A 288,358-nucleotide genomic window follows, 5' to 3' on the forward strand; every position below is an offset into this window, starting at 1 on the left:
GAACATGGGCCTCTACCACTTGGTAAAGTTGCTTCAAAATGAACCTTGGCTCATATAAGCTCTTTAGAATAATCATGTGGCCTTCATCTCAAGGATAAACTTGCTCTTTTATACAAAGGATTCTCTTAATGCCAATTCTGACTGCCATGGTGCAATGCAATATGGAATGATAAATGACCTAAAAAAAATGAATTGAATGCATGAATGGGTGAGGGAAAATTTGAGGTGCTACAGCTACCCTTATTCAATCAACTGAGAACCTGAACGGATAAAAGAAACGGCTATCATACTTTCAAGGTAAACAGAGATTGAATACCAAAAGCACCGGAGAATTTGCACTCTACAGGGGACGAAATGAAGAAAGCGAGGCCATTCACCGATGGTGGCTTCAACGTAGGATTTGATATTTTCCGATGTCAAGGAAAGCGAGGTCATTTACCGATGGTGGCTTCAACAGAAGGAAAGCGAGGCCATTTACCGATGGCGGCTTCAAAACAAGACTTGATATTCATTGATATCAAGGAAAGCGAGGCCATTTACCGATGGCGGCTTCACTGGGGAGGAAAAAGATGTTTACGACTGGAACAAGACCAGACGTTTACTGATGACTCTACTGAGGAATTGATATTTATCAAAGAAAGGATACATGAACAGACATTTACCGATGACTGGGAAGAAAGGATACATGACCAGACATTTACCGATGACTGGGAAGAAAAGATACACGACCAGACATTTACCGATGACTGGGAAGAAAGGACACACGACCAGACATCTACCGATGACTGGGAAGAAAGGAACCACGACCAGACATCTACCGATGACTGGGAAGAAAGGAACCACGACCAGACATCTACCGATGACTGGGAAGGAAGGAACCACGACCAGACATCTACCGATGACTGGGAAGAAAGGAACCACGACCAGACATCTACCAATGATTGGGAAGAAAGGAACCACGACCAGACATTTACCAATGACTGGGAAGAAAGGAACCACGACCAGACATTTACCAATGACTGGGAAGAAAGGAACCACGACCAGACATTTACCGATGACTGGGAAGAAAAGAACCACGACCAGACATTTACCAATGACTGGGAAGAAAGGAACCACGACCAGACATTTACCAATGACTGGGAAGAAAGGATACACGACCAGACATCTACCGATGACTGGGAAGAAAGGAACCACGACCAAACATTTACCAATGACTGGGAAGAAAGAAACCACGACCAGACATCTATCGATGACTGGGAAGAAAGGAACCACGACCAGACATCTACCGATGACTGGGAAGAAAGAAACCATGACCAGACATTTACCGATGACTGGGAATGAAAAGATACATGACCAGACATTTACCGATGACTGGGAAGAAACTCGATGTTTACCGACATCGGAAGATGATGTTTACCGACACCAAAGAAACAGACCTTACAGGGATCAATACGACACTTACCGGGATCGCAAGGATGACACTACATATGTCAAAACGAGGCAGACACTTGCCAGGGACTGGGGAGTCAAGCTTTCCTTTCACGGACGGGTGAGGAAATAAATCTCTCTGGGGATTATCGATCCTGAATGCTGCCAAGAGCAACCGCTACAAATGTGCTACACCGATTTTGAAAAATGATCCACCTCTGCTGGGGAAATGATCCAAGCCTGCAAGATGCAAGGGGAGGAAAACTCTTGCTGGGAAAGCAAATGATCACTTTGCTGAGCACACAATTCCTGAATCGATCTCCCAACTCTGTGGGGAGTAGCACCCAACGATTCTGCTGCGGATACTTACTGATCTGACATTCTCGGAACGACAGAGAAACCAACTAAACTAGGGAGTCACTTGTTGGGGAAACACCAACCTCTCGACCATGCTGGAGAAACAAATTCTGAAATCGACCCAGATGACCCAACGTCGCGATGCTAAACTCCTCAGAGTAACGTCTTCACCAACCAGCTAAACCAATTCTCGAACGGTAACCACGGCTTGGGACTAGCTTATGCTTGCAATGCTGATGCATGAATTTTACAGCGTAATGCTCCATAACCATGGAAATGCTACGCAATTAATGATGTGATATGCTATGCTTTTCTAAATGATGAATGCATAAAAAGTATCCCCCTCAGGGGACGACACGAGTAACCCTGCTGAGGAACTCGATATCGCTCCAATCTTCACTCTGCTGGGGAATAGCACCGCTGCTGGGGAAAGGATAAACTTTACTAGGGACGACCTCCACTGAACCCGATCTGCTTGGGGATTTCACTGGGGAAAAACTACCAACGCCCACCCTCGTTGGGGAAACAGCAACCTTCAGACTTGTTGGGGAACTAAAACCTCCATCATGCTAGGGGAAACAGCACACTTCAGGCCGGGCTGCCTAGGAAACACCGATCTCGAATCCGCTGGGGTGGTACGAAATCTTGACTTGGAACACCTGTCGACTCGTCGAACACTGGCATTCACCATCTAATCACAGTGTCAATTTTTCACTTTTGAGAGCTCCCAGACTCATCTGGTCTCTTCTGATTCATCACCTTGTATCCTCGGCTTTTCTCTACTTCGAGACAATCGATCTCCTCAGATCTGGGCCAACTCTCTAATCCTCAGACTTTGAAGAGTCTTCTTGATTACCCTCTATGATCGTCGCCATTCTTTCGCTGTCTCTTCACCGTTCTTCTATCCCTCATCCCTGATTGGACTTCAAAGGATTCTTTTGCCAAAAGGCTTCATATCACAACCTGTAAGTGAGTGAAAATAACCAACAACACCTGCAAAGGAGATCGTTAGATAAAACATGCCCCAGGCGTGCCAAAATTTCAACACTTAGGTCACTCAGACTTCCGAATAAGATTTCACGTTTTCAATCTTATAAACATGCATCGGAAGGGACCCCTATGTCTCAAAATGCAAAGATTCTTATCAAAATAAACAGATGTTTTTGCAATCAAAGCGGTAATGGAAACAAAAACAAAATTATTTGACTGAATATGCATTTATTGATTGAAAAAGGTAGCTCGTAACTGAGCAGCACAGGAAGCAATCCCTGAAAAGAGGTAATTGCGCACAAAAGGAAAATCTATCCTAATGGCAATGTGAACCCGTGATCTCATCGAGTTCCAACTCGGTTACACCCCATATGCCCTCAAGACTCTCCGTGCTTTCTGCCTTCTGAACAAGACGCTTCCGATCGATCCCTTCTAGGGATTATCCAGGGGTCTTAACCAAAGTACAAACGATCATGCTGGACGCAGTTGTTCGTTTTATTCCCTCTTTTGCCTGGACCGCCCTTTCGGGTTTTCAGTCCACCGGGATACCCTTTTTTGCCCAAGCCGCCCTTGTGAGGTTTTCGGCTTGCCGGGTGTACAATTTTTTTTCTTTTTTATCCCTAATTTTTGCCCGAACCTTTTCATTTTTTTTCGGCTCGCCGGGATGCCCCTTTTTTCCTGAACTCTTTTATTCTTTTCGTCCAGCGGGTCTCTTATACGAAGCATTTTTTAACTGCGTCCGCATTCACAGGGGATGGAAAATCCTCACCATCTATGGTCGTCAACAACAAGGTTCCGCCAGAGAAAACCTTCTTGACCACGAATTGGCATTCATATTTGGGTGTCCACTTGCCCCGACGATCGTTCTGAGGAGGAAGGATCCTTTTCAACACCATATCTCCCACATGATACCCACGAGGTCGCACCTTTCGGTCAAAAGCCCGCTTCGTTCGCTGCTGGTACAACTGCCCATGACAAATGGCTGCCAGCCTTTTTTCCTCAATCAGGCTCAACTCTTCGTACCGAGTCCTTACTCATTCAGCCTCTTTCAATTTCACATCCATCAGGACTCTCAATGATGGAATCTGGACCTCGACTGGTAGCACGGCTTCCGTCCCATACACAGCGAGAAAGGCGTTGCCCCAGTTGACGCACCGAGGTTCGATACCCAGGATACAAGCTTCATACTTGCCACCTTGTTGGTGCGTTCAAATGTTAGCCGGACAGCACAAGGAATATGGGATCCCTTCAGCGTAACCAAAACAGCACCAACTCATTCACATTAATGGCCCCATCAAACATCAGAATCCATTCGGACTCAGGGTCAGGCCCCTCCTCCGGGATCGGTTCCTCACAATCTTTCGATTTGAGAACCATGATGTCCTCATCAAGGAACTCAAATTTCATCGGTTGATAATCCTCTATGGGTTGTTGGGCGAGATAATCAGACAATACACTCCCCTTTATTGATTTTTGAGAGGTGTACTGAATATCGTATTCAGTCAAAATCATTTGCCATCTCGCAACCCGTCCGGTCAATGTTGGCTTCTCAAATATATACTTGATCGGATCCATCTTGGAAATCAATAAAGTGGTATGAACCAGCATATACTGTCTCAGTCAGCGAGCAGCCCATGCCAAAGCACAACAAGTTTTCTCGAGCAGTGAATATTTTGTTTCACAGTCGGTAAACTTTTTGCTAAGGTGGTAAATTGCATGCTCTTTTCGACCAGACTCGTCATGCTGCCCCAGTACACACCCCATAGACCCCTCGAGGACTGTCAAGTATAGGATTCACGGTCGTCCCTCCACGGGAGGCATCAGAATCGGAGGCTCCTGCAAATATTCTTTTAATTTTTTCAAATGCCGCTTGGCAATCATCATTCCACCTGACCGTTTGATTTTTCTTACAAATTTGAATATGGGTTCACACGTGGCTGTTAGATGAGATATGAACCATGAAATGTAGTTCAATCTACCTAAGAAACCACAAACCTCTTTTTCTGTTCTCGGTTCAGGCCTTTCTTTTATTACTTTTATCTTTAGCAGGATCAACCTCGATTCCTCTTTCACTCACAATAAGCCCCAGCAACTTACCGGACCGCACTCCGAAAGTGCACTTATTCGGATTCAACCCCAGTTTGAACTGTCTCAACCGCTCAAACAACTTGGTCAGATCTACCAAATGCCCCTCTTCTGTTTGGGACTTTGCTATCATGTCATCAACATAGCATTCGATTTCATGATGAATCATATCATGAAACAAAGTCACCATATCTCTCTGATACGTGACACCGGTGTTCTTGAGACTGAATGGCATCACCTTATAACAAAAGGTGCCCCATGGTGTGATGGACGTCGTTTTCTCCATATCATCTGGCGACATTTTAATTTGATTATAGCCAGAAAAGCCATCCATGAAGGAACACATCGAGAATTGAGTTGTATTATCCACCAACACATCGACGTGATGTAATGGGAAATCATCCTTCGGGCCAGCTCTGTTCAAATCCCGGTAGTCCACACACATCCTCACCTTTCCATCCTTCTTCGGCTCTTGACACTTACCTCCAAAGCGGCCCCAATTTTCACTTCCTTTCTGACCTCCTCGGTACCCAGGTTAACAAATCTCAACTCGCTCCTCGTGCGGCTAAATCACCTTCTCCTTTGGATTCAACAACCTGGCTAATTCTTCCGGCAGTTCACAATCTTTTTCGCCTTCTTCTTCGGCGTGACAGATCGGATTGTCGAAGTCATATAGGGGTGTAACAGAATGGTTATCAATGAGATCCGGAGAATGATCGCATCTGCATGAATGTTGATTCATGCATTGCTTTGGAGTCGAGACGAGACCAATCAAAAGGGAGGAAAATGAAAACAAGCATTGCCATTTTTTTTTATTTTTTAAACTGCGAAAATAAATGAAAAACAGGGAACACCGCTTTTAATGTGAAAAGCATCCATTTATTAATGATGCAAAATGTTGCAAAATGAAACACATGAGGTGGCCCTTACAATGAACCATTACGTTTCGGGAAAAACGCATGGCTTTCATGCAAACAGAATTGAAAAATAGAAATATTACTCTTCACGTAGAGTGACAGTGATGATCTTTTAGGCCTTCCAGTTCTGGATCTCCATCCCTGGTACGCACGGTTTTGTCCACGATTCGAGCTCGCAGTCACTGTCAATCTCTTCACCCACCGCACAGACGCGATCTGGATCCAGCATTCCAGCACTGGTGAACGTGAACGGTTGACGACGTCCTTTATTCTGTCCAGACGAGCCTTGGCCCGACTGATAGCCAACCCCGAACCTATCTGCTTTCACCGTAATGTCTATCATCCTTCCCCAACCTGGGGCCTCTCCATTTCTCACCACCTCCATGGCCTGTTTATAAGAAGTAATGGACGACTTCTTCTCTTTCTCAGCAGAAATGGCATTCTCCACCTTGACGGTTTCAAACGCCTGACATGGTGTTTCACATAGTTCACCATCCATTTCCACCTCCATCATTCTATGAATTATCTCCCTCATCATTACACACCCATTCATAGCGATAGCCGCACAACAATTATCACAACCAGGGAAAAATCCACTCTTCATCAGATGTCTCTTGACCACAGCCATTGGAGTCCTCAACTGATCCACATCTGTCACCTCTATTTTTCTCTTATCCTTTGACATCACGTTCACCCCCATAGGACCATGCATCGGCACGGGGTTAGCATTAACATTCGGCGTCTGTGCAAAACTGATGGCTTTAGAATCCACAAAATCTTGAACGACATGCTTAAAAGCTCTACAACCCTCAATGTTATGCCCGGGTGCACCAGAGTGGAACTCGCACTTGGCGTTCTTATCGTGACTTGCAGACCCTTGATCTAGTCTTAACGGAGCCAACGCCCTCGGCTGAACCAACCCTAGATCCTTCAACTTCTTGAACAGAAAGGCATACGTCACGGGTGGCCTATCAAACTGACGATTTGTCGTCCCTCTTCTCACTTGGCACCTAGCTCTCTGTGCTCTCTGTTGAGGTGGCTGTTGTTGTCGTTGCACAGACTGATTACCAGCAGGAATCGTTACTGTAGCAGCATACGGGTGGTAACGATCCCTACCGTGTCCCCTTTGAGCACACACAGCACTCGATTCTCCCTCATTCTTGCGCTGACCATCACCAAAGGGCTTCTTTACTCCAGACGATGGAGCGTTTCCCTGTATCTTCCCCATTCTCAGCCAACTTTTAATCCTCTCCAACTTCTCGGCGATTGCTCTTTGCCCCAAGGCGAACCCTTGCATGACGTTGATCAATTCACTCATCTTCTCTTTCAGCTCGAGAATGTCAGCGTTGGATGGATTCATCATTCTGGGTTTGTTGCGTCTGGTAGGGCATCTATGCGGACGAGCTATGTGTAGAGGAGTGACTCGGCGTGCGCGAGCAGTGATTCCTAAGTCAATCAAACAGGTTAGATACTGACACCTGCAAAACAAAAGACAGGTTATTATGACTCACGCATGAATGCAATGTCTATCCATATGAGGAACATTCTGTCCTTTGATTCTGGCTTCATCGAGACGGATAATAATTTGACAATAACATTCTGATATCAGGATGTCTCTTAACCAGAATCTCAATCGAGAATGTACCCTGAGTATGGATATACATGAGTTAGATGCAGATGAATGCAAGATGGGAATGATGCAGATGCATGAATGCAAGTCACTGTGCCATCCTCCAAGTCATCTGAACACCAACTATACGGAAGTTCCGGTCTCAGAACTGACCACAACCATAGGAGGGACTAGGTAACCACAAATCCCACTCAGGGTTCCGAAATAAACGGAACGGAGGATATATCACCATCATCACTGGAAAACCACTGAACGGATAACAACAAGATCCTCTGGACAAGCACCCTCGAATCCAACTCGGGGATCCGAAATAAACGGAACCTGCTGATAAATACCACGGACAGCACTCCGGCAAGCCGGGAATAAATCCATAAATCCAACTGTACCAAAGTCACCATCACAGAATCACTGACAGAACCTGTACTGTAGGAATCAACCCTCCCCTAACAGGTGAATTCTATAAGGTCATCCTAAGGCGGATAATGGTCTCGACAATCGGGCAAGATACTCAACGGGTTTGCCCTTTCGGGTGTGCCGTTGTAGCTCTCATAAGATCATCTAAACCAAAGATCCGGGAAAGAGCGATCACCGAAGTCAACAACTCAAAAGAGATAACCCAACCTGAGTGGAATACTCCAAACGGAAGGACTCTCTCAAATGAACCTCGTCCGGCTGTGGTATGTCATGTCGCAACATCATGTCATACAACATGTGAGTAAACATGAGACCACGCTAATCCTAGGTGTATACTCGGGCATGGGTTTTAGCCCCACTCAGAACACCCACCCCAAATCAGAGGAACCAACCTGTCCAGAATCCAGCACAATGACAATATGATGCATGCAAACATATATGCAAATATATACAATCACAGTATAATAATCACAAATGCAATGGATAAAGCAGTAGAAGCAACCAAAATTATCCTAGAGAGCGCTAGGATTGACTCGCTTAGGGAAGATGGACCAGCAAGAGGTCAACTTCTTTAGGATCCCCAATGGAGTCGCCAGCTGTCGCATCACGAAAAACAACCGGCGGGAAAAAAATAGAGCCGCCACCGTGCGTTATTTATCCCAAAGGAGGGAAAGGAAACGCTCGAAGTAAACTTGAAAAAGGGAAAGGAATAGTCTTACGACCAGAGATTGCAAGGTACGGGAGTCGGTTACGCAAGAGGAAGGTATTAGCACCCCTCACGTCCGTCGTACTCGACGGGATCCACGCTCAAAAGGATAAGAAAAGGTTGCCGATAAACTGCTCAAAGACTGCACACACTGGAATAATGAACAAGGTGAAAGAAGACGAAGAAAGTGGACTCGGCAGGATGTCGCATCCTAGGCCTACGTAGTTTGTCAGAAACAAACATCAGAGTCGACGTAGTTCGGGGAAATGGGGGAACGTGCTCGCTAGGATATCCCATCCTATGCATACGTATCTTCTCTAACCAAAGAAAGAATCAGAGCACTCGTAGCTCGGCTAATGCACGCCGAAACAAAACACTAAAAGGAGACACTGAGACGTCAAAAGAAACACACAACAGGAAACAGAATGCCAATAAATGGACTTACATCCAACTCCTAACAAACCAAGGAAATAGGAAACAGAATGCCAATAAATGGACTTACATCCAACTCCGAACAAACAAACACAAACAGGAAACAGAATGCCAATAGATGGACTTACATCCGACTCCAAACAAACAAACGCAACAAGGAAACAGAATGCCAATAGATGGACTTATATCCGACTCCAAACAAACACAAACAACAAGAGGGTTGACAAACACACACAAAAAGAAAAAGAAAAGGGTTTGCCCGGAGAGATCTCGCTCAATCTCCTTCCTACGTATCTCATCTGGTATGAGAATCAGGGCGACGAAGTTCCCCTTAACAGGGGAGAAACTCTCTCCTAACCAGAGACTAGGGAGATAACAAACTAATAGGGAGACTACGACTCGAGCCTAAAAGTTGTCATGCAAACGATCCCTAAGTTGAGGTCTCTAATCAGAACCTAACTCACACAGGAAGCAAGCTAGCTCAAACAGCAAATAAACATCATCACAAGTAAACAGGCATCACACTCTATATGCAAACAAATGGCTCAGACAAATGGTTGGGCTTTAGTCAAGAGGGGTCATATCAACCTCGACAAACAAGCCAAACTGTATCAGGTAATCTGTGAGCTCTTAACCACTAACATTGAGAGTTAGGGTGAAGATGATGAAAGGTAATGATGATAAGACCTCATGCTCTTAACCCTGGCCTGGGTGAGCTCAGATCAAAGAAAACATGGGGATCCAGAATGTGGGACCCTATTCCACTTGACAGACTCTAACAAGATCTTGGGTGTTAGTTCAAGAGCATCAACACGTAGTGCGAGCATAATAAACAACTCACTGAATAACAGGGGATTGATTGCTGATCCCTTCTATCTGTCAATTGCCTCTTCACTTAGGAGGACTTATCAAGTAACATGCCTCACTTGGAGGTCTTTAGCACAAATGTAAACAATCACAATCATTGCCTCATAAGGAGGACTTCAGCCAAATGCCTGCCAAAAAGGCGACAGGGCTTTCAGACTACATGGAGTGAGAGAGTGGTTACCTAGGTGGTGTACCAACCACAAACCAAAGCAAAGCTCAAGCAAGAGCTAAAAGCGACTAATGTACCTGTACAAAAGCCAAACAGTTAATAGTGTATTCAAAAAACCAAACAGACGACACAGTGGAACTTTCCAATATCTACACAATGCAAGTCATAAGTGCAAGCACTCAAGTGAGTTCATCACATCAAGGGACCTACAACACAACAAGAGTTAGTAATCAAAGCAACTTGCATCTCAAATTATGAGACCACACCAATCATTAGTGTTAAATACCTAAAACACAAACGCAATTGGTGAGTACACACCACTAGTACAAAGACTAGGGTCAAAGGCAAGTCAAATGACCAAAACAGAAGTCAATATTTCATATGAACCACATTCAATCAAATAAGAACATGTCCTAAAAAGGACCAAAACCAAATCATAAGGCAAAGCCATCAAGTAATCAAGATAAGGCAAAGGCAAGCAATGTGATCAAAATTGGACATCAAGAATAGAAAATTCACATTAAAACAGAAAGTATCCAATGATCATAAATTTTTTTATGTGATTTTAACATGTTATGAACAAGCATCATACCAAAAATAAAATCCAGAAGAGCTCAATTGGTATATGAATGAAAATGCACAAGTACAAGGCACAAAATGTTACACCAAATGTCACAACATATGTCCATGTGTCCAAAACAGTGATGCAAAATGATAAAAATGCCAAACCAAAGCCAGAAAATCACATCACATGTTAGGATTAGGCATGTCAAATTTCAAGTCAATTGGATCAACAATGAGCATTTTACAATCAAATGAATGCAACATATCAAAAATGATACAAGGCTCAATCAAAAAATATCAAATAAAAATCCAGAAATCCAGAAATCATGAAATTAATGCTAAAAAATAATAGACATCAAAACAAGAATATGGAAAAAAGTTTAGATCAAATTGGATAATCCTACTATTTTTAATGAATTTTTGAAGTTAAGGAAATAAAATGAAACAATAATGAAATAATGTGGAAATGAAATATGAAAGAAATAGAAATGTGCATCCACCAAGTATTGAACACAGGTACTCATCGTTCAAGCGCGCTTCAAGTGGAATTAAAAATGTGCATAGCGAGGAATCGAACTGAGGACATGAAGGTTCATGCAGCGCTTGAGTAAAATTAACTGGAATTTTGAAAAAACAACACGCGCTGGGTTCGAACAGAGGTTTGTGAGGTCACAGGCGCGCTTAATTGGAATTTTAAAAAAAGGTGCAAAGCGTGGAATCGAACGCAGGACTGGCTGGTTACATGAGCGCATGAAGCAAGCCCTAGGATGATGAACCAGACAGCCGGAATAGTGATTCCGGTCGTCTTTTCCGGTTGCATCGCCGGTGAAGGTTCAATAATTTTTTCCAGATTTCAACATGCTATACATCAATGGAAAGGTCTTTCTTCGTACATCATGAATATCATGCTAACTAAGCCTAAAACTCCATGGATTGAGCAGATCGAAGGAAAACAATATGAACATCAAAATTTCAAGTCAACATATCTTGCTCGATTCTTAACCAAATCCAAAACAATTTATATCAGAATCACCAGCACAACAAGACCTACAAGTTTATGGCAATGAATTGGAGAAAAGTGAAGGTCGAAATTCACCTTGTTTGAGATGCAATTCTTCAAATCCACGTGTCCAAGCCTCCAAAACGTCCAGATCTTCTTCCTCAACCTCAACTTGAAGCTTGATGCAAGAACTAGCACTTGAAACGCCTTGAATCCAGTTCAATTTGAAGCTTCCATGTTCATGTTCATGTGCTTTCTCTACTCAAGATCTTGATCAATTCTTCAATCTAATGGTTCAATTCTGCTCAAAATTCCACAAGGAGTAAGAATATGCAAAGAAAATCAAGGTTTGTGTGAAGATTTTTGGAATTCGAGGAGAGAGAAAATTGAGAGGGAAAATGAGATTTTTGATCCAAATTCTGTTATTATCCTGAATTGTGATTAGCATTTGGCTTAAATACTTCCCACTAATCATGTTGAAATGGAGATTAAACATTGGTTAATTGAAAATTAAGGAGAAATAAGGTGCATGGCAAAATACACAAGTGTGCTTAGCATGAGCAATGTGCACGTGAACAGTGCCATGCTACGCTTCAAATCCACTTAAAATCCTTCAATAAACAACATGGAATTGGAATTTTGCTCATGTGATTCACCAAATTCAAATTATCCAATTTCCCTCCAAAATGCACTTGTATGGCCACTTGATCATGTGAGCTTCTTTCATGCAATGCAATGGTTGATTTGGAAACTATTGGTCAAGACAAGCCTTTTGCAAAAAGAGTGGTCCATTTTAGAGTTTTGGGTCAAAAGTTATGCCATGTTGAACTTCCATGTACACTTTGTGATCCTTTGCCCATAACTTCTTAACTATTCATCAGATGATCATGAAATAGGACTTTTTGGAAAGAGGAGAGAAAGATATTCAACTTTCATGTTGACCAAAAATCCATTTGAAGCTTCTTTGATGTTGGAAAGTCAAGTTGAATGAGAACCAAAAACTTGCCATTTCTGGAAACTTTGAATTACATGTCACTTTCCATTTTTAGAAACTTTTGATTTGACTTCAAAATCTTCAAGATAGGCGTTTGACATGACGAATAGACCTTGTATGAACATGAATGAGATGCTTCCACTCATTTCCCCAACTCAAAGCCCTCAGTTGACTGCACAGTTGACTTGCATGGTCCTCAGATGACTTGAAAATGCCTTGATGAACATGGGCCTCTACCACTTGGTAAAGTTGCTTCAAAATGAACCTTGGCTCATATAAGCTCTTTAGAATAATCATGTGGCCTTCATCTCAAGGAAAAACTTGCTCTTTTGTACAAAGGATTCTCTTGATGCCAATTCTGACTGCCATGTTGCAATGCAATATGGAATGATAAATGACCTAAAAAAAATGAAATGAATGCGTGAATGGGTGAGGGCAAATTTGAGGTGCTACAATTACCCTGCTGATTTTCTTTCTAAGAGCTACGAGGTCTTATCCTCATTACCCATCTGATCTGCTCACCCTGACGTTCAGTGTCAGTGGTTAAGAGTCCGTTTGATTACCCTTCCATGGCTTGTTTGTCGAGGTTCATATGACCCCTCTTGACTAAAGCCCTACCCATGTATGTTTGAGCCCCCTTGTTGGCGTGTTTACTTTATGCATGTTCGTTTTGTATGGTGTGATCGTCTCCCCATAGGATTGCTAGGCTTCGTATAGTCTCTCGTTGCATGTCAATTATGGTAGCACGGTTCCTTCGTCTAGGACTTCCTTTTTTGCATGAGCATTCCTAAAACACAAACAAACTCATTGATTTTTCTTCTCCTAAGAACACGTTTACTCCTTCTACTACAGGCGAGTAAGTCTCCAAAGGTCGAGCATCCGGTAGATTGCGTAGTAACGTCGTTCGTCCAAAACAAACCCGTAGTTAGCCGAACTACGGCTTGCTCTGATTCTCATTCCAGATGAGATACGTAGGCATAAGACGCGATGTCTTAGCGATCACACTCCTCTTTAACCCATAGGTAGCCGAGCTACGAAGACTCTGATTCTCATATTCAAATGAGATACGTATGTAGTGGATGCGACATCCGTGCGAGTCATTTTCTTTTGACCCCTCTTTTAGTAAATAATACATTAGATAAACCCACACCCTTTAGACGAGAACAAAAAGAGTGGATCCCGTAGAGTACTACGGATGCGTAGGGGTGCTAATACCTTCCCTTCGCATAATCGACTCCCGAACCCAAGATTTGGTTGCGAGACCTTGTCTTTTCCTTTCCTTTTTCCAGGTTTACTTCGAGCGTTTCCTTTCCCTCCTTTGGGATAAATAACGCACGGTGGCGACTCTTCTGTCATTTCTTTTTTTGCCGGTTGTTTTTCGCATTCCTTTTTGCAGGTTGCGACAGCTGGCGACTCTGCTGGGGAACCGGTTTCCCTAAGCGAGTCCCTCCTAGCTTTTGTAGTTTTCTTGTTTGTTGAGTGTTTTTTCTTTTGTACAGTTATTTATTTACCTGCTTTATCTTATTGCATTGTGTACATATCATTGCTTGTATCTGTTGGTGTAATACCCCAATTTTTGACCCTAAGATCCCTCATGGCATCATATCATTGCATTTCATAGCCTCAAGGATCTTTGAGCATTTTGGCTTCCTTCCCCTGTGGTTGGGATCTCTTTGAGAGTGATTCTTGATCACCAAGCATGTTTGCATTGTATATCATTGCTTTTCTCATTTGTTTGCTAACTAAAATGCACAAAAATATGTCGTTAACCTGTGTTACTTGCAGCTTAAGCAGTCAACAAGTCAAGCATATCAAGTGGATCCTATGTGCACAAGATGAGGCATTTCCTTGAGATGAAGACCATTTGATCATTCTAAAGAGCTTATATGAGCTAGGGTTTCATTTTGAAGCAAATTTACCAGGTGGTAGAGGCCCAAGTTCATCAAGGCATATTCAGGTCATCTGAGGACCCTACAAGTCAACTGTGCAGTCAATTGAGGGCTATGAGTCGAGGAATGGAATTTCTTCATCCTAATCATGTTCATACAAGGCCTTTTCATCATGTCAAACATCTATCTTGAAGATTTTGAAGTCAAAGCAAAAGTTTCCAAAAATGGAAAGTGACCTGTAATTTCAAGTTTCCAAAAATGGCAAGTTTTTGATTCACATTCAACTTGACTTTACAACATCAAAGAAGCTTCCAATGGATTTTTGGTGAACATGAAAGTTGAAGATCTTTCTCTCTTCTTTTCAAAAAGTCCTATATCATGATCATCTGATGAATGGTTGAGAAGTTATGAACAAATGATCACAAAGTATGCATGGAAGTTCAAAATGCCATAACTTTTGATTCAAAACTCCAATTTGGTCCACTCTTTTGGCAAAATGCTCCTTGTGACCAAGAGATTTCAAATAAATCATTGCCTTGCATGAAAAAAGCTCACATGATCAAGTGTCCATACAAGTGCATTTTGGAGGGAAATTTGATAATTTGAATTTGGTGGATCACATGAGCAAAATTCCAATCCAATGTTGTTTATTGACTGATTTCAAATGATTTTGAACCTTGCATGGGCACTGTTCACGTGCACATTAGCCATGCATGGTCACATTTGCATTTTTGGCATCATTCCTTATTTTTCCTTAATCACAATTAACCAATGCCTAATCTCAATTTCAGCATGATTAAGGGACCATATATAAGCCAAATCTTAATCACAATTGGGAGGAGAATAACAGAATTTGGATCAAAATTTCCTTTCCCTCTCAATTTTCTCTCTCTTCAATTTTCAAATTTCTTCATACAATTCCATAAAATTCTTGCATAATCTTGTTTATCATGCATCATTGAGTAGGAATCCACGTTTGGTTTGAAGAATTTGATCAAGAATCAAGCAGATCGAGCACAAACTCATGGCTATGGTTTTCTGAAATTGAGCTTCATTCAGGTGGATTCAAGTGTCAATTCTTGCATAAAGCTTCACTAGAGGATTGAGGAAGAAGATCTGGAGCTGGAGGAAGCTTGAACACACGAAATCAACACACTGCATCTCAAGTAAGCTGAAATTCGATCTTCACTATTTGCTGTTTCTTGTACATAAACCTGTAGATCTTTTGATGCTGATGATTCTGATAGCTTTAGATTTGGATTTGGTTAAGTATTGCTCAAGATATGTTGATTTAAAGTTTGGTTGTTCAAAATGTTTTCGCTCGATCCGGTTGATTCATGAAGTTTTAGGCTAAATGATTATGATATTCATGCTCCTGGTTGAAAGAGCTTTCGATCCATGTATAGTTTGCAAGTTTCTGGAAAATTTTGTGATCTCCACCGGAATTCCAATCGGAGAAGACGACCGGAAACACTGTTCCGGCCGTCTGGTTCAGCTCCTTAGGGTTTGGCTTGAGCGCGCCTTGAACCTTCATTACCTGTGTTCGATTCCTTCGCCATGTGTTTTTAAATTTCTATTTGATTCCTCATTTGGATTGAAACGCTGCGTTTCATGTTAAGCGCTTCTAGGACCTTCAGTACGCGAGTTCGATACCTGGCTCCTGTTGTTTCTGAATTTTAATTGAATTTTCTCTTCATCCTGGAGCGCAGGGGTTCGAACCTGGCCTTATGCACATTCCAATTTAATTCAAACTTTGTTTTTCCATATTATTTTCATATTATTTCATTTTGTTCATTCAACTTCAAAAAATCACTAAAAATAGTAGATTAATCCAAATTGATCCTAATTTTTTTTCACATTCTTGTTTGGATGTCTAGTTTTTTGTATCATTTATTTCATGATTTGTTTGTTGCTGGATTTTAAATTGTGATTATTTGATTGAACATGATGCCATATTGATATGTTGCATTCATTGGATTGTAAAATGCTCATGGTTTATCCAATGGATTTGAAATTTGACATGCTTGATCCTAACATGAGATGTGATTTTTTGGCTTTGGTTTGAGTATTTTATCATATGCCATTACTGTTTTGGACACATGAACATATGTTGTGACAATTTGTGTCACATTTTGAGCATAGCATTTGTGCATTTTCATTCACCTACCATATGAGCTCTTCTGGACCTAATTTTTTGCATGATGCTTGTTCATAACATGTTGAATTCACATAAAAAATTTCATGATCATTGGATGCTTTTCTGTTTTGATTTGGATTTTCTAATTTGGATGTCCAACTTTGTGCACATTGTTTGCCTTTGCATGACATGAATCATTTGATGCATCTACCTTATGAATTGATCTTGGTTCTTTTGAGGACATGCTCTTGATTGTTTGAACTTGCTTTGTGCAAAATATTGACTTCTGTTTTGGTCATTTGACTTGCTTTTGAACCTAGTCTTTGTACTGGTGGTTTGTACACATACTAATAGTGCTTTGTGTTTCAGGTATGAGCATTTAGCCTTGATGGTTGGTGTGGTCTCATTACTTGAGATGCCAATTGCTTTGATTACTAACTATTATTGTGTTGTAGGTCCATTGGTGTGATGAACTCACTTGAGTGCTTGCACTTGTGACTTGCATTGTGTAAAACTGATGAATAGTTCCACTGTTGTCTGTTGATTTTCTGAATACCATATTAACTGTTTGGCTTTTGTACAGGTACATCAGTTGCTAGCTAGATTTTGCTTAGCCTTTGCTTTGGAGTGTGGTTGATACACCACTGAGGTAGTTTAGCCCTCTTACTCCATGTAGTCTGGAAGTCCTGTCACCTTTTTGGCAAGCATTTGGCTGAAGTCCTCCTTATGAGGCCATGTTTGTGATTGTTTACATTTGTGCTAAAGACCTCTAAATGAGGCATGTTATTTGTTAAGTCCTCCTAAGTGAAGAGGCAATTGAAAGATAGAAGGGATTAGCAATCAATCCCCTGTTATTCAGTGAGTCGTTCATTATGCTCGCACTACGTGCTGATGCTCTTGAACAAACACCCAAGATATTTGTATAGAGCCTGTCAAGTGGAATAGGATCCCACATTCTGGATCCCCACACTTTCATTATCATTGAGCTCACCCAGGCCAGGGTTAAGAGCATGAGGTCTTATCCTCATTTCCATATTTGATCAGCTTCACCCTAACTCTCAATGTTAGTGGTTAAGAGCTCACAGATTACCTGATACAGTTTGGCTTGTTTGTCGAGGTTGATATGACCCCTCTTGACTAAAGCCCGCCTTTGATTGAGCCTCTTGTTTGTATATAGAGTGTGATGCATTGTTTGCTTTATTGCTTTTGCATGTGTTTGCTTTTGCTCACTTGTTTGTTTTGAGGAGTTAGATGTAAGTCCATATATTGGCATTCCATTTCCTGTTTGTTTTGAGGAGTTAGATGTAAGTCCATATATTGGCATTCTGTTTCCTGTTTGTTTTTAGGAGTTAGATATAAGTCCATATATTGGCATTCTGTTTCCTGTTTTTTTGTGGAGTTGGATGTAAGCCCATCTATTGGCATTCTGTTTCCAGTTTTGTTGTTAGGAGTTGAGTGTAAGTCCATTTATTGGCAGCTTGTTTCCTCTATTTGTGGTTCTCTCTTGAGACTTGCTTATTGCCTATACCTTGTGTTGCCTTATTCCAAAGGAACTTACTTGGATCATCTCTATGATCTTGAGAAAGGAACTCCTATTGTGGCTTTATCCCTTTATCCCCCACCTCTTGCATGCTTAACCTTGATCTTTTTCATCCTTAACCCAAAAACCAAAAACGTTTGTGCAAACATTTGACTTGTTTTCAACATTAGAAACCTAGGCCTTATGCCTCTGATTTTCAAACTTTCTTTTCATAATACTCATTTTGAATTGAAACTTTAAGTCAACTTTGACCATTTTGTACATACTTCTAATTGGTTAATATAACTCACTCAAATGTGTTTCTTTGTGGCTCCATGTCCACTTCTTAATCAAAATTTTCATAACCTTTAGCTATTAGGTTTGAGTTATCCTTATGGTAGATATAATACTCACCTATGTCCTTAGTGATTGAATTGTAAGACTTCCATGCTTATTATAGGGTTAACCCCTCACTAGCATGTCGAAGCTATTCTCACATGGTGGACTTGTGGTTTTTTCAGGTCGAGTTTTCTCCCTTTGATAACAAAAGACCTTAAGGCTTTTGGACCAATCAATCCACTCACTGTTTTGAAATTTTTTACCCGAACTACGGGGTTTTGATCCTTATCTTTCATGAGAAGGTACGTAGGCAATGGGTTCATCCATCCAAACACAAAATGTAAATAAACTTGTATATTCTTCTCTCACCTCCTCAATCATGTTTGCACAAAAAATAATTTCATAACAATAACCTGTACAACAAGCGTGAAAAAGGCTCCCTAGGAGTACCTAGGATGTTGTGGGTGCCTAACACCTTCCCATGACATAACCAACCCCCTTACCCAGATCTCTGTCTTTTACTAGTTTTGTTTGTAAAACTTTTTAGGTTTTTGTTCGCTTTCTAACCATTCCTTTGGATAAATAGAAGTGCGGTGGCGACTCGACTTTGTATGATTTACCTTGGATCTAGTTAATATTTCCAATGGTAACGAATACACCGCTACAGTTGGCTCTGTGGGTTGTTTGTTTGTTGGGATGGGATGTTCTATGAGAGATAAGCCCACTACCCAGGCTTGAGTGTACACACAGGTTTTAGAGTGGATAGTCATGAGGCTTGCCTAGCATGTTGCTACGTTAAGTCGTTCATGAAGACCCACAGCTAGATGAGGTTTATTTTGGATATATGTTGTCCTACGGGTGTTCCGTAACGACATGATGTTCCTTTAGAAATCGTCGACTCTAGTGACCATTTCCCGAGAACTCAGTCGAGGCCTCTCCTCTGAGACGCGTTTATGTTAGCTCTGATGGGTGCATTCTCGCTGCTCAATCCGAGGACCCCGAGACTGGGAACTTGCTTTAGGATATCCTGTTGAGGGGAGTCAGTGGAGGTCTTTTATCCCGTAATAATGCCAAACCTTCAGTGGTAAACGTATTATTCTCGACTGAAGGGCTGAAGCTGACGAACTTCTGTTGATAGAACCTACCAGTGAGGGGTGGGCTATATTCAGGAAACCTTAACCTTCAACCAACCCGGTTTTCTGAAGCAGAGTGTTGATCTTGTATTATATTACTCAGTGGGTTTCTCATCAGACAGTGCGACCTAACAGATGTTCAAGCAGATACAGCAGTCCTGATTTCCATGTCACTGCATTGCATCACATCATTTGCATTTACATCATTTAATACATGTTTATCAATTATCAGGGGTGTCGCAACCTGAAAAAAGGAATGCGAAAAAAACAACCGGCGAGAAAATAAATGATAGAAGAGTCGCCACCGTGCGTTATTTATCCCAAAGGGGGGAAAGGAAACGCTCGAAGTAAACCTGGAAAAAGGAAAGGAAATCTTGGGTTCTGGAGCCGGTTATGCGAAGGGAAGGTATTAACACCCCTACGCATCCGTAGTACTCTATGGGATCCACTTTTGTTGTTCTTCTCTAAAGGGTGCGTGTATATCTAATGTACTACTTACTAAAAGGGGGGTCAAAAGAAAATGACTCGCACGGATGTCGCATCCACTGCATACGTATCTCATGTGAATATGAGAATCAGAGTCTTCGTAGCTCGGCTACCTAGGGGTTAAAGAGGAGTGTGCTCGCTAAGACATCGCGTCTTATGCCTACGTATCTCATCTGGAATGAGAATTAGAGCAAGCCGTAGTTTGGCTAACTACGGGTTAAGGGTTGTGTTTTTTAGATGAACGACGTTACTACACAATCTACCGGATGCTCGACCTTTGGAGACTTACTCGCCTGTAGTAGAAGGAGTTAACGTGTTCTTAGGAGAAGAAAAATCAATGAGTTTGTTTGTGTTTTAGGAATGCTCATGCAAAAAGGAAGTCCTAGACGAAGGAACAGTGCTACCTTAATGGACATGCAACGAGAGACTGTACGAAGCCTAGCAATCTTATGGGGAAACGATCACACCATACAAAACATGTATCTTAAAGTAAACGCGCCAACAAGGGGCTTAAACATACATGGGTAGGGCTATAGTCAAGAGGGGTCATATCAACCTCGACAAACAAGCCATGGAAAGGTAATCAAATGGGCTCTTAACCACTGATATTGAACGTCAGGGTGAGCAGATCAAAAGGGTAATAAGGATAAGACCTCATAGCTCTTAACCCTGGACAGGGTGAGCTCACGACAAAAAGTGGGGATTCGAAAAGGTGGAACCCTCTCCGCTGACTGACCGGACAAAAGATCTTGGGGGTTTTTGCTCTGAAGCATCAACACGTAGTGCGAGCATAAAGAACGACACACTGAATAACGGGGGATTGACTACTAATCCCTTTTATCCGTCAATTGCCTCTGCAGGGAGGTCTTTGGGCACAAAAGTAAACAAACAAAAGAAAACATTGCCTCCTATTGAGGTCTTCCAGCTAAGAAAGCGGTAAAATGCGGGAAAGATGTAAAAGTACCACACGGATAAAGATCCGAAGTAATAGCAACTAACGACACAAGAAACCCGGAGATCTCTCAAGCTGGCACCACCAAAGAAAGCAAGTCAGCACAGGTAATCAGAATAAACCTCCAGGTGGTATCCCACAAATAAAGTGGAATGCCAAGCAAGCTATCCTTTCAGGAGTCATGTGAGCCCTCACAAAAAAACTCAACAAACAGGTTAGAGTGACAAGATGGGGCGCAATCAAGAGTTGCCCCAAATCAAAATGTAACCACCTGAATCATGCCATTAAAATTCACAAAAAGAGCTCACAAAAAGCAACCAAGTGTAGGAGGCCTAAACCTCTTGTTAAACACATGCATCAAAAGGGTATCAAAATTCAAAGTCAGGGGCAAGGATCCACACATCAAGACATGACATACATACTAAAACATGTGCCCACATGCAAAACCTAACGATAATACCTCATACATTCAGAGCATTCAAATTGAAAGCATAGAGTAATGGAAATAGGGCAAACCTGATTGGAGAGATCGAATGAAATTGAATTGTCCGGTTGGGTTTGCAAAGCAATATGAGGGTTTATATGAGATGGAATTGGCTCTTTGCAGATGAGTTCCTTTCAGTCTCTAGAGGTTGCTCTGAACTCTGTTAGCTCTTCTCTCACTATCTTTTTCCCAGGGGTTTTTTGGGAGATGGAAGTCTAGAATTTATAACCTGATTTTTGTGACTTTGTGGGCTCAAAAGAGATAGGTCCAAGTGCAAGATTTTTCTGTTATATTTTATTTATTTATTTATTTATTTATTTATTTATTTTATTCTTTTTTCGCCGGTTATTTTTTCGCATTCTTTTTTCAGGTTGCGACAGCTGACGACTCTGCTGGGACTTATTTTCCCTAGTGGGCCCTTCCTAGCGTTTGTTTGTTTATTATCTATTGTGTGTTATTTATATATTGCTTTGCATAGTTATTTGCTTGCATTGCATCCTATGTGCGCTTTACTATCTCATGCATACTGTGCTGGTTGTGCATCTGTTTCACTGTTGGGTGGGAGTCACAAGAGGTAAAAGGCCCAATACACAGGCTATGAGTGAACTTTAGGACACCTAGGAATAGAGTGATTCATGGGAAGCGGGTGGTATGGCGCCACTTAGCAGAACATGGTATCGCGAGCAGCTCAGATTCTGATGGGGTATTATCGTTGCATACACCTGGTATGCATATGATGATATTCTTGAAAGGATTGTTTATCCTGCGTTTCTCTTGACCTTACCCTGGCCTAGATTACACCCGTGAGTGGGGCGGGAATGAATCATTTACAGGTACTGATGGTGACTTGTTCTGTTGGTGACTGTGTCCTGATAGTGACTTTTGTTTGGTCCTTGTTGGTGACTGTTGGTTCTGAAGTATGGGTTCTAAATTGATGACTGTGTTCTATGGTTCCCAGTTCCGAATTCATGCTGAAGTTATGATCCTGTGCCTTGTGATACCCAGCCAACCCGTCATTATCACATCATTTTGCATTCACATCATTTTGCATTCGCATCATTTTGCGTTCGCATCATTTTGCATTCATATCATTTAACACATGTTTATCCATTACTAGGGGTTTATATCTTCTTCTTGATTCTAGTCGGGGTTTTCCTGGTACTTTTTAAAAGGGATATTTTATCTGATGAGAGACTGGAATCAAGGGGGTAGAATACCTTTGGAACTGATAAACATGTCATTGCATTTGCATATTCATTATCATGTCTTGCATAACAGGTACTACCGCAATGTTCTCAGTTGTTTGGTGTTCCACTAGCAGGATAGCTGACTCAGGCATTCACCGGTACGGTACCCGCAGAAACCACCAGAGAGCAATGGAAAGCCTACAAGCAGAGTTCGCCGAGATGAAGATCCGCATGAACCAGTTTATGGATGTGGTTCAGGGGGTGGCTCAGGGACAGCAAGAGCTCAGGCAGATGATGCAGAGGAATCCCGCCACTACTCAACCAGAGACATTGACTGATCCTCCAGCTGGAGAGGTTAACGGACCCAGTGGACCGGGGCCTACCCCGATCCTACATGTCACCTCCGGTCAACAACCCGTCCATGATGACCAGGAGGATCAGTTCCCCTTGCTTCAGGAAGACTTTGGAATGAGTCATGGTATGGACCCTATGTTTCGGAGACTGGAAGAGAGGATGAAGGCAGTGGAAGGACAGAATCCTCTGGGAGTAGACGTTGCTGACTTGGGATTAGTCCTAGGCGTGAGGGTGCCACCGAAATTCAAGGTCCCGATATTTGACAAATACAATGGCAACTCTTGCCCGAAGACCCATGTGCAAGCCTACGTTCGAAAGATGGTTGCATACTTCGACGATGAAAAGTTGCTTATGTACTTTTTCCAGGATAGCCTAGCAGGGGCATTCCTGGAATGGTATATGAGGCTGGACATAGCCCACATCCGCTGCTGGAGGGATTTGGCTGAGGCTTTCGTGAAGCAGTATCAGTATAATGCAGACATGGCTCTGGACAGAACTCAACTTCAGAATCTGTCTCTTAAAAGCAATGAGTGCTTTAGGGAATATGCTCAACGCTGGAGGAAGACAGCTTCCCGTGTTCAACCTCCTATGTTGGAAAAGGAAATGGCTAACATGTTCGTGAACACTCTGCTCGGACCTTACTTGGAGCGCCTGGTGGGTTGCAATGCCTCCAACTTTGCTGATGTAGTCTCTACCGGAGAGAGAGTGGAGAACTATTTAAAGACATGCAAGATCCAAAGTGAAGGTGGATCTTCATCAGGGGTGAAGAAGCCGTTCATTCAGGGACAGAAGAGGAGATAAGGAGATGCAAATGCCATATCTTCTTATCAGAACAGGGGTAACCGGAGGAATGACTTTCAGAGCTATCATCAACAACCGTATGTTGCGGCTGTGACCATTCCAACTGCAGCACCACTACAACAACAACAACCCCATCGTCAACCAGCTCAGTACCAACCACAACAACCAGGTAACAGACCCGCTTATCAACAGAGGCCAAGGACGATGGACCGGCGTTTCGACACTCTTCCAATGTCGTACGCTCAACTACTTTCTAGTCTTCAACAACTACAACTTGTGCAGTTACGCACTCTGGCTCCTCCCGTTGGTAGACTTCCGATGGGTTACGATGCCAACGCTAGGTGTAGCTTCCACTCTGGGGCACCTGGCCACAATATTGAGAACTGCAAAGCTTTTAAGCACGTAGTTCAGGACCTCATAGATTCAAAGGCCATCGACCTTGCAGCGACTCCGAATGTCGTCAACAATCCCATGCCCCAACATGGTGGGGAAAATGTTAACATGGTTGAAGATGGGGATAGTGATTGCGACATCGATAACTGGGTGCATCCGAGGATCTCGGGTGAAGTTCTCCGCAACTGGTCTTCTGAAGAGATTATCCAAGTCACTCTTCTTGAAGAGTAATTTTCTTTGTTTATTCATGCATATCCAAGTCTTACGTTCCGCCCAGGGCGTAATGACTCATTGTAGGGCTCATCTATGTGGATACCTGCATTTTTTATCATGAATAAAGGACGTCTTTTTGCATTCAAATGTTTTGCTCACTGTCTTTCTATTTTTTATAGTTTTCAAAATAAAAAAAAAATGTATTTGGCAATGTTTTGTTTAGTTTCCATTTTTTCACACTCATAAGCACATACCATCACTCATGCAGATGCACATCACCGGATCCTATTGATAACGATTCTGCTATGGCTCGCTTCGACTTTGAAAATCCAATCTTTCAAGCTGAAGAAGAGGGTGATGAAGACTGTGAACTTCTTGAAGAACTTACCAGGTTATTAAAACAGGAGGAAAGGGTCATTCAACCGCATCAAGAGTCTGTTGAAGTGATTAATCTCGGCACCGAGGACGCCAAGAGAGAAATCAAGATAGGGGCTGCTTTGGAAGATAATGTGAAGAAGGGGTTGATTGAAATGGTGCAAGAGTATGTCGACATCTTCGCTTGGTCTTATCAGGACATGCCAGGGCTTGACACAAACATCGTGGTACACCGTTTGCCTCTCAAAGAAGGTTGTCCTCCGGTCAAGAAGAAGCTCAGAAGAACAAGACCGGAGATGGCTATCAAGATAAAGGAAGAAGTGCAAAAACAGTTGGATGCAGGGTTTCTAGCGGTTACAAATTATCCGCCATGGGTAGCAAACATCGTTCCAGTACCTAAGAAGGATGGAAAGGTACGGATGTGTGTTGACTACCGGGATCTGAACAGAGCTAGTCCTAAAGATGATTTCCCATTACCTCACATCGACGTTTTGGTGGATAACACAGCTCAGTTCTCGGTATTCTCCTTCATGGATGGATTTTCTGGCTATAACCAAATTAAGATGGCGCCAGAAGACATGGAGAAGACAACTTTCATAACCCCATGGGGCACCTTCTGCTACAAGGTGATGTCATTTGGTCTAAAAAATGCAGGGCCAATATATCAACGAGCGATGGTGACTCTTTTCCATGATATGATTCATCATGTAATCGAGGTTTATGTTGATGATATGATTGCCAAATCTCAGACAGAAGAAGAACATTTGGTGAATCTGCAGAAACTGTTTGAGCGTTTGAGGAAATTCAAGCTGAGGCTTAATCCGAACAAGTGCATTTTCGGGGTGAGATCTGGAAAACTATTGGGTTTTATTGTTAGTGAAAAAGGGATTGAGGTGGATCCGGCCAAAGTGAAAGCGATACAGGAAATGCCTGAGCCAAGAACAGAGAAACAAGTCCGTGGTTTCTTAGGAAGGTTGAACTACATTGCAAGGTTCATCTCTCACCTAACAGCCATGTGTGAGCCAATTTTCAAATTGTTGAGAAAAGATCAGGCCATCAGGTGGAATGATGATTGCCAAAGGGCTTTCGAGAAGATAAAAGAGTATTTGCAGAATCCTCCTATCCTTATGCCTCCGGTCCCAGGGAGACCGCTGATTATGTATTTGGCAGTACTAGACAATTCCATGGGTTGTGTTCTCGGTCAACACGACGAGACAGGTAGGAAAGACATGTTGTGCACTTGCATGGGCTGCTAAGCGATTGAGACAATACATGCTGACTCACACAACCTTATTGATCTCCAAGATGGATCCAGTCAAATACATATTCGAGAAGCCAGCTCTCACCGGAAGGGTTGCTCGTTGGCAAATGGTACTGACAGAGTACGATATCGAGTATACATCCCAGAAAGCCATCAAAGGGAGTATTATGTCAGACTATCTTGCTCAGCAACCGATTGATGATTATGAGCCGATGAAGTTTGATTTTCCAGATGAAGACATCATGTTGCTCAAGATGAAAGACTGTGAAGAGCCAGTTGTTGAGGAGGGACCTGATCCAGATGAAAAGTGGACTTTGTTGTTTGATGGGGCCGTCAATGCCAGAGGAATAGGAATTGGTGATGTCATTACTACTCCGAAAGGTGCCCACATGTCTTTCACCGCTCGTCTGACTTTTGAGTGCACAAATAATAATGTTGAGTATGAAGCTTGTATCTTGGGTATTGAGCAAGCCATTGATTTGAGAATCAAGACTTTGGACATCTTCGGAGATTCAGCTCTAGTGATCAATCAAGTGAATGGTGATTGGAACACCCTCCAGCCCAATCTGGTCCCTTACAGAGATTACACGAGAAGACTATTGACTTTCTTCACAACAGTAAAGCTGTATCACATACCTCGTGATGAGAACCAGATGACAGATGCTCTTGCCACTCTATCCTCCATGATCAACGTGATTCGGTGGAACCACGCTCCCAGGATCGATGTGATGCGCCTCGACAGGGCCGCGCATGTGTTTGCTGCTGAACTGGTAGTTGACGACAAGCCCTGGTATCACGACATCAAGTGCTTTCTGAAGAATCAAGAGTACCCTACAGGGGCATCCAACAATGATAGAAAGACTTTGAGAAGATTGGCAGGAAGTTTCTTCTTGAACAAAGACGATGTGTTGTATAAGAGGAACTTCGACATGGTTTTGCTCAGATGCGTAGATAGACATGAAGCAGACATGTTAATGCAGGAAGTTCATGAAGGCTCCTTCGGTACTCATGCCGGCGGACATGCAATGGCTAAGAAATTGTTGAGAGCGGGATATTACTGGATGACCATGGAATCTGATTGTTTCAAATATGCTCGGAAGTGTCATAAATGCCAGATTTATGCTGATAAGGTACATGTGCCGCCAAATCCTTTGAATGTAATGTCTTCGCCGTGGCCTTTTGCTATGTGGGGCATCGATATGATTGGAAAGATTGAGCCGACCGCCTCCAATGGGCATCACTTCATCCTTGTTGCCATCGACTATTTCACCAAGTGGGTCGAAGCAGCGTTGTTCGCGAATGTCACCAGACATGTGGTTGCCCGTTTCATCAAGAAAGAAATCATTTGTCGCTATGGGATTCCTGAAAGAATCATTACTAATAATGGTTCTAATCTCAATAACAAAATGATGAAGGAGTTGTGCCAGAACTTCAACATTCAGCATCACAATTCTTCCCCTTACCGCCCTAAGATGAACGGTGTTGTTGAGGCGGCAAATAAGAACATAAAGAAGATTGTGCAGAAGATGGTCGTTACGTACAGAGATTGGCATGAGATGCTACCCTTCGCCTTGCATGGGTACCGTACTTCAGTACGTACATCGATCGGGGCAACCCCTTACTCCCTTGTGTATGGTATGGAAGCAGTCCTACCTGTTGAAGTGGAGATTCCTTCTCTAAGAGTCCTGTTGGATGTCAAGTTAGACGAAGCTGAATGGGTTCAGACAAGGTTCAATGAGTTAAGTCTTATCGAAGAGAAGCGAATGGCAGCCATTTGTCATGGGCAGTTGTATCAGAGTCGGATGAAGAGAGCCTTTGATCAGAAAGTGCGTCCTCGATGTTTCCAAGTCGGAGATTTAGTGTTGAAAAGGATCCTTCCTCCTCAAACAGATCACAGGGGCAAGTGGACTCCTAACTATGATGGACCGTATATTGTCACCAAGGTTTTTGATGGTGGGGCCTTAATGCTTGCAACGATGGATGGTGAAAACTTCACTTCCCCTGTGAACTCAGACGTAGTTAAAAAATACTTCGCATAAAATAGACCCGCTGGACAGTAAAAAGAATAGTCTAGGCAAAAAATGGGCATCCCGACGAATCAAGAAAATGAAAAGGTTCGGGCAAAAATTAGGGATTAAAAATGAAAAGATCGTACACCCGGTAAGTTGAAAACCTGAAAAGGCAACTTAGGCAAAGATGGGTATCCCGGTGGATTGAAAACCCGAAAAGGGCGATCTAGGCAAAAGTTAGGGATTAAACGAATGACTGCGTTCTGAGTAGTTCTGAATCTCATCTCGTGTCAATGTCTGGAAACTTTTGAAGGATAGGAAACAGTCCAATCACTCTTTTCAGAAAGCTGATCATCTGGAGGATCTTGAAGACGAGCGAGTCATAGTAGAATTGGAACCCAATAGGAATCCATTTCACATTGCCATTAGATTAATTTCTGTTTTTTATCTTTTGTGCGATTACCTCTTTCCAGGGATTGCTTCCTAATATAAATGCCTATTCAGAGGCCACTCAGTCAATAAAAACATGTTATTCAGTATATCACTGTGTCCATTTTTCATTTTACTGTTTTGTTTGCAAAAATGACGTCCGAATTTTTGATAAACATTGCATCATGAAACATAAGAGCTTTACAGGTACATGCTTAATAAACATTTAAAATTGCTGTAAATGTTAAGTGCTTTAGATCGTCTATTCAGAACAGGTGCCCTCGGGGCATTTCCATAAGGTTCCCAGCCGATGATCGCGAATGTTTTCCCCCAACAGTCAAAGCTGGTATCTTATCCCTGCAGAGCTGATTAGAGCATTGGATTCTTCGATCCCCAGCAGGCTCTCACTGCTATACCTCCCCCAAGCGGTTGTTTCAGAATATACACTCCCCAGTAGAGTTGACAGTGCCAGACTATATATCCCCAGTGGAGTTGCCAGTGCCAGACTGTATTTTCCCAGCAGAAGCGGCTGCTCCTCAGGGTTCGATGCTAGATCGATGATCTCGACGCCAGATCCATGGTCTCTTTCCTTGAAGCAGAATCTCGGTACCGTATCGGTGTTTGCTTCCCCTGCTAAGTCGTCTCTCTCGTAGATTATCGACTGCATGTAACCATTCTCCCCAGCATTTCACATCCCTGCATGTAGAATCATATTGCATTACATCCTCCTAAATCGTGTAGCATTTCCATTTTCATGGAGCATTACGCCATTGAAAAATTCAAACATACGCATGTAAGCATAAAACATTCTCGGTATCCCAAGTGATAAGCCAGAAGTTGTTTCCAGTACTCAGACTGAAGATTGTTCATGACTTACCTTTATTATCCCCAGCAAGTGTCATTGGCCCATGCGCCGCCTCTATTATCTTTCCCTATTTCTGCCGATGCTGACATGCATGAAGTTTTTCCGGTATTCAGACCGAAGTGGCATTCAGGCAAATTTTCCGATGTTCAGATCGAAGAAGTTTCCGACATTCAGGTTGATGCAACTTGTGGCATTCAGGCCAGTTTCCGGTATTCAGACCGAAGTGGCATTCAGGCCAGTTTCCGATATTCAGACCGAAGTGGCATTCAGGCCAGTTTCCGGTATTCAGACCGAAGTGGCATTCAGGCCAGTTTTTCGATGTTCAGATCGAAGAAGTTTCCGACGTTCAGGTCGATGCAACTTATGGCATTCAGGCCAATTTTCCGATATTCAGATCGAAGTGGCATTCAGGCCAATTTTCCTATATTCAGATCGAAGTGGCATTCAGGCCAGTTTTCCGATGTTCAGATCGAAGAAGTTTCCGACATTCAGGTCGACGCAACTTGTGGCATTCAGGCCAGCCTCTCGGTGTTCAAACCGATATTAATAATCTCATATCTTTCGATGTTCAGGTCGAAGTCATTTCCAGTATTCAGACTGATGAGCGGCATTCAGGCCATGGTTATTTCTGTGTTACCATTTATTTTGGTATCCAGGTTAACATTCTTTTTCGGTATTCAGACTGACTCTCACCGTACCAGATGGATTCTTCTTTCAAGACCACCTCTTTGCCGATTCTGACAGGCATTGTTACTTCACTTCACTTCAGTGCAAACTTTCGGGCTTTTATTGTATTTAATCCCTTGATACCTCGAAAGTGCGAAAGCCGCTGCTATCTTCTTTTCGGGTCTCCAGGTGATTGAATAGGGGCAGCTGTAATACCCCAAAATTTGCCCCCCATTCATGCATTCATTTTTTAGGTCATTCAACATTTCATATTGCATTTCATCGTTTCAATCGGAATTTGATCCAAGAAGCTTGAATATCATCCAAGGCACTTTGTGGGTTCTATATGGGTGATCAGTCAACACAAGGGAACGACTTGAGTTACTTCCAACATGTTCAAATGGGGTCTATTCATCATTCAAAACGTTAATCTTGAAGGAGCAAAAGTTTGTTCATGAGTTGTCATGCTTGTTAGGCAAGCAGAATGGGTCGCCTAGCGAGTCCCAAGAAAAGCCACCAAAATCACCTACGCTCAGAGGAATTTCTTGAACTGCCATGCTCGCTAGGCGAAGCCCACGCGTTTTGAAAAAAAAATACGAAAAAAAAATACGAAATTAAAATAAAATAAAATAAAAAAAATAAATAAAATATAACAGAAAAATCTTGGACTTGGACCTCTCTCTTTTGAGCCCACAAAGTCACAAAAATCAGGTTATAAATTCTAGACTTCCATCTCCCAAAAAAACCCTGGGAAAAAGATAGTGAGAGAAGAGCTAACAGAGTTCAGAGCAACCTCCAGAGACTGAAAGGAACTCATCTGCAAAGAGCCAATTCCATCTCATATAAACCCTCAGATTGCTTTGCAAACCCAACCGGGCAATTCAATTTCATTCGATCTCTCCAATCAGGTTTGCCCTATTTCCATTACTCTATGCTTTCAATTTGAATGCTCTGAATGTATGAGGTATTATCGTTAGGTTTTGCATGTGGGCACATGTTTTAGTATGTATGTCATGTCTTGATGTGTGGATCCTTGCCCCTGACTTTGAATTTTGATACCCTTTTGATGCATGTGTTTAACAAGAGGTTTAGGCCTCCTACACTTGGTTGCTTTTTGTGAGCTCTTTTTGTGAATTTTAATGGCATGATTCATGTGGTTACATTTTGATTTGGGGCAAATCTTGATTGCGCCCCATCTTGTCACTCTAACCTGTTTGTTGAGTTTTTTTGTGAGGGCTCACATGACTCCTGAAAGGATAGCTTGCTTGGCATTCCACTTTATTTGTGGGATACTACCTGGAGGTTTATTCCGATTACCTGTGCTGACTTGCTTTCTTTGGTGGTGCCAGCTTGAGAGATCTCTGGGTTTCTTGTGTTGTTAGTTGCTATTACTTCGGATCTTTATCCGTGTGGTACTTTTACATCTTTCCCGCATTTTCCCGCATTTTGGTTAGTAAAATGATAATATACAAGTATGATACAATCACATAGTGCGTGGTGATCTCTCCCAAAACCAATCCAATGAAAGAGGGGTAAGGAGGATGCCAAGATATGATCCCAATGCTAATGCTTATGATGAAATTGCATGAGGAATATTAGGGTCAAAATTGGGGTCTTATAAATTGTATATTTGATGTTTGTATATTTGTTTGTGTGATATAAATTGCTTGTTCTACTTGGTGATCTCTGAGTGGTGAGATAAGTTCTAACCCGAACTTGAGTGTAATTGAGATAGGAGGATGGTATAGTCTTGTTCGACTTGTGTGGAGTAGTCCTTTACAAGTTTGCTTGAGACCCATCTACTCAGTGGAGACCCTTTTGGAGCTATTGATGTCACACAAGTTATTTGTGGTTAGGCATTACTTTCTTTGGTTTGGGGTCCGAGAAGCTGAGGAACGTAAAACATTTAACCTAACTTGGCCTATTTAGGACGTAGTGCAGAGACTGCTCATGTGTAGACTTGATAACAGTTGTTATGCAATACTACACTCAAACGAGTTTGTCTTGAGAATATTATGGGTTGATGAGTCAGTCATCGTAACCTATAATATCTGATAAATGGAATTAAGACTCTGGAAACTTTTTAGAACATGACCTATAGGTTTTTATCCTTAATACACTCCTTTAGGATGGTTCTTAACCTGACGTCATGCTCGTGACTCACAACAAACCCTTTGATTTTTGGTTGATCCAATCAAGTCTTGTCAATATCAATGGAACTTGGGTGTTGATAAGGTGAAAACCTTAATCCACCAAAATTGATGATTGATCTTGACAATGACTTGATTCATCCCTTGACCTTTATTGTTTGCCTTGTGTGTGATCCCTTATTTGTGATTGTTGCATTAATGCATTCATGCGCATCATAACATTTATCACACGAAAAATAACTTCAAGGAACTAAGGCTTTATTTGCAAATATTTTCATACCATGGATTATGGATAAAGGAACACTAAGAAGTACAGTTTCAGATGCCCTAATTTGAAAGAGCTAAGGAATTTGTTATCCTTTGTATTAGATCCCTGAAACTTCAAGCAACACCATGGGAAGCTTTTATCTCTGTTATCTACTGATATGGTTGAAGGACTCTTTAGCGTGTTGGTCTATCCTTAATATGTTCATCGTAATCAGTGACGAATAATAAGTGACGAACATCTCCAAAGAATGACTTAATCAATAAAAAAGAAAAACATAACTAACATCTAATCAACTAACATTTGACTAACTTGTATTAATATTGCTTTTATTTTTCAAGTCATTTACTTTATGCAATTTAAATTCAAGTCATTTACCATTTCATTTGTCATTTACATTATGTTATTGATGTCACACATGTTATTTGTGGTTAGGCATTGATCTACAGGGTCTCCACGAAGTAGATGGGTCTCAAGCCAACTTGTTAAGGACTGCTCCACACAAGTCGAACAAGACTATATCATCCTCTTATCTTAATTGCACTCAAGTTCGGGTTAGAACTTAAGTCACCACTCAGAGATCACCAAGCACAAAAAGCAGATTATATCACACAAACAAATATACATACATCAAATATACAATTATATACACATAAAAAAGTAGGGTAAACCCACTGAGGACTACTCCCCAGCAAAGTCACCACTTAATTTCTGTAGCGGTAAATTCATAGCTATGGATAAACTTAACGTCAATAAAACCAGAGTCGCCACCGCGCTTTTAGTTTTTCCAAAGGAAAAGGGAAAAGTACGAACAAAACCCAAAGATAAGAAGTTTTCAAATCAAAACTAATAAAATTCCAGAGATTACAGGTAAGGGGGTTGGTTACATAGAGGGAAGGTGTTAGCACCCAAAGTGTCCTAGGTACTCCTAGGCAGCCCTTTTTTTATGTGTGTATGTGTTTTTGATATAAAATATGTTTGCAATAAATAGAGTGTGGGGATGAGAAAATAATTAATTAATTATATTTTTGTGTTTGACAAGACCCTTCGGACTTGTGCCTACGTACCAACATAAAATGAGGGATCAAAACCTCGTAGTTCGTGGTATGAATTTCAAAATGAGCGGATTGCTTTTAATCAAAATTTTAAGTTTAAAAGGGGCACAAAAGGGCCCAAAAGTTTGAATGAGTGTTAGTTCTTTTTGTCTTTTGAATTTTTAATTCAATAGGGTTAAGTTCATTTACAAGTTTGATTAAGAAATGAGTTTAAAAAATGCAATGGCATAAGGCCAAAGCTTCTAATTTTCAATAAGTTCTAAGTTTTAAAATCACAAGCAAAGAAGATTTTTGAAAAGGGGGAGATATTTTGAAATTTAAGAAGTGGGAAGAGATGAAGAGACTAGTCTTAAGCATTAAATTAAAAGTTAAGAGTTGAAAAGATCTGACCAATGGGATGCAATCCATCAGACAATAATGTCATATAAAATACCCGTTTTCCCTTTGGACTTTGAATCAAGAAATAATCAGAAAGAAATTAGCAATATCAATCTAGGCATCAATAAAGATGGCCACATCCAAACAAGCAACTTCAAAGCTAACAGTCTTCTTTGTCTTTTCAGGTATCAGATGAAATACTCCTTGATTAACTCAAAAAAGGCATTAGACACAGGTTCAAAGTAACAGTTGTATCAAGACCATGTAGCAGATGAATTCATGTGGATCCCAATACTTGTATTAGATGAAAGTTCAAATCATAATGACTTGGTTTCAGAAGTGTTTGCATTGGCCAAGTCCTTTTTGCATATGGAATGTTGCCTAATTCTAAGTCCAAAAGCTTATATCAAATCCAACAATCGACACAAACACTTTTTTGGTTTTTGTTGTTTATTAAGTATTTTAAGGTCCTAAGAACAAACACAAACAAATACACAAACAAATATATGCAATCACAATATATGGCTCAAATGAGCAAAGTGAAAATGGCATAAACATAAACAAGTTAAATGATATGTAAATGTCAAATGAAATGGTAAATGACTTGAATTTAAATTGCATAAAGTAAATAAATTGAAAAATAAAAGAAATATTAATACAAGTTAGTCAAATGTTAGTTGATTAGATGTTAGTGATGTTTTGCTTTTCAATTGATTAAGTGATTCTTTGGAGATGTTCGTCACTGATTATTCGTCACTAATTACGATGAACATATCAAGGATAGACTTAGAAGGAAGAATATTTGTCACTGATTAAGATGAACATATTAAGGATAGACTACCAAAAAGGAGGAAAAACCACCAACTTCAAGAAAAAGAATATTTGTTACTGGTAAGGTAAACATAACAAGGATAAAATTGATGGGAAAGAAAAGCATTTACAACTACCGATTACTGGGTAGAAGACCGAAAAAGAGAATATTTGTCACCGATTAAAGTGAACATATCAAGGATAAACTCAAAAGGAAGAATATCTGTCACCAGTTAAGATGAACATATCAAGGATAGACTACCAAAAAGAAATGGGATTTACAACTATCGTTTACTGGGCAGAAGACCAAAAAAGAGAATATTCATCACCGGTTAAAGGGAACATATCAAGGATAAACCCAGAAGGAAGAATATTTGTCACCAGTTAAGATGAACATATCAAGGATAGAATACCAAAAAGAAATAGGATTTACAACTACCGATTACCGGGAAGAAGACCAGAAAAGAGAATATTCGTCACCGGTTAAAGTGAACATGTCAAGGATAAACTCAGACGGAAGAATATCTGTCACCGGTTAAGATGAACATATCAAGGATAGACTACCAAAAAGAAATAGGATTTACAACTACTGGTTACTGGGAAGAAGACCAGAAAAGATAATATCAGCCATCGGTTAAGGTGAACATATCAAGGATAAACTCATAAGGAAGAATATTCGTCACCGGTTAAGATGAACATATCAAGGATAAACTACCAAAAAGAAATAGGATTTACAACTACCGGTTACTGGGCAGAAAAGCAAAAAAGATAATATATGTCACCGGTTAAGGTGAACATATCAAGGATAAACACACTGGAAAGAATATCCGTTACCGATTAGGGTAAACATATCAAGGATAAACTTGCTAGGGACACGAAAAATGAATCCGCTGGAGAAATCAAAGAAGTAAATTACCTTTTACCAATTAGGGTAAATTAACACAGGTAAAGTACTCAACATCCAGAAGAATATTACCAATTATTGGGTAATAAACTCTTGGGGACCAAAAGATCTATCTAGGTAAGAACTAGAAAGAAATTGTCAAACAAGACTCAACCCAATGAGGATATAACTCAAGGGGAGTGGTTCCATATATATAATGAACTAGGGAGAAAACAAAAATAAAAATCATCCATGAGGAAATATCTCAGTGGGGAAGAAGAAAGGATAAGCTCTTTTTGCTAAAGGGGTTGACACTCTATATTGAAGGAGGACAGACACACCGAATCTGCATGGGAAAAGATATCACCAGAGCAGGGGATCAAAAATATTAGGTCAATGTGTAAAAGATGCATAATGAAATATCTGATGTTATGTTTATGCATGTATATGCATGAGTATGTATATGATTATGTTGACAAACGAGCATAAAGGATACGAACAACTGAAGAACCAATCATCACAACTAGATACTTGGCTAATCTCAACAAGATGGGAACACCGATTGGAGAACCTGCTAGGGATGAAAATAAATCATCGAGGATATAAAAATCCTATCTTTAAATATTAAATTCCTTGGGAATAGCACACAACCACGCACTTAAGTAAGACTATGGATATAACAATCTAAATTAAATGCTCAACTCTGATTGGGGAAAGACATAGAGAACATGCATCTGACCAAAAAAAATGTTGAAGACTCAGCACTCATATATATAAATCATGGGGATCAAAACAGATCCAACTTCAAAACTCAACTTTCAAAAGAGGAGGAATAACTGCTAGGGGATAAGAAAAAATCTTGCTTAAAACTCAAACTCTCTGGGAGAGGAGAAAATACAACTTGGCAACTCCGTTGGGGAACGAAAGCACTGCTGAGAACATCAACAAACATGCTGAGGATAAGAGAGATCTACTGAGAATCCACGTCTTCAAGTTGAGGGATATATAAGCCACAAGTCAACGCTGCAGGGAATTTTAGGTCAACACCATATTAAATGGGAGACAACCCTAAAGGGGACGACTACATCAATACTGCTCAGAATTAAAATACTGCCTGAATGGGAGATCTTTCATCTAAAGAGGAACTTCGCTGGGGATCCATGTCACAACAAGAGGCAAAATCTATGAGTGGGGAACCAGACAACTTAATGGGGATTCCAACAATCAACTCTGTGGGGCTTCACTGGGGAATAAAATCTGCTACGACAAACCATGAGTCACACGAGGATGCAATTAGCAACTTATTCCTCAAAAGGAAAACACCAGTCATATGACTCTTCTTGGAGATTGAGAAATAAACCAATTCTAAGGTACCAAAAATATCAACCAGACAATTGGGGACTCTCAAAGGGGAGATATTATCATGGCTATGCAATCACCAAATAAATGTGATGGGGATCTGAAAACCAAATAAAGGTTTTACCGGAGATCCAAGATTCAATCATAATAATGAAAACCGAGGATGAATATCAACGAAGGCCTCAGCTAGGGAGGGATGGTGAACTACAAAGAGAATAACACATCAACCAATATTGGGGATGAATGACAGCTGCTTGGGGAAGACAATTCTTCACACGCTAAGACCTATCGTTCTTTAAATTGTTGTTGACATCCCTTTTTGACTTCAAAGTACTTAAAGTAAATATCTTATTATTTCAGAAAAATGTTTATTCATTAATTTATTTATTTCAAAATTATCATTATAAAAATACAATTTTATTAAACAGAAAAAAATAAGAATTGCAAGTAATTGGATAAAGGCTCAGCTTTATTTAATATAATGGTAGTCCGCAAAAGGCAGGACTCCATGGATCTTTACAAAATTTGAAAAATGATAATTTACATGGAAAAGGGATACATTGAATACAATTACCAATACTCTCCTCTACCATCTTTGAAATCCATTATGCTCTTGTCTTCGGTTAAGAATGATGAATCAAAACCAAATGATTGACAACGATGTTTCAAAAATCATACCAAGTCGGATGCAATTACTTACCATAATCCCTAATTTTGCCTAGATTTCCCCAAGGTGGGGTACTCAATCTACTGGGATAATTTTTTTCTGTTTTATGTCTCTAAATTTTGCCTGGATCGCCCTTTCAGGTTTTCAATCCACTGAGACGCTCATTTTTGCCTAAGCCTCCCTTTTGGGTTTTCAAATAAGCGAGTTGTTCTTTTCTTTTTAGGAGAAGTATTTCTTGATTGATGCGGCATTCACAGAACAAGTGAAATTTTCACCATCCATAGTTGTAAGAATCAATGCACCACTTGAGAAGGCTCTCTTAACAACATATATGCCTTCATAATTAGGAGTCCATTTGCCCCTAGAATCAGGTTTGAATGATAAAATCTTCTTGAGCACGAGGTCACCTTCTCAGAACACACGAGGCTTGACCTTCTTATCAAAAGCTTTCTTCATTCTCTGCTTATATAACTGACCATGACACATGGTAGTCAATATCTTCTCTTCAATCAAATTGAGCTGATCAAACCTGGTCTGACACCATTCAGCTTTGGTCAATTTAGCTTCCATCAATACACACAATGATGGGATCTCAACTTCTACGGGGAGCAAAGCTTCCATGCCATAAACAAGAGAGAAAGGGGTTGCCACTTATAAAGTGCGTACGGATGTATGATACCCATGAAAAGAAAATGGGAGCATCTCATGCCAATCTTTGTACGTCACAACCATCTTCCGAATAATCTTCTTGATATTCTTATTCGCAACTTCAACAGCCACATTCATCTTGGGTTTGTAGGGAGAATAATTATGACGTGCAATCTTGATGTCTTTGAAAATTACTTCCATCATATTGTTATTCAAGTTTAATCCATTATCAGTAATGATCTTACTTGGCACACCATATCGGTATATAATCTGATACTTGATAAACCTTATAACAACTTGCTTGGTCACATTTGCATACGATGTCGCCTCAATCCACTTTGTGAAGTAGTCAATAGCCACCAGAATGAAACGATGTTTGTTCGAAGGTTTGGACTCAATCATGCGAATCATATCCATTCCCCACATGGAGAAGGGACATGGAGAGGAAATGACATTCAACAGTGTTGGAGGAACATGAATCTTATCAGCATAGATTGATTTGTCACTTATGGAATTTCTTCACAAACTTGCAACAATTAGATTCCATTGTCATCCAATAGTAACTTGCTCTCAACATCTTCTTTACCATAGCATGTCCATTGGAATGAGTACCAAAGGAACCTTCATGGACTTTTGTCATCAATAAGTATGCTTCATGTCTATCCACGCATCTGAGCAGAACCATATCAGAATTTCTCTTATAAAGCACATCACCATTCAGGTAGAAGTTTCCAGCTAATCTTCTCAAAGTCTTCTTATCTTTCAAAGATGCCTCAGGCGGGTAAATCTGACTTTGGAGGAAACATTTGATATCATAATACAATGGCTTATATTGACTTCTAAACAACAAATACATGAGCTGACCTATCAAGACACATCACAGTCAAAATTGGAACCTCATTCCAATACTTCACCATAATCAGGAAGCCAACGTTGCAAGAGCATCCGCCATCCGGTTTTCATCTCAAGGGATATGATGAAACTCAACCTTTGTAAAGAAATTTGATATCCTCCTCGCATAATGTCTATATGGTATCAAACTGGGTTGATTTGTCTCCCATTCACCTTTTATTTGATTAACTACAAAAGCTTAATCTCCATAGACGTTGAGATATTTGATTTTGAGATCAATGGCTTCTTCGAGCCCCATAATGCAAGTTTCATACTCATCCATATTGTTTGTACATTTGAAGGTCAATCTAGATGTAAACGGAAAATGAGTACCTTAAGGAGTAATAATCATTACCCCAATTCCATTACCATAAGAATTAATAGCTCCATCAAATACCATGCCCCACTGGGAACCCGGTTTTGGCCCTTCCTCAAGTAATGGTTCATCACAATCTTTCATCTTCAAAAATAAAATCTCTTCGTCAGAAAAATCAAATTGCACTACCTGGTAGTTATCAATAGGTTGGTGAGCCGAATGTTCATCCAAGATACTACCTTTAATTACTTTCTGAGCTCGGTATTCAATATCGTACTCAGATAATAACATCTGCCAACGGGTAATTCTCCCAGTTAAAGCAGGTTTTTCAAAATTGTACTTGATTGGATCCATCTTGGATATCAACCAAGTAGTATGATATAATATATACTGGTGCAGACGCTTAGCAGTTGTAAGACCCCAATTTTGACCCTAAGATCCCTCATGTAATTTCATCATATGCACTAGCATTGGGATCATACATTGGCATCCTCTTTACCCCTCTTTCATTGGGTTTTTTTTGGGAGAGGTCACCAAGCGCCATGTGATTGTATCATACTTGTATATTATCATTTCACTAACCAAAATACCAAAAAATATGTATTTGTTATTTGCCTAACTCTTTTGTAGGAAGGGCATGATCACCATTGATATATCAAGTTCATATCTAGGGTTTAAGACCCTCGTGGCTAAAAGTATAACCAAGGAGTGGTCCATAATGTTTCAAAGCAACATATATGAGTCCCAATGATCTTTACAGGTTATTTTGATAAAATTTTCTTGAAGAGTTTGGAGTTGGTTTGCCTAGGAAACCCTAGTTTGTATGGGTATCTTGAGTAACTTCTTCAACAAGCTTCCTTATCAATTGATCAAATTTCTCAAGGGACACTTCATACTTCATCATCTTATCCATATATGATCTACCATGAGCCAAAAAAGTCAAGATAATTGCAAGTTAGCAAGTTGGTTGATGGTGGTTGGCCATATGAATTCATCTAATCAAAACTGGGTCTCCCTAGACCTTATCTCCTACAATTTTCACCATATGAAAATTATTCTAAGAGAAAAGTTACTCTAAATGACATTAGAAACAACTTTCATGTTGAGGTCTAGAGCTAAATTTGCTTTGAAAGTCATTTTCCATGTTGAAACATTACAGGTCATTTTGTCTAAACCCTAATTTGAAAGTCAACTTCCCAAGGCCATAAATTGCTCAAGTTTTATGAGATGAAATATTTCCAAGTTGAAAAACCAAATTCAAGATGTATACTTCAACTTTTATGTTTGGAGTGAGAGATAATTCAACTTTTATGAGCATGTGATATGAGGATACATTATAGGTCATTTTGGACCATTACCATTGAACAAGTGATTTTCCTCAACTTCAAAAATGCATAACTCTCTCATTCTAAACCAAAATGATGTCAAATTGGTGACCATGTTGAAGTTCTTTTTAGGATATACAACTTTGATGAAGAAACATTTCTCATTTGGAGCTCAGATAAAAAGTTTAACAAGGTGGAATATTGAAGTAAGATATACAACATGTTGAAATTTCCAAACTTCCACCTCAAATTTCATCATTATCCAAGTTCCAAATGGAAAAGCTTTCAACATAAGAATTCTTCCTATGGATCTGAGCTTTCCAAAGATCCCTATTTCATTCATTTTGGACAAAGATTGCTAGGGTTGCGCATGGTGTTAACAGGCATGCATCATTGGTAAGAATCAAACTTCAAATGACCATTTCACATTGCCTTGCCATTCAATCTTCATTCCTACTTCAGAACAGATGCATTTGGACTTTAGTGAGTTGCTTCATGGGCCTGTACACGCCCATACAAGCTTGTACATGACATTGCCAATTTTGGAAGAAAATTCAAGTGTGCAAATAACATTTCCAATTGCTATAAATAGAGACCCCTTGAGCTCATTTCAAAGGACCCCTGCGCGCCAGCTTTGCTCCCTCTCTTCAAACCCTCACAATCCAAAGGAAAACTTGATAATTTTCATTTGAAAATTGAGTTTGAATCTCACTGTTTGGAGATTCAAAAACTCCAGGATCCAAAGCTTCTTACCATTCCCAATCCACTTTTGCAAGTCATTGGAGCAAGATCAAACAAGAATTAAAGCAAGGAAGAGCATGTTTTCCACAACATTGAAGGTATTTTCCAGAATTTTTCTTTTCTTCGATTCTCACTCAATTCCTATCAATTCTCTTGGATCTTTGGTTGTCTGAAGTCCTACCAATATAGGCAAGAAGAATGAGTTGCTTAGAGGTCAAATCGAAGCAACTCAGTTGACATACCTCAAAATTCAATTCCTCATATCTTTCTATATATTTGGAGTTAGCTAAAATTGAGGTCAGATTCGTGCTCTAAGTCATTTTCTCTTTCAGACCATGTCCTCTTTTTTTATTTTAATCATGGTGATGACTGAACTTGTCTGGCGATGTTCGCCTGAGAAGGTGACCGGTCATTTGCTCCGGCAGCGAGGTGGCAAGGTTCTGAGCCATTTATCCAGTTTAAATTATTTTAATCTCACGCGTTGGTTTGGATGACCACATGTGCATCGCACTGACTAAGTTCCATCATGGAACGCGCGCTTGTGGCCACTTGATATGCCACCTCAATTAATGAAGGAGATCAAGTGGTCCACATTTTTTTGTAATTTCTGATTTTCATTTTATTCCTTTGATTTTCATTAATTCATATTAATTTTAATATTGATCCAAAACATATGAGAGTTTCACCAAAAAAATTTAAATAAAATCTTCTTTCATATTCTGAATTAAAATTATTTTTTGGATCATTATTAATATTTTTCATGATTTAATTGATTTTATATTTATTTTTAATTGTTTAAAAATACTTTTAAGTTTCCAAAAATTCTGAAATTTTTTCCCAAGGTCCTTTGACCTTGTTTGACCAATGATAAATCGCATGGCCATTTCTTTGGTGTTTTGATAAGGTTTTAGGAAATTGACCAACCATATTTAATTTAATGCATTATTTTTTAGTAATTTAAATTGAATAAATGCCAAATAATTGTGTTGAGAGATTTTGATTGATTTGTGTAAGTTTGACTTGTGTTGTTAGGCCTCGGTCAAGGTTGATTTGACTTTGTTAGATTAAGATCATTTGATTTAGGAGATTGATGGAATGTACATTCCATCTCCCAAAATGAATGAATGATCTTAATTTGGTAAAAATCCTCCTTTGTCCAATTTGAGTTTTATCTATCTCCCTTCCCTCTTCATTTCATTTCCCTTCTTTATGCATTCATGTCATGGACCTATGATATCTCTACATCCTAAGGCTAGTTGATTGCAAAATCAACATAAGTATGGATGAGATTAGGGCACCACTTTTGCATATTCTTTTTGTGTGTGGTATGTTTCATGAGCATAGTCCATTATACTATGTCTCTAACATGCATTAACACCAAAGTTCTATTGCCCGACCTCAAATAGTTGTGACTTCTACATAAGTCCAATTACGATTGCTTAACATAGCGCTAAATTTTGTCAAAAAAGGCATAGCATTCTAGTTAGTGAGATTGTAAGTCTCCCCTCTTTCAGGGTATTGTGTGGAAACTTGACCTTTTTCCTTCCTTTGGAAGATGTCTTGGTTCAAGTATTCATTCTTGTGATAATTGGGTTGAGTGTTCTCTAACGAATGACTTAAACAAAAAAAAACAAAAGCAATACTAACTTCTAACTCATTAACAACTAACATTTATTTTCAAGTCATGTATTTTAAATGCACTTTATTTTTAAGCTATATTCATTTGCCATTATTCATACCATTCTAATTGTTCATGTTAATGTCATTTTGACTTTGTCCATTTGGGCCATATTTTGTGATATATTTTGCTTGTGTATATTGTGTTTTTTTGTGTTGTCTTTGACCATTAATGTACATAATAAGAACAAAAACCATAAAAAAACATCTTGTGTGGATTATTGGTTTAATTTGAGACTATGTGGACTTAGAATTTAGGCAACACTCCCTATGAAAAGGACTTGGCCAATGCCAACTTTCATGTAACCAAGTGCTTGTAATTTGAAACTTCATTTGATACATCATTGAAGATCCATTTGAGTTTATCTGCAACATGATCATGGTGAAGCTATTATTTTGAACCTGTGACTTATGGCATTGTGGAATTCATCTACTACATGGGCAAATTTGAAGAAGATCATGGAGTTGCTAAGCCTGAATGTGGCTATCTTTATTTGATGTCTTGCTCTTCAAGCTGATATAGTATGCATTGTTTGTTGCTTGATTCTAATGTCCAAAGGAATTTGGGTTTCTATATGACACTCTTGTCTATTGGATTGCAGCCCATTAGTCAGATCTTTTCAACTCTCAACTTTTAAATTTATGCTTAGGATTAGTCTCTTCATCTCTTCCCCATTTCTTTAATTTCAAAATATCTCCCTCCTTTTGAAAAAAAACTTCTTTGCTTGTGCTTGTTTTCCTAAACCTTGACCATATTGCAAACTAGAAACTTTGGCCTTATACCATTGCCTTTTAAAACTTCTTTTTCTCAATCAACTTGTAAATATAATTAACTATACTTGACTTAAAATTTCAAAAGCCAAAAAGAACTATCTCATTCAAACCATTTTTAGGCCTTTGTGCCTTTCAAACTTAAATCTTTGTTAAAAGCAATGCATCCACTTTGAAATTTATACCACGAACTACGAGGTTTTGATCCCTCATTTTTATGTTGGTACGTAGGCACAAGTCCGAAGGACTTGTCAAACACAAAAATATAATTAATGAGTTCTTTTCTCATCCCCCCATTCTATTTGTTTGCAAAATATCATTTATACAAAAATACATAAGCACACAAAAAAGGGCTCCCTAGGAGTACCTAGGACACTTTGGGTACTAACACCTTCCCTCTGTGTAACCAACCCCCTTACCTGTAATCTCTGGCATTTTATTAGTTTTGATTTGGAAACTTCTTATTTGTGGGTTTTGTTCGTACTTTTTCCCTTTTCTCTTGGAAATAATAAAAGCGCGGTGGCGACTCTTGTTATTTGATGTCTTGCTTATCCATAGCTTGATGATCATGAATTTACCGCTACAGAAATTAAGGGGCGACTTTGCTGGGGAGTAGTCTCCAGTGGGTTTAGCCTACTTTTGTGTGTGTATATAATTGTATATTTGATGTATGTATATTTGTTTGTGTGATATAATCTGCTTGTTGTGCTTGGTGATCTCTGAGTGGTGACTTAAGTTCTAACCCGAACTTGAGTGCAATTAAGATAGGAGGATGGTATAGTCATGTTCGACTTGTGCGGAGTAGTCCTTAACAAGTTGGCTTGAGATCCATCTGCTCAGTGGAGGCCCTTTTGGATTTGGAAATGTCACACAAGTATTTATGGTTAGGCATTACTATCTCTGATTTAGGGTCCGAGAAGCTGAGGACCGTAGAACATTTACCCCTTTTGGCCTATTTAGGACGTAGTGTGGAGACTGTTCAAGTGTAGACTTGATAACAGTTGTTACGTGATACTACACTCAAACGAGTTTCTCTTGAGAATATTATGGGTCGATGAGTCAGTCATCTTAACGTATAATATCCGATAGATGGAATTAAGTCTCTGAGAACTTTTTAGAACATGATCTACAGGTTTTCATCCTTAGTTCACTCCTTTGGGATGGTTCTTACCCAGACTCCATGCTTGTGACTTACAACAAGCCCTTGGTTCTTGGTTGATCAAATCAAGTCTTGTCAATATCAATGAAACTTGGGTGTTGATGAGGTGAAAACCATAATCCACCTAAATGGATGATTGATCTTTACAATGACTTGATTCATCCCTTGACCTTTGTTTATTTGCCTTGTGTGTGATCCCTTATCTGTGATTGTTGCATTCATGCGTTTCATAACATTCATCACACAAAAATTTCAAGGAACTGAGGTATTATTCGCAAATATTTTCAGACCATGGATTGTGGGCGAAGGAACACTAAGAAGTACAGTTTCAGATGTCCTAACTTGAAAGAGTTAAGGAAGCTAGCATCTTTTGTATTAGATCCCTTGGACTTCAAACAATGTCATGGGAAGCTTTTGTCTATCTTGTCTGCCGATGTGGTTGAGGGACTTTTGAGTGTGTTAGTGCAGTTCTATGATCCCCTCTACTGTTGCTTCACTTTTCCTGATTATCAGCTTGTGCCTATGTTGGAGGAATATGCCCATCTCTTGGGAATACCTGTTTCTGACAAAGTACATTTTAGTGGATTGGAAGAGATTCCCAGATCTCATCTTATTGCTGAAGCTCTTCACTTGAAGAAGTCTGAGATAGAGGATCATTGGGTGAAGAAAGGAGGATTGTTTGGGTTGCCATCTGATTTCCTCATCAAAGAAGCTACAACTTTTGCTCAAGCCGGTAGTATGGACGCTTTCGAAGTTATCTTTGTGTTGCTCATTTATGGATTAGCTTTGTTCCCTAACATTGACGGTTTTGTTGATGTTAATGCCATTAGAATCCTCTTGATTGGGAATCATGTGCCTACTTTGTTGGGTGATATATACTTCTCTTTGCATCTAAGGAACTCTAAGGGTGGTGGAACTATTGTCTGTTGCGTTCCTCTTCTGTACAAGTGGTTTATTTCGCACTTTCCTTAGACACCTGCTTTTGTGGAGAACAAACGATGTCTACGGTGGTCTCAGAGACTTATGTCTCTCACTAATGATGATATAGCTTGGTATGATCCTTCTTTGAGCAGTTTGGAGATTATTGATAGTTGTGGTGAATTGTCTAATGTGCCTCTCATTGGTACACAATGAGGAATTAACTACAACCCTGCTTTGGCTCGTCGTCAACTTGGGTTCCCCTTGAGAGACAAACCTAATAATAATTTGTTAGAAGGTCTTTTCTATCAAGAGGGTAAAGATCCCCAACATTTGAAGCAGAAGATTGTGCATGATTGGCATAATGTGCATAGGAAAGGAAGATCCGATCTCGGACCACGCAACTGTGTAGCTTTGGAAGCTTACACTCTTTGGGTGAAGAAGAGAGCTTTAGAATAGAAGATGCCTTATCCTTGTGAGAGACCTATGGATATGATTGTGGTTGAGCCATTAAGTCTCCCTAAACAATATGTATAGGAGTTGGAAGACGCACTCGCCAAGATGAAACAAGAGAAGGATATGTAGGAAGAGTGTTTCCATGCTTTGAGCAAAAAGCATGAGGAATTGCAGCTTGAGTCTAAGGACAAAGATGCACTTATTGAGCTACTTTAAGACGGAGTGACGAAAAGATAGAGAGAGTAAGAGGTTTCATCTTCTAGCTTGCCTCAGCCTTTCGTTGCTTGGAAGAAGATTGTTGATCAGCTTGTCCTTGAGAAGACTCAGATGAAGGCTTTTTTTGAGACTGAGATTCGACGCATTCGAAGGAAGTACGCGCCTACAGCCAAACCTTCTGATGTTGTTGTGAGGGATCCTTAGGATGACTAGTCTCCTTTTCTCTTGTATTTTACATTTGGTTTCTGAAATTGTACTCAGTGTAACCCTTCCAATTATATAAATAAAAGAGATTTTTTATGGTCATACAAATTGTTACAATTGTTGTTTTATATATATATATATATATATATATATATATATATATATATATATATATATATATATATATATATATATATATATATATATATATATATATATATATATATATATATATATGCAAATAATATAGTAAGTTCCTTGAAAATAAAAATAATCAAACATTAAATTTCATGCATCATTTGCATAAGCAGGTTCCTCTTTTGCCAGATGTCTCATTGGTGTTTCTTTTGTGCTTCAGCCAAGCTGACTCATCGGTATAATACTCACACCAATCACATCTTGAGCAAGAGAATAGAGATTTGAAAGCAGAGATCGCCCGCTTGACTGCCATGATGGAGTCAGTCCTAGCTGCACAAAGCCAGTCTTCTCCAACACCTACAACTCCTCATCCTCAGAGGAATGTTGTTTCAGAGGTGGCTACCTCTACTTTTCTTGCAACCACCGCTCATTTCCCGCCGGCCATGCCTGCTGGATTCTCGTGGGGAATGCCGCCAAACTTCGTGCCTGAAGGCTTCGCGCCTACATTTGCTTCTATGCCGGCATCTAGCCCGGTCATGTCTATGCCACCTCCTGTAGTGCATACCTTACCTCGTGTGGAAGACACCATTTATCATTCTGAGCCATTTGAGGGCTCAGACGTTTATGAGAAAATGGATGAGATGAAAGATCAATTTCTTGAGCTACGCAATGAGTTGAAGACGTTGAGAGGTAAGGATCTATTTGGGAAGAGTGTTGTTGAATTATGTCTGGTGTCGAATATGAAGATTCCAATGAAGTTCAAAGTACCTGAATTTGAAAAATACAAAGGGAACACATGTCCGCTCATTCATTTGGTGATATATGCCCGTAAGATGTCTACCCAAACAAACAACGCTCAGTTGTTGATCCACTACTTCCAAGACAGTCTAACTGGTGTCGCGCTAAGATGGTATATGGGGTTGGATAGTGCAAGTATCTGCACTTTCAACGAATTGGGAGAAGCATTTGTAAAGCAGTACAAGTACAACGTTGATATGGCTTCCGACCGAGATCAGTTGATATCACTATCTCAAAAGGACAAGGAAACATTCAAAGAGTATGCTCAGAGGTGGAGAGAGCTCATTGCTCAGATCAACCCTCCTTTAGAGGAAAATGAGGTGACCAATATTTTTCTAAAAACCCTTAGCTCATTTTATTATGAGAGGATGATCGCCAGTGCCCCTAGTGATTTTACCGAAATGGTAAATATGGGGATGAGGCTAGAAGAAGGTGTTCGAGAAGGACGGTTGTCTAAGGGGGAGGTATCGTCTAGCAAGAGATATGGCAGCAGTTTTGGTGAGAAGAAGGATAATGAAACCAACGCAATTTCTAGTGGGAGGCAGAGAATACCTCAGATCAGAAGAAGTCAACCACCGCGTCAACATCATCATCAAGTATCTTCCGTAATTCCTGTATTCTCAGCAAGTCAATCAGCACCAATTCAACAACAACAACGTCAACAACAACAACCACAACAACGAGCAAACACCTACAACAACAACAACAATACCAACAATCATCAACAACAAAATTTAGAGAGGAAGAAGGTCTCTTTCGACCCGATTCCGATGACATATGCTGAGCTTTACCCATCATTGGTTCTCAAGAACCTGCTACAACCAAGAAACCCTCCGCAAGTACCTGAACCACTTCCCTGGTGGTACAAGCCTGAACTCCGATGTGCTTTTCATCAAGGAGCACCCGGACATGACATTGAGAATTGCTATCCACTCAAATATAAAGTTCAAAAGCTAGTGAAAAGTGGAATGGTGTCTTATGAGGACCGTGCACCCAACGTGAAAGCTAACCCACTACCCGCTCATGGAAATTCATCTGTCAACATGGTAGATGGTTGCCCTGGGGAGTTCAAAGTGTTTGATGTCCGTTTTATTCTAAGGTCCTTGGTGACGATGCATAAGGACATTTTCTTGGTGAGCGATTGTGAGCATGACCATGATGGTTGTGTTATCTGCAGTGTTAATTCAAGAGGTTTTGAGATTGTGAAAAGGGACATCCAGCGGTTGATGGATTAGGGTATTATTTAGATTATTCAATCCTGTCACTTAGATGATGATGTGAATGTGATTGTTCTTGTGTTTAAGAATCCCGAGAGAGTGGTGATTCAATATGAAAGTAGCAACAATAATAGTATCAGCCAAAGATCGGTATCACCGTTGGTCATACGGTTGGCGGGCCTAGTCCTGTACGCATCCGATAAAGTTGTTCCTTATTAGTATAATGCAACTGTGGTGAAGGATAGTCAAGAGGTTCCATTACCTATGACCAATTCTGTCGTAAGCATTGTTAATGTTACTAAGGTGACCCGCAGTGGCCGAGTGTTTGGGACGGTGTTCCCAAAAGATGTAGAAGATGGTTCAGTCAGTAAGAAGGTGGAAGTACCTATAGTAGATCCGGTTAGTGCTCCAAAGCGTCAGTCTGGTGAATCTAGCAATTTGAAGACTAATGATGATGATGAGGTACTTCGATTAATAAAGAAAAGTGAGTTTAATATGGTGGAGCAGCTGCTCCAAACCCCCTCAAAGATTTCAGTATTGTCTCTGTTGATGAATTCAGAAGCGCACAGAGAAGCACTACAAAAGTTCCTTGAGCAAGCGTACGTAGAACATGATGTTACGGTGGATCAGTTTAATCATATTATGGCTGACATCACTTCCTGTAATAATCTCAGTTTCTGTGATGAAGAACTCCCTGAGGAGGGTAGGAATCATAACTTGGCTTTGCATATCTCCATGAACTGCAAAGACGATGCTTTATCCAATGTGCTAGTTGACACCGGATCATCATTGAATGTGCTACCGAAGTCAACATTATCGAAGCTTTCATATCAAGGAGCGCCTATGAGGTATAGTGGCATAATCGTCAAAGCTTTTGAAGGTTCACACAAAACAGTGATAGGTGAAGTGGACCTTCTAGTAAAGATAGGTCCGAATGACTTCTAGATTACTTTCCAAGTAATAGATATCCATCCGGCCTACAGTTGTCTGTTGAGAAAGCCATCGATCCACGAGGCGGGAGCTGTTACCTCCATGTTGCATCAGAAGCTCAAATTTGTGAAGAATGGCAAGCTTGTCATTGTTGGCGGGGAGAAGGCGTTGTTGGTTAGCCACCTGTCATCTTTCTCTTATGTTGAAGCTGATGATGAGGTTGGAACTCCGTTCCAAGCCTTATCTATTGCGGTTTAAAAGAGAGTTGGGGAACCTATGTCCTAATTGAAAGATGCAAAGAAGATTGTTGAAGAAGGAAATGTTGATCAGTGGGGGAGAATGGTAGAGGACTCCGATAATAAGAATAGAACCAGTCTGGGTTTTCAACAATGATCGTCAGCTACTAGATCAGAGGCTATACAACTTAGCTTCCGTAGCGGAGGGTTCATTCATGGCAATGAACAACACTTAGTTGTTGTTCTAGAGGATGACGAAGAGGAAGACTGCACCAATTTTGTGACGCATGGAAAAGCTTGCAACAATTGGACTGTTGTTGATATTCCTGTTATTATGCATCGATCTAAGTAATTGATTTTATCTGTCTTTTGAAAATCCTTCTCCTGTGCCTAAGATGGAAGTGAACATTGTTGGGCATTTTCAAATTTGATCATCAATAAAATATAATTCTATTCATCCACATCTATGATGTTTTTGTTTTTACTTTTTGCTTTATTCTGAAAATGGTAATCACAAAAAAACATAAATAAATAAATAAACTTGTCCATCTGCATAATATTTGGTCACAAATCACTTCTCTAAAATCAAAATATCAAATCACTGTGCAGGTTGGTTTCTAACCCCATTGAATACAATGACCCTTCTCCTTCTCCAAATTTTGAATTCCCTGTGTTTGAAGCTGAGGAGGAAAGTGATAAAGAAGTGAGTGATGAATTATCCCGTCTTCTTGAGCATAAGGAAAAAACCATTCAGCCGTTCGAAGAGCAGATTGAGCTAGTCAACTTGGGTTCCGAGGATGATGTGTAGGAAGTCAAGATTGGGTCTCGACTGTGTCCAGATGTTAAGAAGTGGTTGATTGATCTTCTTCGAGAATATTCAGATGTGTTTGCTTGGTCCTATCAAGACATGCCTAGTTTGGATTCTGAGATTGTGGAGCATAGATTACCGTTGAAGCCAGAATGCCCGTCGGTCAACCAAAAGTTGAGAAGAACGCATCCTGATATGGCAGTGAAGATTAAATAAGAAGTGCAGAAGCAGATTGATGTCAGTTTCCTTGTTACTGCTGAGTATCCGCAGTGGGTGGCCAATATTGTGCATGTTTTGAAGAAAGATGGAAAAGTCCGTATGTTGTTTGATTATATAGATTTGAATAAAGCCAGTCCGAAAGATGATTTCCCTCTGCCACACATTGATATGTTGGTAGACAATAAATCTAAATGCAAAGTCTTTTCGTTTATGGACGGATATTCCGGATATAATCATATCAAGATGGCACCTAAAGATATGGAGAAGACCATATTTATTACACCTTGGGGAACATTATATTATAGAGTGATGCCTTTCAGTTTAAAGAATGCTGGTGCAACCTACCAAAGGGCAATGACTACTCTTTTTCATGATATGATGCATAAAGAGATTGAAGTTTATGTTGATGATATGATTGCTAAATCAATTGATGAAGAGGAACATGTTAAGCATTTGTTGAAGTTATTCCAGCATATGAGGAAGTATAAACTCCGCTTGAATCCCAATAAGTGTACTTTTGGTGTTCGTTCTGGTAAGTTGTTGGGCTTTATTGTCAGCGAGAAAGGTATTGAAGTTGATCCGGCCATGGTCAAAGCAATACAAGAGATGCCTGCGCCCAAAACTGAGAAGCAAGTCAGAGGTTTTCTCGGCCGCTTGAATTATATCTCAAGATTCATTTCACACATGACTGCCACATATGCGCCTATATTCAAGCTTCTTCGGAAAGATCAGTCTTGTGATTGGACCGAAGATTTCCAGAAAGCTTTTGATAGTATCAAGGAATATCTGCTTGAGCCTCCAATTTTGTGTCCACCTATTGAAGGAAGACCATTGATCATGTATCTGATTGTGCTTGAAGATAGTATGGGTTGTGTTCTAGGTTAGCAAGATGAGACTAGAAAGAAAGAATTTGCAATTTACTACCTCAGTAAGAAATTCACCGACTGTGAGACTCGGTATTCTATGCTTGAGAAAACTTGTTGCGCATTGGCTTGGGCTGTTAAGCGTCCGTGTCAATATATGTTGAATCATACCACTTGGTTGATATCCAAAATGGATCCAATCAAGTATATATTTGAGAAACCTGCTTTAACTGGAAGGATTTCCCATTGGTAGATATTGTTATCAGAGTATGATATCGAATACCGATCTCAGAAAGCGATCAAAGGTAGTATCTTGGTTGACCATTTGGCTCACCAACCAATTGAAGATTACCAGTCGGTACAGTACGATTTTCCTGATGAAGAGATCTTGTATTTGAAAATGAAATATTGTGATGAACCATTGCTTTAAGAAGGGCCATAACCTGGTTCCCGTTGGGGCATGGTATTTGATGGAGTTGTTAATCAGTATGGTAATGGCATTGGGGCAGTGACCATTACTCCTCAAGGCACGCACTTTCCATTGATAGCTAGATTGACTTTCAAGTGTACAAACAATATGGCAAAATATGAAGCTTGCATTGTGGGGCTTGAAGAGGCCATTAATCTCAGAATCAAGCATTGAGATGTCTTTGGACATTCAACTTTGGTTGTGAATCAAATGAAAGGTAAATGGGAGACGAATCAACCCGGTTTGATACCATATAGAGATTATGCAAGGATGATTTCAACTTTCTTTACAAAGGTTGAGTTTCACCATATACCTCGAGATGAAAACCGGATGGCAGATGCTCTTACAACATTGGCTTCAATGATTGCAGTGAAATATTGGAATGAAGTTCCCAATTTGACCGTGGTGCGTCTTGATAGGCCAGCTCATGTGTTTGTTGTTGAAGAAATCAAAGACGAGAAGCCGTGGTATTATAACATTAAGTGTTTCCTCCAAAGTTAGATTTATCAACATGGGGCATCTTTGAAAGATAAGAAGACTTTGAGAAAATTAGCCGGTAACTTCTACCTAAATGGTGATGTTTTGTACAAGAGAAACTTCGACATGGTTTTGCTCAGATGCGTGGATAGACACGAAGCAGACCTGTTGATGACTGAAGTCCATGAAGGTTCCTTTGGTACTCATTTCAATGGACATGCAATGGCAAAGAAGATGTTGCGAGCAGGTTACTATTGGCTGATAATGGAATCTGACTGTTGCAAGTTTGTGAAGAAATGTCACAAGTGTCAAATATATGCAGATAAGATTCATGTTCCTCCGACACTATTGAACGTCGTTTCCTCCCCATGGCCCTTATCCATGTGGGGAATCGATATGATTGGCATGATTGAGCCCAAAGCTTCGAACGGACATCGTTTCATTTTGGCGACAATTGATTACTTCACCAAATGGGTTGAAGCGACATCGTATGCGAATGTAACCAAGCAAGTTGTTGTACGGTTTATCAATAATCAGATCATATGTCGTTATGGTGTGCCAACAAGATCATTACTGATAATGGATAAAACTTGAATAATATTATGGTGGAAGCTCTTTGCAAAGACTTCAAGATAGCACATCCTAATTCTTCTCCATAAAAACCTAAGTTGAATGGGGTGGTTGAAGATGCAAACAAGAACATTAAGAAGACTATTCAGAAGATGGTTGTAACATACAAGCATTGGCATGAGATTCTCCTATTTGCTGTGCACGGGTATCGTACATCCATCCGCACTTCAATAGGGGCTACCTCTTTCTCACTTGTTTATGGTATGGAAGCAGTGCTCCCCGTGGAGATTGAGATTCCATCATTGTGTGTGCTCATGGAGGCCAAGTTGACTGATGCCGAATGGTGTTAGACCAGGTATGATCAGTTGAATTTGATTAAAGAGAAGAGATTGACTGCCATGTGTCATGGTCAGTTGTATCAGCAGAGGATGAACAAAGCTTTTGATAAGAAGGTCAGACCTCGTGTGTTCAGAGAAGGTGACCTTGTGCTCAAGAAGATTTTATTTTTCAAACCAGATTCTAGGGGGAAATGGACTCCTAATTACGAAAGCACATATGTTGTCAAGAGAGCCTTTTCAGGCGGTGCTTTGATTCTTGCAACTATGGATGGTAAAGAGTTCACTCATTCTGTGAACGCAGATGCAGTCAAGAAATACTTCGCCTAAAAAAGAAAAGAATAGCTCGCTAAGTTGAAAACCCGAAAGGGCGGCTTAGGCAAAAATGAGTGTCTGAGTGGATTGAAAATCCAAAAGGGCGATCTAGGAAAAAGTTAGAGACATAAAATAGAAAGATTATCCCGATAAGTTGAGTACCCCAGCTTGGGGCAATTTATGCAAAAATTAGGGATTATGGCAAGTAACTGCATCCTGCTGTTCTTCAATATTGAAGACACTTTTGAGCACAATGGTCGATGGTGATTCATCATCCCCAGTAGCGGCCAAAAGCACAGTGGATATCAAGAGTTGATAGAAGGATTAGTGATCATTGTATTTAATGTAACCCTTTTCCATGTAAATTACCATTTTCAACTTTGTAAAAATCTATGGAGTCTTGTCATTTACATACTACCATTCCATTGAATAAAGTTGAGCTTTTATCCAATTGTTTCTACTCTTGTTTATTTCAGCAAATAGTTTTAAAATTTTATTATGATCATTTTAGAATTAAAGTTTTAATCAAAATCATTTTTTCTTAAACATATAAAAGCATGAATTTTAAGCAGTTGATTTCATTTAAAAGCAGTAAGCCCTAAGTGTGGAGCAGTATTGGTTCTCCCCAAGCAGTAGGCGCAATTTTTCTTTCATCCCTGGCAGCATTGTTCAACACTCATTGTTTGTTGATTTCTCCAGACGGTTGATTGTTCACTATTACCCAGTAGGTTAGCCAGCTGAGTTGGTTGATTTAGTCCCCTATGGAGTTTTTATTCCTCAGCGGAGTTAGTGTGTATTCCCCAGCTAAGAACGGTTTCCTCAGTAGTTCGCGTGATTGTGGTAGAACTTTGGTTTCTCCACCAATCGCCATCTGATTCGCTCCCAGTCAGAGTTTCCTCCTGGTTTCTGAGCAGCTATTTGTTGTTTATCCTCTGCATGGTTGTCTCCTATTTGATATGGTGTTGACCTAAAATTCCCCGCAGATCTCTTCTTTCCCCGACTAGGTTTGAGCCTTCGAGATGTTAATCTCTTTTCTCCAATAATTGTCTCCCTCTTTTGTGGATTGATCGAGAATTGTACTGATGATTCAAATTTGCGACACCTTTGTATCCTTTGCAATCGTTTTGTCAGCATAATCATCACATATACATATACATGTACATATACACTCATTGCATCATCATTATTATTGATATACTCATGTTATTCTTATTATTTTTTATGGCAGTACCTTATTTGGTATTTGTCCTCCCTCCATTGTAGAGTGTCAGCCTCTTAAGCAGAAAGACTTTAACCTTTCTCCTTTCCCCACTGAGTTATTTCCTCGTGGATGATTATTATTTCAGTTTCCTCCCCAGTGGATTATCTGGATGGAATCATTCCCCTTGAGTTATATCCTCGTTGGGTTGAGTCTTGATTGACTGTTTCTTTCTAGATCTTACTTAGATAGATACTTTGAGTCCCCTAAGAGTTTATTACCCAGTAACTGATAATATTCTTCTTATTCTGCGGTTTGTCACTTCTTGCCCAATACCCGACAAAACTACCCCTATTTTCTCCTTAGTGGAGTCCCCAGCTGATTCATTTTTTATGTCTCCTCAGGAAGTATATCCTTGATATGTTCATCCTAACCGATGACGGATATTTTCTTCCCCTATTTTGTGTTTATCCTTGATATGTTCATCCTAACTGATGACGGATATTCTCATCCTTGGTATTCTACCTAGTAAAAAGGTAGTTATAATCCCTATTTTGGTTCCCTGGAGAGTTAATCCTTGATATGTTCATCCTAACCGATGACGGGTTTTCTTCTCTTTGCGGTCTTCTGCCCAGTAATCGATAGTTGTAAATCCTGCTTTTCTTTCTCCTTGCAGAGTTTATCCTTGATATGTTCACTTTAACCGGTGACAGATACTCTCTTGGTTGGTATTCTATCCAGTAACGTATAGATATAATTCCTACTTCTTCCTTGCATAGTCTATCATTGATATGTTCATCCTAACCGGTGACGGATTTTTCTCTTCAATGATATTCTATCCAACATCTGATAGATGTAATTCCTACTTTTTGTTCAATTGGTTTATCCTTGATATGTTCATCTTAACCAATGACGGATATCCTCCTTGACATCCCCAGGTAAGTCTATCCTTGATATGTTCATCTTAACCGATGACGGATTTTCTTTCCTTTGAGTCTATCCTTGATATGTTCACTTTAACCGGTGACGGATATTCTCATCTTTGGTCTTCTTCCCAGTAACTGGTAGTTGTAAATCCTACCTCTGCAGTTTCCCCGACAAGACTATTCCTACCCAGTATCTGGTAATGAATATTCCCTCCTAGCGGTTCCCAGTGAGTCATCCTTGATATGTTCATCCTAACCGATGACGGGAGTCCTCTCTGTCAAATTTTTTATCTCCTTACCCAGTAGCAGGTAATGGATAATAAATTTTTTCTCCTCCTGCGTTGAAGTTTATTTCTTCCCCTGTTGAGTTGAGTGCGCATTTCCTTAGTGAAATCGCTTTTCCTGCATGATTCAAGTACTTCAGTTTTATCCTAATCCACTCGTCTCCCCTGCAGATGTTTTTGTTTCCCCGGCTGAGTCTTTCCATTTTATGGAATTCCTGTAGTCACCCAACAGTTCTTAAAGTCGTAGTCTGGCCTACGCATAACCCTTTTATCCCCTCAGAGTCTTTGTCTCCCCGATGAGATTTCCTTACATAATGCATTGTGCTCCTGCGGACTTTCAGTCGCGCTGATTTCTTTTCCTTTGTGGCAACATTTCCCCACAGAGAATTTGCTTTTACATTCATATCATATGCATCATGAGGTCTCTTAGGGACCAAAATTTGTTCTTATATATAGTTATTTAAGCCCATTCTACTGAGTCGATATGAAGATTTTAACCTTCACCTCCTCAGTTAGAATGTTCTTAAATAGGCGCAGTTGTAAGACCCTAATTTTGACCCTAAGATCCCTCATGCAATTTCATCATATGTGTAACAGCCCAATTTTTAGGAATTAATTATTATATTATTTTTAATATTATATTTAATTATTTGGAGTGTTAAGTAATTAAGCGGTTGTGAGGTAGTATAATAATGGATTAATTAATTTAATTAGTGTGATAATTAATTATTTAGTGATATGAGATATAATTAAATAATTATTAATTAACCTAGTGTGCATAGTGAGTGGTTAATTATTTGAATTTAAATAGAGGTATTTAAATATTAGGTATTATTGAGCCTAGTGATTAAATTAGACGATTTAAGCCCAACTAGAATACTATTATAAATAGTAAGAGTGAAGGAATTGAGAATTAGAATTCACTTGAGCACTGAAGGCAATAGAGAAAGAGGAGAGGAAAAGCGAGAGGAGTCAAGGTTTCCATCAAATTGACAAGGTAAGGGGGGAAATCCTTATCATTGTGGGTTAGTATGATTGGGTCAATGGGTAGGAACATGTTTTAGGTTGAAATCCTTAATTGGCATGGTTTGGAATTATTAGGTCTTGATAAATACTCTTGAATTGTGATGATTAATTATGCTAAAACTGTGAATGAATATATAATTGGATGAGTCATAATTTTCTGAACGTGTAGCTTTTTACGGAATCGAAATCGGAGGTCCGGAAGTCCTCCAACGATGAAAAATGCGGGGAAATCTACATTCTGTTTCGTGTTAGCGCAGGAATAGCATTTTGTTTTGCGTTAACCGGTTAACCCAGGGCGTTAACCAGTTAACACTGTTACGATATTGAAAAATAATTGAATTCTGTCTTGCGTTAACCGGTTAACCCAGGGCGTTAACCGGTTAACACTGTTAAAAATTGCCAAGAAGCGCATTCTGTTTTACGTTAACCGATTAACCCAGGGCGTTAACCGGTTAACACTGTTTGAAAAGTGAAAAATTGATATTTAAATGTTGTGTGTGTTTCAGAATGAAATCTATGTGTACATATTTGATGATTGACCTATATTGGTGAATAATACATTGTATGAATGTGTATGTATACCATTATTGAATTGTGAATGATTTATGGTTATGGATGTGTATATGTAATCGTAATTGATGTGTTGTGATGAATGTGTATATGTACCAATTGTGGGTCATGGTGATATGTGGGATGTTAAGACGGTATATAAATGGTCTTAATTGCATATGTGTTGGTATGTATGCATTCATTCATAGCATGGTTGACTTCATTGTGGAAGTGGTTAAGCGGTGATCCTTCATTGGAAACAGACGTAGAAGACGTTAATCCTTAATTGGGATTAGGCGTAGTATTTAAGCGGTGATCCTTCATTGGAAACAGACGTAGCAAACGTTAATCCTTAATTGGGATTAGGCATAGTATTAAGCGGTGATCCTTCATTGGAAACAGACGTAGGGCTTTGGTCTTGTCCGGATCGGAAGCGTGGCTTGGATTCTAGATATTGAATCGGAAAGCGGTGAAACTTTGAGTTCACATTGAGGTACCACATGCATAGAGTCACATTGTCTTGCATTGAGTCGTCTATAATTATGTGATCATTGAATGCATGAATTGATGTGGGTGTGATGCATGTTTGAAATATGTGAGATGATTGTTGGTTAATATTATTGACGTGATTATACCAAGTGCGATGAATTCTTAAATTGTGTTTTAATTCATTGTGCCTTATTATGCTATTTCGTAATGATTGGAATTCTCACCCTTTCTGTTTGAATGTTACCTTTACATGGGTATCGTGCAGATACTACAGAGTAGTATTGCTGGAGTAGGTGGACGGTAGCTCGCTCAAGAATAGCTGGAGAGTTTCCGTATTTAGTTTGAAATTAGGTAATGAGTCAATGCTCTGGTCACGTAACACTGGGTAGATTAGTGGTATTGAACTCATATCTTATTTTGACATGCTTTATGTCATTAATTGTTTTATTTCATTTGAAGTGATTATTGAGAGGTGATCATGGTATGGGACATGGATCATATTATGAATTACATGAGTATTCTTTATTTTCCGCTGCGAACGCATATTGCTTGAATATTCATGATGAAATGTGTTACTTTGAATGACCAGGTGTATTGTTGGTTTTTTGAAAGTTTTAAGTTTCGAAAACATCGATGTGACGCCCTTTTCTTTATATGCGTGCTTAATTACTCTAATTATATGCTAAATAATTTGGGGTAGAAAAAGGGTTGTTACAATATGCACTAGCATTGGGATCACACATTAGCATCCTCCTTACCCCTCTTTCGTTGGGTTTGTTTTGGGAGAGGTCACCAAGCGCCATGTGATTGTATCATACTTGTATATTATCATTTCACTAACCAAAATACCAAAAAATATGTCTTTGTTATTTGCCTAACTCTTTTGTAGGAAGGGCATGATCACCATTGATCTATCAAGTTCATATATAGGGTTTAAGACCCTCATGGCTAAGAGTATAACCAAGGAATGGTCCACGATGTTTCAAAGTGACATATATGAGTCCCAATTATCTTTACAGGTTATTTTGATCAAATTTTCTTCATGAGTTTGGAGTTGGTTTGCCTTGGAAACCCTAGTTTGTCTGGTATCTTGAGTAACTTCTTCAACAAGCTTCCTCATAAATTGATCAAATTTCTCAAGGGATACTTCAAATTTCATCATCTTATGCATATATTATCTACCATGAGCCTAAAAAGTCAAGAGAATTGCAAGTTAGCAAGTTGGTTGATGGTGGTTGGCCAGATGAATTCATCTGATAAAAACTGGGTCTCCCTAGATCTTATCTCCTACAATTTTCACCATATTAAAATTATTCCAAGATGAAAGTTACTCTAAATTACATTATAAACAACTTCCATGTTGAGGTCTAGAGCTAATTTTTCTTGGAAAGTCATTTTCCATATTGAAGCATTATAGGTCATTTTGTCTAAACCCTAAGTTGAAAGTCAACTTCCCAAGGCCATAACCTGCTCAATTTTTATGAGATGAAATATTTTCAAGTTGCATAATCAAATTCAAGATGTCTAATTCAACTTTTATGTTTGGAGTGAGAGCTAATTCAACTTTTATGAGCATGTGATATGAGGATACATTATAGGTCATTTTGGACCATTACCATTGAACAAGTGATTTTCCTCAACTTCAAAAATGCATAAAACTCTCATTATAAATCCAAATGATGTCAAATTGGTGACCATATTGAAGGTCTTTGAAACATCTACAACTTTAATGAAGACACTTTTCTCATTTGGAGCTCACATGAAAAGTTTAGCAACGTGAAATATTGAAGTATATGACTTGACACTTAGAAAAAATTTCAACATGTTGAAATTTCCAAACTTCCACCTCAAAATTAATCATAATCCAAGTTCCAAATGGAAAATATTTCAACATAATAATTGTTCCTCTTGATCTGAGCTCCAAAGACCCTATTTCATTCATTTTGTTCAATGATTGTTAGGGGTGTACATGGTGTTAACAGGCCTGCATCATTGGTAAGAATCAAACTTCAAATGACCATTTCACATTACCTTGCCATTCAAGCTTCATTCCAACTTCAGAACAGATGCATTTGAACTTTAGTGAGTTGCTTCATGGGCCTGTACACGCCCATGCAAGCTTGTACATGACATTGCCAATTTTGAAAAAAATTCAAGTGTGCAAATAATACTTCCCATTGCTATAAATAGAGACTCCCTGAGCTCATTTCAAAGGATCCCTACGCGCCCGCTTTGCTACCTCTCTTCAAACCCTCACAATCTAAAGGAAAACCTGATAATTTTCATTTGAAAATTGAGTTTGAATCTCACTGTTTGGAGATTCAAAAACTTTAGGATCCAAAGCTTCTTACCATTCCCAGTCCACTTCTGCAAGTCATTGGAGCAAGATCAAACACGAATTAAAGCAAGGAAGAGAAATTTTTGCACAACATTGAAGGTATTTTCCAGAATTTTTCTTTTCTTCGATTCTCACTCAATTCTCTTGGATCTTTGGTTGTCTGAAGTCCTACCAATGTAGGCAAGAAGATTGAGTTGCTTAGAGGTCAAATCGAAGCAACTCAGTTGACATACCTCAAAATTCAAATCCTCGTATCTTTCTATATATTTAGAGTTAGTTAAAATTGAGGTCAGATTCGTGCTCTACGCCATTTTCTCTTTCAGATCATGTCCTCCTTTTTTATTTTAATCATGGTGATGACTGAACCAGTCCGGCGAGGTTCTCCTGAGAAGGTGACCGTCATTTGCTCCGGCAACGAGGTGGCAAGGTTCTGAGCCATTGATCCAGTTTAAATTGTTTTAATCTTACGCGTTGGTTTGGATGACCACATGTGCAACGTGCTGACTAAGTTTCATCATTGAACAAGCGCTTGTTGGGCATCGGTCAAGGTTGATTTGACTTTGTTAGATTAAGATCATTGGATTTGGGGGATTGATGGAATGTATATTCCATCTCCCAAAATGAATGAATGATATTAATTTGGTAAAAGTCATCCTTTGTCCAATTTGTGTTTGATTTATCTCCCCTCCTTCTTCATCTCATTTCCCTTCTTTATGCATTTATGTCATGGACCTATGATATCTCTACATCCTAAGGCTAGTTGATTGCAAAATCAACATAAGTATGGATGAGATTAGGCCACCACTTTTGCATATTATTTTTGTGTGTGGTATGTTTCATGAGCATAGTCCATTATACTATGTCTCTAACATGCATTAACACCAAAATTCTATTGCCCGACATTAAATAGTTGTGACTTCTACATAAGTCCAATTATGATTGCTTAACATAGCGCTAAATTTTGACACAAAAGGCATTGCATTCTAGTTATTTAGATTGTAAGTCTCCCCTCTTTCATGGTATTATGTGGAAACTTGACCTTTTTTTCCTTCCTTTGGAAGATGTCTTGGTTCAAGGATCCATGCTTGTGATAATTGGATTGAGTGTTCTCCAAAGAATGACTTAAACAGAAAAAAAAGCAAAAGCAATACTAACTTCTAACTCATCAACAACTAACATTTATTTTCAAGTCCTTTATTTTAACCGCACTTTATTTTTTAAGCTCTATTCATTTGCCGTTATTCATATCATTCTAATTGTTCATATTAATGTCATTTTCACTTTGTCCATTTGGACCATATTTTATGATATATTTTTCTTGTGTATATTGTGTTTTTTTGTGTGGTGTTTGACCATTAATGTACATAATAAGAACAAAAACCATAAAAAACATCTTGTGTGGATTGTTGGTTTGATCTGAGACTTTGTGGACTTAGAATTTAGGCAACACTCCCTATGCAAAGGACTTGGCCAATGCCAACTTTAATGTAACCAAGTGCTTGTAATTTGAAACTTCATCTGATACATCATTGAAGATCCATTTGAGTTCATCTGCAACATGATCATGGTGAAGCTGTTATTTTGAACCCGTGACTTGTGGCATTGTGGAATTCATCTGCTACATGGGCATATTTGAAGAAGATCATGGATTTGCTAAGCTTGGATGTGGGTATATTTATTTGATGCCTTGCTCTTCAAGTTGATATATTGTGCATTGTTTGTTGCTTGATTCTAATGTCCAAGGGAATTTGGGTTTCTATATGATACTCTTGTCTATTGGATTGCAGCCCATTGGTCAAATCTTTTCAACTCTCAACTTTTAAATTTATGCTTAGGATTAGTCTCTTCATCTCTTCCCCTATTTCTTTAATTTCAAAATCTCTCCCTCTTTTTGAAAAATAACTTCTTTGCTTGTGCTTGGTTTCCTAAACTTTGACCATATTGCAAATTAGAAACTTTGGCCTTATGCCATTGCCTTTTCAAACTTCTTTTTCTCAATCAACTTGTAAATAGAATTAACTATACTTGACTTAAAATTTCAAAAGCCAAAAATAACTAACTAATTCAACCCATTTTTAGGCCTTTGTGCCTTTCAAACTTAAATCTTTGTTAAAAGCAATGCATCCACTTTGAAATTTATACCACAAACTGCGAGGTTTTGATCCCTCATTTTTATGTTGGTACGTAGGCACAATTCCGAAGGTCTTGTCAAACATAAAAATATAATTAATGAGTTCTTTTCTCATCCCCCCATTCTATTTGTTTGCAAACACCATTTGTACAAAAATACATATGCACACTAAAAAGGGCTCCCTATGAGTACCTAGGACACTTTGGGTGCTAGCACCTTTCCTCTGTGTAACCAACCCCCTTACCTGTAATCTCTGGCATTTTATTAGTTTTGATTTGGAAACTTCTTATTTGTGGGTTTTGTTCATACTTTTTCGCTTTTCCCTTGGGAACAATAAAAGTGTGGTGGCGACTCTTGTTATTTGATGTCTTGCTTATCCATAGCTTGATGATCATGAATTTTCCGCTACAGCAGCCCAAGCTAAAGCACAACATGTCTTTTCAAGCATAAAATACTGAGACTCACAATCGGTGAACTTCTTACTAAGGTAGTAAATTGCACATTCTTTTTTCCCAAATTCATCTTGCTGACCAAGAACACAACCAATACTCTCTTCAAGCACAGTCAAATACATAATCAAAGGTCTTCCTTCGATAGGCGGAGATAGAATCAGAGGCTCAAGCATATATTCTTTGATGCTTTCAAAAGCTTTCTGGCAATCCTCGATCCAATCACAAGACTGGTCTTTCCAAAAGAGCTTGAATATAGGCACACATGTGGCCGTCATATGCGATATAAATCTTGAAATATAGTTCAAGCGACCGAGAAAACCTCTGACTTGCGTCTCAGTTTTGGGCGCAGGCATCTCTTGCATTCCTTTGACCTTGACAGGATCAACTTCAGTACCTTTCTTGCTGACAATAAAGCCCAACAACTTACCAGAGCAAACACCAAAAGTACACTTAATGGGATTCAAGCAGAGTTTATACTTCCTCAAACACTAGAATAACTTCAATAAATGCTTAACATGCTCATCTTAAATCCTTGATTTGGAAATCATATCATCAACGAAGACCTCAATCTCTTTATGCATCATATCATGGAAAAGAGTGGTCATAGCTCTCTGGTACGTTGCACCAACATTCTTTAAACTGAAAGGCATCACTCGATAACAAAATGTTCCCTAAGGTGTAATGCATGTGGTCTTCTCCATATCTTCGGGTGCCATCTTAAATTGATTATAATCGGAAAATCTGTCCATAAACGAGAAGACTTTGAGTTTAGTTTTATTGTCTACCAACATATCAATGCGTGGCAGAGGAAAATCATCTTTTGGACTAGCTTTATTCAAATTTCTATAATCAACACACGTGTGGACTGTTCCATCTTTCTTAGGAACAGGCACAATATTGGCCACCCACTATGGATACTCGGAGGTAACAAGGAAACCAACATCAATATGCTTCTCCACTTCCTCCTTAATCTTCACTACCATATCAGGATGACTTCTTCTTAACTTATGCTTGACCGGCGGGCATTCTGGCTTCAAAGGCAATCTATGATCCACAATATCAGTATCAAGACCTGACATATCTTGATAAGACCAAGCAAACACATTAGAATATTCTCGAAGAAGCTCAACCAACCCCTTCTTAACATCTGGACGAAGTTGCAACCCAATCTTGACTTCCTTGATATCATCATCGGAACCCAAGTTAACCAACTCAATCTGCTCTTTGAACGGCTAAATGGTTCTTCCCTCATGATCAAGCAAACGGGACAACTTATCAGACATGTCTTTATCATTATTCTCTTCCTCATATTCAAACACAGGGAAATCAAAGTTTGGAGAGGGAGTAGGATCATTATATTCAATGGGTTTAAGAAGAAGCTTGCATAATGATTTGATATTGGATTTTAGAAATATGGAGTGCAAACAAATATTATGAAGATGCGGGAAAAATTATTGCTTATTTATGTTTTTTTATTACCATTTTCGGAAAAAGAAAAAAAGTGAAAACAACATAAATGTTAGATGAAATAAAATTGCATTTTATTGATGATAATTTGAAAATGCCCAACAATGTTTCACTTATCCCTTAGGCGTAGGAGAAGGATTTTTCTTCAATAATAAGACAAATTAATTTGAACGATGAACAATGATAGAAACATCGAAAGCAACCCAATTGTTGCAAGTCTGTTTGTATGTCACAAAGTTGGCACAAGCTTCTTCATCTTGGTCTCCATCTTCAATTATTACAGCTGAGTGTTGTTCATCTTTGTGAATGAACCCTCCACTGCGGAAAATTGATTGCAGAGACTTGACATCTCCTTTGAACGGCCCTTACTGAAATCCCAGACCAGCCATGTTCTTGTTCTCGACGACTTCTATGACACGACTCCAATGGTCTATGCCTCCATCCTGAACAACTTCTTATGAATCTTTCAGAGAAGACATGGATGCCCCAGTCTTCTGAATCTCATAAGCTATCGGCAATGCTTGGAACGGAGTTCCAATCTCTTCTTCGGCTTCAACATATGTAAAGTAAGACAAATGGATAACCAACAATGCTTTTTCTCCTCCCACAACAACGAGCTTACCATTTTAAACAAATTTGAGTTTCTGATGTAGCGTCGACGTGACAACACCAGCCTCATGAATCCACGACCTTCCCAGTAAACAACTATAGGTCGGGTGAATGTCCATTACTTGGAAAATAACATGGAAGTCACTCGTACATATCTTAACTAGGAGGTCCACCTCTCCAAGGACAGTTTTACTAGAACCGTCAAACGCTTTCCCAACCACACCATTGTACCTCATAGGTGCGCCCTGATATGATAACCTTGCCAAAGTATATTTAGGTAGAACATTCAATGATGAACTAGTGTCTATCAAAACATTTGATAAAGCATCTTCTTTATAATTCATCGATATATGTAAGGCCAAATTATGATTTATGCCTTCCTCAAGAAGCTCTTCATCGCAGAAACTCAAATTATTGCATGAAGTAATATTGGTAACGATATTATCAAACTAATCAACCGTGACATCCTGTTCCATATATGCTTGCTCAAACACCTTCTGCAACACTTCTCGGTGTGCCTCGGAATTCATCAACAAAGATAAGACAAAGATCTTGGATGGAGTTTGGAGCAGCTGCTCCACAACATTGAAATCACTCTTCTTAATCAATCGGAGAACCTCATCATCATCATCTTTAACCTTCAACCCGCTAGATTCACCAGACTGACAAATTGGAGAGTTAACAGGATTAACCACAGGAACATCTTCCTTCTTACCAGCTACAACATCTTCCTGAACCTTCGTGGATACTAGACCAAATACACGACTACTATGGGTCACCTTCACAACATCTTCAATGCTCACTACTGAATTTGTTGCGGGAAGAGGAACCTCTTACCCATTTTCAATCATAGTAGCATTATATTTGTAAGGTACATCTTTATCGGATGCATAAGGGACTGGGCCCGCTAACCGTATTACCAACGGCGATACTGATCTATTATCTCTTTTGTTGCTGTGAAACTGGATTACTACTCACTCAAGAGTCTTGAACACTAGCACAATTACATCCACATCATTACCCATATCTATGGATGGTTGAATTTGAATAACACCTTCATCTAGTAGCTTCTGAATGTCCCTCTTGACAATCATACATCCTCGTGGATTATCACTGCAGATAACACAACCATCATGGTCATGTTCATAATCACTGATCAAGCACATAGTTTTATGCATCTCCAACCAAAGACCTTTGAATACGAAAGACATCAAACACCCTAAAATTACCAGGACAACCATTTACCATATTCATAGAAGAATTGCCATGGGCGGGCAAAGGATTAGCTTTGACATTTGGTGTGCGATCCTCGAAGGACACCATTCCACTCTTAATAAGATTTTAGACCTCATTCTTCAATGGATAGAAATTCTCTATGTCACGGCCGGGCACCCCTTGATGAAAATCGCAATGCACATCGGGTTTGAACCACCATGACAAAGGTTCAGGCGTATGCGGAGGATTCCTCGGCTTAATCCAATTCTTGACTACCAGAGATGGATAAAGTTCTGCATAAGTCATCAGAGTGGGATCAAGTGTGACCTTCTTCCTTTCAAAATTATTATGCTGATTGTTGTTGTAGTTATGATTGTTGTGAGTGCATTGTTATTGTTGTTGCTGTTGTTGAACTGGTACTGACTGAATTGCTGAATTATTGGAAAATACTGGAATAACTAAGGATACTTGATGATGATGATGATGGGCTTTGGAATTTTTCCTCACGTGAGGCCTCCTTTGCCTCCCTACAGATATTGAATTGGTTTCCCCCTCCTTCTTCTTAGAGAAACTTCCTTCATACTTCTTACTCGTAGATGCTTCTTCTTGAGACAAACGGCCCTCTCGGACACCCTCTTCTAAATGCATCCCCATGTTTACCATTTAAATGAAGTCATTGGGTGCACTGGAAATCATACGCTCATAAAAGAATGAACTCAGAGTCTTCCAAACAATTTTTGTCATCTCTTCATCTTCCAATCGAGGACTAATTTCAACAACAAGCTCTCTACACCTCTGGGCATACTCTTTGAATGTCTCCTTATCCTTCTGATAACTGGACTTCAACTAATCATAATCGGGATCCATATCGATGTTGTACTTTTATTGTTTGACGAAGGCATCGCCTAAGTCGTTGAAAGTACAGACACTTGCACTGTCTAAACCCATATATCACTAAAGCGATGCACCGATTAGATTGTATTGAAAGTAATGGATGAGCAGTCGATCATTATCTGTCTGGGTCGACATCTTGCGTGCGAACATCACAAGATGGCTCAAAGGACAAGTATTCCCTTTATACTTCTCAAAGTCAGGGACCTTGAATTTGACAAGAATTTTCACGTTGGGTACTAAGCAAAGTTTAGCAGCACTTTTCCCAAACAAATCTTTACCTCTAAGGGTCTTAAACTCTTTCTTCATCTCTTGAAATTGGTCTTTCATTTCATCCATTTTCTGATACACATCAGGGCCCTCAAACGGCTCAGAATGATAAATGGTTTCCTAAACATGGGGAAAAGCACACACAATAGGAAGAGGAGGAGGAGAAATGATTGTGCTAGATATCGACATAGGAGCAACAGTTGGAGCATAACCTTCAAGCACAAAATTCGGGGCATTCCCCACGGGAATTCAGCAGGCATAGCTTGTGCAGGCTTGCTGTCAAGAAACACAGACACTGGTGTTGCAATTATCTCAGAGATGACAATCCTTTGAGGAGTTTCAGGAGTTGGAGTTGGTTGATTCTGAGCAGCAATGAATGACTCCATCAGAGCGGTGAGTCTAGCAACTTCTTCCTTTATCTCTCGGTTCTCTTATTCCATCTAATCCATTCTTCGTTGACAATTAGCGCGAGTATCATAATTATGAGTCAGCTTTTCTGGTACAAAGATGAAGAACAATGAGACATCTGGCCAAAGGGCTGGAAGGCAAGAAACCTGACATGCAAATGATGCATGAAATGAAATGTTTTTTATTTTAATATTTCAAGGAACATTCAAAGGATTACTTGAAAATATTTCAATAATAATAATCAATAATAACATTTGGAATTGACCATAAAAATCTCTTTTTATTCATAAAATTTTGGAAGGATTACACTGAGTACAATTTCAGAAACAAAAAATACAAATATAAGACAAAAGGAAAGCATCATCCTAAGGATCGCTAGCAACTGAATCAGCTAAACTAGCCAAGGGCGTGTACTTCCTTCTGATGCGTCTGATCTCTGACTCATAAGTGGTCTTCATCTGAGCTTTCTCGATGACGAGTTGATCGATGATCTTCTTCCAAGAACCAAAAGGTTTAGGAATACTAGAGGAAAACAAATCCTCTAGCTCTCTCTCTCTCTCTCTCTCTCTATCTATCTATCTATCTATCTATCTATCTATCTATCTATCTCTCTTTCTCTCTCTCTCTCTCTCTCTCTCTCTCTCTCTCTCTCTCTCTCTCTCTCTCTCTACTTCACACTCTTCAAGAATCTCAATGAGTACATCCTTGTCCTTTAACTCAAGTTGCAACTCTACTTACTTTCGGTGCAAATCATCGAACCATTCTTCCCAAAGGTCCTTCTCTTGCTTCATCTTAGCTAATGCGTCTTTCAACTCCTCTACATCTTGGTTAGGGAGAGTTTATGGCTCAGCTACAACCATAGACATAGGTCTTTCGCAGACGTACGATATCTTAAGCTCCAAAGCTCTCTTCTTCACCCAACTAGTATAAGCTTCAAAAGCTACACAATTCCTATAAACATTGTTCCAAGCACTCACCACCCTACTCTTCAAATTTTGGGGATCTTTATCCTCTTGATAGAACAAGCCATCTAACTGAATGTTATTAGGTTTATCCTTTAAGGGGAACCCAAGCTGACGACGATCCAAAGTGGGGTTGTAGTTAATTCCTCCTTGTGTATCAATAAGGGGTACATTAGAGAATTCACCACAACAGTCAATAATCTCCAAGCCATCAAATGCAGAATTATACCAAGTAATATCATCATTAGTGAGAGGCATAAGTCTTTGATACCACCGTAGACATTGCTTATTCTCCCAGAAGGCAGGTGTTTGAGGCAAGTGTGAAATAAACCACTTGTACAGAAAAGGAATGGAGCACACAATGGTTCCACCAACCTTAGAATTCCTTAAATCCAAAGAGAAATATGTGTCACCCAACAGAGTCAGAACAGGATTCCCAATCAAGAAGATTCTAACGGTGTTAACATCAACAAAGTTGTCAATGTTAGGGAACAATGCTAAACCATATATAAGCAAGACAAAGATGGCTTCAAAAGCGTCCATGTTACCAACTTGAGCAAAAGCAGTAGCTCTACCAATGAGAAACTTAGAAGTAAGACCTTGGATCTCTCCTTTCTTTGTCATACTAGCATCAATCTCGAATTTCTTCAAGTGAGAGCATCGGCTATGACGTGTGATCTCAGAATCTCCTCTTATCCACTAAAAGGTACATTGTTAGATACGAGCATACCTAAGAGATAGGCATACTCCTCTAACGTAGGCATGAGATAGTAATCAGGAAAAGTGAAGCACCGATAAAGAGGATCATAAAACTGCAACAAGACACTCAAGAGTCCTTCAACCATATTAGCAGACAATACAAACAAGAGCTTTCCATGACGTTGCTTGAAATCCAAGGGATCAACTCCATAGGATGATAGCTTCCTTAACTCCTTCAAGTTTAGACATCTAAAATTGTACTTCTTAATGTTCCTTCGTCCACAATCCATGGTCTAAAAATATTTGGAAATACGACCTTAGTTCCTTGAAAATTTATTTTCTGTGATGAATGTTATGATGTGCATGTATGTGTAGCGGGGTATTCGTTACCATTAGAGATATTGACTAAATCTAAGGTAAATCATACAAGTCGGGTCGCCACCGCACTTCTATTTATCCAAAGGAATGGTTAGAAAGCGAACAAAAACCTAAAAGTTTTATCGAATCAAAAACTAGTAAAAAAGTCAGAGATCTGGGTAAGGGGGTTGGTTATGCAATGGGAAGGTGTTAGGCACCCAAAACATCCTAGGTACTCCTAGGGAGCCCTTTTCACATTGGTTGTAAGGTTGGTATTTTGTGAAAAATTATTTGTGCAAACATGATTGAAGAGGTGAGAAAAGAATATACATGTTTATTTACATTTTGTGTTTGGATGGATAAACCCATTGCCTATGTACCATCTTAAAAAGATTAGGATCAAAACCTCGTAGTTCGGGGTAAAAATCTCAAAATGAGTTGGTGAATTGATTGGTCCAAAAGCCTTAAGGTCTTTTGTTATCCAAGGGAGAAAACTCAACCTAAAACCACAAAATCCACCATGTGAGGATAGCTTCAACATGCTAGTGAGGGGTTAACTCTATAATAATCATGGAAGACTCATTGTCCATCACTAAGGATATAGGTGAGTATTACATCTACCTCAAGGATAACTCAAACCTAATAACTGAAAGTTATGAAAAGTTTGATTAAGAAGGTGGCCATTGAAACCACAAAAAGTATTTTGAATGGGTGATATCTACCAATGAAAAGTATTTACAAAATGATCAAAGTTGACTTAGAAGTTCAATTCAAATGAAGTGTTATGAAAAGAAAAGTTTGAAAATCAAAAGCATAAGGCTTAGGTTTCTAATGTTGAAAACAAGTGTTAAATGTTTGCACAAAGGTTTTGGCTTGGGTTAGAGTGGAGAGAAGAAGAATAATGGCTAAAGTCCTAAACATACAAGAGATAAGGGATAAGTGTCGCATTACGCGAAAAACCGGCGGGAAAACAAGAACAACAGAGCCGCCACCGTGCGTTATTTATCCCAAAAGAGGGAAAGGAAACGCTCAGAGTAAACCTGGAAAAAGCATGGTCTCGCGACCAAAGAGAATGGGATCGGGAGTCGGTTATGCGAAGGGAAGGTATTAGCACCCCTACGCATCCGTCGTACTCGACGGGATCCACGCACAAAAGGAAGGAAAATGGTTGCTAAAACACTGCTCACAAACAAACAAACACTGGCTGAAAGAGACACAAGAAAACAAACAAGACTGACTCGGCAGGATATCGCATCCTGGGCCTATTTAGTCTATCAGCATAAACATCAGAGTCGAAGTAGTTCGGACTGGGGAAAACACATGCTCGCTAGGATGTCGCATCCTATGCATACGTATCTTCTCGGACGAAGAAGAATCAGAGCATTCGTAGCTCGGCTCACGCATGCAAACAAAACAGACACAGGCAAACGTGGAATCCGAATGCCAATCGCTGGACTTACATCAGATTCCGAACCAAAACACACCCACACTGGAAACCAGATGCCACTTGATGGACTTACACCGGACTCCAAGCACACAACAAGACTAAACAAAAACGGGCGCCCGGAGAGATCAGCTCATCTCCTGCCTACGTACCTCATCTGGTATGAGGATCAGGGCGACGTAGTTCCCCTACGGAGGGACACAAGGCTAGCCTAACCAGATAACAGAGGGAGACACAACTAGGGAGACTAACTCGAGCCTAGATGTTATCATGCATAATCATCCCTAAGTCAAGGTTGCTACCTAAGTTGCACATGGAGCAAGCCTATCTTAATCAGCACAAATAACAAAGCAAACAATCACAAATAGCACACACTATATACACACCAAGTGGGGCTCAAACAAAAGGTGAGGTTGCAAGAGCAAGCCAACTGGAAGGGTAATGTTAGCTCTTAACCTTGACATTGAGAGCCAAGGTGAAGCCGGATGAAAGGTGAGTGAAGATTAGACTTCACAGCTCTTATCCCTGGTCAGGGAGAGCTTCAGAGAATGAAGTGTGGGTCCAGAAAGTGGGAACCCTTCTACACTTATGACACTGACTCAACTGATCTTGGGTTAATGTCCACAAGGCATCAACATGTGATGTGAGCCAAGGGACGACTCAACAGAATAGCAGGAGGTGGACTACACACCTCTTGTGTCTGCCAATTGCCTTAACAAAGGTCTTTACCTGCTTGGGGACAAAAATAAACAAGCACAAACATTGCCTCTTAAGGAGGACTTCAGAGAGGTGCCTGGCCAACTAACAGGCCAGGTCTTCCAGACTACATGGAGAAGAGATCATTATACCTCAGTGCTCAAGCTAGCAAGCAAAGCACAATCAAGTTCACAAAGGAACTATAGCAACTAAGGTACCTGAAATCAATCCAATATAATCAGTACTCAGCTCAAACAATAAGCAAACAGACAATGGTCAACAGTTAACTATACAGTCAAACAACAGTCAATGCACAAAGGTGCAAGCCACATGGCACAAACTCAAATTTCAAAACCTACAAAAGAAACTCAAAGTTAGTCATAAACAAACTACAAGCCAACTCCAATTGAGTGCACATCATCAAGCATAAGCAAATTGTGCTCTTAACCTGAAACAAATCTCAAATGTGAGAACACAAGACCACTAGTACAAGACTAGGGTCAAAATGATATCAAAAAGTCAAAACAGAACATGAAACTTATCAAAAGTCAAGATCAATCAATTAAGAAACAAATCCAAGTGGTTTCACATTCATATCATTCATCATTATCATTTCATAAGGAAAAGAGTACAAAACATGCAATCTAGAACCTCAAAGGACCAAACAGAATGATCACAATCAAATCAATACCAAAACATTTCAATAAATCACCAAAAAAATTCATGATCAACCAGCATTCATAACATGTCAATCATACCAAATTTCAGCTCATTTGGACCAAGGGAAGCAAGTCAATGAAATTCATAAAGTCAACACAAATTCATACAAGCTCATACAAAGCATCAAAACATGCATCCACTTCAACCAATCATAAAACAGCAATCAAACATGATAAATGAATGGGACTAAAACCATGGCAAACCTCAAGATGTCTACAATACTCATGCCAAATTTCACATCCATCCAATTAATAACCAGAATTTCACAAATCAAATGGGAACATGTATCACAAAAAGTCAACAAATGACTAAACAGCAATAAAATCCCAATCAAATAGGAAATGGATTCAAAAATTCCAGAAAACTTCACATGTATTCTCAACATTCACAAGTATTCTCATGCAAAAGTCCAGCTCAATTCAAGTTCAACAAGCATAGCAAATAAAATCAAGAAGTTGCACAAAGCATGGTATGGCACAAAATGTAACACCTCCAAAGATTATATCATAACTCTCAATCCAAGAACTCAAAAATTTCAAACCACATATCAAATTGCTCCTTAAGATGTCTAGAACAAGCAAAAAAAGTTTCAGCCTCATCCAATTAAGAATCAATATTTCACAAGCAAAATGGCATGGAAGGCACAAATTGAACACACATTAACAAACCCTAGGCAATTAAAAAATCCACACGTGTATAAATTCTGGAAAAATCACCATAAAAAACTAGAGATCATGAAGGACATTTCACAAAAAATCCCAGCCAATTTGGACAAATATTGGAAAACTTATGAATTTTCTAAGATCAGCATACAAAATGAAATAAAAATTGAGAAGAAAATGAAATAAAAATGAATTAAAATATGAAAATGGCAAAAGCGTAAATATGCAGCCACTTAAGTGAAACGCTGTGTTTCACTTAAGTGTGTGGCAGCACGTGATTGGTTGGAGACCGCGGGAAACATGAATTTGAAAGCCAAGCCAGGAAATATGGATCAAACAAGCATCTGGAACGCGTTCTTGAGCATTCATACAAGTTCATCATTCCAGAAATCATCAAGAACAAATCATCACGAAAATTGGCAAACTATATATCAATGAACGCGTCTAATCAAGCACATCAACAATATCCACATGATTCAACCTAATTCTAAGTATCCAGCACGAATCGATCAAAAGAAAATTTGACATCAGACCTTCAATTCCAGATTTCTCACTCAAAACCTAATGAAATTCAAAATTACAAGTTGCAGCATGCTCTTTGATCTAAGATCTACACAAGCCATATCACAATTCCATCAATTAAAGAATTCGAGATCTAACCTCTTGAAGTGGCAGTTGCTCGATTTGGTGAATTCACAGCTCCAATTGATGAAACAGAAGTAGGTTAATGCTCTAGGAAGTGAATGGAGTAGATCTTGTAGCTCAATTATGCTCCAGCTTCAAGAATGATCAATTTGCCATGGATGCTCAAGATGATGACAACTGCAATTCTCCAATGTTCTTGCCACAATTTTGCTCAACAGATGTTCACAGGTACCTGCAGAAGATGGATCACACAAGAACAAGCACGATGGATGATGAATTTCAATGGAAATGGTGAAAAAAGTGTGAAAAAGTTTTGAAGAAAATTGAGAGAATTTGGTGATTTCTGAGTTTGGATCTGAAAAAGTGATTGTGATTAGGCGTTTCTGTTATGATTAGGGACTTTATACCATGTGCTTAATCCATTTGTTAAACAAGATTAGCAAGAATGATGTGAATTAGCAAAATGCAATTTTCATGTAATTGGCAAAAATGACCTTTTCTAATTATAACCAATGTAACAGTGCAAATGCAATTGAGGCAAGTCCAATTTGCTGTTTATGATGTGTTAGAAGTGGTTTGGTATGCAAATGACATGTATTTCTCAAAATCATCTTTTTTCCCACCAAAATGCAAATTAGTTCACTTGAAAAATGGCCTTTTGCTATGATGATTTTTGATGAAATGTGATGATGCATCATGAAATTTCATGTCAAATGTGGTTTGCTCAAAAAAAGAATCACCCAATTTGGCCTTTCCATTCAAAAGTTATGCCACTTTGAATTTCAACATTTTCTGAAAATGATTTGATCATAACTTGCCAACCACAAATGAGAAATGAGTGTTCTTGGACTTTTTGGAAAGGTGAAATCAAGGTCTTCAACTTTCATGTTGGACAAAATTCCATTTGAAGCTTGTATTATGATGTAAATTTGAGGAGAATCACTTTCCATTTTTGGCAGTTTCCAATTATAGGTCACCTGCTATTTTTGGAAACTTTTCATCTGACTTCAAATTCTTCAATCTTGGTCTTTGATATATCAAATGAGACTTGTGTGGACATGAATGAAGCCTTTCAACCCATCTCCCACCTTCAAATCCATAAAATCAGGCACAGTTGACCATAGTTGACCACAATTGACCTTCTAGGGTTTCAGCTGAAATTCAGCTTGACTGATGAGCTTTGATCATCCAATCTTTGGCCAATCCACTTCAAAAGGATCACATAATCATATGAACCTGATAAACCAACCCTAGGGCCTTGTTTCTTTGAGAATTGCACTTGCTTGCTTGATTGACTGATCTCCTGATCAGTTTGACCTAATCTTGTCTGATGAATTGCACTTGGGCAAAGAACAATGCAATGCTATGCAGTGGACTATGTTATGTTAATGACCTACTATGAAAAGAATGTACAACAAGGGAGGTGCAAATTTGAGGTGCTACAGCTGCCCCTATTCAATCAACTGGGGACCCGAAGGGATGAGAGCAACGGCTGTCAGACTTTCAGGGTAAACAGGGATTGAATACCGAAGAACCGTAGAAATTTGCACACTGCGGGGATCCACCAACGGAAACGTCCAATGGGACCTGATATTTATTACTGGGAATTTTGATTTTTCTTCTCTTCAAGGATACAGTCACCTCCAGACATCACAACGACGATGAATGGGAACAGAAATCATAACTAGATGCCAACGGACAACTAGGAAAAACTCGACGTTTACCAAGACCAACGGAGAGGTAGTTCTACTGGGGACGACCAGGAAAAACTCGACGTTTATCGAAACCAACGGAGAGGTAACCAGACATCAACGGACGACGGATGAATTGGGAAGACTCGACCAGACGTCAACGGACGAAAGGGAGAAGCTCGACGCTTATCGACACCAACGGAGAAGGAGACCAGACATCAACGAACGACGGATGAACTGGGAAGACTCGACCAGACGTCAACGGACGAAAGGGAGAAGCTCGACGTTTATCGACACCAACGGAGAAGGAGAAACAACTGGGGACGACCAGGAAAACTCGACCAGACGCCAACGGACGAAAGGGAGAAGCCACTTCACTGAGGAAGGGTACAACTAACAGAAACCAAATAGGACGTCACTGACGACCCTAATGGGGATTCTGGCCGGGAATCAACCAGACATTAACGAATGACTGGAGAAAAGGATACACATTCAGACGTCAACGGACGAATGAGAAAAACTCAACGTTTATCGAGACCAACGGAGAGGTAACTCTGCATGGGGAAATATACCACCAACAACCGTCAATAGACGATCGGGAAAAACTCGACGTTTATCGAAACCAACGGAGAGGTAACTCTGAGGGGAATCAACAACCATTAACTAATGATCTGTGGGGAATAAACAACTAGACGTCAGCGGACGACTAGGAAAAACTCGACGTTTATCGACACCAACGGAGAGGAGGATCTGCCGGGGAAGAAATACAACCAAATCATCAACGGATGATCGGGAAAAACTCGACGTTTATCGACACCAACGGAGAGGAGAATCTGCTTCACTAAGGAAGGAGAACGACGTTACGAACATCGAAAGATGATGTTTACCGACACCAAAGAATACCAGACACTTACGCATGACTGGGAAAGCACCGAAAGATGGTGTTTACCGACACCCAAGAATAGCAACACACGCGGGTGCTAACAGGACGACATCTACATATGTCAGGGCAAGGCTATACACTTGCTGGGGATCTCACCGGGGAGAAACAGGTTTTCCTTTCACCATCGGATGAGGAAATAAACCTCTGTGGGGATTCTATCTTGAAAGTTGTCAGGAGCAACTGTAGCAAACGTGCCGTACAGATGTTGAACACATGACCCGCCTCTGCCGGAGATACGGTCTGAGTGGTTTCGAACACATGAATGCATATGTTTGAATTTTTCTATAGCGTAATGCTCCATATCGAATGGAAATGCTACGCGATTTTGAGGATGCAATGATTACTATATGCAAAAATGCAAAACTGGCTGGGAAGCCAAACTGATCAGATACTCCGACTCTTCAGGGAGACTCTTATTGGGGAATGCTTGGCGAGGAGAGCACCGACTTCTCACTCATGCTGGAGAAATAACACTGTTGTTGGGGAAAGGATAAACTCCGCCGGGGGGTACGTCCTTCATCATATCCAAATCCACTCGGATCATATCCAAATCCACTCGGGGACTCTGCTTGAGAAGTAACCAATATGACTCCGCTGGGGAATCAGCAAACAACTCGCTGGGGAGTAAACAAGGCAACTCTGCCGGGGAATGATAAAGCGACTTCGCTAGGGAAGACTCAACCAAACCTCAGGTAGGATAAACTCTGCTATGGGGAATAAACGCCACTCCGCCGGGGACAACCCATCTAATCCACAAGTAGGATATACTCAGCTGGAGGATGCAAATACCATTCCACTACGGAAACTCATCCAATCCACAGGTAGGATAGCTGCTGGAGATATATTTCTTTGAAACCCGCTCCACTCGGGGAACTAGCTGGGGAAAAGCAACTCTGTTGGGAATAACACACCAACTCTGCTGAGGAAGAGTATAACTCTGGTGTGGAAAGCAAATATACCAGACTTGGTGCTGGGGAGAAACATCCACAACCCTGTTGAGGATGAGCGCTCACAACCACGCTGGGAATAACAATACTTCAAATCCGACTGCTGGGGAACAACGCTCCACTGACAACTCCGCTGGGGATACAACATCCTTCCAACTCAGTGGGGAACTCTCCTAGGGAAATATTTGCTGGGAAATAAACCCACTCTTCCAGGCCTGCTGGGGATAACAATCCTTAGATCTGCGGGGATAGAAGGCACCATCCACAGACATCTTTGCAGGGGAATATAGCTCTGACAGCTCTCAAACTCACTCGAAGAAAATATCTGCTGAGAAACATCTTCACAGATGACAACCTGCAAAACATCATAACAAACTGCCCCCAGGGGAAAATGGACAAGATATGCTCAAGTGTCCTCAACATTCAAAATGATTTTCAAATGTTTTATCCTTCTGCAGGTTATTGTTAAGCCTTCATGTTTTTATATGCAATGTTTATCAAAAATTCGGACGTTTTTGCAAACAAAACAGTAAAATAAAATCAAGAGAGCTATTTATCTGAATAACGACTTTTATTGATTGAAAATATGCCTGAAAAGGCGGATACATTGGGAAGCAATTCCTAGAAAGAGGTAATTGCGCACAAAAGGAAAAAGTCTATCCTAATGGCAATGTGAACACAGTATCCACTATTTCCCAATTCTGTTATAACTCACAGATCATCAGTTTTCCTCCCAACTCCTTGCTTTCTGAGAAGAATGACTGGACTGATCACATCTTTCGAGATGGCAGACGACGAAGCGCGATGAAGTACAGATAACTCAGACTGTAGCATTCGCTTTAATCCCTCTTTTGGCTGGATCGCCCTTTCGGGTTTTCAATCCACCGGGATACCCATTTTTGCCTAAGTCGCCCTTGCGGGTTTTCAACTTACCGGGTGTACAAATTCTTTTCATTTTATCCCTAATTTTTGCCCGAACCTTTTCTTTCTGTTTTTTGGTTCGCCTGGATGCCCTTTTTTGCCTGGACTCTTTTATTCTTTTTGTCCAGCGGGTCAATTTATGCGAAGTATTTTTTGACTACATCTGAGTTAACACGGGACGGGAAATCTTCACCATCCATAGTTGTAAGCATCAAGGCTCCACCAGAGAAGACCTTCTTCACAACATATGGACCTTCATAATTAGGAGTCCACTTACCCCTGTTATCTGTACCGGGAGGAAGGATCCTCTTCAAAACTAGATCACCGATCTGATAGCTTCGAGGACGCACTTTCTGATCAAAGGCTCTCTTCATCCTTCTCTGATATAACTGCCCATGGCACACAGCTGCCAACCGTCTTTCTTCGATAAGGCTCAACTCATTAAACCTTGTTCGAATCCACTCGGCTTCGTCCAGCTTAACATCCAATAATACTCTCAGAGAAGGGATCTCCACTTCAACTGGTAGGACTACTTCCATACCATACACAAGGGAGTACGGGGTTGCCCCGGTCGACGTACGTACTGAGGTACGATACCCATGCAAAGCAAAAGGCAGCATCTCATGCCAATCCTTGTACGTAACGACCATCTTCTGCACAATCTTCTTGATATTCTTATTTGCCGCCTCTACAGCACCATTCATCTTTGGCCTGTAAGGAGAAGAATTGTGATGTTCAATCTTGAAATCTCTACAAAGTTCCTTCATCATCTTGTTATTGAGATTCGAACCATTGTCAGTGATGATTCTCTCAGGAACTCCATAACGACAGATGATTTCTTTCTTGATGAACCGGGCAACCACTTGTTTGGTAACATTAGCATAGGAAGCTGCTTCCACCCATTTAGTGAAGTAATCAATCGCAACCAGGATGAAGCGATGTCCATTCGAAGCAGTAGGCTCTATCTTCCCAATCATGTCAATGCCCCACATGGCAAATGGCCAAGGCGAGTTCATGACATTCAACGGGCTTGGTGGTACATGCACCTTATCAGCATAAATTTGACACTTATGGCACCTCCGAGCATACTTGAAACAATCGGATTCCATAGTCATCCAGTAATAACCGGCTCTCAACAGTTTCTTCGACATTGCATGACCACCAGCATGGGTACCAAACGAACCTTCATGCACTTCTTGCATTAACATGTCTGCTTCGTGTCTATCCACGCATCTGAGCAAGACCATGTCAAAGTTCCTCTTATACAGCACATCATCCTGATTCAAGTAAAAGCTTCCAGCTAGCCTTCTCAGGGTTTTCTTGTCGTTCTTCGACGCACCTTCAGGATATTCTTGAGTCTTGAGGAAGTTCTTGATGTCATAGTACCACGGCTTCTCATCAATCACAACAGACTCGGCTGCAAACACATACGCAGGCCTCTCGAGTCGATTCACCGCAACATGTGGCACATGATTCCACCAATGAACTTTGATCATAGAAGATAAAGTAGCCAAGGCATCAGCCATTTGATTCTCATCCCGCAGGACATGATACAACTTCACCTTCTTGAAGAACGTCAGTATTCTTCTGGTGTAATCTCTATACGGAATCAAATGCGGCTGGTTCGTATTCCAATCTCCATTGACCTGATTGATCACTAGAGCGGAATCTCCATAAATGTCAAGCGTTTTGATTCTCAAATCAATGGCCTCTTCTATCCCCATGATACAAGCCTCATACTCAGCTTCATTGTTGGTGACATCAAACGTCAATCTGGCAGAAAAGGGTATATGAGCACCTTTCGGATTGATCAGCACTGCACCAACACCATTACCATTCACATTAACAGCCCCATCAAACATCAATGTCCACTTGTCATCAGGATCCGGTCCTTCCTCGACAAGAGGCTCTTCACAATCTTTCATCTTAAGATACATGATGTCTTCATCAGGGAATTCAAACATCATAGGCTGATAATCATCAATCGGTTGTTCAGTGAGATAGTCTGACAAAACACTACCTTTGATAGCCTTCTGTGACGTGTACTGGATATCATACTCAGTTAAGATCATCTTCCAACGGGCAACACGTCCAGTGAGAGCCGGCTTCTCAAAGATGTATTTTACTGGATCCATCTTAGAAATCAACAAGGTAGTATGGTTCAACATATACTGCCTCAGTCGGCGAGCAGCCCAGGCCAAAGCACAGCAAGTTTTCTCAAGCTGTGAATATTTGATTTCACAGTCGGTAAACTTTTTGCTAAGGTAGTATATGGCATGCTCTTTTCGACCAGACTCGTCATGCTGTCCCAATACACACCCCATCGAAGCCTCGGTTACTGACAGGTACATTATCAGTGGTCTCCCTGGAACTGGAGGAATCAGGATTGGAGGTTTCTGTAAATACTCTTTTATCTTGTCAAAAGCTTTCTGACAATCATCATTCCACCTGATTGCTTGATTCTTTCTAAGCAATTTGAATATTGGTTCACACGTGGCAGTTAGGTGAGATACAAACCTTGCAATGTAGTTCAATCTCCCTAAAAACTCACGAACCTGCTTTTCAGTTTTCGGTTCAGGCATTTCTTGAATAGCTTTGACTTTTGCTGGATCAACCTCAATCCCTTTCTCACTGACAATAAAGCCTAACAGCTTCCCTGATCTCACGCCAAACGTACACTTGTTTGGGTTCAGCCTCAGTTTGAACTTGACCAATCTGTCAAACAACTTCTGCAAATTAACCAGGTGCTCCTCATCTGTCTGCGACTTCGCAATCATGTCATCCACGTACACTTCAATCTCTTTGTGCATCATGTCATGAAAGAGAGCCGTCATTGCCCTCTGATAGGTAGCACCGGCATTCTTCAGCCCAAATGGCATCACCTTATAGCAGAACGTGCCCCAAGGTGTAATGAATGTCGTTTTTTCCATGTCCTCTGGCGCCATCTTAATCTGATTATAGCCCGAGAAACCATCCATGAAAGAGAATACCGAGGATTGAGCCGTATTATCCACCAATACATCAATGTGAGGTAATGGGAAATCATCTTTCGGACTCGCTCTATTCAAATCCCGGTAATCGACACACATCCTGACTTTGCCATCCTTCTTCGGCACAGGAACGATGTTGGCTATCCACGGTGGGTAAGTTGTCACTGACAAGAAACCCGCATCGAACTGCTTCTGAACCTCTTCCTTGATCTTCATTGCCATATCAGGACTCGTTCTGCGAAGCTTCTGCTTGACCGAAGGACAATCTTCTCTGAGAGGTAGTCTATGAACCACAATATCAGTATTCAACCCAGGCATATCCTGATAAGACCAGGCGAATATCTCCACATACTCTCTCAGCATCTCAATCAGCCTGCTCTTAACCTCTGGTTTCAAAGCAGCCCCGATTTTAATATCTCTTCTGGCGTCCTCAGTACCAAGATTCACAATCTCCAACTCCTCCTGATGAGGTTGGATGACCCTTTCCTCTTGTTTCAACAATCTAGCCAATTCTTTCGGGAGTTCACTGTCTTCCTCACTCTCCTCTTCAGCTTGGTAGATGGGATTGTCGAAATCATACCGAGCCATAACAGATTTGTTCATAGTGGATGCATAAGGTCACTTCTGCGTGTTTTAATGCTTTGTTTTAGAAAAAGAGTTCAATAAAGTCACAAAAACAAAAACATTGCCATTTTTTATTTTTTTGAAAAAGTGAAAACAAAAATAGAAAGACAGGGATCACAAAATTGTTTGCAAAACGTCCTTTATTAATGATAAAGATTGAAACATGATGTGGCCCTACAATGAACCACTACGTCTTGGGCAGAACGTAGGGTTTTGTGCAGAATGAAAAAACAAAAGAAAATTACTCTGTTTGAAGAGTAACTTGGACTATATCCTCTGCAGTCCAATTGCTGATCACTTCCCCTGGTGCACTCGCGCGAACCCAGCAGTCGAGATCAATATCACTGTCACTGTCTTCAACATCAGCTGCGAAGACGTCACCGTGATTCATCAGCCCAGCGCTGGTAAAGGTGCTCGGACCTGCTGGCATACCCTGCTCTGCTTGGAGAGGCTCATAACCAATGCCAAATTTATCTTCTTTAACCGGCAAATCCACCATCTTGCCCCAGCCTTCAGCTCTACCGGAGTCAACAACCGCTTTGGCCTGCTTGTAGGAAGCGATCGAAGCACCTGGCTTCCTCTATTCAGCACACGCCACCCCCTCGAGAGCAACAGTCTCAAACGCCTGGCACAAAGTTTCGTGGATCTCACCATCCACCTCGACATATTTGAACGAGGACAGGTGACTCACCAAGATATCCTATTCACCGCATACGGTTACAATCTGACCGTTCCAGACATATTTGAGCTTCTGGTGGAGAGTCGACGAGACTGCCCCTGCTGCATGGATCCATGGACGCCCCAACAAACAACTGTAGGCAGGCTGGATGTCCATGACATAGAAGATGATGTCGAAAGTCTCAGGACCTATCTTCACAGGCAAGGTGACTTCACCAAAGACAGAACGCTTGGATCCGTCAAATGCCCTCACAATCAGGTCGCTAGGAGTAAGCACGACCCCTTCAACAGATATCTTCTTCAAGATTTGCTTCGGCAGCACATTCAAAGAAGACCCGGTGTCGACCAGCACATGTGACAACACAGCCCCCTTGCACTCCATAGTGATGTGCAAGGCTTTGTTATGGTTCCGTCCCTCTGGTGTCAAATCAAGATCAGTGAACCCCAAACCATGTCTGGTGCTCACATTAGCAATTACACCCTCTAGCTGGTTGACCGAAATCTCCTGAGGTACATACGCCATATTCAACATCTTCAACAAGGCGTTGCGATGTGCCTTAGAGCACAACAACAAGGAAAGAATAGAGATTTTGGACGGGGTTTGGTTGAGTTGATCCACAATCTTGTAGTCACTCTTCTTAATGATTCGCATGAACTCCTCCACGTCCTTCTCAAATGAGCCACCAGGCACATTTGTCTGAGCAGGTTCCTCGTCCACCACGGCCTGTTTGCCCTTAGCTCTAACAGATGCCTCAGCATTGGCATCCCTCAACGGTTGAGGCGCAAGCAGTCGACCACTCCTAGTAAAACCTCCCGGTCCACCGACATTGTCCACAACGGGACTCACAACCGCGGGAGTTCTACTGACTGGTGCACCAATGGTTACAGGCGCTTGATTGGTCGGTCTGACACGATTCTCAGCCCTTCTATTACTTCGGTAGGCGTTGTCATACTTCCAGGGCACAACATTACTATTCTCAGCCCTTCTGACCGGAGCAACGATTGTTGTTGGATTATTAGCAGAAACTGGTGCGGAGATGGTAACAGGAGTACCATTTGTTGTGGACGCACTACCAACAGTTTTTGGCCCTCGTCCTTCAGACGGCTTGAAAAATATCGTGACAGTAGACACTGCCCCATGATCTCTATTGTCAGCCCGGCCAAACTGGACACAACCCTCATCAATCAGCTTCTGTATGCCAGCCCGCAACTGATCACATCCATTATCGGACTCTGCACAGCCGAAACAATTCTCATCACAGCCCGGGTGCACACCACCATCCAGCAAACGGCCCTACACTACCAGCAGAGAAGTCTGAATCTCATCAACCCTGACAACCAGATCTTCAGATTCGACCCCTTCAACACAATTAACCCTATGCCCGCCATGCTGAGGCATAGGATTATTGACAACATTGGGCACTGGAGCGAAGTTTATCGTCTTAGCATCGATCAAGTTCTGGACTTTGTGCTGAAAAGCCCGACACTTCTCAATATGATGTCCTGGTGCCCCAGAATGAAAATCGCACCGGACATTAGCATCGTACCCAGGAGGCAAAACTGTTGGCGGAGCCATCGTTCTCAACTCAACAAATCCTAATCTGAGCAACTCAGGCAATAGCTCAGCGTAGGACATTGGCAGGGGATCAAAACGTCAATCAGGCATCCTTTGCCTGGGCTGATACTGACGTTGCTGTTGTTTTTGTTGTTGCGGTTGTTGAACTCTTTGTTGTTGTTGCGGAGGTTGACGTTGTGGAGGTGCAGGAATGGTCACTGCAGCAACCTGCCGGTATTGATTTTTGTTCTGATTTCCTCTGTACATATTCCCTCGGTGTTGTACAGCACTAGCCTCACCCTCTCTACGGCGAGGTGCCCCAGAGAAAGGTTTCTTAGAAGAGGAGGAACTGGCATCATTGATCTTTCCAGCCTTGATCAAACTTTCAGTTCTCTCACCACAGATGACGACATCAGAGAAACTACCGAATGGGCAGCTCCCCATCCGGTCCATGAATACTCCTTGAAGTGTGCCAATAAACATGTCAGTCAACTCCCTTTCCAGCATAGGGGGTTGAACCCTGGCAGCAAGCTCACGCCACCTCTGGGCGTACTCTTTGAAGCTTTCATTGTTTTTCTGGCACAGACTCTGCAGCTGAGTCCGACTCGGGGCCATATCCATGTTGTGCTTGTATTGTCTGAGGAAAGCTTCTCCCAGATCCTGCCAGCATCGGATAGAATCTCTCTTGAGCTCCATGTACCAGTCCAAAGAAGCCCCAGATAGACTATCTTGGAAAAAATACATCCACATTTTCTCATCGTCAGTATATGCAGAGATCTTCCGATAGTATGCCTGCACATGAGTGCGAGGGCAAGAAGTACCGTTGTACTTGTCAAAAGTGGGTGCTTTGAATTTATGGGGAATTCTCAGACCTTCCACCAACCCCAAATTAGTCACGTCAAAACCAAGAGAGTTTTGACACTCCATTGCACGAATCTTTTCAGCCAGGGCATCGACCTTGCGATCCCTATCTTCAACTCTGACAACATCCTCATCTTCACTCAGCACTGTGAACATGTCCTCTTGTCTGTCGACAATAGGAGCTGGATGACGAACCGGAGCCCGGGTAGCTCTGGCGTTGACATTCTCAGCAGCAAGAGACTGTCCATTGATTCTGATTCCTCTGAGTTCATCTCCCACAGCATAGTCATGAACGGGAGCAGCAGCAACATTCTCTTGAACGGGAATACCAGCAGGTGAACCACGGTTAGACACCGGAATAACCGTCTCTTGTCTCTGAACCAAAGCTCGGAGCTCCTCCTAACCCTGAGCAACCCCTTGCATCATGGTCATGAACTGAGCCATGTTCGCCCTCATCTCAGCCAGCTCGTTCTGAACCTGATCCATACTTCTTCGTTGATTGAGTCTGGTAGAATACCGGTGCGGTCTCTGATCAGCTATCCTGCCTGACACAGGAACCAGAGTGAGAAGTCGGAACTAGAACACCTGTTATGCAATATGATATGAGTATGATGCTAATGCATATGATGCACATGAAATGATCATTTCTCAGGCATTCAAAGAGCCCGATTCATCCTTAAAAGATGGCAACCTGCAACAAGATCAGCACAGGAAATACAGGAACAGCAAGAGCAATGGGTACAGAGTGAAACAACAATCTCATATATAAATGAGCAACAGGATCATACAACACAGATCCAAATATCCAATCAAAGTACAATAAATGAATCCCACCCAACAGGCCTGGGGGTGATTCACAACACAAACATCAGGAAAATACAAGCTAAGACAAGCGGCTTCCAGGAATGAGCGTCTTCAAGTAGTGACACTGGTCTATCAACAGTTCATACTCTGAACATTCTGGAAAGGGAGTGATCTTCTCCTTCAACTGTCTTCTGAGCTCCAACACCTCTCCTCCAAGGTGGTTCTCTGATGCAAGTCTCTGGTCGACTTCCTTCTTCAACTGGATATCTTTGTCTCTGAGTTGCTTCTCCAAGTCTCTGATCTTCTTCAGATAACTGGCCTCAGCTCTCTGCAATCTCAAACACTCTCTGTGCTCTGCATCCAATAAGTTCTCCATCTCTGCATAAGATCTCTTCTTGCTCCTTACACTACCCACATCTGCGCTCTGGGCATCTCTGAGTTGATGAGTCAGGTTCAACCTATCGGCTTTGGCTTGATACAACTCCATCTGGGCATCTTGCTCTTTCTCTTTCAGACGACGATTCTCCATCAAAGCTTGCTTGTACTGCTCAGCAGGTACACTCTTAGCAAGGATCAAAGGCGGTTGTACTTGCAACGGATTCATCCTATCATAGGGTAACAGCAAAGTTTCCACTCTCTTCTTGACCCAATCAGTGTAATCAGGCATAGCAATGGCAAACTTCTTCCCTAGAACAGATCCATCCCTAACACCAATAGACTTCCAAGCTCTCCCAATCTGCTCCAATCTAACAGGGTCGCTTCGCTTCTCGAAATACACACTCTCAGCTATCTCAGCTTCAAGTGGCCTTCCACTCATCACGAACCCCAACTGGCGAAGAGAAAGAACTGGGTTGTAATTGATGCAACCCCTGGTCCCCACAAGTGGCACGTTCCGGAATTCCCCACAACTCATAATAACATCCCGCACATCCATCCGGTATGACTGCCATCTGATGTCATATGAAGTGAGAGACATCACCCTCTGAGTCCACTTATAAGTGCTCTGAGCATCAACAAACGGTCCGCTGACTGGCAGGAGAGACATGAACCATCTGAGGAAAAGTGGAAGACAACATCTGATAGCCCCACCCTTACCATGCCTACTGTGAATAGCATAGTAAGTGTCAGCTAATAGAGTAGGAACCGGATTCCCTCCAATGAAGATACAGACTGCAGCATAGTCCACAAAGTTGGGCATACTCGGAAACAAAACGATCCCATAGATCATAACAGCAAGCTGAGCATGAAAAGCTTCCCAATTTCCCTTCTCTGCTTCTTCTCTGGAAACTCTCATCAGAAACTTCAATGGTAGACCCACAACATCCTCACTGGTCTTCCAACTATCACTGACCTCCTTGATACCCAAACGGAGAGCTCTAGCAACAACTCTGAAATCAACTTCCTTCGGTACGTCCAAGAAAGGAACCTGATGCTGGATCGGGACACTCAACAGAATGGAGTACTCCTCGAGAGTAGGCGCCAACTGATAGTCCTGAAAAGTGAAGCAACGAAGCTCTGGGTCATAGAACTGAAGAAGAGTCTGCAATGGCACCGGGTCGACTACCATCCTCAATAGTGTCAGAATATCCCCATACTGATCCACAAACCCCCTCAGATGATCACTGGTCACAAGGCTACTCAACTCAATCAGAGACGTCAAAGGCTCACGGTGAAAGCTGTAGGAACAAGTCTTCCGCTTCGGCTCTGGGACTGTTGCCATCTCTATCAGTGAACAAGCTCTGGAATGTACCTGAGAAATGATATGCATGCAGGGATTAGTTTTTTTTCTTTTTTTCTCTCTTTTTTTTTTCAATTCTTTTTTTTTTGCGTTTCTTTTGAAAATAAACATGCTATGATGCAGATGATGCAGACAAGACTGGCAGGCTGTGCATCTCAGAACACAGGATCGGAGCTTCGGCTCAAACTCTGAACAACAATTCATCTGAAACCCAAAGTCAACTGATAAACTGTCATTTGAACCCAATCTGGAGAACTGAGTCACCAACAGGACCACAAGTCACCAACTAGTTACCGACAAGTCACCAACTGTACCTGTAATAATGATCATTCCCTCCCCGCTCACGGGTGTCATCTAGGCCAGGGTAAGGTCGAAAGAAACGCAGCATAAATAAGCTTTCGCAGAATATCATCATATACACACCCGAAGTATGCAACGATGATACCCCACCAGGGTCTGAACTGCTCGTGATATCAATGTTCCGCTAAGTGACGCATACCACCCGCTTCCCATGAATCACTATATTCCTAGGTTTCCTAGATTTCACTCATAGCCTGGGTATTGGGCCTTTTACCTCGAGTAACTCCCACCCCAAACAGAGAGAACACAGCATAACCAGCAGATGAATATGAATGAATGCAAACATTAATGCACACATAAATGCAAACAATAAATGAATGAATGCAATAAATAAAGCAGCAAACAACAACCAAACCCTATCCTAGAGAGCGCTAGGAGAGACTCGCTTAGGGAAGATGGACCAGCAAGAGGTCAACTTCTCATGTCCCCAGCAGAGTCGCCAGCTGTCGCATTACGCGAAAAACCGGCGGGAAAATAAGAACAACAGAGCCGCCACCGTGCGTTATTTATCCCAAAAGAGGGAAAGGAAACGCTCAGAGTAAACCTGGAAAAAGCATGGTCTCGCGACCAAAGAGAATGGGATCGGGAGTCGGTTATGCGAAGGGAAGGTATTAGCACCCCTACGCATCCGTCGTACTCGACGGGATCCACGCACAAAAGGAAGGAAAATGGTTGCTAAAACACTGCTCACAAACAAACAAACACTGGCTGAAAGAGACACAAGAAAACAAACAACACTGACTCGACAGGATATCGCATCCTGGGCCTACTTAGTCTATCAGCATAGACATCAGAGTCGAAGTAGTTTGGACTGGGGAAAACACATGCTCGCTAGGATGTCGCATCCTATGCATACGTATCTTCTCGGACGAAGAAGAATCAGAGCATTCGTAGCTCGGCTCACGCACGCAAACAAAACAGACACAGGCAAACGTGGAATCCGAATGCCAATCGCTGGACTTACATCAGATTCCGAACCAAAACACACCCACACTGGAAACCAGATGCCACTTGATGGACTTACACCAGACTCCAAGCACACAACAAGACTAAACAAAAACGGGCGCCCGGAGAGATCAGCTCATCTCCTGCCTACGTACCTCATCTGGTATGAGGATCAGGGCGACGTAGTTCCCCTACGGAGGGACACAAGGCTAGCCTAACCAGATAACAGAGGGAGACACAACTAGGGAGACTAACTCGAGCCTAGATGTTATCATGCATAATCATCCCTAAGTCAAGGTTGCTACCTAACTTGCACATGGAGCAAGCTTATCTTAATCAGCACAAATAACAAAGCAAAACAATCACAAATAGCACACACTATATACACACCAAGTGGGGCTCAAACAAAAGGTGAGGCTGCAAGAGCAAGTCAACTGGAAGGGTAATGTTAGCTCTTAACCTTGACATTGAGAGCCAAGGTGAAGCCGGATGAAAGGTGAGTGAAGATTAGACTTCACAGCTCTTATCCCTGGTCAGGGAGAGCTTCAGAGAATGAAGTGTGGGTCCAGAAAGTGGGAACCCTTCTACACTTATGACACTGACTCAACTGATCTTGGGTTAATGTTCACAAGGCATCAACATGTGATGTGAGCCAAGGGACGACTCAACAGAATAGCAGGAGGTGGACTACACACCTCTTGTGTCTGCCAATTGCCTTAACAAAGGTCTTTACCTGCTTGGGGACAAAAATAAACAAGCACAAACATGGCCTCTTAAGGAGGACTTCAGATAGGTGCCTGGCCAAGTAACAGGCCAGGTCTTCCAGACTACATGGAGAAGAGATCATTATACCTCAGTGCTCAAGCTAGCAAGCAAAGCACAATCAAGTTCACAAAGGAACTATAGCAACTAAGGTACCTGAAATTAATCCAATATAATCAGTACTCAGCTCAAACAATAAGCAAACAGACAATGGTCAACAGTTAACTATACAGTCAAACAACAGTCAATGCACAAAGGTGCAAGCCACATGGCACAAACTCAAATTTCAAAACCTACAAAAGAAACTCAAAGTTAGTCATAAACAAACTACAAGCCAACTCCAATTGAGTGCACATCATCAAGCATAAGCAAATTGTGTTCTTAACCTGAAACAAATCTCAAATGTGAGAACACAAGACCACTAGTACAAGACTAGGGTCAAAATGATATCAAAATGTCAAAACAGAACATGAAACTTATCAAAAGTCAAGATCAATCAATTAAGAAACAAATCCAAGTGGTTTCACATTCATATCATTCATCATTATCATTTCATAAGGAAAAGAGTACAAAACATGCAATCTAGAACCTCAAAGGACCAAACAGAATGATCATAATCAAATCAATACCAAAACATTTCAATAAATCACCAAAAAAGTTCATGATCAACCAGCATTCATAACATGTCAATCATACCAAATTTCAGCTCATTTGGACCAAGGGAAGCAAGTCAATGAAATTCATAAAGTCAACACAAATTCATACAAGCTCATACAAAGCATCAAAACATGCATCCACTTCAACCAATCATAAAACAGCAATCAAACATGATAAATGAATGGGACTAAAACCATGGCAAACCTCAAGATGTCTACAATACTCATGCCAAATTTCACATCCATCCAATTAATAACCAGAATTTCACAAATCAAATGGGAACATGTATCACAAAACGTCAACAAATGACTAAACAGCAAATAAAATCCCAATCAAATAGGAAATGGATTCAAAAATTCCAGAAAAATTCACATGTATTCTCAACATTCACAAGTATTCTCAGGCAAAAGTCCAGCTCAATTCAAGTTCAACAAGCATAGCAAATAAAATCAAGAAGTTTCACAAAGCATGGCATGGCACAAAATGTAACACCTCCAAAGATTATATCATAACTCTCAATCCAAGAACTCAAAAATTACAAACCACATATCAAAATGCTCCTTAAGATGTCTAGAATAAGCACAAAAAATTTCAGCCTCATCCAATTAAGCATCAATATTTCACAAGAAAAATGGCATGGAAGGAACAAATTGAACACACATTAACAAACCCTAGGCAATTAAAAAATCCACACGTGCATAAATTCTGTAAAAATCACCATAAAAAACTAGAGATCATGAAGGACATTTCACAAAAAATCCCAGCCAATTTGGACAAATATTGGAAGACTTATGAATTTTCTAAGATCAGCATACAAAATGAAATAAAAATTGAGAAGAAAATGAAATAAAAATGAATTAAAATCTGAAAATGGCAAAAGCGTAAATATGCAGCCACTTAAGTGAAACGCTGCGTTTCACTTAAGTGTGTGGCAGCGCGTGATTGGTTGGAGACCGCGGGAAACATGAATTTGAAAGCCAAGCCAGGAAATATGGATCAAACAAGCATCTGGAACGCGTTCTTGAGCATTCATACAAGTTCATCATTCCAGAAATCATCAAGAACAAATCATCACGAAAATTGGCAAACTATATATCAATGAACGCGTCTAATCAAGCACATCAACAATATCCACATGATTCAACCTAATTCTAAGTATCCAGCACGAATCGATCAAAAGAAAATTTGACATCAGACCTTCAATTCCAGATTTCTCACTCAAAACCTAATGAAATTCAAAACTACAAGTTGCAGCATGCTCTTTGATCTAAGATCTACACAAGCCATATCACAATTACATCAATTAAAGAATTCGAGATCTAACCTCTTGAAGTGGCAGTTGCTCGATTTGGTGAATTCACAGCTCCAATTGATGAAACAGAAGTAGGTTAATGCTCTAGGAAGTGAATGGAGTAGATCTTGTAGCTCAATTATGCTCCAGCTTCAAGAATGATCAATTTGCCATGGATGCTCTAGATGATGACAACTGCGATTCTCCAATGTTCTTGCCACAATTTTGCTCAACAGATGTTCACAGGTACCTGCAGAAGATGGATCACACAAGAACAAGCACGATGGATGATGAATTTCAATGGAAATGGTGAAAAAAGTGTGAAAAAGTTTTGAAGAAAATTGAGAGAATTTGGTGATTTCTGAGTTTGGATCTGAAAAAGTGATTGTGATTAGGCGTTTCTGTTATGATTAGGGACTTTATACCATGTGCTTAATCCATTTGTTAAACAAGATTAGCAAGAATGATGTGAATTAGCAAAATGCAATTGGCAAAAATGACCTTTTCTAATTATAACCAATGTAACACTGCAAATGCAATTGAGGCAAGTCCAATTTGCTGTTTATGATGTGTTAGAAGTGGTTTGGTATGCAAATGACATGTATTTCTCAAAATCATCTATTTTCCCACCAAAATGCAAATTAGTTCACTTGAAAAATGGCCTTTTGCTATGATGATCACGAATGAGAAATGAGTGTTCTTGGACTTTTTGGAAAGGTGAAATCAAGGTCTTCAACTTTCATGTTGGACAAAATTCCATTTGAAGCATGTATGATGATGTAAATTTGAGGAGAATCACTTTCCATTTTTGGCAGTTTCCAATTACAGGTCACCTGCTATTTTTGGAAACTTTTCATCTGACTTCAAATTCTTCAATCTTGGTCTTTGATATATCAAATGAGACTTGTGTGGACATGAATGAAGCCTTTCAACCTATCTCCCACCTTCAAATCCATAAAATCAGGCACAGTTGACCACAGTTGACCTTCTAGGGTTTTAGTTGAAATTCAGCTTGACTGATGAGCTTTGATCATCCAATCTTTGGCCAATCCACTTCAAAAGGATCACATAATCATATGAACCTGATAAAACAACCCTAGGGCCTTGTTTCTTTGAGAATTGCACTTGCTTGCTTGATTGACTGATCTCCTGATCAGTTTGACCTAATCTTGTCTGATGAATTGCACTTGGGCAAAGAACAATGCAATGCTATGCAGTGGACTATGTTATGTTAATGACCTACTATGAAATGAATGTACAACAAGGGAGGTGCAAATTTGAGGTGCTACAATAAGAAGCAAGACCACAAATGGAGTTCCTCTCTTGAGATCATATTGATGATCCAAGTAGCTCCCATCCTTTGGAATAAGCAATCACACAAGCATAAACTCAAGCAATCAACAATCAAACAGACCCTTGGAAAGCTCCTCAATGTATCTTGGATCTCTCTCTCTTGGAAGCTCATGGTAATGGTTCCTCAATTTGGCTCAATGTTGGAATCCCTAGCACAAAACACACACATCAAAAAGTTCTATAAAAGCCAATGAGGAATGGACAAGAGGAGTTTAGAAGTTGGTCCTTTCAAAGCCATCTTCAATATTAAGCATTCTAAAGGCATGAGTCCTAGTTGCTCTTTGACATTTAAGCACTCTAAAGGCATGAGGCCTAGTTGCTCTTCAAATTCCATTAGCTTGGGTAAAGTCCTAATATCTAAGTCCATTTCATCCAATTCTTGGCATTGTGGTCAACAACAATCAAAACAAAACACAAGCACAAATGATATATACACAATTATATGTGCTCAAATGAGCAAAAGGAAAATTGCATTAACATAAACATGTGCTCAAATGAGCAAAGGGAAAAGTAAATGAATAATATGTACAAGAATAGTAAATTGCATAAAAGTAAAGTGCAAAAAGTAAAGGTTAATGGTTAATGGTTAATGTTAGTAATTAGTGTGCCATAAGGCAAATTTAGCGCTATGTTAAGCAATCGTAATTGGACTTATGTAGAAGTCACAACTATCTGAGGCCAGTCAATAATGATGTAGGCAACAACACAAGTTAGAAGTCTTGATTAGTGAATCAAGTTCCAACAACTTGCCATGCCAAAAGAAAAAAGGAGAATTGATCTTGTATTGGTTTAAGTCCTTTGCATGATTTAGGAAGTAACTTATCCTTAATGCAAAGCCATTCACTTGATCATTTAACCAAGATGAATTTGATTTGAATCAAGGAAGATTAAGCCTCCCTAATCAATGCTAACTTATCAACCTTTAACTCATTGATCAAAAAAGAAGAAGAAGAAGAAGAAGAAGATGGATAATGAAAAGAAATAAGTGCATTAAATGAAATGGCATGTACCAATCAACAAGTGTTGACCAATGACATTGAGGATCATGGTCAAACAATCAAAAACAGAAGTGAGATGAAGATTGGAAGTCAATAAATGAACAAAATATTTTTGGCATTTTTAATATTTGAAAATAAACTTGAATTAAAATATTAAAGAAAGGTCAAACTTCAAGATCACCTCAAATCAACTTTGAAAAGTCAAAGTGATTTATCCTAAGTTCAACAAGGTCAAACAAAGTTTGACAAATTTTTTTAGCATTTTTAAAAGTCAGAAACTATTTTTAACCAATTAAAAATGAATAAAAATAACCTAATTGAACTAAAATTTCAAATAAATCTCAAATCAATTAAAAAATTGATGAGAGTATTTTTCATAGATCCATCATCATTCAAATAGGTTAAAAAAATATTTTTGTATTTTTGGAATATCAAAAACTATTTAAAATGAATTAAAAATGACCAGAAAAGAGAAAATTCACAAAAAATATCAAATAATGAAATAAAAATTATTAAAAATCATTTTTAGAAACTAGAATTAAAAAGAGAAATAATGCAATTGGTCCCATATTTTTTGGAATTAAAATGAAGAAGTTATGATTTTTTGAAAATAAAGGAAATAAAAGAAATAAAATCAGAAATTAAGAAAATCAAAAAAACCACATGCGTCTGATCAAGCCTCATTAATTGACGTGGTTGATCAGACGGATGTGAGATGCGCACTCATGGTGAGTCCAAGTCAAATGTGTCACACCTGGCATTAAAGCAAGTAATCCAAACGCATGGCTGAGATTAAAACGTGGGAGATGTATCCAATGGTCCAGATTAAATCTGGCATGGTGGACGGTGGCCAGCGCCACCGTCTTCTCCGGCGAGCATACAAGCTCCGGCCAGAGTTGCAGGTCCTCCAAACTCAACAAAAACTCACGATCCAGGTACCAAATTAAAGTTAGGGTGATGTGCATCACCCCTGTGCCATCTATTTCTACTCTAGATCTCCATAGTGAGAGAAATCAGAGGTTGAAACTTGATGGTGTTCATCATGAACTTGCTTGATTTTGAAAATTGAGCATACAGCAATGAAGCCTCTATAGAGAGGACTTCAGACAACACAATAGGCAAGTAAATAAATTAAGGAATAGGGAGTTTCGAAGAAAAAAACCAGTTGAAGCACACCTTTGGATTGTGAAGTTTTGAGCTACCTTCCTTGCTTCCTCTTGCCAAACAGAAGTTCAATGGATCATATGAGGAAGGTCTAGGAACTTTAGATCTAAAGATTCAACCAAATTCAGTTGAATTTCAGATCTGAAATTTTGAAGAAATGTGAACTAGTTCCTTTAGGTATGGCTAGGGATTCAATTGTGCAACATATCAGGCGCCTTCAGGTTGAGATTTGATGGAGGTATGCACCTCTATTTATAGCTGGAATTGGCTAAGCAAGTGAGTTTCCTCGTGTGCATGGCAAGTGGATTTTCCTTGCATGGGCTTGCATGATCATGTAGGAGGCCCAAGCTCAATTTCATTTACATGATGATGACCAAACAACTTGAAATGGACATGTAGTTGGCAATGCATAAGCTTGTGCATGGAATTCTAACATGTTATGCATAATTGAGCTTAAAACTTCACCTCTTCGAAAATGCCACTTGAAAAATTGACACATAGGCATATAGGTAATGGTTGGAAAGGTCTTGACATAAGGAACAAATGTTATGTTGGACCAAAACTCATTTGGAGTGTGGAAAATTATGAAAACAGGCCATGAAGTTCATAGTGCAAAACATGCCTTTGAGAATTTTGCCAAATTGGTCCAACTTCATGCCCTTCTGTTTTGATGATGCAAGCCTCAAATGGAAAAACTTCCAACATAAACGTTTTAGGTCTATTCAAGACAATCAAAATGGGATTATATTTTTCATCATTTGGATTTTTGATGAAGGAGTTACGGGCACTTGAAGTTGGACTTTTTTGCCTTTCAATGCATTTGGTCCAAAGTGACCTATAATGTTTTGCATTATCACATGTATTTCTTTTGATATTTTGAAATTTTGTTCAACATAACATTTGAAGTAGATATCTTAAGCTTTACAACTCATTTGATCCCACATAAAAATCATAAAAAATGAATGAATTATGTTCTTGGGAAGTTGCCCTAAAATTAGGGTTTTAGTCAAAATGACCTATAATGTCTTGGAATGGGAGATGACCTTCCAAGCTTCAAATAAATTTTTGATGAACATCAAAGTTGTTCATATTGTCTTTAAGAATATTTTTGCTTTTTGGATCATCTCCATTTGACCAACACATAAAACGTTAGGTGTTAGTGCATTTCAAAATAGTCAGATGAATTGACATATCAACTTTCCAAGTCCATAACTCACACCTGGATGAATTGATGATTAAGGGCACTCAAATAAGTTCAAATATGCATGAAATGATGAATTAAATAACTTCCCTTGATTGTATTTGATCATGGGCTGAGATTACTTCATGAGCAAGGCATTGTGGATGATCAGATGAATTAGGGTTTCCTTGAGGAACAAACCTCAAACCCTTTGACTTGCTTTGATCAAAATGATGAATTTAGATACTTGGGAGGCATATTTGATGGATGAGAGCTTTGGGAACCATTACCATGCTTGCTTTCATCTTCTTTTAGCCATATCTTTGCACAAAGGATCTCCTAGAAACTTTTGATCTTGTGATTGCTCAAGCTACAAACAAAAAAATGTTAGTGACATATTTTTGTGCTTTTGGTTAGTAAATAGAATGAGAAAAGCAATAATATACAATTCAAGCATGCTTGGTGATTTCAAACCACTCACAAGAGGTACCACCCAAAGGCAAGGGGAACCAAGATGCTTATGATCCTTGAGGCTTTGCAAATGAAATGTTATGATGCCATGAGGGATCTTAGGGTCAAAATTGGGGTCTTACAGATGCCCCTATTTAAGGTCATTCTGGCCGGAGAAGTGAAGGTTAAAATCTTCATCTCGACGAGGTAGAATGGGCTTAAATAATAACAAAGAGACGAATTTTGGTCCCTAAGAGACCTCATGATGAAAATGTATGAATGCAAAAGGTAACACTCTGTGGAGATATGTGTCCACAAAGAAAGAAGGAAACCAGGAATAACCGATAATCCACTGGAGCAACATGCTCACAAATGGGACAGAGACTCTGGGGGCTCTCATGGGGACAGAAGAGGGGATACATTGCGTGAGCAGGGCATGAATCAAAGCTTGGGGAACAGAATTCCAAAAGGAGTAAATCCATGGAAAGACCCAAGCTGACTCGAAGATGCATGTATTGGGGAATATGCCAATATAACAAAAGTTAAACACTTCGGATACTTCGGATGAAAATTCGGACTCAGGCTGGGAGAATCCACTAAGGGACCTCGCTGGGGAAAAACCCAAACAAAAACTCCTCTAAGGAAGCAACGGGATGAGGTATTACCGGTTGCTGGGTAATAAGCTCAAAGAGACATGTGATATGAACACCGGTATAAAGGTGAGAGATACAACATGCTCGGGAAGAATGAATATCTAAGACCGGTATAAGGGTGAGAGATATCAAACATCCAAAATCATCAGAGGAAGACCTAAAAAGGTATACTTCAGCTCAGGAAAATCTGACTCCGCAGGGGACAAAAGTCATAATAGGGAGCAGGGAGGAAGAAACACCAGGGATACCGGTTACTGGGCATATATAGGTGACCAACCAAAGCGTGTGTAAGACCCCAATTTTGTCCCTAAAATCCCTCATGGCATCATAACATTGCATTTGGCATTGCCTCAAGGATCATTAGCATCTTGGTTCCCCTTGCCTTTGGGTGAGACTCCTTGTGAGTGGTTTGAGATCACCAAGCATGTTTGAATTGTATATCATTGCTTTTATCATTTTATTTACTAACCAAAAGCACAAAAATATGTCACTAACATCTTTTGTGTGTAGCTTAAGCAATCACAAGGTCAAAGCTTCTAGGAGATCATCTGTGTAATGATAAGGCCAAGAGGAGATGATAGTAAGCATGGCAATGGTTCCAAAAGCTCTCATCCATCAAATATGCCTCCCTAGTATCTCAACTCATCATTTTGATCGAAGCCAGTTAAAAGGTTTGAGGTTTGTTCCCCAGAGAAACCCTAGTTCATCTGTGTTCCACAATGCCTTGCTCATGAAGCAACCTCAACCCATGGTCAAATACAATCAAGGGAAGTTCTTTAATTCATCATTTCATGCATATTTGAACTTATTTGAGTGTCCTCAATCATCAATTCATCAAGATATGGGTTGTGGACTTGAGAAGTTGATCAGTCAATTCATCTGACTATTTTGAAATGCACTGAGACCTAACGTTTTATGTGTTGGTCAAATGGAGATGGTTCCAAAATAAAAAATGTTCTTAAGGACAACATGAACAACTTTTATGTTCATCAAAAATTGATTTGAATCTTGGAAGGCCATCTTTCATTCCAATACATTATGGGTCATTTTGACTGAAACCCTAATTGTGGGTCAACTTCCCAAGGACATAACTCATTCTTTTTTTATGATTTTGAGGTGGGATCAAATGAATTGGAAAGCTTAAGATGTCTACTTCAAATGTTATGTTGAATAAAATTTCAAAATCTCAAAGGAAATACATGTGATAATGCAAGACATTATAGGTTCTTTTGGGCCAAATGCATTAAAAGGCAAAAAAGGCCAACTTCAAGTGCCCATAACTCTTTCATCAGAAATCCAAATGATGCAAAACTTAAGTCCATTTTGATTGTCTTGAAAAGATCTACCACTTTTATGATGGAGATGTTTTCATTTGGGGCTTGCATCATCAAAACAGAAGGGCTTGAACATTGGCCAAATTTGGAAACCTTGCATTGACATTTTTTGCACATCACACTTTAAACTCAAATTTCATAAATTTCCACACTTCAAATGAGTTTTTGTCCAACATAACATTTGTTCCTTATACAAAGACCTTTTCAACCATTACCCACATGCCTATGTGTGGATTTTCTAAATAGTATTTTCGAAGAGGTGAATGTTTAGGTTCAATTGTGGAATTCATGTTGAAATCTTGTTGCACAAGCCAATTCAGAGCAAATTACACGTCCAAACCTTTGGCATTTGAGCTCAACTTGCATTTGGCATTGTTTTTGGGCCTTGAGCATGATCATGCAAGCCCATGCAAGTGGTATCCAAATTCATGCACACGGATCATTTCATCATTCCCTTGCCTTTCCCTCTATAAATAGAGACCCTATGCCATTCAAATTTCACACCTGATTCAACCTGAATTGCTGCAGAAACCAAAACTCAACCTCTCACCAAAGAAGCAATTTCATTTTCTTCAAATTTTTCAGATCCAAAATTCAACTTCATCTGGTTGAATTCTTGGATCTTAAGCTTTTAAACCTTCATCATTCATCTCACTGATCTTCTGTTTTGGCAAAGCAAGCAAATAATCGAGCTCAAGTTCCCAGAATTCAAGCTTACTCTTCAACTGGTATTTTCTTCGAATCTCATCATCCATTGACCTATTTGCTTGGATCTAGTGTTTTCTGAAGTCCTCATTTGAGAGGCAAGTTAGTGGTAGCTTCAATTTCGTTTTTCCTTGATCTGCATTTTTCATACCTGAATCTTCCACCTCAGATTTCTCAACCTATAGGAATCTTGAGTGTGATTCAAGGTTATAGGGGTGATGTACATCACCCTAGCTTCATTTTGGTATAAGGATCGTGTACTTTGGTTGCCTTTTGAATCTCTGCAAATTTGGCCGGAAAATCCAAGCTCACCGGAGAAGACGGTGGCTCCGGTGGCTTCATCATTGCCAGATCCAATCTGGACCGGATGATCTCTTTTCCAGATCTCATCTGGACCTTCAGTTGTTATGACTTTTTTTAATACACCCTGCGCTTCAGTTGACTAATGTGTTTGGTACGTGCGCGCCTCTGGATGCTTGGATCTGCCAGCCCAATTAATGAGCTCAGATCCAAGGGCTCTCGTTTTTTGCTATTTTTAATTTCTTGTTTTATTTTCTTTAATTCCAATTATTTTCAAAAATTCATAACTCTCTCATTTTTAATCCAAAAATTATGGGACCAATTGCATTAGTCTCCAAATAATTTCTAGTTTCTATTTCTGATTTTTAATATTTTTTATTTTGTCATTTGATATTTTTTGTGAATTTTCTCTTTTCTGGTTATTTTTAATTCATTTTAAATAGTTTTTGATATTCAAAAAATGCAAAAATATTTTCCTAACCTATTTGAATGATGATGGATCCATGAAAAATATTCTCATCAATTTTTAAATTGATTGGAGATTTATTTGAGATTTTAATTCAATTAGGTTATTTTTTTTCATTTTTAATTGGTTAAAAATAGTTTCTGACTTTTAAAAATGCTGAAATTTTTTGTCAAACTTTGTTTGACCTTGTTGAACTTAGGATAAATCACTTGGACCTTTCAAGGTTTATTTGAAGTGATTTTGAAGTTTGACCTTTCTTTTATTTTTAATTCAAGTTTATTTTTAATATTAAAAAATGCCAAAAAATATTTTATTCATTTCTTGATTTCCAATCTTCATCTCACTTCTGTTTTTGATTGTTTGACCTTGACTTTCAATGTTATTGGTCAACATATGAGGATTGGTACATTGTATTTCATTTAATGCACTTTAATTTTGCCATTTCCATTTCTCTTATCCATCTCCTTCTTCTTCTCCTTCTTTCTTTTGATCAATGAGTTGAAGGTTGATAAGTTAGCATTGGTTAGGGAGATTTAATCTTCCTTGATTCAAATCTAATTCATCTTGATCAATTGATCAAGTGAATGGTTTTGCATTAAGGATAGGTTGTTTTCTAAATCATGCAAAAGGCTTAAACCAATGCAAGATCAATTCTGATTTTCTTTTTGGCATGGTAAGTTGTTGGAACTTGGTTCACTAATCAAGACTTCTAACTTGTGTTGTTGCCTACGTTATTATTGACCGACCTCAGATGGTTGTGACTTCTACATAAGTCCAATTACGATTGCTTAACATAGCGCTAAATTTGCCTTATGGCACACTAACTACTAACACTAACTATTGACAATTAACATTTACTTTATGCACTTTACTTTTATGCAATTTACTATTCTTGCACATATTATCCATTTGCTTTTCTCTTTGCTCACTTGAGCACATGTTTATGTTAATGCCATTTGCCTTTTGCTCACTTGAGCACATAATTGTGTATATATTATTATGCTTGTGTTCTGTTTTGATTGTTGTGAACCAAATACAAAGAAATGGACTTAGTTTCTAGGACTTTCCCTATGCAAAGAATGGAGAATTGGACTTAGATTCTAGGACTTTCCTTATGCAAAATTGGAGTAATTGGACCTTAATGATGAAGATGGGTTAGAAGGACCAAATCTCTAAACTCACTCTTGTCCATTCTTGTTTTACTTCATGGAACTTTTGATGTGTGTGCTTTTGTGCTAGGAGTTTCCATTTGAGCTTAATTGAAGGACCATTGCCATGTTCATCCAAGTGGAAGATACAAGATACATTGAGGATCTCTTAAGAGACTTGTTTGATTGCTTATGCTTTGTGGTCGCTTATTCCAAAGGATGGGAGCTACTTGGATCATCAATATGATCTCAAGAGAGGGACTCCATTGTGGTTTTGATTCTTCATCCCTTCTCTTTTTGTTTTACTTAGGACTTAGCCCTTCTTCTTCTTCTCTCCACTCTAACCCAAGCCAAAACTCTTTGTGCAAACATTTAACCATTGTTTTAAACATTAGAAACCTAGCCTTATGCTTTTGATTTTCAAACTTTCTTTTCATAACACTTATTTTGAATTGAACCTTTAAGTCAACTTTGACAATTTTTTGTATATACTTCTAATTGGTAAATATAACCCATTCAAATTTCTTTTTGTGGTTCCAATGGCCACCTTCTTAATCAAATTTTCTGTAACCTTTAGCTATTAGGTTTGAGTTATCTTTGTCGTAGATGTAATACTCACCTATATCCTTAGTGATGGACAATGAGTCTTCCATGCTTATTATAGGGTTAACCCCTCACTAGCATGTTGAAGCTATCCTCACATGGTGGATTTGTGGTTTGGTTGAGTTTTCTCCCTTTGATAACAAAAGACCTTAAGGCTTTTGGACCAATCAATTCACCAACTCATTTTGAAATTTTTACCCCGAACTACGAGGTTTTGATCCTAATCTTTTTATAAGATGGTACGTAGGCAATGGGTTTATCCATCCAAACACAAAATGTAAATAAACTTGTATATTCTCTTCTCATCTCTTCAATCATGTTTGCACAAACAAATTTTTCACAAAACAACAACCTTACAACAAGTGTGAAAAGGGCTCCCTAGGAGTACCTAGGATGTTTTGGGTGCCTAACACCTTCCCATTGCATAACCAACCCCTTACCCAGATCTCTGTTTCTTTTGCTAGTTTTGTTAAAACTATTAGGTTTTTGTTCGCTTTCTAACCATTCCTTTGGATAAATAGAAGTGCGGTGGCGACTCGACTTGTATGATTTACCTTGGATTTAGTCAATATATCTAATGGTAACGAATACCCCGCTACAGCGTGAATTGGGGAATATTCCCAAGACACTCATCATCCAAAAGAGGGCTAAAAGCAAAACTCGATTATAGGATGGACATTCGATTCCAATAAAAAGGGATATGAATCTTACTCGACTGGGGAAGAACAAAAGGCTTCGTCCAACGAGTGCATGAGATATATTATCTATTACCGTCAGAACGTAGATAACATGCTCGCATGGAAGATTATCCGCAACCTGTTACTGGGTTAATAAAGGATAAATCGACCGAAGGGAGAGGACATCGAGATACCGAATACTAGGTATACAATGATGACCAATCCAGGGGAGAAACAATCGTCACCCACAACAAAGGATAGACGAGAGATGACTTGCTGGGGATAAATTGCTTGATCAGAGCAATTACCCAAAAGATATATCACCGGGGGTGAAGGACTTATCAATACCGAATATTGGATAATGATAACCGTCAAGGAGGGGATTACATCTACCGGATACTGGGTAGAAAACCACGGAAAAGTAACCGTCATCGATTAGGATGAACAAAAGGTTAACTCTGCAAGGGGATGAAATAGGGTTTACAACTACCGGTATAAAGGTAGAAAACCACAGACTCCGCTGGGGCGAAGATGGATAATTACTGGTTACTAATTGTTCATTTACACCATAGGGGAGTGCAAGGAACAGTCATAAGAGGCCAGTCTAGGATCAAACTAGATAGGCACGATGAAACAAAGTTTGTCCCTATGAGGATATAACTCAATGGGGAAGTCGATCCCAATATATGTGTTGGGAGGCAACAGAAACAACCATTATCCACGAGGATATAACTCAGTGGGGAATATGGAAGGAAAGATAAACACTTTCTGCTTAAGGGGCTGACTCTATATGGGGAGATCAGACACCGACATCTGCTTGGGGAAGTGTGAATACCCTCAAACAACAGATAACAAACAAAGATATATGGCAAATAATGCAGCATGAATGTTATCAATATACACATATGTATGGTTTATGTATGATGAATGCTGACAAACAAACATTTCTAATACAAGCAAGTACAAACATCCGGTACTACGTCTCAAGGGAGAAAGCCAGGACCACAGGGATCTCCGCAGGGGAATGAGCAAAACATTCCAGCTGGGGGCAAAGATCATCATACAAGTGAAATCTGCCATGGAAGCACTCTACTGAGAAATTACCAGAGGGGGATCAGGGAACTCCGTGGGTAACAATCACCAAATCAGAAGCTTCCAAGGGTCATCAAATACTGTCCCAAATAATGAGATCACATCTGCTGAGGAGGAAGAAATACTACTCTACTGAAGGAAAGAGGGATGAATAATCCTTCCCAACCCTCCGCTAGGGGGGAGAAACCACAAAAGGCTCCGGAGGAAGAGGACACAAGCATGCCAGGAACGAACACATGTCTTACCCTGTCAAAAATCTTACCATCTTTGAGAGAGCACTGAAGACATCCTCAGTATCCCTTCATCTTTGTGAATGTTCACTTTGTTTAAAAACAAATTATGAAAGATTTGAATAAAACAATGATATTTTTTCAATTAAAACATGCAAAACGTTTGTTGAATAGAAACAAATAAGAGTGCAAATGAATGGATAAAGGCTCAAATTTATTTGATGGAATGGTAGTCTGTAAATGGCAAGACTCTATAGATCTTTTCAAATTTGATATTGGTGATATATATTGGAAAAGGGCTACATTGAACATAATGACCATTTCTCCACCAATTCTGAATCCAATGTATTTGAAGTTTCAGTTGATGATGACTGAGCGAGAATCTCTGACAGATGACAGTTGTAGAACAGAGCAAAATCTTGTCAAGATGCAGTTACTTGCCAAATCCCTATTTTTTGCCTAGATTGCCCCAGGGTGAGGTACTCAATCTAGCGGGATACATATATTCATTCTTTTTTTATGTCTCTAACTTTTGCCTGGATCGGCCTTTCGGGTTTTCAATCCACCGAGACGCTCATTTTTGCCTAAGTCGCCCTTTCGGGTTTTCAACTTAGCGAGCTAATCTATTTTTATTCATTTAGGCGAAGTATTTCTTGACTGCATCTGAATTCACAGGGCGAGTGAAATCCTCCCCATCCATAGTTGTAAGTATCAAAGCACCGCCTGAAAAGGCTCTCTTAACAACATATGGACCTTCATAGTTTGGAGTCCACTTGCCTCTGGAATCGGGCGCGAAAGACAAGACTTTCTTGAGCACAAGGTCATCTTCTCGGAACACACGAGGCTTGACCTTCTTATCAAAGGCTTTCTTCATCCTTTGCTGATATAATTGACCGTGGCACATGGCGGTCAACCTCTTCTCTTCAATCAAGTTCAACTGGTCATAACGGCTCTGAACCCATTCAGCATCAGCCAACTTGGCTTCCATCAAGACTCTCATTGATGGGATCTTCACCTCTACTGGGAGCACAGCCTCCATGCCATAAACGAGAGAAAAAGGGGTTGCCCTTGTTGAAGTGCGGACAGGTGTACGATATCCAGGTAAAGTAAATGGCAGCATCTCATGCCAATCTTTATACGTGACAACCATCTTCTAGATAATCTTCTTGATATTCTTATTAGCAGCTTCAACGGCCCCATTCATCTTGGGTCTATAAGGAGAAGAATTATGATGTGCGATCTTGAACTCATTACACAACTCCTTTATCATTTTGTTGTTCAAGTTAGATCCATTATCAGTAATGATCTTATCTGGCACACCATATCGGCATATGAGTTGATTCTTGATAAACTTCACAACCACCTGCCTGGTCACATTTGCGTACAATGCCGCTTCAACCCACCTAGTGAAGTAATCAATTGCTACGAGAATAAATCTGTGTCCATTGGACGCTTTTGGCTCTATCATGCCAATCATGTCGATTCCCCACATGGAGAAGGGCCATGGTGATGAAATCACATTTAGAAGTGTAGGAGGAATATGAATCTTATCCGCATAAATCCGACACTTGTGGCATTTCTTTACATATTTGCAGCAGTCAGACTCCATCGTCAGCCAATAGTAGCCTGCTCTCAACATCTTTCTAGCCATGGCATGTCCATTGGAATGAGTACCAAATGAACCCTCATATACCTCAGTCATCAACAGGTCTACTTCGTGTCTATCCACGCATCTGAGCAGCACCATGTCAAAATTTCTCTTATAAAGCATATCACCATTGAGGTAGAAACTTCCTGATAATCTCCTCAGAGTCTTCTTATCTTTCACAGATGCCCCAGGCGGGTAAATCTGGCTCTGAAGAAAACACTTGATGTCATAGTACCATGGCTTATCATCTTTTACTTCTTCTACTGCAAATACATGAGTTGGTTTGTCCAAGCGCATCATAGTGATATTGGGGACTTCATTCCAAAGTCTTACCACAATCATTGAAGCAAGTGTAGCAAGAGCATCTGCCATCCGATTCTCATCTCGAGGAATATGATGGAAGTCAACCTCAGTAAAGAATGTTGAAATCCTCCTCGCATAATCCCTATATGGAATGAGGCCAGGCTGATTCGTTTCCCATTCACCCTTAATCTGATTAACAACGAGGGTCGAATCACCATAAACACCGAGGTGTTTGATCCTAAGATCAATACACTCCTCCAATCCCATAATACAAGCTTCATACTCAGCCATATTATTCGTGCATTTGAAAGTTAGCCTTGCTGTGAAAGGAAAATGTGTGCCCTGAGGAGTAATAATCACTGCCCCAATACCTTTTCCATATTGACTTAACGCGCCATCAAATACCATACTCCATCTGGAACTAGGCTCTGGCCCTTCATCGAGTGTAGGCTCATCGCAATCTTTCATTTTCAAATACAGAATCTCCGCATCTGGGAAGTCAGACTGAACGGACTGATAATCCTCAATCGGCTGATGTGCCAGGTGGTCTGCCAAGATACTACCCTTAATAGCCTTCTGAGCTCGATACTCAATATCATACTCGGATAACAACATCTGCCAACGGGCAATCCTCCCAGTTAAAGCAGGCTTCTCGAAGATATACTTGATTGGATCCATTCTGGATATCAACCAAGTCGTATGATTTAACATATACTGACGTAAGCGCTTAGCAGCCCAAGCCAAAGCACAACATGTTTTCTCAAGCATTGAGTATCGGGACTCGCAATCGGTAAACTTCTTACTCAAGTAGTAGATGGCATACTCTTTCTTCCCTGATTCGTCTTGCTGACCAAGGACACAACCCATTGAGTCTTCAAGAACTGTCAGATACATAATCAATGGTCTTCCTTCTACCAGCGCAGACAGGATCGGAGGCTTAGACAAATACTCTTTAATACTGTCAAAAGCTTTCTGGCAATCCTCGGTCCAATTGTGGGACTGATCTTTCCGGAGGAGCTTGAATATCGGCGCACATGTGGCAGTCATGTGTGATATGAATCTGGAAATGTAATTCAAGCGGCCAAGAAAACCTCAGACTTGCTTCTCAGTTTTGGGCGCAGGCATCTCTTGTATTTCTTTGACCTTTGCAGGATCAACCTCAATACCTCTTTCACTAACGACAAAGCCCAATAGCTTGCCGGAACGGACTCCAAATGTACACTTGTTGGGATTCAGACGAAGCTTGTACTTCCTTAAACGGTGAAAAAGTTTCAACAGGTGTTCTACATGTTCACTTCTGTTCTCGACTTAGCAATCATATCATCAACATATATCTCGATCTCCTTATGCATCATATCATGAAACAAGGTAGTCATAGCTCGTTGATACGTGGCTCCAGCATTCTTCAAACCGAAGGGCATCACTCGATAACAGAATGTTCCCCAAGGTGTGATGAATGTTGTCTTCTCCATATCCTCGGGTGCCATTTTAATCTGATATTAATCCTGAAAAACCGTCCATAAATGAGAAGACATTGAATTTAGCTGTATTATCTACCAACATATCAATGTGTCGTAGAGGGAAATCATCTTTCGGACTAGCTTTATTCAAGTCTCTATAGTCCACGCACATTCGGACTTTTCCATCTTTCTTAGGCACGAGCACAATATTGGCCACCCATTTAGGATATGTAGAAGTCACCAGAAACCCCGCATCAATTTGCTTCTGAACTTCCTCTTTAATCTTCACTGCCATATCAGGATGAGTTCTTCTGAGCTTCTGCTTCACAGGCATGCACTCAGGTTTCAAAGGTAGGAAATGTTGCACAATATCAGTATCTAGACCAGGCATGTCTTCATATGACCAAGCGAAGACGTCAACATATTCTCGTAGCAACTCGATCAACCCCTTCTTAACAGACTCTTCCAGGAGTGCCCCAATCTTTACTTCTCGCACACAATCCTCAGACCCCAAGTTGATTGTTTCCAGATTCTCAAGATGCGGCTGAATGATCTTCTCTTCATGCTCAAGTAGACAGGTAATCTCGTCAGGAATCTCTTCAACATCATCTTCTTCCGCCTCAAATACAGGGAATTCAAAATTGAGAGATGGTGTTGGATCATTATGTTCAATGGGTTAGATTAACCTGCATAATGATTTTGGATATAAAAGAATTTTTAGAACTCAAACAAGGCAAATCATTATGTAGATGAAAAGATTGATTTTATTCTTATTTTTTAGGGTTTTTTGTGATCATCAATTTCATGCAAAAAGCGAAAAGGGAAAATAATTGGAAAAACAAACATTTAACATGAATTTATTGAATGAAAGTATCATCGCATTTATGTGCCAACAATGTCATCACTTCTCCTTTTGGCATGGGAGAATGGTTTTTAAACACAATGAACATTACTTTGACTTATGGATAACTGTTGGAACATCCACAGCTACCCAATTATTGCAGATCCCTCCAGGGATAATGAAATTCCCAAAATCCTCTTCGTCCTCTTCCAAAATGGCATCACCTTCTTCATCCTGACCAGTGTGGATGAAACCTCCACTCTTGAACAAACCTTGCTTGTTGAAGACCCCAGAAGAATATCTTATGCCAGCCCGGGACTTGTTGTCTTCTAACTCAATCATTTTCCCCAATCCAGCAGTTGCACCATGCTCAATGGCCAACTTCGCATCTTTGTAGGAAGCAAATGAAGGAGTTTTCTTCTCAACAGGATCAACAATAGATAAAGCTTGGAACGGAGTTCCAACTTCATCCTCAGCATCTATGTATGAGAAGGAAGATAAATGGCTAACCAGGAGAGCCCTTTCTCCCCCTACCACCACCAGTTTCCTGTTCTTTACAAATTTCAATTTCTGGTGTAGGGTGGATGTCACGGCACCTGCCTCGTGAATCCATGGTCTGCCTAAGAGACAACAATACGATGAGTGAATGTCCATAACCTGGAAGGTAATCTGGAAATCACTTGGTCCGATTTTGACTGGGAGATCAACTTCACCAATCATAGTTTTGCGAGACCCATCGAAAGCCTTCACAACTACTCCACTCTGCCTCATGGGAGGCCCTTGATATGACAACTTCGCGAGAGTGGTCTTCGGCAATACATTCAATGATGACCCAGTGTCCACCAACACATTGGACATGGCATCATCCTTGCAGCTCATAGATATATGTAATGCCAAGTTGTGGTCTCTTCCCTCCTCGGGGAGATCAGAGTCACAAAAACTCAAATTGTTACAAGCGGTACTATTTGCGACAATGCTATCAAACTGTTCTAGCGTGACATCATGATCTACGTACGCCACATCCAACACCTTTTATAGAGCCTCCCGGTGTGGTTCTGAATTCAATAGTAGTGACAACACAGATATTTTGGACAGTGTTTGTAGAAGCTGGTCTACAATATTGTACTCGCTCCTTTTGATGAGCCTTAGCATCTCATCACAATCTTCTTTCGTATTGCCACTCGGGACAACAGAAGCAGGAGTTTTCAACATGGAGGCGGGCTTAGCAACAAGTGCCGGATTCGGAGTGCTCACAGCATTCCCAATCGGGCGTTCAACAAAATCAGCATCAACACTTCCTCGAGCATTAGCCTGGGGTTTCAACGGAGCTGAAAATACACGACCGTTGCGGGTCAAACCGCTAACATCAGCAATATTAACGACAGATGAATATGGCAGGGACACCTCTTTCCCATTTTCCACTGCTACAGCATTGTAGCAATAAGGAACCGCCTTCTCGGAGGAGTACGGTACAAGTCCGGCTGGCTTGACAGTCAGAGCTGGAGAAACCTTCTGCTTGCTACCATCATACTCGATGACAACAGGCTCAGGTATCCGGAATACCGGAGAAATTACGTTGAATTCGAGCTCATCTTCGTCAACATTTCTATTTTGAAGGATCTCGATGACTCCCTCGTCCAACATCTCTTGAACATCTCTGCGCACCTGGCGACATCCTCTCTGATTGACAGAACAGACTCTGCAGCTATCATGGTCATGCTCATAATGACTATAATCACACAGCAAGCGATGCAACTCAACCAGCGATTGTTGAATATGACTGACATATTTGACTTATTACTTGCCAATGTTGGAGAATTGCCATCCAAGGCGCAGCGGAATTTAAAAATTTCTCCATTTAGTGATCCTTACGAATGGGCATGATCAGTGATAAAATCATTACCTCTTGTGGCGATTCAAAACTTTGGTGCAGATCTCTGATAACGATCAAAACCTTTGATACAGATCCATGGGGCTATCACGAACGTTGAACGATGACAACGTCTCTACTCCGTCCACACGAACGGATTCCTTCAATCGCAGTGCTAGCTGTTATGAATGAAGGCTTTGATTGAGAGAGAGATACGAAATTCCAACTCTTCAGTTGTGTTTTCTGTCTCAGTGAGTTACAATGCTTCTACCCAAGGGGTTCTATTTATAGAACCACTTGTGTGGGCTTCAAACCAAAAAGCCCACTTAAGTGCATTTTGGCCCATATCTCATAAAATGCCAAAATCACTTAAGTATTTGGTACCTTACCATATTTCGTATTCTACTTAAGTACATCGTACCTTACGATGTTCCTTAATTATTCTATTTCTCATCAATTCGTCCTTTGTGTGTGACCCTATAGGTTTTCGCGGCGTTGGCAATTATATTAAATCACGCATTTAACATAATAAACAGTGAGTGGTATCTAGCAACACATCACTGCTACCCAAGTCACGAAAATGTCATGTGATATGACAAAACCTCCTATGATAATAATTATGTGTATAATTACCCCTTTGCCCTTATGTCTATATTGAACACAAGGTATAGACCGTGTCATCCTTGTCCAGTTCAATATTGGGCCCATAGACATTTATCCTATTACGAAGGATGGGCAAATTCCATCTAGGACACTCATGTCCCTCAGCATGCTTTGTGGAGTACCCATCAACTGTCTTTATGGTTATCCAGTTACGGACAACGTTGGATCAGCAACAAAGCACTCGACTTTACATCTAGGATCCATAGTGGTTTCAGGTCGAAGAGTGGTATACACCATTATCACCATGAGAATAACTTATGACACTTTGCATAACTTTCTATATAGTATTCTCATAGCGGGTCAATCCGGTATAAATATTACTCCTAATATTCATACCTATGTTTAAGACTTGATAACTCTTTATCCATGATCCATGAGATGTGATCATCAGTCTACAAACATAATAGTCTTAATGCTTTAATGTTATTCCACATCACATTAAAGCTCGACTACGAATACTTTAAGAATAGTGTCCTTATGTTTAATGTGTTCTCATGATTAAGTCACACTTAATACATTAAATGGACTATCTATTCCAGGGACTTTATTAATCAACCATAATAAAGAAAATTCCTTTAAATAATTCGATACAAGTACCAAAAAGTATTGGCCTCTAGGGCTTACACCAACAGCCAAGACAGCCCTGGACCATATTGACAGATTTCCCATGCTCGGGCAATGGGTTCTTCTTCACGTTCGGACTTACGTCCTCGAAAAACAAAATCCCGCTTCTCACAAGGTCTTGCACCTTGGTCTTCAAGGGATAACAATTCTCCATATTGTGTCCGGGAGCACCAGAATGATACACACAATGAAGCTCAGGCTTGTACCACCACCGGGGGTTAGCAGGTACAGCGGGAGGGTCTCGCGGAGTGATTAACTTTCTATCGATCAGAGATGGATAGAGTTCAGCATAAGTCATCGGAATTGGATCAAAGGTGATCCTCTTCCTCTCATAGCTGGTGTTGGCATTGTTGTTGTTATTTCGAGGCTGGTAGGCCTGCTGTTGTGGACGCTGTTGCTGTTGCTGATATTGCTGAGTTTGCGGTTGTTGATAATGTTGAGCTTCCCTGAAAGCAGATGTTATATGAGCCACCTGATGTTGATTATTGACTGGGCGAGCAATCTTCCTCTTCACAGAGGGTCCTCTCTTGACATGGGAAGACACAACATGTGCCTCTCCCTCTTTCTTCTTTGCAAAGCTTCCATATCTCTTTGCTGAAGAGCCTTCATCTCGAGTTAAGCGTCCCTCACGGACCCCTTCTTTCAATCTCATCCCCATATTCACCATCTCGGTGAAGTCTGAGGGAGCGCTAGCTATCATTCTCTCGTAATAGAACGAGCTCAGGGTCTTTAAGAAGATCTTGGTCATCTCTTTCTCCTCAAGGGGTGGCACTATCTGAGTTACCAATTCGCGCCACCTCTGGGCGTATTCTTTGAAGGTCTCTTTCTCTTTCTGGGACATCGCCCTCAACTGGTCCCTATCCGGAGCCATATCCACATTATATTTATATTGCTTGACGAATGCCTCGCCAAGATCATTGAAAGAGCGGATGTTCGAACTTTCCAGACCCATGTACCACCGGATAGCGGCACCCGACAAACTGTCCTGGAAATAGTGGATAATAAGTTGATCATTATCAGTTTGTGTTGACATCTTGCAAGCATACATCACAAGATGACTGAGAGGGCATGTGTTTCCTTTATACTTCTCAAAGTCATGCACTTTGAATTTAATAGGGATCTTCACGTTGGGCACAAGGCACAACTCAACAGCACTCTTACCAAAGAGGTCTTTCCCCCTCAAAGTCTTTAGTTCCTTGCGAAGCTCAAGGAATTGGTCTTTCATGTCATCCATCTTCTCATAAACGTCTAGGCCCTCAGATGGCTCAGAATGATAGATGGTATCTTCAGCCCTTGGTAAAGTATGCATAACAGGAGGTGGCACAGACATGACCGGGCTAGATGCCGGCAAAGAAGTAAGAGTTGGAGCAAAACCCTCTGGCATGAAGTTGGCGGGCATTCCCTAAGGGAACCCGGCTGGCATAGATGGCGCAAAGTGAGTTGTCGCAGCAGGCACAATAGAAGTCACGATCTCGGAAATAACCGTCCTCTGGGGAGGAGTTGCGGGTGTTGGAGAAGACTGGCTCTGAGCGGCCAAGAATGACTCCATCAGGGCCGTCAATCTGGCTACCTCCTCTTTCAGCTCGCGGTTCTCTTGTTCCAAATGATCCATCAGTCTCGAAGAATTGGCTTTGGTGTAGTACCGGTGAGTCAGCTTGTCTTCAAAATAAATGAAGAACACAGAGTTAGACCATAGGACAAGAAGCCTGGAGCAAGACATGCTTATGCACATGATGCATGCAATGCTTGTGCATATGATTTGGTTTTTATTTCAGAGGAACTTTTGAGTTCTACTTGCAAATTTTGGGAAATATTAGATTCTTATCACATATGAAAACATCTTATCAATAATATCTGGAAAATATTTTTACACCAAAGAAGTACAGCATTGGTAACCAAGTACAAGAAAAAAGGGAAATAATCATCCTATGGATCCCTAAAAACAATCATCTAAAGCTCGGGATACTGGAAAATAAGATGCACGAAGCCTCTTAACCTCCTCCTCATAGGCTGCCTCCATATATGCCTTCTCCTTGGCGAGTCGATCGTACTTCCTCTTCCAAAACTTGGAAGATTGAGGAAGTAGAGAAGTCCATGCATCATTAGGATCGTCAATAACCTGATGCTCGAGGAACTCAATCAAAGCATCCTTCTCCTTGATCTGTTGAAGCAACTCTTCTCGTTCACGGATCCAGGCACGTGAACGGTCTTCGTCTCTCAACTCCTCTACTCCTTGGTCAGGGAGGGTTGAAGGCCCAGCCATAACCAAAGGTGTAGGTCTCGGATATTCGTAAGGCATGAGGTACTCATAAGCTCTCCTCCTAACCCAAGCAGTGTAAGGCTCCAAAGCGACACAGTTCTTAGGACCCAACTCATTCCTTCCTTTCCTATGAATCTTGCGCCAAGCGCAGACCATCCTGCCCTTCAAGTCTTGGGGATCTTTACCCTCCTGAAAGAACACACCCTCTAACATAATGTTATTGGGTTTATCCTTTAGGGGGAACCCAAGTTGTCGACGTGCCAAAACAGGGTTGTAGTTAATCTCACCACATGTACCAAGAATAGGTACATTGGAGAATTCACCACAAGAGTCGATAATCTGCACACCATCATACACACGGTTGTACCAAGAGATATCATCATTAGTGAGAGACATAAGTCTTGTGGACCACCATAGACATCCCTTGTTTTCCTTGAAGGCGACCGTTTGTGGTAAGTGAGAAATAAACCACTTATACAACAGAGGCAAACAGCACACAATGGCACCACCACCCTTTGCATTCCTTATATGCAAAGAAAGATAAATGTCACCTAACAGAGTCAGAACGGGATTAAGAGCCGAGAAAATCCTAATAGCGTTCACATCCACGAACTTATCAATGTTGGGGAACAACACTAGCCCATAGATAAGAAGTACAAATAAGGCTTCAAAGGCATCCTCACTCATGGCCTTCCCATACATAGTAGCTTGATTGATAAGGAACTCAGAAGGGAGGCCTTGAATTCCACCTTTGGTAGTCATATGAGCACCAACCAGAGATTCGTCTATATGCAACATGTCAGCTATCTCTCGAGAAGTAGGAATACTCTCTAAGCCACTGAATGGCAACTGGTCTAGAATAGGTATACCCACAAGGTAGGCATACTCTTCAAGCGTGGCCAAAAGCTAAAAATCCGGAAATGTGAAGCAACGGTGCAAGGGATCATAAAACTGCACCAATACACTCATCAATCCTTCATCCACCTGAGTAGTCAGAAGAGGAAGAAGCTTCCTAAAACGAGCCTTGAAACCCAAGGGATCTAATACATAGGATGTCAAATTCCTTAGTTCTTTCAAATCTGGTTGTCTGAAGTTGTACTTCTTTGTATTCCTTCTTTGTCTTTCCATGTCTGAAAATTGGCAAATAGACCTCTTAAGTTCCTTGAAAATTTTCTTATTATTTTGATAATATGGATGCAAATGGGTGTATGAATGCATGAATGCAACAAACACACTCAAGAATCAAACAAAGCACACCAAACAAAGGTTATGGGATGGATCATATCATCCTTAATATCAATCATCCATTTTGGTGGATTATGGTTTACACCTTATTAACACCCAAGTTCCATTGATATTAGGGATATATGAACGGATCAACCATGCATCAAGGGTTTGTTGCAAATCACGAGCATGGAGTCTCGGTTTAGAACCACCCAAAGGGAGTGTATTAGGGTTTAACCTTCCAAACATGTTCTACAAGAGGTTCCCATAGTCATCATCCCATCTTTCGGATATTATCGGAGAAACGACTACTCGTTTTCCAAAAATATTCTCAAGAGAGACTCTTATGAGTGTAGTATCGCGTAACAATCATATCAAATCTTACACTTGAATGACCTCCGCACTACATCCTAAGAATAGGCCAAGATGGGCTCGGTAAACTAAGGTCCTTGGCTTCTAAGGTCTATATTGGAAAAAGTAATGTCTAACCATAACTACTTGTGTGACATTATTAATCCCAACATGACCTCCACCAAGCGAATGGACTTGCAAGTCAACTTGCTAAGGAATAACTCCACACAAGTCAACAAGAGTATGCCATTCTCCTATCCTAAGTGCACTCGAGTTCGGGTATAGAACTCATCTCACAAAGATCACCAAGCATACAAGGAATTAATATTTTAAGCAATTCAATCATTACATGCAATACAGTAATCCCAAATTGCACAAAAATATGTCACAAAACAATATACAATACAATACAACACAATACGAAAAGTAGGCAAAACCCACTAGGAACATGTCCCCAGCAGAGTCGCCACTTTTCTGTAGCGGGGTATTCGTTACCATTAGAGATATTGACTAAATCTAAGGTAAATCATACAAGTCGAGTCGCCACCGCACTTCTATTTATCCAAAGGAATGGTTAGAAAGCGAACAAAAAGCTAAAAGTTTTATCGAATCAAAAACTAGTAAAAAAGTCAGAGATCTGGGTAAGGGGGTTGGTTATGCAATGGGAAGGTGTTAGGCACCCAAAACATCCTAGGTACTCCTAGGGAGCCCTTTTCACATTGGTTGTAAGGTTGGTATTTGTGAAAATTTATTTGTGCAAACATGATTGAAGAGGTGAGAAAAGAATATACAAGTTTATTTACATTTTGTGTTTAGATGGATAAACCCATTGCCTACGTACCATCTTAAAAAGATTAGGATCAAAACCTCGTAGTTCGGGGTAAAAATCTCAAAATGAGTTGGTGAATTGATTGGTCCAAAAGCCTTAAGGTCTTTTGTTATCCAAGGGAGAAAACTCAACCTAAAACCACAAAATCCACCATGTGAGGATAGCTTCAACATGCTAGTGAGGGGTTAACCCTATAATAAGCATGGAAGACTCATTGTCCATCACTAAGGATATAGGTGAGTATTAAATCTACCTCAAGGATAACTCAAACCTAATAACTAAAGGTTATGAAAAGTTTGATTAAGAAGGTGGCCATTGAAACCACAAAAAGTATTTTGAATGGGTGATATTTACCAATGAAAAGTATTTACAAAATGGTCAAAGTTGACTTAGAAGTTCAATTCAAAATAAGTGTTATGAAAAGAAAAGTTTGAAAATCAAAAGCATAAGGCTTAGGTTTCTAATGTTGAAAACAAGTGTTAAATGTTTGCACAAAGGTTTTGGCTTGGGTTAGAGTGGAGAGAAGAAGAAGAATGGCTAAAGTCCTAAACATACAAGAGATAAGGGATAAGAAGCAAGACCACAAATGGAGTTCCTCTCTTGAGATCATATTGATGATCCAAGTAGCTCCCATCCTTTGGAATAAGAAATCACACAAGCATAAACTCAAGCAATCAACAATCAAATGGACCCTTGGAAAGTTCCTCAATGTATCTTGGATCTCTCTCTCTTGGAAGCTCATGGTAATGGTTCCTCAATTTGGCTCAATGTTGGAATCCCTAGCATAAAACACACACATCAAAAAGTTCTATAAAAGCAAATGAGGAATGGACAAGAGGAGTTTAGAAGTTGGTCCTTTCAAAGCCATCTTCAATATTAAGCATTCTAAAGGCATGAGGCCTAGTTGCTCTTTGACATTTAAGCACTCTAAAGGCATGAGGCCTAGTTGCTCTTCAAATTCCATTAGCTTGGGTAAAGTCCTAATATCTAAGTCCATTTTGTCCAATTCTTTGCATTGTGGTCAACAACAATCAAAACAAAACACAAGCACAAATGATATATACACAATTATATGTGCTCAAGTGAGCAAAAGGCAAATTGCATTAACATAAACATGTGCTCAAATGAGCAAAGGGAAAAGCAAATGAATAATATGTACAAGAATAGTAAATTGCATAAAAGTAAAGTGCAAAAAGTAAAGGTTAATGGTTAATGGTTAATGTTAGTAATTAGTGTGCCATAAGGCAAATTTAGCGCTATGTTAAGCAATCGTAATTGGACTTATGTAGAAGTCACAACTATCTGAGGTCGGTCAATAATAATGTAGGCAACAACACAAGTTAGAAGTCTTGATTAGTGAATCAAGTTCCAACAACTTGCCATGCCAAAAGAAAAAAGGAGAATTGATCTTGTATTGGTTTAAGTCCTTTGCATGATTTAGGAAGTAACCTATCCTTAATGCAAAGTCATTCACTTGATCATTTAACCAAGATGAATTAGATTTGAATCAAGGAAGATTAAGCCTCCCTAATCAATGCTAACTTATCAACCTTTAACTCATTGATCAAAAAAAAAAAAAAAGAAGAAGAAGATGGATAATGAAAAGAAATAAGTGCATTAAATGAAATGGCATGTACCAATCAACAAGTGTTGACCAATGACATTGAGGATCATGGTCAAACAATCAAAAACAGAAGTGAGATGAAGATTGGAAGTCAATAAATGAACAAAATACTTTTGGCATTTTTAATATTTGAAAATAAACTTGAATTAAAATATTAAAGAAAGGTCAAACTTCAAAATCACTTCAAATCAACTTTGAAAAGCCCAAGTGATTTATCCTAAGTTCAACAAGGTCAAACAAAGTTTGACAAAAAAATTTAGCATTTTTAAAAGTCATAAACTATTTTTAACCAATTAAAAATGAATAAAAATAACCTAATTGAACTAAAATCTCAAATAAATCTCAAATCAATTAAAAAATTGATGAGAATATTTTTCATATATCCATCATCATTCAAATAGGTTAAGAAAATATTTTTGTATTTTTGGTATATCAAAAACTATTTAAAATGAATTAAAAATGACCAGAAAAGAGAAAATTCACAAAAAATATCAAATGATGAAATAAAAAATATTAAAAATCATTTTTAGAAACTAGAATTAAAAAGAGAAATAATGCAATTGGTTCCATATTTTTTGGAATTAAAATGAAGAAGTTATGAATTTTTGAAAATAAAGGAAATAAAAGAAATAAAATCAGAAATTAAGAAAATCAAAAAAACCACAGGCGTCTGATCAAGCCTCATTAATTGGCGTGGCTGATCAGACGGATGTGAGATGCGCGCTCATGGTGAGTCCAAGTCAAACGCGTCACACCTGGCATTAAAGCAAGTAATCCAAACGCATGGCTGAGATTAAAACGTGGGAGATGCATCCAATGGTCCAGATTAAATCTGGCATGGTGGACGGTGGCCAGCGCCACCGTCTTCTCCGGCGAGCATACAAGCTCCGGCCAGAGTTGCAGGTCCTCCAAACTCAACCAAAACTCACGATCCAGGTACCAAATTAAAGTTGAGGTGATGTACATCACCCCTGTGCCATCTATTTCTACTCTAGATCTCCATAGTGAGAGAAATCAGAGGTTGAAACTTGATGGTGTTCATCATGAACTTGCTTGATTTTGAAAATTGAGCATACAACAATGATGCCTCTATAGAGAGGACTTCAGACAACACAATAGCCAAGCAAATAGATCAAGGAATAGGGAGTTTCGAAGAAAAAAACCAGTTGAAGCACACCTTTGGATTGTGAAGTTTTGAGCTACCTTCCTTGCTTCCTCTTGCCAAACAGAAGTTCAATGGATCATATGAGGAAGGTCTAGGAACTTTAGATCTAAAGATTCAACCAAATTCAGTTGAATTTCATATCTGAAATTTTGAAGAAATGTGAACTAGTTCCTTTAGGTATGGCTAGGGATTCAATTGTGCAGCATATCAGGCGCCTTCAGGTTGAGATTTGATGGAGGTATGCACCTCTATTTATAGCTGGAATTGGCTGAGCAAGTGAGTTTCCTCGTGTGCATGGCAAATGGATTTTCCTTGCATGGGCTTGCATGATCATGTAGGAGGCCCAAGCTCAATTGCATTTGCATGCTGATGACCAAACAACTTGAAATGGACGTGTAGTTGGCAATGCATAAGCTTGTGCATGGAATTCTAACATGTTATGCATAATTGAGCTTAAAACTTCACCTCTTCGAAAATGCCACTTGAAAAATTGAGACATAGGCATGTGGGTAATGGTTGGAAAGGTCTTGACATAAGGAACAAATGTTATGTTGGACCAAAACTCATTTGGAGTGTGGAAAATTATGAAAACAGGCCATGAAGTTCATAGTGCAAAACATGCCTTTGAGAATTTTACCAAATTGGTCCAACTTCAAGCCCTTCTGTTTTGATGATGCAAGCCTCAAATGGAAAAACGTCCAACATAAACGTTGTAGGTCTTTTCAAGAAAATTACAATGGACTTAAATTTTTCATCATTTGGATTTTTGATGAAGGAGTTATGGGCACTTGAAGTTGGACTTTTTTGCCTTTCAATGCATTTGGTCCAAAGTGACCTATAATGTTTTGCATTATCACACGTATTTGTTTTGAGATTTTGAAATTTTGTTCAACATAAAATTTGAAGTAGACATCTTAATCTTTCCAATGCATTTGATTCCACCTAAAAATCATAAAAAATGAATGAATTATGTTTTTGGGAAGTTGCCCTAAAATTAGGGTTTTAGTCAAAATGACCTATAATGTCTTGGAATGGGAGATGACCTTACAAGCTTTAAATCAATTTTTTATGAACATGTAAGTTGTTTATATTGTCCTTAAGAACATTTTTTCTTTTGGGATCATCTCCATTTGACCAACACATAAAAATTTAGGTCTTAGTGCATTTCAAAATAGTCAAATGAATTGACAGATCAACTTTCCAAGTCCATAACTCACACCTTGATGAATTGATGATTGAGGGCACTCAAATAAGTTCAAATATGCATGAAATGATGAATTAAATAACTTCCCTTGATTGTATTTGATCATGGGCTGAGATTACTTCATGAGCAAGGCATTGTGGATGATCTGATGAATTAGGGTTTCCTTGAGGAACAAACCTCAAACCCTTTGACTTGCTTTGATCAAAATGATGAATTGAGATACTTGGGATGCATATTTTATAGATGAGAGCTTTGGGAACCATTATCATGCTTGCTTTCATCTTCTTTTGGCCATATCTTTGCACAAAGGATCTCCTAGAAGCTTTTGATCTTGTGATTGCTCAAGCTACAAACAAAAAAATGTTAGTGACATATTTTTGTGCTTTTGGTTAGTAAATAGAATGAGAAAAACAATAATATACAATTCAAGCATGCTTGGTGATTTCAAACCACTCACAAGAGGTACCACCCAAAGGCAACGGGAACCAAGATGCTTATGATCCTTGAGGTTTTGCAAATGAAATGTTATGATGCCATGAGGGATCTTATGGTCAAAATTGGGGTCTTACAGTATGCATGAATGCAACAATCACACACAAGGGATCACACACAAGGCAAATACAAACAAAGGTCAAGGGATGGATCAAGTCATCATCAAGATCAATCATCCATTTTGATGGATTATGGTTTTCACCTTATCAACACCTCAGTTCCATTGATATAGATGAGACCGATCGGGTCAACCAAGAATCAAAGGGTTTGTTGCGAGTCACGGGCATGGATTCAGGTTAAGAACCATCCCAAAGGAGTATACTAAGGATAAAAACATGTAGATCATGTTCTAAAAAGTTCAGGATGACTGTAGTTTAGGATGACTAACTCATCAACCCATAGTATTCTCAAGAGAAACTTGTCTGAGTGTAGTATCACGTAACATATATTATCAAGTATACACTTGAACAGTCTCTACATTATGTTCTAAATAGGCCAAGTTAGGTTAAATGTTATATGGTTCTCAGCTTCTCAGACCCCCAAATCAGAGAAAGTAATGCGTATTGTCGCATCCGCGAAAAACAACCGGCGGGCTGAAACAAAACACAACACAGAGCCGCCACCGTACGTTATTTATCCCAAAAAATGGAAAGGAAACGCTCGAAGTAAACCTGGGAAAAGCATGGTCTCGCGACCAAAGAGAATGGGATCGGGAGTCGGTTATGCGAAGGGAAGGTATTAGCACCCCTACGCATCCGTCGTACTCGACGGGATCCACGCTCAAAAAGATAGGTTAAGGTTGCTAAAACAAACATCACACACACACACACTGAAGACAACACAGGTGGGGAAAGAGGGGAGAGGGCTCGCTAGGATATCGCATCTTATGCCTACGTATCTCGTCTGAAACGAGAATCAGAGCTGCCGTAGTTCGGCTCACGCACGCCGAAACAAACATACGCGCAAAAAGGAAAACATGGAACCCGAACGCCAATCGCTGGACTTACATCGGCTTCCGAACCAAACAAACACACTCAGGATACGAACAGCCAATCGCTGGTCTTACATCCATATCCCGACACACAAGAAGAAACAAACAACAACAAGTTACTAAGGAGTCAGGCACTCGAGCCTAGCAACTGTCAAGCAAACACACACAAAAATAAAAAAAAAGGTTGCCCGGAGAGGCCTCGCACGGTCTCCTGCCTACGTACCTCATCTGGTATGAGGATCAGGGCGACGTAGTTCCCCTGAACGGGAAAGAAATTCTAACCAGATACAAAGGGAGACACACTACTAGGGAGCTGTACTCGAGCCTAGATGTTATCATGCATAATCATCCCTATGTTATGGTTTCTATCCTAACTTGCACAGGCAGCAAGCTAATCCTAAACAGGCAAAGCAAACAGAGCAAACAATCACAAATAGCACACACTATATCCAAACAGAGGTGGCTCAAACAAGGGTTAGACTGCCAAAGCAAGTCAACTGTATCAGGGTGATGTTAGCTCTTAACCCTGACATTGAGAGTCAGGGTGAAGCCAGATGAAAGGTGAGTGAGGGGTGTGCCTCACAGCTCTTATCCCTGGCCAGGGAGAGCTTCAGACAAAGGAAGTGTGGGTCCAGAAAGTGGGAACCCTTCTACACTTATGACACTGACTCAACTGTACAACTGTACAAGGATCTTGGGTTAGTGTCCACAAGGCATCAACATGTGATGTGAGCCAAGGGACGACTCAACAGAATAGCAGGACGTGGACTACGCACCTCTTGTGTCTGCCAATTGCCTTAACAAAGGTCTTTTCCTGCTTGGGGACAAAAATAAACAAGCACAAGCATTGCCTCTTAAGGAGGACTTCAGACAGGTGCCTGGCCAAGTAACAGGCCAGGTCTTCCAGACTACATGGAGTTAGTGATTCTACCTCAATTGGTTCACACAACCAAGCAGCAGCACCAGCAAGTTCACAATGAACTATAGCAACTAAGGTACCTGAAATCAATCTAACATAATCAGTACTCAGCTCAAACAGTCAAACAGACAAACTAAAAGTCAACAGTTACTGTACACAAGCAATGCATCAAGCAAAGCATAAGCCAATGCTCAACACAAATGAATTAGAAACCACCTACAAAACAAAATTAATGTTAATCAACATCAATAAAACAAGCAACTCAAGCCAAGTGAATTAATTCCTCCATGCCATATGCCTTTTGTCCTGAAAATACAACTCAAACATGAGAAGCAAACCCTAGGACAAAGCCTAGGGTCAAAGGAGGAGAAATATTTCAAAACAGAACATGAAACTTATCCAAAATCAAGTTCAATCAAATTAAAAACAAATCCAATTGGTCTCATGTTCAAATCATTCATCAATTTCATTTCATGAAAGAAATAGTGCAAAACATGCAATCTAGAAGCTCATTGGACCAAACAGAATGCATCAATCCAAACTCAATCCAAAACAATTCAATAAATCTCCAAACAAATCACAGCTAAACAGCATTCACTACATCTCAATCACACCAAATTTCAGGCCATTTGGATAAGAGGAAGCAAGTCAATTAAATTCATCAAGTTAAAGCATGCTCATACAAGTCCAAACAAGGCACAATATCATGTATCAACTTCAAGCAAGCATAAAACAGAGTAGGAACATGATAAATGAGTGAAACCAAAACCATGGCAAACTTCAAGATGTCTATAATCACTCCACAAAATTTCAAGTCCATCCAATGCATATCCAGAATTTCACAAAACATTTAAAAACATGACTCACAAAAGGTCCACATTTGGTCAAACAAGGGAGAAATTATCAAACAAATTGGAAATGCACTCAAGAAATCCAGAAATATTCACATGTGAACCTAACATCCCTAAGCATCATCATGCAAAATTTCAGCTCATTTCAAATTCATATGGCATGGTAACAAAATTCATGAAGTCAGACAAGAAATGGTGTGACACAAATTGTCACACCTCTAATGATCATGTAATATCTCTCAATCCAGGAACTCAAAAATCACAAACCACATATCAAAATGTTCATCAAAGTGTCTATATTACACATGTAAAATTTCAGGAATTTCCAATTAAGCATCCTCATTTTATGATCAAAATAGTAAGCATGGTGCAACAAAGGACATGTCCACATAAATCCTAGCCAAAGCAGAAATCCACATGTGCACAATTTCATTAAAAATCACAAAAAACTACTAGAGGTTACCAGGATCATGGTGAAAAAAATTTCATTCAATTTGGACTAGTGGTTTGTGAGTTATGAATTTTGGAAGTAATGGAAAAAAATAAAAAAAACGAAATGAAGGCATGGTGAAACATGAAGCATATGAAAATAAATGGCAAGGCAATATGTGAAATGTGCTGAAGGCAAGGATCGAAGCATGTCTACATTTGAATCTCAGCGCGCAAACACCTAGGGACACGCACAGTAGCGAGATTTTGGATCAAAAAGAGGATTCTGGAAAAATTCATGCGTTCTTCATGACATTCATACATGTTCTTCCCTAATTTTCCAGCATGAACGAATTTCCACCAAATTGGACAAACTTTATATCAATGGAAAGGTCTTTCCAAGCACATCATGAATATCACATTCATTAAGCCTAATTCATCCTAATTTAACCGGATCGATCCAAAACATGTTTGAGCATGAAATTTCAAATCAACATAACTCTCTCATTTCTCAACGAAAATTAATGATTCAACTTGCAGAATTCTCTACTAAACAAGATCTATCCAAATCATCAATCAATTTCAAGAATCATTGAAGTCGAAATCTGACCTTAATTTGAGAACAGTTGTTGAATCGTGCGTATCAAGCTTTGAAATGCCAAAACAGGTGTGCTTTGATGCTTGTAGAAGCGGATGAAGCAAGGTTCATGTATTGATTGTGCATGATTTGCTCAGAAATTCAACTTGCCATTGTTGAAGCTTCTTGTGACAGTCCTTGAATTAGCTTGGTAGTGATGAATCTTCGCTTCAATTAGCCTCAATAATGCATATAGATGATGAATCAATGAAGATCTAAGCAAGGTTTTTGAAGAAAATTGCAAAAATGTGAAGATGAAAAGTTGAGAGAATTGTGCAATTTTGGATCTAGATTTGAAATTCTGTTATGGTTAATCAAAAAACAGTTACAATTATGCTTATATATGTGATGTTAATGATGTTAGTAATCATGATTAGTGAAAATGGAATGGATTAGTGAAAATGCAATTTCATGCTAAATGGCAATTTGGTCAATTCACCCACACATGTGCAATGCAATGTAATAGTGGAATTTTTTGTTGCAGCATTTCAAATGGCATTTGTGAACTAGTACAAAAGGAATGGAGTGAAAACAATGCTTATTTCTCAAAATGCACTTTTTCCCTCTCTTTTTCAAAATTGGCCCACTTGAAAAATGGACTTTTTATGTGATGATTTTTCATGACAGGTAATGATGGATTATGATAGCTCATGTCAAGTGGAGTTTGCTTATAAAAACCTCACTCAATTTGGCCTTGTGAATCAAAAGTTATGCCACTTTGAAAATCAACTTTTTTGGACAATGATCAATCCATATCTTGCCAACCATACATGAGAAATTCATGTTCTTGGACTTTTTGGAAAGGTGAGAGCAAGATCTACAACTTTCATGTTGAACAAAATTTCATTTGAAACATTTTTGGACACGTAATTTTGAGGAGAAAAACTTTCCATTTTTGGCAATTTTCAATTACAAGTCACTTTCTATTTTTGGAAAGTTTCCATCTGACTTTATTTTCTTCATTCTTGATGTTTGAAATGTCAAATGAAACTTGTTTGGACATGAATGAAGTGTATCTAACCCTCTCCCTCCTCCAAATCCATCAATTCAGGCACAGTTGACCACAGTTGACTTTTCTGACTGATAGATGAATCTGGCTATGCACTGATCAAGTTGAGCTTCAAACTCCTGATGAAATGGCTCAATGATGAAACCCTAGCTTCCATAAGCTCAATATAATCATATGATGATCCCCATATCCATTGAAAACCTCATCTTCTTTACAGGCCCTGATTGGCACAATGCAGATGATTAGGGTTGACCAGAGGTCAAAACCCTAATCTCAAGGTATCTGATCAAGCATGAAGAATCTCTTGGTGATGATAAAACCATGATGATGATGATGTATCATTTCAACCAAGATGAAGCTCAATCTCCTTGACAACCAAGGAACCCTAATTTGAATCATACATCCTCAGATGACTAATGATCAGTCCATGAAACCCTAGCTTGCATCTCAACCTCTTTATCTTCTGATCAAGACTTAGGAGGATGACTTGTTCCATGTAACCACATGATATGCAAAGATGCAAATGCCTAATGACCTAAAAAATGAAATGCAATATGCTAAGCTAGTCCCAAGAGAGGAGGGCAAATTTTGAGGTGTTACAGCTGCCCCTATTCAATCCACTGTGAACCTGTCGATATGAATAGCCTCGGCTTTCAGATGATCAGGATGAAGAGTGATTGAATACCAAGAACAGACGAACAATTTTCACTCTGATGGGAAAATAACTAACAATGCCTGTCAGAATTGGCGAAGAACACAATCTTGCAGAAAAATCCGTCTGGTACGGAGAAAGTCGGCATGATCATCGAAACAGAAACGTCGACCTGGATACCAAAATAAATGGTAACACAGGGATAACCATGGCCTGAACACCACATATCCGCTGGGGATTATCATCTCCTTTTTTTTTACTTTTTCTTGAACCCCGAAATTTTCCTTTTTTCCGTTTTCTTGAACCCCAAAATTTTCTTTCGCGCAAATGATCCCGGATCATTGCATTTGAACCCCGACATCTTGTTTGCCAAAATAATGAACCCCATTCTCCATTTGAATCCCAGTTGCCTGACGATAACTTGCGATCGCCATTATGAACCCCGTTCTCCAGAAAATGCCTCAACATTTCCCTTTCTCCAATTGAACCCCGTTCTTTGCTTTCATGTGATAATTCCGCTGGCAACGTCGGAAATAACACCAAACACCACTCTGAGGGCGACATATCAGAAGACACTCGACCAGACATTGACTGATGACCGGGAGGAAACTCGACGTTTACTGGACATCGAACAATGATGTTTACTTGACACCAAAGAAAGCTCGACCAGACATTAACCAATGACCGGGAGGAAACTCGACGTTTATTGGACATCGAACAATGATGTTTACTTGACACCAAAGAAAGCTCGACCAGACACTTACTGATGACTGGGAGGAAACTCGACGTTTACTGGACATCAAACAATGATGTTTACTGACACCAAAGAAAGCTCGACCAGACACTTACTAATGACTGGGAGGAAACTCGACGTTTACTGGACATCGAACAATGATGTTTACTTGACACCAAAGAAAACTCGACCAGACACTTACTGATGACTGGGAGGAAACTCGACGTTTACTGGACATCGAACAATGATGTTTACTTGACACCAAAGAAAACTCGACCAGACACTTACTGATGACTGGGAGGAAACTCAACGTTTACTGGACATCGAACAATGATGTTTACTTGACACCAAAGAAAACTCGACCAGACAGTTACTGATGACTGGGAGGAAACTCGACGTTTACTGGACATCGAACAATGATGTTTACTTGACACCAAAGAAAGGATATTATAGGGATCGACATGACACTTACTGGTGTCGCAGGGATGACATCGACGTATGTCAAAACCAGGCAGACGCTTGTCGGGGACTAACTGGGAAATACTGTTGCCCCAAAATCACGATGCTGAACTCCTCAGAGTAACACATTCCAACTTCCGACAAAACCAACTCTCAAGTGGTAACCACGACTCGAGTAGCGCTGATCGCGATCTTCATTTCCATCTCTGTCCGACGGAAAAGTTTCCTCCAGTATCGCACTACCGGGGAACTTTGCTGACCTGACGTCATGATGCTAAACTCCTCAGAGTAACACCTCCAAATTTCTATCTCGCACGACAGAAATCTCCTCCAGTATCGCACTACTGGGGAACACCGTTGACCTGACGTCACGATGCCAAACTCCTCAGAGTATCAACTTCACTGGCCGGCAAAACCCATTCTTGGATGGTAACCAATGCTTGAGTAGCATCTTCACCCACTGGCGAAACCAAATCTCAAACGGTAACCTCGGCTTGAGACTAGCTGATGCTCGCAATGCTGATGCATGATATTTTTTAGCGTAATGCTCCACAATTATGGAAATGCTACGCGATTTATTATGCAATATGCTATGCTTATTCTACATGATGAATGCATAAAAAGTATCCCCCTCAAGGGACTCTTCTGGGGAGCTCGAGCCACTCTGCTGAGGAACTCGTCAACAATCCGATTCCACCCTGCTGGGGAATAGTGCTGCTGCTGGGAAAAGGCAACCCTTGCTGGGGAACAACCTCCTTTGCACCCGATCCACTTGGAGGACCTCGCTGGGGATAAGAACCACCAACGCACTCTGTGGGGATACAACAGTCTTTGACTTGCTGGGCATGCAACACTCTAGACTCTGCTCGGGGATCCACCGCCCACAGATACCTCCGCTGGGAAATAGCAACCTTCAGGCCTGGCAACTGGGGAAGCATTGATCTAAAACCTGCTGGGGATAACCATCCTGACCCTGCTAGGGAATCCGCAGACCTTGAATCTGCTGGGGAATTAGTCCTCACGACTCTGCTTGAGGAGGTGAGGAAAGTCCGGTACCGAACACCCGTCGACTCGTCGAACCATGGTATTCATATCCAACTCCCATGTCAGCTTTCCAATTTTGAGAACTCCCAGACTCGTCTGGACTTTTCTGCTCCATCATCTTGTATTCCAAACCGCTTCGTACTCGACGGAGAGCGAACTCCTGGGATTTATACAGACTTTTCAATCTTCCGACTTTGAAGAGTCTTCTTGATTAATTCCAAGGATCGTCGTACGTCGCGCCGTCTTTTCATCGTTCTTCTATCTCTTATCCCTGATTGGACTCCACGGGGATTGTTTTGTCAAAAGCTTCCACATCACAACCTGCAAGTGAGTGAAAAATATCTAACAACACCTGCAAAAGAGATTGTTACATAAAACGTGTGCCCCAGGCGTGTCAAGATTTCAACACTTGGGTCACTCAACCTTCCGAATAAGATTTCAAGTTTTCAAACTTATAAACATGCATTGGAAGGGACCTGTATGTCTAAAAATGCAAAATTCTTTGTCACAAATAATTGGATGTCTTTGTAATCAAAGCGGTAATGAAAAACAAAAACAAAAGTATTTGACTGAATATGCATTTTATTGATTGAAAAAGTGTGGCTCAAACTGAGCAATACAAAGGAAGCAATTCCTGAAAAGAGGTAATTGCGCACAAAAGGAAAAATCTATCCTAATGGCAATGTGAAACCCGTGATCTCATCGAGTTCCAACTCAGTTACACCCCATATGTCCTCAGACTCTCCGTGCTTTCTGCCTTCTGAACAAGACGATTCCGACTGATCCCTACCGGGGATTATCCATGATGCTCTAACCAAAGCACAAACGATCATGCCAGACGCAGTTGTTCGTTTCAATCCCTCTTTTGCCTGGACCGCCCTTTCAGGTTTTCAGTCCACCGGGATACCCTTTTTTGCCCAAGTCGCCTTTCCAGGTTTTCGACTTGCCGGGTGTACATTTTTCATTTTATCCCTAATTTTTGCCCGAACCTTTCTTTCTGTTTTTTGGTTCGCCGGGATGCCCATTTTTGCCTGGACTATTTTATTCTTTTCGTCTAGCGGGTCTCTTCATACGAAGTATTTTTTAACTGCGTCCGCATTCACAGGGGATGGAAAATCCTCGCCATCCATGGTCGTTAGCAACAAGGCTCCGCCAGAGAAAACCTTCTTGACCACGAACGGACCTTCATAATTGGGTGTCCATTTGCCCCTGCGATCGTTTTGAGGAGGAAGGATCCTTTTCAGCACCATATCACCCACGTGATATACCCGAGGTCGTACCTTTCTGTCAAAAGCACGCTTCATTCATTGCTGATACAACTGCCCATGACAGATGGCTGCCAGCCTCTTTTCCTCAATCAGGCTTAACTCCTCGTAACGGGTCCTTACCCATTCAGCCTCTTGCAACTTTACGTCCATCAGGACTCTCAAAGAGGGAATCTGAACCTCAACCGGTAACACGGCTTCCATTCCATATACCAACGAGAAAGGCTTTGCCCCAATAGATGCACCGAGGTACAATACCGAGGATACAAGCTTCGTACTTGCCGCATTGTCGGCGCCTTCAAATGTTAGCCTAGCAGCACAAGGAATGTGGGGTCCTTTCGGCGCAATCAAAACGGTACTAACTCATCCACATCAACCTTCCCCCATCAGACATCAGAATCCGTTCGGATTCAGGGTCAGGCCCCTCCTCTGGGATCGGTTCCTCACAATCTTTCAATTTGAGCACCTCGAGATGTCCTCATCAGGGAACTCAAACTTCCTTGGTTGATAATCCTCAATGGGTTGCTGGGCGAGGTAATCAGACAATACACTCCCCTTGATTGCTTTCTGAGCGGTGTACTGAATATCGCATTCAATCAAAATCATTTGCCCTCTTGCAACCCATCCGGTCACAGCTGGCTTCTCAGATATGTACTTGATCAGATCCATCTTGAAATCCACAAAGTGGTATGAACCAGCATACACTGTCTCAGTCGACGAGCAGCCTATGCCAAAGTACAGCAAGTTTTCTCGAGCAGTGAATGTATTGTTTCACAGTCGGTAAACTTTTTGCTAAGGTAAATTGCATGCTCTTTTCGACAAGACTCGTCATGCTGACCCAATACACCTCGTAGACCCCTCGAGGGCTGTCAAGTACAGATTAACAGTCTCTTTCCATAGGGAGGCATCAGAATCAGAGGTTCCTGCAACTTATTCTTTTATTTTTCAATGCCCCTTGGAAATCATTATTCCACCTGACCGTTTGATTTTTTTTCAACAGCTTGAATGGGTTCACACATGGCTGTTAGGTGAGATGTGAACCATGACATGTAGTTCAATCTACCTAATAGACCACGAACCTCTTTTTTGTTCTCGATTCAGGCACTTCTTGTTTTTCTTTTTTTTTTTTTTTTTTTTTTTCTAGCAGGATCAACCTCGATTCCTCTTTTACTTATAATGAACCCCAGCAGCTTACGGGACCGCACTCTGATAGTGCACTTATCTGAATTCAACCTCAGTTTGAATTGTCTTAATCGATCGACTCAGCTTGGCCAGATCTACCAACTGCCCCTCTTCTTGTTTGGGACTTTGCTATCATGTCATCAACATAGCATTTGATTCCATGATGAATCATATCACAAAACAAAGTCACCATGGCTCTCTGATAAGTAGCACCGGCGTTCTGCTTCTCTAGAGGACAGTCTCCTCTCCATGATAGCTTGTGCACAACAACATTGGTATCTGACCCTGGCATATCCTGACATGACCAGGCGAAGGTATCCACAGGCTCTTTCGACAAGGCTACCATTCTGCTCTCGGCTCGCCTCTGAAACGGCCCCAATTTTCCTTTCCTTTCTGACCTCGGCGGTATACCGGTTAACAAGCTCAACTCGCCCTTCGTGCAGCTGAATCACCTTCTCCTCTTGTTCAACACCCTGGCTAATCCCAGCAGATCACGATCTTCTTCGCCTTCTTCTTCGGCATGATAGATCGGATTGTCGAAGTCATATGAGGTGTAACCAAATTATTATCAATGAGATCCGGAGAATTACTTTTCGAAATCGGAACGAGACCAATCAAAAGGAAAGAAGATGAAAGCAAACATTGCCATTTTTATTTGTTTTTTTTTAAACTGTAAAAATAAATGAAAAACAGGGAGCACCGCTTTTAATTGAAAAACATCCATTTATTTATGATGCAAAGTGCTGCAAAATGAAACATGAGGTGGCCCTTACAATGGACCATTACGTGTCGGGCAACACGTATGGCTTTCATGCAAATAAAACTGAAAAACAGAAATCATTACTCTTCGAGCAGAGTGACAGTGATGATCTTTTTAGGCCCTCCAGTTCTGGATCTCCATCCCTGGTACACACGACTTTATCCAACCATCAAACTCGCAGTTACTGTCATTCTCTTCACCTACCGCAAAGGCGTGATCCGAATTTTCAGCAATTGCACCCACCAACGCCTGACCATGTGCCGACATGGGATTGGCATTAACATTCGGAGATGGTGCAAAATTGATGGCCTTGGAGTCTACCAGATCCTGGACAACATGCTTAAAAGCCCTACAACCCTCAATGTTATGCCCTGGTGTACCAGAATGGAATTCACACTGGGCGTTCTCATCATAGTTAGGAGGCCTCTGATCTGATCTTAACGGAACCATCGTCCTTGGCTGAACCAACCCAAGATCCATCAACTTTTTAAACAGCACAGCATATGTCACGGGCGGCTTGTCGAACTGACGATCAATCCCCTTTCCTCTCACTTGATACCCGGCTCTCTGTTGAGGTGGCTGACGTTGCTGTCGTACTGACTGATTACCAGCAGGAATGGTTACCGCAGCAGTGTGCTGGTAGTAACGATCCCTACCGTGTCCTCTCTGGGCATACACAGCACCTGATTCTCCCTCATTTTTGCGCTGACCGTTCCCAAATGGTTTCTTTACTCCAGATGACGGAGCATTTCCCTGTATTTTACCCATTCTCAGCCAACTTTCAATTCTCTCCCCAGCCACCACAATGTCAGCAAAGTTAGTGACGGGACAACCAACCATCCTCTCAGCGAATGCCCCCTACAGGGTACCCATGAAGAGATCAGACATCTCTCTGTCCACCAGTGGAGGTTGAACTCTGGCAGCCAACTCCCTCCACCTTTGCGCATACTCTTTAAACCCTTCGCTTGACTTCTGAGACATACCCTGCAGCTGGGTACGACTAGGAGCCATGTCAGCATTGAATTGATATTGTTTAAAGAAGGCATCGCCTAGATCCTGCCAGCTCTTAACATCAGAAGATTTCAGCTTGGTGTACCATTCCAAGGAGCCTCCGGACAGACTGTCCTGGAAGAAGTACATCCACAGCTTCTGGTCCATGGTGTAAGCTGAGATCTTGCGGACAAAGGCTTGAAGGTGAGTCTCCGGGCAGGAACTCCCATTATATTTATCAAATGCGGGCGCCTTGAACTTCTGTGGGATCACAATCCCCTCAACCAGCCCCATATTTGACATGTTTACAACTCCGGGAGTGGCATGGCTTTCCAGAGCCCTGATCTTTTCTACCAGCAGCTGAATCTCCTTATTCTGCGGTTGGGCACCGTACTGACCAAACGGTTCGTTGTGCATAGAGAACTGATCAGCTTCCCTGTCTTCCTCTCTGTCATCATCGACCCCGAAGAATGGCGGGAAAAGACTATCTTTCATATTGTTGCCCATTTGAACAGGTTGACCACCAGTGGCAGCACCGAAACCACCAGCATTGTTTACTATCCCCACAGTCGTTCTTTTTCCACCAACTCTGGAACCACCCAGCCCCTGGTTGGAGACACCATCCAGGTTAACACCGCTGTTGGCAGCTGAAGCCCGCTCGAGCTTCTCAACTTTATCAGCTAGAGCTTTCTGACCAACTGCAAACCCTTGCATGATGTTGATCAGCTCATTCATCTTGTCCTTCAGCTCGAGAATATCTGTGTTCGGGAGATCCATCAGTCTGGGAGTATTGCGTCGAGTAAAGTATCTGTGAGGGCGTGTTGAGTGCAAAGGTACAACTCTACGAGCACGAGCAATGATTCCTGAAACAATCAAGCACGTTAGAACTGATACCTGCAAAACAGCAAACAGGTTAATGTGCATGAATGCAACGTCTATCCATACGAGGAAGCTTCTATCTTTCGATCCTGGTTTCATCGAGACAGATAAAATTTCGACAATAGCATTCTGACATCAGGATGTCTCTCAACCAGAATCTCAATCGAGAATGTATCTTGAGTATGGATAGACATGAGTTAGATGCAGAGGAATGCAAAATGTGGATGATGCTGATGCGTGAATGCAATGCACTGTGCCATCCTCCAAGTCATCTGAACATTGGTTGCACTGAGTTACGGCCCCTGAACTGATCATTGTCATCTGAGGTACTGATTAACCATAAGTCCGACTTGGGAGTTCCGAAATAAACGGAACTGAAAGATACATCATCATCATCATCGGACAATCTCTGAGCAGATAACCACAACCCTCTGAATCGGCCCGGGGAATCCTGAAATAAACGGATCCCCACTGATAAATAACTCGGACAGCACTCCGGCGTCTCAGAAATAAATGCCCATAAATCCGACTTATGAATATGACTCTGATCAATGAAACCAAGAGTCACCACCAAAGTCACCAACTGATCAATGAACATGCATCTGTAAGAATCACCCTCCCCTCACAGGTGAATTCTAATCAGGTCATCCTAAGGAGGATAATAGTCTCGACAATCGGGCAAAGATACTCAACGGGTTTGCCCTTTCGGGTCTACCGCTGCAACTCTCTTAAGATTGTCTAAACCAAAGATCCAGGAAATTATCGGTCACCGAAGTCAATAGCTCAAAAGAGGTAACCCAACCAAAGTGGAAAACCCCACTGAGGAAGAGCACTCTCAGATGAACCTCGTCCGGCTTGTGGTATGTCACGTTGCAACAACATGCCCAACCAGCATGTGAGGAACGTGAGACCACACTAATCCTAGGTGTATACTCGGGCCTGGGTTTTAGCCCCACTCAGAACACCCACCCCAAAACAGAGCACCTGTACAAAGGACAACACGATGATAGTATGATATATGCAAATATTTATGCAAATATATACACAACAGAATAATAATAAATGCAATAAATAAAGCGACACAAGCAACCCAAACTATCCTAGAACGCTAGGAGAGACTCGCTTAGGGAAGATGGACCAGCACAAGTCAACATCTTATACTTCCCCAGCAGAGTCGCCAGCTGTCGCAACCGTGAAAAACAACCGGCGGGCTGAAACAAAACACAACACAGAGCCGCCACCGTACGTTATTTATCCCAAAAAAGGGAAAGGAAACGCTCGAAGTAAACCTGGGAAAAGCATGGTCTCGCGACCAAAGAGAATGGGATCGGGAGTCGGTTATGCGAAGGGAAGGTATTAGCACCCCTACGCATCCGTCGTACTCGACGGGATCCTCGCTCAAAAAGATAGGTTAAGGTTGCTAAAACAAACATCACACACACACACACTGAAGACAACACAGGTGGGGAAAGAGGGGAGAGGGCTCGCTAGGATATCGCATCTTATGCCTACGTATCTCGTCTGAAACGAGAATCAGAGCTGCCGTAGTTCGGCTCACGCACGCCGAAACAAACATACGCGCAAAAAGGAAAACATGGAACCCGAACGCCAATCGCTGGACTTACATCGGCTTCCGAACCAAACAAACACACTCAGGATACGAACAGCCAATCGCTGGTCTTACATCCATATCCCGACACACAAGAAGAAACAAACAACAACAAGTTACTAAGGAGTCAGGCACTCGAGCCTAGCAACTGTCAAGCAAACACACACAAAAAGAAAAAAAAAGGTTGCCCGGAGAGGCCTCGCACGGTCTCCTGCCTACGTACCTCATCTGGTATGAGGATCAGGGCGACGTAGTTCCCCTGAACGGGAAAGAAATTCTAACCAGATACAAAGGGAGACACACTACTAGGGAGCTGTACTCGAGCCTAGATGTTATCATGCATAATCATCCCTATGTTATGGTTTCTATCCTAACTTGCACAGGCAGCAAGCTAATCCTAAACAGGCAAAGCAAACAGAGCAAACAATCACAAATAGCACACACTATATCCAAACAGAGGTGGCTCAAACAAGGGTTAGACTGCCAAAGCAAGTCAACTGTATCAGGGTGATGTTAGCTCTTAACCCTGACATTGAGAGTCAGGGTGAAGCCAGATGAAAGGTGAGTGAGGGGTGTGCCTCACAGCTCTTATCCCTGGCCAGGGAGAGCTTCAGACAAAGGAAGTGTGGGTCCAGAAAGTGGGAACCCTTCTACACTTATGACACTGACTCAACTGTACAACTGTACAAGGATCTTGGGTTAGTGTCCACAAGGCATCAACATGTGATGTGAGCCAAGGGACGACTCAACAGAATAGCAGGAGGTGGACTACACACCTCTTGTGTCTGCCAATTGCCTTAACAAAGGTCTTTTCCTGCTTGGGGACAAAAATAAACAAGCACAAGCATTGCCTCTTAAGGAGGACTTCAGACAGGTGCCTGGCCAAGTAACAGGCCAGGTCTTCCAGACTACATGGAGTTAGTGATTCTACCTCAATTGGTTCACACAACCAAGCAGCAGCACCAGCAAGTTCACAATGAACTATAGCAACTAAGGTACCTGAAATCAATCTAACATAATCAGTACTCAGCTCAAACAGTCAAACAGACAAACTAAAAGTCAACAGTTACTGTACACAAGCAATGCATCAAGCAAAGCATAAGCCAATGCTCAACACAAATGAATTAGAAACCACCTACAAAACAAAATTAATGTTAATCAACATCAATAAAACAAGCAACTCAAGCCAAGTGAATTAATTCCTCCATGCCATATGCCTTTTGTCCTGAAAATACAACTCAAACATGAGAAGCAAACCCTAGGACAAAGCCTAGGGTCAAAGGAGGAGAAATATTTCAAAACAGAACATGAAACTTATCCAAAATCAAGTTCAATCAAATTAAAAACAAATCCAATTGGTCTCATGTTCAAATCATTCATCAATTTCATTTCATGAAAGAAATAGTGCAAAACATGCAATCTAGAAGCTCATTGGACCAAACAGAATGCATCAATCCAAACTCAATCCAAAACAATTCAATAAATCTCCAAACAAATCACAGCTAAACAGCATTCACTACATCTCAATCACACCAAATTTCAGGCCATTTGGATAAGAGGAAGCAAGTCAATTAAATTCATCAAGTTAAAGCATGCTCATACAAGTCCAAACAAGGCACAATATCATGTATCAACTTCAAGCAAGCATAAAACAGAGTAGGAACATGATAAATGAGTGAAACCAAAACCATGGCAAACTTCAAGATGTCTATAATCACTCCACAAAATTTCAAGTCCATCCAATGCATATCCAGAATTTCACAAAACATTTAAAAACATGACTCACAAAAGGTCCACATTTGGTCAAACAAGGGAGAAATTATCAAACAAATTGGAAATGCACTCAAGAAATCCAGAAATATTCACATGTGAACCTAACATCCCTAAGCATCATCATGCAAAATTTCAGCTCATTTCAAATTCATATGGCATGGTAACAAAATTCATGAAGTCAGACAAGAAATGGTGTGACACAAATTGTCACACCTCTAATGATCATGTAATATCTCTCAATCCAGGAACTCAAAAATCACAAACCACATATCAAAATGTTCATCAAAGTGTCTATATTACACATGTAAAATTTCAGGAATTTCCAATTAAGCATCCTCATTTTATGATCAAAATAGTAAGCATGGTGCAACAAAGGACATGTCCACATAAATCCTAGCCAAAGCAGAAATCCACATGTGCACAATTTCATTAAAAATCACAAAAAACTACTAGAGGTTACCAGGATCATGGTGAAAAAAATTTCATTCAATTTGGACTAGTGGTTTGTGAGTTATGAATTTTGGAAGTAATGGAAAAAAATAAAAAAAACGAAATGAAGGCATGGTGAAACATGAAGCATATGAAAATAAATGGCAAGGCAATATGTGAAATGTGCTGAAGGCAAGGATCGAAGCGTGTCTACATTTGAATCTCAGCGCGCAAACACCTAGGGACACGCACAGTAGCGAGATTTTGGATCAAAAAGAGGATTCTGGAAAAATTCATGCGTTCTTCATGACATTCATACATGTTCTTCCCTAATTTTCCAGCATGAACGAATTTCCACCAAATTGGACAAACTTTATATCAATGGAAAGGTCTTTCCAAGCACATCATGAATATCACATTCATTAAGCCTAATTCATCCTAATTTAACCGGATCGATCCAAAACATGTTTGAGCATGAAATTTCAAATCAACATAACTCTCTCATTTCTCAACGAAAATTAATGATTCAACTTGCAGAATTCTCTACTAAACAAGATCTATCCAAATCATCAATCAATTTCAAGAATCATTGAAGTCGAAATCTGACCTTAATTTGAGAACAGTTGTTGAATCGTGCGTATCAAGCTTTGAAATGCCAAAACAGGTGTGCTTTGATGCTTGTAGAAGCGGATGAAGCAAGGTTCATGTATTGATTGTGCATGATTTGCTCAGAAATTCAACTTGCCATTGTTGAAGCTTCTTGTGACAGTCCTTGAATTAGCTTGGTAGTGATGAATCTTCGCTTCAATTAGCCTCAATAATGCATATAGATGATGAATCAATGAAGATCTAAGCAAGGTTTTTGAAGAAAATTGCAAAAATGTGAAGATGAAAAGTTGAGAGAATTGTGCAATTTTGGATCTAGATTTGAAATTCTGTTATGGTTAATCAAAAAACAGTTACAATTATGCTTATATATGTGATGTTAATGATGTTAGTAATCATGATTAGTGAAAATGGAATGGATTAGTGAAAATGCAATTTCATGCTAAATGGCAATTTGGTCAATTCACCCACACATGTGCAATGCAATGTAACAGTGGAATTTTTTGTTGCAGCAAATTTCAAATGGCATTTGTGAACTAGTACAAAAGGAATGGAGTGAAAACAATGCTTATTTCTCAAAATGCACTTTTTCCCTCTCTTTTTCAAAATTGGTCCACTTGAAAAATGGACTTTTTATGTGATGATTTTTCATGACAGGTAATGATGGATTATGATAGCTCATGTCAAGTGGAGTTTGCTTATAAAAACCTCACTCAATTTGGCCTTGTGAATCAAAAGTTATGCCACTTTGAAAATCAACTTTTTTGGACAATGATCAATCCATATCTTGCCAACCATACATGAGAAATTCATGTTCTTGGACTTTTTGGAAAGGTGAGAGCAAGATCTACAACTTTCATGTTGAACAAAATTTCATTTGAAACATTTTTGGACACGTAATTTTGAGGAGAAAAACTTTCCATTTTTGGCAATTTTCAATTACAAGTCACTTTCTATTTTTGGAAAGTTTCCATCTGACTTTATTTTCTTCATTCTTGATGTTTGAAATGTCAAATGAAACTTGTTTGGACATGAATGAAGTGTCTCTAACCCTCTCCCTCCTCCAAATCCATCAATTCAGGCACAGTTGACCACAGTTGACTTTTTTGACTGATAGATGAATCTGGCTATGCACTGATCAAGTTGAGCTTCAAACTCCTGATGAAATGGCTCAATGATGAAACCCTAGCTTCCATAAGCTCAATATAATCATATGATGATCCCCATATCCATTGAAAACCTCATCTTCTTTACAGGCCCTGATTGGCACAATGCAGATGATTAGGGTTGACCAGAGGTCAAAACCCTAATCTCAAGGTATCTGATCAAGCATGAAGAATCTCTTGGTGATGATAAAACCATGATGATGATGATGTATCATTTCAACCAAGATGAAGCTCAATCTCCTTGACAACCAAGGAACCCTAATTTGAATCATACATCCTCAGATGACTAATGATCAGTCCATGAAACCCTAGCTTGCATCTCAACCTCTTTATCTTCTGATCAAGACTTAGGAGGATGACTTGTTCCATGTAACCACATGATATGCAAAGATGCAAATGCCTAATGACCTAAAAAATGAAATGCAATATGCTAAGCTAGTCCCAAGAGAGGAGGGCAAATTTTGAGGTGTTACACGTATCCACGACATACTTGTGTGACATTAGTAACTCCAAAGAGGTCTTCACTGAGTGGGGGATCTCATGACAACTCTATCAAGACTACTCCTTCAAATCCAACATGACTATACCACCCTCCTATGTTAATTTGAACTCAAGTTCGGGTTAGAACTTATCTCACCACACAGATATCACCAAGCACAACAGACATAAAGTATCACGTATACAATATATACAAGCATCAAACATCAATAATCAACAAATATGATACACACAAAGAGTAGGTTAAACCAACTGAGGGCTATTCCCTAGCAGTGTCGCCACTTTCTTTATGTAGTTGTAAATTCATGACCACTGAGCTATTAGTTAGCTCAACATCAATAAAACCAGAGACGCCGCCGCGCTTTTATTGTTTCCAAATGAAAAGGAAAAAGTACGAACAAAACCCAAAGATAAGAAGTTTTCAAATAAAAACTAATAAAATGTCAGAGATTACAGGTAAAGGGGTTGGTTACATAGAGGGAAGGTTGAAATTCTGGTATAGTCAGAGTATAGATGTTCTACACAAAGTCATGACATCTGATCCAACACTGTTACTAAAAATAGCAAGACAGTTATAACAATTACACTCCAGTACTCAGGTGCACTCAGCCACAGATGTCAAGACATCTGCTAATATACCACCATGGGAAGAAGAACATCCAATTTTGTCCATCTAGTGCAAACACACAGTAGGGATCAAACATAGCCCTTATGATTATTGATCCTGCCCAGTTCTAAGCATGATGTCTCAACATTGTTTTGAACATCATCTGTCACAACATTACAGATGGATAAACTGTAACAGACTAACCAGTCTATCAGTAACACCAGTCAATAATGAATGTCATAACATTCTGTTTTGCAATCAGACTGCAGGCTATGTGTCAAGTCTGTTATTCCCTTCATGAACAGACTAGAAACAGACTGAATTATAACAGACAAAATATAGTGTGCAGAAGGTAAAAACACCAGTAATTGTTAACCCATTTCGGTACAACTTTACCTACTCTGGGGGCATACCAAGCCAGAAAGAAGATCTACTATTAGCAGTATTAATTCAGAGTTAAACTCCCCCGTTTACAACTCCTCACTTAATCCCTACCCAATGCAATTTATACCTAGGAACTCCTAGATAGAAACCTCCAGTTTCCATTCCTATCACTACAATTACCATGTAATGTTTAAACATCTTGAACATGCTTCACAGCTTCGTTCAAGAACATAATCACTCTTGCCTACGGGCTTTGAGTTACAAATAATCTCATGCTTTCAAGCACTGAGAAACAGCTGGTAACCTTCCCACAGGTTGGGAGGTTTACCTCACAAACACACCTCTAATTTTACATTGTTTGAGGCTTACAAAACCTAGGTTACAATCTACTATTTATAACCTAACCACCCAACTGGATTTGGGCCTTCAGAAATCGCAGCAAATCTTTCCTTTGCTGTTACAGAGCTAGCAAAATTCTTCTGCTACAATCAAGGTCTTCAATCTTTTATTTCCTAAAAGATCTCCATATTTGGAAACTGTATATTCACCAAATATTCTGATTGAGTCTTCAAGACCTCCACAAATAACGCCACATAGGATTCTAACTAATCCCAGAAAATTAAATCAGTTAACACATAATAGAATTAACTAATTCAGTTTTATACACAACTGGGCTTGGACAACTTGAAAACCCTAAATCTATTTTCCAATCAAATCTTTTTGTAACAACTGTATAGATCTACTTGGAAAATAAGTAAATCTGGTTGTAATCCATGATTGAATGTGCCAGCTAGCCATATCTTCAATCATCCAAAGATTGCCATTAATTGTGCAATCACAAAACACCAGACATCCACACTGAATGTTCTGTGTACAGGATGTCATGACATCGGGTCTGACATCCTGGAAAAAATCCTGCATAATCCAGTTTCCTTTTATAGCAGGTACAGCCATATCAGTTACCATGACAATGAGTATGTCAATTGAAACAATCCTGCAACATATGTCTTCCATATAAGCTCCAGCAGGTACAACCAATATCAGAAACCTTGTCTTTGTATGTGGCATTCTGAAACAATCATGCTTGCATATCTTCTTTAACTCCAGCAGGTACATAGGATATCTCATGTTAAGACATCACACATAACATCTTGTGAACACTTTTTGTTTTACCAAAATTGCTGCCAACACTTAGAATCAACAAACGTATTAGCACCCAAAGTGTCCTAGGTACTCCTAGGGAGACCTTTTTGTGTGCAAGTGTTTTGGTTGAAAAAGATGTTTGCAAAAAAAATAGAACGAGGGGATGAGAAAAGAATTCATTTATTATATTTTTGTGTTTGACAAGACCTTCGGTCTTATGCCTACGTACCAACATAAAAATGAGGGATCAAAACCTCGTAGTTCGTGATAAAAATTTCAAAGAAATGGGTGGATTGATTTTAACAAAAGCTTAAAGATCTTTTGTTATCAAAGGGAGAATACTTAACCAAACATCCAACAATAATGAGGGATTTTCAACATTTAAGAGGGAGGGCTCCAACTTGGATTCAATCAATAAGTATGCCATTAACCCCTAGTAAATGGAAAGACTTATAATCAATATATCATGGAATGCGAGAATTATATCTCAACCAAAGATAACTCAAATCTAAATGCTTTATTTTGAAAAGTTTAAAAGAAAATGGCACAAAATGGACAAAAGGATTAGATGAGGTTGTTAGTTCTTTTTGTCTTTTTGAAAATAAGGTCAATATAATTAAGTTCATTTACAAGTTTGATTAAGAAAATACTTTGAAAATCAATGGCATAATGTCAAGGTTTCTACTCACTAAAACAAGTCTACATTGAAAACCCAAACAAAGAAGTTTTTAAAATGAGGGAGAGATTTTGAAAATAAATAATTAGGAGGAGATGAAGGGAATATCCTAGACAAAATTTAAAAGTTTAAAGTTGAAAATATCTAACCAATGGGAAGCATCCACAAGACAAGAATGTCAGATAGAAACCCATTTCCTTTGGACTTTTAGTAAGCAACAAGCATAACCATCCAAGCGATTAATATAAAGACCAAATGGTATCAAATAAAGATAACCAAATATCTAAGCAAGCACTCCAAAAGCAAGCAGTCTTCAATGTCTTTCACATGTATCAGATGAATATCCCTTGAAGCAAAACCCACAGAGACAATCATTATATAGAAAGAATAAGATCAAAATAACAACTTAGGCATAGAAACTAAGTGAGCATAACATATAAACCAAAGGAGTTGCTCTAGCTTATATAAGATGAATGGAATTGGCCAAGATAAGTCTCAAAGTAATGGCATTGGCCAAGTCTCCATAGCATAGGGAAGTTGCCTACAAGTCCAAAAGTTCAGATCAAATCTCAGATAGAGGTCTAACAGTCCACCAATGTATTTTTTAGGGTTTTTATTTTTATTAAGTATTTTAAGGTCCTAAGACCATAAACCAAACAAAATCACAAGCACAATATAATACAAGCACAAAATATGGCTCAAGTGAGCAAAGTGAAAATGACTGAAACATAAACAGCTTGCATGAATTTAAATGGCAATGAATGATAAAGTGCATAAATTTAAATTGCATTAAAGTAAATGGCATTAAAAATAAAGTCAAGAATAAAGAGATGTTAGTGAAGAATACAATTATTTAAGTCATTCTTTGGAGAACACTCAACAATCCACTCACAAGCATGAAGATATGAACCTAGACATCAATCATGAGAAGGGCTCCAACTTGGATAAATCAACAAGTATGCCACTAGCTCTCATAAAAGGAAAAGAGGTAAAATATTCACACAATACCATGAGGAATGGGAGACTTACAATCTCACTTACAAAAATGTTATGCCTTTTGGGACAAATTTATCTATATGTTAAGCAATCGTAATTGGACTTATGTAGAAGTCACAACTATCTGAGGTCGGGCAATAATAGTATTAGTGTTAATGCATGCAAGAGATGTGTTAAAGCATACCACACACAAAAATAAAATGGGATGGACATATTGTTGGTGTAAGCCCTAGAGGCCAATACTTTTGGTACTTGTATCGAATTATTTATTAATAATAAAAGGCTTTTTTCTTTATTACGTTTGTTTAATAAAGTCCCTAGAATAGTTAGTCCATTTAATGCATCAAGTGTGACTTGATCATGAGACCACATTAAACATAAGGACACTATTCTTAAAGTATCCGTAGTCGAGCTTTATTGTGAAGTGGGATAACATTAAAGCATTGAGACTATTATGTTTGTAGACTGATGATCACATCTCATGGATCATGGATAAAGAGTTATCAAGTCTTAAACATAGGTATGAATATTAAGAGTAATATTTATACCGGATTGACCCGCTATGAGAATACTATATAGAAAGTTATGCAAAGTGTCATAAGTTATTCTCATGGTGATAATAGTGTATACCACTCTTCGACCTGAAACCACTATGGACCCTAGATGTAGAGTCGAGTGCTTTGTTGCTGATCCAACATTGTCCGTAACTAGATGACCATAAAGACAGTTGATGGGTACTCCACAAAGCATGCTGAGGGACATGAGTGACCTAGATGGAATTTTCCCATTCTGCGTAAGAGGATAAATGTCTATGGGCCCAATATTGAACTGGACAAGGATGGCACGGTCTATACCTTGTGTTCAATATAGACATAAGGGCAAAGGGGTAATTATACATATAATTATTATCACAGGAGGTTTTGTCAGATCACATGACATTTTCGTGTCTTGGGTAGCAGTGATGTGTTGCTAGATACCGCTCACTGTTTATTATGTTAAATGCGTGATTTAATATAATTGCCAACATCGCGAAAACCTACAGGGTCACACACAAAGGACGGATTGATGAGAGATAGAGTAACTAAGGAACATCGTAAGGTACAGTGTACTTAAGTAGAATACGAAGTATGGTAAGGTACCAAATACTTAAGTGATTTTGGCATATTATGAGATATGGGCCAAAATACACTTAAGTGGGCTTTTATGCTTGAAGCCCACATAAGTGGTTCTATAAATAGAACTCTTGTGCAGAAGCATTGTATGGGAATACAACACAACTGAAGAGTTGGAATTTCGTATCTCTCTTTCTCTCACTCAAAGCCTTCATTCATAACAGCTAGCACTACCATTGAAGGAATCCGTTCGTGTGGACTGAGTAGAGACGTTGTCATCGTTCAACGTTCGTGATCGCCACAAGAGGTAACGATTCTATGACTGATCATGCCCATTCGTAAGGATCACTAAATGGAGAAATTTTGAAATTCCGTTGCGCCTTGGATGGCAATTCTCCTTCACATATCTCATTTTTCTAAAACATCTTTTATACCAAAAAACACATATACACATAAAAAAGGGCTCCCTATGAGTACCTAAGACACTTTGGGTGCTAACACCTTCCCTATGTGTAACCAACCCCCTTACCTGTAATCTCTGGTATTTTATTAGTTTTGATTTGAAAACCTCTTATCTTTGGGTTTTGTTTGTACTTTTCTCTTTTCCTTTGGAAACAATAAAAGCGCGGTGGCGACTCTAGTTTTATTGATGTTAAGCTTATCCATAGCTTGATGGTCATGAATTTACCGCTATAGGGTCGTATGATAGAGATTGCTGAGAATAAGAATAAGGATGGATTGGGATTTCAACCAGGGTCGTTCAACATTAGAGCTGAAGTTATGCAACCAAGTTTCCACAGTGGAGGGTTCATTCATGGGAATGATCAACACTCAGCTGTTGTGATTGAAGACGGTGATGATGAAGACGAAGCTTGCGCCAACTTTGTGATGTATGGCCAGATTTGCAACAATTGGGTTGCTTTTGATGTTCCTACTGTTATTCATCGCTCTAAGTAATTCGTTTTTTATTTTTAGGAAAAATCCTTCTCTTATGCCTAAGGGAGAAGCGAACATTGTTGGGAATTTCTATTATTATCATCAATAAAAGATAATTTTATTCATCCACGTCTATGGTGTTTTATTTTTACTTTTTGCTTTTCTGAAAATGGTAATCACAAAAAAACATAAATAAATAATAATCTTCCATCTGCATAGTATTTGTTCGCACTCCATTCCTCTAAAATCAAAATATCAAATCATTATGCAGGTTGGTTCTCAAACTCATTGAATACAATGATCCTACTCCCTCTTCAAACTTTGACTTTCCTGTGTTTGAAGTTAAGGAGGAGATTGATGATGAAGAAGTATCTAATGAATTATCTCGTTTACTTGAGAACGGGGAAAAAGCCATTCAGTCGTTTGAAGAGCAGATTGAATTAGTCAACTTGGGTTCCGAAAACGATGTGAAGAAGGTCAAGATTGGGTCTCAACTATGTCCAGAAGCTAAGAAGGGGTTGATTGATCTTCTTCGAGAGTATTCTGATGTGTTTGCTTGGTCCTATCAAGACATGCCTAGTTTGGATTCTGAGATTGTGGAGCATAGATTTCCATTGAAGCCAGAATGCCCGCCCGGTCAAGCAGGAGTTAAGAAGAACTCATCCTGACATGGCATGTAAGATCAAAGAGGAAGTGCAAAAGCAGACTAATGCTGGTTTTCTATTTACCACCGAGTATCCGCAGTGGGTGGCCAACATTGTGCATATTCCTAAGAAAGATGGAAAAGTCTGCATGTGTGTTGATTATAGATATTTGAACAATGTTAGTCCGAAAGATGATTTTTCTCTGCCACACATTAATATGTTAGTAGATAACACATCTAAATTCAAAGTCTTTTCATTTATGGATGGATTTTCCGATTATAATCAGATCAAGATGGCACCTGAAGATATGGAGAAGACCACATTCATTACACCATGGGGAACATTTTTATATAGAGTGATGCCTTTTAGTTTAAAGAATGTTGGTGCAACATACCAGAGAGTTATGACCACTCTTTTCCATGATATGATGCATAAAGAGATTGAAGTTTATGTTGATGATATGATAGCCAAATAAAGTAATGAAGAAGAACATGTTGAGTATTTGTTGAAGTTATTCCAGTGTTTGAGGAAGTATAAACTCCGCTTGAATCCCAATAAGTATACTTTTGGTGTTCGTTCTGGTAAGTTGTTGGGCTTTATTGTCAGTGAGAAGGGTATTTAAGTTGATCCTGCTAAGGTCAAAGAAATACAAGAGATGCTTGCTCCCAAAACTGATAAGCAAGTCAGAGGTTTTCTCATCCGCTTGAATTATATTTCAAGGTTTATATCTTATATGACTGCCACATGTGCGCCTATATTCAAGCTTTTTTGAAAAGATCAGTCTTGTAATTGGACCGAAGATTTCCAGAAATCTTTTGATAGTATCAAAGAGTATCTACTTGAGCCTCTGATTCTCTCTCCTCCTATTGAAGGAAGACCGTTGATCATGTATTTGAATGTGCTTGATGAGAGTATGGGATGTGTTCTTGCTCAGCAAGATGAATCTGGGAAGAAAGAGTATGCAATTTACTACCTTAGTAAGAAGTTCACCGATTGTGAGTCTTAGTTTTCTATGCTTGAAAAGACATATTGCGCATTGGCTTGGGCTGCTAAGCGTTTGTGCCAGTATATGTTGAATCATATTACTTGGTTGATATCCAAAATAGATCCAATCAAGTACATATTTGAAAAGACTGCTCTAACTGGGAGGATTGCCCGTTGGCAGATGTTATTATCCGAGTATGATATTGAATACCGATCTCAGAAAGCTATTAAAGGTAGTGTCTTGGATGACCATTTGGCTCACCAACCTATTGAAGAGTATCAATCAGTGCAGTATGATTTTCCTAATGAAGAGATTTTGTACTTGAAGATGAAAGATTGTGATGAACCATTGCTTGAAGAAGGGCCAGAACCTGGTCCCTGTTGGGGCATGGTATTTGATGGAGCTGATAATTCATATGGTAATGGCATTAGGGAAGTAATTATTACTCCTTAAGGCAGTCATTTTCCATTTACAGCTAGATTGACTTTCAAATGGACAAACAATATGGCTGAGTACAAAGCCTGCATTATGGGGCTTGAAGAGGCCATTGATCTCAGAATCAAGTATCTTGACGTCTATGGAGATTCAACTTTGGTTGTGAATCAGATCAAAGGTGAATGGGAGACGAATCAACCCGGTTTGATACCATATAGTGATTATGCGAGGAGGATTTCAACTTTCTTTACAAAGGTTGAGTTTCATCATATCCCTCGAGATGAAAATCGGATGGCAGATGATCTTGCAACGTTGACTTCAATAATTATGGTGAAATTTTGGAATGAAAATCCTAATTTGACTGTGATGCGTCTTGATAGGCTAACTCATGTGTTTGTTGTCGAAGAAGTCAAAGATGAAGAGCCGTGGTATTTTGATATCAAATGTTTCCTCCAAAGTCAGACTTACCCGTCTGGGGCATATTTGAAAGATAAGAAGACTTTGAAAAGATTAGCCGACAACTTCTACCTGAATGATGATGTCCTTTACAAGAGAAACTTCGATATGGTTTTGCTCAAATGTATGGATAGACACGAAGCAGCCTTGTTGATGACTGAATTCCATGAAGGTTTCTTTGGTACTCACTCCAATGGACATGTTATGGCGAAGAAGATATTGAGATTAGGTTACTATTGGCTGACAGTGGAATCTGATTGTTGCAAGTTTGTGAAGAAATGCCACAAGTGTCAAATTTATGCAGACAAAATTCATGTTCCTCTGACATTGTTGAACGTCATTTCCTCTCCATGGCCCTTATCCATGTGGGGAATTGATATGATTGGTATGATTGATCCCAAAGCTTCGAATAGACATCGTTTCATTCTGGTGGCTATTGATTACTTCACAAAGTGGGTTGAAGCGGCATCATATGCAAATGTAACCAAGCAAGTTATTGTGAGGTTTATCAAGAATCAGATTATATGCCGTTATGGTGTGCCGAGTAAAATCATTACTGATAATGGATCTAACTTGAACAATAATATGGTGGAAGCTCTTTGCAAAGACTTCAAGATTGCACATCATAATTCTTCTTGCTACAGACCCAAGATGAATGGGGTTGTTGAAGCTGTAAATAAGAACATCAAGAAGATCATTCAGAAAATGGTTGTGACATATAAAGATTGGCATGAGATGCTCCCATTTGCTTTGTACGGGTACCGTACATCCATCCGCACTTCAATAGGGGCAACCCCTTTCTCTATCGTTTATGGGATGGAAGTTATGCTCCCAGTAGAGGTTGAGATCCCATCATTGCGCATCTTGATGGAAGCTAAGTTGACAGAAGTTGAATGGTGCCAGACCAAATATGACCAGCTGAATTTGATTGAAGAGAAAAGATTGACTGCCATGTCCCATGGTCAGTGTCGCAACCTGAAAAAATGGAATGCGAAAAAAAAAACGGCGAAGAAAGACAGGAGAGTCTCCACCGTGCGTTATTTATCCCAAAGGAGGGAAAGGAAACGCTCGAAGTAAACCTGGAAAAAGGAAAGGACAAGACAGGGTCTCGCAACCAAATCTTGGGTTCGGGAGTCGATTATGCGAAGGGAATGTATTAGCACCCCTATGCATCCGTAGTACTCTACGGGATCCACTCTTGTAGTTCTTATCTAAAGGGTGTGGGTTTATCTAATGTGTTATTTACTAAAAAAGGGGGTCAAAAGAAAATGACTCGCACGGATGTCGCATCCACTGCATACGTATCTCATCTGAATATGAGAATCAGAGTCTTCGCAGCTCGGCTACCTAGGGGTTAAGGGTAATTGTGCTCGCTAAGACATTGTGTCTTATGCCTACGTATCTCATCTGGAATAAGAATCAGAGCAAGCTGTAATTCGGCTAACTACGGGGTTATGGATTGGGTTATGGACGAACGACGTTACTACGCAATCGACCGGATGCTCGACCTTTGGAGACTTACTCGCCTGTAGTAGAAGGAGTTAATGTGTTCTTAGGAGAAGAAAAATCAATGAGTTGGTAGGGTTAAGGATGCTCATGCAAAAGGAGTCCTGGACGAAGGAACCTGTAAAAAAAAACACACAAAAACATTGCCTCCTATCGAGGTCTTCCAGCTAGGAAAGCAGTAAAATGCGGGAAAAATTTAAAAGGTACCACGCGGATAAAGATCCGAAGTAACAGCAATTAGAGGAATGGGAAACCCAGGGATCCTTCCAGCAAAGAAAGTGAGTCAGTACAGGTAATCGGAATGAAACCTCCAGGCGGTATCCCACAAATAAAGTGGAACACCAGGCAAGCTATCCCTGCAAGAGTATGTGAGCCCTCACAAAAACTCAACAAAAGGGTTAGTGAAACACGATAAGCATTTTTTTCATGGATAACAGTATGGTTTCAGAAACCTCAAACCCTGTGGCATACACTTCAGAAATTAAACGATTAAGCATTCAAGGCATTATTTATACATTCATACATAATTATAAACCCGTGGGCAAAAACCTAATGAAATTCATCCATCATACCTCAAACATTCAGAGTATTCAACTTCAAAGCACAAAGGTAATGGGAATAAGGGCAAACCTGATTGGAGAGATCGGTTGAAATCAAATGGCACGGCTGGATTTGCAAACCAATGTTAGGGTTTGCTTGAGCTGAAAGTGTGTGAGTCAGAATGAACCTTTCAGAGTTGCCTGGTGGTTGCTGCAGATTAATTCTCACTCTCTCTGTCTAGATTTCTCTCCAGGTTTTTTCCAGGGTTTTATTTCAAGGAAACCTCAGAGTATTTTGCTTCTCTTCCTTTTTTTGTCTGTTCTCCCTTTTTTATAACCTGATTTTCATGGCTTTGTGGGCTCAAATAAGAGAGGTTCAAGTCCAAGATTTTTATATTATTTATTTATTTAATTAAATTTTTTTTTTAATTATTTTTTTTCGTTTTTTTAATTATTTTTTTTCCTTTTTTCTTTTTTCTTTTTTTTTTCTTTTCTTTTTTTTTTCCTTTTTTTTCGGTTTTTTTTTTGCATAACACGTGGGCTTCGCCTAGCGAGCATGACAACTCATGAACAAACCTTTGCTCCTTCAAGATTAACGTTTTGACTGACGAATAGACCCCTGTTGGAAGTAACTCAAGTCTTTCCCTTGTGTTGACTGATCATCTAAATAGAACTCACAAAGTGTCATGGATGATGTTCAAGCTTCTTGGAGCTAATCCCGATTGACATGATGAAATGCAACGTATCTAATGTTAAATGACCTAAAAGTGAATGCGTGAATAAGGAGGGCAAATTTTGGGGTGTTACAGCTGCCCCTATTCAGTCATCAGCTAACCCGAGCAGGATGAAAGCGAACAGCTTATCAGACAAACAGGGTGAGCTGTGATTGAATACCAAAGACAGACCGAAAATTTACGCTCCGAGAACACCACAAAAATGTTGAAATATACCGCGCTGTTTATTTCTCTTCCGATCCTCTGGCTGAATCTGAATCAGTCTTCTGACTTAATCTGGAGTTTCGATCCTCTGGCTGAATCTACTTCGATCTTCTGGCTAGATCTGAATTGTTTCGATTCTCTGGCTGAATCTATTTCCGGTCTTCTGGCTAGACCTGACTTCGATCTTCTGGCTAGATCTTCTTCGATCTTCTGGCTAGATCTGAATTGTTTCGATTCTCTGGCTGAATCTATTTCGATCTTCTGGCTAGATCTGAATTGTTTCGATTCTCTGGCTGAATCTATTTTCTTTGATTCTCTGGCTGAATCTACTTCGATCTTCTGGCTAGATCTGAATTGTTTCGATGATAAATTCCCATCATCAGGATCTCGCATCTGGGGCATGCGCTGGTTGACCCTCTTTCGAAATCTACAGTCTTCATGTTAGATATGCAGCTTCGAGAATATCCCACTCTTGGGCTTCGTACATATTCTTCAGGCTAGAACATGTTATAACGACTCTTCGATTAGACTTTGTTTTTTAAATGCGATCTGCGGGCTGGATCCTCTTGTAGGTTAATTTTCTGTTGAGTTGTTAATCTATTCCTCCAACTAGCTTGCTGGGGAAATAACGCTCGTAGTCGATTCTCTGGCTGAATCTTCGAAATGACCCTCATGCTGGATCACACACACATTTGATCCTCTGGCCGAATCTCATGACTTTGGTTGTAAAGCAATTCTTCAGTCTGCTTTGAAGAACCTGTTTATCAGCTTATGTGTATGCTTGATATGATATGCATGCAAATGCAAATGTTATGCATGGTTGATCGTGACTTTATGAGTCTATCGGGGTACTAACTGCAAGTGCACATCCTAATCGCGTAGTTTTAAAAGATATCGATCCCACAGGAACTTAATGAATCGATCTACCGTTTGTCTAGGGTTACTGCGTAAAGCTAAGGCGGATGATACTTTAATGATTAGGGGGAAAAGTAAAACTAAATTTGGATCTAGATAAAATATCAAATAATATGGACATCAGTATGTAGTTCGTCGTAATTGGGGAATCAAATCTTTGTTGGTCTTTTTCTTAATTTTAAAATAAGTGTTTTCAGTAGACACTATTAATTAAAAGTCTTTTCCTCAAACTCTCGCTCTGTTCAATTAGACTATGACTTTATATTTTAACATACGCTCTCACTATTTCGTTAAATCTAAAATCACTTTTTGAAAATAATAGAATCTATGGAAACTCCCTTTGAGAAAATACTAACTGTTTAAACACCCTCGTCTCAAACTCTCGCTCTGTTGACTTAGATTATATGATTAAACTTAAATGTTTAACTCTCGCCCTCACATTTAACTTTTAAAGATAATTTTTGAAAATGATTAGAATTTAATTAACCTTAAAAATTGCTTTCGCCCTGATTTAAAGTTAATGTTCAATTTACACTGTCCAGTTAAAAACTCAAACCGTCGTTCTATTGATTTTAACTTCTTTATTTCTTTTACTCTCGTACAAAAACCTTGGTATTAACTCTGTAAATTGAGACCAGAAAAAGAGTGACTATATTTTGAAATAAATTTAAACCAACTAAATTTTGATTCCTTTATTCCGCTTACTTTACATACCGATATCTAAATTAATTAGCCAGACATGATAAACATGCATAAACAATAATCGTGCATAAATACGGCCATATCAAACAAACAATATATATAAACAGCGGAACAAAGCATATGTAAATTAAAACAATAAATCAATTAATTAATGAACCTGGAAAAATACTAGAAATCTGGATTTTATCTCCTAGCTTCGATGCTCGAACACTTTACCACAAGCCGATTGGATTTGTTCTTCACAATTCTCAATCAGATAGGAAAGTAAAAACAAGGAAATAAAATACTATGATCTAACGTAAGGTTAGATCCAGTAAAAATTACACAATAGTTTCCGGTGTAGAAACTATCGTGAGAAAATAAATTGTTTGCTTCGGAAATTAAACTAGAAAGGAAAAGAAAATAAGATGCTTGAAAATTTAGAGTGCTGGTAAATTATAATGCTGGAAAGATATTGTTGGAAAAATTGAACGGAGAAGAGAGATCAAGAGAGAGCCTCAATTGGCTTTTGTGAGGTCTATTTATATTCACCTCTCAAAATAATCGTTTTCTAGAATGGGTCTTCAGTGTCATTCCAAACGTCTACGAGTGCAGAAGAAAATTTAGGGGAAGCCGTCCACTCCGTTACGCACGTAAAGCCTAAAATATAGGATGGGATGTGTGACGTCCGTCACACTATGTGTTACGGTCGTAACACTAGGTCTTGGGACGTGGCGCTCGGCACGTCCTTGTGGCGGTCGTGACAGCCATTTCCTTTGTTCCAAACGTGGGTTGGGCTTTGGTGCTTCAGCTTGCTGCTTTTCCTAGAAAATCTTCTTTTTGCACCCCTTTTCTTTCTTTTTCACATATGCTTTAAATAATGATACCTGAAATAAATAATAAGAAAATACCGAGTAATATCGAATAATATAAAATAAACTGAATCAAATAATGATATAATTTAATTAAATCAAGTCTGAAAATGTGATATAGTTTCATGTTATCAAACTCCCCCACACTTAGACTTTTGCTTGTCCTCAAGCAAGAAACAATGTAGAAATCGATTTAAAACATTAGCCAAATGAAATTTCCAAACACACATCAATTCGTAATAGGTTGCAAGTAAATCTCGTTAGAAATAACCTGAGTTTAATCTTAACATCGAAAACTACCGTAACAACACTAGATAACCCCACCTTATGCAAACCAGTTCGAGTCATGCTATTATAGCTCAGCCTAGTTCTTTTACTCTTATTTCACCCGTTTTCATTCGAGCGAAATCACATTAAGCCCTTTATCTTTTCGCGCACATAGAGGAGTAACCGGTTAGCGATTCTGATCCCCTTTTAGTTAGAAGTTCTGGTACATAAGTTGGATAACTTCTTTATTTAGTCTATTGCAAATTTCGGGGGATCGGACCGTAGTCCGCCCTACCAAGTTCAGCACCAGAAACCGCTAAACCAACTCACAATGGATCGTTCATACTATGTTTTTGTAGGGTCCGTAACCTTTGGATTAAATGATCGGGTAAGAATCACCTAACTTAATTAGTGCATTTCCCGATTTTTAATATGTTGTTTTGGGAATCATTCACTTGTATTCATCGGCTCTCCACATAGTTTGCATTAAGATGGTGCCGACTTCTCGTATAAACTACTCGGGGTTACTATAAAACTAAAAGTTCAAGGAGTTGGTATAATAGGTACTTAAGCTGATTTAACATGCTGAGGTTTTTAGAGTGTTGGGGCGGTAATAATTTTGTCTTAATTTCACTCAAGTTTTATAAAATAGGCAACCTTTATACTTGTTGAGTGTGTTGAATTTTGTTATGGCTCAAGAAAATTGAGGAGAATAGATAATAAAAATTTTCACACTAGGGACTTGACTTAAGATTTTTTTCTTTTTTTATTGAAAGAGAAATAACATACTTGAAAGGGAAATAAACATACTTGAAAGGGAAATAAACATAACTGAAACAAGGTTTTCCCCCTACGCTTAAATGAAACATTGTCCCCAATGTTTCAAAAAAAGCGAAAAAAGGAAAGAAATGGAACCCAAACTCAATTCTGCCTGCGTCCTCTTGTTCTCGGACCCAGTGATCGTTCACGTACTGCCAAGTCATCAAACCTGTTAAGCAAGTCAGTGAACCTCTGGTCGGTTATTGCATTCCTCTCTTGTTGTTGTTGTTGCATCTGGCGCATCAGTTGCATTACTTCGTTATTCTGCGCATGCATGGCATCAAGCCGTTGGGCTTGATGTTCAATAGAATCCATGATGTCATCATTTGTTGCAGGCCTTCTTCTTCGACGACGTCGGGAGGATGGACCAGCTACAGTATCAGAAGGATTATGTGGGACAGAATGTTGTTCAGGACCTTGATCACCTTGCTCCATTTTGTCAAACTCGTCTAGGGGTGGGTTTGCTTGTGTAGGTATGGTAGGTTCAGGAGCATTCAAATCGTAGATGAATCTATTGGGGTTAGTAACATCGGTGAGAGCAATGTTGGGCATAACGACGCTTGGGATTTCTTGGTTATTCACCATAAGATAATAATTCCCACCTACCCTATTTTTGATTAAGCGGCAGGAGCGACAATAGCTGATATCCATAAACAGGGGTGGCAAAGATTGCAAATTCTGAAGTCGGTCCCCTAAATTTAAACTGAGTGCGATGGTGGTTATTAATCCTCAAATCACAAAAGGTTGACTGCCTCGAGCACAAAGGGTACGGATATGGTGAAGTAAGAAAGAGGCGGTGTTTACCTTTGTATTTGCTGAAAAGATGCAGTGTAGGAAGAATAATTCTTTCGCGTTAACTTTGCTGTTGTTGGCTCTTCCAAAGATGGTGTTTTGCAAAATACGGATAAAATACCGGATAGTGGGGTTGTGTATGTGCGAAGCAAGTAATGCATCTCAATTGGTGGTTACTACACCGGATATTTTTCCAAAAAGTTCGAATGCGACCGTGTTCCAATCTGAGTTTGGAGGGATTCTTGGGTGGACGTGGTCTCCTTCAGGAAAATGTAGCATGGCACTCAACTGTTCTTGAGATAGTGCGTACTCAGTGTTGAACATACGGAATTTTGCGACACCGGTTAAGTACTCGTCCTCACCGGTTGAAGTGGTGTATGAATAAGAGCTTAAAAACTCCAAGGTGAGTGATGGGTATGTTGGGTGATTTTGTGTTCACAGAAAAGTTAAATCGGATAACCTAAGCAGCCATTGCACACCTTGATGTAATCCTAATTCTTGTAAGCAATTGAAATCTGGGTACCTGGTAGATGTGACACCGCGTTGCTGGAAACGAACAAACTGCTCCCGTTGATAGTTACTATCTTCAGATCGGAAAATAATATTTCCAAATTGCATTTGATGTTGGTTCTCCGCCATTTTGATTGGTAGGTAGAAAGAAGGAGAAAGGAAAAGAGGATGAAATTTTTTTGTATAAGATGGAATGATGTGGTGTAGGAAGAAATGTAGTGAAGGTATTTATAGGAAGAGTTTTGAAATTGGGAAGAGGAGTGGGTGAGAAAAAAAATTAATATGGATAGAGAGGTGAGTTGAATGGGGATAAAGAGGTGAGATGAATGGAATAAAGGTGAATTGAAAAGGGGGGTAACGGTCGTGACAACGGTCAAAAACATTTCACGAGAAAGCAGGTTGTCACGTTCGTGACAGCATGCGTGACGGGCGTCATGGGGGTGTGGCGACCGTGACAGCATGCGTTACGCTCGTCACGCCTCTGATCATGCAACGGTCAAAACGTTCGTGACAACATTATTTTTTTTAATTATTTTTTTATGTTTTGGTTTTGTTTATTATATTTGCTACTTTACTACACCATAGAATATATATTTTTTTCTCTAATAAGCCATGTAAGTAGTAGCATACAATATATATCATCATTGGTAATTTTAGATAGTGCATAAATCAAAATGAAATTTAATTTAACCAATAATGCAAGTAGCTTCATAAAAATAAACATAATGTAATATTTGACTGAAGATAAAATAAAACATGCGAAAAATAAATCCTAAGTTTAAAAATATTGTCAAACGAAACTATAAATTTCCTAAGACTAAAACTAGTTAACTGCAATTCTTCTAGCCACTTGTAGAATCTCTCGTCGGAGGAGCAAAGGAATTGACACGGTGTAGCAACTCGTGAAATTGAATTGTCATTCTACTCATGTATTCCAAAAATTCATGTCCCATCATAGTTAACTCTTCTCTAATGGCATCTTGTTCTGACATCAAAGCTTGAATAGCGGTATTATAATCAGTTCCGGGCATATGATGTCTAAGATCAGGTACTGCCGATTCTGCGGACGGGATAGGATGAGGTGGAGAGGCGGCATCATGGTAACCAGTTGGCGTCTGCGGGTCAGACTCAGCATTAGGAATCTGGTTGTCAAGAATCTCATAATCTTGGATGGTTTCAACAGATCTAACGGGAGAAGGTATTCCATCCAAGTTGTAGAGCCAATTGTTTCGGTTATGGACACTAGTCATCGGGCTAGGCATGGTGAATAGGTAAAAAGCTTGGTTGTTAATTAATAGTTCAAACTCTTTAGATCCAAGGTTTCCTATAAACATAATGTTGAAAAGGAAAAGTATATTCATAGGCTGAATACCACAAAAAGGGTTCAAATCAAGCATGGGTTGGCGCAATACAATAGCATTAGCAATCATAGTTATCAATCCTCCTATTTGAATCGGTGCACGGTCATCTTAAATAAGGAGGTCAAAACTCGCCAACATATAAGTGGCACCATTCACTGGACGATTCTGGGAAGCACAAAATATTATGAAAAGTTCATCACGTGATACTGTGGTAATGTTTGATCTTTTCCCAAAAAACGTGTGTGCTAGGATCTTGTGGAAATAACGAAAAGCTGGGTTATGTATGTTTCCAGAAAGAAACTCATGTTCCTCAGGTTCGTCATTTCCAGTCAAACTTCCCCAAAAATGCTCAAGCTCTCGATATTCAAAGAGGTCCTCTTGGTTCATGGTGAATGTGTCAAAAGAAGTAGGGAACCCTAAGAGGTTAGTAAATTCTCTAATGTTATACTGATACTCCATATTGAACATCCTGAATTGAATGAAACCTCGGTTTATTCCTTTTCCATGATTCGGTAAATAAATCAGGGAGCTGAGGAATTCTAGAGTTAGCCTCCGGTAAGTAACAAATTGTCTCCGAATAGGAGTGGTTTCCCACCCTATTTGACTCAGCAGATATAGGACACTATCTCTTAGCCCAAGTACGGTCATTGCACAATCATCAGCATAAAAATTTGGGTGCATCTCTCTCTCAGCAAGTTCTTCAAATTTTTGTCTCTGAGCTCTCCCTCGGAACTTGATACCCATGTGATCAATATGTGCCATCAGGTGAGTGTTAACTAAAGAAAAGAAAAAACAAGAATTTTAGTCGGGATTTGGCCAGATGCCGAAAGAAGAAAAGAAGAAAAATTTAATAATATAAAGAAAATGAAGAATGAAGACTGAATAAAATCAAAAGAATAATCAAAGAAAAATAAAAATTTGTGGGTTGTCTCCCACGAAGCGCTTTGTTTAATGTCGCAAGCTCGACATAAAACTATTAAATGTTAATCTATTAATTTTTGGAGACAATACGTCTAAGTGCAGGACTTGCGAGTCTTCATTGTTTTCAGCATAATGATAATGTTTTAGACGCTGCCCGTTTACGATAAATGATTCAATAGATTTTCCTTTAATTTCTACAGCCCCACTAGAAAAGACCTTAGTGACTTTGAAAGGGCCTGACCACCTAGAGCGTAGTTTTCCTGGGAATAACTTAAGTCTAGAGTTAAACAATAGGACTACATCGCCTTGTTTGAAAGTTTTCCGTGATATACGTTTATCATGCCATTTTTTCATTCTTTCCTTGTAGATTTTGGCATTTTCGTATGCGTCTTGTCTAAGTTCCTCTAATTCGTTTATATCTAGAGTTCGCTTTTCACCGGCGGCCTTATAGTTTAAATTTAAATTTTTAATAGCCCAATAGGCCTTATGTTCTAACTCCACTGGGAGGTGACACGATTTACCATAAATAAGCTTAAATGGGGTTGTTCCTATGGGAGTTTTGTAAGCGGTTCGATATGCCCATAAAGCTTCGGGTAATTTTGATGACCACTCTTTCCTCGATGTAGCGACAGTTTTTTCCAATATCTGTTTAATTTCTCTATTAGACACTTCCACTTGTCCACTAGTTTGAGGATGGTAAGGTGTTGCTACTCGATGTTTTACACCATACTTAAACAATAATTTTTCGAGTATTTTAGATATGAAATGAGATCCACCGTCACTGATGACTATTCTTGGGACACCAAATCTTGGAAAGATTATATTCTTAAAGAGTTTAATTACTACTCGTGTGTCGTTTGTTGGAAGCTATAGCCTCGATCCATTTTGATACGTAGTCAACCACTACGAGTATGTACTTGTTACCGAAAGAAGGTGGAAAAGGTCCCATGAAATCTATTCCCCACACATCAAAAATTTCTACTTCCAAAATGCATTTTTGTGGCATTTCGTCACGTCTAGATATGTTTCCTGTGCGTTGACACCTATCGCATTTCTTGACAGCGGTATGTACATCCTTCCATATGTTTGGCCAATAAAGACCGACTTGTAGGATTTTAGAGCAGGTTTTGGATGTACTTGCATGTCCACCATAAGGAGCGGAATGACAATGTTGGATTATACTTTCTACCTCTTCTTCAGGTATACAGCGACGGAAAATACCATCGGAGCCTCTTTTGAAAAGTAAAGGGTCGTCCCAGTAATAATGTTTTATGTCATGGAAGAATCGTTTCTTTTGTTGGTAGGATAAATCAAGTGGAACCACTTCGGCGGCTAAATAATTGACAAAATCAGCGTACCATGGTGTAACGCATACAACCAAGGTGGTTTCTACCTGTTTGTCAGCTCTATTTTCTTCCAAATTAGCTATAAGTTTATCGTACGAGAAATCATCGTTGATCGATGTTCTTTCCAGTTCCAGGTTTTCAAGTCTAGAGAGGTGATCTGCTACTACGTTTTCTGTTCCTTTTTTATCTTTGATTTCCAAATCAAATTCTTGTAGCAACAAGATCCACCTTAGGAGTCTAGGTTTAGCGTCCTTTTTTGTTAAGAGGTACTTAATGGCAGCGTGATCAGTGTAAATGATTATTTTAGCTCCGACCAAGTAGGAACGAAATTTATCTAGTGCAAATACTACTGCTAAAAGTTCTTTCTCGGTCGTGGCGTAATTCATTTGCGCTTCATCTAGAGTTCTACTCGCATAATATATGACGTGAAGTTTTTTATCCTTTCGTTGTCCTAAAACAGCGCCTACGGTGTAGACACTTGCGTCACACATTATTTCGAAAGGTTCATTCCAATCTGGGGTCTACATTATGGGCGCGGAGATCAAATCTTGTTTAAGTGTTTGAAATGCTTCTAAACATTTATTGTCGAAGATGAATTCAGCATCTTTCATTAATAATTCGGTTAAAGATTTAGTTATTTTAGAGAAATCTTTAATGAATCGTCGGTAAAAGCCGGCATGTCCTAAGAAGCTTCGTATTTCCCTCACAGTTTTCGGAGGTTGAAGGTTTTCGATTACTTCTATTTTGGCTTTGTCTACTTCAATTCCTCTATTTGATATGATGTGTCCTAAAACAGTTCCTTCTTGTACCATAAAGTGACATTTTTCCCAATTAAGTACTAGGTTTACTTTTACACATCGTTCTAGAACTCTTTCTAGGTTTTCAAGACATTCTTCGAAACTTTGCCCGCATACGGAAAAGTCATCCATAAAGACTTCCATGATGTTTTCGAGAAAATCGGCGAATATTGCCATCATGCACCTTTGGAAAGTTGCAGGAGCATTGCACAAGCCAAATGGCATTCGTCGATAAGCGAAGGTACCAAAAGGACATGTGAACGTTGTCTTTTCTTGGTCATCAGGATGAATTGGTATTTGAAAGAAACCTGAGTAACCGTCCAGATAGCAGAAATGAGAATGCTTGGCTAGTCGTTCTAACATCTGGTCTATGAATGGTAAAGGAAAATGATCTTTTCGGGTTGCTTTGTTTAGCTTTCTATAATCAATGCACATTCTCCATCCCGATTCAATTCGTTTGGTTATAGTTTCTCCTTTTTCATTTCCGATCACTGTTATACCTCCCTTTTTTGGTACTACGTGTACAGGACTAACCCATTTGCTATCGGATATAGGATATATGATACCTGCCTCTAATAACTTCGTTACTTCCTTCTTTACTACCTCACTCATGATCGGGTTTAGTCTCCTCTGATGTTCCCTAGAAGTCTTACAATCTTCTTCTAGCATGATGCGATGCATACAAATAGAAGGACTTATCCCTTTAAGATCGGTGATGTTGTATCCTAATGCGGTTGGATATTTTCTTAAGATATGTAGGAGTTTTTCGGTTTCAAGTTTTCCTAGGTCTGCATTGACTATTACTGGTTGTTCAAGTTCTAAGTCTAGGAATTCATATCTCAGATTTTTGGGAAGTGTTTTCAGGTCGAGGGTTGGTTTCTTAAGGCATTGTGTAGGGTCTGATGTTATTGCTAAACATTGGTTCAGTTTGTCTTCTACACGGTAGTCGGATAAATCGTCATTTTCGAATTCTGTTTCTTTTATGCATTCATCGATGATATCCATGAAGTAACATGTGTCTTCTATTGCAGGTGCTTTCAAAAATTTGGAAAGAATAAACTCAATTTTCTCTTCTCCTACTTCGAAAGTGAGTCGTCCTCATTTTACGTCTATGATAGCACCGGCAGTTGCTAAGAAGGGTCTTCCCAATATAATGGGGGTGACTTCATCTTCTCTTATGTCCATAATTATAAAATCGGTGGGAATGTAGAATTGACCTATGCGTACGGGAACGTTTTCAAGAATTCCTACGGGATATCTAACGGAACGATCTGTTAATTGCACGGACATTTTAGTTGGTCTTAATTCTCCCATTTCAAGTTTCTTGCATATGGACAATGGCATAACACTGATACCGGCTCCTAAATCGCATAAAGCTTTGTCTATGACAAATTTTCCTATATGACAGGGTATAGAAAAACTACCAGGATCTTTAAGTTTAGGAGGCATATTTTGGATTATTGCGCTACACCCAGCAGTGAGTGTAACGGTTTCGTTATCTTCAAGTTTCCTTTTATTAGATAAAATTTCTTTTAAGAACTTAGCATATGAGGGAATTTGTGTAATAGCTTCTGTAAAAGGGATTGTGACGTTTAATTGTTTCAGTAAGTCAACAAATTTTTTAAATTGGCCCGCGTCTTTGGTTTTAATTAGCCTTTGAGGATAAGGGATGGGTGGTTTGTAAGGCGGTGGAGGTACATAAGGTTCTTTTTTTTCTATGGTTTCCCTATTACACTCTTCCTTTTCCTTAGGTTTACTTTCTTCCTCAGTTGACTTTTTAGAATTTTGGTTCTCAATCCTTGGGTCAGATGGTCCTTCTACCTCTGTACCACTTCGTAATATAATTGCATGAGTGTGGCCTTTCGGATTAGGTTGTGGCTGTCCAGGAAATGCACCAGTTGGGGCAGCAGTAGGCGCTTGTTGTTGAGCTACTTGCGAGATTTGTGTTTCCAGCATTTTGTTATGGGTAGCCAGAGCATCTACTTTACTTGCTAGTTGTTTAATCTGTTTGCTAGTGTGTACATTCTGGTTTAAGAACTCTTTATTGGTTTGCTGTTGAGAAGCGATGAAGTTCTCCATCATGATTTCCAAGTTGGACTTCCTAGGAACATTATTGTTAGGTGTAGATGGGGTCGGCTTTTGATATCCAGGTGGTACAGCTGGAGCTTGACTGGGAGCTTGACTGGTGCGTATAAAGTGTTGTTACTTTTATATGAAAAATTAGGATGGTTCTTCCAGTTTAAGTTATAGGTATTCGAGTAAGGATTACCTTGAACATAGTTCACCTGATCTGTTTGAATTCCTGTTAGGAGTTGACAATCTGTAGGACTGTGACCTTGAATTCCACAGACTTCACAATTTTGAGTTACAGCAACCACGGTGGCTGGAGGTGATACGTTTAAACTTTCAATTTTCTGGGCAAGAGCATCCACTTTTGCATTAACATGATCAAGGCTACTTATCTCGTACATGCCACCTTTCGTTTGAGGTTTTTCTACCATTGTTCGGTCGCTTCCCCACTGATAATGATTTTGGCCCATGCTCTCGATAAGTTGATAAGCGTCGGTGTAAGGTTTATCCATAAGCGCACCACCGGCGGCGGCGTCTATTGTTAGCCTTGTGTTGTACAAGAGACCATTGTAGAAGGTGTGAATTACTAACCAGTCCTCTAAACCATGGTGTGGTCAAAGTCTCATCATGTCCTTGTATCTTTCCCATGCTTCGAAAAGAGACTCGTTATCTTTTTGCTTAAATCCATTTATCTGGGCTCTCAACATAGTTGTTTTGCTTGGAGGAAAATATCGGGCAAGAAAGACTTTCTTCAACTCATTCCATGTGGTGACTGAGTTGGAAGGAAGAGATTGAAGCCATCTTCTAGCTTTATCTCTTAACGAGAAAGGAAAGAGACGAAGTTGAATTGCCTCTGAAGTGACACCATTAGCTTTAACAGTGTCAGCATATTGGACAAATACGGATAAATGAAGGTTTGGATCCTCGGTAGGATTTCCAGAAAATTGATTTTGTTGCACTGCTTGCAACAGCGAAGGTTTAAGTTCGAAGTTGTTCGCTTCGATTGCAGGTGGAGCAATACTCGAATACGGATCATCCTGCGATGGAGCAGCGTAATCTCGAAGAGCACGAGCTGGTTCGGCCATCGCTGGTATCGTCAAAGGACGGAGATTTTTTAGATCAGGAATTTCGATTGGAGGAAGATTGTTTCTAGCACGATACTCCCGAATTCGTCGTAATAATCAAAGATATCGTTCAACGTCGTTGATTCGTAAGTAGTACGGCTCGCCTTGTGAGCGAGTGTGTGGCATACAAATCAACGAAAAAGGGAAAAAATAAAAATTGCCTTAGTCTCTACAGCGTAACAGGAGAGTTACGATATCGACTAAATAAAAGTCCCCGACAACGGCGCCAAAAACTTGATCGTGACTTTATGCGTCTATCGGGGTACTAACTGCAAGTGCACAGCCTAATCGCATAGTTTTAAAAGATGTCGATCCCACAGGGACTTAATGAATCGATCTACCGTTTGTCTAGGGTTACTGCGTAAAGCTAAGGCGGATGATACTTTAATGATTAGGGGGAAAAGTAAAACTAAATTTGGATCTAGATAAAATATCAAATAATATGGATATCAGTATGTAGTTCGTCGTAATTGGGGAATCAAATCTTTGTTGGTCTTTTTCTTAATTTTAAAATAAGTCTTTTCAGTAGACACTATTAATTAAAAGTCTTTTCCTCAAACTCTCGCTCTGTTGAATTAGACTATGACTTTATATTTTAACATACGCTCTCACTATTTCGTTAAATCTAAAATCACTTTTGAAAATAATAGAATCTATGGAAACTCCCTTTGAGAAAATACTAACCGTTTAAACACCCTCGTCTCAAACTCTCGCTCTGTTGACTTAGATTATATGATTAAACTTAAATGCTTAACTCTCGCCCTCACATTTAACTTTTAAAGATAATTTTTGAAAATGATTAGAATTTAATTAACCTTAAAAATTGCTTTCGCCCTGATTTAAAGTTAATGTTCAATTTACACTGTCCAGTTAAAAACTCAAACCGTCGTTCTATTGATTTTAACTTCTTTATGTCTTTTACTCTCGTACAAAAACCTTGGTATTAACTCTGTAAATTGAGACCAGAAAAAGAGTGACTATATTTTGAAATAAATTTAAACCAACTAAATTTTGATTCCTTTATTCCGCTTACTTTACATACCGATATCTAAATTAATTAGCCAGACATGATAAACATGCATAAACAATAATCGTGCATAAATACGGCCATATCAAACAAACAATATATATAAACAGCGGAACAAAGCATATGTAAATTAAAACAATAAATCAATTAATTAATGAACCTGGAAAAATACTAGAAATCTGGATTTTATCTCCTAGCTTCGATGCTCGAACACTCCACCACAAGCCGGTTGGATTTGTTCTTCACAATTCTCAATCAGATAGGAAAGTAAAAATAAGGAAATAAAATACTATGATCTAACGTAAGGTTAGATCCAGTAAAAATTACATAATAGTTTCCGGTGTAGAAACTATCGTGAGAAAATAAATTTTTTGCTTCGGAAATTAAACTAGAAAGGAAAAGAAAATAAGATGCTTGAAAACTTAGAGTGCTGGTAAATTATAATGCTGGAAAGATATTGCTAGAAAAATTGCACGGAGAAGAGAGATCAAGAGAGAGCCTCAATTGGCTTTTGTGAGGTCTATTTATATTCACCTCTCAAAATAACCGTTTCCTAGAATGGGTCTTCAGTGTCATTCCAAACGTCTACGAGTGCAGGAGAAAATTTAGGGGAAGCCGTCCACTCCGTTACGCACGTAAAGCCTAAAATATAGGATGGGATGTGTGACGTCCGTCACACTATGTGTTACGGTCGTAACACTAGGTCTTGGGACGTGGCGCTCGACACGTCCTTGTGGCGGTCGTGACAGCCATTTCCTTTGTTCCAAACGTGGGCTGGGCTTTGGTGCTTCAGCTTGCTGCTTTTCCTAGAAAATCTTCTTTTTGCACCCCTTTTCTTTCTTTTTCACATATGCTTTAAATAATGATACCTGAAATAAATAATAAGAAAATACCGAGTAATATCGAATAATATAAAATAAACTGAATCAAATAACGATATAATTTAATTAAATCAAGTCTGAAAATGTGATATAGTTTCATGTTATCAATGGTGTAAAAAGAAAAAAAGAAATCTGCTTGGGGAAGCAACTCTGGTAGGGAGCGGATCGCTGTATCAATCCTTGAATGCTCTGTGGGGAACGATCCGTCTGCCGGGACCGGGGAGCCACCGAAAATAAATCGGCCTTCTTTGAAAAGCTAACCTTGCTGGGGAAGTATCAACTATGGAAACTTTGCTTGGCGAGGCTCTGCGAGGAGAGTCTGTGAGGAAAGCACTTCCTGGGGAAATGTCGTAGGAATCGACCTTTGCTGGGGATATGAACTTGCTAATCGTCCTCAGGCTGGGGATTAAAACAAATATGTTAAAAAAAATAATCTGCTGGGGACGAGATGAACACTGGGAACACCACCCTCTTGTCTGTTGGATATGCGACTACTCCGCTGTTGCTGGGAAGATACAGTCTGGCACTGTCGACTCCGCTGGGGATATACAGTCTGGATACTGTCAACTCTATTGGGGAACCTGCTCTGCAGAGGAGAGGCTTTGTCAACCGCTTGGGGGTGAGGATTCATGACTTGGCATCCGGTTCCTGTGACCTGTAACCAAAAAATACACGTATGCCCCGGGGAATTACTCGGTTTGAATTCACCGTCCGGGATTAAGCACATTCAAAGCAATTTTGATTGTTTTCCTGCGCAAGTCATCTGCAAAAGCCACCATTACATTCAGATGCAATATGTTTCCTCAAGAATTCAGACATCTTTTGCAAACAAACTGATAAATGAAAAGTAAAGAGGCTTTTTAACTGAATTATTCGACTTTTGTTGGTTGAAAAATTTGTGCCAGGAATAGGCGAGTACATCAAGAAGCTGATCCCTGGAAAGAGGCGATCGCTATAAATTGAACAAGAGAAACTATCCTAATGGCAATGTGGAAACGGGGTCCCACCGAGTTTCGACTCTGCTATGGCTCGTATGTCCTCAAGACGCTCTGCTCATCTTGCTTTCTGAAGTGGATGATTAGTCGATCTTTTACCTTCGAAGATTGCCGGATTGAATGAAACGGTGATATAACATGGATGAACTCAGATCGCAGTTATTCGCTTATTCCCTAACTTTTGCGTGGACCGCCCTTTTGGGTTTTCAATCCACCGGGATACCCTTTTTTGCCTGAGCCGCCCTTTCGGGTTTTCGACTCACCGGATGTACATTTTTTTTATATCCCTAATTTTTGCCCGAACCTCTTCATTCTTTTTTTTTGGTTCGTCGGGATGCCCCTTTTTTGCCTGGACTATTCTTTTTACTGTCCAGCGGGTCTATTTTATGCGAAGTATTTTTTAACTGCGTCTGATATAGCTGGCCATGGCATATAGCTGCTAGTCTCTTTTCCTTAACTAGGCTTAGCTGATTGTATCGAGAACGTACCCATTCTACTTCGTCCGGCTTCATTATTGCTGCAGGGAAAAGTTATTCTGGCACAAAATGGCATATGAACCCCCTCCGGTGTGATCAACACTGCACCAACTCCGTGACCATTGACGTTGACCGCCCCATCAAACATCATAATCCATTTGGATTCAGGGTCAGGCCCCTCCTCCGGGAGTGGTTCCTCGCAATCTTTCGATTTGAGAGACATGATGTCCTCATCAAGAAAGTCGAACCTCATAGGTTGGTAATCATCAATCGGTTGCGCAACAAGATAGTCTGACAAGACACTTCCTTTGATGGCTTTTTATGAAGTGTATTGGATGTCATACTCTGTCAGCATCATTTGCCACCTAGAAACCCTGTTGGCTTTTCAAAAATATACTTGACTTCATCCATCTTTGATATCAATAGAGTCGTGTGAGTCAACATATACTGTCTTAGTCGGCGAGCAGCCCATGCCAAAGCGCGGCAAGTTTTCTCAAGCAGTGAGTATCTTTGTTCATAGTCGGTAAACTTTTTGCTAAGGTAGTATATTGCATGCTCTTTTCGACCTGACTCGTCATGCTGACCGAGCACACAACCCATTAACCTTTCTAACACAGTTAAGTACATGATCAACGGTCTTTTCCTCTCGGCCTGTAGACTGGCCCCGATCTTGATCTCTTTCTTGTCGTCCTCGGTACCAATGTTGACGGTCTCAATCACTTCCTGATAAGGTGTAATAACTCGGTCCTCCTGTTTCAACAACCTGGCTAACTCCTCACGCAATTCACAATCTTCCTCAACCCCTTCTTCGGCTTGATAGATAGGATTGTCGAAGTCATACTTGGCCATAGCAGTGTCGTTAGCAGTGAGATCCGGGTGATCAGTTTTACAAGGTGTTTTTTGGAAAGAAAAACGAAAAAGAAACATGAAAAAGAAACATTGCCGTTTTTGTAAAAGTAAAAATAATTGAAAGAAAGAGAACACAAAATTGTTTGCAAAAGCTGTCATTGTTGATGATGAAAATAATTGCGAAATGTAACTAAATGGATGGCCCTACAGATGAGTCATTACACCTTGGTCAAAGTGTAAGACTTTGTTATGCATGTGATAAAAGGAAAACAATAAAAATTACTCCTTCAGTAGAGTAAACCGGACGACTTTTTCAAACGACCAATTGTCGAGCTTTTCTCCTGGGACACACGGGCGAATCCAGCTATCTAAGTCACAGTCACTGTCAGCCTTGTCTTCATCTGCAGCATTGACGGTGTGGGGAGAAACCAAACCCCCGCTGGAGAAAGTACCGGCTTCATTCTTCTGAGACCCCGGGGTATACCCCAATCCAAACTTGTCTTCTTTTATGATTGGCTCCACAAATTTGCCCCAGCCTTGGGCATTACCAGCCGTAACCACTTCAACAGCTTACTTGTATGAAAAGATAGAAGTCCCGACCTTCTCAGACTCAGGTGAAAAGACAGTTTCGGGCGCGACCTCACTGATGTTTATGGCTTCGAAGCCCTGACACAGCATCTCATGCATCTCGCCATCCATCTCCACATACTTAAATGTAGACAGGTGGCTAACAAAAATATCCTCTTCACCACAGACGGTGACGATCTGACCTTCTAGTCTATATTTGAGCTTCTGGAGGAGAGTAGAAGTAACATCACCGGCAACATGAATCCAGGGCCGACCTAGCAGACAACTATAGGCAGGCTGGATATCCATCACGTAAAAGGTACTCTTGAATACCTGCGGTCCAATCTTAACTGGCAACTCAACTTCTCCACAAACAACTCGCTTAGAGCCATCAAAAACCCTTACAACTAAATTACTCGGCCTCAGGGTGGCGTCATCGCAATCCAACTTTGTTAAGGCTTTCTTTGGAAGAACATTCAGAGAAGAGCCTGTATCAACCAAAACATGGGAAAGCACCGTCCCTTTGCATTCCATTGTGATATGCAAGGCTTTGTTGTGATTCCTGCCCTCAGATGTTAGGTCATAATCGGTGAACCCTAGCGCATGGCTAGCGTTTACATTTGAAACTACCAACTCCAGCTGGTTAACAGTTATCTCTGGTGGAACATAGGCCATATTCAGTACTTTCAACAAGGTTGCTCTGTGCGCCTCAGAGCACATCAATAATGAGAGAATGGAGATCTTTGAGGGTGTCTGATTTAGCTGGTCGACTACCTTGTAGTCACTTTTCTTGATAATCCTCATAAACTCATCCCCTTCCTTCTCGAATGCGGTCTTAGGAGGAGCTTCCTCGGTAGTAACCTCTTCGGTGGATACCTGTTTTCCTTTAGCCTTGGCAGCTGCCTCAGCTTCAGCATTCGTGCGCAATGTTGATGGTGCAAATAGGCGTCCACTGCGAGTGAAGCCACCAATTCCTCCAACATTGTCTACAGCGGAGCTACCAATGTCAATGTCTTCTTCGTTAACTTTCTGCCCCTGGCAGTATATATCAGCCCCATAGTGCCACGGGATAGCACTGTCTTTCTCATACGGAACAGGTCCTGGTACCGTGATGGTGACCGGACCAATCAAAGTCGGTTGAGGGTTGTCAGAGTAAATTGGTGCTGGACTTTCTGGGAAATATATTGTCATCGGAGCGGGTCTCTCGGGAACATATATTTCTTCAGGAGTGAAATAAAACGTTACTGTCGACACATCATTCTTCATTGGACGGGTCTGGTCGAACTGAAGACAACCTTCATCTATCAGTTGCTTAATACCCCTTCTCAAACTATCACATCCGTTCTCGGCGTCTTGACAATTTCTGCACTCTTCCCCACAGCCCAGGAAAATCTGTCCTTTCAAGAGTCGGTCTTTGACCACCGATAGCGAAGTCTTCACTTTAGCCACATCAGAAACCAAATTCAAAGTTTCCCCACTATCAACAACATTAATCCTCTGTTTGCCGTGAGCTGGCATCGGGTTTTGGATAACATTAGGCACCAGAGAAAAATTGATGGCCTGGGCATCTCTCAAATCTTGTACCTTTAGCTAGAGAGCCTTGCAATTATCTATAGTATGGCCAGGTGTGTTGGAGTGAAAAGCACATCTGGCGTTGACATCATAACCTCTAGGCAGATTGTTGGGATCGACCGATGGGGCCAGAGTTCTCAACGTAACCAGATTCATGTCAATCAGCTTGGGAAGTAATACAGCATAAGGCATTGGGATTGGCTCAATGACCCGGTCCGCCACTCTCGATCCTTTCTCCAGCAATCACTATCTCTACAAAGCTGATTGACGGGCAAGCAGCCAATCTCTCGATATAATTGCCTTGAAGAGTGTTCATGACCATGTCCGCTATCTGCCTTTCAGACATATGGGGTTGGACGGATGCAGCAATCTGTCTCCAACGCTGAGCATATTCTCTAAAGGTTTCCTTGGCAGTCTGAGACATTCCTTGCAACAAGGTCCGATTTGGAGCCATGTCCAAGTTGTATTGATATTGCTTGACAAAAGCCTCTGCCAAGTCTTTCCAGCTCTTGATGGTAGTACGAGACAAATGAGAATACCATTCACGAGAAGCTCCAGTTAATCTGTCTTCAAAATAGTACATCCATAGCTTTTCATCTTCAGTGTGAGCTCCCAACCTTCCCAAATAAGATTGGAGATGAGTGTGTGGGCAAGAAGCCCCGTTGTATTTCTCAAAAGTAGGGGGTTTGAACTTGTGAGGGATCCTTACTCCCTGAACCAGACCAAGATTGGTGACATCAAAACCTAAGGAATTTTGAGACTCCAAAGATTTGAGCTTCTCAGCAATCTCATCCATACGACGAGTGGTCTCGAGGGCCTCGTCGTGCAAAGAAAATTGATCATACTGACAATCTTCAGTAACGGGGCGCCCGTTAATCCGAATCCCTTGATTCACATTGTACCTTCCGCCAATACCATTCCCAACATTTCCCGTGTTGCCAACATTACCTGGGTTTCCATCAACATTTGCGTTACCCGCGTTTCCAGTGTTCACAAGGTTATCAGCGTTCCCAGGGTTACCAGGGTTCCCAGGGTTACTAGGGTTCCCCTCAGCACTTGGTATTTCCACCTCTGGATCGGGCCTCGGTTGCTCAACCAATTCCCTCAGCTTTTCTTGGCCTTCTGCCATACCAGTCATCGATGTCATGAACTGATCCATCCTTTCACGCATATCAGCCAGTTCTTTCTGTATCTGATCCATTGCTAGTCGTGGACGGTTTTCCTTTGTCGGGTACCTGTGAACTCGCTTGGGACCAACTGCCAAAGACAGGGAACAAACATTAGACACTGCGGTGACACCTGCAAAACAAACAAGGGTTAGTATGCATGGTATGTGATGCACTGCTTATTCAATTTTAAGGCCCCCCCTTAAAAAGGGAATACCCTGCAAATGAATAAGCATGAGATGTTGGATGCAAATATGCAGATGATGTTATGCAATGCAATGGCATGTCAATCAGAATTGCTGGATCCGCTTGAACATCTGTCAGGTTGCACTGCCTGGAGAGAAATTAAGAGGATCAAGCAAAGCACACCAAACAAAGGTCATGGGATGGATCATGTTATCCTTAATATCAACCATCCATTTTTGGTGGATTATGGTTTACACCTTATCAACACCCAAGTTTCATTGATATTAAGGATACCTGAACGGATCGACCATGAATCAAGGGTTTGTTGTAAGTCACGAGCATGGAGTTTAGGTTAAGAACCACCCAAAGGGAGTGTACTAAGGTTTAAACCTGCCAAACATGTTCTACAAAAGGTTCCCATAGTCATAATCCCATCTTTCGAATATTATCGAAGGAACGACTACTCGTATTCCAAAAATATTCTCAAGAGAGACTCTTATGAGTGTAGTATCGCGTAACAATCGTATTAAATCTTACACTTGAACGACTTTCGCACTACGTCCCACGAATAGGCCAAGATGGGTTTGGTAAACTAAGGTCCTTGGCTTCTAAGGTCTATATTGGAAAAAGTAATGTCTAACCACAACTTACTTGTGTGACATTATTGATCCAACATGACCTCCACCAAGTGAATGGGCTTGCAAGTCAACTTGCTAAGGAATAACTCCACACAAGTGAACAAGACTATGCCATTCTCCTATCCTAAGTGCACTCGAGTTCAGGTATAGAACTCATCTCACAAACAGAACCAGCAGATACGGCAGTCATATGTACACAATGCAATAAAGCAGGTAAATGCTGAAAGATAAATAACTGTACAAAAAAATAAACACCCAATAAACAAACAACCTACAAAAGCTAGGAGGGACTCGCTTAGGGAAACCGGGTCCCCAGCAGAGTCGCCAGCTGTCGCAACCTGAAAAAATGGAATGCGAAAAAAAAAACAACTGGCGAAGAAAGACAGGAGAGTCGCCACCGTGCGTTAGTTATCCCAAAGGAGGGAAAGGAAACGCTCGAAGTAAACCTGGAAAAAGGAAAGGACAAGACAGGGTCTCGCAACCAAATCTTGGGTTCGGGAGTCGATTATGCGAAGGGAAGGTATTAGCACCCCTACGCATCTGTAGTACTCTACGGGATCCACTCTTGTAGTTCTTATCTAAAGGGTGTGGGTTTATCTAATGTGTTATTTACTAAAAAAGGGGGTCAAAAGAAAAGGACTCGCACGGATGTCGCATCCACTGCATACGTATCTCATCTGAATATGAGAATCAGAGTCTTCGTAGCTCAGCTACCTAGGGGTTAAGGGTAATTGTGTTCGCTAAGACAACGCGTCTTATGCCTACGTATCTCATCTGGAATGAGAATCAGAGCAAGCCGTAGTTCAGCTAACTACGGGGTTATGGATTGGGTTTTGGACGAACGACGTTACTACGCAATCGACCGGATGCTCGACCTTTGGAGACTTACTCGCCTGTAGTAGAAGGAGTTAACGTGTTCTTAGGAGAAGAAAAATCAATGAGTTGGTAGGGTTAGGGATGCTCATGCAAAAGGAGTCCTGGACGAAGGAACCTGTAAAAAAAAACACACAAAAACATTGCCTCCTATCGAGGTCTTCCAGCTAGGAAAGCAGTAAAATGCGGGAAAAATGTAAAAGGTACCACGCGGATAAAGATCCGAAGTAACAGCAATTAGAGGAATGGGAAACCCATGGATCCTTCCAGCAAAGTAAGTGAGTCAGTACAGGTAATCGGAATGAAACCTCCAGGCGGTATCCCACAAATAAAGTGGAACACCAGGCAAGTTATCCCTGCAAGAGTATGTGAGCCCTCACAAAAACTCAACAAAAGGGTTAGTGAAACACGATAAGCATTGTTTTCATGGATAACAGTATGGTTTCAGAAACCTCAAACCCTATGGCATACACTTCAGAAATTAAACGATTAAGCATTCAAGGCATTATTTATACATTCATACATAATTATAAACCCGTGGGCAAAAACCTAATGAAATTCATCCATCATACCTCAAACATTCAGAGTATTCAACTTCAAAGCACAAAGGTAATGGGAATAAGGGAAAACTTGATTGGAGAGATCGATTGAAATCAAATGGCACGGCTGGATTTGCAAACCAATGTTAGGGTTTGCTTGAACTGAAAGTGTGTGAGTCAGAATGAACCTTTCAGAGTTGCCTGGTGGTTGCTGCAGATTAATTCTCACTCTCTCTGTCTAGGTTTCTCTCCAGGTTTTTTCCAGGGTTTTGTTTCAAGGAAACCTCAGAGTATTTTGCTTCTCTTCCTTTTTCTGTCCGTTCTCCCTTTTTTATAACCTGATTTTCATGGCTTTGTGGGCTCAAATAAGAGAGGTCCAAGTCCAAGATTTTTATATTTTTTACTTATTTTTATTTTTATTTATTTATTTATTTATTTAATTAATTAATTTTTGTTTCTTTTTTTCTTTTCTTTTTCTTTTTTTTCTTTTTTTTTCGTTTTTTTTTTTCGTTTTTTTTTCGTTTTTTTTTTGCATAACACGTGGGCTTCGCCTAGCGAGCATGACAACTCATGAACAAACCTTTGCTCCTTCAAGATTAACGTTTTGATTGATGAATAGACCCCTGTTGGAAGTAACTCAAGTCTTTCCCTTGTGTTGACTGATCATCTAAATAGAACCCACAAAATGTCCTCGATGATGTTCAAGCTTCTTGGAGCTAATCCCGATTGACATGATGAAATGCAATGTATCTAATGTTAAATGACCTAAATATGAATGCGTGAATAAGGAGGGCAAATTTGGGGGTGTTACAGTCAGTTATATCAGCAGAGAATGAAGAAAGCATTTGATAAGTGAAGGAGAATAGCGATCCAAAACACAACGGAAATTAAAATTTTCTCCTTTAGTGATCCTTACTAATGGGCATGATCAGTGATAGAATCTTTACATCTTGTGGCGATTGAAACCCTTGATGCATATTGAAGGAGTGATCACAAACGCATCTACTCAGTTCACACGAACGGAATCTTTTAGTCTCAATGCTAGCTGCTACGAATGAAGGCTTTGAGTGAGAGAGAGAGAGAGAGACGAAATTTTCAGCTGAACAAATGCTTCTGCACAAGGGTTCTATTTATATAACCACTTGTGTGGGTTGCAAATTAAAAAGCCCACTTAAGTGTATGTGGCCCATATCTTATGATATACCAAAATCACTTAAGCGTGTGGTACCTTACCATATTTCGTATTCTACTTAAGTGCACCGTACCTTACGATGTTCTACAATTCACTTAAGTGCACCGTACCTTACGGTGTTCCTTATTTACTCTATCTCTCATCAATCCATCCTTTTGTGTGTGACCCTATAGGTCCTCGCGACATTGGTAGTTATATTAAATCACGTATTTAACATAATAAACAGTGAGAAATATCTAGCAACACATCACTGCTACATAAGACACGAAAATTCCATGTGATTTGACAAATCCTTTTATGATAATACTTATGTTTACAACTACCCTTTTTCCCTTATGTCTATATTGAACACAAAGCATAGACTGTGTCATCCTTGTCCAGATCAATATTGGGACCTTATACATTTATCCTGTTACGCAGGATGGAAAAATTCCATCTAGGTCACTCATGTCCCTCAGCATGCTTCGTGGAGTACCCATAAACTGTCTTTATGGTCATCCAGTTATAGACAATGTTTGATCAGCAATAAGGCATTCGACTCTACATCTAGGGTCCATAGTAGTTTCAGGTCGAAGGGTGGTATACACCATTATCACCATAAGAATAACTTATAACACTTTGCGTAACATTTTATATAGTATTCTCATAGCGGGTCAATCCAGTATAAATATTACTCTTAATATTCATACCTATGTTTAAGACTTGATAACTCATTATCCATGATCCATGAGATATGATCATCAGTCTATATACATAATAGTCTTAAAAGTATTGGCCTCTTGGGCTTACACCAACAATCTCCCACTAGCACTAGAGCCAATCAGGCATACCCCTAAAGCCCATAAATCTAGTATGGCCATCATGTTACTGTTGTGCAAGAGGCTTTGTCAGTGGGTCAGCAATATTGTCAAGTGTAGGTACTCTACATATTTTCACATCTCCTCTATTTATTATCTCTCAAATGAGGTGATAACGCCTAAGTATGTGTTTGGATCATTGGTGAGATCTAGGCTCCTTAGCTTGTGCGATAGCACCATTGTTATCATAATAGTGACCAATGGGATCCACAATGCTATGAACTATGCCAAGTTCACTAATGAACTTTTTGATCTAAACAACTTCCTTTACTGCACTTGAGGCGGCAATATACTCGGCCTCGGTTGTAGAATCAGCAATTGTATCTTGCTTTGAACTTTTCCAGCTCACAGCGCCACCGTTTAAGCAAAACACATAACCAGATTGCAATCTAAAGTCATCCTTATCTGTCTGGAACCTAGCATTGGTGTATCCAATTACAACAAGCTCTTCCTGACCTCCATATATAAAGAATTAGTCCTTAGTCCTTCTCAAATACTTAAGGATATTCTTGACAGCTACCTAATGAGCATCACTGGGATCAGATTGGTGCCTACTCGTTGCACTTAAAGAATACGAGACATTTGATCGAGTACATAACATGTCATATATGATAGATCATATTGCAGATGCATATGGAATCTTATTCATGCGATCCCTTTCTTCCTTAGTTGAAGGGGATTGTATTTTTGATAGACACATGCCATGTTGCATAGGTATGAATCCTTTCTTGGAATCATGCATATTAAAGCGTCTTAGCACTTTGTCTATGTATGTACTTTGACTTAGGCTTAGCAGTTTTTGTGATCTATCTCTATAGATCCTGATTCCTAATATATAGGTTGCTTCACCTAGGTCCTTCATAGAAAAGCATTTCCCCAACCAAGACTTTACTTGTTTCAGAGTAGGGACAATGTTTCCAATGAGTAATATGTCATCTACATATAATACCAGGAAGAAAATCATGCTCCCACTAACCTTCTTGTAGACACAAGGCTCATATTCATTCTCGATGAATCCATATTGTTTTACTGTTTCATCAAAACGAAGATTCCAGCTTTTGGAAGCTTGCTTCAATCCATAGATTGATCTTTGTAACTTACATATCTTTTGGGCTTCTTCTGGTATTTCAAATCCTTCAGGTTGTGTCATGTACACATCCTCAAGAAGATTCCCATTAAGGAAAGCAGTTTTGACATCCATTTGCCATATTTCATAATCATGATATGCAGCGATAGCAAGTAAAATCCAAATAGACTTAAGCATTGCAACTGGTGAAAAGGTTTCATCATAGTCAACCCCATGAATTTGTTTATATCCTTTTGCAACCAGTCTTGCCTTATAGGTATGTACCTTACCATCCATGTCAATTTTATTTTTGAATATCCACTTGCATCGTATAGGGTTAACTCCTACAGGAGGCTCTACCAAGGTCCAAACTTGGTTTGTGTACATGGAATCCATTTCATATTTTATGACTTCTATCCACTTCTCAGACTCGGGACCAGTTATGGCCTCTTGGTAGGTCACAGATTCATCTTGATCCATGAGTAATACATCATCTCGGTCAGTTATGAGATATCCATATCTCTCACGTAGGTGACGTATCCTGCTTGACCTACGTTGCTCTTGTTCTACTTGAGCAGGTTGCTCTTCCACAACTACTTGTGTTTCCTACTCTAATTCTTTCATAGGTGTATCAATGCTTTATGATTCTTGAATTTCTTTAAGCTCTGCTTTCCTCCCACTGATTCCTTTGGAAATAAAATCATTTTCTAGGAAAACTCCAGTTCGAGCGACAAACATTTTACCGTTAGAAGGATTGTAGAAGTAATACCCTCTTGTTTCTTTAGATATCCCACAGATAAGCATTTGTCAGATTTTGGCTCAAGCTTAGTTGAAATTTGTCGTTTCACATAAACTTCGCAACCCCAAATCTTCATGTAAGACATATGTGGTTTCTTACCACTCCATATCTCATATGGTGTCTTCTCAACCTTTTTGGATGGAACACGGTTAAGTGTGTAAGCTGTTGTCAACAGTGCATGTCCCCAAAAGGAGTTTGGAATATCGGCGTGACTCACCATGGATTGGACAATGTCTAACAAGGTTTTATTTCTTCTCTCAGATACACCGTTCCATTAGGGTGTTCCAGGAGGAGTAAGTTGTGATCCCACACTCTTTCAGATGGTCATCAAACTTTAAGCTTAAATACTCACCACCTCGATCTGATCGAAGAGTTTTAATATTCTTACCTAGTTGGTTTTGTACTTCATTCTTGAATTCCTTTAACTTTTCAAAGGACTCTGACTTGTGTTTCATTAAATACACAGAATCATATCTACTGAAATCATCAGAAAATGTGATGAAGTACTGAAAACCTCCTTTGGCTGGTATGTTCAGTGGTCCATATACATCAGTATGTATGAGGGCCAAAAGATCATTAGCTCTTTCACATTTTCCTGTGAATGGAGACTTTGTCATCTTTCCAATTAAATAAGACTTACATGTCTCATATGATTCATAATCAAAAGAGTCCAAGAGTCCATCTTTATGGAGTTTGGAAATGTGTTTCTCATTTATGTGGCCTAATCGACAATGCCAAAGGTAAGTTGGATTTAACTCATTAGGTTTTATTCTTTTAGTATTAATGTTATAAATAGGCATTTCAAGATCAAGGATATATAGTCCATTGTTCATTTGTGCAGTAGCATAGAATATATCATTCAAATAAATGGAGCAACAATTGTTCTTTATTATAAATGAAAAACCAAACTTGTCCAAACAAGAAACAGAAATAATATTCCTTCTAATTGCAAGTACATAATAACAGTTCTCTAACTGAATTATTAAACCACTAGGTAAAGTCAATACATAAGTTCCTATGGCTAAAGCAGCAACCTTTGTTCCATTGCCAACTCGTAGGTCAACTTCACCTTTTGCCAAATCTCTACTCCTTTTTAGCCGTTGTACATTGGTACAAATGTGAGAACCGCGTCCAGCATCTAATACCCATGATGCAGAAGTAGATAAATTAATTTCAATAAAAAAAATACTTGAAGTTGAAGTCTCTACTCCATTCTTCTTATCTTCCAGGTACTTTGGGCAGTTTCTCTTCCAGTGTCCGGTCTTACCACAATAGAAGCAGGTGTCTTCCTTTGTTATGCCTTCACTAGGCTTCCAAGCAGGAGCAGTGGGTTTAGGTTTGGCAACTTCCTTTCCTTTCCCTTTAGCACCCTGCTTGGTGGGTCTTTTGTTCTGTCTCTTTCCATTTCCGATGATCAGAATGGACTTCCCTTTTGACTTCAGATTCTGCTCAGCAGTTCTTAACATGGCTAGCATTTCAGGAAGAGATTTGTCCATATCATTCATATTGAAATTAAGGACAAATTGACTAAATCTATCTGGAAACGATTGCAAGATTAAATCAGTCGCAAGTTCCTTTCTGAGGGGAAAACCTAACCTCTCAAGGTTCTCCACATACCCAATCATCTTGAGCACATGGGGACCTACAGGGGCTCCCTCAGCTAACTTGCCTTGAAAAAGGGTTTTTGAAACTTCAAACCTTTCATGTCTTTCCTGCTCTTAATAAAGCATCTTCAGGTGTCCGATCATTATCGAACGCTGCCATGTTCTTATGTTGCTTTTGCAACTCTGAGTTCATGGTAGCTAGCATGAGGCAAGAAGTTTCATTGGCATCATCGACATGCTTCTTATAAGCATCTCTTTCTTCCTTAGGTGCAGAACTAGGAGGTTCCTCTTCAAGAACAGGTTTCTCCAAGACATACAGCTTTCTATCATGTTTGAGGATAATCCTCAGATTTCGGTGCCAATCCAGAAACTTTGTCCCAAACAATTTTTCCTTATCAAGGATTGATTGTAAAATGTTGTTAGAGGTGTTTGTTGTCATGTAAATCCACATGAAAATAATGAAAATATAAGTATCAATAACATATTTAATTAGGCCTTTAATTAAATATGCTCCCACTATTTTACTCAAAACAAATGACCCTCGCCATTTGATTCGGAAAATCCCATTGGAAGATTTTCTAGTGGGTTGAGATCCATATTTCACTTTGTTTTAAGTCCGCGTAGGCGGATTACACAAACTTAGGTTATTTAGGTAGGAACTCCTTCCAATTATATCTAATACAACTCTCAAATATTTTAGTTGGGTGAATAACTCCTTATTACAATTCATCACATGGATCATTTCCAACCCATGCTTCTAAACGTATATAATCTTATTATAATTTATTTTGTTAAGTTTAACCCATTGTTTTAGCAATTGGATATTATAATCATCCCATTGCACCTTACTAATATAGAATATGCACCTCGCGTAGGCGAAACCTACATTATTTGATACTAGTCTTGATGGGTGCTAAAACTTGAAAAGCATAAACTTAATATTTAATTTTAGGGAATTTGCAATTATTCTGATCTCACCGACTTATTTATCATATAAATCATCTCTCACATGCATCAACATACATACAAAATGAAACAGTTATGGCCCCTAGCGCAATTGTTCTCCCAAGCCAATGAGAGAACCTAAGCTAACCTAATAACGATCTAAGTTTCTCCAAGCAAGATCTTCAAGGTTGTCCTCCTTTGATATTGTATTCTTCTGTTTCTTCATAACATTACATTACATAAAAGAAACTCGTTTTACATACGAGGGAGTGAGATGAGAAAAGAAGTTACATTAAGAGATTAAAAGAGAGGCACGACACGCAGGTCGTATTTTAAAATCCCAAAACAAAATAAAGGAAAACTAAGGCCATAACCGATCACCACAATACAATAATAATAAACACATTATTATTATTAATTTTAATTCTATTAATTAAATAAACCAAATTAAATTTCGGCGACCAATCACACTACGCAGAGTTAGCTGGGGGTTCCGCTGCCCGATCAGCTGACGGTGGTTCCGCTGACCGTTCAGCGGACGGGGGTTAAGGGGGCAGAGCCTCCTGCAAAGTTGCAGAGGGAAACGCCCCGACGCAAAATTTTAATGAACAATTCATTTGAAATTGATGTTGTTTTTCGCATAAACACTTGATACTTTAAAGCACAACTCTTGTGCAGTCACAACCCTAATCGCATAACTCTTTGATAGCATAACCCTTGTACCGTCATGAACCCTAATGCACCAATTTCATACTGTCAAACACACCTCGATTGTTAATTCAGTATGATTGATCAACACATCATTACTTCACAATACTTTCGCCGAATTCTGAAGCAAATGACCATTGATCGCTTAAAGGAAAACAACCATTAAGTGTTTGAATGAACGAAAGAGAAACAGTATATCATATATACCATATTTTGCTTCAGAATTACTTATATCATATATATAACTTGATCGGTCTCAATTGTGTAACCTATGGATGATCGAGGTATCGCTGCTTCACCATACTAACGTCGGATTTTGAAGCATAGTTAACATCAATAATCCAAATCGTACACACATGATGCCAAATTTAATTACTCGTTTATTCTTTGATTCATTCTGTCTTTTAATTGTATTAATACAGAAAATACAGAAAATAAACATTTATCAAATGCATGGTTTCTTAAGTGGCTCTGATACCACTGAAGGAGAATAGCGATCCAAAATGGAGCGGAAATTAAAATTTTCTCCTTTAGTGATCCTTACGAATAGGCATGATCAGTGATAGAAGCGTTACCTCTTATGGAGATTGAAACCCTTGATGCAGATCGAAGGAGTCATCACGAACGTTGAATGGTGACAACGCCTCTACTCAGTCCACACGAATGAAATCCTTCTGTCTCAAAGCTAGCTGCTATAAATGAAGGCTTTGAGTGAGTGAGAGAGAGAGAGAGAGAGAGAAACGAAATTTTCAGCTGAACAAATGCTTCTGCACAAGGGTTCTATTTATAGAACCACTTGTGTGGGCTGCAAGCTAAAAAGCCCACTTAAGTGTATATGGCCCATATCTTATGATATACCAAAATCACTTAAGCACGTTGTACCTTACCATGTTTCGTATTCTACTTAAGTGCGTCGTACCTTACGATGTTCTACAATTCACTTAAGTGCACCGTACCTTATGGTGTTCCTTATTTACTTTATCTCTCATCAATCTGTCCTTTTGTGTGTGACCCTGTAGGTTCTCGCGACATTGGTAATTATATTAAATCACGTATTTAACATAATAAACAGTGAGCCGTATCTAGCAACACATCCCTGATACCCAAGACACAAAAATTTCATGTGATATGACAAATCCTTTTGTGATAATACTTATGTGTACAATTACCTTTTTGCCCTTATGTCTATATTGAACACAAGGCATAGACCGTGTCATCCTTGTCCAGTTCAATATTGGGCCCTTAGACATTTATCCTGTTATGCAGGATGGGCAAATTCCATCTAGGTCACTCATGTCTCTTAGCATGCTTCGTGGAGTACCCATCAAATATCTTTAGGGTCATCCAGTTACGGACAATGTTTGATTAGCAATAAGGCATTCGACTCTACATCTAGGGTCCATAGTGGTTTCAGGTCGAAGGGTGGTATACATCATTATCACCATAAGAATAACTTATGACACTTTGCATACATTCTATATAGTATTCTCATAGCGGGTCAATCTAGTATAAATATTACTCTTAATATTCATACTTATGTTTAAGACTTGATAACTCCTTATCCATGATCCTTGAGATATGATCATCACTCTATATACATAATAGTCTTAATGCTTTAATGTTATTCTCGACTACGGATACTTTAATAATAGTGTCCTTATGTTTAATGCGATCTCATGATTAAGTCACACTTGATACATTAAACGGACTAGCTATTCTAGGGACTTTATTAAACAAACATAATAAAGAAAAAACCTTTTATTATTAATATAATTCAATAAAAGTACCAAAATTATTGGCCTCTAGGGCTTACACCAACAATAAGAAGGTGAAGCCACGTGTGTTTAGAGAAGGTGACCTCGTGCTCAAGAAGATTCTATCTTTCAAACCTGATGCCAGGGGCAAATGGACTCCTAATTACGAAGGCCCATACGTTGTGAAGAGAGCCTTTTCAGGCGGTGCTTTGATTCTTGCAGCTATGGATGATGATGAGGTCACTCGTCCTGTGAATGCCGATGCAGTCAAGAAATACTTCGCCTAAAAAAGAAAAAGAATAGCTCGCTAAGTTGAAAACCCGAAAGGGAGGCTTAGGCAAAAATGAGTGCCTCGGTGGATTGAAAACCCGCAAGGGAGATCCAGGTAAAAGTTAGCGACATAAAACAGAAAATTATTCTGGTAGATTGAGTACCCCACCTTGGGGGAATCTAGGAAAAATTAGGGATTATGGCAAGTAACTGCATTCAGTTGGTCCTAGTCATGGAGGCTGTTTTGAGCAAGTCATTTGGGTCTGATTCATCATTCTCAACCAAAGCCAAGAGTACAGCGGATATTGAAGTTGGTAGGAGGAGTAGTGATCATTGTATTCAATGTAGCCCTTTTACATGTAAATTACCATTTTTCAACTTTTGTAAAGATTTATGGAGTCTTGTCATTTACAGACTACCATTCTATTAAATAAAGTTGAGCTTTTTATCCAATTGTTTCTACTCTTATTTATTTCTGCTAAATGAAATTGAATTTTTATGATGATAATTTTGAAATAAATTGATAAATAAAAATCGTTTTTCTTAAGAATATAAAAACAATTACTTTAAGAACAATCGATTTCAGTAAGGACTATCAACAACAGTCTGAGAACAGGTAAGTCTTGAAATGCGAAGCCTTGTTGGTCTTCCCCAAGCAGTTGGTTTAGTGATTTTTCCAAACAGTTTGTCAAGTATTCCCAACTGAGTTGTCGGGTCATATCCCCAGCAATTGGCTTAGATCCCCGTGTAGAGTTTTATCTCCTGTTTTTTTGATGGAGTTCATCTTCAGATATCGAAGATCCCTTGTTCCCTATAGTGTTTGGCTCTGAGCAGTGTTTGATTTGGTCCCCTACAAGGTTGTCTCCCATTTGATATGGTGTTGACCTAAAATTCCCTACAACATTGACAATTTGGATCCTCAGTAGATCTTTTCTCTTTCCCCATCCAGGGTTGAGTTATTCAGAGTTAGACGACTTATGTTCATCCCCAGCATTTTCTATAGTTGGTGTTTCCATCCTGTTGAGATTAGTCGAGTGTTGCAGCGATGATTCAAATCTGTGGTATTTGTATCCTTTGTGTTGTTTTATCAGCATAATCATCAACCATATACATACCTATTCATACATCAGATATTTCATTATGCATTTTATTGCATTTGACTCCTTTATTCCGATCCTCTGCTTCGGTGATATTATTTCCCCAAACAGGTTTGGTGCGTCTGTCCTCCTTCAATTGTAGAGTGTCAGCCTCTTAAGTAGAAAGAATTTAACTTTTCTCATTCCCCACTGAGTTGTTTCCTTGTGGATTATCATTATTTCAGTTTCCTCCCCAGTTAATTATCTGGATGGAACCACTCCTCTTGAGTTATCTCCTCATTGGGTTGAGTTTTTGTTTGACCGTCTCTTTCTAGTTACTACCTAGATAGATATTCTTGGTTCCTTTGAGAGATTGTTACCTAGTAACTGGTAATATTCTTCTCGATTTTTGAGTACTTTACCTTTACCCAATACCCGGTGAAAGTAATCTACCTCCTTTGTTGTCCCCAGCGGGTTCGTTTTCATGTCTCCCTAGGCAATCTATCCTTGATATGTTCATCATAACTGGTGACAAATATTCTTCCTTTTTGGTTTTCTACCCAGTAAAAATGTAGTTGTAATCCCTACTTTTATTCCCCAGAGAGTTAATCCTTGATATGTTCATCCCAATCGATGACGGATTTTCTTCTCTTTGTGATCTTCTGCCCAGTAACCGTAGTTATAAATCCTGCTTTCCCCTGTTGAGTCTATCCTTGATATGTTCATCCTAACCGATGATGGATACTCTCTCTTTGGTATTCTATCCAGTAATCGATAGATATAATTCCTATTTTCTCCGTGGCAGTCTATCCTTGATATGTTCATCCTAACCGATGACGGATATTCTTCCTTTGAGTATATCCTTTATATGTTCGCTTTAACCAGTGACGAATATTCTCTCTTTGGTCTTCTTCCCGGTAACCAGTAGTTGTAAATCCTATTTGATTATTTTCCCCAGCAGGTTATTCTTACTCAGTAATTGGTAACGAATACACCTCCTTTTTCCTCAACGAGTCATCCTTGATATGTTACCCTAATCAGTAACGAATATCCATCTGTCAGAGTATGTTACCTTCCTACCCGGTAACCGATAATAGATAATATATTTCTGGTACTCCTATGTTGAAGATCATTCTTCCTCAGTTGAGTTTGATTTAGGTATTTCAGCTTTGTTCTGATTTACCTGTTTCCCCTGCAGTTTTCCCTTATCCCCAACCGGGTCCTTCCATTGATTTATTTTCATGGAAATTTCCCTCGTGTCTCCAGCAGTTTGTAAGTCGTAACCTGGCCTACGCATAACTTTTATTCCCCATAGTCGCTGTCTCCCCGATGAGTTTTCCTTATGGAATGCATTATGCTCCTGTGGACTTTCAGTCTCTCCGGATTTTTTTCCTTTATGGCAATATTTTCCCCATAGAGATTATTTTTGACATTCATATCATATGCATCATGAGGTCTCTTAGGGACCAAAATTTGTTTCTATATATTTTTATTTAAGTCCATTCTACTGAGTTGATACGAAGATTTTAACCTTCACATTTTTTTTTCATTATTTACTAACCAAAATACCAAAAATATGTCAATGTATTGTTTACTTCTTTTGTAGGTAGTGTGTGTGTTCACCCATGCTTCATCAAGCTTATATCTAGGGTTTGAGACCCTCAATGCAAGGAAACTAATCAAGAGATGGTTCACATTGACTCCAGACATCATATATGGATCCCCATGGTCTTCACATATCATTTGATCATGAAATCATTAAGAGTTTGAAGCTTGTTTGCCTTGGAAGCCCTAATTCATCTGGGTATCTTGTGTGACTTCCTCAGCAAGTTTCTTCAACAATTGATCAAATATATCAAGGTATACTTCATTATATATCATCCTATGCATATATGATCCTCCATGAGTCCAAAATATCAAGAGAATGTCAAGTTTGCAAGTTGGTTCATGGTGGTTGACTAGAGAAAGTCAACTAGTCAAAACTGGGGTTCCCTAAACCCTATCTCCTACAATTTTTATCATATGAAAATAATTCCAAGAGAAACATTACTCGTTATGACATTCCAAACAACTTTTATGTTTAATTCAAGAGCTAGTTTTTCTTGGAAAGTCATTTTTTATGGTGAAAGATTATAGGTTATTTTGTTTGAACCCTAGTTAAGAGGTCAACTTCTAAGGACCATAACTTGCTAAATTTTTATGATATGAAATCCATTCAAGTTTCATGAATAAATTAAATATGTTCTCTTGAACTTTGATTCTTTAAATAAATTCAAATTCAAATTTCAAATTCATGTGCCAATAGGAAACATTATAGGTCATTTTGGGCCATTACCATTGAACAAGTGATTTTCCTCAACTTCTAAAATGCATAACTCCTTAATGCCAAATCCAAATGAGGTCAAATTTATGACCAAATTTAAGAGGTTTTAAATATCTACAACTTTTGTGAGGGAAATTGTTCCATTTGAAGCTCCTAGCAAAAGTTATTCAAGGTGGAAGAAGTGAACATTTGACTTGGTACTTAGAAAATTTTCAAATATGTTTGATTTTCCAAACTTACACCTCAAAATTCATCTTGATCCAAGATTCAAATGGAAAAGTGGTCAAGATGAAAGTTTTTCCCCTTGATCTCACCTTTCCAAAAAGTCCAAGAAGATCTCATTTGAACAAGAAATGAAGGACTTGCGCATGGGTTCTTTTCAAAGGTTCATTTGGATGGATTTCACATTCACTTTTCAATCTCCTTTGCATGAGAACATGGCATGATTTCAGCATTACACATCGATGATTTTGGACCTGATAGCATCATTTGATGGGCCTATCACACGCCCATGCAAGCATACAGGAAATTGCTATTTTTGGACAATTTTGGAAGTGTGTGAAAATAAAAAGGATAGCCTATAAATAAGACCCTCTTGGCTCAGAATTGAGGGCCTCATGCTCAAGCTTTGAACCTGCAATCCAAACCCTCACCATTAAAGGATAATCTTGAAGGTTTTCATTTGAAAATCAAGCTTTAAATCTCATTCTATTTTGAGATTAAAACTCCAAGAGTACAAGATTTTACTTGATCCAATTCAACTTCTACAAGCTTCTGGAGCCAAGCCAAGGCCAATTGGAAGCAAGATCAAGCAAGGTTGAAGCTCAGTCGAAGGTGATTTTCCATAATTTTCATCTCTTCGATTCTGTCTCAATTCTTCACGATTCTTTGTTATTTTTGGTTGGATGAAGTCCTACCAATGTAGGCAACAAGATTGAGTTACTTTGAGGTCAAATCGAAGTAACTCAGTTTGTGATCCTTAAAATTCAAATCCTTGTATCTTTTTATATAGTTGGAATTGGAGAAAATTGAGGCCAGATTCGAGCTCCTGAGAATTTTTCCTTTGAATCCATGTCCTTGTTTTTCATTTTAGTGGAGGTTGATGGTGGACCAGTCCGGTGAGGTCCACCGGAGAAGAAGACCAGAGCCCTAGCTCCGGTGATGTGCTGGCTTACATCCTGACCATCTGATCTATTTGAAATGTTTTAATCTCAGCCTTTCCTTTTGATTACCAAGCTTGTAGCGGATTGACTAAGGTGTATTGTGGAATGCGTGCGCTTGGCCATCAGATTTGCCGCCTCAATTAATGAGGGAGATCTGATGGCCCCAGTTTTTTCTATTTTTATTTTAATTTATGATTTTATGTTTAATCCTTTTATTTTGTTTAATTCGTAATAATTTCATTTTTAACCCAAAAAATATGGGACTTTCACCAAAAATCTTTAAATATTTTTCTCTTTCATATGATGAATTAAAATTATTTTTTGGATTAATTTTGATATATTTCATGAATTAAATGTTTTTGTACATATTTTTAATTGTTTAAAAATACTTCTGACTTTTCAAAAATCATGAATTTTTTTGTCTAATGTCCTTTGACCTTGTTTGACCTAGGATAAATCTCTTGGCCATTTATTTGGTGTTTTGAAGAGATTTTAGGTTTTGGCCAAATTAAATTGTATTTTAATGCATTTTTAAATTGATTTTTAAATGATTAATTGTGTAAAAATTATGTTGAGCCATTTTTATGGTCTTGTGATGTTTGACTTTTTGTTTGGACCTTGGTCAAGGTTGATTTGACTTTTGTTGGGTTAAAACCATTGGATTTAGGGGATTGATGAAATGTACATTTCATCTCCCAAAATGAAAGAATGGTTTTAATTTGATAAAATTCCTCCCATGACCAATTTGTATTTCGTTCATTCCCCTCCCTCTTCGTCTTCATCCCTATTCTTTTCCATTCCCTCATTTGACCAATAAAATCTCTAATGTCTTAAGGCTAATTGGTTCATCAATGACCTTGTGTCAGATGAACCAATACAAGTATGACTGAGATAGGTCCATCCCTCTTGATCTTTTCTTTAATTGTGTGGTATGTTTTAGGAGTTTGGTTCATTATACCAAATCTCTAACATGCATTAACACCTAAATTTTTATTGCCCAGTCTCAGATAGTTGTGACTTCTACATAAGTCCAATTATGATTACTTAACATAGAGCTAAATTTGACCCTAATGGCATAGCATTCTAATAAGTAAGATTGTAAGTCTCCCATTCTTCATGGTATTGTGTGGAAACTTGACCTTTTTTCCTTTCATTAGATCTAGTGGCATACTTGTTGAGTTATCCAAGTGTGAGTACTTCTCATGGAAGATGTCTTGGTTTAGGGATCCATGCTTGTGAATGGATGGTTGAGTGTTCTCCAAAGAATGACTTAATCAATTAAAAAATACCACTAACCTTTAACAATCATTTGACTAACTCTGGTTAATATTACTTTAATTTTAAGTTATTTACTTTATGCAATTTAAATTTCAGTCATTTATCATTCATTGCCATTTACATTTCATTTAAATTGTTTATGTTTATGTCATTTTCCCTTTGCTCATTTGAGTCATATCTTGTGATTGTTTATACTTGTTTGTGCATTTTGATTTTTGTCTATGGTCTTAGGACCTTAAAATACTTAATAAACAACAACAAAAACCTAAAAAATATTTGGTGGACTGTTGATCTTGATCTGAACATTTAGACTTAGGATTAGGCAGCATTCCCTATGCAAAAAGGACTTGGCCAATGCCAACATTTTGAGATTGAGTTATTGTAAATTGAGCCTTTATCTAATGCAAGCATTGGATCTTGTTTGAATTCATCCGCTACTCTGTCTTTGTGCTAATTGTTATTTTGACCTTGTGTCTGATGCTTTGGTTTGAGTTGATCAAGGAATAATTCATCTGATAGATGAGAAGACAAAGAAGACTGCTAGCTATAGGATTTTCTTGCTTGAATGTGGCTATCTTTATTTGATGCCTTGATCTTCATGATGTCTGGATATTGATAATTTCTTATTTATTATTGCTTGATTCAAAGTCCAAAGGGAAAATGAGTTTTCTATATGACATTCTTGTCTGTTGGATTGCATCTCATTGGTCAGATCTTTTCAACTCTTGACTTTTTATTTTTATGCTTAGGGTAACCTATTCATCTTCTCCCACTTCTTAAATTTCAAATCTCTCCCCCCTTTCAAAAGCTTTCTTCGTTTGTGATTTCAAACTTAGACCTTATTTTAGATAGAAACTTTGGCTTTATGCCAATAACTTAATCATATTGACTTAAAATTTTCAAAAGACAAAAAGAATTAACAACTTCATTAAAAAATTTGGCCCTTTGTGCCCTTTTTCATTTAAACTTTTGATTAAAAGCAATTCACCAACTTTGAAATTGTTACCACGAACTACGAGGTTTTGATCCCTCATTTTTATGTTGGTACGTAGGCACAAGTCTGAAGGTCTTGTCAAACACAAAAATATAATCAATGAATTCTTTTCTCATCCCCACACTCTATTTTTCTCAAACATCTTTTAGACCAAAAACACATACACACATAAAAAACGGCTCTCTAGGAGTACCTAGGACACTTTGGGTGCTAACACCTTCCCTATGTGTAACCAACCCCCTTACCTGTAATCTCTGGAATTTTTATTAGTTTTGATTTGAAAACTTCTTATCTTTGGGTTTTGTTCGTACGTTTCCCTTTTCCTTTGGAAACAATAAAAGCGCGGTGGCGACTCTGGTTTTATTGACGTCAAGCTTATCCATAACTTGATGGTCATGAATTTACCGCTACAAATTTTGCTTTTCAAAGCAGAGTTATTACTTTCTAAAGAAAATATTTTTTTATTTAGAGAGGAAATATCTTTCTCAATCTCTTTCTGAGTTTCAGAAGTAATTACTTGGACTTGTTTAAGGTCCTTGTATTTACTCTGAAGGTTCCGGTATTTTTCCAGCATTTCAGAGAGACATGATTCAATATCAGAACTTGATAGGTTAGAAAATACCTCTTCAGAATCAGGGTCGGATTCTGATTCTGATAATACCTTATCTATTGGCTCTTCAGAGCTTATGGGATCCTCTGTGGTTGCTATCAGTGCAACATTGGCTTTTGCTTCGTTAGAATCTTCTTCAGATTCTGAGTCATCCCATGTAGCCATCATCCCCTTCTTGACTTTGGATAAGTTCTTCTTGGGCCTTCTGTCCATCTTCAAATTAGGACAATCATTTTTGTAGTGGCCTGGCTCCTTGCACTCGAAGCAGATAACTTCTTTTTTGGAACCTTGCTTCTTTTGTCTAGACGAAGAATCGAAGCAACCAGTCATCCTTTTGACTCCTCTGAACTTCCCTTGACCAGTTTTCCTATGTTTCTAGAGTCTGTTGACTCTCCTTGAGATTAGAGATAGCTTATTATCGTCATTTGATTCTTCATCATACCCTTCTGACTCTTCCTCAGCTTGATAGGCTCTTGTCTTCTCAGACTTGGAATTTAGAGCAACAAATTTACCTCGCTTTTGAGGTTCATCTTATTCTAGCTCAATCTCATTACTTCTTAAAGAACTAACAAGTTCTTCAAGACTTATGTTGTTGAGATCCTTTGTCAGCTTCAAGGCAGTTACCATAGGTCTCCTTTTTTTGGGAAGACTTCTGATAATTTTCTTGACAAGATCAGCTGTAGAATATCCTTTGTCCAGAAGTTTAAGTCATGCGACAAGCATCTGAAACCTTGATAACATAGTCTCAATTCTTTCATCATCTTCCATTTTTAATGCCTCATATTTCTTTATTAAAGCCAAGGCCTTTATTTCCTTTACTTGAGAATTTCCCTCATGAGTCATCCTCAGAGAGTCAAAGATGCATTTGGCAGAATCTTTGTTTGTTATCTTCTCATACTCTGTATAAGAGATATCATTAAACAATATGGTTATGGCCTTATGATGATTTTTGAAGTCTTTCTTCTGTTGATCAGACATAACACTTCTTGCTAATACATTTCCTTCATCATTTATTGGGTGAACGTAGCCATCGACTACAAGATCCCAGAGATCAACATCGTAACCAAGAAAGAAACTTTCTATTATGTCTTTTCAATAGTCAAATTTCTCACCATTAAAAATAGGTGGTTTAACACTCTAATGATCTCTATCATTATTATTAACAATGTTTGCAGTGTTAACAGCAACCGTTGTTTCTCACACAAACTGGATCGCTACTGAATACTATGAGGTGTTGATAAAGCTTTTATCACAATCAGAATAGGAGCTCTGATACCAATTGAATGTGTGAAAAACACAAGAAACGGGGGTTTGAATTGGGTTTTACAAGCAAAATATTTTTCCAAAACAAGAACACCACTAACAAGTTAATAACAAAGACATAAAAACACAAGTGATTTTATCCTGGTTCGCTTGAAACTGAAAGCTAATCCAATCCATCCGTGAAGGTTATTTTGCCTTATATACAAGGACTTAATCCACTATAATCAACAGATTGCAACAAACACAAATAATAACCTTCTTTGTCTTATCAAGGATCCAACTAAACCTTAGTCTCCTTAAGGACTCACAAAGAATAACCTCCTTAAGGAATTAAAAAAATAGTTTGGATAATATTTGTGTGTTGCAAGATGCTTCTAAACAAGCAGCTTTTACACAAATGAATAATAAATACTTAGAGAAAAATGTATACAAAAGAATGATAGCTTTTCACAAAGAAAATAACTAGTCAAAATATTTGCGTAACCAGTCGTCTTTCTTCAAATCTCATAGTCATACTTATATAGCATAAGCATAAGACCGTTAGAGGGTATAATGGGAAAAGCTCATTCGAGCGGTTGTCTACTGTTGGATGGGAAAGGAATGATACATCGTACTTTCCTTTCACCCAAAAAACAGTGATAGGTGTGATGTATAGTACTATCCTTGCCCATAAAATCAGGCAGTGGAAAGGATGTTCGATTTGTACCATGCATTATTTGATCACATTCTCATTTTGATCTTATCTTAAAATTTATTAGCTTCTGATGAATGTTTATGAAGCATTAAATGAAGAAATAGAGAGTTGGATTCATAAACTTCAGAACCTTTGGTCAGAACCTTGACAACATTAATAGTTTGGCTTGAGATCTTCAAAATCTTCTGAGTCTTTAGAATCCTCAATCAGAACCTTGATAACTTCAATCTTCTGGCTTGAGATCTTCATAATCTTAGAGTCTTCAGAATCCTCAAGCAGAACCTTGATAACTTCAATCATCTGGCTTGAGATCTTCAGAATCTTTAGCTATATAACACAACTTCAGAAGCTTGTCATTCTTCAGAAGTTAGGTGATTAGAGTCATATCCAGAAGCAAGAACTGAGAGAAAATTGCAACATCATAGTGTCTCCTCAGAAGCTTCTGATGAATGAAATAACACATAAGTAGAAAGAATATTGCAACAGTAATATTGACGTCTTTCAGAACTTCTAATAGCAGGCGCAAAAGCGGATTTGGAACACCTAGTTCAGAAACTGATGATGTTGCAGATCATATATTCAGAATCAGAAATGGTTGTTAAAGCTACACAATAACAAACCATTAGGGTACCAAAATTATTCTCACACAAATACAATATTGTTATCATAAAAACTCAAGGTATAGATGCAGAGCCAAATCTTGTTCTAACACCTAATACATGAGCATACATCCCTCATACATCATTTCATGTGCATCCACACCTATAATGGTCCACAAACCCAAGGCATGGGGTTCATCTAAGAAGCCTCAAGATCCTTTGATCATGTTTAGATGTGCCCAAGCCACCTTAACCATAATCTTCATCCTCAAGCATCCTTGGACCTTAGAGGATCACTCAAGTCAACTCTCTCACCCCCAAAACCCTAATTGGATGGTGAGCCCTCATTGGAGACATGTGAAATTCATCTGGTCACCCAAGGACCTCAAACCTAGTTCTTGACCCTCGATGGCTTGTACAAGTCATAATTCACTTTGTGCCTTGACCATACCTTTGAGGACCCATAATATCCAAACTTTGTTCATACCACAACCTTGTGAATCATCTCAAAATACCGCTTGCACCCCAAAACCTGAATTTGTCTGACCATGGCTCTTGATGAAACTTGTGGTTCAATAAACCCTAATTTGTGCAAACATTTGATTCTATGCCTTACCTCACTTGATCACCCCATCACTCATCACTCTATTCACCTTTAATTCAAGTCATTTTCAACCATAATTCATCAAGCAAACACACATCTCATCCATGGTACAAGTCCTTGGTTTGATCTTGAACTTTGAACTTTCAATGTATTGGTTTCACCCATGGACTTCACTTAAAATAATACCACCAAGCACCAAGCCTCATTTTCCATCAAGATATGATTATATGAGCTTCAAACATCCATCACGGTGCCTTGAAAATCAAGAAAACATAAAATGGCATTTCTAAGGCATGTTGGTTGGTAACATTTTGGCAAGATTGGCCTACCATTTGGTCCAAACCCCATAATGTTTTCACCTTTTAAGATTTTCAAGATCTTATTTCAGAAAAATATCCAAATTGAATCCTAATTCAACTTTGTTTCAAGGTATAAGACCTAATTCATTGAGCAAGGACCTCAATTTTTGGATTGGCCAAGCTGGTCAAGATGCATAGCCAGACCTAGCACCATGCCCATGACCTCCACTTTACCTCAATTCCATTTCCAAATCACAATGCATTTGACCCGGTTCTTTTTGCAAATGATCAAGGGCGTGGCAAAGAATAATTGGCACAAGTTTCATGAAAAATGCAGGAGCCAATTTTACTTGGCACAAGTTCAAAGTTGGTGACTTGCCATTATATACACATCAGACCACACTTAACCAGAATTTGCATATTGATGTTTTAAGTCCCCATATCACTTTTTTCCGATCCCAATTGACCCAATACATATTACATGAAATTGTATGAAATGTTTACAAGCCTACTTTGAAGGTTGAGAAAAACAACAAAGGGGGTTTGAATTGTTTTGGAAATAAAAACTTTTTCAGAAATCAAAACACACACAGAATTTTATACTGGTTCGCTTGAAGTTCAAAGCTACTCCAGTTCACCCGACCAAGGTGATTTCGCCTTCAAAAAGGACTTAATCCACTAATCTTGAATGATTACACAACCAATTGTCTAAGAGAATAATCTCTTAGCCCTCTCAAGTATTCAAACTGTGCAGAGTCACTTGAGGAAATAATTTAAGCAAAAGTAAATTGTAATGTAAAGTGCTTCTAACAGAAAGCAAGTATTACAGAAAATATGCAAAAGCTTTTCATGTAAGAGCAACAACTCGTAAAAAAAAGAGAGAATGAATGAGATTTCTCTGTGTCTTAGGTGTGTTCTCTAGTGAGGTAATTCTTCCTTTATATAGTCGTTGTGAAGGACCGTTGGAGTGATGATAGAATCTTGTTCATTGAAGAATAATTAATGTCATTACTCTCTTTGATTCTTTCTAAAACCATTTTGTCTGCCTCATTATTCCTTTCTTTAAATACTTTCTTTCCATAATGAGATTCTTTTCGGTTACGCGTTCTGGACTGATGAGTCTGTGTCAGAGTCTTGATATATCAGAGTTTGTCTTCAGAGGATGATTATGTCTGACTTCATCAGAGCTTCTCAATGCTCTAGACTTCTTAAGTATCAGAGTCTGGATTCAGTAATCTTTTAACGGAGCTTCTGACTTCTAAGTGTTATGTTGGTATCTGCGTTGGTCAGAGTCAGAACCTTCTGGACGTATCCTTTCTGAGTAGCATCTGATCATCGAATATTTGACATAATTTTGTATCTGATGTATGGTCAGAATCCTGCAAAGTGATCAGAGTCTTGCACACTAAGAAAAAATCTCGTTAGAGTATCATTTTTGTTTCATCCTTTGTTATCATCAAAATCTTAGAGAGATATTGTAGAACCAACTTTGTTCTTACATACTTGAGCACAACAAGGTCCCATATGATCAAACCCGAGTTGTATGCAAAAAGTAATGTTTCTTCCTAAAATGGAAAAAAGCAAAAAAAACCACAACATCTCTAATTGAAGCTCCCTTGCATGCACCTAAAGCATGCTAGATGCAAAACAAATTGAATTGATAAAAAATTACCAGGTCAGACACAACCACCCTTGTCCCACAAGTTTCACTTTGGAGCATGCTTCGAGCTTTCGACTTTTCTGAGCAAACCATCTTCATTCTCCCTCCAAACCATCCCAACACCTTCCCTATAAATATGGGAAGGTATTCCATCTAAAACCCAAGCTTTTCAAGCAAGAAAATCTCTACTACAAAACCGAATTTCTTCCCCAAAAACAGAGTTACACTTTCAAAGTTTCAAGTCACTTCAAGCTCACTTAGCCACCCATAAACCTTCCATCAACATCCCTTAAGCTTTTTGAAACATCAAAACTACTTGCAACCACCTTCTCTGATATATCGATACTCTTCGGAGAAACCAACTAAAATCGATTCCGACCAGGTAGTTGCACTCATCATTTTCACTCAAACAAGTTACCATCTTGCTCGAAATTCCTCTATGATGCTAAGCCCTATGGTCTAAGCTTTGATTATCCATTGTTCAGCATTTTATTTTATTTTTAGGTTAAGTTACATTTTGGAGTTCATGCGAAATACTCCACACTCATAGCCAATCAATGGCTCATGAGTGTGGATAAGATAACGATGAAGTGTATGGGAGTTGAATCCATGGGTGAAATTCGAAGGGGGTTTATTAAGGTTCAAAACTTAAATTGAAGATGATTAAAGGTAAAAGCAAAATTGATAAATAAGTTAATCTATTGTATCGATTTCCGACTTATCATCGATTCTTATAATTTGAAATCCCTAGCGGATGTAATCCCATTCGATTACAATACCCACTGACAAGTGCAAATTATTATTATATGATGTATGTTCCTAATTTTCGAATTAAGCAAACAGATTTAAGCATACGTGAATTAAGCAAACGCGGCTTAATCAAACATGATAACGAAAAAGCTACGCTAATGTGATTATAGTTTAGGATCATAGAAATAATCAAATTAATCAACTATATCCTATAAGAAACAATTGAATTAAGCAAACGAAAGTAATCTAATTAAGCAAGCGAGTTTATAGGAAGAATTGAAAAGAAATTGAAATTAAACTGAAATTAATAAAAACCTCAAAGTGGAATTCGAATACAACAGATCAACTCTTTGAGAATTAGCTCTCCATGAAATCTTCTAAACAATATTGTATCATCAAAATTCAGAATAGGATTCATGTGGCAGTGAAAGACCTAATATAATAAAAGGGAAATTCGGGCCCTTATGGGATCTGACCCGAAAATTACAAAAATCGACCCAAACTAACTATTTTAATTAAGTCTGGAACTTCAACAAATTATTTGGTCATTCTTAACTCTGAATCTGCTTTTGACTTCAACATAAAACTTTTAGCTTTTCTTCTTAGTTTTGCAACATATATTAGAACGTGTTAATCTGACTTCTATAGCTCAAGTTATGATCTGCATAGTGACAAGGTATCAAATAATTGTTTATGCTGAAAATAAAATAAAGCAAAAAATAAACTTAAATTTAAAAACATAATAAAATAGTAAAATAAGTAAAATAAAGTAAGGAAAGCCTAAGTACAATTATAGAAGAGTATTCATCAAAATGCATTGATCAAATTCCCCCACACTTGAATTTTTGCACTCCGAGCAAAATTATAATATCAAAATAAAAAGAAAAAACAGAGCATGTACTTCCAAAAGTTTTCAAGATACAAGGTACAAGCAGAATTCTAACTCTAAGCTTCAAGAATGTGGTGTTAGTGAGAAAAATTTTGTGACATTCAAAGCAGATAGGAAAATAGATTGCCAAAGAGTACATCAAAAGCAATAAGATCCTCAAAGGATAAAATTCACTCAACTCTCAAGTGTTTAGGTTAACTGTTTACACTCAAAGCACAACATGAAAGTTCGTACTACAATAAGCTTGAAAAGACTCTAACATCCACAATTAAAATACATGCACACAAAGATCAAAAGGACTTTTATTTGGTTGTAATGTGGTCAAGCTAAGGGTGAGACAAATCCTAAGGGGGTACTAGGCTAAAATTCAAAGAGACAAAAGAGACTTGAAAGAAACTGCGGAAGTTGAATTTACAAAAGATTTCATTCACTTCAGCAACTCTATAGCAACTGTTTTCTCTTCTCCTTTCTCTTTTTATTTTTTTTTATTTTTCATAAGGAGTATGTATTGATGGACATCCTTCTATTTTTTTCACATTTTTTTTCTTTTCTATTTTTTTTCTTTTTCTGCCAACTTCTGAAATATTACAAATATATTTATTCAACTTTACACAACTCCAAACAAGACTCTTTCAACCCTTTGAATAGAGTGATAACATTGTTTTTTGCTTCTCGGTTTGTAATGAGTTTTAAACAAAAATAGGATAATAGGCTCAAGGGGGTTTCAAATAAGGGATGATATTATTTTAGGATTGGCTTTTTGGCTAACGGGCTAAAAAAACAAAAAAAAAGAAAACTGTCTTTATCATATCAGTGTGCACAAGTAAACAACAGCATCAACAAGAGTCAATTCAAGTTCTAGATACTAACAAACATGAGTGAATCATACAATTAAGAAAGAGATGGATTTTTGTATTTTATCCATATAAGGCTCAAATCTCACAAGATTAATTGATCTACCACAAATGATGTACAATTTAGATTTTAGTCCTACCTATCATACTAAAAATGCACAACAAATTTTTCACATCACACCACAAGACTTTAGTCAAGATAACTAAGAAAAATACTCATAATTGTAACTTAAAAACCAAAGGAAAAAGCATGCAATTTTTTTTATAAGAAAGCAAACAAAAACCAAAACAAAGAAAAACTGAAAACAAAATAAAGAAAACAAAACAAATAAATGGTTCCCTCCCCCGCACTTAAAACATACATTGTCCTTAATGAAAGAGCATAAATATAAAATAAGAGTGAAAGAAAGGAAAGAACACATCCGAGGAGTCAAGGCAGATAAATGACTGCATAAGCAACCTTTCCCAAAGAGAGCTCTTCTACAGTCTCTTCTTCCAAAGTCGGGTTCTCATGGAGTAGCTTTGGGTAGTGTCTATTGACCTTGAAATTTTGATTATTGCATTTGTCTTGTATTCCAGGATCAAAGAAGAATCTTCGATAAGTAAAAGTGTTGAATGGGCATGTGAAAGTGATCTCCTTTTTCACAATATCAAGAATCAAAGGATTACGGGGCTGCCTCACTACTTTTGTTTCATCTTTAAGTGATACCCTATACATGCATATCGATGGGTTAATATCACGAGTGTCATCCAAGGTCCATCCAATTTCCTTCTTATGTTTCTGCTTAAGTTGAAGCTTTGATGAATAATATGAATCCTCAAGAAGTGATTTAGGCTTTAAAGAATGTGGTTGTTCAATGGATTGTATGTTTGGGGCAGCCGGAATGTCAAGAGCTTCATCTACATAATCAACTTCGTTTACACTCTCACCCTGCAAGGCAACATCAATCTAAGCACAAACAGTACAAAGGTTAGTGTTAGTACAATCATCACATGAGTAAATAGCATCAAAATCAGATAAAGTTATAAAATCAGGTGAAAACAAATCAGAATAAGCTTCATCAACAACTTCAGAAAGCAACTCTATTTGAAAAACAGAATGCTCTTCCTCATCAATATTCTTATTTTTCAATACTCTTTGTGGGAAAGGGATTGGTGACACATACTTTTTTTCAACCTCAACAACAATAGAAGGTTCCGGTTTATTTTCAGGTGTTACACTAATAATATTTTTATTTTTTTCTGGGGCTGGTTCTGTAACTTTTTTGGATCTCAAGGAAATTGCACTCCCATTAGATTCTTTTGGATTAACTACTGTTTGGGCATGTAGTTGGTTTGATCCTTGAGCTTGTTGCATGACATTCATTGAAGTGACAAGTTGTCCAATTTGTGTTTGCAAAGTCTGAATATTATTATATGTTCGCTGCTGAAATTGGAGACTGTTTACAACCATTTGCTTGACAAGTTCCTCTAGTGAAGGTTCAGAAGGTGGAGAGGTGGTTACTTGTGGAGGGTTATATGGTGGTGGTGGTGGTGGAAGGGGTAACATCAATTGTTTCACTAAAGAGGTAAGTTCATCAATTCTGGTTTCTAGAGCCTTGTTGGAAGAAGAAACCTGAATCTCATTCACACCTTTTGCTTGGACCATAAAATTATCCCTTGTTATGAACGATTGGGAGTTAAGTGACATGTTCCCAATCAAGGATTTGGCAGCAACATGATACTCAATACATAAAGCATTATAATTAACATCAGGGACAACAAATTCTCTTAGAGTTCTTTGGTCAGCCATGTTAAACTCAATAGAAAAAAAATCAACAAACAATGAGAAAACACATAACTAATTCAGTAATGCAACAACAAATAGGAAAATACCGACAATGTCCCTATTAAGAAAAAACAATTGAAATGCGGAAAAAACTATTAAAATAAAAGGAAAAAAAATACAAAAACACGAAAATTCATCTGATAACGTCAATTAAGAATTTTGAGATTTTTTTTGGAATTTTCTGAAACTACCAAAACAGAAATAAAATCATAAAAAATAGAAAAATAAGGAATTTTTGTTTTTTGGGGCAACGTCCATTATTTAGTTTCTAAATAGAGGCTTTTGATCCTTGATTTTTGACTAATGAATCGACAAAGAATCGGAATAATCTGAGACGATTTTTATAAAAATAGATTTTTTTATCCCAAAACGCGAAAAGTTCATAACGCAAGAAAGTTAGGGCAAAAAATGCTAAAACACAACACATATCTATAATAATGGTTAGATTATAATAATGGTTAAAATCTACAAGAGTACCCGGCAACGGCGTCAATTTGATCCGTTGTCGCATACGGGTCAAAAACGAGTTTAAAAGTGTAGTAAAACGGAAGCGACACTCGAATGTCGTATCACAAGGACTCTTGAATGTTATAACCAACAAATGAAAATAAGAGAGTTTTTTAAGGTTCAAAACTTAAATTGAAGATGATTAAAGGTAAAATCAAAATTGATAAATAAGTTAATATATTGTATCGATTTCCGACTTATCATCGATTCTTATAATTTCAATTCCCTAGCGGATTCAATCTCATTCGATTACAATACCCACTGACAAGCGTAAATTGGTATTATATGATGTATGTTCCTAATTTCCGAATTAAGCAAACGAATTTAAGCAAACGCGAATTAATCAAACATGATAACAAAAAAGCTACGCTAACGTGATTATAGTTAAGGATCATACAAACAATCAAATTTAATCAACTATATCCTATAAGAAATAATTGAATTAAGCAAACGAAAGTAATCGAATTAAGCAAACGAGTTTATAGGAATAATTGAAAAGAAATTGAAATTAAATTAATAAAAACCTCAAAGTGGAATTCGAATACAACAGATCAGCTCTTTGAGAATTAGCTTTTTATGAAATCTTCTAAGCAATATTATATCATAAAAATTCAGAATAGGATTCATGTAGCAGCGAAATACCTAATATAATAAAAGGTAAATTCGGGCCCTTATGGGATCCGACCCAAAAATTACAAAAATCGGCCCAAACTAACTATTTTAATTAAGTTTGGAACTTCAACAAAATATTTGGTCATTCTTAACTCTGAATCTGCTTTTGACTTCAACATAAAACTTTTATCTTTTCTTCTTAGATTTCCAATGCATATTAGAACGCGTTAATCCAACTTTTATAACTCAAGTTATGATATGCATAGTGACAAGGTATCAAATAATTGTTTATGCTGAAAATAAAGTACGAAAATAAAATAAAGCAAAAAATAAACTTAAATCTAAAAACATAATAAAATAGTAAAATAAGTAAAATAAACTAAGGAAATGCCTAAGTACAATTATATAAGAATATGCATCAAAATATATTGATCAAAGTTCATGCGAAATAGTCCACACTCAGAGCCAATCAATGGCTCATGAGTATGGAGAAGATAACGATGAAGTGTATGGGAGTTGAATCCATGGTTGGTTCCTCCTAAAAACACGAGTTGCATAGGTTGAAATTCGAATGTTGGAGGTTGAAGATGACTCAGTTCATCGTTGTCTCGGCGTGGTTTGAATTTTAAAATATTATGTGTCTGCTTCTCATTGGTTGTTCTGCGCGCGTTTCATTTTTATTGTTTGACTTTACTAGTTTATTTGCTTAAGGCGCTAGTTGACACCACAAGGAACTTGGCTAAGTGGATGGGGGTTGGCCCCATGACCCCAAGGTTAGAGGTTCAACCCTTAGTCCACCCGTTTGTTTTTTATTCTCTTTTCTTTCTTTTACTATTTCCTTAATTTTTTAAAACTATTTTCTTTCATTTTCTAATTAATTATTTCACCACTCATATTAATTTTAATCAAAATATTTTCCAAACACACTTGACTTATTTTTTCCCGTTTTATTTTATTCCATACTTTGTTTATTTTATTTTGACCTACTTTATTGACTTTTCATATCTTTATTGAAGTTGGTTAATGAAGTCTATTTGGTCATGGCCTTGGTTATTTAGGTTGATAAAACCTTTAATACTTCAAATCTATCAATGAATAATCAATGGATCATTTATGATACTTTGAGGTATTGATAGGTTGCCTCTATTTATCCATACTTAATTCATTTGATGCATAGATGAAGCCATACTTATGATTCTAACTTGTTGATCCATTTGACTTGTTATGCTTCCATTAACTACAAACCCCCTAATATTTGTGCTCCCATGTTTAAATTGTACATAAATTAATCATTAATCAATTGTTAACTTGAAATGATTGAGTGATATAATCTTCCATTGGTCAAATCGTTGATAGATGGACTTGGGTTTGTATAACTTTCATTGTTTCAAATCTATTGTTAGATGATCATGGCTCATCTTCAATACTTTGCATCAATGATTAGGTATCCCTTGATGTGCCATACTTTGATTCCTTTGACCTATGGATAGATGATTCTCAAATGTTTACCTTATATATTTAACTAACTATTAATTATACATCATTAACCTTGATATTGTTTACCTTTGTTATTGTTGATCTTTGTTTATCATCATGTGGTTTACTTTTATGTCAATTATACTGCATTGTCATTTACTTTCAAGCGCTCATTATCATCATCATTGTATATATCTCATCATGCATATTTATTATTGTTATTTATTTATTGTCATCAAACAATCAAAAACAACAAAAACATGATTAAATTATAAGACCAAAAATATGCATTTCAGTTGTAATCAACCATTAGACTTGGAGGATTTCATTTAGGACCCTTGTTTGGAGACCTTACCCTAATCTTTTGACACTTTGCCTTAACTTTGGATTTCATCTATAAATTGCAATCTTTCAGTGTAAGAATGGCATCATGGCACTACCCTAGGGAGACATGTTTGTAAGCCCATTATCCACTTGTTCGCTTAGGTCACTTTTAAACACACAAGACTTTTTCTTGGGCTACCTTACAATGAGACCCTTTACTTTCTTGTTTGGTTACCATGTAAATATTCATGTACGTCACAACTTCAAAATCAAAGAAATAAACCCTTGATCCAACATCAAGTGGCATTTTCATAATCAAACTCCAAAATCAATAAAAATATGATTAGTATTATGCCCCATGAGCCTTAAGTGGTGGCAAATGAGTAAGGATGGAGCTCTCATACCCTTACTCTGATTATTTTGGACACAAGACGTTTGGCTTATTTTTTTTAGAATATTCACCTCCGTCCAAAGACTTTAGTGCAATCTAATTACAAACACTCTTTTCATAAAACCCTTCTTCAAGGTAAATTCAACACAACCCGTCAAACTCATTTTTGCGCCTTAGGGCATCACACCAAAACCCATTTTCTCAAAGGTAAAATCAACCAACCTACAAACATTTTCTACTCCGAACTATAGAGCTCTGATTTGTCATCACCTGATGAATGATACGTAGGCACAAGGACCCCAATCCTCGACGAGCACAATAATAAAAACCCAAAATCTCATTCTTTCACACTTTTCCTAATAAATAATAAAGATAATTTTTTATAGATAAATACCCATGCACGCAGACAATCTAAATGCTTCCTATGGAGCACCATGGACGTGATGGGTGCTAATACCTTCCCCTTGCGTAACCGACTTTCGGACCCAATCTTGGTTGCGAGACCAATCCATATCCGTACATATGCACTCCTTATGCATTTCCCATTCCTTGAGGATTTTATCGACTACTTCCCCTATCATCTCTTTTATACGAGGAAACTAAATAAAATTCGGTGGCGACTCTTCTGTTTCTTTGCAAACGGTCAGTTCGATTTCGCCGTCCGACTAAAACCTCGGGTGCGACAATTATATCCTTCATGAACTTGGAATATATATATATATATATATATATATATATAATATATATATATATATATATATATATATATATATATATATATATATATATATATATATATATATATATATATATATATATATATATATATGTGCATTTGCTCCAGTGCCTCAGAAAAATGTATGTTTATCTCAAGATTTTAAAAATATTTCTAAGAACTTCTCAAAATCCTTTTCATGTTGATCCTTGTTTTTTTGCTCTCTGGGGATACGGGAATTGGATGACATGTCCTGGCTCATTTTGTTTTTCCTTTTCAACCAATTTTGGTGTAGCTACCTCTTCAGGTCTCTTCTAATGGTCTTTTATTTACAGATCTACCTCTAAGAGATGGTCTTCTTCAGTTGATTTATCTTTAGGACTCTCGGTTGTCTTCCCACTTCTAGTCATCACATCACTCACATTATTATGTTTTTTCAAATTTGTCATTGTTGCACTAGGAAGGGCACCTTGTACTTGATAACCATCTATCTATTTTTCTATTTGACCAATTTGAACTTCTAGGTCCTTAATAGAAGTTATAGTGTTCCTTTGGTTGTTTCTTGTTTCTTCTTGGAATTAGGAATTTTGAGAAACCATCTTTTCAATAGTTATTTTCCAATCTGCCTTCTTTGGAGCTTGTTGTTGATACTATTGTGGGAATTAATTCTGGTAGTTCTGTTGAGGTTGGTATTGTTGTTGATTTTGATAGTGTACTGGTCCCTAATTTTGAACATTCCCTTGCTGATCTTTCTAGGAGAAGTTTGGATGATTCTTGTAACCTGGATTGTATGTATTAAAATGGGATTGTTCTGCTTGAGATAATTCACTTCTTCAATTTGTTATGCATGTGCCATACAATATATAGAAAATTGAGGACCACCACAAATTTTATAACTAACTACTTAGATTGATTCAACCTTAGCCACTTGTTGAGTACTTATATTCACTGTCTTAAGTCTTCTTTCAACTTCAACAGTAACTTGATCTTCAATCTTTATACTCTAAGTTGCTAGTTTCAAATCGAACACCCCTTATGGATTTCTTGTGTACCTATCATACAACTCTAGGTATTCATTAGTAGCAGTAGATTCTATGATCTTTTTGGATATCAGTGGATGTTGTAAAGTTGGATGAGCCATCAATAGCTATATCAATCAGTTGTTTAGTTTTAAATCTGAGTCTATTAACAAACATTTGCATCTGTTCAGTTTGATCTAAGTTGTGAGTAGAAAATGAACAAGTATCCTCTTGAATATTTTATATGAATCAACTTCTTTTTGTTTAAAGTTGAGGATGTCATATCTCTCTCTAATGAAAACTAAAGCAGGAAAATAATCATTCAGAAAAAAACTCATCTCTCCCCAAGTAGTGATACTTCCAATAGGAAGTGAGTAAAACCATTCTTTTGCGTCTTCAGCTAAAATAGACGAAACATTCTCAACTTTTTATTTTCTTCAGTGTGCCTCTCTATCTTCAGAGTAGTACTCATAGTTAAAAAAAACCTGCAGATGTTTATTTGCATTTTTATTGATTTTTCCTGTGAATGGTCTCCTCTCGAGTTAACGTATAGTAGTTGGGAGCAACTGAAAGTTTGGAACATTCACCGGTTGGTTAACTATGGTTAAACGACTGTCTGGGAAGTTTGCTCTTCCATAATCCCTCAAGAAGTCTTTCTTCTTGATTTTCAGCAATAGTCGGTGTTTCTACTTCTCTGTCTGATTCTGTATCTGAATGGTTAGAGTTTACTTCCTCTTGAACTTCCAACCTTGCTTGTCGAGCCTTTCTAAGTCAAGTGTGTAATGTTCTTTCTGGTTCTGCCCCAAAAGTAAAATCAGTCGAGGGTTCTCCTCGCATACAAATATCAAACAAATATTAGATGTAATTGAATTAAAATAATAGTAATAAAAATAAAAATTGAAATAAACAATTTAGTTGTTAAGCAATAAAACTTTAACTAAAATAAAAGTATGAACTATATAATCTTTGGCAGTCCTCGGCAACGGTGCCAAAAACTGGATCGTTAAATTAGCAAGTGTACTAATCTGCCGATATAGTAATAATGGGAAATCCCAAAGTATCGATCTCAAGGATTGCACGGTGATATAGAGTTATCGTTTTAGTTCAGTTAAACAAAAGACTTAGGGGTTTTAACTTGGTGTTTTTTATAAAGGAAAATAAAATAACAAGTAAAAGTAAACAGAGCAGTTGAACAGATTAAAGAAGTATGAGCGAACATGCTAGAGAAGGTGTCATACCCCAAAATTTACCCTACCTTTTTCTTTTTTGTGCATATCTCTTTTGCATACATCAAATCATATCATGCATAACCATTGCATTTGGTCATACACAAGCATGGTCACATCTTGGTTCGTATCTTAACATTAGGGTTTCATCTTGTTTTGTTTATCAACTAACCTTAACTTATTGGAGAGGTGGTGTAAGACCCCAATTTTGACCCTAAGATCCTTCACGTTATCTCATCATATGCATTGGCATTGGGATCATACATTGGTATCCTCCTTACCCCTTACTCATTGGGTTTGTTTTGGGAGAGATCACCAAGTACCATGTGATTGTATCATACTTGTTATTTTATCATTTACTAACCAAAATACCAAAAATATGTCTTTGCATTTGTCTACTTCTTTTGTAGGTAAGGCACATGATCACCTTTGATCCATCAAGTTCACATCTAGGGTTTAAGACCCTCATTGCTAAGAGATCAACCAAGGAATGCTCCACAATGGCTCTAGGCATCATATATGAGTCACTATGATCTTTACATGTTATTTTGATCAAGATTTCTTCAAGAGTTTGGAATTGGTTTGCCTTGGAAACCCTAGTTCATCTGGGTATCTTGCGTAACTTCTTCAACAAGCTTCTTCACCAATTGATCAAATATTTCAAGGGGCGTCTCGAATTTCATCATCCTATGCATATATGATCTCCCAAGAGTCCCAAAAGTCAAGATAATTTCAAGATAGCAAGTTGGTTGATGGTGGTTGACCAGAGGAAGTCAACTAGTCAAAACTGGGGTTCCCTAGACCATATCTCCTACAATTTTCATCATATGAAAATGATTCCAAGAGAAAAGTTACTCTAAATTACATTATAAACAAATTTCATGTTGACGTCTATAACTATTTTTTCTTGGAAAGTCATTTTTTATGTTGAAAGATTATAGGTTATTTTGTCTAAACCCTAATTTGAAAGTCAACTTCCCATGGCCATAACTTGCTCAATTTTTATGATATGAAATATTTCCAAGTTTCAAAGTCAAATTAAAGGTGTCTAATTCAACTTTTATGTTTGGAGGAAGAGCTAATTCAACTTTTATGAGCATGTGATATGAGGCTACATTATAGGTCATTTTGGACCAATACCATTGAACAATTGATTTTCCCCAACTTCAAAATTGCATAACTCATTCATCCCAAATCCAAATGAGGTCAAATTTGTGACCATTTTGAAGGTTTTTTAAAGAGATACAACTCTGATGAAGACACTTTTCTCATTTTAAGCTCACATAAAAAGTTAGCTAAGCTGGAATAGTTGAACATATGGCTTGACACTTAGAAAAATTCTTAACATGTTGAAATTTCCAAACTTCTACCTCAAAATTCATCATGATACAAGCTCCAAATGGAAAAGTGTTCAACATAAGACTTGTTCCTCTTGATCTAACCTTTCCAAAGAGTCCAAATTAATTCATTTTGGACAAGGTTTGAGGGTTCTGTGCATGGTCTAAACAGGGCTGCATCAATTGGCAAGGATCAATCTTCAAACATCAATACACGTTTGCCTTGCATCACAATCCACATTCAGACTCAATCTAACTTGCATTTGGACTTAATTGAGTTGCTTCATGGGCCTGTACACGCCCATGCAAGCATGCACTTCACTTTTCCAAATTTGGAAGTATTTTGAAAGGTGAAAATATCACTTGCATTTGCTATAAATAGAGGTCCATTGCATCAGAAGAGAGGACCCTTGCGCGCCGAATTTGCCTCCCACATTTGAAACCCTCACAATTGAAAGGAAAACCTGAGAAATTTCACTTGAAATTTGAGTTTGAATCTCACTATTTGGAGATTCAAAAACTCCAGGATCCAAAGCCCTGTACCAATCCTAATCTACTTCTGCAAGCTTCTTGAGCAAGATCAAACACGAATTGAAGCAAGAGAGATCAAGTTTTGCACAGCATTGAAGGTATTTTTATGGATTTTTCTTCTCTTCGATTCTCTCTCAATTCTCATCAATTCTCTTGGATCCTTGGTTGTCTGAAGTACTACCAATATAGGCAAGAAGATTGAGTTGTTTTGAGGTCAAATCGAAGCAACTCAGTTCATGCACCTCAAAATCCAACTCCATGTATCTCTCAATATACTTGGAGTTAGTTTGGATTGAGGCCAGATTCGTGATCAGTGTCATTTTTTCTTTAAGATCATGTCCTTCTTTTTCATTTTTGTGATGGTGATGAGAGAACCCGTTCGGCCAAGGTCATCAAGGAAGATGACTGGTGGTTTGCTTCGGCGATGTGTTGGACACATTCTGAGCCATTTGATCATTTCAATTTGTTTTAATCCTGAGCGCTCTTTGTGATTACCATTGGTGTAGCGCGTTGACTCGTGTGTTTGGTGGAACGCGCGTTTCACACCACTTGATCTGCCACCTCAATTAATATGGGAGATCAAGTGGTCCACGTTTTTCTGATTAACTGAATTTTCATTTTATTTCTTTTATTTTCATTAATTCATATTAAATTTAATATTGATCCAAAAAATATGAGAGTTTCACCAAAAAAAAAATCCTCTTTCATTTTCTAAATTAATATTATTTTTTGGATCATTATTAATATTTTTCATAATTTAAATGATTTTGTGAATATTTTTAATTGTTTAAAAATAATTTTAAGTTTCCAAAAATTCTGAAAATTTTTCTCCAAGGTCCTTTGACCTTGTTTGACCTATGATAAATCTCATAGCCATTTCTTTGGTGTTTTGATGAGGTTTTAGGAAATTGACCAACCATAATTTAATTTAATGCATGTTTTTATTATTTTTAATTGTTTAAATGCCAAATTAATTGTGTTGAGCTATTTTAATTGACTTTGTAAGTTTGACTTGTGTTATTGGGTATTGGTCAAAGTTGATTTGACTTTGCTAGGTTAAGATCATTGCATTTAGGGGATTGATGGAATGTACATTCCATCTCCCAAAATGAATGAATGATCTTAATTTGGTAAAACTCCTCCTTTGACCAATTTGTGTTTGATCCATTCCCCCTCTCTCTTCATCTCATTCCCCTTCTTTATCCATTCATGTCATGGTCATATGATGTCTCTATATCCTAAGGTTAGTTGATTGCAAAATCAACATAAGTATGGATGAGATTAGGTCTCCCACTTTGCATATTATTTTTGTGTGTGGTATGTGTAATACCCCAAAATTTACCCTTCATTTTTCCTGAAAAAAAAAATTAATTAATTAAATAAATAAATAAAATATAACAAATTATTTTGGACTTGGGTCTCCCTCATTTGAGCCCACTACCCACGAAAATCAGTCTATAAATACTGAAGTTTCAGTAGAGGAAAACACACTTGGAGTTACACTGGGAGATTCACTGGAAAAAGATAGTGAGAGAAAGAAGACAGAACAAAGGGGGATTTTGAGGAGAAACAAAACACTCTGAGGTTTCCTTGGAACAAAACCCTGAGGAAAAAGATAGTGAGAGAAGACCTGACAGAGAACTCAGAGCAGCCTCCAAACCCTGAAGGGAACTCAACTTGTAAACCTCACGGGTGCAACTCAATTTCAATCAAGCTCTCCAATCAGGTTTGCCCTATATCCATCATCTTTATGCCTTTAATTTGAATGCTCTAAATGTATGAGGTATTATGGGTGAATTTGATACTTTTTTTGTGAGCCTTTTGTGAATTTTGATGGAATTATTCATGTGGTTACATTTTGATTTAGGGGCAACTCTGGGTTACCCTATTTTGTTTCTCTAACCTGTCTTTGCGTTGCCATGGCATTGTTTTCCCTGGATTTCACCTTGTTTGTCTAACCTTTCTGTTGAGTTTTCGCGAGGGCTCACATACTCTTGCAGGGATACCATCCGGAGGTTTATCCTGATTAATCGTATTGACTGATTTTCTTTGATGGTCTAGCTGGAGAGATCTCAGGGTTGCTAATCCTTTAATTGCTGTAACTTCGGATCTTTATCCGTGTGGTAATTTTTTCCTTTTCTCGTACTTTATCGCTTTCTTAGCTGGAAGACCTCGATAGGAGGCAATGTTTGGGCCCCTTGGTGGCATTTTACTTTGAGATACATGTTTTGTGTTTTGTATTCATATCCCCACATGTAGCGCGGTTCCTTCGTCAAGGACTGCCTGTTTGCCCTCGAGCATCCCAAACCCTAAAACCCAAAGCAACATGTTTACTCCTTCTACTACAGGCGAGTAAGTCTCCAAAGGTCGAGCATCCGGTAGATTGAGTAGTGACGTCATTCGTCCAAAACCCAATCCATAACCCCGTAGTTAGCCGAACTACGGCTTGCTCTGATTCTCATTCCAGATGAGATACGTAGGCATAAGACGCGATGTGCTAGCGAGCACACATCCCCCCAACCCATAGGTCAGCCGAGCTACGAAGACTCTGATTCTCATATTCAGATGAGATACGTATGCAGTGGATGCAACATCCGCGCGAGTCATTTTCATTTAACCCTTTTTTTGTTTTTTTTGGCAAACAGCACAAGATAAACCCACACCCTTTAGACAAGAACTACAAAAGTGGATCCTGTAGAGTACTACGGATGCGTAGGGGTGCTAATACCTTCCCTTCGCATAACCGACTCCCGAACCCAAGATTTGGTTGCGAGACCTTGTCTTTTCCTTTCCTCTTTTCAGGTTTACTTCGAGCGTTTCCTTTCCCTCCTTTGGGATAAATAACGCACGGTGGCGACTCTTCTGTCATTTTCTTTCGCCGGTTGTTTTTTCGCACACTGTATTTTTCAGGTTGCGACAGCTGGCGACTCTGCTGGGGAATCGGTTTCCCTAAGCGAGTCCCTCCTAGCTTTTGTAGTTTGTTTGTTTATTGGGTGTTCATGCTTTTGTACAGTTATTTATTTACCTGCTTTACCTTATTACATTGTGTATATATCATTGTTGTATCTGTTGGCTGGCTATGGCTGCTTGGTGATCTTTGTGAGATGAGTTCTACACCCGAACTCGAGTGCACTTAAGATAGGAGAATGGCATAGTCCTGTCAACTTGTGTGGAGTATTCCTTAGCGAGTTGACTTGCAAGCCCATTCACTTGGTGGAGGTCATGTTGAGATCAATAATGTCACATAAGTAAGTTGTGGTTAGACATTACTTGTTCCAATTTAGACCTAAGAAGCCAAGGACCTTAGTTTACCAAACCCATCTTGGCCTATTCGTAGGACGTAGTGCGAAAGTCGTTCAAGTGTAAGATTTGATACGATTGTTACGCGATACTACACTCATAAGAGTCTCTCTTGAGAATATTGTTGGAATACGAGTAGTCGTTCCTCTGATAATATCCGAAAGATGGGATTATGACTATGGGAACCTTTTGTAGAACATGTTTGGCAGGTTTAAACCTTAGTACACTCCTTTTGGGTGGTTCTTAACCTAAACTCCATGCTCGTGACTTGCGACAAACCCTTGATTCATGGTTGATCTGATCAGGTATCCTTAATATCAATGAAACTCGGGTATTGATAAGGTGTAAACCATAATCCGCCAAAATGGGTGGTTGATATTAAGGATAACATGATCCATCCCATGACCTTTGTTTGGTGTACTCTTAATTTCTCTCCAGACAGTGCAACCTGACAGATGTTCAAGCAGATACAGCAATCCTGATTGGCATGCCATTGCATTGCATTCACATCATCACACCATTTGCATTCATATCATTTAACATATGTTTATCCTTTTCAAGGAGGTTTAAATCTTCTTCTTGATTCTAGTCGGGGTTTTCTTCTTACACTGTTTATCAAATGTGAGACTGGAATCAAGGGGGTAGAATACTTTTGGAATTGATAAACATGTCATTGCATTTGCATAGTCATCCGCATGTCTTGCATAACAGGTACCGCCACAGTGTTCTCAGTTTGTTTGGTGTCCCACTAGCAGGATAGCTGACTCAGGCATTCACCGATACGGTACCCGGAGGAACCAACAGAGAGTAATGGAAAGCCTACAGGCAGAGCTCGCCGAGATGAAGATTCGCATGAATCAATTCATGGATTTGGTTCAAGGGGTGGCTCAAGGACAGCAGGAGCTTAGATTATTGGTGCAGAGGGATCCCCCTATTACTCAACCGGAGACGTTGGCTGATCCTCCAACTGGAGAGGCTAATGGTCCCAATGGACCGGGGCCTATCCCAATCCTACATGTCACCTCCGGTCAACAACCCATTCAGGATGGTCAGGATGATCAGTTCCCCTTGCTTCAGGAAGACTTTGGCATGGACCCCATGTTTAGAAGATTGGAAGAAAGGTTGAAGGCAGTGGAAGGACAGAATCCTCTGGGAGTAGATGTTGCTGACTTGGGGCTGGTCCCAGGTGTGAGAGTGCCACCGAAATTCAAGGTCCCGATATTTGACAAATACAATGGCAGCTCTTGCCCCAAAACTCATGTGCAAGCCTATTTCCGTAAAATGGTTGCATACTCTGATGACGAGAAGCTACTTATGTACTTCTTCCAGGATAGTCTAGCTGGGGCATCCATGGAATGGTATATGAGGCTGGACAGAGCCCACATCCGTTGCTGGAGGGATTTGGCAGAAGCTTTCGTGAAGCAGTATCAGTATAATGCAGACATGGCTCCGGACAGAACTCAACTTCAGAATCTGTCTCTTAAAAGCAATGAGTGCTTCAGGGAATACGCTCAACGCTGGAGGGATACAGCTTCCCGTGTTCAGCCTCCTATGTTGGAAAAGGAAATGGCCAACATGTTCATGAATACGCTGCCTGAACCTTACTTGGAGCGTCTGGTAGGTTGCAATGCTTCCAACTTTGCTGATGTGGTCTCTACTGGAGAAAGGGTGGAGAATTACCTAAAGACATACAAGATCCAGAGTGGAGGTGGATCCTCATCAGGGGTGAAGAAGCCGTTCATTCAGGGACAGAAGAGAAGAGAAGGGGATGCAAATTCCATATCTTCTTATCAGAACAGGGATAACCGGAGGAATAATTTTCAGAATTATCATCAACAACCGTATGTTGCGGCTGTGACCATTCCAGCTGCAGCACCACTACAACAACAACAATCACAACGTCAACCAGCTCAGTATCAACAGCAACAACAACCGGGTAACAGACCCGCTTATCAACAGAGGCAAAGGATGATGGACCGGCGTTTCGACACCCTTCCAATGTCGTACGCCCAGTTGCTTTCTAGTCTTCAACAACTACAACTTGTGCAATTGCATACTCTGGCTCCTCCTGTTGGTAGACTTCCGGTGGGTTACGACGCCAACGCTAGGTGTAGCTTCCACTCTGGGGCACCTGGCCATGACATTGAAAACTGCAAAGCTTTTAAGCACGTAGTTCAGGACCTCATAGATTCAAAGGCCATCGACCTTGCACCAGCTCTGAATGTCGTCAACAATCCCATGCCCCAGCATGGTGGTGCGAACGTTAATTTGGTAGAGGGAGAAGCCAAGTCCATTAAGGATGTGTCGAAGTTGAAGACTCCATTGTTGGATATCAAAGGATGCTTGCTGAAGGCCGATGTCTTCCCCGGTTGTGGGAAGGGTTGTTTGGATTGTGCCACTCAGAGTGGAGGTTGTTTGAAACTACAGCAGGGTATTCAGGCCTTGCTCGACAAAGTATCCTCCAGGTTGAGGGTCTGTCTGTCCAAGAGTCTGCGGAAGGGGTTGAGGAACAAGTGTTTGAAGATGCTACTGATGAATTCGCAGATGTTGTTCCTACTGATTTTGTGATCCATGATGATGTTGTTGCTGATATTCCAAACATGGCGTTTGATTCTGATGTACTTGCTGAACTTGATTCCGATGTTTCGGATGTGTGTACTTCAACGCCTCAGACTCGTCAGGGGCCGATTACTTTCTCCAGTGCGGGCACCATTCAGTATGGTCAAGTCTCTGCAGTCAACGAAGAAGATGGGGATAGTGATTATGACATTGACAACTGGGTGCGTCCGAGGATCCCGGGTGAAGTCATCAACAATTGGTCTTCTGAGGAGATTATCCAAGTCACTCTTCTTGAAGAGTAATTTTCTTTGTTTATTCATGCATATCCAAGTCTTACGTTCCGCCCAGGGCGTAATGACTCATTGTAGGGCCCATCTATGTGACGCTTGCATTTTTATCATAAATAAAGGACGTATTTTTGCATTCAAATATTTCGTTCCCTGTCTTTCTATTTTTGCAGTTTTTCAAAATAAAAAAATGGCAATGTTTCGTTTAGTTTTCACTTCTTGTTCACACTCATAAGCACATACCATCACTCATGCAGATGCACATCACCGGATCCTATTGATAACGGTTCTGCTATGGCTCGTTTCGACTTTGAAAATCCAATCTTTCAAGCTGAAGAAGAGGGTGATGAAGACTGTGAACTCCCTGAAGAACTTACCAGGTTATTGAAACAGGAAGAAAGGGTCATTCAACCGCATCAAGAGTCTGTTGAAGTAATTAATCTCGGCACCGAGTACGCCAAGAGAGAAATCAAGATAGGGGCTGCTTTGGGAGATGATGTGAAGAAAGGGATGATTGAATTGCTGCAAGAATACGTTGACATCTTCGCCTGGTCTTATCAGGACATGCCCGGGCTGGACACAGACATCGTGGTACACCGCTTGCCTCTCAAAGAAGGTTGTCCTCCGGTCAAGCAGAAACTCAGAAGAACAAGACCAGAGATGGCTGTCAAGATAAAGGAAGAAGTACAAAAGCAGTTGGATGCAGGGTTTCTAGCAGTCACCAATTATTCGCCATGGGTTGCAAACATCATCCCAGTACCTAAGAAGGATGGAAAGGTACGGATGTGTGTCGACTACCGGGATCTGAACAGAGCTAGCCCTAAAGATGATTTCCCATTACCTCACATCGACGTTTTGGTGGATAATACAGCTCAGTTCTCGGTATTCTCCTTCATGGATGGCTTTTCTGGCTATAACCAAATCAAGATGGCACCAGAAGACATGGAAAAGACAACTTTCATAACCCCATGGGGCACCTTCTGCTACAAGGTGATGCCGTTTGGTCTGAAAAATGCCGGAGCAACATATCAGCGAGCGATGGTGACTTTGTTCCATGATATGATTCATCATGAAATCGAGGTTTATGTGGATGATATGATTGCCAAATCTCAGACAGAAGAAGAACATTTGGTGAATTTGCAGAAACTGTTTGAGCGTTTGAGGAAATTCAAACCGAGACTTAATCCGAACAAGTGCACTTTCGGGGTGAGATCGGGAAAATTGCTGGGTTTTATTGTTAGCGGAAAAGGGATTGAGGTGGATCCTGACAAAGTGAAAGCAATACAGGAAATGCCTGAGCCAAGAACAGAGAAGCAAGTCCGTAGTTTCTTAGGGAGGTTGAACTACATTGCAAGGTTCATCTCTCACCTAACAACCACGTGTGAGCCAATTTTCAAATTGCTGAGGAAAGATCAGGCTATCAGGTGGAATGAAGATTGTCAAAGGGCTTTCGAGAAGATAAAAGAGTATCTACAGAAACCTCCAATCCTTATACCTCCAGTTCCTGGGAGACCTCTGATAATGTACCTGTCAGTGACCGAGAACTCGATGGGGTGTGTATTGGGACAGCATGACGAGTCTGGTCGAAAAGAGCATGCCATATACTACCTTAGCAAAAAGTTTACCGACTGTGAAGTCAAATATTCGCAGCTTGAGAAAACTTGATGTGCTTTGGCCTGGGCTGCTCGCCGACTGAGGCAGTATATGTTGAACCATACTACCTTGTTGATTTCTAAGATGGATCCAGTGAAGTACATCTTTGAGAAGCCGGCTCTCACCGGACGTGTTGCCCGTTGGCAGATGATTTTAACAGAGTATGATATCCAGTATACATCCCAGAAAGCCATCAAAGGTAGTATTCTGTCAGACTACCTTGCCGAGCAACCGAATGATGATTATGAGCCAATGAAGTTTGAATTCCCTGATGAAGACATCATGTTCCTCAAGATGAAAGACTGTGAAGAGCCAGTTGTTGAGGAGGGACCTGATCCAAACGAAAAGTGGACTTTGTTGTTTGATGGGGCTGTCAATGCTAGAGGTAGTGGAATTGGCGTTGTCATTACTACTCTGAAGGGTGCCCACATGCCTTTCACCGCTCGTTTGACTTTTGAGTGCACAAATAATGAAGCTGAGTACGAGGCCTGTATCTTGGGTATTGAGCAAGCCATTGATCTGAGAATCAAGACTCTGGACATCTTCGGAGATTCAGCTCTGGTGATCAATCAAGTGAATGGTGATTGGAATACTCTCCAGCCCACTCTGGTCCCCTACAGAGATTACACGAGAAGATTTTTGACTTTCTTCACAACGGTAAAATTGTATCATATACCTCGTGATGAGAACCAGATGGCAGACGCACTTGCTACTCTATCCTCCATGATCAAGGTAATTCGTTGGAACCATGCTCCCAGGATCGATGTGATGCGCCTTGACAGGGCCGCGTATGTGTTTGCTGCTGAACTGGTAGTCGATGACAAGCCTTGGTATCACGATATCAAGTGCTTTCTGAAGAATCAAGAGTACCCTGCAGGGGCATCCAACAATGACAGAAAGACTTTGAGAAGATTGGCAGGCAGTTTCTTCTTGAACAAAGACGATGTGCTATATAAGAGGAACTTCGACATGGTTTTGCTCAGATGTGTGGACAGACACGAGGCGGACATATTAATACAGGAAGTTCATGAAGGTTTCTTCGGTACTCATGCCGGCGGACATGCAATGGCTAAGAAATTGTTGAGAGCGGGTTATTATTGGATGACCATGGAATCAGATTGTTTCAAATATGCTCGAAAGTGTCATAAATGCCAGATTTATGCTGATAAGGTGCATGTACCGCCAAATCCTCTGAATGTGATGTCTTCGCCGTGGCCGTTTTCTATGTGGGGCATTGACATGATTGGAAAGATTGAGCCGACTGCTTCCAATGGGCATCGCTTCATCCTTGTTGCCATCGACTATATCACCAAGTGGGTCGAGGCAGCGTCGTTCGCGAATGTCACCCGACATGTGGTTGCCCGTTTCATCAAGAAAGAAATCATTTGTCGCTATGGGATTCCCGAAAGAATCATTACTGATAATGGTTCTAATCTCAACAACAAAATGATGAAGGAGTTGTGTCAGAACTTCAACATTCAGCATCACAATTCTTCCCCTTACCGCCCTAAGATGAACGACGCTGTTGAGGCGGAAAATAAGAACATAAAGAAGATTGTGCAGAAGATGGTCGTCACGTACAGAGATGGCCATGAGATGCTACCCTTCGCCTTGCATGGGTACCGTACTTCAGTACGTACATCGACCGGGGCAACCCCTTACTCCCTGGTGTATGGTATGGAAGCAGTCCTACCTGTTGAAGTGGAGATTCCTTCTCTAAGAGTCATGTTGGATGTCAAGTTAGATGAAGCTGAATGGATTTGGACAAGGTTCAATGAGTTGAGTCTTATCGAAGAGAAGCGAATGGCAGCCATTTGTCATGGGCAGTTGTATCAGAGTCGGATGAAGAGAGCTTTTGATCAGAAGGTGCGTCCTCGTTGTTTCCAAGTCGGAGATTTAGTGTTGAAAAGGATCCTTCCTCCTCAGACAGATCACAGGGGCAAGTGGACTCCTAACTATGATGGACCGTATATTGTCACCAAGGTTTTTGATGGTGGGGCTTTAATGCTTGCAACTATGGATGGTGAAAACTTCACTTCCCCTGTGAACTCAGACGCAGTTAAAAAATACTTCGCATAAAATAGACCCGCTGGACAGTAAAAAAGAGTAGTCCAGGCAAAAATGGGCGTCCCGGCGAACCAAGAAAATGAAAGGGTTCGGGCAAAAATTAGGGACAAAAATAAAAAAAGATTGTACACCCGGTAAGTTGAAAACCTGAAAAGGCAACTTAGGCAAAAATGGGTATCCCGGTGGATCGAAAACCCGAAAAGGGCGATCCAGGCAAAAGTTAGGGATTAAGCGAATGACTGCGTTCTGAGTCGTTCTGAATCTCATCTCGTGCCAATGACTGGAAATTTTTGAAGGATAGGAAACAGTCCAATCACTCTTTCAGAAAGCTGATCATCTGGAGGATCTTGAAGACGGGCAAGTCATAGCAGAATTGGAACCCAATAGAAAACCATTTCACATTGCCATTAGATTAATTTCTGTTTTTATCTATTGTGCGATTACCTCTTTCCAGGGATTGCTTCTTAATGTAAATGCCTATTCAGAGGCCATTCAATCAATAAAATCATGTTATTCAGTATATCTCTATTTTCATTTTCATTTTACTGTTTTGTTTGCAAAAATGACGTCCGAATTTTTGATAAACATTGCATCATGACACATAAGGGCTTTACAGGTACATGCTTAATAAACATTTAAAATTGCAGTAAATTTTAAGTGCTTTGGATCGTCTATTCAGAACAGATACCCTCGGGGCATTTCCTTAAAATTCCCTGCAGATGATCGTGAATATCTTCCCCAGTGAAGTCACCAACAGACAAATTCGGTGTCTTATCCCTGCAGAGCTGATCAGAGCGTTGGATTCTTCAATCCCCAGCAGTTTCTCACCATCGTACTTCCCCAAGCAGTTGTTTCAGGACATACACTCCCCAGTAGAGTTGATAGTACCAGACTACATATCCCCAACGGGGTTGACAGTGCCAGACTTTATCTTCCCAGCAGAAGTGGCTGCTCCTTAGAGTTCGATGCCAGATCGATAATCCCAATGCCAGATCCATGGTTTCTTTCCTTGAAGCAGAACCTCGGTACCGTATCAGTGTTTGCTCCCTCTGTTGAGTCATCTCTCGCAAATCGTGGTTGCCAGAACCATTGTAGCTTTCCTCAGCAGCAGGCTTCCAATGCCATTCTTTCCCCGATCAGAGTCTCGGTATGGCCAGAACACCGCATGGCTAGTCATCTCCCCACAGAGTTCTTTGCGCTGTGCATCTCCAACAGCCTTGCTAGGGTCCAGAAGATGATGATCATTTCCCCAGTAGATCCCCTTGCCTCAGCTTGGCATTCTACCCAGCATTTCGCATCCCTGCATGTAGAATCATATTGCATTGCATCCTTCCAAATTGCGTAGCATTTCCATTTTCATGGAGCATTACGCCATTGAAAAATTCAAACATACACATGTAAGCATAAAACATTCTCGGTATCCCAAGTGATAAGCTAGAAGTTGTTTCCAGTACTCAGACTGAAGATTGTTCATGACTTACCTTTGTTATCCCCAGCAAGTGTCATTGGCCCATGCGCCGCCTCTGTTATCATTCCCTATTTCTGCCAATGCTGACAGGCATGAAGTTTTCCGGTATCCAGACCGAAGTGGCATTCAGGCCAGTTTTCTGGTATCCAGACCGAAGTGGCATTCAGGCCAGTTTTCCGATATCCAGACCGAAGTGGCATTCAGGCCAGTGTTCCGATGTTCAGATCGAAGAAGTTTCCGACGGTCAGGTCGATGCGACTTGTGGCATTCAGGCCAGTGTTCCGATATTCATATCGAAGTGGCATTCAGGCTAGTGTTCCGATATTCAGATCGAAGTGGCATTCAGGCCAGTTTTCCCGATATTCAGATCGAAGTGGCATTCAGGCCAAGCCTTTCCGATGTTCAGATCGAAGAAGTTTCCGACGTTCAGGTCGATGCAACTTGTGGCATTCAGGCCAATTTTCCGATGTTCAGATCGAAGTCATTTCTAGTATTCAGACTGATGAGCGGCATTCAGGCCATGGTTATTTCTGTGTTACCATTTATTTTGGTATCCAAGTTAACATTCTTTTTTGGTATTCAGACTGACTTTCACCGTACCAGACGGATTCTTCTTTCAAGACCACCTTTTTGCCGATTCTGACAGACATTGTTACTTCACTTCACTTAAGTGCAAATTTTTGGGCTTTTATTGTATTCAATCCCTTGATACCTCGAAAGCACGAAAGCAGCTGCCATCTTCTTTCCGGGTCTCCAGTTGATTGAATAGGGGCAGCTGTAATACCCTAAAATTTACCCTTCATTTATCCTGAAAAAAAAAAAGAAAAAAAAAACGAAAAAAAAAAACGAAAAAAAAAAATTAATTAATTAATTAATTAATTAATTAATTAAATAAATAAATAAATAAAATAAATAAAATATAACAAATTATTTTGAACTTGGGTCTCCCTCATTTAAGCCCACTACCCACGAAAATCAGTCTATAAATACTGAAGTTTCAGTAGAGGAAAACACACTTGGAGTTACACTGGGAGATTCACTGGAAAAAGATAGTGAGAGAAAGAAGACAGAACAAAGGGGGATTTTGAGGAGAAACAAAACACTCTGAGGTTTCCTTGGAACAAAACCCTGAGGAAAAAGATAGTGAGAGAAGACCTGACAGAGAACTCAGAGCAGCCTCCAAACCCTGAAGGGAACTCAACTTGTAAACCTCACGGGTGCAACTCAATTTCAATCAAGCTCTCCAATCAGGTTTGCCCTATATCCATCATCTTTATGCCTTTAATTTGAATGCTCTAAATGTATGAGGTATTATGGGTGAATTTGATACTTTTTTTGTGAGCCTTTTGTGAATTTTGATGGAATTATTCATGTGGTTACATTTTGATTTAGGGGCAACTCTGGGTTACCCTATTTTGTTTCTCTAACCTGTCTTTGCGTTGCCATGGCATTGTTTTCCCTGGATTTCACCTTGTTTGTCTAACCTTTCTGTTGAGTTTTCGCGAGGACTCACATACTCTTGCAGGGATACCATCCGGAGGTTTATCCTGATTAATCGTATTGACTGATTTTCTTTGATGGTCTAGCTGGAGAGATCACACGGTTGCTAATCCTTTAATTGCTGTAACTTCGGATCTTTATCTGTGTGGTAATTTTTTCCTTTTCTCGTACTTTATCGCTTTCTTAGCTGGAAGACCTCGATAGGAGGCAATGTTTGGGCCCCTTGGTGGCATTTTACTTTGAGATACATGTTTTGTGTTTTGTATTCATATCCCCACATGTAGCGCGGTTCCTTCGTCAAGGACTGCCTGTTTGCCCTCGAGCATCCCAAACCCTAAAACCCAAAGCAACACGTTTACTCCTTCTACTACAGGCGAGTAAGTCTCCAAAGGTCGAGCATCCGGTAGATTGCGTAGTGACGTCGTTCGTCCAAAACCCAATCCATAACCCCGTAGTTAGCCGAACTACGGCTTGCTCTGATTCTTATTCCAGATGAGATACGTAGGCATAAGACGCGATGTCTTAGCGAGCACACATCCCCCCAAACCATAGGTCAGCCGAGCTACGAAGACTTTGATTCTCATATTCAGATGAGATACGTATGCAGTGGATGCAACATCCGCGCGAGTCATTTTCATTTAACCCTTTTTTTTGTTTTTTTTTGGCAAACAGCACAAGATAAACCCACACCCTTTAGACAAGAACTACAAAAGTGGATCCCGTAGAGTACTACGGATGCGTAGGGGTGCTAATACCTTCCCTTCGCATAACCGACTCCCGAACCCAAGATTTGGTTGCGAGACCTTGTCTTTTCCTTTCCTCTTTTCAGGTTTACTTCGAGCGTTTCCTTTCCCTCCTTTGGGATAAATAACGCACGGTGGCGACTCTTCTGTCATTTTCTTTCGCCGGTTGTTTTTTCGCACACTGTATTTTTCAGGTTGCGACAGTATGTTTCATGAGCATAGTCCATTATATTATGTCTTTAACATGCATTAACACCAAAATTCTATTGCCCAACCTCAAATAGGTATGACTTCTACATAAGTCCAATTACGATTGCTTAACATAGCGCTAAATTTTGACACAAAAGGTATAGCATTCTAGTTAGTGAGATTGTAAGTCTCCCCTCTTTCATGATATTGTGTGGAAACTTGGCCTTTTTCCTTCCTTTGGAAGATGTCTTGGTTCAAGGATCCATGCTTGTGATAAGTGGGTTGAGTGTTCTCGAAAGAATGACTTAAACAAAACAAAGCAAAAGCAATACTAACTTCTAATTCACTAACAATTAACATTTAATTTCAAGCCATTTACTTTTATGTACTTTAATTTTTAAGCTTTATTCATTTGCCATTATTCATACCATTCAAGTTATTTACTTTTATGTCATTTTCACTTTGTCCACTTGAACCATATTTTGTGATATATTGTGTTTGTATATACTTGTTTGATTGTGTGGTCTTTTGACCTTAATGTACCTAATAAAGAACAAAAATCTTAAAAAACATTTTGTGTGGACTGTTGGTTTGATCTGAGACTATTGGACTTAGAATTTAGGCAACACTCCCTATGCAAAGGACTTGGCCAATGCCAACTTTCATGAAACCAAGTACTTGTGAAGTGAACATTAATCTCATACAACTTTGAAGATCCATTTGAGTTCATCTGCAACATGATCATTATGAAGTTGTTATTTTGAACCTATGACTTATGCCATCTTTGAAGTCATTTGACACATGGGAAATTATGAAGAAGATCACGGGGTTGCTAAGCTTGGATGTGGCTATCTTTATTTGATGCCTTGCTCTTCAACTTGCTATTTGTGTATTGATTGTTGCTTGATTCTAAATTCCAAGGGAAATTTGGGTTTCTATATGACATTCTTGTCTATTGGATTGCAGCCCATTGGTCAGATCTTTTCAACTCTAAACTTTTAAATTTATGCTTAGGATTAGTCTCTTCATCTCCTCCTCACTTCTTTAATTTCAAAATCTCTCCCTCCTCTTAAAAATCTTCTTTGACTGTATTTGTTTTCTAAACTTTTACCATATTGCAAATTAGAAACTTTGGCCTTATGCCATTGCATTTTCAAATTCCTTTTCTTAATCAAACTTGTGAATAAACTTAACTATACTTGACTTAAAGTTTCAAAAGCCAAAAAGAACTAACACCCATTCAAACCTTTTTTAGGCCCTTGTGCCTTTTAAATTTCAAATTTTGTTAAAAGTAATACACTCACTTTGAAATTGATACCACGAACTACGAGGTTTTGATCCCTCATTTTTATGTTGGTACGTAGGCACAAGCCCGAAGGTCTTGTCAAACAAAAAAATATAATTAATGAATTCTTTTCTCATCCCCACACTCTTTTTATTTGCAAACATCATTTGTACAAAAACACATACGTACACAAGAAAGGGCTCCCTAGGAGTACCTAGGACACTTTGGGTGCTAACACCTTCTCTCTGTGTAACCAACCCCCTTACGTGTAATCTATGGCATTTTATTAGTTTTGATTTGAAAACTTCTTATTTTTGGGTTTTGTTCGTACTTTTCCTTTTTCCCTTGGAAACAATAAAAGTGCGGTGGCGACTCTGGTTTTATTGACGTCTAGCTTATCTATAGCTTGATGGTCATGAATTTACCGCTACAGAAATTAAGTGGCGACTCTGCTAGGGAGTAGTCTCCAGTGGGTTTAGCCTACTTTTTTGTGTGTATATATTTGTATATTTGATGTATGTATATTTGTTTGTTGTGCTTGGTGATCTTTGAGTGGTGAGATAAGTTCTAACCCAGACTTGAGTGAAATTAAGATAGGAGGATGGTATAGTCATGTTCGACTTGTGTGGAGTAGTCCTTAACAAGTTGGCTTGAAACCCATCTACTCAATGGAGACCCTTTTGGAGTTGGGAATGTCACGGAAGTTATTTGTGGTTAGGAATTACTACCTCTGATTTGCGGTCCGAGAAGCTAAGGACCGTTGAACATTTAACCCTTCTTGGCCTATTTAGGACGTAGTGCGGAGACTGTTCAAGTGTAGACTTGATAACAGTTGTTACGCGATACTACACTCAGGCGAGTTTCTCTTGAGAATATTATGGGTTGATGAGTCAGTCATCCTAACCTGTAATATCTGATAGATGGAATTAAGACTCTGGGAACATTTTAGAACATGATCTACAGGTTTTATCCTTAGTTCACTCCTTTGGAATGGTTCTTACCCAGACTCCATGCTCGTGACTCACAAAACACCCTTGATTCTTGGTTGATCCAATCAAGTCTTATCAATATCAATGGGACTTGGGTGTTGATAAGGTGTAAACTATAATCCACTAAAATGGATGATTGATCTTGACAATGGCTTGATTCATCCCTTGACTTTTGCTTGTTTGCCTTGTGTGTGATCCCTTATTTGTGATTGTTGCGTTCATGCGCATCATGTTATTCATCACACGAAAATTTCAAGGAACTGAGGTATTATTTGCAAATATTTTCAGACCATGGATTGTGGACAAAGGAATACTGAGAAGTACAGTTTTAGATGTCCAGACTTGAAAGAGTTAAGGAAGCTAACATCTTTTATATAGATCCATTGGACTTTAAACAACGCCATGGGAAGCTTCTGTCTATCTTATCTACTGATGTGGTTGAAGAACTTTTGAGTGTGTTGGTTAAGTTTTATGACCCTCTCTACCATTGCTTTACTTTTCCTGATTATCAGCTTGTGCCTATGTTGGAGGAGTATGCTTATCTCTTGGGAATACCTGTTTCTAACAAAGTGCCTTTTAGTGGATTGGAAGAGATTCCCAGAGCTCATATTATTGCTGAAGCTCTTCACTTGAAGAAGTCTGAGATAGAGGCTCATTGGGTGAAGAAAGGAGGATCATTTGGGTTGACTTCTGAGTTCCTCATCAAGGAAGCTACTACCTTTGCTCAAGCTGATAGTGTGGATGCTTTTGAAGCTATCTTTGTGCTACTCATTTATAGTTTGGCTTTGTTCCCTAACGTTGACGGTTTTGTTGATGTTAACGCCATTAGAATTTTCTTGATTGGGAATCATGTGCCTACTCTGTTAGGAGATATGTATTTCTCTTTGCATCTAAGGAATTCTAAGGGTGGTGGAACTATTGTCTGTTGCATTCCTCTTTTGTACAAGTGGTTTATTTCGCACTTGCCTCAGACGCATACTTTTGTGGAGAACAAACAATGTCTACGGTGGTCTCAGAGACTTATGTCTCTCACTAATGATGATATAGTTTGGTATGATTCTTCATTGATTAGCTTGGAGATCATTGATAGTTGTGGTGAATTCTCTAATGTGCCTCTCATTGGTACACAAGGAGGAATTAACTATAACCCTACTTTGGCTCGTCGTCAACTTGGGTTCCCCTTGAGAGACAAACCTAATAACACTTTGTTAGAAGGTATTTTCTATCAAGAGGGTAAAGATCCCCAAAATTTGAAGCAGAAGATGGTGCATGTTTGGCATAATGTGCATAGGAAAGGAAGATCCGAGCTTGTTTCGTGTAATTGTGTAGCTTTGGAAGCTTACACTTTTTGGGTGAAGAAGAGAGCTATGGAGTTGAAGATGCCGTAAGCTTGTGAAAGGCGTATGTCTATGGTTGTGGTTGAGCCATTAACTCTTCCTAACCAAGATGTAGAGGAGTAGGAAGAAGCACTCGCCAAGATGAAGCGAGAGAAGGATATGTAGGAAGAGCGTTTCCATGCTTTAAGCTGAAAGTATAAGGAGTTGCAGCTTAAGTCTAAGGACAAAGATGCACTTATTGAGCTACTTGAAGATCGAATGACGATGATATAAAGAGAGCCGAAGGTTTCATCTTCCTCTAGTATGCCTCAACCTTCCGTTGCTTGGAAGAAGATTATTGATCAGCTTGTTCTCGAGAAGACTCAGATGAAGGCTTCTTTTGAGACTGAGGTCTGACGCATTCGAAGGAAGTACGCGCCTGCAGCCAGATCTTCTGATGTTATTGTTAGGGATCCTTAGGATGACTAGTCTCCTTTTCTCTTGTATTTTTCATTTGGTTTCTGAAATTGTACTCAGTGTAATCCTTCCAATTATATATATGAAAGAGATTTTTATGTTCATATTAAATTGTTACACTTATTGTTAAATATACATGTATTTGCAAATAATATAGTAAGTTCCTTGAAAATAAAAATAACAATCAAGCATTGCATTTCATGCATCATTCACATAAGCAGGTTTCTCTTTCGCCAGATGTCCCATTGGTGTTTCTGTTGTGCTTTAGCCAAGCTGACTCATCAATACAATACATGTGCCAATCACTCAAGGATTATGGAGCATATTGAACAAGAGAACAAAGACTTGAAGGATGAGATTGCCCGTCTGACTGCCATGATGGAGTCAGTCCTAGATGCTCAGAGCCAGTCTTCTCCAACGCCTACAACTCCTCCTCCTTAGAGGATTGTTATCTCAGAGGTGGCTACCTCTACCGTTCCTACAACCGCTGCTCACTTTGCACCCAACATGCCTGCCGGATTCCTGTGGGGAATGCCTCCGAATTTTGTGCCTGAAGGCTTTGCGCCTACCTTTGCTTCCATGCCAGCATCTAGCCCGGTCATGTCTGTGCCACCACCTGTTGTGCATACTCTACCCCGTGTAGAAGACACCATCTAACATTTTGAGCCGTCTGAGGGCCCTGATGTGTATGAGAAGATGGACGAGATGAAGGACCAATTCCTTGAGCTGTGTAAGGAATTGAGAACTTTGAGGGGTAAGGATCTGTTTGGGAAGAGTGTTGCGGAACCTTGTTTGGTTCCAAATGTTAAGATCCTGGTGAAGTTCAAAGTGCCTGACTTTGAAAAATACAAGGGGAATACCTGTCCACTCAGTCATTTGGTGATGTATGCCAGAAATATGTATACTCAAACCAATTATGATCAATTGTTGATCCATTATTTTTAAGACAGTTTGACCGGTGCCGCTCTGAGGTGGTACATGGGATTGGATAGTGCGAGCATCCGCACGTTCAATGATTTGGGCGAAGCATTCGTGAAGTAGTACAAGTATAATGTTGATATGGCTCCAGATAGAGACCAGTTGAGATAATTGTCTCTGAACGATCAGGAGTCATTCAAGGAGTATGCGCAAAGATGGAGAGAGCTTGCCGCTCAGATTACCTCTCCTTTGGAAGAAAAGGAGATGACCAAAAAAATTATCAAGACCCTGAGCTCATTTTACTATGAGAGGATGATCGCTAGTGTCCCTAGTGGTTTTACCGAGATGGTGAACATGGGGATGAGGCTCGAAGAAGGTGTCCGAGAGGGAGGGTTATCTAGAGAGTAAGTATCATCCAGCAAGAGGTATGGTAATAATTTCAGTAAGCAGAAGGAGAGTGGAGTTAATGCAGTTTCAGTTGGGAAGAAAATGAGGCCTCAAGCAAGAAGAAATCCATCATCTCGTCAACATCATCATCAAGTATCATCAGTTATTCCAGTATTTTCAGCTAATCAGTCAACACCAATTCAACAACAACAACCACCGCAACGAACAAACACCTACAACAACAACAATACCAACAATCATCAGCAACCTAATTTTGAGAGGAAGAAGGTCTCTTTTGACCCAATTCTGATGACATACGCAGAGTTATATCCGTCTTTGGTTCTCAAGAACCTGTTGCAACCAAGAAATCCTCCTCAAATTCCTGAACCACTTCCATGGTGGTACAAATCGGAACTCCGTTGTGCTTTTCATCAAGGAGCACCCGATCACGATATTGAGAATTGCTACCCCCTCAAGTATGAAGTCTAGAAGTTGGTTAAGAGTGGAATGGTGTCTTTTGAAGACCGTGCGCCGAATGTCAAAGCTAACCCACTACCTGCCCATGGGAATTCATCTGTTAATATGGTGGACGGTTGTCCTAGAGAGTTTAAGGTATTTGATGTACGCTTCATAAGAAGGTCCTTGGTGACAATGCACAAGGATATTTGCTTGGTTAGTGATTGTGAGCATGATCATGATGGTTGTGCTATTTGTAGTGTTAATCCCCGAGGTTGTATGGTTGTGAAGAGAGACATCCAGAGGTTGATGGATGAAGGTTTAATTCAGATTGTTCAATCCCGTCATATAGATAAAGATGTCAATGTTATAGTCCATGTTTTCAAAACTCCTGAGAGAGTGGTTATTCAGTATGATAGCAGCAGCAGTAACAGTGTCAGGAACAGATCGATATCGCCGTTGGTTATACGGTTAGCGGGTCCAATCCCGTATGCATCCGATAAGGCTGTTCCATATCAGTATAATGCTACTATGTTGGAGAATGGTCAAGAGGTTCCTTTGCCTACAACCAGTTCTGTTGTAAGCATAACTGATGTTACCAAGGTGACTTGCAGTGGTCGTGTGTTTGGGCCGGTGTTCCCAAAGAATGTGGAGGATGTATCTGTTAGTAAGAAGGTTGATATACCAGTGGTAGAATATGTTAGTGCTCCAAAGTGTCAGTCTGTTGAATCCAACGGCTTGAAGCTTAATGATGATAATGAGGTACTCAAAATGATCAAGAAGAGTGAATTCAACATGGTGGAGCAGTTACTCTAAACCCCCTCGAAGATCTCAGTATTGTCTTTGTTAATGAACTTAGAAGCGCACAGAGAAGCACTAATGAAGGTTCTTGAGCAAGCGTATGTGGAACATGATGTTACAGTTGATCAGTTCGATCATATTGTAGCTAACATCACTTCCTGCAATAATCTCAGTTTCTGTGATGAAGAACTCCCCGAGGAGGGTAGGAATCATAATTTGGCTCGGCATATGTCGATGAATTATAAAGATGATGCTTTGTCAAATGTGTTAGTAGACACCGAGTCTTAATTGAATGTACTTCCAAAGTCGACTTTGTCCAAGTTATCATATCAAGGAGCGCCTATGAGATATAGTGGTGTGATCGTCAAAGTTTTTGACGGTTTGCGCAAGACTGTGATTGGCGAAGTGGACCTTCTAGTGAAGATAGGTTTGAGTGACTTCCAAGTTACTTTTCAAGTAATGGATATCCACCCGACTTATAACTGCTTATTGGGAAGGCCATGGAATCATGAGGCGGGAGTCGTTACTTCAACGTTGCATCAAAAACTGAAGTTTGTCAAGAATGGGAAGCTTGTTATTGTTGGCGGGGAGAAGGCGTTGTTGGTCAGCCACTTGTCATCTTTCTCTTATGTGGAAGTTAAGGATGAGGTTGGAACCCCGCTCCAAGATTTATCTATTGATGAGGAAAAGAGAGTTGGGGAACCCATGTCCTCATTCAAAGATGCATTGAAGATTGTTGAAGAGGGTCAGTCAGATCAATGGGGGCAAATGGTAGAGGTCTCCGACAACAAGAGCAGAGTCGGTTTGGGTTTCCAATAAGGTTCACCAGTGATTAGATCTGAAGATGTGCAACTCAATTTCTGTAGCGGAGGGTTCATTCATAGTAATGAACAACACTTAGTTGTTGTGCTGGAGGATGAAGAAGATGAAGACTGCAATCATTTTGTGACACATGGAAAATCTTGCGACAATTGGACTACTATTGATATTCCTGTTATTATGCACCGATCTAAGTAATTGCTTTTATTTGTCTTGAAAATACTTCTCATATGCCTAAGGGAGAAGTGAACATTGTTTGGGCATTTTCAAATTTGATCATGAATAAAATATAATTCTATTCACCCACATCTATGATGTTTTATTTTTACTTTTTTCTTTATTCTGAAAATGGTAATCACAAAAAACATAAATAAATAATAAATTGTCCATCTGCATAATATTTGGTCATATATCACTTCTCTAAAATCAAAAATCAAATCATTATGCAGGTTGATTTCTAACCCCATTGAATACAATGATCCTACTCCTTCGCCAAATTTTGAATTCCCTGTGTTTGAGGCTGAGGAAGAAAGTGATGAAGAAGTAAGTGATGAATTGTCTCGTCTTCTTGAGCATGAAGGAAAAGCCATTCAGCCATTCGAAGAGCAGATTGAGCTAGTCAACTTGGGTTCCGAGGATGATGTGAAGGAAGTCAAGGTTGGATATCGATTGTGTCCAAATATGAAGAAAGGGTTGATTGATCTTCTCCGAGAGTATTCAGATGTGTTTGCTTGGTCCTATCAAGACATGCCTGGTTTAGATTCTGAGATTATGGAGTATAGATTGTTGTTGAAGCCAGAATGCCCGCCAGTCAAGCAGAAGTTGAGGAGAACTCATCCTGATATGGCAGTGAAGATCAAAGAAGAAGTGCAAAAGCAAATTGACGCCATTTTCCTTGTTACCACTGAATATCCGCAATGGGTGGCCAATATTGTACCTGTTCCAAAGAAGGATGGAAAGTCCGTATGTGCGTTGATTATAGAGATTTGAACAAAGCTAGTCTGAAAGATGATTTCCCTCTGCCACACATTGATATGTTGGTAGACAATACAACTAAATTCAAATTCTTTTCATTTATGCACGGATTTTCCGGATATAATCAGATCAAGATGGAACCCGAAGATATGGAAAATACCATATTAGTTACACCCTGGGGAAAATTTTGTTATAGAGTGATGCCTTTCGGTTTCAAGAATGCCGGTGCAACTTACCAGAGAGCAATGACTACTCTTTTTCATGATATGATGCATAAAGAGATTGAAGTCTATGTTGATGATATGATTGCTAAATCTATTAATGAAGAGGAACATGTTGAGCATTTATTGAAGTTATTCCAGCATTTAAGGAAGTATAAACTCCGCTTGAATCCCAATAAGTGCACTTTTGGTGTTCGTTCTGGTAAATTGTTGGGCTTTATTATCAGAAAGAAGGGTATTGAAGTTGATCCTACCAAGGTCAAAGCAATACAAGAGATGTCTGCGCCCAAAACTGAGAAGCAAGTCAGAGGTTTTCTCGGTCGCTTGAATTATATCTCAAGATTCATTTCACACATTACTGCCACATGTGCGCCTATATTCAAGCTTCTCGGAAAGATCAGTCTTGTGATTGGACCAAAGACTGCCAGAAAGCTTTTGATAGTATCAAAAAGTATCTGCTTGAGCCTCCGATTCTGTCTCCGCCTGTTGAAGGAAGGCCATTAATCATGTATTTGACTGTGCTTGAAGAGAGTATGGGTTGTTTTCTAGGTCAGCAAGATGAGATTGGAAAGAAAGAGTTTGTTATTTACTACCTCAGTAAGAAGTTCACCGACTGTGAGACTCGATATTCTATGCTTGAGAAAACTTGTTGTGCATTGGCTTGGGTTATTAAGCGTCTGCATCAATATATGTTGAATCATACCACTTGGTTGATATCCAAAATGGATCCAATCAAGTATATATTTGAGAAGCCTGCTTTAACTGGGAGGATTGCCCGTTGGCAGATGTTGTTATCAGAGTATGATATCGAACACCGATCTCAGAAAGCATTCAAAGGTAGTGTCTTTGCTTACCATTTGGCTCACCAACCAATTGAAGATTACCAGTCAGTGCAGTATGATTTTCCTGATGAAGAGATCTTATACTTGAAAATGAAAGATTGTGATGAACCATTACTTGAAGAAGGACCAGAATCTGGTTCCCGTTGGGGCATGGTATTTGATGGAGCTGTTAATCAGTATGGTAATGGCATTGGGGCAGTGATTATTACTCCTCAAGGCACTCATTTTCCGTTTACAGTCAGATTGACTTTCAAGTGTACAAATAATATGGCAGAATATGAAGCTTGCATTATGGATCTTGAAGAGGCCATTGATCTCAAGATCAAGTATTTGGACGTCTATGGAAATTCAGCTTTGGTTGTGAATCAAATCAAAGGTGAATGGGAGACAAATCAACCCGGTTTGATACCATATAGAGATTATGCGAGGAGGATTTTAACTTTCTTTATAAAGGTTGAGTTTCATCATATCCCTCGAGATGAGAAACGGATGGCAGATGCTCTTGCAACATTGGCTTCAATGATTGTAGTGAAGTATTGGAATGAGGTTCCCAATTTGACTGTGATGCGTCTTGATAGGCCAGCTCGTGTGTTTGCTGTTGAAGAGGTCAAAGACGAAAAGCCATGGTATTACGACATCAAGTGTTTCCTCCAAAGTCAGATTTACCCGTTTGGGGCATCTTTGAAAGATATGAAGACTTTGAGAAGATTAGCCAGCAATTTCTACCTGAATGGTGATGTGTTATTTAAAAGAAACTTCGATATGGTTTTGCTCAGATGCGGGATAGACACGAAGCAGACATGTTGATGACCGAAGTCTATCAAGGTTCCTTTGGTACTTATTCTAATGGACATGCAATGTCAAAGAAGATGTTACGAGCAGGTTACTATTGGCTGACAATGAATCTGATTGTTGCAAGTTTGTGAAGAAATGCCACAAGTGTCAAATATACACAGATAAGATTCATGTTCCTCCGACACTGTTGAACGTCATTTCCTCTCCATGGCCCTTCTCCATGTGGGGAATTGATATGATTGGTATGATTGAGCCCAAAGCGTCGAATGAACATCATTTCATTTTGGTGGCTATTGATTACTTCACAATATGGGTTGAAGCGGCACCGTATGCAAATGTGACCAAGCAAGTTGTTGTGAGGTTTATCAAGAACCAAATTATATGTCGTTATGGTGTGCCAAGTAAGATCATTACTGATAATGGATCAAACTTGAATAACAATATGGTGGAATCTCTTTGCAAGGAATTCAAGATTGCACATCATAATTCTTCTCCCTACAGACCTAAGATGAATGGGGTTGTTGAAGCTACAAATAAGAACATCAAGAAGATTATTCAGAAGATGGTTGTAACATATAAGGATTGGCATGAGATGCTCCCATTTTCTCTACATGGGTATCGTACATCCATCCGCACTTCAATCGGGGCAACCCCTTTCTCTCTTATATATAGCATGGAAGTTGTGCTCCATGTTGAGGTTGAGATCCCATCATTGTGTGTGCTGATGGAAGCCAAGTTGACTGAGGATGAATGGTGTCAGACCAGGTATGACCACCTAAATTTGATTGAAGAGAAGAGATTGACTGCCATGTGCCATGGTTAGTTGTACCGACAGAGAATGAAGAAAGCTTTTGATAAGAGGGTTAGGCCTCGTGTTTTTAGAGAAGGTGACCTTGTGCTTAAGAAGATCTTATCTTTCAAACCAGATTCTAGGGGCAAATGGACTCCTAATTATGAAGGCCCATATGTTGTTAAGAGAGCCTTTTCAGGTGGTGCTTTGATTCTTACAACTATGGATGGTGAAGAGTTCACTCGTCCTGTGAACGCAGATGCAGTCAAGAAATATTTCGCCTAAAAAGAAAAGAATAGCTCGCTAAGTTGAAAACCCGAAAGGGCGGCTTAGGAAAAAAAGAGCGTCTCGATGGATTGAAAACCCGAAATGGCGGTCCAGGCAAAAATTAGAGACATAAAATAGAAAGGATTATCCCAATAAATTGAGTACCCCACCTTGGGAAAATCTATGCAAAAATGAGGGATTATGGCAAGTAACTGCATCCTGATGATCTTCATATTTGAAGACGTTCTTGAGCATAACGGTCGGTTTTGATTTATCATCCCCAGTAGCGGCCAAGAACACAGTGGATATCAAGGGTTGGTAGAAGGATTAGTGATCATTGTATTCAATGTAACCCTTTTTCCATGTAAATTACCATTTTCAACTTTGTAAAGATCTATGGAGTCTTGTCATTTATAGACTACCATTCTATTAAATAAAGTTGAGCTTTTATCCAATTATTTCTACTCTAATTTAATTCAGCCAAATAGTTTTAAATTTTATTATGATCATTTTGAAAATTAAAATTTTAATCAAAATCATATTTTCTTAAACATATAAAAGCATTAATATTAAGCAATCAATTTCATTTAAAAGGAACATCAACAGTTGATTCAAAAGCAGTAAATCCCTAAGGGTGAAACATTATTGGTTCTCCCCAAGCAGTAGGCGCGATTTCCCTTTCATCCCCGACAGCCTTGTTCAACACCCGGTGTTTATTGATTTTTCCAGGCGGTTAATCCTCCGTAGTCCCCAGCTGAGTTGGTGTTTATTCCCCATCCGAGTTTATGCAGCAATTCGTATGATTCCGGCAGGACTTTGGTTTCCCCGCTAGTCGCAATCAGATTCGCTCCCAGTCAGAGTTTCCTCCTGGTTTCCGAGCAGCTATTTATGTTTATCCCCAGTAGGTTTGTCTCCCATTTGATGTGGTGTTGACCTAAAATTCCCCGCAGAATTGGTAACACTTTCCTTAGCAGATCTTCTCCTTCCCCGGCTAGGGTTGAGCCTTTGGGATGTTTATCTCTCCATTCTTCAGCAGTCGTTTCCATCTTTTGTGGATTGGCCGAGAATTGTATCGATGATTTACGTCTGTGACATCTTTATATCCTTTGATATTGTTTTGTTAGCATAATCTCCATATATACATATACATACACATATATGCATTCATATAACTTCATTTTTGCACTTGTTAATTCATTCTTGTAATTCTTATTCTCTGTTATGGTGGCACTTTATCCCCGTACAAATTTGGTGTGTCTGTCCTCCTTCAATTGTAGAGTGTCGGCCCCCTAAGTAGAAAGATTTTAACCTTTCTCCTTTCCCCATTGAGTTATTTCCTCGTGGATGATTATTATTTCAGCTTCCTCCCTAGTGTATTATCTGGACGGAATCACTCCCCTTGAGTTATACCCTCATTAGGCTGAGTCTTGTTTGACCGTTTCTTTCTAGATATTACCTAGATAGATACTTTTGGTCCCCTAAGAGTTTATTACCCAATAACTGGTAGTTTTCTTCTTAGTTGGAAATTTTTTACTTCTTGCCCAATACCCGACAAAATTAACTCCTTTTTACCCCCAGTGTTTCATTTTCACGTCTCTCTAGGAAGTATATCCTTGATATGTTCATCCTAGTCGGTGACGGATATTTTCTTCCCTTGCTTTGAGTCTATCCTTGATATGTTCATCCTAACCGATGACGGATATTCTCATCTTTGGTATTCTACCTAGTAAAAAGGTAGTTGTAATCCCTATTTTGTTTCCCAGAGAGTTAATCCTTGATATGTTCATCCTAACCGATGACGGGTTTTCTCCTCTTTTTGGTCTTCTGCCTAGTAATCGGTAGTTATAAGTCCTGCTTTTCTCCCCTTGGAGTCTATCCTTGATATGTTCATCCTAACCGGTGACGGATATTCTCTTTGATGGTATTCTATCTAGTATTCGATAGATGTAATTCCTATTCTTATTGTTCAGGTGGTTTATCCTTGATATGTTCATCCTAACCGGTGCGGGTATCCTCCTTAACATCCCCGGGCAAGTCTATCCTTGATATGTTCATCTTAAACGATGACGAATTTTCTTTCCTTTGAGTCTATCCTTGATATATTCACTTTAACCAGTGGCGGATATTCTCTCCCTTTGGTCTTCTACCAAGTAACCAGTAGTTGTAAATCCTATTTTCAGCTTTTCTCCAGCAAGTCTATTCTTACCCAGTAACAGGTAATGAATTCACCTCCTAGCGACCCTCAGTGAGTCATCCTTGATATGTTTACCCTAACCGGTAACAAAGTTCCTCTCTGTCATATTTTATTATCTCCTTACCCAGTAACAGGTAGTGGATAATATATTTATGCTTCTCCTGTGGTGAAGTTTATTTCTTCCCCAGTTGAGTTGATGCGTATTTCCTTAGTGAAATCATTTTTCTTGCATGGTTCAAGTATTTCAGTTTTATTCTGATCTACCTGTTCCCCTGCAGACGTTCCTTTTGTTTCCCAGCTGAGCCTTTCCATTTTCATGGAATTCCTCTAGTCCCTCAGCAGTCTTTAAGTTATATCCTGGCTTACGCATAACCCTTTATCCCCCCAGAGTCTCTGTCTCCCCAGTGAGTTTTTCCTTACGGAATGCATTACACTCCTGCGGATTTTTGGTCTCTTTGATTTCTTTTCCTTTATGGCAATATTTCCCCACAGAGATTTATTTTTACATTCATATCATATGCATCATGAGGCCTCTTAGGGACCAAAATTTGATTCTATATGTTGTTATTTAAGCTCATTCTACTGAGTCGATACGAAGATTTTAACCTTCTCCTCCTCATTTAGAATATCCTTATATAGGGGCAGCTGTAAGACCCCAATTTTGACCCTAAGATCCCTCATGCTATCTCATCATATGCATTGGCATTGGGATCATACCTTGGCATCCTTCTTACCCTTACTCATTGGGTTTGTTTTGGGAGAGATCACCAAGTACCATATGTCGCAACCTAAATACGAAACAAAACAACCGGCAAAAAAAAAGAAAATGATAGAAGAGTCGCCACCGTGCGTTATTTATCACAAAGGAGGGAAAGGAAACACTCGAAGTAAACCTGAAAAAAAGGAAAGGAAAAGACAAGGTCTCGCAACCAAATCTTGGGTTCGGGAGTCGATTATGCGAAGGGAAGGTATTAGCACCCCTACACATCCATAGTACTCTACGGGATCCACTCTTGTTGTTCTTGTCTAAAGGGTGTGGGTTTATCTAATGTACTATTTACTAAAAGAGGGGTCAAAAGAAAATGACTCGCACGGATGTCGCATCCATTGCATACGTATCTCATCTGAATATGAGAATCAGAGTCTTCGTAGCTCGGCTGACCTATTTGTTTGTTTTGTGTGTTTTTTTTAGGTGAACGACGTTACTACGCAATCTACCGGATGCTCAGCCTTTGGAGACTTACTCGCCTGTAGTAGAAGGAGTTAACGTGTTCTTAGGAGAAGAAAAATCAATGAGTTTGTTTGTGTTTTAGGAATGCTCATGCAAAAAAGGAAGTCCTAGACGAAGGAACCGTGCTACCTTAATTGACATGCAAACGAGAGACTATACGAAGCCTAGCAATCCTATGGGGAGACGATCACACCATACAAAACAAACATGCATAAAGTAAACACGCCAACAAGGGGGCTCAAACATACATGGGTAGGGCTTTAGTCAAGAGGGGTCATATCAACCTCGATAAACAAGCCATGGAAGGGTAATCAAACGGGCTCTTAACCACTGACACTGAATGTCAGGGTGAGCAGATCAAAAGGGTAATGAGGATAAGACCTCATAGCTCTTAACCCTGGACAGGGTGAGCTCATGACAAAAAGTGGGGATTCAGAAAGGTGGAACCCTCTCCATTGACTGACCAGACAAAAGATCTTGGGCTTTTGTTCTGAAGCATCGACACGTAGTGCGAGCATAAAGAACGACACACTGAATAACGGGGGATTGACTACTAATCCCTTTTATCCGGCAATTGCCTCTTCGTGGAGGTCTTTAGTACTGGTGCCTCTTCTTGGAGGTCTTTGGACACAAAAGTAAATACACAAAAAACATCGCCTCCTATCGAGGTCTTCAAGCTAAGAAAGCGGTAAAATGCGGGAAAGATAAAGGGATCAAGAGATCTACCACAGGGATAAAAATCCGAAGTAATAACAACTAAAGAAGCAAGAAACCCGGTGATCTCTCAAGCTAGCACCATCAAAGAAAGCAAGTCAGCAAAGTAATCGGAATAAATCTCCAAATGGTATCCCACAAATAAAGTGGAATACCAAGCAAGCTATCTCTTCAAGAGCCATGTGAGCCCTCACAAAAACTCAACAAACAAGTTAGAATAACAAGATGGGGTGCAATCAAGAGTTGCACCAAACAGAAGGACCATAACCACAACAGCGTCAGGTAAACAGTGCACGGATGCAATAGAAACAGAAAAACCAACAAACACAAGACGGATTAGAGAGCAAACAGAAAAAGCAACTACTGTCGCGATCGCTACTGTTTCGCTTAGCGAAGCTTCGCTGCAGGCTCGCTTAGCGATGGGCTAGCGAATGCCTACGGGTTCTGGGTTCTTCATTGATAGCAGTACGATTTCAGAAACCCCAAATCCGATGGTGCTCATTTCGGAAACTGAGTGATCAAACATTCAAGGTATTGTTCTACACATTCATGCACATCTAAACCCACATGCAAAACCTAACGATACCCACTCTTCCAAATTCAACCATAATACCTCATACATTCAGAAATTTCAAATTGAAAGCATAAAGTAATGGAAATAGGGCAAACCTGATAGGAGAGATCGATTGAAATTGAATTGCACGGTTCGGTTTGCAGAGCAATCTCAGGGTTTATACGAGATGGAATTGATAGAGGTGATCCTGTGCAAAGGAGTTTTTTTTCTTCAGTGTCTATGGAGGCTGCTCTGAATTCTATTAGCTCTTCTAGGGTTTTTCCACTGAATTTTTAGAATTTATAACCTGATTTTCGTGGCTTGGTGGGCTCAAATGAGAGAGGTTCAAGTCCAAGATTTTTCTATTATATATTTTTTATTTTTAAAACGTGTGCGCTTCGCCTAGCGAAGAATTTGCTCGCCTAGCGAGCATGACAGTTCAGGAACAGACTTTTGCTCCTTCAAGATTAGCGTTTTGAATGATGAATAGACCCCATTTGAACATGTTGGAAGTAACTCAAGTCATTCTCTTGTGTTGACTGATCACCCAGATAGAACCCACAAAGTGTCTTGGATGATATTCAAGCTTCTTGGATCTAATTCTGATTGACATGATGAAATGCAATATGAAATGTTAAATGACCTAAAAATGAATGCATGAATGAGGGGGGAAAATTTGAGGTGCTACAGCTGCCCCTATTCAATCGAAAATCTTGGTGATGATGTATGGTCCATTATAGTTAGGAGTCCACTTGCCCCTGTGATCTGTTTGAAGAGGAAGGATCCTTTTCAACATTAAATCTCCAACTTGGAAACATCGAGGACGCACTCTCCGATCAAAGGCTCTCTTCATCCGACTCTGATACAACTGCCCATGACAAATGGCTGCCATTCGCTTCTCTTCGATAAGACTCAACTCATTGAACCTTGTCCGAATCCATTCACCTTCGTCTAACTTGACATCCAACAGGACTCTTAGAGAAGGAATCTCCACTTCAACAGGCAGGACTGCTTCCATACCATACACAAGGGAGTAAGGGGTTGCCCCGATCGATGTACGTACTGAAGTACGGTACCCATTCAAGGCGAAGGGTAGCATCTCATGCCAATCTCTGTACGTGACGACCATCTTCTGCACAATCTTCTTTATGCTCTTATTTGCTGCCTCAACAGCATCGTTCATCTTAGGGGGATAAGGGGAAGAATTGTGATGCTGAATGTTGAAGTTCTGGCACAACTCCTTCATCATTTTGTTATTGAGATTAGAACCATTATCAATAATGATTCTTTCGGGAATCCCATAACGACAAATGATTTCTTTCTTAATGAATCGGGCAACCACATGTCTGGTGACATTCGCGAATGATGCTGCTTCGACCCACTTGGTGAAATAGTCGATGGCAACAAGGATGAAGCGATGCCCATTGGAGGTGGTCGGCTCAACTTTCCAATCATATCAATGCCCCACATAGCAAAAGGCCATGGCGAAGACATCACATTCAAAGGATTTGGCGGTACATGTACCTTATCAGCATAAATCTGGCATTTATGACACTTCCGAGCATATTTGAAACAATCAGATTCCATGGTCATCCAGTAATAACCTGCTCTTAACAATTTCTTAGTCATTGCATGTCCCCCGGCATGAGTACCGAAGGAGCCTTCATGAACTTCCTGCATTAACATGTCTGCTTCGTGTCTATCCAGGCATCTGAGCAAAACCATGTCGAAGTTCCTCTTATACAGAACATCGTCTTTGTTCAAGAAGAAACTGCCTGCCAATCTTCTCAAAGTCTTTCTATCATTGTTGGATGCCCCTGCAGGGTACTCTTGATTCTTCAGAAAGCACTTGATGTCGTGATACCAGGGCTTGTCGTCAACTACCAGTTCAGCAGCAAACACATATGCGGCCCTGTCAAGGCGCATAACATCAATCCTGGGAGCGTGGTTCCACCGAATCACGTTGATCATGGAGGATAGAGTGGCAAGAGCATCTGCCATCTGATTCTCATCACGAGGTATATAATACAGCTTTACTGTTGTGAAGAAAGTCAACAATCTTCTCGTGTAATCTCTGTAAGGGACCAGATTGGGCTGGAGGGTGTTCCAATCACCATTCACTTGATTGATCACTAGAGCTGAATCTCCGAAGATGTCCAGAGTCTTGATTCTCAAATCAATGGCTTGCTCAATACCCAAGATACAGGCTTCATACTCAGCTTCATTATTGGTGCACTCAAAAGTCAGACGGGCGGTGAAAGGCATGTGGGCACCTTTCGGAGTAGTAATGACAGCACCAATTCCACTTCCTCTGGCATTGACAGCCCCATCAAACAACAAAGTCCACTTTTCGTCTGGATCAGGTCCTTCCTCAACAACTGGCTCTTCGCAGTCTTTCATCTTGAGGAACATGATATCTTCATCTGGAAAATCAAACTTCATCGGCTCATAATCTTCAACCGACTGTTGAGCAAGATAGTATGACAGAATACTCCCCTTGATGGCTTTCTGGGATGTATACTGGATATCGTACTCTGTTAGTACCATTTGCCAACGAGCAACCCTTCCGGTGAGAGCTGGCTTCTTGAATATATACTTGACTGGATCCATCTTGGAGATCAATAAGGTTGTGTGAGTCAGCATGTATTGTCTCAATCGCTTAGCAGCCCATGCAAGTGCACAACATGTCTTTTTAAGAGTTGAGTATCTCGACTCGCAGTCTGTGAATTTCTTACTCAGGTAGTAGATGGCATGCTCTTTCCTACCTGTCTCATCATGCTGACCGAGAACACAACCCATGGAATTGTCTAGTATTGTCAAGTACATAATCAGCGGTCTCCCTGGGACTGGAGGCATGAGGATAGGGGGATTCTGCAAATACTCTTTTATCTTTTCAAAAGCCCTTTGACAATCGTCATTCCACCTGATAGCCTGATCTTTTCTTAGCAACTTGAAAATTGGCTCACACGTGGCTGTTAGGTGAGAGATGAACCTTGCAATGTAGTTCAACCTCCCTAAGAAACCACGGACTTGTTTCTTTGTTCTTGGCTCAGACATTTCCTATATCGCTTTTACTTTGTCAGGATCCACCTCAATCCCTTTTCCGCTAACAATGAAAAACCCAGCAGTTTTCCAGATCTCACCCCGAAAGTACACTTGTTCGGATTAAGCCTTAGCTTGAATTTTCTCAAACGCTCAAACAGTTTCTGCAGATTCACCAAATGTTCTTCTTCTGTCTGAGATTTGGCAATCATATCATCAACATAAACCTCGATTTCATGATGAATCATATCATGGAAAAGAGTCACCATCGCTCGTTGATATGTTGCCCTGGCATTTTTCAGACCAAACGGCATCACCTTGTAGCAGAAGGTGCCCCGTGGGGTTATGAATGTTGTCTTCTCCATGTCTTCTGGTGCCATCTTGATTTGATTATAGCCAGAAAAGCCATCCATGAAGGAGAATACCGAGAACTGAGTCGTGTTATCCACCAAAACATCGATGTGAGGTAATGGGAAATCATCTTTAGGGCTAGCTCTGTTCAGATCTCGGTAGTTGGCACACATCCGTACCTTTCCATCCTTCTTAGGTACTGGAACGATGTTTTCAACCCATGGCGGATAATTGGTGACTGCTAGAAACCCTGCATCCAACTGTTTTTGCACTTCTTCCTTTATCTTGACGGCAATCTCTGGTCTTGTTCTTCTGAGCTTCTGCTTGACCGGAGGACAATCCTCTTTGAGAGGCAAGCGGTATACCACGATGTCTGTGTCAAGCCCGGGCATGTCCTGATAAGACCAGGCGAAGATGTCAACATACTCTTGCAGCAATTCAATCAACCCCTTCTTCACATCGTCTTCCAAAGCAGCCCCTATCTTGATTTCTTTCTTGACGTCCTCGGTGCCAAGATTAATCACTTCAGTAGACTCTTGATGCGGTTAAATGACCCTTTCCTCTTGCTTTAATAGCCTGGCAAGTTCTTCAGGGAGTTCACAGTCTTCATCACCCTCTTCTTCAGTTTGAAAGATCGGATTTTCAAAGTCGAAGCGAGCCATAGCAGAACCGTTATCAATAGGATCCGGTGATGTGCATCTGCATGAGTGATGGTATGTGCTTATGAGTGTGAAAAAAGTGAAAACTAAACAAAACATTGCCAGATATTTTTTGATTTTTGTTTTTTTTGAAAACTACAAAAATAGAAAAACAGTGAACAAAATTTTGAATGCAAAAAGACGTCCTTTATTTATGATAAAAATGCAGGTATTCGCATAGATGAGCCCTACAATGAGTCATTACGCCCTGGGCGGAACGTAAGACTTAGACATGCATGAATAAACAAGAAAAATTACTCCTCCAGAAAAGTGACTTGGACAATCTCCTCAGAAGACCAATTGTTGATGACTTCACCCGGGATCCTCGGACACACCCAGTTATCGATGTCGCAATCACTACCCCCATCTTCATCGTTGACTGCAGAGACCTGGCCATATTGGATGACGCCAGCGCTGGAGAAAGTAATCGGGCCCTGACGAGTCTGAAGTGTTGAAGTTGTAGAAGTTAGAGCTGGCTGATACCCAATCCCGAACTTGTCTTCTTTCATTGGTAACTCCAACAGACATCCCCAACCGTGGGCAACACCCGAATCTACCAAGGCATGTGCCTGCTTGAAAGACGAGATAGAGGCACCCGCTTTAACTTCTTCCACCGGAGCTGCGTCCTTGATCTGAACTGCCTCAAAGGCCTGACATAGGGTCTCATGAAATTCACCTTTTACCTCTACATACTTGAATGTAGACAGGTTACTGACCAGAATATCCTCCTCACCACAGACGGTGAAAATCCTTCCATTTACTGGGAATTTAATCTTCTGATGTAGAGTTGAAGAGACTGCCCCAGCATTGTGGATCCAAGGACGACCCAGCAGGCAACTATAGGAAGGACTGATATCCATCACATAGAAGATGGTGTTGAAGGTTTGTGATCCAATCTGAATTGGCAATACTACCTCTCCGAACACCGACCTCTTAGAACCATCAAAGGCTCTCACAATAAGATCTGAAGGCTTCAGGACCAAACCTTCTACTTCTAACCTTGACAAGGCTCTCTTGGGTAGCACATTGAGAGAGGAACCTGTATCCACCAGAACATGAGATAACACGGTGTCTTTTCATTCCATCGAGATGTGCAAAGCCTTGTTATGGTTGCGTCCAGCTGGTGTTAAGTCAGAATCAGTAAAACCTAACCCGTTGCTTGCATGAACATTTGCAACGATTCCTTCCAGTTGGTTCACTGAGATCTCCTGAGGCACATATGCAGCATTTAGGACTTTCAGCAGTGTCTCCCTGTGCGCCTCCGAACACAATAGGAGTGAGAGAATGGATATCTTGGATGGAGTCTGAATCAACTGATCGACTACCTTGTAGTCACTTTTCTTTATAATTCTCAAAAGCTCGTCCACATCCTTCGCAAAAGTGGGCTCAGAACCAGCCTGGGGTGTAGAGGCACCCTCATTCACGACTTGCTTGCCTTTGGCTTTCGCCGCAGCATCAACACTATCAGGTTGGGTAACGGGTGGTGAGAACAGTCTACCACTCATGGTGAATCGCCCGATTCCACCAACATTGTCCACTGCGGGACCTTCAACTTCAAGTTCAGACTTCTGACCCTCTTCTACCTTCAGTGACCGTTCTACCCCATGATCGTGCGTGTACACACTCCCCCCATAATCCCAAGGAATGGCCCTTTCGCTGGTGAAAGGTAAAGGACCAGGGGTTGTGATAGTCATAGTGGACGGTCGCGCTGGTGGCACCGGTTGCGCTTCTGGTACATTGATCTGATTAGTTGGGTAGAAAATGGTCATAGTAGCAACATCATAGTCATACTCTGAAATCTCATTCATTGAAACATAAACATCCGAAACATCGGAATCAAGTTCAATTACATCAGAATCAACCACATTATTTGGGATATCAGCAACAACATTGGAAAAATTAAATACATCATCATGGATTACAGAACCAGTAGGAACAACATATGTGAATTCATCAGTAGCATCTTCAAACACCTCTTCCTCAACCCCTTCCACAGACTCTTGGACAGACAAATCTTCAACCTGGAGGGTACCTTCGTCGAGCAAGGCCTGGATACCCTGCTGCAGCTTCAAACAACCTCCACTCTGAGTAGCACAATCCATACAACCCTTCCCATAACCAGGGAAAAAATCGGCCTTCAACAAGTAGCCCTTGATATCCAACAACGGAGTCTTCAGCTTCAACACATCTTTGACGGATTTGGCTTCCCCTTCCATCATATTAACATTCGCACTACCATGTTGTGGCATGGGATTGTTGACGACATTAGGAGCCGGTGCAAGGTTGATGGCCTTGGAATCTATGAGGTCCTGAACTACATGCTTAAAAGCTTTGCAGTTCTCAATATTGTGGCCAAGTGCCCCAGAGTGGAAGCTACACCTAGCGTTGGCGTCGTAACCCACCGGAAGCCTACCAACAGTAGGAGCCAGAGTGCGTAACTACACAAGTTGTAGTTGTTGAAGACTAGAAAGCAACTGAGCGTACGACATTGGAAGAGTTTCGAAACGCCGGTCCATCATCCTTTGCCTCTGTTGATAGGAGGGTCTGTTACTCAGTTGTTGTTGTTGGTACTGAGTTTGCTGACGTTGTGGTTGTTGTTGTTGTAGTGTGTAACACCTCAAAATTTGCCCTCCTCTTCTTGGGACTAGTTTAGCATTTTGCATTTCATGTTTTAGGACATTAGGCATTTGCATATTGCATATCATATGAAAAAACAAGTCATCCTCTAAGGTCTTGTCAGAGATGGAGAAGTTGTATAGTTCAAGCCTGAGGGTCTTATTGAATTGATCACCAACCATCTGAGGGTTTGTGCTTCAATTAGGGTTTTCTTGGTTCTTCAAGGAGGTTGAGCATTATCTTGATTGCAAGGGTACATCATCATCATCATGGTTATGTTATCCTCAAGGGGTTCATTGTTCATGCTTAGATTCCTCTGGATTAGGGTTTTGACCTCTGGACAACCCTAATCAGTGCCATTCTTTCAACCAGGGATTTTTAAGGAGAAGAGGTATTCTATTGATGATGAAGATCACATGATCATTATGAAGAGCTTATTGGAGCTAGGGGTCATTTCTGAGCCATTTCCTCAAGTGTTAGAGGCTCAAAGTCATCAGTGCTTTGCCAAGTCATCTGGGGCCCATAAAAGTCAACAGGAAGTCAACTGAGGGCTAGGAGGGGGAGAAATGGTTTGAGACACTTCATTCATGTCCCAAAGAGGCTTATTCATCATGTCAAATACATATCTTGAAGAATTTGAGGCCAGATCAAAAGTTTCCAAAAATGGAAAGTGACTTGTAATTGAAAGTTTCCAAAATTGGAAAGTTTTTGGTTCAAATTCAACTTAATTTTACATCATCAAAGAAGATTCAAATGGATTTTTGTCCAACATGAAAGTTGAAGATCTTTCTCTCCCATTTCCAAAACGTCCAAGATCATGAATTTATGATGAATGGTTGAGAAGATATGGCCAAATGATCATGAAGTGTGCATGGAACTTCAAAGTGGCATAACTTTTGACTCAAAACTCCAAATGAAGCCACTCTTTTTGCAAAATTCTTGTCTTGACCTATATTTTCCAAGTCAAGCATTGCATTGCATGAAATTTAATCACATGACCATGTACTCATTCAAGTGCATTTTGGAGGGAAATTGAGGAATTTAAATTTGGTGCAAGCTACAAGCATAACTCCAATCTCATTGTGTTCATTAGGTGATTTTGAGTGAAAATGGATCATTGCATGCTACTATTCACGTCCAAATTAGGCTATGCACCATACTTTTCCAAATTTGCTAAAACACCTCATTCTCATTAACTTCTAATTAACCATTGCCTAATTAATTTTTCAGCATGATTAGTGAATAGTATAAAGCCTTAATCATAACAGAAATTGGCATAATCACAAGTTCTAGATCTAGAAAAAAAAATTCCTCCAAAATTCTCTCTCATTGGAATTCAAATTTTCTACACACAAACACACATTTTCTTGGTAGATCCTTCATCATCATGGAGTTTTGAGCAAGATCCATATATTTTTTGAAGAAATTGGTGAAGATTTGTGTACCTTCAACACATGAACACATCAATGGCAAGTGCAAATTAAGCAAGATCTAGGTCGTGGCAAGCATCCATTTCTACATCAAACTTCATAACAAAAATGGAGAAGGAGATTTGGAGGTTTAGGAAGCTTGAACACACTGTTTTCATCCACTGCTCTTCAAGAGGTTGGAAATTCGAATCTCATAAATCTTGATTTTGTGTACATAAACTTGTAGAGCTTTCATCACTGGTTATTCTGATATAAATTTCATGAAATTTGGATGAAAAATGAAGAAGTTATGTTAAATTAAAGTTTAGATCTAGAAACTTATTTCCTTCGATCCAGAAAATAGATGATGAATTAGGCTTAGCTTTTATGATATTTGGAATGTACTCATCAAGACCTTTCTAACGATATAAATTTTATAAAATTCTGCAAAAAAAAAAAAAAGATGAATAGTAGCACCACCGTCTTCACGAAGAAGACGGTGGAAACCACCGCATGAACCACCGCTGTGAATAGTAGCGCCGCCACCTGCAACTTGCGCTAGGGCAAGCCCAAAACGGCGTCGTTTTGGTCCTAGCGCGCAACCTCACTTCGATCCTCCGCTCCAGCGCTTATTTCAAATTAACCAAATTCTTTTCTATTTCCCTCCAACTTAGCATGCGATTTCTTCATTTATTTCAAATATTTTCTCCAACTTCCAAAATTCATAACAAATTGAAAATTAATCCAAATAATTCCAAATTTTTTCTCACATTCTCCTTGAAGTGTCTCCTATTTTATGGTGTTGATTTTATGATTTTATCGTTGCTGGAATTTGAAATGTGATTGATCATTTGAACATGTATGCAAATGTGACATGTTGTACCAATTCTTTTGTGAAATGCTCATACATTGGCCAATTAATATGAAATTTGGTATGCTGGTTTCCAACATGTTGCATGATTTTTGAGGCTTGGTTGTGTATTTTTATCATTTTTCATCTCTATTTTAGACACATGAACGTATGGTGTGACAATGTGTGTCACACAATTTGATGTCATACTTGTTCATTTTCATTTCTAGGTCAATTGAGCTATGTTGATTCTAATTTTTGGCATGATGATTGTGTTTGACATGTTGTGTGCACATAAAAAATTTCATGATTGTTTGATTCATTTCTGTTTTAATATGGAATTTTGATTCTTGATGTCCAATTGTGTGCTTTGTATTTGCCTTTGCCTTAGCATGACCATTAGATGGATTTGCCTTAGGATTTAGGTTTGGTCCCTTTTAGGAAATGTTCTTATGTGAATAAATGTGCTTCATGTTGAATATTGGTTGCTGTTTTGACTTTTTGCTTTGCCTTTGACCCTAGGCTTTGCCTTAGGGGTTTGAACTCACAATTTGAGCTTTGTCTTTCAGGATCAAGCATTCATCTACATGGTTGATGTTGCCTCATCATTTGAGCTTTGCTATTTGCATTGTTTACTAACCTTTGGTTATTTTGTAGGTCCTTTGGTAGTGAAACACTTGAGTGTTTGCCTTTTATGGCTTACTTGTTGTGCATATTGGGATTGTCTGACTGTTGTTAACTGTTGGTTGTTTGTCTGAGTATCCTACAGATGTTTTAGATTTTCATACAGGTACTTTAGCCGCTTTAACTCATTGCTTGAGTTGCTTTGCTTGTGGTTGGCATACCACTTAGGTAATCTCTTTAACTCCATGTAGTCTGAAAGCCCTGTCGTTTATGTTTGGCAGGCATTTGGCTGAAGTCCTCCTTAAGAGGCAATGTCTGTGATTGTTTATATTTGTGCCATGTACTTCAAGTCCTCCTAAGTGAAGAGGCAATTGGCAGATAGAAGGGATGTGCAATCCATCCCCTGCTATTCAGTTGAGTCTTTCATTATGCTCGCACTACGTGCTGATGCTCTTGGACACGTCCCCCAAATCTTGTACAGTGTCAGTCAAGTGGAGCAGGGTCCCTCATTCTGGACCCCCACGTTTTCATTGATTGAAGCTCACCCAGGCCCGGGTTAAGAGCTATGAGGTCCAACCCTTATTACCTTTCATCTGCTCACCCTGACGATCAATGTCAGTGGTTAAGAGCCTCAGACACCCTTTCCAGTGTTGGCTTGTTTGTCAAGGTTGATATGACCCCTTGACTAAAGCCCAGCCTTGTATGAGCCGCTTGTTTGCATATAGCGTGTGATACCTGTTCATCTGTGTTGCTTACTTGCTGTGTGATTGACTTGCTGCCTGTGCGAGTTAGATTTTGATTCAGATACCTCAACCTAGGACTATTGTGGATTGTATGACAACTATTAGGCTCGAGTCAGTCTCCCTTTTAGTTTGTTATTTCCCGGTCTCTAGTTAGGAGAGAGTTTCTCCCCTGTTAAGGGGAACTACGTCGCCCTGATCCTCATACCAGATGAGGTACGTAGGCAGGAGATTGTGCGAGATCTCTCCGGGAAACCTTTTCTTTTTTGTGTGTGTTTTGCTTGACAACTTCTAGGATCAAGTTCCAGACTCCCTATTAGCTTGTCTGTTTGATAACCTTTTTGTGTGTGTTAGGAGATGGATGTAAGCCCAGCGATTGGCATTCCGTTTCCTGCTGTTGTTGTTTATTTGTGGAGTCTGATATAAGCCCAGCGATTGGCATTCGGTTTCCTGTTTGTGTTTCTTTTGTTTGGAGTCGGACGTAAGACCAGCCATTGGCAGTCTGTTTCCATTTGCGAGTTTCTTTCGATGTCTTAGCGTCTTTGCGTGTGTTTTGTTTCGGCGTGCGTTAGCCGAACTACGGCAGCTCTGATTCTCATTCCAGATGAGATATGTAGGCATAGGATGCGATATCCTAGCGAGCCCGTTTCCCATTTCCCCGAACTATGTCGACTCTGATGTTTGTGTCTGACAAACTACGTAGGCCCAGGACGCGACATCCTGCCGAGTCACCTTCCTCCGTCTTCTTCCATCTGTGTTTTATTCCAGCGTGTGTGCATTCTTTTTGAGAAGTTATTTAGCAACCTTATTCTATTCTTTTGAGCGTGGATCCCGTCGAGTACGACGGATGTGAGGGGGTCCTAATACCTTCCCCTTGCGTAACCGACTTCCGTACCTTGTAATCTCCGGTCGCAAGACCATTTCCTTTCCAGGTTTACTTCGAGCGTTTCCTTTCCCTTCTTTGGGATAAATAATGCACGGTGGCGGCTCTGTTTGTGTCTTTTTTCCCGCCGGTTGTTTTTCGCGTTGCGACAGCTGGCGACTCTGCTGGGGACTTAGAAGTTGACCTCTTGCTGGTCCAACTTCCCTAAGCGAGTCAATCCTAGCGCTCTCTAGGATAGTTTTGGTTGCTTTTATTGCTTTATTTATTGCATTTATGATTATTATACTGTGTATATATATTTGCATATATGTTTGCATGCATCATATTATCATTGTGCTGAATTCTGTACAGGTTGGTTCCTCTGATTTGGGGTGGGTGTTCTGAGTGAGGCTAAAACCCAGGCCCGAGTATACACCTAGGATTAGCGTGGTCTCATGTTGCCTCTCATGTTAGGTCAACATGTTTTTAGCGACGTGACATACCACAAGCCGGGCGAGGTTCTTTTGAGAGAGCTCTTCCTTTGTGGAGTATCCACTTTGGTTGAGTTATCTCATCTGAGCTGGTGACTTCGGTGACCGTTCTTTCCCGGATCTTTGGTTTAGATGATCTTATGAGAGCTGCAGTGGCACACCCGAAAGGGCAAACCCGTTGAGTATCTTGTCCGATTGTCGAGACCATTATCCGCCTTAGGATGACCTTGTTAGAATTCACCTGTGAGGGGAGGGTTGATTCCTACAGATGCATGTTCTGATGGTGACTTTGGTTCAGTCAGATTTATGGATATTTATTTTTGAGACGCCGGAGTTCTGTCCGTGGTATTTATCAGTGGGGATCCGTTTACTTCAGGGTTCCCTGGGTTGGTACAGATGATCATGTTTCTATCAGATCAGTGACTTTTCAGTGGTGATGGTGGTATATCCTTAGGTTCCATTTATTTCAGAACTCTCAAGTTGGATTTACGGTTACTCCGTACCTCAGATGGTTGTGATCAGTTTCGAGACCGTAACTCAGTGCAGTGGATGTTCAGATGACTTGGAGGATGACATAGTGCATTGCATTCATACATCAGCATCATTCACATTTTGCATTTATCCGCATATAACACATGTTTATCCATATGCAGGGGACATTCTTGATTGAGATCCTGGTTGAGAGACTTCTTTGCTCCAGATATAAGGACCGGCTTGAAGGACGATGTTGTCTACAGTTTCTTTGACCCAGAGATTGGTGTGCTGAGAGATATGGTAGCATTGATTACACCTGACCATGTGGGGATGTTCCGTGAGACTTACGGTGGTATCCTGAAGGTGGTTTTCAGGCTTACAGATACAGATAGGAGTGTCATCCATACTCTTCTCCAGTTTTATGATCCTGGTTTGAGATGCTTTGTCTTCCCGGATTACCTGTTGGGGCCTTTGATGGAGGACTATGCCAGTATCCTGGGTATTCAAATCAGAGACCAGATTCCATTCTATGTCACTAAGGATGAACCTAATGTTGCTGAGATCTCTCGTGCTCTTTATTTGAGCCCAGAAGTGACTAAGGGGGGTTTGAAAAAGAAAGGAAAGTTGCCCGGTTTTCATCTGAGTTTCTTGGAGGCTAAGGCCAAGGAGCATGATGTTTTGGGGAATTGGAGAGCCGTTTGTGCTTTGCTTGCTGTCAGCATTTATGGAATCATCATGTTTCCTAATCAGAAGAACTTTGTGGATATTAATGTCATCCGGTTGTTTGCTCAGAGGAATCCTATTCCTACCCTGATTGGGGATGTTTATTACTCGGTCCATAATCGGAATGAGAAGCGGCATGGGGGATTGATCAGATGTTGTGCTCAACTGTTACACAAGTGGTTCATGGGATACTTGCCTTCCAGAGGTGCCTTTGTCTTTCTCGACCATACCGTGAATTGGGCGACCAAGTTGATGGGTTTGCGAGCCAAGGACATAGCTTGGACTCACAATGGTATGGCTGGACGAGATTTCATTTACAGTTGTGGGAGTCTTCCCAATGTGCCTCTTATAGGAGTTCAGGGTTGCATTAATTACAACCCGGTGCTTCTTAGGAGACAAATGGGATTTGCTGTGGAGGGTCCTCCTCTTGGGCGCGAGATTCAAGAGTCTTTCTACTTCCCAATTGAGGGTAATCAGCCAAAGTTGAGGCAAGTGTCTGATGAGTGGCGCGACATTCAAAGGAAGGGCAAGGTTCCTTTTGGTAAGGTTAATAGCAGGTCTTTTCCTCTTTTTGATGATTGGCTCAGAAAGAGGATTGAGCTCACGCATCTACCATTTCTTGGGGGTGATCCTTGGTGTCCATTGATTGAGGGGCCATGTTCTTCTGTCGGCATGGAAGAGTTCCTTGAGATGAAGAAGGCTAGAGATCAGTTGCATGCAGAGAAGACTGAGTTGGAGATGAGTGTTGCTAGAATCCAAATGGCTAATCAGGAAATCAAAGGGAAAATAGAAGACCAGGATAAGAGGCATGCCTTGGAGGTGAAGCGCTTTGAGATAGACACCGCTTATTACCGCAAGATCAGCCAAGCGTTAGAGTCATCTATGAAGGAGCACGACATTACCAAGGAGAAGTTGGCTAGAGCTTTGAGAGTCATTGAAGATGAGAAGAGGAGACAGATCCTTGTGAAGACTCAGAGGGAAGCCAAAGTCAAAGTCCTTATCACCGAGTGGGAAGCAAAGCTGAAGATTAAGGAAGAAGAGAACGTGAAGATTATTGTTGAGAGAGACCATTATCTTGCTGAGAGGGACCATTATTTCCGACAGATGAAGATTCACCAGAAGGAGGTGGGAAGACTGCAGCAGGAGAACACTGAGCTCAGGTTCGCCGTGAAGTTTACCAAGATGGTTGATGATGCAGAGCCGTCTGTGGGACCTTCTTCAGTGTAGACTTTTGTTGTTATTTTGTCGGATTACTGTCAGGCATGTTGACGGAATTCACTTGCTTGTATTTTCTTTCTGATTCTGGAGAATTGTAATTTGATTTGTATCAGACTTGATGTATGACTCTTGCACGTATAGTGCGCTTTTGATATACAATGGTTATTGTCATTTAGTGATTGATCTTCAAGCTTTATTTGCTTTCATGTATGCACTCACATGGCACACACATGGTCGGGTGTTATCTTTGCTAAATCATAATTCTCTGCTCTGTATGGTGAAACCAGATGATTGATGTCAGAATGTTGCTGTCGAATTATTATCTGTCTCGATGAAACCAGGATCGAAAGACAGAGTGTTCCTCATATGGATAGACATTGCATTCATGCATGAATCATAATAACTTGTCTTCTATTTTGCAGGTGTCGGTTTCTAACGTGCTTGTTTGTTTCAGGAATCATTGCTCGCGCACGTAGAATCATTCCTTTGTATGTAGCACGTCCACACAGATACCCTACCAGGCGCAACAAATCCAAGCTGATGGATACATCCAACGCAAATATTCTTAAGTTAAAAGAGAAGATGGGAGAACTGATCAATGTTATGCAAGGGTTTTCCTTGGGACAGAAGGTACTGGTTGAGAAAGTGGAGAAGCTTGAGCGGGCTTCGGCTGCTAACAGTGGTATTAATCTGGAGGGGGTCTCCAACCACGGTCTCGGTGGCTCAAGGGATGGTGGTGATCCCAGGAAAAAGACGACCACTGCTGGCGTAGTGATCAATAATGGTGGTGGGTTTGGTTTTGCTGCAGGCGGTGGGCCCGGTCCTGTAGTCAATAATGTGAAGGATAGTCTGTTTCCTCCTTTCTTTGGGGCCGAGGAGGATAGAGAAGAAGACCAGTTCTCCGTACTGAATGAGCAATTTGGTCAATACGGTGTTCAACCACCAAACAAAGAGATTCTGGTGCTAGCCGAGAAGATCAGGGCTCTAGAAAGCTATGCTACTCCAGGGGTTGTCAATATGTCAAACATGGGGCTAGTTGAGGGGATTGTGATCCCGCATAAGTTTAAAGCTCCTGCGTTTGATAAATATAATGGGAGTTCTTGCTCGGAAACTCATCTCCAGGATTTCGTCCGAAAGATTTCTGCTTATACAATGGACCAGAAGCTCTGGATGTATTTCTTCCAGGACAGCTTGTCTGGTGGGTCTCTGGAATGGTACACCAAATTGAGGTCGTCGGATATCAAGAGCTGGCAGGATCTGGGGGATGCGTTCTTTAAACAATATCAATTCAATGCTGACATGGCTCCTAGTCGTACCCAATTACATGGTATGTCTCAGAAGCCTAATGAAGGGTTTAAAGAATATGCACAGAGATGGAGGGAGTTGGCTGCCCGAGTCCAACCTCCGTTGGTGGATCGGTTGATGTCTGATCTGTTTATGGGTACCCTTCAGGGGACGTTTGCAGAGAGAACGGTAGGATGCCCGGTTACCAACTTTGCTGATATAGTGGTGGTTGGGGAAAGAATAGAAAGCTGGTTGAATATGGGAAAGATACAGGGTAACGCTTCGTCGTCTGGATCGAAGAAGCCCTTTGGTAATGGCCAGCAAAAGAAGGAGGGTGATACAAGTGTTGTGTATACCCAGAGGGGACAAGGTAGGGATCGTTACTACCAGCACACTGCTGCGGTAACAATTCCTGCTGATAATCAACAACAACAGCAACAACAACAACAACCGCAACAGCAACGACATCCATTTCAACAGAGACCGCAGAGGGTCGGGTATCAGGTGAGAGGGCGAATGAATGATCGTCAATTTGATAGACCACCTGTGACATACTCATTCTTGCTGAAGAAATTGAAAGATTTGGGGTTGGTCCAGCTGAGGACGTTGGCTCCGTTGAGACCTGATCAGAGGCCTGCCAACTATGATGAGAACGCCAAATGTGAATTCCACTCTGGTGCCCCTGGACACAATGTGGAGAATTGTAAAGCTTTTAAGCATGTTGTCCAGGACCTGGTGGATTCTAAGCCAATCAATTTTGCACCATCACCAAATGTTAATGCTAATCCCATGCCCGCGCATGGTCATATGGGGGTGAATGCAATCTCTGAGGATAGGAGGACGATTGGGCTGATGAATGTGGGCCAGTTGAAGACTCCATTGGTTGAGGTCAAGAGACAACTGTTGAAGAATGGGGTCTTCCCGGGCTGTGGTGACTGTTGTGTTGCTTGCATTGTTGCTCTGAATGGATGTGTGATATTGAGGGAGGTTGTCCAGAAGATGATGGATGAGGGAAGCCTCAGATTTGAGAAGGTTGATTTGGAGAGGGAGGATGTTTCCACCATAACCATTTACTTTGACCCGATCGATTTGTCAACGCTGGCAGATGCGGCTCCGGTTACCATCACGGTACCTGGGCCTATTCCTTATGACAACGACGATGCTGTGCCATGGGATTATGGTGGAGAGGTATACTGTAATGGGGAGAAGCAGGAAGATCGGGCTGCAGGTGAAACCACCGTTTCAAAGGTGGATAATGCCGGACCCAGTGGTTTCACTCGCAGTGGAAGGTTGTTTGCACCTGATGCGTTGAGGAGTGGGGAGGGAGAAAAAGAAAAAAAAGATAAGGCCGAGGCTTTAGCCAGGGCAAGAAGGAAGCAGGTGGTGAGCGAGGGTACTCCTGTAGTGACACCGGCGCCTGGTGGGGCGGAGAAAGAACTTGATGATGAAGCTGAAAAATTTCTGAGGATCATCAAGAAGTCTGAGTACAAGCTTGTTGACCACTTGCAGCAGACTCCGTCTAAGATTTCAATCCTGTCATTGTTGTTAAGCTCCGAGGGGCATAGAGAGGCTTTGTTGAAAATACTGTAGAGAGCCTATGTCCCACAAGAGATAACGATCAATCAGTTGGAGACAGTGGTGTCTAATGTTAATGCCAGCCATGGGCTGGGTTTCACTGATCTTGATCTTACTGTAGATGGGCGTAATCATAATAGGGCATTACACATTGCAATGGAGTGTAAAGGAGCGGTGTTCTCGCACGTTTTGGTGGATACCGGCTCGTCGCTTAATGTGTTGCCAAAGAAAGCCCTGGCAAAGCTGGATTGTGAAGGGTTGATCTTGAGGCCGATGGACCTGGTGGTTAGAGCCTTTGATGGTTCTAAAAGGGCTGTGTTTGGGGAAGTGGAGCTCCTTGTGAAGATCGGGCCCGAGGTGTTTAAGTCTGTGTTTCATGTCATGGATATTCAGCCGGCATACAGTTGCCTGTTGGGTCGACCATGGATACACGCTGTTGGGGCAGTGACTTCGACTTTGCACCAAAAATTGAAGTATATCTGGGAAGGGCAGGTCGTAACAGTTTGCGGAGAGGAAGACATTTTCGTAAGCCACCTATCATCGTTCAAGTACGTGGAAATGGACGGCGAAATATGGGAAACGCCAAGTCAAGCATTCGAAACCGTCAAGGTGGAGAATGCTGTTTTTGTCAAAGAGGAGAAGAAGCCGTCCATTTCTTCGTATAAGCAGGCTGCTGAGGTGGTGAAGAGCGGAGAAGCCCCAGGTTGGGGAAAGATGATTGACATCGCCGCCAAGGAAGATCGGTTTGGGGTTGGTTATCAGCCGGGCCGAGGCTCGTCTGGGCAGAACAAGGGTCGTCGTCAGCCATTCACGTTCACCAGTGCTGGAATGCTAGATCCAGATCGCATCTATGCGGTGGGTGAGGAGATCGACAGTGACTGTGAGCTTGATCAGTGGATAAAACCGTGCGTACCAGAGATGGAGATCCAGAACTGGAAGGCCGAAAAGATCATCACTGTCACTCTACGTGAAGAGTAATATTTCTTGTTTTTCAATTCTGTCTGCATGAAAGCCATACGTTTTGCCCGAAACGTAATGGTTCATTGTAAGGGCCACCTCATGTGTTTCATTTTGCAAAATTTGCATCATAAATAAAAGGATATTTTTTTCATTAAAAGCGGCGTTCCCTGTTTTTCATTTATTTTTGTAGTTTAATAAAAACAAAAATAAAAATGGCAATGTTTGTTTTCATTTTCCTTTTAATTTGCTTTGCTCCGATTCTAAAGCAATGCATGAATCAACATTCATGCAGATGCGATCTTTCTCCGGATCTCATCGATAACAATCCTGTTATACCCTCATATGACTTCGACAATCCGATCTATCATGCCGAAGAAGAAGGCGAAGAAGATTGTGAACTGCCAGAGGAATTAGCCAGGTTGTTGAAACAAGAGGAGAAGGTGATTCAGCCGCATGAGGAGCAAGTTGAAATTGTGAATCTGGGTACCGACGAGGTCAGGAAAGAAGTGAAGGTTGGGGCTGCTTTGGAGGCGAGTGTCAAGAGTAGAATGGTAGCCTTGTTGAAAGAGTATGTTGATATATTCGTCTGGTCTTATCAAGATATGCCAGGGTTGGATACCGATATCGTGGTGCACAAGCTACCATTGAGAGCAGACTGTCCTCCAGTGAAGCAGAAGTTGCGCAGAACTCGACCCGAGATGGCCATGAGAATTAAAGAGGAAGTGCAGAAGCAGTTGGATGTTGGTTTCCTTGCTGTTACTAATTATCCGCCTTGGGTCGCAAATATTGTGCCGGTGCCGAAGAAGGATGGGAAGGTGAGAATGTGTGTGGACTACCGGGATCTGAACAGAGCTAGCCCGAAGGATGATTTCCCATTACCTCACATCGATGTGTTGGTAGATAATACAGCTCAATTCTCGGTGTTTTCCTTCATGGATGGCTTTTCTGGCTATAATCAAATCAAAATGTCGCCAGATGATATGGAGAAAACAACGTTCATCACACCGTGGGGCACTTTTTGCTATAAGGTGATGCCATTCGGTCTCAAGAACGCCGGTGCAACCTATCAGAGGGCCATGGTGACTTTGTTTCATGATATGATTCATCATGAAATTGAATGCTATGTTGATGACATGATAGCAAAGTCCCAGGCAGAAGAGGGGTATTTGGTAGATCTAGTCAGATTTATGGATATTTATTTCTGAGACGCCGGAGTTCTGTCCGTGGTATTTATCAGTGGGGATCCGTTTACTTCAGGGTTCCCTGGGTTGGTACAGATGATCATGTTGCTATCAGATCAGTGACTTTTCAGTGGTGATGGTGGTATATCCTTAGGTTCCATTTATTTCAGAACTCTCAAGTTGGATTTACGGTTACTCCGTACCTCAGATGGTTGTGATCAGTTTCGAGACCGTAACTCAGTGCAGTGGATGTTCAGATGACTTGGAGGATGGCATGGTGCATTGCATTCATACATCAGCATCATTCACATTTTGCATTTATCCGCATATAACACATGTTTATCCATATGCAGGGGACATTCTTGAATGAGATCCTGGTTGAGAGACTTCTTTGCTCCAGATATGAGGACCGACTTGAAGGACGATGTTGTCTACAGTTTCTTTGACCCAGAGATTGGTGTGCTGAAAGATATGGTAGCATTGATTACACCTGACCATGTGGGGATGTTCCGTGAGACTTATGGTGGTATCCTGAAGGTGGTTTTCAGGCTTACAGATACAGATAGGAGTGTCATCCATACTCTTCTCCAGTTTTATGATCCTGGTTTGAGATGCTTTGTCTTCCCGGATTACCTGTTGGGGCCTTTGATGGAGGACTATGCCAGTATCCCGGGTATTCAAATCAGAGACCAGATTCCATTCTATGTCACTAAGGATGAACCTGATGTTGCTGAGATCTCTCGTGCTCTTTATTTGAGCCCAGAAGTGACTAAGGGGGGTTTGAAAAAGAAAGGAAAGTTGCCCGGTTTTCATCTGAGTTTCTTGGAGGCTAAGGCCAAGGAGCATGATGTTTTGGGGAATTGGAGAGCCGTTTGTGCTTTGCTTGCTGTCAGCATTTATGGAATCATCATGTTTCCTAATCAGAAGAACTTTGTGGATATTAATGCCATCTGGTTGTTTGCTCAGAGGAATCCTATTCCTACCCTGATTGGGGATGTTTATTACTCGGTCCATAATCGGAATGAGAAGCAGCGTGGGGGATTGATCAGATGTTGTGCTCAACTGTTACACAAGTGGTTCATGGGATACTTGCCTTCCAGAGGTGCCTTTGTCTTTCTCGACCATACCGTGAATTGGGTTGCGAGCCAAGGACATAGCTTGGACTCACAATGGTATGGCTGGACGAGATTTCATTTACAGTTGTGGGAGTCTTCCCAATGTGCCTCTTATAGGAGTTCAGGGTTGCATTAATTACAACCCGGTGCTTCTTAGGAGACAAATGGGATTTGCTGTGGAGGGTCCTCCTCTTGGGCGCGAGATTCAAGAGTCTTTCTACTTCCCAATTGAGGGTAATCAGCCAAAGTTGAGGCAAGTGTCTGATGAGTGGCGCGACATTCAAAGGAAGGGCAAGGTTCCTTTTGGTAAGGTTAATAGCAGGTCTTTTCCTCTTTTTGATGATTGGCTCAGAAAGAGGATTGAGCTCACGCATCTACCATTTCTTGGGGGTGATCCTTGGTGTCCATTGATTGAGGGGCCATGTTCTTCTGTCGGCATGGAAGAGTTCCTTGAGATGAAGAAGGCTAGAGATCAGTTGCATGCAGAGAAGACTGAGTTGGAGATGAGTGTTGCTAGAATCCAAATGGCTAATCAGGAAATCAAAGGGAAAATAGAAGACCAGGATAAGAGGCATGCCTTGGAGGTGAAGCGCTTTGAGATAGACACCGCTTATTACCGTAAGATCAGCCAAGCGTTAGAGTCATCTATGAAGGAGCACGACATTACCAAGGAGAAGTTGGCTAGAGCTTTGAGAGTCATTGAAGATGAGAAGAGGAGACAGATCCTTGTGAAGACTCAGAGGGAAGCCAAAGTCAAAGTCCTTATCACCGAGTGGGAAGCAAAGCTGAAGATTAAGGAAGAAGAGAAAGTGAAGATTATTGTTGAGAGAGACCATTATCTTGCTGAGAGGGACCATTATTTCCGACAGATGAAGATTCACCAGAAGGAGGTGGGAAGACTGCAGCAGGAGAACACTGAGCTCAGGTTCGCCGTGAAGTTTACCAAGATGGTTGATGATGCAGAGCCGTCTGTGGGACCTTATTCAGTGTAGACTTTTGTTGTTATTTTGTCGGATTATTGTCAGGCATGTTGACGGAATTCACTTGCTTGTATTTTCTTTCTGATTCTGGAGAATTGTAATTTGATTTGTATCAGACTTGATGTATGACTCTTGCACGTATAGTGCGCTTTTGATATACAGTGGTTATTGTCATTTAGTGATTGATCTTCAAGCTTTATTTGCTTTCCTGTATGCACTCACATGGCACACACATGGTCGGGTGTTATCTTTGCTAAATCATAATTCTCTGCTCTGTATGGTAAAACCAGATGAATGATGTCAGAATGTTGTTGTCGAATTATTATCTGTCTCGATGAAACCAGGATCGAAAGACAGAGTGTTCCTCATATGGATAGACATTGCATTCATGCATGAATCATAATAACTTGTCTTCTATTTTGCAGGTGTCGGTTTCTAACGTGCTTGTTTGTTTCAGGAATCATTGCTCGCGCACGTAAAATCATTCCTTTGTACGTAGCACGTCCACACAGATACCCTACCAGGCGCAACAAATCCAAGCTGATGGATACATCCAACGCAAATATTCTTGAGTTAAAAGAGAAGATGGGAGAGCTGATCAATGTTATGCAAGGGTTTTCCTTGGGACAGAAGGTACTGGTTGAGAAAGTGGAGAAGCTTGAGCGGGCTTCGGCTGCTAACAGTGGTATTAATATGGAGGGGGTCTCCAACCACGGTCTCGGTGGCTCAAGGGATGGTGGTGATCCCAGGAAAAAGACGACCACTGCTGGCGTAGTGATCAATAATGGTGGTGGGTTTGGTTTTGCTGCAGGCGGTGGGCCCGGTCCTGTAGTCAATAATGTGAAGGATAATATGTTTCCTCCTTTCTTTGGGGCCGAGGAGGATAGAGAAGAAGACCAGTTCTCCGTGCTGAATGAGCAATTTGGTCAATACGGTGTTCAACCACCAAACAAAGAGATTCATGTGCTAGCCGAGAAGATCAGGGCTCTAGAAAGCTATGCTACTCCAGGGGTTGTCAATATGTCAAACATGGGGCTAGTTGAGGGGATTGTGATCCCGCAGAAGTTTAAAGCGCCTGCGTTTGATAAATATAATGGGAGTTCTTGCTCGGAAACTCATCTCCAGGCTTTCGTCCGAAAGATTTATGCTTATACAATGGACCAGAAGCTCTGGATGTATTTCTTCCAGGACAGCTTGTCTGGTGGGTCTCTGGAATGGTACACCAAATTGAGGTCGTCGGATATCAAGAGCTGGCAGGATCTGGGGGATGCGTTCTTTAAACAATATCAATTCAATGCTGACATGGCTCCTAGTCGTACCCAATTACATGGTATGTCTCAGAAGCCTAATGAAGGGTTTAAAGAATATGCACAGAGATGGAGGGAGTTGGCTGCCCGAGTCCAACCTCCGTTGGTGGATCGGGAGATGTCTGATCTGTTTATGGGTACCCTTCAGGGGACGTTTGCAGAGAGAATGGTAGGATGCCCGGTTACCAACTTTGCTGATATAGTGGTGGCTGGGGAAAGAATAGAAAGCTGGTTGAATATGGGAAAGATACAGGGTAACGCTTCGTCGTCTGGATCGAAGAAGCCCTTTGGTAATGGCCAGCAAAAGAAGGAGGGTGATACAAGTGATGTGTATACCCAGAGGGGACAAGGTAGGGATCGTTACTACCAGCACACTGCTGCGGTAACAATTCCTGCTGATAATCAACAACAACAACAACCGCAACAGCAACGACATCCATTTCAACAGAGACCGCAGAGGGTCGGGTATCAGGTGAGAGGGCGAATGAATGATCGTCAATTTGATAGACCACCTGTGACATACTCATTCTTGCTGAAGAAATTGAAAGATTTGGGGTCGGTCCAGCTGAGGACGTTGGCTCCGTTGAGACCTGATCAGAGGCCTGCCAACTATGACGAGAACGCCAAATGTGAATTCCACTCTGGTGCCCCTGGACACAATGTGGAGAATTGTAAAGCTTTTAAGCATGTTGTCCAGGACCTGGTGGATTCTAAGGCAATCAATTTTGCACCATCACCAAATGTTAATGCTAATCCCATGCCGGCGCATGGTCAGATGGGGGTGAATGCAATCTCTGAGGATAGGAGGACGATTGGGCTGATGAATGTGGGCCAGTTGAAGACTCCATTGGCTGAGGTCAAGAGACAACTGTTGAAGAATGGGGTCTTCCCGGGCTGTGGTGATTGTTGTGTTGCTTGCATTGTTGCTCCGAATGGATGTGTGATATTGAGGGAGGTTGTCCAGAAGATGATGGATGAGGGAAGCCTCAGATTTGAGAAGGTTGATTTGGAGAGGGAGGATGTTTCCACCATAACCATTTACTTTGACCCGATCGATTTGTCAACGCTGGCAGATGCGGCTCCGGTTACCATCACGGTACCTGGGCTTATTCCTTATGACAACGACGATGCTGTGCCATGGGATTATGGTGGAGAGGTATATTGTAATGGGGAGAAGCAGGAAGATCGGGCTGCAGGTGAAACCACCGTTTCAAAGGTGGATAATGCCGGACCCAGTGGTTTCACTCGCAGTGGAAGGTTGTTTGCACCTGATGCGTTGAGGAGTGGGGAGGGAGAAAAAGAAAAAAAAGATAAGGCTGAGGCTGTAGCCAGGGCAAGAGGGAAGCAGGTGGTGAGTGAGGGTACTCCTGTAGTGACACCGGCACCTGGTGGGTCAGAGAAAGAACTTGATGATGAAGCTGAAGAATTTCTGAGGATCATCAAGAAGTCTGAGTACAAGCTTGTTGACCACTTGCAGCAGACTCCGTCTAAGATTTCAATCTTGTCATTGATGTTAAGCTCCGAGGGGCATAAAGAGGCTTTGTTGAAAATACTGTAGAGAGCCTATGTCCCACAAGAGATAACGATCAATCAGTTGGAGACAGTGGTGTCTAATGTTAATGCCAGCCATGGGCTGGGTTTCACTGATCTTGATCTTACAGTAGATGGGCGTAATCATAATAGGGCATTACAAATTGCAATGGAGTGTAAAGGAGCGGTGCTCTCGCACGTTTTGGTGGATACCGGCTCGTCGCTCAATGTGTTGCCAAAGAAAGCCCTGGCAAAGCTGGATTGTGAAGGGTTGATCTTGAGGCCGACGGACCTGGTGGTTAGAGCCTTTGATGGTTCTAAAAGGGCTGTGTTTGGGGAAGTGGAGCTCCCTGTGAAGATCGGGCCCGAGGTGTTTAAGTCTGTGTTTCATGTCATGGATATTCAGCCGGCATACAGTTGCCTGTTGGGTCGACCATGGATACACGCTGTTGGGGCAGTGACTTCGACTTTGCACCAGAAATTGAAGTATATCTGGGAAGGGCAGGTCGTAATAGTTTGCGGAGAGGAAGACATTTTCGTAAGCCACCTATCATCGTTCAAGTACGTGGAAATGGACGGCGAAATATGGGAAACGCCAAGTCAAGCATTCGAAACCGTCAAGGTGGAGAATGCTGTTTTTGTCAAAGAGGAGAAGAAGCCGTCCATTTCTTCGTATAAGCAGGCTGCTGAGGTGGTGAAGAGCGGAGAAGCCCCAGGTTGGGGAAAGATGATTGACATCGCCGCCAAGGAAGATCGGTTTGGGGTTGGTTATCAGCCGGGTCGAGGCTCGTCTGGGCAGAACAAGGGTCGTCGTCAGCCATTCACGTTCACCAGTGCTGGAATGCTGGATCCAGATCGCATCTGTGCGGTGGGTGAGGAGATCGACAGTGACTGTGAGCTTGATCAGTGGATAAAACCGTGCGTACCAGGGATGGAGATCCAGAACTGGAAGGCTGAAAAGATCATCATTGTCACTCTACGTGAAGAGTAATATTTCTTGTTTTTCAATTCTGTCTGCATGAAAGCCATACGTTTTGCCCGAAACGTAATGGTTCAATGTAAGGGCCACCTCATGTGTTTCATTTTGCAAAATTTGCATCATAAATAAAAGGATGTTTTTTTCATTAAAAGCGGCGTTCCCTGTTTTTCATTTATTTTTGTAGTTTAATAAAAACAAAAATAAAAATGGCAATGTTTGTTTTCATTTTCCTTTTAATTTGCTTTGCTCCGGTTCTAAAGCAATGCATGAATCAACATTCATGCAGATGCGATCTTTCTCCGGATCTCATCGATAACAATCCTGTTACACCCTCATATGACTTCGACAATCCGATCTATCATGCCGAAGAAGAAGGCGAAGAAGATTGTGAACTGCCAGAGGAATTAGCCAGGTTGTTGAAACAAGAGGAGAAGGTGATTCAGCCGCATGAGGAGCAAGTTGAAATTGTGAATCTGGGTACCGACGAGGTCAGGAAAGAAGTGAAGGTTGGGGCTGCTTTGGAGGCGAGTGTCAAGAGTAGAATGGTAGCCTTGTTGAAAGAGTATGTTGATATATTCGCCTGGTCTTATCAAGATATGCCAGGGTTGGATACCGATATCGTGGTGCACAAGCTACCATTGAGAGCAGACTGTCCTCCAGTGAAGCAGAAGTTGCGCAGAACTCGACCCGAGATGGCCATGAGAATTAAAGAGGAAGTGCAGAAGCAGTTGGATGTTGGTTTCCTCGCTGTTACTAATTATCCGCCTTGGGTCGCAAATATTGTGCCAGTGCCGAAGAAGGATGGGAAGGTGAGAATGTGTGTGGACTACCGGGATCTGAACAGAGCTAGCCCGAAGGATGATTTCCCATTACCTCACATCGATGTGTTGGTAGATAATACAGCTCAATTCTCGGTGTTTTCCTTCATGGATGGCTTTTCTGGCTATAATCAAATCAAAATGTCGCCAGATGATATGGAGAAAACAACGTTCATCACACCGTGGGGCATTTTTTGCTATAAGGTTATGCCATTCGGTCTCAAGAACGCCGGTGCAACCTATCAGAGGGCCATGGTGACTTTGTTTCATGATATGATTCATCATGAAATTGAATGCTATGTTGATGACATGATAGCAAAGTCCCAGACAGAAGATGGGCATTTGGTAGATCTAGTCAAGCTATTTGACCGGCTGAGACAATTCAGACTGAGGTTGAATCCGAATAAGTGCACTTTTGGAGTGCGGTCCGGTAAGCTGCTGAGGTTTATTGTGAGTGAAAGAGGAATCGAGGTTGATCCTGCTAAAGTAAAAGCAATACGAGAAATGCCTGAACCGAGAACAGAAAAAGAGGTTCGTGGTTTCTTAGGTAGATTGAACTACATTTCACGGTTCATATCTCATCTAACAGCCACGTGTGAACCTATATTCAAGTTGTTAAGAAAAGATCAAACGGTCAGGTGGAATAATGATTGCCAAGCGGCATTTGAAAAGATAAAAGAGTATTTGCAGGAGCCTCCGATTCTGATGCCTCCTATGGAGGGACGACCGTTAATTTTGTACTTGACAGTCCTCGAGGGGTCTATGGGGTGTGTATTGGGGCAGCATGACGAGTCTGGTCGAAAAGAGCATGCAATTTACTACCTTAGCAAAAAGTTTACTGAATGTGAAACAAGATATTCACTGCTCGAGAAAACTTGCTATGCTTTGGTATGGGTTGCTCGCCGACTGAGACAGTATATGCTGGTTCATACCACTTTGTTGATTTCCAAGATGGATCCGATTAAGTATATTTTTGAGAAACCAGCATTGACCGGACGGGTTGCGAGGTGGCAAATGATTTTGACTGAATATGATATCCAGTATACCTCTCAAAAAGCAATCAAGGGGAGTGTATTGTCTGATTACCTCGCCCAGCAGCCCATTGAGGATTATCAACCGATGAAGTTTGAGTTCCCTGACGAGGACATCATGTTTCTCAAATCGAAAGATTGTGAGGAACCAATCCCGGAGGAGGGGCCTGACCCTGAATCTGAATGGATTTTGATGTTTGATGGGGCCGTTAACGTGAATGGTAGTGGAGTTGGTGCTGTTTTGGTTACGCCGAAAGGATCTCATATTCCTTTTGCTGCCCGACTAACATTTGAGTGCACCAACAACGTGGCTGAATACGAAGCTTGCATCTTGGGGATTGAAGAGGCGATTGATTTGCGAATCAAAAAACTCGTTATCTATGGAGATTCAGCTTTGGTTGTGAACCAGGTTAACGGGAAATGGTATACGCACCAATCTCATTTAATTCCATACCGGGACTATACGAGGAGATTGTTGACGTTTTTCACCAAGGTGGAATTGCACCATGTGCCGAGAGAAGAGAATCCGTTAGCAGATGCTTTGGCTACTCTGGCTGCCTTGATTAAGGTGCAGTGGTGGAATCAGTTCCCTAATGTTGAGGTGGGACGTCTGGATAGACCGGCTTATGTGTTTGTTGTTGAAACAGTGCCTGATGATGAGAAGCCGTGGTATTATGATATCAAACGCTATCTGGAGACCCAGGAGTATCCTGAGGGAGCATCCAAGAAGGACCGAAAGACTCTGAGGAGGTTGGCCATGGTGTTCTATTTGAACAAGGATGGGGTTTTGTACAAGCGGAATTTCGATTGGGTTTTGCTCAGATGTGTTGATGATAAAGAAGCAAGCCAATTGATGAAAGAGGTACACGAGGGGTCGTTTGGTACCCATTCCAGTGGGAATGCAATGGTGAAGAAATTGTTGAGGGCTGGTTATTATTGGATGACGATGGAGGCCCAGTGTTTCAATTTCGTGCGGAAGTGTCATAAATGCCAGATTTATGCTGATAAGGTGCACGTGCCTCCAAATCCGTTGAGTTTGATGTCATCTCCGTGGCCGTTTGCTATATGGGGCATTGATATGATTGGAAAGATTGAGCCTACGGCTTCGAATGGGCACCGGTTCATATTAGTGGCTATTGATTACTTCACCAAGTGGGTGGAAGCAGCCTCTTATGCGAATGTGACAAAGCAGGTCGTGGCCAGGTTCCTCAAAAGAGACATCATTTGTAGATATGGGGTTCCCGAAAGAATCATTACTGATAATGGTTCTAATTTGAACAATAAGATGATGGCAGAACTGTGTTGGGAATTCAAGATCGAGCATCACAATTCTTCTCCTTATCGTCCGAAGATGAATGGGGCGGTTGAGGCAGCTAATAAGAATATTAAGAAGATTGTGCAGAAGATGGTCGTGATCTATAAGGATTGGCACGAGATATTGCCGTTTGCATTGCATGGGTACCGAACCTCGGTGCGTACATCTACTGGGGCAACGCTATTCTCTCTTGTGTATGGGATGGAAGCCGTGTTACAAGTTGAGGTTCAGATTCCGTCGCTGAGAGTCCTGATGGACGTGAAATTGCAAGAGGCTGAATGGGTAAGGACTCGGTACGAAGAGTTGAGCCTGATTGAGGAAAAGAAGTTGGCGACCATCTGTCATGGACAGTTGTACCAGCGGCGAATGAATCGTGCTTTTGACCGAAAGGTACGACCTCGTGTGTATCACGTAGGAGATATGGTGTTGAAAAGGATCCTTCCTCCTCAAAACGATCGTAGGGGCATGTGGACACCCAATTATGAAGGTCCATTCGTGGTCAAGAAGGTTTTCTCTGGCGGAGCCTTGTTACTGACAACCATGGATGGCGAGGATTTTCCATCCCTTGTGAATGCGGACGCAGTTAAAAAATACTTCGTATAAAGAGACCCGCTGGACGAAAAGAATAAAATAGTCCAGGCAAAAATGGGCATCCCGGCGAACCGAAAACAAATGATGAAAAAGGTTCGGGCAAAAATTAGGGATAAAAAGAAAAAAACTGTACACCCGGCAAGTCGAAAACCCCACAAGGGAGGCTTGGGCAAAAAAGGGTATCCCGGTGGACTGAAAACCCGAAAGGGCGGTCCAGGCAAAAGAGGGATTGAAACGAACAACTGCGTCCAGCATGATCGTTTGTACTTTGGTTAAGACACCTGGATAATCCCCGACAGGGATCAGTCGGAAGCGTCTTGTTCAGAAGGCAGAAAGTGCGGAGAGTCTGAGGACATATGGGGTGTAACCGAGTTGGAACTCGATGAGATCACGGATTCACATTGCCATTAGGATAGATTTTTCCTTTTGTGCACAATTACCTCTTTTCAGGGATTGCTTCCTGTATTGCTCAGTTACGAGCCACACCTTTTTCAATCAATAAAATGCATATTCAGTCAAATAATTTTGTTTTTGTTTTCATTACCGCTTTGATTGCAAAAAACATCCGTTTACTTTGATAAAGAATCTTTGCATTTTGAGACATGGAGATCCCTTCCAAGGCATGTTCATAAGATTGAAAACCTGAAATCTTATTTGGAAGGTAGAGTGACCTAGGTGTTGAAATTTTGGCACGCCTGGGGCACGTTTTTATCTAACGATCTCTTTTGGCAGGTGCTGTTAGATATTTTCACTCACTTGCAGGTTGTGATGTGAAGCTTTTGACAAGAGATCCCCGTGGAGTCCAATCAGGGACAAGGGATTGAAGAATGGTGAAAGACGGCGAGAGAATCGCGACGATCCTTGAGGATTAATCAAGAAGACTCTTCAAAGTCTGAAGAGGGGAAAGTTGACATTATGGTTAGATGGTGAATGCCAGCGGTCGACGAGTCGACCGGTGTTCCATGTCAATATTCCGTATTCTCCCTAGCAGGGTCGGGATTGTTATCTCCCCAGTAGGTTCGAGATCGGTGTTTCCTCGATAGCCAGGTCTGAAGGTTGTCATTTCCCCTAGCATGATGGAGCTTGTTAATTCCCTAGCAAGTCGAAGATTGTTGTTTTCCCCGCAGAGTGCGTTGGTAGTTGTTTCCCCAGCAAAGTCCTCAAGCGGATCAAGTCTAATGGAGTTCATCCCTGTTGAGGGTTGTTCTTTCCCCAGCAGCAGTGCTATTCCCCAGCAGGGTGGAGATTTAGAGTGGTATCAGGTTCCTCAGCAGAGTGCCTCGAGCTCCCCAGAAGAGTCCCTTGAGGGGGATACTTTTTATGCATTCATCATTTAGATAAGCATAGCATATTGCATACCTAATTGCGTAGCATTTCCATGGTTATGGAGCATTACGCTGAAAAAAAATCATGCATCATCATTGCAAGCATAAGCTAGTCTCAAGCCGTGGTTACCGTTTGAGATTTGGTTTCGCCGGTTGGTGAAGATGCTACTCGAGCCGTGGTTACCGTTTGAGAAGTGGTTTCGCTAGTTGGAAGATCAGCATCAGCATTGTGAGCATCATTTAGTCTCGAGCTGTGGTTACCGCTTGAGAGTTGGTTTCACCGGATGGTGAAGATGTTACTTTGAGGAGTTTAGCATCGTGATTTTGGGTTAACGGTATTACCCATTAGTGTGATACTGGAGAAGATTTCTGTCGTGCGAGATGGAAGTTGGAAGATGTTACTCAAGTCGTGGTTACCGCTTGAGAATTGGTTTCGCCGGATGGTGAAGATGTTACTCTGAGGAGTTTAGCATCATGACGTCAGATCAACAATGTTCCCCAGTAGTGTGATATTGGAGGAAAATTTTCCGTCGAGCGGAGATGGAAATAACAATCAGAGAACGTTACGCGATCAGCGCGAAAATTGAGATTCAATTGGAAAAAAGGAAGTATTGCGGAATTTTCTGGAGAACGGGGTTCAAATGGAGATTGGAGTTGGAGATTTAATCCGGGATGAGGTCCTCAGGATTGTCTTCTGATCATGTGTCACCTTAGACTTTGGCGAGGCCAACAGAAGTCGTTATGGGTATCTTTGGAGGAAGAAATGCACATGATTACCTTCCTGTTGAGGAGGTGTACCCTCTGATATGTCGCCATCAGGGTGGTGTTTTGGTGTTATTTCCTGCGTTGCCAGTGAAATTATCACAAGAAAATGGAGAACGTGGTTCAAATGGAGAGAAGGAAGTGCTGGGCATTTTCTGGAGAGCGGGGTTCAAATGGAGAAAAGGAGACACGTGGTGTTTTCTGGAGAGCGGGGTTCACAACGGCGATCGCGAGTTATCGTCAGGCGACTGGGGTTCAAATGGAGATCGGGGTTCATTGTTTGGCAAACAGGAGTGTTATGAAGTTGTCGGGGTTCAAATGCGGTAATCAGGGATTATCCGCGCAAAATCAAATCAAAGATTTTGGGGTTCAAGAAATAAAAAAAATCAATCAAAGAAGTACCGGGGTTCAAGAGAAGAAAAACATCAGAAAGTTGTGGGGTTCAAGAAAAGCAAAAAAATATAATAATAATCCCCAGCGGAGCGCAAATTGTTCGTCTGTTCTTGGTATTCAATCACTCTTCACCCTGATCATCTGAAAGCCGAGGCTGTTCATATCGACAGGTTCACAGTGGATTGAATAGGGGCAGCTGTAACACCTCAAAATTTGCCCTCCTCTTCTTGGGACTAGTTTAGCATTTTGCATTTCATGTTTTAGGACATTAGGCATTTGCATATTGCATATCATATGAAAAAACAAGTCATCCTCTAAGGTCTTGTCAGAGATGGAGAAGTTGTATAGTTCAAGCCTGAGGGTCTTATTGAATTGATCACCAACCATCTGAGGGTTTGTGCTTCAATTAGGGTTTTCTTGGTTCTTCAAGGAGGTTGAGCATTATCTTGATTGCAAGGGTACATCATCATCATCATGGTTATGTCATCCTCAAGGGGTTCATTGTTCATGCTTAGATTCCTCTGGATTAGGGTTTTGACCTCTGGTCAACCCTAATCAGTGCCATTCTTTCAACCAGGGATTTTTAAGGAGAAGAGGTATTCTATTGATGATGAATATCACATGATCATTATGAAGAGATTATTGGATCTAGGGGTCATTTTTGAGCCATTTCCTCAAGTGTTAGAGGCTCAAAGTCATCAGTGCTTTGCCAAGTCATCTGGGCCCCATAAAAGTCAACAGGAAGTCAATTGAGGGCTAGGAGGGGGAGAAATGGTTTGAGACACTTCATTCATGTCCCAAAGAGGCTTATTCATCATGTCAAATACATATCTTGAAGAATTTGAGGCCAGATCAAAAGTTTCCAAAAATGGAAAGTGACCTGTAATTGAAAGTTTCCAAAATTGGAAAGTTTTTGGTCCAAATTCAACTTGATTTTACATCATCAAAGAAGATTCAAATGGATTTTTGTCCAACATGAAAGTTGAAGATCTTTCTCTCCCATTTCCAAAAAGTCCAAGATCATGAATTTATGATGAATGGTTGAGAAGATATGGCCAAATGATCATGAAGTGTGCATGGAACTTCAAAGTGGCATAACTTTTGACTCAAAACTCCAAATGAAGCCACTCTTTTTGCAAAATTCTTGTCTTGACCTATATTTTCCAAGTCAAGCATTGCATTGCATGAAATTTAATCACATGACCATGTGCTCATTCAAGTGCATTTTGGAGGGAAATTGAGGAATTTAAATTTGGTGCAAGCTACAAGCATAACTCCAATCCCATTGTGTTCATTAGGTGATTTTGAGTGAAAATGGATCATTGCATGCTACTATTCACGTCCAAATTAGGCCATGCACCACACTTTTCCAAATTTGCTAAAACACCTCATTCTCATTAACTTCTAATTAACCATTGCCTAATTAATTTTTCAGCATGATTAGTGAATAATATAAAGCCTTAATCATAACAGAATTTGGCATAATCACAAGTTCTAGATCTAGAAAAAAATTTCCCTCCAAAATTCTCTCTCATTGGAATTCAAATTTTCTCCACACAAACACACATTTTCTTGGTAGATCCTTCATCATCATGGAGTTTTGAGCAAGATCCATACATTTTTTGAAGAAATTGGTGAAGATTTGTGCACCTTCAACACATGAACACATCAATGGCAAGTGCAAATTAAGCAAGATCTAGGTCGTGGCAAGCATCCATTTCTACATCAAGCTTCATAACAAGAGTGGAGAAAGAGATTTGGAGGTTTAGGAAGCTTGAACACACTGTTTTCATCCACTGCTCTTCAAGAGGTTGGAAATTCGAATCTCATAAATCTTGATTTTGTGTACATAAACTTGTAGAGCTTTCATCACTGGTTATTCTGATATAAATTTCATGAAATTTGGATGAAAAATGAAGAAGTTATGTTAAATTAAAGTTTAGATCTAGAAACTTATTTCCTTCGATCCAGAAAATAGATGATGAATTAGACTTAGCTTTTATGATATTTGGAATGTACTCATCAAGACCTTTCCAACGATATAAATTTTATAAAATTCTGCACACACAAAAAAAAGATGAACAGTAGCACCACCGTCTTCACGAAGAAGACGGTGGAAACCGCCGCATGAACCACCGCTGTGAATAGTAGCGCCGCCACCTGCAACTTGCGCTAGGGCAAGCCCAAAACGGCGTCGTTTTGGTCCTAGCGCGCAACCTCACTTCGATCCTCCGCTCCAGCGCTTATTTCAAATTAACCAAATTCTTTTCTATTTCCCTCCAACTTAGCATGCGATTTCTTCATTTATTTCAAATATTTTCTCCAACTTCCAAAATTCATAACAAATTGAAAATTAATCCAAATAATTCCAAATTTTTTCTCACATGCTCCATGAAGTGTCTACTATTTTATGGTGTTGATTTTATGATTTTATCATTGCTGGAATTTGAAATGTGATTGATTATTTGAACATATATGCAAATGTGACATGTTGTACCAATTCTTTTGTTAAATGCTCATACATTGGCCAATTAATGTGAAATTTGGTATGCTGGTTCCCAACATGTTGCATGATTTTTGAGGCTTGGTTGTGTTTTTTTGTCATTTTTCATCTCTGTTTTAGACACATGAGTGTATGGTGTGACAATGTGTGTCACACAATTTGATGTCATACTTGTTCATTTTCATTTCTAGGTCAATTGAGCTCTGTTGATTCTAATTTTTGGCATGATGATTGTGTTTGACATGTTGTATGCACATAAAACATTTCATGATAGTTTGATTCATTTCTGTTTTAATATGGAATTTTGATTCTTGATGTCCAATTGTGTGCTTTGTATTTGCCTTTGCCTTAGCATGACCATTAGATGGATTTGCCTTAGGATTTAGGTTTGGTCCCTTTTAGGACATGTTCTTATGTGAATAAATGTGCTTCATGTTGAATATTGGTTGCTGTTTTGACTTTTTGCTTTGCCTTTGACCCTAGGCTTTGCCTTAGGGGTTTGAACTCACAATTTGAGCTTTGTCTTTCAGGATCAAGCATTCATCTACATGGTTGATGTTGCCTCATCATTTGAGCTTTGCTATTTGCATTGTTTACTAACCTTTGGTTATTTTGTAGGTCCTTTGGTAGTGAATCACTTGAGTGTTTGCCTTCTATGGCTTACTTGTTGTGCATATTGGGATTGTCTGACTGTTGTTAACTGTTGGTTGTTTGTCTGAGTATCCTACTGATGTTTTAGCTTTTCATACAGGTACTTTAGCCGCTTTAACTCATTGCTTGAGTTGCTTTGCTTGTGGTTGGCATACCACTTAGGTAATCTCTTTAACTCCATGTAGTCTGGAAGCCCTGTCGTTTATGTTTGGTAGGCATTTAGCTGAAGTCCTCCTTAAGAGGAAATGTCTGTGATTGTTTATATTTGTGCCATGTACTTCAAGTCCTCCTAAGTGAAGAGGCAATTGGCAGATAGAAGGGATGTGCAATCCATCCCCTACTATTCAGTTGAGTCTTTTATTATGCTCGCACTACGTGCTGATGCTCTTGGACACGTCCCCCAAATCTTGTACAGTGTCAGTCAAGTGGAGCAGGGTCCCTCATTCTGGACCCCCACGTTTTCATTGATTGAAGCTCACCCAGGCCCGGGTTAAGAGCTATGAGGTCCAACCCTCATTACCTTTCATCTGCTCACCCTGACGATCAATATCAGTGGTTAAGAGCCTCAGACACCCTTTCCAGTGTTGGCTTGTTTGTCGAGGTTGATATGACCCCTTGACTAAAGCCCAGCCTTGTATGAGCCGCTTGTTTGCATATAGCGTGTGATACCTGTTCACCTGTGTTGCTTACTTGCTGTGTGATTGACTTGCTGCCTGTGCGAGTTAGATTTTGATTCAGATACCTCAACCTAGGACTATTGTGGATTGCATGACAACTATTAGGCTCGAGTCAGTCTCCCTTTTAGTTTGTTATTTCCCGGTCTCTAGTTAGGAGAGAGGTTCTCCCCTGTTAAGAGGGAACTACGTCGCCCTGATCCTCATACTCGATGAGGTACGTAGGCAGGAGATCGTGCGAGATCTCTCCGGGAAACCTTTTCTTTTTTGTGTGTGTTTTGCTTGATAACTTCTAGGCTCGAGTTCCAGACTCCCTATTAGCTTGTCTGTTTGATAACCTTTTTGTGTATGTTAGGAGATGGATGTAAGCCCAGCGATTGGAATTCTGTTTCCTGCTGTTGTTGTTTATTTGTGGAGTCTGATATAAGCCCAGCGATTGGCATTTGGTTTCCTGTTTGTGTTTCTTTTGTTTGGAGTCGGACGTAAGACCAGCCATTGGCAGTCTGTTTCCATTTGCGAGTTTCTTTCGATGTCTTAGCGTCTTTGCGTGTGTTTTGTTTCGGCGTGCGTTAGCTGAACTACGGCAGCTCTGATTCTCATTCCAGATGAGATACGTAGGCATAAGATGCGATATCCTAGCAAACTCGTTTCCCATTTCCCCGAACTACGTCAGCTCTGATGTTTGTGTCTGACAAACTACGTAGGCCCAGGACGCGACATCCTGCCGAGTCACCTTCCTCCGTCTTCTTCCATCTGTGTTTTATTCTAGCGTGTGTGCATTCTTTTTGAGCAGTTATTTAGCAACCTTATTCTATTCTTTTGAGCGTGGATCCCGTCGAGTACGACGGACGTGAGGGGGTGCTAATACCTTCCCCTTGCGTAACCGACTCCCGTACCTTGTAATCTTCGGTCGCAAGACCATTTCATTTCCAAGTTTACTTCGAGCGTTTCCTTTCCCTTCTTTGGGATAAATAACGCACGGTGGCGGCTCTATTTATGTCTTTTTTCCCGCCGGTTGTTTTTCGCGTTGCGACATAGTGGTGTTGTAGCTGGAATGGTCACAGCCGCAACATACGGTTGTTGATGATAGTTCTGAAAGCTATTCGTTCGGTTACCCCTGTTCTGATAAGAAGATATGGCATTTGCATCCCCTTCTCTTCTCTTTTGTCCCTGAATGAACGGCTTCTTCACACCTGATGATGATCCAGCCCCATTCTGGATCTTGCACGTCTTCAAGTAGTTCTCCACCCTCTCACCGGTTGAGACTACATCAGCAAAGTTGGAGGCATTGCAACCCACCAGGCGCTCCAAGTAAGGTCCGGGCAGAGTATTCATGAACATGTTAGCCATTTCCTTCTCCAGCATTGGAGGCTAAACACGGGAAGCTGTCTCCCTCCAGCGTTGAGCGTATTCCCTGAAGCACTCATTGCTTTTAAGAGACAGATTCTGAAGTTGAGTTCTGTCCGGAGCCATGTCTGCATTATACTGATACTGCTTCACGAAAGCCTCAGCCAAATCCCTCCAGCAGCGGATGTGGGCTCTGTCCAGCCTCATATACCATTCCAAGGATGCCCCAGCTAGGCTATCCTGAAAAAAGTACATAAGCAACTTTTCATCGTCAGAGTATGCAACCATTTTACGGAAATAGGCTTGCACATGGGTCTTTGGGTAAGAGTTGCCATTGTATTTGTCAAATATCGGGACCTTGAATTTCGGTGGCACCCTCACGCCTGGGACCAATCCCAAGTCAGCAACGTCTACTCCCAGAGGATTATGTCCTTCCACTGCCTTCAGCCTCTCCTTTAACCTTCTAAACATGGGGTCCATGCCATGGCCCATGCCAAAGTCTTCCTGCATCTAGGTGAACTGATTGTCCTGATCATCATGGACGGGTTGTTGACCGAAGTTGACATGCGGGATCGGGGTAGGCCCCGGTCCACTGGGTCCGTTAACCTCTCCAGCTGGAGGATCAGTCAACGTCTCTGGTTGAGTAGTGGTGGGATTCCTCTACATCATCTGCCTGAGCTCTTGCTGTCCCTGAGCCACCCCTTGAACCACATCCATGAATTGGGTCATGCGGATCCTCATCTCGGCGAGCTCTGCTTGTAGGCTTTCCATTGCTCTCTGGTGGTTTCTGCGGGTACCGTACCGGTGAATTCCTGAATCAGCTATCCTGCTAGTGGAACACCAAATAATATGAGAACACCGCAGCGGTACCTGTTATGCAAGACATGCAAATGAATATGTAAATGCAATGACATGTTTATCAATTCCAAAGGGTATTCTACCCCCTTGATTCCAGTCTCACATCAGACAGAAAGCGCAAGAAGACCGAGTTGTGGATAAACTTCTGAGATCAAGATGCAATAAGGAAAACCATCATATGAATGAGTTCAAGAAGGGAAAGGCCTTAGCCAACAGTATATCAAAAAAACGATCTCCACAACAAGCCTGTGGATCATCACTACAATACAATAAGTAAAGAGAGGAACAAAAATCAAGAATCAGCCTCCTGTATACAACCCATAAGGACTGCTCCTCACTTCAGCCAGTAGTGCCACTATGTTAGGATGATCTGGAGATTCTGTCAAACGCCGGATAAGCAGATTCCTCTTGTGAATAACTCCATCCAACTCGTTGATGTGCTCTCTGTAGTAATTCCCATCATCTTCTCTGAATACCTCTTCAAGTCTGGATTTCTTCAAACCTGCCAACACTTTGAGTTCCTCAATCTGTCCTTGAGCTTTGTTGAGTTGATCTTTGATATAACCATTGGTTGAACGGGCGCACAGAAGCTCATTGTTCTTCTCCTTCAGCAAAATCTTCAACTTCTCCATCTGACCAGTCAATTCGGCCACCATCTCCTCCTCCTTTACCTTCCTAGAAGTTGAAAATATATCCCATTGCTCTTGCCAACCAGCTAACTTACCATGAGCATCTATTAACTGATGTTTGACTCGCCTCAACTCAGAACTGGATGATCCCAGGGCTTTGTCTGTCTTCCTGAAGAAGTCCACCTCCACAACTAATTTCCTCTCTGCTTCCCCTTGCAATCTGACGGCTTCCCCCTTCTGATATTCCGCCTCATGGAATTGATGCATACAGTTTTGCAGCTTCACACTTAACTCCGAGTTTTCAGTTTGAAGCTCCTCCATGGCATTCTTCAATTTGTCATACTCCTCTCGGCTCACCATTGTTGACTGCTCAGGAGTAGGTGGATACAAAGGTTCTTCAATAGGAAATGGCAGACCAAACTCTTCGACTCTTCCTTGAAGCCACTCTTCATACTGAGGGTAAGCTCTACAATCTCCTTTTCCAATCACAGTTCTTCCTCTCTTGATCACCTTGAGCCAAGCCTCAGCTACCTTACGGGATACAGTCAAATCAGATGAAGAATGGAAAGACAGAGATTCTTCCACATCTTTTTCGAAAGGCGGAGTTCTTAAAGCATATCCAAACTGTCTGACTGCCAGAGAAGGATTGTAGTTGATACTTCCTCTTCTTCCTACCAATGGTACATTCGGGAAGTTCCCATAACTATGAATAATATCTGCCCGAAGCAAGCTCCGGTCTGACCACCAAGAAATATCTTTAGCTCTTATCCCCGTCAGTCTCTTTGACCAACTCAACGAGTTCTTGACATCAATGAACGCTCCTGACTTGGGTAGGTGGGAACTGAACCGCTTATAAAACAAAGGCGCACAACAATTCACCAATCCTCCCCTTCTATTTTCATTCCTATGATGCACTGAATGAAAGAAATCTCCCAACAAGGTCGGCACCGGATTTCCCAACACGAAGAGGCGTATGGCGTCTACGTCCACAAATTTCGCCACATTAGGGAATAGGACAATCCCATACACACAAAGAGCCAACACAACATTGAAACCCCTCTGGTCACCCTCTTCAAGCTTCTTCTTTGCTTCTCCCAGTAAGAAACTCAGATGAAAACCATTAACTTCTCCCTTCTGACACATATTAGCCTTCAAGACTGATTTCCCCAAATATGTGGCTGAAGCAACCATGTTGAGATCGGGCAGAAACTCGGAACTGTAGAATAGCAACTGCGACTTGATAGGAACTCTGAGAAAACTAGCAACCTCCTCCAAAGTAGGGACCAAAATATAATCTGGGAACGTGAAACACCTTAATGGAGGGTCATAGAACTGCAACAATGTAAAGAGAGCATCATGTTGATCTTTGGAGAGAACCGTAACGAAACTTAGAATCAAACCATAATCCTTCTGGAATCCTTCTAGAGAACCGTGATCCATTAACTTCATCAGCTGTTGAATAGGCTCCAAGCAAACCACAGGAAACTTGTAGGCGACGTGTCTCTTTCTGCCAATGTCCATCTCGGAAAAACCAGAGAACCCCGACCGGAATCAAGAAGAAGATGTAAACCCCCCTAGAAATAGATAAACATGTATTAAATGATATAAATGCAACATGATGTGATGCAATGTAGTGACATGGGAATCAAGATTGCTGTATCCGCTTGAACAACTGTCAGGTTGCATTGTCTGAAGAGAAAACCACTTAGGAATATAATACAAGATCAGAACTCTGCTCCAGAAAACCGGGTTGGTTGGAGGTTAAGGTTTCCTGAATTTAGCCCGCCCCTCACTAGTAGGTTCTAAGAACAGAAGTTCGTCAACTTCGGCCCTTTAGTCGAGAATAATACGTTTACCACTGAAGGTTTGGCATTATTACGGGATAAAAGACCTCCACGGACTCCCCTCAACAGGATATCCTAAAGCAAGTTCCCAGTCTCGGGGTCCTCAGATTGAGCAGCGAGAATGCGCCCACCAGAGCTAACATAAACGCGTCTCAGAGGAGAGGCCTCGACTGAGTTCTCGGGAAATGGTCACCAGAGTCGACGATTTCTAAAGGAATATCTGTCGTTATGGAACACCCATAGGACAAAATATATCCAACAGAAACCTCGTCTGGAATGTGGGTCTCATGAACGACTTAACGTAGCAACATGCCACGCAAGCCTCATGACCATCCACTCTAAAACCTGTGTGTACGCTCAAACCTGGGTAGTGGGATTATCTCATAGAACATCCCACCCCGACAAACAAACAACCCAACAGAACCCACAGATACAACAGACATATGTACATGAATGCAATAAGGTAAAGCAGGTAAACAAATAACTGTACAAAAGAAATAAACACCCAACCAACAAGAAACCTACAAAAGCTAGGAGGGACTCGCTTAGGGAGACCGGGTCCCCAGCAGAGTCGCCATCTGTCACAACCTAAATGCGAAACGAAACAACCGGCAAAAAAAAGAAAATGACAGAAGAGTCGCCACCTGTAGTACCTCAAATTTGCACCTCCCATTTTGTACATACATTTTCATTTTAGGTCATTAACATTGCATTGTCCATTGCATAGTTCATCAGTTCATCAGTCAAGACTGGTCAGGAGATCCAGTTGTGCAAGCAAGCAAGTGCATTTTCAATGGAAGCAAAGCCTTAGGGTTGGTTCAATGAGTTCACATGACTTAGGGATCATTTTGAAGTGGTTTGGCCAAAGGTTGGATGTTCAAAGCTCATCAGTCAAGATGCAGTTCATCTGAAACCCTAGAAAGTCAACCAAAGTCAACTGTCAATGCAATCATGGATTTTAAGGTGGGAGATGGTTAGAGAGGCCTCATTCATGTCCATACAAGTCTCATTTGACATTTCAAACATCAACAATGAAGAATTTGAGGTCAGATCAAAACTTTCCAAAAATAGTAAGTGACCTGTAATTTGAAATTGCCAAAAATGGAAAGGTTTTCTCCTCAAGATTACATCATCAAGCAAGCTTCAAATGAAATTTTATCCAACATGAAAGTTGAATATCTTTATCTCCCCTTTCCAAAAAGTCCAAGATCATGAATTTCTCATGTATGGTTGAAAAGATATGGATCAATCATGGCCAAGTGAGTTTGAACTTCAAACATGCATAACTTTTTAACCATAAGGCCAAATGAAGTGGTTCTTTTTGCAACATTTCTCTCTTGATCTCTACTATCCAAAACATGCATTACATGCCATGCATTTTGATCACATAATAACTTGGTTTTTCATTTGAATTTTGGAGGGAAAATTCAAATTTGAAAATTAAGCATTGTTTCCACATTTTACCATTTGCACTTGGCTCAAAACAAAATTTCAAATGATTTCCAAGCCAATTTCGTGCACTGTTCCATTGGTAATCTCATGCATAAGGTGCATTGGCCAATTTGCATTTACACTCTCTTTTCACTAATCCATTGGCAATTGGCTTAATTGTGATTAATAACAGGATTAGGAGCTCATATATATAGCTAATCATAACAGAAAACTGCATCAACATCATCACATTTTCAGATCTGAAATTTTTCTTCACACTTTTTCTCTCAAACTTTTGCAATTTTCTTCCAACCAATTCATCATCCTTTGATCAAATCATCATCTGGAAGGATTATGGCGCATGTTTGAAGCAAGAATCATCACAATTCATAGAGATTTGAAGCAGCTCGAAGCTTGCATTCATCCATGGCAGTTGGAAATTCTGGCCAGATCATGCAAGATTAAGTCACAAACATTCATCCATTCAATCATACAAGAGCATTGGAGCATCTGTTTGAGCTGTTCAAGGCCTGAATCAACCAATTCCACTTCTGCATCTTCATCAAGGTCAGAACTCGAATGTCTTAATTCATGAAATTATTATGTGCTTATGATAGATCGTTGAACACTGAGCAAACTGAGCTTTAGATCACTAAATTCCATGCAATATTGTGTTAGTTATGGTGATTTGAAGTTTGACATATGAAACTTAAATGCTTCGATTCTTTGAATATGTGTGGAATTAGAACAAATTAGGCATGGATCCTTGATGTATGTTGGAAGATGAACCTAATGATGTGCTTCTTTTATGATTCTGAGAATTTTGTTCATCATCCATGATGAACACGATGAAGATTGTTAGGGTTTGCGTTTCCAGAACTCATTTGATCTTTCCAGCGCTTGTTTGCATGTGTTTGGATGTTTATGGACATGTATTGGTCCAGCTGTAGCTTGCATGGCATATTGATTGGTTCTAATTGATTCGCCTGGCCACGTAGATTAAGTGAAACGGTGCGTTTCACTATGAAGCGCGCCACATTTTCAAATGTTTACACCATTCGATTCCTGGCTTAGCCACTTATCCAAATTGCATTTGCATTATTTCACCTTCTCTTCATCCATTCATGTACTTGCTTCTTCATGTTTTTTTAATTTTTCTTTCACTTTAAAAAATCATAACTAAATAAATAATCATCCAAATAATGTGTGGATTTTTGCATTGTTCTCCTTGTTGTGTCTAGTATTTTTTGGTTATTTTTCCAGAAATTGTGCTCGGATGGAAATTAATTTTTGCCTAGGGTTTGTTAACATGTATGCTTTTAGAACCTTGCTTGCCATATCTCTTGTGAAATAATGAGTTTTAATCCAATGCTTTTGAAATTTGGTATGCTTAAACAAGATATCTTGCTGGACATTTTGGGGTTGAGTTTGCATTTTTCTCATTTGTGGTTGCTGAGTTATGATCCTATGAATGTAGGTGTGACAATGTGTGTCACACCTTTGCTTGCTCAACTTAATGAATTTCTTTTCCATGCCAAATAAATGCCAAATGATGTGATTTTTTGTATGATGCTTCTTCTGGATGTTGTAATTGATCATGAATTTTCTTGGAAATTTTGGATTCATTTCTGATTTGTTTGATATTTTTCTTGCTGGATGGTCATTTGTGCACTTTTGAATAGTCTTGAACTTCAATGATTTATGAAATGATGGTTGTTTATCCTATGAATGTGAAATTTTTCACATTGTTGCTAGACATGTTGAAGTTTGTTGTGGATTTGGTTTGAGGTCTTTACCATGTTCCAATTCTGTTTTAGGCTTGTGCTAAGTTGATGTACCAAATTGTGCCACATTTGAGCTTGTTTTGATTGCCTTGACTTGATGAATTTGATTACCATGCTTAATCATGTCCAAATCCCCTAATTTTTTGTGTGTTGATCATGTTGTGTGTGCTGTTTAGCCATGATTTTTCTTGAAATTAATTGAATCATTTTTGAATTAACGTGCATTTGTTCATTCTGTTGCCTCAATGTGTTTTCAACTTGCATGCCTTGCCATGATTGATTTGTGAAATGAATTTGGTTAATGCTATTGACATGAGACCTTTTGGATTGTGTTCTTAATTGATTAAAGTTGATTCATGTCAATTTTCATGTTCTGTTTTGGATTTTTTCTCCATCTTTGACCCTAGGCCTTGTCCTAGTGGTTTGCCTCTCATGTTTGAGCTTTGTTTTCAGGTTAAGAATTACATGGCCATGATTGGATTGATTCACTTGCTTGAGTTGACTAATTGGTCAATGTTGACTAATCTTGAGTTGTTTTGTAGGTTGATGCCAAGACATTTGTGTTTGAGCTTGTGCCTCGCACCTTGTTGCATTGCTTGTTTGATTATGTCTATTGATTGTGGATTATTGGTTGTCTGATTGACTTTTTGACTTGTATACTGACTGAGTTGGATGTTTTCAGGTACATTAGTTGCTTAAGTTCATTGTGAACTTGCTTTTGCTTTGCTTGGTTGCTTAAGCATTGAGGTATAATTTCTCTGACTCCATGTAGTCTGGAAGACCTGTCCTGTTACTTGGGCAGGCACCTGTCTGAAGCCCTCCTTAAGAGGCAATGCTTGTGTTTGTTTATCTTTGTGCCAAGCATGAAAAGACCTCTATGAGGTAATTGGCAGATAAAAGAGATGTGCAATCCATCTCCTGCTATTCAGTGTGTCATCCCTTTGCTCACATTACATGTTGGTGCATTGTGGATATTAACCCAAGATCTTTGTTGAGTCAGTCATATGTGGAGAAGAGTTCCAACTTTCTGAACTCCCACACTTTCATTTGTCTAAAGCTCTCCCAGGCCAGGGATAAGAGCTGTGAAGTCTTATCTTCACTTCCCATTTCATCTGCTTCACCCTAACTCTCAATGTTAGGGTTAAGAGCTAACATCACCCGATTCCAGTTGGCTTGTGTTTCACAGCCTAACCTTGTGTGAGCCCACTTTGTTTGTATATAGTGTGTGCTAATTGTGTGTATGTTTGCTTTGCCTGTGCTGTTTAGGATAGCTTGCTCCCTGTGCAAGTTAGATAGAAACTTTAACATAGGGATTGTATGCATGACAACTTCTAGGCTCGAGTCGTGGTCTCCCTAGTAGTTTGTGTCTCCCTTTGTATCTGGTTAGGCTAGTCCTTTGTCCCTGCGTAGGGGAACTACGTCACCCTGATCCTCATACCAGATGAGGTACGTAGGCAGGAGATGAGTTGATCTCTCCGGGCGCCCTTTTTGTTTTGTCTCTTTGTGTTGAGTTGGAGTCTGAGATAAGTCCAGCGATTGGCAGTCGGTTTCCTGTGTGTTTGTTTGTCGCGTGCTTGGAGTCCGACGTAAGTCCAGCGATCGGCAGTTGGTTTCCTGTGTGTGTTTGTTTGGTTCGGAGTCTGATGTAAGTCCAGCGAGTGGCATTCGGTTTCCAGGTTTGCCTGTTTGTGTGGAGTCTGACGTAAGTCCAGCGATTGGCAGTCGGTTCCCTGTGTGGTTTTGTTTGGCGTGCGTTAGCCGAGCTACGAGTGCTCTGATTCTTCTTTAGTCCGAGAAGATACGTATGCATAGGATGCGACATCCTAGCGAGCATGTTTCCCCCTGTCCCGAACTACGTCGACTCTGATGTCTGTGCCTGACAGACTACGTAGGCCCAGGATGCGATATCCTGCCGAGTTATTTTCTCTTGTTTTCTGTGTCTCTTTTCAGCCAGTGTGTGTTTGTTTGAGCAGTGTTTTAGAAACCTTTATCCTTCCTTTTGTACGTGGATCCCGTCGAGTACGACGGATGCGTAGGGGTGCTAATACCTTCCCTTCGCATAACCGACTCCCGATCCCATCTCTCTTTGGTCGCGAGACCATGTCTTTTCCAGGTTTACTTCGAGCGTTTCCTTTCCCTCTTTTGGGATAAATAACGCACGGTGGCGGCTCTGTTGTTTCGTTTTCTCGCCGGTTTTTCGCGTAATGCGACAGCTGGCGACTCTGCTGGGGAAAGAGAAGTTGACCTCTTGCTGGTCCATCTTCCCTAAGCGAGTCTCTCCTAGCGCTCTCTAGGATAGGGTTTGGTTGCTTTTGCTGTTTCATTTATTGCATTCATTTATTTATTGTTTGCATTTATGTTTGCATTCATTCATATTCATCTGTGCATCTGGCTGTGCTGTGTTGTCTCTCTGTTGGGGTGGGAGTTACTCGAGGTAAAAGGCCCAATACCCAGGCTATGAGTGAAATCTAGGACACCTAGGAATAGAGTGATTCATGGGAAGCGGGTGGTATTGTGCCACTTAGCGGAACATTGATATCACGAGCAGTTCAGACTCTGATGGGGTATCATCGTTACATACTTCGGGTGTGTATATGATGATATTCTATGAAAGGGTTATTTATGCTGCGTTTCTCTCGACCTTACCCTGGCCTAGATGACACCCGTGAGTGGGGAGGGAATGATCATTATTACAGGTACAGTTGGTGACTTGTCGGTGATTTGTTGGTGACTTGTGATCCTGTTGGTGACTATGGGTTCAGATGACAGTTTATCAGAAGACTTTGGGTTTCAGATGAATTGTGGTTCCGAGTTCAAGCCGAAGCTTTGATCCTGTGTCCCGAGATGCACAGCCTGCCAGTCTTGTCTGCATCATTTGCATCATAGCATGTTTATTTTCAAAAAAAATATATAAAAAAAAAGGAATTGAAAAAATGAGAAAAAGAAAAAGTGAAAAAGAAAAAGCTAATCTCTGCATGCATATCATTTCTCAGGTTCATTCAGGAGTTCGATTCACTGATAGAGATGGCAATAGTCCCAGAGTTGAAGCGGAAGACTTGTTCCTACAGCTTTCACCGTGAGCCTTTGACGTCTCTGATAGAGTTGAGCAACCTTGTGACCAGTGGTAATCAGAAGGGGTTTGTTGATCAGTATGGGGATATTCTGACACTGTTGAAGATGGTAGTCGATCCAGTGCCGTTACAGACTCTTCTACAGTTCTACGACCCAGAGCTTCGTTGCTTCACCTTTCAGGATTATCAGTTGGCGCCTACTCTTGAGGAGTACTCCATTATGATGAATGTTCCTATCCGGTATCAGGTTCCTTTCTTGGATGCTCCGAAAGAGGTTGATTTCAGAGTTGTTGCCATAGCTCTCCATTTGGGTATCAAAGAAGTCAGTGATAATTGGAAGTCCAGTGGGGATGTTATGGGTTTGCCTTTGAAGTTCCTGTTGAGGATTGCTAGAGAAGAAGCAGAGAAGGGGAATTGGGAAGCTTTTCATGCTCAGTTGGCCATCATGATCTATGGGATTGTCTTGTTTCCGAGTATGCCCAACTTTGTGGACTACGCTGCAGTCACCATCTTTCTTGGAGGAAACCCGGTTCCGACTTTATTAGCTGATGCTTACTATGCTATTCACAGTAGGCATGGTAAGGGTGGAGCTATCAGATGTTGTCTCCCACTTTTTCTCAGATGGTTCTTGTCTCTCCTGCCAGTCAGTGGACCTTTTGTGGATGCTCAGAGCACTCATAAGTGGACTCAGAGGGTTATGTCTTTGACCTCATATGATATCAGATGGCAGTCTTACCGGATGGATGTGCGTGATGTCATTATGAGTTATGGAGAGTTCCGGAATGTGCCACTTGCAGGGACTAAGGGTTGCATCAATTACAACCCGGTTCTTTCTCTTCGCCAGTTGGGGTTCGTGATGAATGGAAAACCACTTGAAGCTGAGATAGCTGAGAATGTGTATTTTGAGAAGCGAAGTGATTCTGTTAGAGTGGAGCAGATAGGAAGAGCTTGGAAGACCATTGGTGTCAAGGATAGAGCTGTCTTAGGGAAGAAGTTTGCCATTGCTATGCCTGACTATACTGAGTGGGTCAAGAAGAGAGTGGAAACTTTGTTGTTGCCCTATGATAGGATGAATCCCTTGCAAGAGCAACCACCTTTGATCCTTGCTGAGAGTGTACCTGCTGAGCAGTACAAGCAAGCCCTGATGGAGAATCGCAGGTTGAAGGAGAAAGAGCAAGATGCCCAGATGGAGTTGTACAAAGCCAAAGCTGACAGGTTGAACCTGACTCATCAACTCAGAGACATCCAGAGTGTAGATGTTGGTGGAGTAAGGAGAAAGAAGAGATCTTATGAAGAGATGGAGAATTTGTTGAATGCAGAGCACCGAGAGTGTTTGAGGTTGCAGAGAGCTGAGGCCAATTATCAGAAGAAGATCAGAGACTTGGAGAAACAACTCAGAGACAAAGATATCCAGTTGAAGAAGGAAGTTGACTTTGAGACATGCATCAGAGAACCAACTTGGAGGAGAAGTTGTAGAGCTCAGAAGACAGTTGAAGGAGAAGCTCACTCCTTTGCCAGAATGTTCAGAGTGTGACCTGTTGATAGACCAGTGTCACTACTTGAAGACGCTCATTCCTGGAAGTCGTTTGTCTTAGCTTGTATTTCTGATGTTTATGTTGAGAATCACCCCCAGGCTTGTTGGGTGGGATTCATTGTTGTACTTTGGATCATTTGGATCTTTGTTGACTTTGTTGTATGATCTTGTTGCTCTTATCTATAGATGACATTGTTGGTTTCACTTTGTGATCATTATCTTATGTTGCTTTTGTGTTGTTCTTGTTGCAGGTTGCCATCTTTCGAAGATGAATTAGGCTCTTTGAATGCCTGAGAAATGAACATATCATGTGCATCATATGCATTAGCATCATACTCATATCATATTGCATAACAGGTGTTCTTGTTCGTGACTTCTCACTCTGGTTCCTGTGTCAGGCAGGATAGCTGATCAGAGACCGCATCGCTACTCAACCAGACTCAACCATCAGAGAAGCATGGACCAGGTTCAGGCAGAACTAGCTGAGATGAGGGCGAACATGGCCCAGTTTATGAAGATGATGCAAGGTGTTGTGCAAGGGCAAGAGGAGTTGCGTGCCTTAGCCCAAAGACAAGAGACCGTGATTCCGCAGTCCAACCGTGCGTCGCCGGTGGGCGTGCCTGTTCATGAGAATGTTAATGCTGCTGCTCCCGCCAACGACTACGTCGCGGGTGAAGAGTTAAGGGGGATCAGAATCAACGGACAGCCTCTTGCTGCAGAGACTGTCAATGCCAGAGCTACCCGGGCTCCAGTTCGTCATCCTGCTCCGATTGTTGATAGACAAGAGGACATGTTCACACTGCTGAGTGAAGATGAGGAAGTTGTTGGGAGAGTTGAGGATAGGGATCGTAAGGTGGATGCCCTTGCTGAGAAGATAAGAGCCATGGAATGTCAGAATTCCTTGGGTTTTGATGTGACCAACATGGGGTTAGTGGAAGGGTTGAGGATTCCCTACAAGTTCAAAGCACCCTCATTCAATAAATACAACGGTACTTCTTGCCCTCGCACCCATGTGCAGGCGTACTATCGGAAAATCTCTGCTTACACCGATGATGAGAAAATGTGGATGTATTTCTTCCAAGACAGCTTATCTGGAGCTTCCTTGGATTGGTACATGGAACTGAAGAGAGATTCTATCCGATGCTGGAGGGATCTGGGTGAGGCCTTCTTGAGGCAGTACAAACACAACATGGACATGGCGCCGAGCCGGACTCAGCTGTAGAGTCTTTGTCAGAAATCTGGAGAGAGCTTCAAGGAGTACGCCCAGAGGTGGCGTGAGTTGGCTACAAGAGTACAACCCCCTATGCTGGAGAGGGAGTTAACTGACATGTTCATTGGGACATTACAGGGTGTTTTCATGGACCGGATGGGAAGCTGCCCATTCGGTAGTTTTTCAGATGTAGTGATATGCGGAGAGAGGACGGAAAGTTTGATTAAAGCTGGCAAGATTCAAGATGTTGGGTCCTCGTCTTCGAAGAAATCGTTTGCTGGGGCACCTCGTCGGAGAGAGGGTGAAGCCAGTGCTGTGCAACATGGAAGGAGGATTGTGAATAGAAATCAATATCGTCAGGTTGCTGCTGTAACAATTCCGACACCTCAACCTCGTCAACAACCGCAACAACAGAGAGTTCAACAACCGCCACAACAACAACAACAACAACAACGTCCATATCAACCAAGGCAGAGGATGCCTGATCGACGTTTTGATCCTTTACCGATGACCTATGCTGAGTTGCTGCCTGAGTTGCTCAGACTAGGGTTTGTTGAATTAAGGACCATGGCGCCATTGACAAAAATACCACCTGGGTATGATGCCAACGTGCGTTGTGACTTTCACTCTGGTGCGCCGGGACACCACATTGAAAACTGCAGGGCTTTTCATCATAAAGTCCAGGACCTAATTGACGCTAAAACTATCAATTTTGCTCCTGTGCCGAATGTTGTAAACAACCCAATGCCGTCGCATGGTGCACACCGAGTGAATAATATTGAAGGGGTAGAAGCTAAAGATCTTGTGGTCAGTGTTGAAGATGTTCAGACCTCTTTGTTGGTTGTGAAGGGCCGTTTGTTGAGTGGAGATGTATACCCGGGCTGTTGTGAGGGTTGTGTGTATTGTGCTGAGTCTGAGAACGGTTGTGATCAGTTGCGGGCTGGTATATAGAGTTTGATGGATGAAGGCTGTTTACAATTCAGTCGGGTCGTTAGAGAACGTGGGATGGTGTCGACCGTCACTATCTACTTCAAACTGTCCGAGGGGCGTGGCCAGAGGGTTGTTAACGCGCCTGCAACTAGTGGTACTCCTGTTACCATTTCCGCTCCTGTAACCGTCGGTAATCCAACTACAATTGTTGCTCCAGGCAGGGCTGTTGACAGTAGAGTTGTGCCGTGGAGATATGACAACGCTTATCGCAGCAACCGAAGGGCTGAGAGTCAGGTCAGACCGGTTAGTCGAGCGCCTGTGACTATTGGTGTGCCAGCTAAAACTCCTGTGGTTGTGAGTCCCGTTGTGGACAATGTTGGTGGACCAGGAGGTTTTACCAGAAGTGGACGTCTGTTTGCTCCGCAACCTTTAAGAGACAACAATGCCGAGGCTCTCGCCAAGGCTAAGGGCAAACAGGCTGTGGTTGATGAAGAACCTGCTCAGAGGGATGTGCCTGAGGGTTCGTTTGAAAAAGACGTGGAGGAGTTCATGAAGATAATAAAGAAGAGTGACTACAAAATTGTAGATCAGCTGAATCAGACTCCGTCCAAAATTTCAATACTCTCTTTGCTTCTGTGCTCTGAGGCACACCGTAATGCCTTGTTGAAGATGCTAAATATGGCTTACGTGCCTCAGGAGATTTCTGTCAACCAACTGGAGGGTGTGAT

At 40.2% G+C, this 288,358-nt stretch overlaps 1 non-coding gene across 1 annotated transcript; it reads left to right on the plus strand.

Annotated features, from left to right (window-relative positions):
* The first annotated feature begins 163,614 nt into the window (after positions 1-163,614).
* Positions 163,615-163,721, plus strand: LOC127098824 (small nucleolar RNA R71). Its single transcript, XR_007793517.1, has one exon. It is a non-coding gene; the product is annotated as a small nucleolar RNA R71 (small nucleolar RNA).
* The last annotated feature ends 124,637 nt before the right edge of the window (positions 163,722-288,358 follow it).

This window comes from Lathyrus oleraceus, chromosome 6, assembly GCF_024323335.1.
Source record: "Lathyrus oleraceus cultivar Zhongwan6 chromosome 6, CAAS_Psat_ZW6_1.0, whole genome shotgun sequence".
NCBI lineage: Eukaryota > Viridiplantae > Streptophyta > Magnoliopsida > Fabales > Fabaceae > Lathyrus > Lathyrus oleraceus.